The 215,604-nt window shown below is 44.8% G+C and overlaps 1 protein-coding gene across 1 annotated transcript; it reads left to right on the top strand.

Moving 5' to 3' along the window:
- The first annotated feature begins 98,492 nt into the window (after nt 1-98,492).
- Nucleotides 98,493-198,040, top strand: KDELR2 (KDEL endoplasmic reticulum protein retention receptor 2). The gene is made up of 5 exons (XM_078665136.1): nt 98,493-98,729; nt 123,372-123,472; nt 167,193-167,351; nt 167,983-168,235; nt 196,751-198,040. Exons 1-5 carry the CDS (start codon nt 98,639-98,641, stop codon nt 196,783-196,785), a joined length of 639 nt encoding a protein of 212 aa, XP_078521262.1. The 5' UTR covers nt 98,493-98,638; the 3' UTR covers nt 196,786-198,040.
- Nucleotides 198,041-215,604: the final 17,564 nt, after the last annotated feature.

A 215,604-nucleotide genomic window follows, 5' to 3' on the forward strand; every position in this document is an offset into this window, starting at 1 on the left:
CTTCGCTTTCGCCTCCTCTTGTCTCTCGATCCTACCGAGAGACAAGATGGCGGCCGCTACGGACTGTTTGGAATGTTGACAGACGCCGGAGAACCAATCAGCTTCGCTTCACAAAGCTCCGTTGCGCGAAAAGTACGCGTCCTGGGCCGCTGCCCAGTCCGCTGTTACAGATATATATCTTTTTTTAAACGTTAATTTCTCAAAATCCACTGGAGCACATATATTGAGACCTACAAAAGGCACATCGGGCTACCAGTCCCTACAATTTTGCCAAGTTTCGTGCAAATCCATTCAGCCGTTCGCGCTAAAAGTGAGGCCAACCGCCCTATGGAAATTAACATGGGAAAAATGCGTTTTGGGACCCCCCTTTTTTCTCGGCCCCCCCTTGACGAACCCCCCCAAAATTTTCAGGGGCTGCTCAGAAACAAAATGTGCCATTTTCCTGAATATTTCAGCCAATTCCGTCCACAAACGCCAAAGTTATTAGACATAGAATTTTCAAAAATCCCATAGGGAAAAAATCCTAACTATATATACCTACTGGCGACCGCCAGTAGGTAATATATATATATATATATATATATATATATATATATATATATATATATATATATATATTACCAAGCAAATGTCCCAAGTGGGGGGAGCTCTTAAAGCCGGTGCTGGCGGCGAGAGTTAGGACACACTCGCAAAATTTGCAGGAAACAAAATTTCTTATGTAAGAAATACGCCGCACACCACTCTTTGGATTACGCTGTTTATTTCATGTAGGTCTCCCACCTACGCGTTTCGGACTGCAAGAGTCCCTGTTCACGGTATCAAACATAGTCCTTTGTTTATTTTGCACTTAAATACTGTTTGAGCCATGTGGCACATTATGATGCATTATGGACACAGTAGGCAAAACTGCGTTTTTCTCTTTTTGCTAACATTTTTTAGCATCATTCACTTTTGTTGGGTTACTGATGCATCTCACTGTGCACAATATTTAGGATTTGGAGCTTAGTGCTCTTAATGTTTACACAAATATCAACGTCGGATCTGTTGATATTACATAGTTCGCTTTGTATTGTGAACTATGAATTTGTGTATCGACCTCTCAAAAATTTATTTCCAAGAGTTTCAAAATTTATGTGAATTTATGTAAATTCAGTTTCATGGCTGAGTGCCTTCTATTGTGCTCGTGTGATGCTAATCAGTTTGCCCAACAATGTGACAAATTTAAAACCAAATTCATATTTCTCAATGTATCATTTGTGCGTTATTAATTCAATTTACAAAATGCTTCAACAAACAGTTTCTATTCTCATATGTATGGTCAATTCAGTTCTTTTGGCAATGTCATATTTTGATGCTTAAGAGACTTGAGGAATGTTTATGATGTTGTTCTTTATAAGTGGACATGCATTTCCTCATCCCCATTAAGACCCATCGGGGTCTATATATATATATTCACTGAAAAAACCATAGGTTTCACACCAGTTATAGTTAGGAATTAGCATTTAAAAAACCTAATAAATTCACTGAAAAAACCATAGGTTTCACACCAGTTATAGTTAGGTGGAAATTTTACTCGCATAAAACCATTGAAATTCCCACGTTATAGTTAGTTGGACTCACTATAACTTGCGCGTGCAATGCACTGCTGATGACGTCACATATTACATCACTCATGACATAGTCAGTGACATCACTCATGACATCACTGATGACATCTCAAATGACATCACTGATGACATCATCCAGTGAATGTGTATCTTTCTGAAAAATAAATATTTTTATAAATGTATATCTAAAGGTTGATGGAAGAATAAATGGGTAAATAAATGTCTAAATGGATGTTTTTTTGTGTAAAATTGATTGGTTAACTGACTTATTAAATGTATCTTAGTGAATACATATATTAGCGAGTAATGTTTAAATATTTAAATATCTGTATCTGCGTCTCACTTTGTGTATAAGTGGCTGCATGGGTTGGTGAGTAGCTACATGAGTGTGTATATGGGTTATTAGTTGTTTTTTTGAGTATCAGTATCAGTGTCTGTATGGTTCGGTGGGGGATATTACTTAGAGCACAGATGCATGAATGACTGACTCACTATTTGTATGTATTTTGAAGACAGCATGTGTGCAAGACTGTATGGGTGGATGATTGTGTGTATGGGTGGGTTAGTGAGTATGTGTATTTATAATTGATTGTTTAAGAGAGTAAATATGTTTCAGTTTCTGTAGAAGTATGTGTAGTGGTGTGTATATAGCAGTATAATCAAGTAAATGTTTTTTTGATAGTTTATTTGCATGTGTGAATTTGTGTGTGAGTAACTATATGGATGAGTATTAGTGTGTAACAGGATGTATAGGTGTATGAGTACATATGATGAGTAAGTACATGCATGAGTGACTATATAGAACTGTTGGTGAATGAGTGGATGTGTATGTAGATGTTGGAATTACCTAATAAGTTGTTGTAATTGGTATTGGTTTCTCCTTTTTTAAGAAAATGTTCGTTTCTATTTTTGAATGTGTGTGTCAAAGGTTATTTTATGCTGATAGGAGGTCTGCCACTTTGTCACAAGGATGTTGTCATCAGTGATGTCATTTGAGATGTCATCAGTGATGTCATGAGTGATGTCACTGACTATGTCATGAGTGATGTAATATGTGACGTCATCAGCAGTGCATTGCACGCGCAAGTTATAGTGAGTCCAACTAACTATAACGTGGGAATTTCAATGGTTTTATAGTAAAATTTCCACCTAACTATAACTGGTGTGAAACCTATGGTTTTTTCAGTGAATATATATATATATATAGGCAGATTGGAGGCAGACAAACTGTTCGGGAACATCGCAGCGGCTGCTGCGGGTCCCGCTAAAAGGATCAACAGAAATGAAACGCAAAAAGAAACCAGTATCAAAACACTATACAAGGAATTGGAAAAAAATAAAAAGTTGGAGGTAACGAAATGGTGGGAACATTACTCACTTACCAAATATGCAGATGCCAAACGAATACCGAGGGGGCTAAGAATTATGCTGGCCCCCAGCTTTGAAAAACCGAATCCTCTTATGTTAAAGGAGTGGGCGATGAGCAACCTAGCTGCTTCGATGAACCTTGTACATATCTTAATTAAGTTTGCTGCCATTGACAGGGAAGAGGTTCTAAAAGTAATAGCGAGACTGGACATGGAAATCGCCAAAATTGGAGACACGGATGGGATAAAAAAATTAAAAGAAGCCATGGAGGAACGTCTTAAAAAGCACGAGGACAAGATCAAAAGTCGGAAAGTGCATAAGTTTGCTAGAGACCAAGCAGACTATGAGCAAGGTCAAATTTTTACTTTTGCTCGGAAATTCAGCGCAGCCAAGAGACAACAATATAGCGCCAAAGGAACAAGCACCACCAATTCTGCAAATACTATGGCGACTCCAAACACCAATGGAGATGAACTCCCCAGTGTTGACACTATTTCTTTAACAAGTGGCTCAAGTTTAACTTCGGAAGAGGAGGAGGAATTGGATTTTTTAGTGAAAGAAAGACTGGACACACTCAGGCCACGCCTAAAGAATCCAATACAACCCACCGCAACAAAAGAAGACGGGAGAGGAGACGCAAACGCAACCAAAAATCAGCAGCAAAAAAATAAAAAAACGCATGCGAATTGGCAGCAGAAAAAGTAAGGGATAATTCTGTGGTTAATCTATCGGATGTCACACTAACGCTGGCAGAACAACAACTGTTGTCGTTAGGACTGAACTACTGCCCTAAGCAGCCTTTTAAATATGCTGCCACTAGAATAGACTTTTTCTGTTTTATTTGCAAATTAAAATTAAAAAAGTTTTTTGCGGTTCAAAAACTTAAAGGTAGCCAGGAAACGGAAAGCGACATGACAGGCGACATGGCAGGGGCAGTGGGGGGCAACATTGGAACTTCTGCAGGGGATGTCCCACTTCTTCTGACATTTCATGATTTACAAGATGCCACAGCTTCTCAACCTTGTGGCCCTGATATCAATATGAGTACGCAAGCACGTTTAGAAAAAATTGACAAAGTGCAAAAAGGTGCGGGATTGTCCCCTTTTAAAAGTAGATCTAATTTTGTACCTCTTGCAGTGAAGGATGCTGTGGACACTTTCCATGACTGTGTCACCAATGAAATAAAACATCTACACAGATTGACCACAAGAAAAAGAACAAAATATGAGAAACAACAAAGAGACTATGATGCCCTTATGAAGAAACTAAGTAGCAATATTAATATTGTTATCAAAACATCGGACAAGGGGAGCAATATTGTTTTGTGGCTTACTAAGGACTACAATGCTGAAGCTAACCGCCAACTAAATGACCCAAATTGTTATGAGAAAACGACACATAGGAATTACGACAAGGCAAAAGATACCCTCTTGAAACTGTTAAATAAATGGCGCAGGGAGGGGTTGATTTCCTTAGAGGAACTCAAATTTATGCATAATGCCTTTCCTGTACTCCCTGTATTTTATCTCATACCTAAGATCCATAAATGTATACAGCCTACCCCGGGGAGACCCATTATCTCCGCTATCAAGAGTGCAGGCGAGCAGGTAGGGAGATATATTGACTTTTTTCTACAAGATTTAGTGAAGGCGTTGCCTAGCTACGTAAAAGACACAGAAGACTTCCTAGTGAAACTAAAAGATATGGGGTGGAAGAAGGACATGTGGCTGATTTCTATGGATGTAGAATCCTTGTATACAAGCATAGCCCACAGCGCTGGTTTAAAAGCTACTGAACATTTTTTGAATAAACGTCCAGCTGAATATTTTCAACACAACAAGGTTATCCTTAGCTTGATAGACTGGTGTCTCCATAACAATTACTTTTTGTATGGCAAGGATATATGGAGACAAGTGAGGGGAGTAGCCATGGGTTCCTGTTTCTCCCCCAGCTATGCGTGTTTACACGTTGGCTGGTGGGAGGAACAGGTCCTGAATAGGCAACACTTTTCCTGGGTTAACAGCAAAATCGTAAAATATCTACGCTACATAGATGATGTTTTCATCGTGTGGCAGGGGGATGCAGAAGAAGCGGCTGATTTTGTCCAGGAAATCAACAACAATGATTTAAATTTACACTTTACTTTTAAAATGAGTCAAAGTGAAATGGATTTCCTGGACGTAAAAGTGTTTATCAAGAATGACGCAATAGAGACTACCCTCTTCAGAAAGTCCACTGCCAGAAACACAACCTTGCATGCGACTAGCCTGCATCCCAGACACACAATTGCTAGCATACCCCTGGGGGAAACCTTACGCTTAAAACGGATATGCAGTACCCCAATCGAGTTTGACCGATGTCTAGGGCAGATGAATATCAGGCTTAAAGCCCGAGGGTACTCGGAAAAGGTCTTGAAACAAGCTTTCAAGAAGGCAGAAACGCGTTCTAGAGAAAGCTTATTGGTTTCTCATGCTTCTGACAATGAGAGCGGGGACAATATAGAGTCAACTACAGTTGGCGAAGATTGCCCCCGATTGATTACAGCATTTTGTAATGAAGACAAAAAAATCAGAAGTATAGTCAAAAGAAATTGGCCTATCCTCTTAACAGATCCTGTTTTGGGGGCATTACTTCCTGACAGTCCCTTGATCACCTTCAGTAGGGCTAAGAACATGGGGTTGGTGCTAGATGTGAGCAGCCCGGAGCTAAGACAAAAAACTCCATGGCTAAAGCCAGCCACAGGTTTCAGAAAATGCACATCTTGCAGGGCGTGCAAATTTGGAACGAATAAAACTCACTTTCAAACTGCTTTTGGGAACCACCTGGTTCCCATCTCCGGTAGTTTTAACTGCAAAACGGAATTTGCGGTATATGTCCTGACGTGCACTTGTGGCCTTAATTATATTGGCAGCACCAAACTACAAGTGCACGTCAGGATTCTGCAACACCTGAGAGCTATCTTGCATAGCGATCCGGCCTCCCCGGTGGCACGACACTTTAAGGCAAAACATAATAAAGACTTGAATTGTCTGACATATTATGTGGTAGGTGCCATCCCCAAACTACGGAGAGGGGGGGACAGAGAGCAGTTACTTAGACAACTGGAGACGAACATGATATTACAGTTTGATAGTAAATGGCCCAATGGGCTGAATAATTCCGAAGATATGTACACCCACTTATAAAGTAGCAGGTGTTGTTTATCTTTTCAGCCTTTTTGTGTAGTTGTGCATCTATTTTCTGAACAGACTATCCACTATAGATGAAATTAGCTCAGAGATAAGGCAGTCAGGTTCCCTGAGGCCTATCTATTAGGAAATTCATGATGTTTGTCTGGTCAAAAGGTGCACTATTGAAAGATCTGGTTGATACTGTACTATAGAGGCAGTCAGATTCCCTGTTGCCTCTATTCTTGTTTCTTTTCGTATATAAGTTTCTCCTGTATATATTGTACATTTCCTGCCTCCATATATGCCCACTGGGTTTATGTGGTGCTCACTTTTTTTACTCTAGATGATATGGGTGGTTTTAACATTTGTAAGAATTTTATGTTTTACAATGAAATTTTGGTATAACTCCTAGGTTTTATTGTAATTACATATTTATACATAATAGTTTTTAACCACTCGGGTACATCTTTGCTGTAGCACTTTTTTCCATTAGAAATTTTGCACTAATTGGGATAGCCATGTTTGCACAGAATCAAGTTTGTTGTTACTGCTAAAATTTTTAAAGGTATTTTAATTTGCCCTATTTATATTCCTTTTTTTTTTTTTTTTGCTTCTTTCACCTTAGAGTATTTTTGTCCCTTAAGCTAAAATCAGTGTTACTAGCTTTTCTATATTACTGAAGAAATTGTTTTATGATGTATTGCAGGAAGAAGGGAAACTAAGGATTCATCCTGGAAGATTCAAGTATCCTGTTTTACGGAACCATCATGCATTTATGCTGCTATTGTAATTATTTCTAAGTAAATCAGTGCATCTTTAGGCGAGAAATACAGGGGTATGGTCATGTCCCTGTACAAAAACCCCCGGGCGCGAGTGGTAGTTAACGCAGCCACATCAGACACACTCATACTAGAGAGAGGGACAAGGCAAGGCTGCCCCCTATCACCGGGTCTATTCCTGCTCGCCCTGGAACCACTCCTCCACATGATCAGGTCAAATGCCCGGATCACGGGGGTGCAGATAGAGGGGCAAGCTTTCAAGTTAGCGGCATACGCAGACGATATTCTGATCACCACAAACAACCCAGAACAGTCAATTGAGGCACTCGTGCAAACAATAGAGGAGTATGCACATGTCTCAGGCTATAAGCTCAATAGGGAGAAATCCGAGTGCAAACCGATGAACTGCCACACCACCAAGGATGTCCTGGGTACATCCGGCCTAGCATGGCAAACAAAACCCCTAAAATACCTAGGCCTCCTCTTCGGAAGGGACTTAAGGGCGACACTGGACCATAACGAGGAAGCGATGCTAAAAAAAATTAATTCCAAGCTAGACACATGGAGCCCCAAATTCATAAGCTGGTGGGGTAGGATCGAAACAATAAAGATGATGGTCACCCCCATGCTAAACTACTTGCTCTCCATGCTGCCTCTCACACTCACACCCGAATTCCACAAACACCTAGACAAAAGCATCAACATGTTCCTCTGGGGAGGGAAAAAACCAAGAATGAGCCTAGCGAAACTCAGACTTAGAAAAGAACAAGGCGGACTGAACCTCACAAACTACAAAGCCTTTCAGAAGGCATCCCTGGCCAAACAGGGTCTGCACTGGATTGCCCCCGCACCAGACTACACGCCGGTGTGGCTGGACCTGGAAAGGTGTCTTCTGGGTGGCGCAGACCCAATCATGGCTCTCACGGCCCACAAGCACCCAGAAGCCAGAAACGCAATAATTCACAACACAAAGATAGCGCTGTTAAGAGTAGACAGGGAAATGGCAGTGAGTATCAAAGGCACCAAATGGGAATCTCTGTGGCATAACACCAAAGTCACATACAAAGGGAAAACACTAGACAGCAAGGTATGGCGAAGCAGAGGCATCACTACGCCTTCGCAACTAGAGGCAGGGAACACCCCACTCACATACACGGCACTACAGCAGATAACCTCCCTGCCTAACAAGGAGTTCTACGAATTCCTCAAAATAAAAGCAGCTGTCACCAAAGCAGGACTAACGAAACTAACACCCACCATCATACAATACGCACAAAACTTAAACAAGACGGGCCACCAAATAGCACAAATCTACAAGCTAATCACACCACGCACCACAACCCTAAACAACAAGACGCTGGCATTCTGGGAGGAGACCATACAGAGACAGCTGAACGAAGTAGAAAGAGCCAAACTATGGACGACAGCGTCCAAAAACAAAATCACACCACAGCTAGCACAAACCAAATTTTGGCTACTTCACAGGTTGCACTGGACACCAGCGAAACTAGGGAGGGTTGGAGCCAGCGATAACAGCACATGTTGGAACTGCCAGAGTGCCACGGGAGATCTATCTCACATGCTATTCGAGTGCACCAAAGTCAAAGCTTTCTGGGGCAAGGTCTACAACGTCATAGACACAATAACGGGAAGTAAGATACAAAGAGGACTAGCCGGGGCAGCCACTGCATTCCTAGCAACAGAACTCCAGTCCAAAGAAGTACGAGACCTGGTCGATGTCCTTCTAACGGCCGCAGTGAAAACGATTCTGGGTGACTGGAAGGACACCAGCAAAGCCACTTTCAAGCGCTGGTTCAACTGGGTAACCTTCCTCAGGGGGGCAGATAACATCACCGCCAAGCAAAAGGCGGCAAATCATACAGCCAAGGAGAATATGTGGGAAGCTCTCGACGCATACCTGGAACGATAACCAACCCCCCCCCCCCCCTCTCTTTCTCTCTCTTTTCCTTTTCTCTCTCTCAGGCCCCGCCAGGCCGCAATCTTGCAAGACCAGTACAAGTATTAAGAATGTCTTTTCTATGGATATGTAAAATTTATTTTCAATAAAAATATTTTGAAATAAAAAAAAGTAAATCAGTGCATCTTTTTCTAGCATTTTATTTTTCTGTTTACATGAGGAAATTGTTGTCCTATTACAGAAAAAAAATGTATGTTAAATACCTGCCAAATGTAGAGTTTAGTTATAGTATTTCTTCTATATTTTTGGTCAGGTAGTGGCTGTAACCTTGTGCACTAGGGGGCGTGGTGTTTTATCACTAGCATTTAAAAAAGAAAAAAATCCTGTAACAACCTAACATGTGACCAAGGGCCCACGGGCCCGAAACGCATCGTGCTGTGGTTGCCTCACCTGCACATTAAAATTTAACTCGAAGCAAGATCCTGTGGTCCGTCTCTCCCTTCTTGCTTCGCCGATCGTGGGAGATTGGAAGTGGCGTTTGTGGAGTTGCTGTTGTGTAATATATATATATATATATATATATATATATATATATATATATATATCAAAGCTCCAAGGTTCCCACTCTGACATCCACTGCTGCAACCTTCATGAGGTAAAAGCTGGATCGGCGGGTGGATCCAGTTTACAGCATGCCTGTTGATTCACACCTGACGCGTTCCTTGCTCATTACACTCTTCAGAGGCGTGACTGTCATTTTGGCATAGAGGCCACACCTCCCACTTAAAAATATGAGCCCTCCAATGGGTGACTCGAATGAGTCCACGTTGAATTGTGGGTCTTGTAGTGTGTGCCTCAGTTGTGTGCCGCTGTCTGAGACATTTAAAGCCCACCAATGGGCCTCCACTCGCACATCCAGCTTGTCAATCCTCCATGGATGCCTCCACAATGAGACTCCGTGATTCGGAGCTCTGTGGCCCCAAATTTCCGGGTGCAGCATCTCCCGCAGCTGGGAGGCAGCGGAAAAATCAAAGCTCCAAGGTTCCCACCTGTAGAGACGCATTCTGACATCCACTGCAGCAACCTTCATGAGGTAAAAGCCGGATCGGCGGGCGGATACGGTTTACAGCATGCCTGTCGATTCACGCCTGACGCGTTTCATGCTCATTGCACTCTTTAGAGGCGCGACAGTCATTTGGCATAGAGGCCACACCTCCCACTTAAAAATATGAGCCCTCCAATGGATGACTCGAATGAGTCCATGTTGGATAGTGGGTCTTGCAATGTGTGCCTCAGTTGTGTGCGGCTGTCTGAGACGTTTCAAGCCCACCAATGGGCCTCCACTCGCACATCCGGCATGTCAATCCTCCACGGATGCCTCCACATTGAGACTCCTTGATTCGGAGCTCGGTGGACCAAATATATATATATATATTTATATTTACCATATTTTCCAAGGAAAAGCACTTGATCGCATTCACGGGTCTTTTGTGATCTTTTTTATTGATCTCTCATATGCCAGAACCAACACATAGTCCTGACGCGGTTCGGTCTTCCAGAAACCTTGTTCACAGGTGTATTAGCTAATACACCAGTGAACAAGGTCTCTGGACTATGTCTTGGTACTGGCATTTGAGAGATCAATGAAAAAGATCACAAAAGACCTGTGAGTGCGATCGAGTGTTTTTCCTAGGAAAATTTGGTAAATATATTTAACGGCTTGGCTCTGCCATCTTCGATATCGCACTGCCAGAGAAGCACCAAACTCTCCAGCAAAAAAGTGCATCATTTCAGCATCCTAACACACAAAGGGGCCTGATCAGTGACCTACCACATACAAAAGTATGCCTAAACCCTTTTTGCTCAGTATAATGAGACAAAATTATTCTTGAGACACAAAAAAAACCAACCATCGTGTTTCTCACCCAAGCATATTGTTCACCTAATTAAAAAGAAAATGTGGATCTATGCAACTCAATTTGTAGTGTTGCTTCATATGAGTCCTCCTGCATTATACCTGCACGGAGACTAAACAAGCATTTGCAATGCAATAGGTCTTGCATTTCTAGACTTTGAGCTATTTGCACTGTAAATATCAATAGCTTAAATTCTCGAGAATGCAAGACATATTGAAATGCAAATATTGTTTGTTTCCGAGTGCCCCATGGTGGCTTGCACTTAATAGAGGCCATGCCCCTTTCTTTAGAGGAGCGCGTCTAAAGAAAGGGACGTGGCCGCTATTAAGTACAAACGTGCATGGGGCACCCACAAAAAAATATTTGTAAAGCAATAGTTGTCGCATTTGTGAGAGTTTAACCTATTGTCATTTACAATGCCAATAGCTCAAACTCTCCAAAATGCGATACATATGGCATTCCAAAGATGCGCCCGCCATTGTCCTGGCTGCTTGGAAAGTGAAAGCGCGCATAGCACCTCATGTCTGCAGTAAGACAAAGCTCACTAAAGAAATAGTGCTTACAGACTAAATAACACAGACGGTGGAACAACAAAGTAAAAGGGCCAGTCCTCATAGAAGGTTACAAATGAAGACAAGGTGGTACTAAGGAGGGACTAACAAGCAGATTACCAAATCAGAAGCCAGCATTTACAAAGGACAAAGACACAAGCCAATGAAAAATATGGGCGGAGAGTGGACGGAGCTTCAAGTGCATAGTCTAATACATCATGCTTTGCAGTGCAGCGCATGCGCTGCCCTAAAAATTGCCAAAAGGCAATATTATGGAATTGAGGCTTGGTCCCCTCAAAACCACAGGGGATCGTTTCATTTTGTCCATTATAGTTTTCGTTCAAACCCTCAAAAGACACACAGGAGCTCCACTGTACACCTTCAGGCAATCACAGGGGAGAGAGAGCAGATCTCCAGCCTCATCCACACTGACCGGCTCACACCCCAGCGTTGGCTGTTCCCAAATTTTTTTTTAAAAGAGACGCAGCCAAAGAAGGTTTAAAGAGCCACATGAAAAGAAGCAGGGCATGAAGTGAGCTGTGAAGAGACCAGCTCTTCCAAACTCACCCACTAGCTAGACAAGAGAAAAGCAGAAGGTAACTCCACCATTTCTCAACCTCACTAACTGCTACTTGCCGATTTCAACACCAACACACAGACCATCTTCAGAAGTCTGGCTGATAGTCTACAGTAAAGACAGCATTTAAAACGACATGAAGGGCACAGTTAGTAAGTCTACCTCAGGAGGTCGATTTAATTGGGCCGCCAGACAATCCTTACCCAGAAAAGTAAACATTTGCAACATAGCCCCATAAAACTTCTTACCTGAAAGAGAGCACAAGGAAATGCACAAGCACACTAGAGGGGGGAGCAGGAAAGAAAAGAGGCTGGGGGAAATGAGAACACACACAGACATGGGAATCTGGTCTACTGAACTAAGCAAAGCGCAGGAACCCCGTTCTAGCAGAGGAAGCCGGAGAAAGGGGGTTAAAGCTGCATGTGCAGGTCAACTGGAAGGAAGGGGTTGTGTGTGGGGGGGTTAGGGGATTACAGACCACCCACCCCAAATGTTGCCCTTAGAAAAGATGAATAATGTGAGCACAGTAAACAGGGGCAGTGGGCGAGCAGCAGAAACTAGAGCACTGATAGGATGGCAGGAGATTACTAAAGGGGTGCTATGAGGAAGGGGTGCACAGGAAGGTGACCAGATTATTGGCAGAGGTAAAGGACCACAGGAAGCATTAGCTTGGAAGACAGAGGACAGAATGTTTTGAGTCCGGGGGGGATGCATGGTGCAAGGAGGCGATGGGAGGGGGCTGGCAGGGGAGAGAGAGAGAGAGGAGGCTGTATGGACCCGCATGGTGCCCCTCCACAGACCGTTTCATTGATGATCACTCACCGGGGTCTGCAGCAACATATATTGCAGCAATATATTCATTGAAAAAATCAAAGGTTACAGGGATGTTATAGTTAGGCTCAGATTTCCCTCTACAAATCCAGTGATACTCAGCAGTTATAGTCACCTGAGCTAACTATAATGTACGCTCCCACAATGCATTGCTTACGGTCTCACATATTACATCACTCATGATATGGTCAAATGACATCATTGATGACATCATCAAGTGAGTGCTAGTGTTTTCAAGAATTTATGGGTGTTAAACATATATAGTAGCCATCTACAAAAGTTAAATTAGTATAATAGGTGCACTACTACTGAGTGATACTACTTCTAACATGTAGTATTTGAGTGGTTGTGTAACTGTATCCTAGTGTATATGGGTGTGTATGTGGCGTTATAGGTGTATAAGTGGATGTGTGAGTAGCTGTGTGGGTGAGTGAGCTACTATGTGAGTGGTTGTATTGTTGAGTAAGTGGATGTCTCAGACGCTTATGGGTGAGTGAGTGGGTGTCTGAATAGCTGTATGAGTGAGTGACTCGTGTAAGTGGTTGTATCGGTGAGTGAGTGGCTGTTTGAGCGGGTGTTTGTTTAAGTGATGTGTGAATGACTGTATTGGAGAGTAGGTGTCTATGTGAATGGCTGTATGGGTAAGTGAGCACATATGTGAGTGCTTGTATGGATGTGTGTATGGGTATGTAAGTGGTTGTGTGGGTGTGAGTGCTTGTATGGGTGAATGAGTGGCTGTGTTGAAAGGCTGTATGTGTGAGTGAGTGGGTGTGTGAGCGTCTGTATGGGTGAGTGTGTGGCTATCTGAGTGACTTTACAGGTGGGTGACTGGTAGTATGAGTGGCTACATGGGTGACTGAATGGTTGTGTGAGTGGCTGTACAAGAGAGTGAATGGTTGTGTGTATGCCTCTGTGGAACAGTGAGTGGGTATGTGAGTGCTGGTATGGGTTTGCAAATGTGTATGTGAGTGGTTGTATGGGTGTGTGAGTGGGAATACAAGAGGTTGTATGGGGATGTGAGTGGGTGTGTGAGTGGTTCTGTGGATGATGTCATCAGTGATGTCATTTGAGATATCATCAGTGATATCACTGGCCATGTCATGAGTGATGTAATACATGAGGTCACAAGCAGTGCATTGCGGGGACGTACGTTATAGTTAGCTCAGGTAACTATAACTGCTGAATTTTACTAGTTTTGTATGAGGGATATCTAAGCCTAACTATAACGTCCCTTTAATCTTTTTAATTCTACTTCCAAACTACAATGTCCCTGTAACCTTTGATTGGTTATTTCCGTGAATTTCAAAGGTTTTTCAAAACCTATGTCCTAACTATAATGTCCCTGTAACATTTGACTTTTTTAAATGAATTTCTATAGTTTTTAAACTGGTAGTCACGTTTGCAGACTAGTGGAGAAAGGGGGCTGAGCCTTACACCAGCTCTCAGGAATCCACCTTTAAGGGACCTACAGGAGGTAACAGGAGGTCATCTTGACCCCCAAGGTCCTTCAGCATCGAGAGGACTGCATTCCCTAACCAGTTGGAAGGTGCGTTTGCAGAGTAGTGGAGAAAGGGGCCATGGTCTCCAAAGCCCTCACAGCAATCGCGCTCTCTGGAACTTATAGGAGGTAAGAGAAGGGGTGGTTGGCCCTTAAGGACCCTCAGGAGTCAAGAAGACTTCATCCAGGCCCAGGCCTTTTTTAAAAAGGGGAGGGGGTTGCACAGCCCCCTTTAATGGGTTGATTTCCCATCCACTGGGGCTCAGCCTTTAAAAAATATATATTTTATTAACTTAAAGGGGGGACGAGCGGCCCCCTTCCCCCGGACGATCTCGGCCCCGGGGACCTCATCCCCTGTGTCGTGGTCTCTAGTGTGGGTGTAGTATTTCAAAATATTGGGGACCGCGGGGAGAGCCTTAAGGCCCCCGCCAGCATCCCGCCTCCTGTGGGAGCCGGCATTGCTTTTACACATAAGGAGCTGCTAATGTGCTATTGTAGTAGAATACCTCTAATACAATTTTATTTGACTTTAAATGTATATATTTTCACCAGAATAAGTGAATACTTATAATTTCTGTTGTTGCAACCAAATTCTTTGATAGAACATACTTTCATCAATATTCAGTATATAAGATCATATTGTATATGCAGTCTGTCTCTCTCTCTCTATATATATATATACCCTCCGACTATTAGCAAAACTCCTAAACAACCTCAGGCGAGGGCAGGAGAAAAAACACCTTCAATGTCATCTACGGATTTTAGCACAATTCCAAGTAGTGACTCCGAGGTTGAACAGGATCCGACTGCGGCGGAGGCGGGTTTTACAAAGCGGTCGTTGGGACAGGAGGTGGAGTGCCTCCAAAACGACCGCAAGAAATCACTAAGGTCCCATGCCTCCAAACCTGGCACAAACAAAGGAACAATGCCAAGCGGAACCAACGAAGGAAGCACAACGCAGCCAAATCAAGGTGCAAAAAAGAAACCATACAGGAGATGGAATCGTCGTTGAATCCAGAAGTAAGTAGCAACATGACAATTGTAAACTTAACTAATACTCGCTTAAGTCAAAAAGAGCAGAAAATTTTGTCATTAGGGTTATCATTCTGCCCACCATGTACATTTGACTATGCCAGAACTAGAATGGACTTTTTTGAGTTCGTGAGGAAACTGAAACTCAGAAAACTATTTCTGGTTAACAAACAAAAGGCACGTAAACCTCAGGAAATCATCATGGGGGTAGATAATGGTTTATCAGTAAGGGAATATGAGTTACAATGTGACCTACAAGACCTTCTAAATGAGGGGGACTTAGACAATATCGAAGAGACAGTGAGTGCAGTAGCAACCAATTTCCCTGGCAATACATCTTTTAAACCAAAATCAACATATAACCCAATAATGGCACATGACAACATTGACGTATTCAGTGACATGATAATCTCAGAGATGAAGAAATTGAACAAAAAAACTCTGATGACTAAGAAAAATATGTTACATCATAACAACTCTTTCGGTAGCCTAATGAAAAAATTACAGACTGAAGAAAAAACTGTAATTAGGCAATCTGATAAGGGAGGCAACATTGTTCTTTGGCCTTTGTCTTCGTACTTGGAGGAAGCACTGAAACAACTAGGCGACAGACTCTGTTACAGTAGATGTGACCGATCAGTATACAAGCAAGCTTGGGACAAATTAAACACAAAACTGTATACATGGAGAGGACAAGGACTCCTGAGTGGGGACGAGTTAAAGTTTTTAAAGACTAATCACCCCATAACTCCGGTGTTTTATTTGATCCCCAAGATCCACAAAGACAGTGCCAAGCCACCGGGGAGGCCCATAATTTCAGCTTGTGGGGGGACATTTGAAAAAGTGTCCAGATACATTGATCACTTCCTTCAAGATTTTATGAAATCCCTACCCTCGTACATTAGAGACTCCATGGACTTTTTGCAAAAACTTAAACCAGTAGTATGGAGTACAGAATATTTACTGGTTACACTTGATGTTACTGCACTCTACACAAGTATCAATCATGTGGATGGAGTAAGGGCAGTAAAACATTTTTTTGAGCAAAAAGCCCATGTGCATGATGGAACACAATAATATGCTGGTGGAGATGCTAGAAATGTGTCTCTATAACAATTATTTTCTTTTTCAAAACCAGATGTTCCAGCAACTACGGGGAGTGGCAATGGGGGCCTGCTTCTCTCCCAGTTACTCATGTTTGCACATGGGGTTGTGGGAGGAGCAGGTCCTGGGCAATGCCTTCAGTGAGGTCATGTCTAGTAAAGTGCTGGTGTGGTACAGATTTATTGACGATCTTTTTATAATCTGGAAAGGGACAACAGGTGAGGTAGAACAGTTTATCAGTGATATTAATCAGAATGAACTGAATCTACATTTCACAAGCACCATTAGTGACAGGAAGGTAAACTTCCTTGACGTAGAGGTTTATGTTGAGGAAGGGAAACTACACACGAAATTACACCGCAAGGAAACAGGGGGGAACACTATCCTCCATGCCTCTAGTCAGCATCCCAACCACCTAATCCGCAGCATCCCCTACGGGGAGATGTTGAGGATTAGAAGAATTTGCAGCACTGATGAAGCTTGTTTAAATGCACAGAAAGAAAGCAAGATAAGGTTTTTACAGAGGGGCTATACGGAAAATGCAGTGTCTAAAGCAATGGAAAGGGCCAACAAGACAGTAATATCTCCAAACACATCAATGGGGGTAGATTTAACAGCGACAAAAACAATAGTGGACCAACCGAGATTTATTCTAGGTTATAGTTGCCAGCATAGACAACTACAGAAAATGGTGAAGAAAAACTGGCACATAATCACAGGGGATCCTGTGATAGGTAAAACTATGTCCACTTGTCCGGCTATTACATATAGCCGTGCCAGGTCCATGAGAGATATGCTAGTCAGTAGTAGCCCGGAAGTACCAACACGGGGCAACTGGCTAGGAAAAAGCAAGGGTTTCCTAAAATGTGCAGTATGCAAGGCGTGCACCATAGGGAAGAATAAGACAACATACTATTCCCCATTTAGCGAGGCAGAAATCCCCATTACCAAGAAAATCACATGCAAATCAGACTTTGTCATCTACGTCTTGGAATGCGTTTGTGGACTTCGTTACGTTGGTAGCACCAAGCTACAAGTCCACAAGCGCATATTGCAGCATATGAGGGCAGTCATCAATAAGGACGAGGCCTACCCTGTGGCAAGGCATGTCAATCTCTGCCATAAAGGGGATGTGAACTGCCTGAAATTTTATGCTATAGATATGGTGCAGGCATCACGCAGAGGTGGAAACAGGGAAGCACATTTAAGAGTACTAGAAACTCGTTATATCCTGGAATTAGAAACTAAGGCACCGTATGGCCTTAACGCAACAGAGGACCTGTACACTTGCTTACATCTGGAATGAAAAACTATAGGTAGATACAGAGTCTTGAGAATGTAAATGTCCAAATGAAGTTGGAGCGTAGGTTCATCAATAAAGGCTAAATCATTATTTTTTACTGCCGGATTTTAAAATAGTAGTAGAAATTACACAAAATTGGGTAATCACACATTTCTTGTCTTTTTAATGGTGTTTGGAGGTAATATGAAATAACCGAACAGTGTAGAAGCAGTGGTCCAGAAGACTGTTAACCATGCCCACTTGGGCAATATTAATCAAATCCCTTTGACTAAATCGATTCCGTTGTAAATATTGCACATTGCACCTTATTATTGAACATAGCACAGAAAATGTTTGTATATATTTGAGGTGCATTGCTATATTTTTTGCACAAGTGTAAATATTAATTTTAAAATATTTATTGCAAAACTGTGTACATTTCTTGGGATCGCTTATCAATATTAATTGAGACATAAGGTGATTTGTAAATTGCAAATGCAATGCAAAAGCTATTGGTTACACAATCTGGTCCAGGCTGAAGTATTTTTTCTATCTCTATAGGTTTGGGATCATGTGACTAGTCCAGCACTACAAAACACTGGGTGTAATTCGACCAGGTTATGTGATCAAGGGCTCCAGGGCCCGAAACGCGTCATGGCGATCGAGAGGGTGCACAGAAGGAAATAAAAACGCTGAAATTTACTTACAAGGGTCCGTTTCGTTATTTGGCTTCCTGTTGGTTTGCGCTGAACTTCGGAGTTCCAGTTATATATATATATATATATATATATATATATATATATATATATATATATATATATATATATATATATATATGTATAACAGCAATCCCTTTGCCAACGCAAAGTTAGTGGTGCACACAGGAGTCGATCTTTCAATTTATTTATTTAATCACCAGGGCTGCCAAAGGACGAACCCTGTGTGCGCCACTAACTTTGAATCAGTAAAGGACTTCCAGCTCCAGAATGCTTTGCAATATACTCACCTGAGAACTATATTCCAAATAAAAATGAGAGGCCTGGAAGGTTTTGTTTGTTGGTACTCACAAGCAGCTTGCCTTTGAGAAAGGGCGCCAGCCCAAAACGCGGCAGGAGAAGCTGAGGTGGGCTCATAGCAAGGACTTTCCCCGATCTTTACTCTACCTCATGAAAGTGCATCCCAAATGGTGGGCTCCTCCATTCCTTTCCATATTTGCGGCCAGACCGGTCGCAGGACAGCACCACCGCATCATTGTGGATCCGCCGCTGTGTGCAAGGAATCTCTGACAGAATATCGAGGCTGAAAATATCGACAGACAAAATATCGACGTTGGAATATCGAAGGCAAGTATATCGACACCCTATCTACAACATGGTAAGTACAAAAATATCGAAACAAAAATATCGATGTTAAAAATATCGTTATTAAAAATATCGTTTTTTAAAACATTAATTAAATAGTACTTATATATATTTTAAACTTATGTTAAAATGTGTTATAATGTTTAGAATGAATAAATAATACAAATTTACTATTAAACATTTAATTACAATTAATAATTAAATATATAATATATACTTAAATAATTATAATATATACATTATTTTTTAAATAATTATAAAATATTAACAAATACTACAATTTAAAAATACATCAACACTCATAAAATAATAACATAAATAATAATAAATAATTATATTTAATAAATAACAACAATTAAATATACTTTCAATATTTTTAAAATTAATTAAATACAACATTATGTAACATCTTAAAAACATAAATAAATATGAATACTATTTAATAGCATAAGGGTAAAAATTACTATTCAAACTCCAGAGGGTGCAACAGTAGATAAAGCGTTGAATAGCGTAAGTGTAAAAATTACTATTCCAACTCCAGTGAGTGCAACAGTAGGGAAAGCGTTGGATCGCGGGTATGTAAAAATAACTATTCCCACTCCAATGAGTACAACATTAGTGAAAGCGTTGGATAGCGTAAGAGTAAAAATTACTATTCCCACTCCAGAGAGTGCAACAGTAGGGAAAGCATTGGATAGCGGGTGGGTAAAAATTACTATTCCAACTCCAGTGAGTGGGACTCTAGAGAAAGCATTGGATAGCGGGTATGTAAAAATGACTAATCCCACTCCAATGAGTGCAACATTAGGGAAAGCGTTGGATAGCGTAAGAGTAAAAATTACTATTCCCACTCCAGAGAGTGCAACAGTAGGGAAAACGTTGGATAGCGGGTGGGTAAAAATTACTATTCCAACTCCAGTGAGTGGAACAGTAGGGAAAGTGTTGGATAGCGGGTATGTACAAATGACTATTCCCACTCCAATGAGTGCAACATTAGGGAAAACGCTGGATAGCGTAAGAGTAATAATTACTATGCCAACTCCAAAGGGTGCAACAGTATGGAAAGCGTTGGATAGCGTAGATTGGCTAATTACTATTCCAACTCCAGAGGGTGCAACGTGGGGTGCAACAGTAGGGAAAACGTTGGATAGCGTAGGGGGAAAAATTACTATTCCCACTCCAGAGAGTGCAACAGTAGGGAAAGTGTTGGATAGCGTAGGGAGAAAAATTACTATCCCCACTCCAATGAGTGCAACATTAGGGAAAGTGTTGGATAGCGTAAGGGTAAAAATTACTATTCCAACTCCAGTGAGTGGAACAGTAGGGAAAGCATTGGATAGCATATGGGTAAAAAATAATATTCCAACTCCAAAGGGTGCAACAATATTGAAAGCGTTGGATAGCGTAGGTGGGAAAATTACTATTCCAACTCCAGAGGGTGCAACAGTAGGGAAAACATTGGATAGCGTAGGGGGAAAAATTACTATTCCCACTCCAGAGAGTGCAACATTAGGGAAAGCGTTGGATAGCGTAAGGGTAAGAATTACTATTCCAACTCCAGTGAGTGGAAAAGTAGGGAAAGCATTGGATAGCGTATGGGTAAAAAATAATATTCCAACTCCAAAGGGTGCAACAGTATTGAAAGCGTTGGATAGCGTAGGTGGGAAAATTACTATTCCAACTCCAGAGGGTGCAACAGTAGGGAAAACATTGGATAGCGTAGGGGGAAAAATTACTATTCCCACTCCAGAGAGTGCAACATTAGGGAAAGCGTTGGATAGCGTAAAAGTAAAAATTACTATTCCCACTCCAGAGAGTGCAACAGTAGAGAAAACGTTGGATAGCGGGTGGGTAAAAATTACTATTCCCACTCCAGTGAGTGGAACAGTAGGGAAAGCGTTGGATAGCGTATGGGTAAAAATTACTATTCCAACTCCAGTGAGTGGAACAGTAGGGAAAGCGTTGGATAGCGTATGGGTAAAAATTACTATTCCAACTCCAGAGGGTGCAACAGTAGGGAGAACATTGGATAGCGTAGGGGGAAAAATTACTATTCCCACTCCAGAGAGTGCAACATTAGGGAACGTGTTGGATAGCGTAAAAGTGAAAATTACTATTCCCACTCCAGAGAGTGCAACAGTAGAGAAAACGTTGGATAGCGGGTGGGTAAAAATTACTATTCCAACTCCAGTGAGTGGAACAGTAGTGAAAGCGTTGGATAGCGGGTATGTAAAAATGACTATTCCCACTCCAATGAGTGCAACATTAGGGAAAACATTGGATAGCGTAAGAGTAACAATTACTATTCCCACTCCAGAGAGTGCAACAGTAGGGAAAACGTTGGATAACGGGTGTGTAAAAAATTACTATTCCCACTCCAGTGAGTGGAACAGTAGGGAAAGCGTTGGATAGCGTATGGGTAAAAATTACTATTCCAACTCCAGTGAGTGGAACAGTAGGAAAAGCCATTGTAAAGTCATTTGTATTTCCTGGTGAAAACCTTACTGGGAATCCTTTCGGGTATATATATATATATAAACAAATCTTTCCGGTACCTGGTGGTGTGGCTTGTCATCCTTTTTCCTGAAGTGAAGAGGAATCCGTGGATATATATATATATATATATATTTATATATATATATATATATATATATATATATTCACTGAAAAAACCATAGGTTATAGACCATATATAGTTAGGAATTAGCATTTACAAAACCTTGAAAATTCACTGAAAAAACCATAGGTTATAGACCATATATCGTTAGGAATTAGCATTTACAAAACCTTATTTTACTCACACAAAACCATTGAAATTCCATATATAGTTAGTTGCACTAACTATATATCGCGCACCCGCAATCCACTGCTGATGATGTCACATATTACATCATTCATGACATGGTCAGTGACATCACTGATGACATCACTGATGACATCTCAAATGACATCACTGATGACATGACTGATAACAACATCCAGTGATTTTTTGTTTCTGTAAAGTTTAAATATGTCTTACATATTGAAGATTGAGTGGATGTGTAAGTGTCTGGACGAAGGATTTAATAGGTGCATGACTAACTGTATGAGTGAGTGATTAAATGTGTCTCACTGAGTGCATGGGTTAGTGATTAAACTGTCTTAATTTGTGCATCATTATGTCTGTTGTTCTGTAAACTGCTGCATGTGTTGATCAGTAGCTGTATGAGTAACTATATGGGTTATTGATTGATTGCCCAAGTATTTGTATGGGAGACTGAGTGTGTGTGTGGCTGGCTGGGAGGTGTGTGACTCTGTGCAGATCAATGTGTACTTGTATCAATGATTGTATAAGAAGGTAAGTATGTGTTAGTATATGTTTGAAAATGTAAGGTGCTCTATGTTTAACTGTATAGACAAGAAAATGGAAGTGTCATTGATTCTTTACATGACTGACTAGGTGAGTGAGTAACTCCATGGATGAGTGGCAGACTGTGAGTGTCTGTATAGGTGTATGAGTGCATATGATAGTGTTGTAAAGATGAGTGATTGTATGTATGAATGATTGTATGGGTGAATGAGTGAAGGTGTGTGTAGACGTAGGAATCAGTGAGTGCGTATGTAGTAACTAGTATTGGTGTGTCAATGGTTTCAAAAATTATACTCTGTATTTAACACTGGGTGAAACAGAGGTTATATTAAAATGTGAGGAGATGCATTGTATTGTCACATGAATGATATCATCAGTGATGTGGTCATTGATGTCAAATGAGATGTCATCAGTGATGTCATCAGTGATGTCATTTGAGATGTCATCAGTGATGTCATCAGTGATGTCACTGACCATGTCATGAATGATGTAATATGTGACATCATCAGCAGTGGATTGCGGGTGCGCGATATATAGTTAGTGCAACTAACTATATATGGAATTTCAATGGTTTTGTGTGAGTAAAATAAGGTTTTGTAAATGCTAATTCCTAACGATATATGGTCTATAACCTATGGTTTTTTCAGTGAATTTTCAAGGTTTTGTAAATGCTAATTCCTAACTATATATGGTCTATAACCTATGGTTTTTACATTGAATTTTCAAGGTTTTGTAAATGCTAATTCCTAACTATATATGGTCTATAACCTATGGTTTTTTCAGTGAATTTCAATGGTTTTTTAATAGCAAATATCATAAGCTGTCGAATGTCAAGTACGTGGTAAGTAAAAACATTTTCGTGTTTATGCACACTGATCTGCTTTGAATGCTGCCCCCCCCCCTCATTTCTATTAGGAGTACTCTCTCTTTGCAGATAGTGAAAGGTAGTTAACGCAGGCCTTTGCCCCCGTTGTAATACGTCGCGCCTGCTTCTCTCTCCATTTGATTGATTGTTATCCAAGCATTTACTGTTTTAGAATTGGTTCTCTTTGGTTCATTCTCTATTTACAAACAAACACAGAGTCGCAATACTCTGTTTAGTCTTTGCAGATAACGAAAAATCGTGTAAAAAACCAAAAGGAATCGAGCAAAATCAGTAGGCCACTAATGGGATCTCTTTTTGACCTCGCTAAAATAGAAACATTAGGAACAACCCCTCATGACAAATACGAAACTAGTGAGATGAACTGAACTCCACACAATGATGGCTGCAAAACAGCTCGGCTCCGCCACCCACCCCGCCCAAAATAACGATAAAGAGCGGCTGCCATGATTGGTTGCGGAATGGCCACGACGGAGCTACGAAATGGTGGTGCTCTCATGCTAACCCCAGCTTCACTCTGAAACATCCAGAAACACTGTAGACTACCAATTCGATCAGTTCCGGTAGCGCCCCAATGTAACCCGGTAGAGAAGAACTAGCCCTCCCCTCTTTGACTGATGGTTCTTGTTGCCTGTCCCTTCTGTTGTCATTTAACAGAACTATTTAGCCTGCTGAAAGGGGTTGTGTTCCGACCGCTGGTTGGTGGAGACATTTTGACTATATTCTGGACCTGCGTTGTCGCGTAATGCGTCATATGACGCGCCGCGTTAGCGCATCCGGAAGTCATCCGGGGCGCGACGCGCAGCGCGTAACGTAAGCATAACAAGTCATGTGACTTGTTAATAAAACTTTTCATTGGTTCATTTTACTTTTCTTATTCTAATGATGAAAGGCTTGGTCATACGACCTAAAAATTACGCTTTTTATTACTTCCGAACATTATTTTTTCTTAAATATATGTTATAATGTTCCAGGCTAATGTACTTTCCCGGAAAATTTACAACTGTCCTGCAAGTAAAATATATTATTTTTTCGAGAAAAAGAGCGTTTCTTCGTCCCATGACGGAGCCGTTGAGCAAAAGAGGGTCGACCTGCTGTCTTAGTCGCCGATACGCCTGAATATGAGATTCTTATCGATCACTTTATGTTGCAGGAGTAGAAAACACAACAGCCCTTGACCATTTATTAGGTCTCGCCTGTCGATGCGCATGCGCATCGAGCTTGCGAGACTATTGGGGCTTATCCACTCTTTAACCGACTTGCAAGGAATCGTGGCGATTCCTTGCAGTGCACGAGAAATTTAAGCTCAATGCGCATGCGCATTGAGCTTAAAAGCGCGTGCACATGCCCCCAGCCGCCTGCCTTGCCTACTCTCTCTCTCACAGCCTCCCCCAGCTCCGCCCCCTCACTTCTTGATTGCACGGCCGCTAGGCCGTGCCTCCCCTACTCTCCTCCCCCCTCCTCCTCCTACTCTCGTGTCGCACCTCTCCCCGCTCCGCCCCCTCCCCTGCCCGCCGTGTTACGGTCTTTGCAACTCCCCAGCCATATGTTGCTTTGTTTTCGCTGCTTTACACGATAAGATCAAAGAGCTGTGAATAACGCGAAGAAAAACGCGTTGTGTTCCCATAGTAACGTTTTCCGGATTGGACGTTTTTCCGCCAATCAAAAAGCATATTAGACCTCCACCAACGCTTGTATAAAGGCGGAAGAAGTCGCTGAACTGCGCCCTTCTTCGCAAATATAAACAATGTGGACAATATAACCTTTAAAACATTCAATGATATGGGTAATAAATTCTTTGTTGTTGTGTCGCCCCACATCCGCCTCTCACCGCACCGACGCCACCTCGCCTCAGACGGCCCCCTCCCTCCTCCCCCCCCTCTCTTTCTCGCACACTTCTTTCGCCCTTTAGCCTCCCTCCTCTCTCGCGCACACTCCACCCCGCCGGAGCCTCGCATCACTCTGCAGTCTCTGCCTCGCGCCCGCCATTGCCCCCTCCCCTTCAATCTCTCTCGCGCACAATCCACCCCGCCGGAGCCTCGCATCACTCTGCAGTCTCTGCCTCGCGCCCGCCATTGCCCCCTCCCCTTCAAGGGGACTGACCACGTGCTCTCATTATCTCACCTCCCTTTATAATTAATTTACGGTCTTTGCAACTCCCCAGCCATATGTTGCTTTGTTTTCGCTGCTTCTTTGTTGTTGTGTCGCCCCACATCCGCCTCTCACCGCACCGACGCCACCTCGCCTCAGACGGCCCCCTCCCTCCTCCCCCCCCTCTCTTTTTCGCACACTTCTTTCGCCTCCCTTTGAACTTCTCCCAGCTCAATTACTCTCCCCCTAATTTCCCATCACTTCCCTTTACAGCTCTTTTTTGCTCTCCCTCACAAATTCCCCCTCCTTTCCAATTCCAACAGATCACCCCTCCCAATACTGTTCGTCACTGGGCTATAAGTGGGATGCAAAGGTGTTTGGGGGAGGGGGTCTCCAAAAGGTGTTTGGCCTATTTAATTTATTTCCATAGTATGTGCCACCCAACATGAATTTTGGTTCCTCTCCCAGCTTTCCTTTATTGCATCCAGTTATAGAACACAAAAATTGACGTGCACCAAAAACCTAACAGGACTATTGCAATTTATTTATTTATGTGTTTTTAACATAGCGCGCACTTTACCCAGAGTTGTCAGAGCGCTTTAGACTAGAGCGAAGTAAATTACATAAGGAAAAAGTGACATGGTAGTAGACAACACTACTTATATGTACAGCAGTTACTCGTGACGTGAGTTACAGATTAACAAATTACATATTCACTCAAGATTACATATTAAGTAAAATTGGAGCGATCAAGGCTGCACAGCTACATAATATATATTTAAAAAATTGAGACAGAGGGTCCTAGTAGCTCTCCTGAGTGTCATGTAACAATAGGGGTCATGACCTGAAATGAGGGGGTATGTGCCAGGTGGGGAGTTTGGCTTTCTCAATGGTCGTTTGCTGTTGAGTAACAGCAATGATTTTGTTGGCAGTAATTAATATCAAAAATGTTTCAATTCCACCACACCCACATCCACCACACCCACATCCACCACACCCACATCCACCACACCCACATCCACCACATCCACCACCACATCCACCTCCACATCCACCACCACAACAACCACCGCATCCACCACCACAACCACCATGACATCCACCACCACATGCACCACCGCATCCACCACCACCACCGCATCCACCACCACAACCATCACCTCCACATCCACCATGACATCCACCACCACATCCACCGCATCCACCACCACCACCGCATCCACCACCACATCCACCACATCCACCATCACCTCCACATCCACCACCACATCCACCACCAGGTGCAAATGCAATGTTCTTGGATTTTCGTCACAATAAAATACACTGAACATAATCTTCACAAAATTAATTTACAAACGTTTAAGCTATTGCCATTATAAATTACAATACATTTTATTTAAGTATTAATTATGTACAAAATTAAAAGCCATTGTTATTTGCAATATCAATACATCTAAGTCACGTAAAGACAACACACATTGCATTACAAATGCTATAGGTGTCACATTTGCGAAAGTTCAAACTATTGACATTGTAACTGACAAAGCTATTACTTTTGCTATTTTCAAAACCAACACATAAATAAAAAAAATGTCATTTACAATACCAATTGTTCAAACTTTCCTAATGCGAGACCTATTGCATTTCCAATGCTTGTCTTTACTGCGTTCCTGCGTATTATACCTTTTACCCTTCATGTAATTGGTCTGCTTTATTTCACTTGCCTTTTAATGATTCTAAAACAGTGACTATTATTAAAAACTTTACCAATGTATATACTACTACCATGTTTTCTTTTAAAAACCTTTATTGTGAAAATTTCATTATACAAATACGAGCCTATAACCACGTGGGCCGGCCACGGAGCAAACTGTAATCGTATATGATGAGTAGACATTTACACTGTAGAGGAACGTAACGGGCGGGCCATTAGGTTGCAAGAACTAAGGTGTCTAACAGTTGCGGAATTGGTGGACGTATATTTTATAATTAAAATACGACAGGGCCAGTTACAATAAAATTATCTAGATATACATTTGCGGGCAAGTACCATGGGTGACGTTAATTCGAACTTTCAATAGTACAGTAATCAATAACACATCAGAACTTAATATCAATAGGGATGTCGAAATATTCAATCAATTCTCGTCCCCGCCCGCCATGTGCTTCAAAACTGCATACGTATCTCGTGATTTCAAGGTTCTGCAACCAGTACACAACAAGGAGTTACGAGTCCCATTTATTCCGGCGCCATTTTGGGCGAGGACTGGCAGGTCCAGGATATAGTCAAAATGTCTCTAGCAACCATCGACTATGATGATGTTCATATGCTGTATTTATTAGAGTAACACTCATCTGTCCACATGAAATTAATTTGCCACAATCTAAACATGTCATTTTAATCTTTCCAAAGTTCTTCTAAATATTTGGGACCGTTTCCCTTGCCTCTGATGCTGTCAGTGCCACTTCTTTGATGAATGTACTGGCAGGTCGGGGGTTCTCCTCCAAATCTCTCTTTTATGCAGCACTATAATTAATTGGTGCCACCTCTCCATATGACGATGCATGGTATAGTTACCATAACTATATTTTTTTTCGGTTCCTCTGGAGAGTACATCGTGGCAGATGAAGCGTGTAACGTACCGGGCATTTACCTTTTTTTGCATGTACAGGAAAGGAAAAAAAAATCGAGCGTCCGAGTTCTAAGGTGTCCCAGGGCCATTTTAGTGGACCAGGCCCAAATCCAAAGAACAGGCCGCCATTTTGAGAGTCCTGTTGCAGCCGCCTGTCGCTGTAGCATCAAGAGCAGCCGAAACTCAGCTGAATGGCAACTGAAACGGTAAAGGGGCGCCCCACTACAGCAGACGAGCCTCCACCTAGGAAGGCCCGTTCACGCCGCCTCCCCCCCCCCCCTTCGGGCACCCCACGCCGTTATTCGGAGCAGTATTGTAGGATGGCCACACCAGTGCGGCAACTTGCTAGACATCACCTCGGTGGTAACCGAATCTCAGCGCCTTGTGGTGTCTTCTCTTCAGAAAATATTGTTGCGCTGCCTTTGGCCCCATTCGCACATCGGTCCGCTACTGACGCCATCTCACAGGCTAATGGGGCGCCCCACGCCGAGTTTCAGCATTTTAGGATGGCCACACCAGTACAGCAACTTGCTAGACATCACCTCGGTGCCATCCGGATCTTGGCATCTCAGCGCCTTGTGGTGTCTTCTAGTCAGAAAATATTGTTGCGCTGCCTTTGGCCCCATTCGCACATCGGTCCGCTACTGACACCATCTCACAGGCCAACAGGGCGCCCCACGCCGACTTTTACCATTGTAGGATGGCCACACCAGTGCCACAACTTGCTAGACACCACCTCGGTGCCATCCGGATCTTGGCATCTCAGCGCCTTGTGGTGTCTTCTATTCAGAAAATATTGTTGCGCTGCCTTTGGCCCCATTCGCACATCGGTCCGCTACTGACGCCATCTCACAGGCCAACGGGGCGCCCCACGCCGACTTTCAACATTGTAGGATGGCCACACCAGTGCGGCAACTTACTAGACACCACCTCGGTGCCATCCGGATCTTGGCGCGTTGTGCTGCCTTCGGCCTATTCGCACATCGGTCCGCTACTGACGCGAACTCACAGGCCAACGGGGCACCCCACGCCGACTTTCAGCATTGTAGGATGGCCACACCAGTGCTGCAACTTGCTGGACACCACCTCGGTGCCATCCGGATCTTGGCGCGTTGTGTTGCCTTCGGCCTATTCGCACATCGGTCCGCTACTGACGCCGCCTGACGTGCCAACGTATTTTCTCCGCATTTTATACCCTATGCCGCATAACAGGTCATGTGACTTGTTTATAAAACTTTTCATTGGTTCATTTTACTTTTGGTTTCCTAATGATGGAAGGCTTGATCATATGACCTAAAAATAACACTTTTCATTGGATGAAAACTTTTTTTTTTTCCCAAACGATGAAAGCCCCACCTTGTTTCTGGATGTTTCAGACTGAAGCTGGAGTCACCATTAAAGCACCACCATCTCGTGGCTCCGTCGTGGTCATTCCGCGAGCAATCATGGCAGCCGCTCCCCACCAGAAGCCTGCAGGAGTCGGGGGCCCCCAAAACTTTTGATGAATCCTCAAGGCGGAGGGGACGCTTTCGAGAATGGGGTCCAAGACCTAGCAGACAAGCGTCCGATTTCCAAGGTGTCCCAGGGCCATTTCAGTGGACCAGGCCCAAAAAGGAAACAGCCTGCCGCCATTTTGAGAGTCCTGTGACAGCCGCCTATCGCTGCACCGCAAGAGTGGGCGCAACTCAGCTGAATTGCGGCTTTTGACACAGTGGACCAAAAGCGGACGGAATGGCAACTGAAACGGTAAAGGGGCGCCCCACTACAACAGACGAGACTCCACCTGGAGAGGCCCGTTCACGCCGCCTCCCCCCCCCCCCCCGGGGCGCCCCACGCCGTTATTCGGAGCAGCATTGTAGGATACCAAAACCAGTGCGGCAACTTACTGGACATCACCTTGGTGCCATCGTTCTGCTGCCTTGGAACTATTCGCACAACAGTTTGCTACTGATGACCCACCCCCCGCGACGCCCCACGCCGGATGCCGAAATCAGTGCGGCACCCAGGCAACATCACCTGGGTGCCGTCCAGAAATCTGGACGTTGTGCTGCGTTGGGACTATTCGCACAGCCGACCGCTACTTCGTTGTTTTTCCCTAAAAATGTTTATATGTTATTACTGTTTTTGTTTTGTTGTATATATTTATAAGTTATTAAAGTTTTATAATCTTACTACTTTGTTGGAGTGCTATATATTTTTAATGTGACACATAATTATAAAAACTTTGATGTACAAAGAGTCATCCCTGGAATCTTCCGCTTCAGGCTCGGTCCCCTCCCCAATCACAATACAGGATGGTTTTCAGATAATAGGAACGCGTCTGCTGTGACGGATCTCATCGAGTGTGGGCCTTGATCTACTATAACTCCTTTGAAGAGGGGTGATTCTTTACAGCTGGGGCCATAAACTACATCTGCAGGGCTAGCTGATAGCCTAGGACCGGCCTGGACAATCGGACACAGAGGAAAAGAAGTGTCAGAGGGTGCGGTAGTGAATAGGGCGAAAGGGAGGTGTCGGGCGGGCACAGGGTGTGATTCTCAGGGAAGAGCAGCGCAGATGGGGGGAGGTTTATTACCCATGCATAAGACAGAGAGCGGGGGTGACCACTGCCTGGGGGAGATGCTTGCGAGGGTGGGGAGCCATGCTAAGGATCGACAGCGTGCAGAGAGTGGGTCTGGTCAAGGCATCTAAAATGACTGCCGTGCACGACAAAAGTGTGGCATTTGAAAAAAGGCAAGATGGCGCAGACAATGTTTTTCAACACTTCCTGATTTCCTTCGAATCGAACGTTAACAGACGTTGGGGCATATTACCAAAGTTAAGCGATATTTATCCCTAACGATGCTTAGCAACGAATTTTTTACCGCTAAGCATCGTCAGAAATTATCGCAGATAAACCTTGCTATTATCAAGGTTTATCGCAAATACGATAAAAACGACCGCAATGCATTAATATCGCTGAAAACTCCGCGATATTCATGCATTACCGAGCTAATGCTCTTAGCCATGTTATCCACCTCCCATTGGATAACATGGCTAAGAACTGCTCAGGGCAGGTGGTAGGCTTTTGGAGATATTCGCGCTTATCGCGAATATTTCCAAAAGTTGGTAATAGGAGATAGCGATGTTAGCGACTGTTTCCAGTCGCTAACATCTTGGCATGCCCACTTTGCATGTCATTAGTGATAAATATCACTCACATGCAAAGTGGGGCCCAAGATGGTCGCTATCTCCTACTAGCGGTCGCTAACTGGTGTTAGCAACAGCTAGGTAATACAGAGATAATTTTATCTCCGCGAAGCGGAGCGCTGTTACAGATATATATCTTTTTTTGAACGTTAATTTCTCAAAATCCACTGAAGCACATATATTGAGACCTAGCAAAGGCACATCGAGCTACCAGTCCCTACAATTTTGCCAAGTTTCGTGCAAATCCATTCAGCCGTTCGATTATTATTATTATTTTTTTTTTTGCCCCGCGGGGCCCTTTTAAAACCTCCACATCAAACCTAAGAGGTCAAGGAGGATCTACTATGCCCCCTTATGGTCATTTGCCCCTTCGCTTTGGCCTCCTCTTGTCTCTCGATCCTACCGAGAGACAAGATGGCAGCCGCTACGGACTGTTTGCAATGTTTACAGACACCGGAGAACCAATCAGCTTCGCAAAGCTCCGTAACGCGAAAAGTACGCGAAGCGGAGCGCTGTTACAGATATATATCTTTTTTTGAACGTTAATTTCTCAAAATCCACTGAAGCACATATATTGAGACCTAGCAAAGGCACATCGGGCTACCAGTCCCTACAATTTTGCCAAGTGTCGTGCAAATCCATTCAGCCGTTCGATTATTATTATTTTTTTTTTTTTTGCCCCGCGGGGCCCTTTTAAAACCTCCACATCAAACCTAGAGGGTCAGGGAGGATCTACTATGCCCCCTTATGGTCATTTGCCCCTTCGCTTTGGCCTCCTCTTGTCTCTCGATCCTACCGAGAGACAAGATGGCGGCCGCTACGGACTGTTTGGAATGTTTACAGACGCCGGAGAACCAATCAGCTTCGCTTCACAAAGCTCCGTAACGCGTAAAGTCCGCGAACCGGAGCGCTGCCTGGTCCGCTGTTACAGATATATATCTTTTTTTGAACGTTAATTTCTCAAAATCCACTGAAGCACATATATTGAGACCTAGCAAAGGCACATCGGGCTACCAGTCCCTACAATTTTGCCAAGTTTCGTGGAAATCCATTCAGCCGTTCGGCCTAAAAGTGAGGCCAACCGCCCTATGGAAAACTCAATGTTAAAAACACGTTTTGGGACCCCCCTTTTTTCTCGGCCCCCCCTTGACGAACCCCCCCCCAAATTACCAGGGGCTGCTCAGAAACAAAATGTGCCATTTTCCTGAAAATTTCAGCCAATTCCGTCCACTAACGCCAAAGTTATTGGACATAGAATTTTCAAAAAACCCATAGAGAAAAAATCCTAACTATATATACCTACTGGCGACCGCCAGTAGGTAATATATATATATATATATATATATATATCGATATAGATATAGATATAGATAGATATAGATATATATAGATATATATATTGTGATCAAGACCGGGGAAACCTGTTCGAAAAGCGTCATGCTGCGGAGAATACAATAAAGCACTGAATTACATGAAGATACGTTGTGGTCAGTACCTGATTTGCCAAGGAAGAGCAATTTCTTTCAGGATTGTGGTTACTTCATAAATATATATATTACCTACTGGTGGTCGCCAGTAGGTAGTTATAGTAAGAACCTAGTTTCCATAGGAAAAGCTTTTTTGATTTGCTAATAACTTTGCCGTCGTTTGACAAATCTTTGCGAAATTCTCCAAAACAAAGTCTATCCAGGTCAGCTCCTATTCTGAAAGTTTGGGGGTGATTTGTAAAGTGGGGGCTGAGAAAAAAGGGGGTCCCAAAACACGTTTTCCCCATGTTAATTTCCATAGGAAATTTAGCGACGAGCCCAAACTGCTGAACAGAATTACCCCAAATTTGGCAAAAAGGTAGAGCTTGGTTCAGAAAGTGACCTTTTTTAAATGGTGTACATCCGTTCAGTAGTTTTTGAGAAAATCAAAAAATAAGAGACAAAAAATCAATTTACCATAGGAAACTTTGTGCAAGGCTACAGCCAAAACTACTGAACGGAATTACCCCAAATTTGACAAAAAGATAGTGCTTGGGTCAGAAAGCGACCTGTTTTAAATGGTGTAAATCCGTTCAGTAGTTGCTGAGAAAGTGGAAAAATAAAATTTTCAATATCTGGGCGGAGCCTAAGTCCCGAGCACGAGCTTCCTTTTGATTGGCTGCCAACACTCCAAACCAAGGAAGTGTTGGCAGCCATCTTGTGACTCTGTAGAAGCGAGTCACCAGAAAACAGAGAAACAAAGATATAAAACAAGAGAAGGGGGCAGGGTAGAAACACCCTGACCACCTAGGCTTGCTCATGGGGTCCCAGAAGGCCCCCAGGGCCCAAAAAAGCATTTTTAAAAAGAAATTCCACGCAAGTCACGCTGGGGTCGCGGGCTCTCGCGTTTTATTTTAATGAGGCCTCTGTGTGGGCTAGGTTCCGGGGGCATTTCTTGAAAAATAATAGCGGGGGCTCGCTGGGGTTGGGGGGCCCGCTGGGGCCTCCGCACCCCGGGGCTTAACTCATGTTGGGAGGGGGGTTGCGCGGTCCCCGTCCTGGAGCCCTCCACGTGCTTATAACTTTGGCATCGTATGACGAATCTTTACGAAATTTACCAAAAAGTTTCTCTTTTTTGATCAGCTCTTATCTTGAAAGTTTGGGGGTGATTGGTCAAGGGGGGGCTGAGAAAAAAGGGGAGTCCCAAAATGTGTTTTCTCAATGCATCTTCCATTGGAAACTTTAGACAAGGCTACAGGTCAAACTGCTGAACGGAATTAAGCCAAATTTGGCAGGGAGAAAGGTCTTGGTCCAGAAATTACGCTTTTGTTTAAATGGTGTATATCCGTTCAGTGGTTTTTGAGAAAAATCAAATGTGACAGATATCGATATTTGAGAATTCTGAGATGTGAATGGCTGAGGGGTTACGAGCACGAGCGTGCGTTGATTGGCTGTTAACGGTTAAAACTAGGAAATGTTGCTAGCCATTTTGTGATTCAGTCTATCAGCTGGCATCTCTCCCTCTACAGGCCATCGGGCCGTAGTTCTACCTCTGTGAGGCAACACTGAAAATATACAGCAGCTCTATCTGCGCAAGATACCCCTTTCACTGTCCCCCTCCCCACATCACCGGCTCGCAGCTTGCTCCCCGCGTCACAGAAAACCAGGACCTCGGTAGGTTGTGGTGTACCAAAAACACACCTCAGTGCACAGAAACCCCTATCCGACTAGCTATAGTATGTCATTCGTTTTCCGTACTACAGTGGAGCTACCAATGATTAGATATCCTAGAACAATGCGACTCATGTCCTCTCAGAATTCGTGGTAACAAGACACTCTTTCGGTTAGACACTCATACCTGTTCAGAATGTGATTAACCAGAGACTTTGTATAGTTTAAAATGTTTATTTTAACTAACGAGTTCTGTAATGTAGTACACATGCTAAGGTGAGCACAGAAATGCATGTAAACAATACAATCAGCATAGTTACAATTGTGTAAAGTACGAATGGGGAAAGGATATTATAATGTCAGTGGATTGAGGCAAAAAGCGCTTAACACCCTGCGTATGCTACGAGCTATGTTTATTATATCAGTGGAAGACCTCTGGCTGATTCATTCTCCGTGCTACAGCAGAGCTAGCAATGATTAGATATCCTAGAGCAATGCAACTCAGGTCCTCTCAGAATTTGTGGGAACAAGACACACTTTTGCTTAACACTGATACCTGTTCACAATGTGAGTAACCAGTGACTTTGTATAGTTTAAAATGTTTCATTCAACTAACAAGCTCTATAATGTAGTATACTTGCTAAGGTGAGGAAAGAAATGCATGTAAACAATACAATTAGCCTAGTTACAATTACAGAAAGTACGAATGGGGAAAATATATTATATTGTCAGTATATTAAGACATATAGAGGTTACCACCCTCCCGATGGTACGAGCTACGTTTATTATATTAGTGGAAGACCTCTGGGGTTGGACAGCGGAACCCCCTACCTCAAGTCTTATATGATAGGATTTACATCTCCGTACAGGCACAGGGGTTTGTCGGTAATTTCAGAAGCGGAGGTCTGTTCCATGTTATGTCTATATGTGCGTAGGACGGGCCAAAGCTGAATAACCAGCAATGTTGTTTTCAGCTCTTGAACACGGCATATAGACGAGTACTCAGTGCTCAGGAGAAATAGTGAAAGGCAGACAGATCCCATGTGAAGCAGCGAAAACAGAAGTGTTTACAAGAACTAGTGCATTTAGAGTTGTGTAGAAAAAGCAGGCAAAATGGCAGTGATGCAAGGTACAAACACATGCTGTGTGCGAGGCATTGAAAATAGAATGAATTAGAATGAATTAGTTCAGCACAATGTTGTGGGAGATCGGTGTTTAAAAGATTATGAACTTCTGTTGTCATGTTGGCCACCTGCAATACATTAGTCTCAATGTCAGAAGTCAAAGAAACTTATTTCTGGGACAATAAGGCTCTTATTCGGCTCAGCTTGTCAAACTCTGCCTTCAAAGTCAGAATGGAAGGCCAAATCGAAGTATTGAAACTCCCTTGTGGGGGGTTAAGGAACCGCTGAAACTAAGCTCCTGGAAGACCGATATGGACTGGTGCGTGCTCCAGGAGAAAACAGTGTACGTGGCACGTGGATGCCCACGGAAATGGATAGAAGTTTGGTCCAAATGGAAAGAGTATAGAGGCAACATATGTGCGCCCCCAAAATTGTCCCGTTGGACGAGCCACTCGGATTGTAAATAGAACTCTGATGTCCTGCCGTATACACTCTAAAAATGTAAAAGCTTGGTACGATTTGTGTTCTCCCACGACGCACATGTGATTAAGATGTATTTGGACTGTGATGACCACTGCCTTGTTTTATGTTGTTATTAAAAACAGAATTAAAAAAAAAAAATCCCTTGTGAGGGAGGAAACAGCACGTTTTTACAGCAAACTATACATTGTGACACAGTCACAATGTATGGAATACCTTTTAAGAAGCCGCAGCATTTTTCATTATTCAAGAGTAAATAAGTGCCATTACACAACATTGTTTTGTGTATTGTTGATATTGTAGAGGATGATTTATCTGTTATATCATGGTCAAAACCAAATGCTGCTCACAGCTTTGCCTTTAGAAACCAATGCATCGGCTCCCAGCTGTGCGCCAGCGAGCCGTGGGGACCGCAGCTCTACGTCTGTGAGCCATCCGGTTAGCTCGTAGTTGTGTCTCTACTAGCAGGCCCAATGGACCGTAGCTCTCCCTATGCGAGCCGATATATATATTCACTGAATAAAACATAGGTTTTACAGACGGTATAGTTAGAAATTAGCATTTAAAAAACCTTTGAAATTCACTGAAAAAAAACATAGGTTTTAGGCACATTATAGTTAGAAATTGGCATTTAAAAACAACTTAGAAATGCACTGAAAAAAACATAGGTTTCAGGGACGTTATAGTTAGAAAATAGCATTTAAAAAACCTTATAAATTCACGAAAAAACCATAGGTTTCAGGGACGTTATAGTTAGTTGGACATTTCAATCGTACAAAACCATAGAAATTCCCCCATTATAGTTAGTTGAGCTAGATGGCCACCCCCGGGAGCCCCGTGTAAAACCAGAGTGCCAGATCCTGTCAAATCCATAGCGAACTAGGAAGTTGCATTGTGTACCCAGGAGGTGCGTCTTTTGGAGAAAGAGAATGTCCAGCATGTGGCGGTGAGCAGCGCGGAAGACAGCCGTGCGCTTAATTCAGTCCAAGAGGCCATTGACATTCCAGGAAAGGATGTGGATAGGTCTAGTGAGGGTGTAAGTCATCTAAGGGAATGGACTGTGGAGGGGCGGATAACTACGCAGGACCTTACCCACCCGGAGGGGAACACCCACCCGAATCCGAGCTCAGAAACGGAGCCATGGAAGTTGGTGATCTGCCCAGCAACTGTGGAAATCAAGGAAGGAGGTAACTTAACTACCGACAGGAGCCCTCGATGGCGGCCCGTAGGCGGCCAAAAATAACAAACTGATGGAAGATGTGATCTGCATGTCAACTGTGGATCAGTCAGAGAAACATAGGTACCAAGAGGAACTGCAACCAGCGGCCCGTAGGCGCCTAAACAAAACAAACTGCCGAGGAACAATGGCCCCCGTCCCTCCCAACCCCCCCAACTCCCCCCACGCTACACTTCTGAAGTGGAAGCATCTGTCGCCCTAAACCCCAACTACTAACTACACCACAAAAAGGTGATTCGCTACTCTAAAACGGTTAGCAACAATCAGTCAGGAGCATGGCTGAGTCGGACCCCCCTCCATATATACGGATGCATGCCCACAATGGATAAGCATTGAGTGGATAACAAAGAAGTCACAAGATGGTCCGGATCCAGGATGGCAGTGAGAAGGTAAACCTTGGCCGGGTCTTCCAGCGGAGCCAAGGGAGAGCCCCTTTCATGGGGCCAGAAATAGGTTCGCCATTTCAGGTCCTGAAGGGTAGAGTGCAGGCACACAACTTGGAACACTGATCACACCCCCTCCTCCCCACCAGAGCCATGGATCACGGGGCTTCCAGACAGATCGGAGTCCGACATGGCCCTCCGCCGGGTAACGTCTGATCGTGGGGCGCTACCCATGTCGATAAGGGAGAACACCAGAGTGGGGGAGGAGGCCCCCTGGCTTAAGGTCTGAATCGGGGAGCGCCGGGACCGTGTCCCCAGCGACCGAGAGCTCTACCCCGGCGGTTGCCCCACCGTCTGGATCCAGTGCGGCACCGCTGCGCCTTGGGCACCTCCTGGCCGGGTCGGGCCGTCGTTTTTGGGGCGGGGGAAGGGGCCGCACCAGGCAGGAGGGGCCGCTCTTCCGTAAGCCAGGTACATGCCGCCTGTGGGGTGTCGAAAAACAAGGTTTTGTCCTGAAAAAACACCTTAAGGCGGGCCGGGAAGAGGAGCCCATAGTGGAGGCCCATTGCCCTGAGTTTCTGCTTGACCTCGTCGTAAGACCGGCGTTGTGTTTGCACCTCCCTAGAGTAGTCCGGGAAGACCATGATTTTGGAATTTTGGATGTGCAGTGAGCCTTGCACCCTGGCGGCCTCCAGAATCGCATCCCTGTCCCGGAAGTTGAAGATTCGAAGGATAATGGGGCAAGCCGGAGCTCCAGGAGGGGGTTTAGGAGCAAGGGAGCGGTGAGCTCGCTCCACCGCAAACCAGGGGGAGAGTTTCTCTTTGGGGATCCAGGACCAGATCCATGCCTCGATGAAGGTGTCAGTGCGCCCCTTCTCCACTCCCTCCGGAAAACCCAGGAGGCGCAGGTTGTTTCTCCGGGCCCTATTTTCTGCGTCCTCAGCCCTGTGAGGTAACTCCGCGGTCTGTGCCTGTAGGCGGGCCACTTGGGATTTAAGAGTGCTCATGTCATCCTCCACCGTGGAAAGACGTGACTCCACCTCTGTAATACGGGCCGTGGCATTACGGAGGTCTTGCTGGATCAGTGCCACATCAACCCGCACTTCACCAATCTTGGTTTCCACCAAGGCCTGCGATGCACTGATCTCCTGCAGGGTAGTGAAGAGGTCCCCTCCGGCCGCCCCAGATGCCGCCACAGACCCAGCCGCTGGGTCGCGATCAGGCTTGGTGAATTGGTCCATTTTTGTTTGAGTTGAGGAGGCAGTAGCCTGAGAAGCGCGGTTCTTGCCATGTTCCCAAAGAGTCAGGTGGAGGTGTTCGACTGGGGGGGAGGGGGGTACGCAGCAGTGCCTATGCCGTGGCTCCGCCTCCCGGTATGGCGGCCGATCTCTCTTCGACTCCCCGACGATGGAGGGAGGCGGCCGTACACCAGGGTAACACTCCTCGTCAAGACGATGGCGGCCCTCGAGGCGATCTCAGTGGGCCCAAGACCCCAGGGCCCCTCCACAGGCCTCAACTTCAAGATCCTGAGCCTCCCGGCGAGAAGAGGGGGGCAGGCACACATGTGTGCCCCCGACACAGCAGCCAATCTGCCCCTCTCCAAATCTCAGCTCTCCTCACAACCTGCAGCCAATTGGGGGGAAGAGGGGGAACCTCCAGTACGCAGGTTAAGGTAGGCCAGGGGACCTGACGGGCATCCAGAATCGGGCACTTCCCACCTCCGGTATCCAGGTGGGGAAAGAGGGTAGCTCACTTCACTGCAGGGCCTGACGTCCGCAGCTACCTGCCTCCATTGCACTAGGAAAGAGTTCAGAATGTCGAGGGCAGCCTCCCTATCACTGCTGCGGGTCCCCCAGTGCTTCTCCACACCTCGCACCCCAAAATGGCGGTGGGCGCAACGTCCACAGCAGGTCAGAAGGGGGAGGGGCACCCCAGCAGGGGACGCATACGGGGGCTCAATGGGGCCCACGCAGGCAGCAGGACAAGTCCGGGCTCCAGGACCGGCCCGACCGGCCCACTTGCACCGCAGCTCACAGACCCGCCGCCCACGAGTCACGATCTCGTCATCTACGCGGCCCGACACGGCCGCCGAAGGGTGCGGGGGAGAGGAGGCCCACACAGCAAACCCCCCGCCTCCTCACCTCCTCCGGATCTCAGCGCAGGCCGCCCCCGACTCCAGGCGCCTCTGCAGCCACTTCGGCGGGCTCTTCACCCAGAGCCCGGCAGCCATCCACCCCAGCGGGCGTCCAGGCCTGGACTCGTCTTCTCAGTCTGCCAGCGGGTGCAGAAGCGGCGCAGCAAGCGGAAAGCGCCGCACCCGGCGCCACCCGGCAGCAACCCCCTCCGGTCACCGCCACCGCCGGGGGAACCTCAGGAGCTGCTCCGCTCCACGAGCTGCTCCGCTCCACGAGCTCCACCGATGCGCCCTGGAGCCAGCCCTCCAAATCCACGGGCACCGGGGCTGGAGGTCATCCCTCGCCGCCGTCAGAGGAGCGCAAGTGAGCAGGGCGGGAAGGGGGCAGCCGGGGAGTCCGGCCGAGAGATCAGGTCTCAGGAGCACGCAGCGCGGGGGCCGCCATCTTACAGAAGGAAGGCCGCACGGAGCAGAGGGTCAGTGATGGCAGCGCGGGCACCAGGCAGGCCCCTCGAGGGGTTAGGGCGATGCAGGCAGGATGCAGGAGTTGTCCCTGAGACTCTGGGACGCCGATGGCCGATGTTAGTGGGCCGATGCGAAGCAGATGACGGAGGGGGTCCGGAGCACTCTTAGAGTGTGACCGCCATCCTGACGCCTCAAGCCACGCCCCATCTATACCTAATTTATTTGATAAAAATTATGTAGCAACACTTGTGTTCTACTTTGTTCCATTATTGTCAAATAATATGACACCTATGGATCAAGTATTATCTTGTCATTACTACAATTGGTCTGTTTAAAGTGCAAAAAGTGCCAAAGTGCTCAAAATTAAAGTGCCTTAAAAACTGGTCACCCTTTCCAATTTCTTAAAGTGCAAATATATAGCAGCAGCTTGGTAGCAGCAAGTCATGATAACTATCGGACACAATGTCCTGAATGTATATATTCCAGTGGATTGGCTGAGTTGCATCTTCTCTTTTGCTCAATGTTTCTGATCTTCCTTCTAGCAGTGTAGACTATAATTATCTTATTGGTTGCTAGGCTGTTGGGATAGGCAGGTCAATGTGTCAGTGCAAGCTGTAAAATGCACATACACTTCTTTATGCTAATGATGGGTTAACAAGTCGTCACTGGCGTTGAGACCCCCAGGTGTCATTGGGGATTTTTTGAGAATCGATATTTGAGAATTGCAAAACGGGATGTATTTAAAAATTCGCAATTTTTTTACGATTTCTTAGTATTCCTTAATTGCCTTTAGCAAATTGCGAATTCGCAATTAAGGAATACCTCCCATTCATTCCTATGGGCCAGGAGGCCCATAGGAATGAACGGGAAGTCATTCGCAATTTGCGATTCGCAATTTGAGAATCGCAAATTGAGAATACTTTCAAGGGTGCAAGGATGTCATAAACCCCTGAAATGAGCATGTGTGCGCATATGGCGCACATACATGCCCTAAGGGCATGTATGTGCACCACATGCCACCTTGAAAAATGCAATTTTGCTTGATACATATGGCCCTTTGTGTTTAATTCTAAGATATACCGGGTCTCCAACTTTCTTAGTATGGCCTCCCTGTTGCCTCCCCGTCTTAAATTTGGAACTGAGTAATGTAGATGGTATCTGAGTAGTTCCAACTTGTTGCCATGAACTTCTTTAAAATGGCGGGCAACAGGATAGGTTGGATCAGAATTGGTAATTGCCCATAAGTGTTGTAGTATCCTCTTGTGTGCTTGTAATTTAGTACTGCCAACATAGCACAGTCCACGGGCCACTCCAACACATACACCATGTGGGACTTGGCCCTTTTTGGCTAAAGTTCCCTGAACTTTTTGCTTTTCCCATAGACCTTTTTTCTGACATGTGTTGCCAACTTAGATGTTTTGGACACTTTGCCGCTGCTAACCAGTGTCAAAGTGTAAGTGTTTTCTGTATAAAGTAATGGTAATTGGTTGTCCATGATTGGTATGTTTGCCTTACTAAGTGAAGTCCCTAGTAAAGTGCACTATGTGTGCCAGGGCTGGTAATGCAAATGCTACTAGTGGGCCTGCAGCACTATTTGTGCCACCCGCACAAGTAGCCTTAAAAAGGGAACTCAGGCCTGCCATTGCAGGGCCTGTGAGCAGTTTGTGAAACTGCCATGTTGTTCTGTCAAATGCATTCACTTTCCAGAACTTACCCTTCCCTTTCTGTATACCAAAGATAACCCTATGGTAGGTCTAGGGTCCCCCCGGACACAGTGTAGTGCATGTGAAAGTTAGGACATGTACTAAGGTGTGTCATGTCCTGCCAGTGAAATAATCTCCATTTCGTTTTTCACTGTTGAAAGGCCATCTTGCCCATAGGATAGAATGGGAAGGCTGTGTAATATGTTTTCCAGCCTATCTTCCCAAAGGCTTAAGATGGAAAGGGGTGCTTACGTACCTACTTTACTAACCGTCATAGACCCTAGTCAGATGTTTTATGGTTTATGTCTTTTCCGTAGATGCTTCGCATCGATAACAGTCTGCATTTTGCTCGCTGTCTATAAATCGTCACGAGAGATCCTTTTGAAGACGCTCTTTTTCGTCTTACCACGTAAGTGGATTTACACATTGCATGAGCTCCACTGGCTATCTCTTCGCTTATGCCAGCACTAACTTACACGTCTTTCTGTATTTCAGATAGACGTAATTTCTACACCATTGTCGTAAGTTAACTTGCGTTTACCCCCAGCACAACTTGGCTTATTGTTGCGTTCTCTGCATTTTTTCACTCGTTTCACGTTTCCACACAGCACAGTTTAAATCATGGTTTTGCATGGAGTCAACCGTTTGTCATTGGTTTCGTTTTTCATGATTATAGCTGTCTACGGCGTTTTGAATCTGCTAGCACCTTTTCTATGTCACTACTTGGTATCACATTCACGACTTTCTTAGTCACTGAGATCATCACTACCATGAAACTTTTTAGGCACCGGGATGCATGGTTACTCATTGAAGACATGAATATGATCATAATATACATGAATTTAAACATTTGTGAATAAGAAACAATGTTGAGTTTTCGATTTGCGCATATTATTTAGTTTCATCCACAGATGAGTCCCCTGAAGATGGGCACTTAGCTGCCCGAAATGCATCGGGAGCGTTTTATTTGCATGATAAAAGCACATTTATGAAAAGAAATACCATCTGAGATTTTCTATCAGATTGGAGAAAGAAAAAACATTAAAGTTTATGCTAACCATATTCTTGGTGGATTTACACTATCATTTGGATTCAAACATTGTATGCCTGTTTTGGCCAGATGTCTGTGCACTAAGGGATATCCCCAAGTCAGGAGATGCTTATTTGGTTCCCTTTTCGGAAACAAAGGTTCACAAAAGTTTCCAGAGAAGACTCTCAGAGACCAGTGTGCATGTGCTCTGTCTATCCTGAGACCTTGGTAAGTTGTGCCCTGTGATCTTGGGCACGTGGAGTTCCAAACGAGACTCAGCAAAGCAGTGTGCATGTGCTTGGTGCATCCCGAGTCCTTTGAGAGGATCTTCCTGTGAACGTGTGCACCGGGACGCCAAGTAAGTCCCAGCGACGCAGTATGCGTTTGGTTGGTGCAGCCTGAGACTTTTGCGTGGATTGGCCCGTGATCGTGCGCACTAAAAGGGCAAGTGTGTCTCAGCGACGCTGTGTGCGTGCTCTGTTTGCAGCCTGAGACCCCCACCAGAGGTGCCCTGTGATCGGGGGTGCCAGAAGATAAAGTGTGTCTCCTTGATGCGGAGTGCGTGTGCTTTCTACAGCCTGAGACCTGCGCAAGTTATGCCCTGTGATTGGGGGCGCCAGAAGATAAAGTGTGTCTCTGCGACGCGGAGTGCGTGTGCTTTCTACCGCCGGAGACCTGCGCAAGTTGTGCCCTGTGATCGTGGGCACCAGAAGATCAAGTGTGTCCTAGTGACGCTGCGTGCATGTTTGTGCAGCCTGAGACCCTCATGAGGAGTTGTCTGGTTATTGTGCACCCTGAATCCAGTGAGTCTCATTGACTCTGAGTGCGGGTATAGTGTGCAGCCTAGGACCTTCCCATTGTCCGGAAATTCAGAGAGATTGTATCGGAGGCCCAAGTCACTGGACGAGGAGAAGCGAGTGGGTTCGTGCCCCCCAGGTAACGTGTGTCGACTCCTGGGGCAGGGCGTGGGCTCTGAGGGAGAAGCTTTCGGCCTCTTTCTCTGTCCTGCAATACGAGCCTCTGCTTCAGCTCGGATCGCGACCTGTGTGCCAAAGGAGTGCCAGCACCGGGGCCATAGTGCAAAGCTGCATTTACTGTGTTATATCTTACCCATTAGGGGGGCAACTGTGGCCGGAGACTAACCGCCAGCCAGTACGAGTGGCGGAGAGACCACCGGAGGCACTGTGAACGGTGCTGGAGTAAATTACACTATTCATGCATAACGGAGTGTCTGATGATTGTATGGCGCATTGCCTTATTCCTGCCCAACTAACTACCTGCTTGTCATATTGCCCATTGCATTAGTTTTGCATAACAAACTGCCTGATAGGTGTGTTACGCATTGCACTAGGTTTGCATAACGAACTGCCTGATAGATGTGCTACGCCTTGTCTTAGTCCTGCATCACGAACTGCTGGATTGTCATATTACACATTGCATTAGTGTTGCATACCGAACTGCCTGATATATGTGTTCCGCATTGCATTAGTTTCACATAACAAACTGCCTAATAACTGTATTACACGTTGCATTGCTTTTTCCTAACAGAATATCTGAAGGGGACCGTACGCATTGCATTACGGGAGCATAACAGTTCGCACTGCATTACAGTAACCGCACAAATCGCCCGATAGCTATATTACGATCTGCATTATTCTTATGTTGTGAAATACCTGATTGTGGCATAACGAACTGCATATTACGACATTAAGAGTACATAGGATTGTTTAGTTTAGCTCAATAGTAAAAGGCCAGGGGGAGCTTTACCCCGATGCATATGTTGGTTTAGTATTGTGTGGTCGTATCATATATCTTTTTTATAAAAAAATACTTTTTTTTCTATGAAACTCGTGTGGAGTCTATTTGTGGTGTCATTATTGGGTTGCTGTGAGCATAATTGCAAACACTTTACACATTGGCCTTGAAGATAAGCCTGGCTGCTCATGCCAAGCTACCAAGGGGGTGGAGCGGGGGCTATCTCTAGAGGCGACCTGTCTTTCCCTAACGTTGGGGACTCATGGGTCACTGTTTGGCCTACGGTACCTACCTCGGCCAACCAGGGATCCGGGGATTCTAACACATCACGTACTCCATTTTGCATGTGAAAAACTTTTTGATTTTGACAGGTTCATCTCTAAATGGGGTCAAGTATGTTGTTTTGCTCACCACAAACTTACATGAAGACTATATATATATATATATATATATATATATATATATATATATATATATATATATATTTATTTGTATATATATATATATATATATATGCACGCTCCAATTTCCTCTGTCTAGAGAAAAAACAGCACTCACGGGGTTTTCCAGCGATCAGCAAAAGGTTTTATTATCGAACAAACGCGTTTTGGGACCAAATCCCTTCGTCAGTGTTCACATTAGAAAACGCGATGCAACACCCTTATCTGTGTTTGTTGGGATCATTAAAACAAACAAAGGACTTAATCAAGTATGCATTATTGCGCGCCATCTTTGAATATGTTAAACACAACAAATCCTCGTTATAAGTTACAAATAAACAAAGAGGCTATTTGGACAATGCATGCCGCGTATCGGCATATACCAAAATGAGGCAAAAAGATGTTTCCAATACTATTTCATTTATCGGAAACTCCATCACATGAATCAATTGCAGGCTAGTTTCCTGAGACAATAACGCTATGGAACCACAGCGTCCCTAAAAATACGTATATCGTAAATTTGTAATTTTCAGTTATTTACAAAATCTTGCCGTGTATCGGCACAGGCAGCCGAATGGCTGCCACAATCTCAGAAAAATCATAAGCGAACAAATGAAAACGAGCCTCAAACATGTCTAATGTCCAACAATAATCACAGATGGGTGCATCAACAACAGTAATGAGACCTTTAAAACTCATATTTCCACTAATGTTACATTTCATTCACAAATCATTTCAACATTTACAAATACAATCATTGCTCTCATTAGCCCAAGTGGGATGCCAATTCCTCTCCCATTTTAAGACCTCCCGGAGCTCTGCTTTCCAAATCTATAATATACCGAGACTCTAATCTCCTGAGTGTCTGTAATTTGTTGCCACCTCTAGGGTTATCAACAACACAGTCCAAACAGAAGTACCTCAGAAGGTCCCTATTGCTGTTGTGCTTGATTGCAAAATGCCGGGCCACCGGATAAGTAAAATCTTTATTCACGATGGCCCGCATGTGCTCCAGCACCCTCAGTTTTACCGGGTTGATGGTACTACCAACGTACCTTAACTGGCAGGGACACATTAGACAATAGACTGCATGATCTGTATGGCAGGACATGAATTTGTTAATCCTCCTGCCTCCTTTGCAACCTTTAACATCATAAGTCAAAGTTCTCTTACTGGCTAAGCACGCTTTGCATTTTCCACAAGGAAAAAAGCCTTTAGCATCTTTCAGCGTACCTTGCTGTTTCTCGATTGGCTTCAGATGGCTGTGGACCATTTGGTCACGAAGTGATCTGGCCTTTTTAAAGGTGATCAGTGGAGCAACAGGTATGTCAGGCCCCACAATCTGGTCAGCTTTTAAGAGATGCCAATGCCTAGTCATGATGGATCTCAGCTTGAAGGAGTTGGATGAATAGGGTGTTATCATGCGGAATTTGCCGTCAGTGCTCTGGCGAGTCTGTTTGGAAAAGAGTGTACTCCGTGGTAATTTTCTGACTCTATTCAAGGCATCCTGTAAGAGATTAGGGTTGTAGCCTCTATTGGTGAATCTTTCTACACTGTCGATGGCTACGTGTTCGAAGTCTTTATTTAGGGTACAGTTGTGCTTAAGTCTTAAAAATTCCCCATAGGGGATGTTGTTAATGAGTTTTCGGGGGTGACTACTGGAGGCGTGTAAAACGCTATTTCCAGCCGTGGGTTTACGGTACAGTTGGGTGTAGATTTTACCGTCCCTCACTCTGACTTGAAGGTCTAAATAATTCACCTTTTCATCATTTACATCTCCCGTGAATCTCAAGTTACACTGATTATCATTAAGCACTTTAATGTACTCATTAGCCTCAGCTATTGACCCATTCCACACCAGGAACAGGTCATCGATATACCTGCTCCAAGCCACCAATTTGTTGTTCCATGTGGTGTTTCTGGGGGCCCATTGGTGTAAAGGAGCTTTGATATATATATATATATATATATATATATATATATATATACACATATATATACAAAAAAGAAGCAGAGAACTCTGTGTAGTTTAATTCTATTTGCTAACTATAACATTCCTGTCACCTTTATTTTTTTAAGAGAATTTCTAAGGTTATGTAAATCCTATTTCCTAACTATACCATCCCTGTAATCTTTGTTTTTTTAAGTGAATTTCTATGGTTTTGTAACTAGTAGGCATGTTTGCAGAGTGGTGGAGAAAGGGGGAGGGGCATCTGACCTGCTCTCAGCAGTCCCACTGTGTGGGACTTACTGGAGGTAACAGGAGGGGTTCTTGGCCCCCAGTGACCCTCAGAAGCCAAGGGGACTTCATCTGCCAACCAGTAGTGCGCCAGGAGGCGCATTTGCAGAGTGGTGGAGAAAGCAGACGGGGCCTCTGACGATCTCTCAGCAGTCCCGCTAAACTGGAGGTAACAGGAGCGGTTGTTCACCCCTATGTGCCCTCAGTAACCAAGGGGACTTTATCCCCCAACAAGTAATCCAGCAGGAGAACCCTGTGTAGAGTGATTCAGAAATGGGGCGGGGGACCTTGCGGCTATCCCCAATGCCAGTGCCTTTTTAATTAGGTTTTTTATTAGGGGAGGGTCGATGCAGCCCCCTCCCCAGGCCCATTTCTGCCCCAGGAGCCCCACCCCCAAGGTCTGACCTTTTTTCTTAGTATCATTTATAATAGGGGAAGAGACCGCACCGGCCCACTACCCAGGCCTATTTCGGACCTAGGGACACCATCCCCGGGGGCCTGCCATTACCAAATGGGAAAGGGGCCGCGTGGCCCCCCTCCCTGAGCTAATTACAGTCCCAGGGACCCCATCCCCTGGGCCCAACCCTTTCTTTTTTTCTTTTAATTATAATAGAGGAGGGGGGTCGTACAGTCCCTCCTTCCCCTGCCAAATTTGGCCCTGGGGCCCGCCAATTTAGAAATGGGAGAGGGGGGCCACACGTCCCCCCTCTCCTGGCCAATTTCAGCCCCGGGGACCCCATCCCCTGGGGTCCGGCCTCAATTGTGGGTGCCCTTGTCCCACCCAGGGCACCCAGTCTCGTCCATTGGAGACCGCTTGGGGCGCCTCAAGGCCCTCGCAGTCTCTGCTGGCTCCCTGCCTCCTGTGGGAGCCAGTATTGCTTTCAGACAACGGGAGCTGCTAAACATGCAGCTCCCTGTGCCTGATAGCAATTTGTCTATTTCCCTACTTGCTTGTCAGCGGGCAGGGAAACGATGAATGCTCCGCTTCCAGCAAGTGAGGGGGTTTTCAATACTCTTGCTTGCTGGAAGCAGAGTGTTTGCTGTTGCTTGGAGGGAGTGTTGAATCACCCGCAAGCCAGAGCAAACAGCTATGTCCTGTGGGTGGGCACCCCAGGACATTGTAGGAGCTGGCCTTGGGGAGTGGCGGTCCCCAGGGCCATCACTGGCTTCAGGGGAGGTGGCACTCTCCGGGTCAGAGAATGGCCCGGGAGGGGGGCCGTGCGGCACCACTCCTATTTTAAAATGTAGATTTTCCTAGTAATTTATGACAGAAAGTCTTAATTTTATTAAAGACACGGAGGCAAGTATTATGCTTTCTTATCTTCATTTATTAGAATAGCCGCCAAGATAAGTACTGAGAAACTACAGTTTCCAGAAGGCCCAGCGAACAGCTGACCAATGGGAACAAACAGAAACCAACACCAACAACCAATGAATGAGCAGTCCTGGGTATAACGACGAGTCTGACTGCGAACAGCCCTCTTGACGTCAGCGAGCAGGTTAGATATTATCCAGAAACAGAGGAAAAATAGAACAAACAATACAAAAGGCCATATTCCAAGCAAGAAGATGTTGACCACGATCCAGCAGAGACATCTTGGAGGTAGGAGCCAGTATCAAGGAATCGCTGGTGGGCGAAGGAGCATCACGAAGCAGAACGGAATCCTTATGCAGTCCATGGTCCCAATCAGGAAGAAGCGGGAGGCGGAGCTGGCACCGCTGTAGGGAGGGAGAAAAATACATATTAGAGATGATGCGGTGGGATAATACTTGCCTCAGTGTCATTAATAAAATTAAGACTTTCCATCATAAATTACTAGGAAAATCTACATTTTATGTCAAGAACGGGGGCTCCTGTTATGCTTGTTTAAAGCATATGAACAACCAAAGAAGCCGCAATAATAACAGGTTTACAATAAAACATACGAGACATATTGTCATTGGACCAATCAGCTGATCTCAGAATGTCTTCCAATCTGGAGCCTGCCCAAAAACCTTTGGAAGCCATGGCTCCCCTGGTGGAATGGGCCCCAAAGACAGAAATGTCAATGCCAGCCAGGGAAATAACCTAAAGAACCCAACGGGCAAAAGTGGCAGAAAAAAAAGAATTATGAGGTATACAGAAAGAAATGAGAAGCTGAGAGTGAGAAGACGTTCTGAGACCAAAGGTCCGTTATTCATACACCTTGAGACATTGACCCACACACAATTTTGGCTGATAAGGAAAATAAGGACAAAAAACAGAATTCAAATTTGTTTTAGTACGTTTGTTAATATGAAACATCACCCTGGTAGGGGTAAATTGGCGAGAGGAAACATTCATCGCTTTGACATCAGAAACACGTTTGATGGAAACCAACCACAACAACATAGTAAGTTTAGCTGACAGCATTTTCAGTGAAAGGTCAGGGTTATCTGGCCAATCAGAGAAGAGTTTAAGGGTTTAATTCAGATCCGAAAGTTTAGAATACTTCGCTAACTGAGGTTTGGAGAACTTTACGCCTCGTAACAGGCGACTAATTAGGGGGTGTTCACCCACTGGTTTGCCCTCATTTGTACCATGATTCAGGGCAATCGCCGATCTATATAGATTCACTGTTCTGTAAGACTTACCTGCACTGGCCTCAGAAGCCAAAGAAATTACAATATAATTCAAAGGAGCTGAAAAGGGATCGATACATTTTCCCAAACACCAGCTGGCCCATCGAGTCCATGCAGACTTGTAGGCTTTAGTCGTTCCCGGAGCCCACGCCCTGCTGATGAAGAGAGAAGCTTCCTACGAAATGAGGAGGTCGTGTTGGTTAGACCCGAAACTTTCCACGCAGACAGAACCAGAAAATTGTCCAGAATGAGACTGTGCTGTAGGCCTGATGGATCCAACAGGATGTCTTTGTGAGCAGGAAGAATGACTGGGAAATCCACCGCCATCAACAACAGAGATGGGAACCAAATCTGCGATTGCCAGAAGAGAACCACCAACACCAGAGAGGCCAATTGGCGTCTGTCTGAGCGAGAACCCTGTTGATCATAACAAATGGAGGAAAGGCGTAATTGAGGTGATAAGACCAATCTTGGAGAAAAGCATCTGTTGCCATGGCTGAAGGATCGGGGCACCAACTGAAGAACAGAGGAAGTTGAGAGTTGAGAGGAGAGGCAAAGAGGTCGATGTGAAAAGGACCCCACTTTTGACATACAGATAGAAAGAGGGCAGGAAGAAGCTTCTAGTCGCTGGAGTCTTGAAGATAGCGAGAGTGCCAGTCTGCTACAGAATTGAGATCTCCTGGGAGATACTCTGCCCTGAGAGAGATCTTGTTGAGAAGGCAAAATTCCTAAACGCTCTTTGCTAACTCTGCAAGGGGTTTGGATTTTGTGCCACCTAGATGGTTTATATAGCGGACCGCAGAAACGTTGTCAATGCAAAGTGGAATGGAACAACAAACTTTGTCTTTTGCCAGGCTCCTGATCGCAAAGGAGCCTGCCAGCATCTCTAAATAGTTTATGTGCAATCTCAACTCCTCGAGAGACCATGTACCTCCAGTCGATATTGTACCAGAACGGGCGCCCCAACCTGACAGGCTTTCATTGGATTCTAACACAAGTTCTGGGGCTGAAGCGAAGATTGTCCTTCATTTCCATTCATCTAAATGGTCTAACCACCATTGAGGCTCTAGAAGAAAATCTTGGTCCAAAGAAATTAGATTAGAATAAGCAGGCTCTGACGCAGATGTCGAATTTTTAGGCGTTGGAGGGCACGGTAGTGAAGAGGCCCTGGAAAGATCGCCTGAATAGAGGCTAAGAGCAGACCTACAATCCTTGCGAGAGATCTGAGAGACACCAGAGAGGTCCGAAGAACCTGGGATATTTCTGCCTTTATAGCGGAGACTTTTGACTGAGGTAGATGAAGAGAAGCCGTGGAGGAATCCACGAGAACACCCAAGAAATCGATGCGTTGAGATGGTATGAGCATGGATTTGTCTGTGATGAGAAGGAAACCCAGGTCGACAGAAGAGATCGAGTGATGTTCAAATGGGACAACATAGTTTGTTTGTCTAAGCTCATGTTCAAAATGTCGTCTAGATAAATAATCAGTCTGATCCCGAGGGACCTCAGATATGTAACCACCGGTTTCATGATTTTTGTAAAGCACCAAAGTGCTGACGATAGGCCGAAAGGAAGGGATAGGTTATTCCCAGCCATTGGAATTGCAGAAATTTTCTGTGATCGGGATGAATGGGAATTGTGAGGTGCGCGTCCTGTAGATCGAGCCTGACCATCCAATAGTTCAAGCGAAGAGAATCTCTGAGATGGAGAATTGTTTCCATTTTGAAATGGTGATAAACCACAAATTGGTTGAACCACTTCAGATTCATCACTGGGCGCATTTTCTTGTTCTTTTTGTGTACCAGAAATAGAAAACTGAGAAACCCTGAGTAATCTAGAGGAGCAATCTGAATTGCCTTGATGGAGCGGTAATTTCTTCTGGTAGTTTCTCAATGCAAAACCCTCATGCTACCTCTAATTTACCGCTCAAAAGGTGTTGGGCCCTTCACACCATGTATTACCTTCAGGAGACTTTAAATAAACCTGAACAGTAAAAATTGCAATTTATTATTGTAAGCCAATAAAGAGAGTTGTTGAGTATTTTAAAGGGTTTTATTTTCTAGTCAAAAGTTAATTTTTCTCTGACCCTTTATTCATTAGTAAAATATCAATCAGGTTACAGAATTTGGAGAACAGGAAAATATCAATAATACAGAACACATTACAGTCTGCATATAAGCATTACATGTAGTTATGAAAATGTGGCACAAAATTCTTAAAGAGTTTCTAAGAAAAATAGTCTTGCAAGGCTAATCAATAATTAAATAGTTGGCAAAAATCTCCCATAAAGAGAAATAAATGCATAAGACAAATAAATCTTTTCAGACCTAATTAATTAGTCAAAGCATAAACTTAAAGTTTAGCATCTAATTATATCCTGATCCACTGCACTCTCTGTCTGTCTGTGTCTAAAGAGGAAAGCAGCCCCTCCTTCACAGGCCTCAAAGGAATGTGGCCTGAAGTACCAAGATATGACGTAGAAGCAAGAAACCTCCCCCTGATTCTCCTCGGACGCAACTCCGCCCCTTCAGCAATCTCCCGGGACGTTTCTCGTACCTAACCCATAGGATGTCTGGCCTAATCTGTTCCTTCTCTCAAGGGCTCACACCCCCCTCTAATGAGCCTAGAAGCCAGCTGAGCTGAGAAAGCCAGCCCCCATCCAGAGAGGACAGTATTTATACCCTAATTATTGGCAGACTACACAAAGATGTAGCATCTTTCAGGAAAACCTGTACGTGATTGGTCAGCCATGATGGCATGAGTTCTCAATACCCTGACTCATTCTAAAATCCTGACTTTACCAGTTTTAACAAAAGAAGCATACATGAATAACTACATTTATAAACATTTGCAACATTTACTAAGAAAAATGTTTAATTCTAATTCTCTTTCCTTCCTTCCTTCCACAGCGTAGTCAGATGGACACTTTTAACTAACACTGGTACATTGGCAGAATCACAAGAATGTAAAAAGTTCAAAGTGTCCTTGACTCCTTTAGGAAAGCTGCTCTCTTCTCTTTAATGCAAGCCATAGCCTTGCTGGATTCACAGGCAGCCATTTAATTGTAGGCCCCAAAAATAAAACAAACACAAAGATAATATTAATTTCATGTAAATCAGCCCATTATGTTTCCCTCCCTCATACTAATACCCCTTATAAATGTTTACCTAGCCAAACTATTAGTGAAAAGCAGCTTTTCTATTATTTATGACAACATGCAAAATAAATGTGAAATGTGCAACATAGCATTTTCATGCATTTAGTGTAAAATTTAAAAGCACACACAGTTAATATAGCACACACAGCAACATGCATTAGTGTTTTAGATAGCTTTTCATGCAAAAAGCATTTAGTCCCCTGTGTAGTGTTTGGTGCATTTGTTAATTCACACACATTATAAAAAGAGGTGTTATTAACTGAAAATGTTTATCAAAATATGCAACAAGTCAAGTCTATTAAGACAGGAATAATACATTTAGATTACATGGATGAGCTGGGAAGAGAGAAACACATTCTATTAATCTTCAAAGGTAAAAAGGCCACTTTTCTCTACATTGCAAAAAAACACATGTTAATTCAGCAAAAGCATTTTCAGACTGAATAGGCCTCACTTTCATGTTTTTCATGTGCCATGTTTTTAACCTGCACCAAAATGTGCGTGGCAATTTAAATGCAGCCTGTCTGAAGCACAAAAAATAAAACAATGCATGACTGCAGATGGAATCTGCTCCATCAATCCACCCTTCTGATGATTCAAATCACAATAAAATGATTTATAATTCATCACACATATTTCACTTCACAAGTGACAGTATTTTTTATTTTATTTATTTTTTAAATTGCAAAAGCTGAGCATATAAGAATGTTACTTCTATTTCTATTGTGTTTGTTCTGTAATCAGATCATATATAGCCAAGCTCAAATGTTTTAGTGCAGAGATCTGTAAGTAGCTTCTTGGAACAGTTAGTCTTCTTTAAAATAAGTAACTAAAATAATAAAAAAGGAGAATTCCTCAGGACAGTTTCAGCATTTCTTTTCTCTTTGTCATCAGCTTGCCATCAGAATGGCTCATACAGTGTGGCATTCTGTACTTTGTCCATGCAAATGAGACTACTTAGGTGCTGAGAAACTCTGACAGAGCACCATCCATCCTTTGCACTTTTTCAACCAAGGCCTTTCACTCTTATTTTCACTTTGATCAGATTCAGATGTTTCACCACAGCATCTCTCAGATCAAAGCCGTTGCACCATCCATTATGCAGATCTTGTGTAGCAGCTGCAATCTGGTGAGAAACTGCACACTGTACATCAACCAGGCCTACAAAGCAATGGCTAGTGTTCTCCTCAGTGTTTTCCACAAGTGCATTTGCATATGCATTTTCAAGCCACTTTGGTGTTGCTGAAACACAGTCTTTTGCAAAAGGTAACTCAGTGCTGCCATTGTGTTGCTTTATTATGCTTGATACTTCAGGCAGATAGCTACAATCCATTCCTTGTCCAATCTGTTGTTCTACACTTATTATTTTTAAGCCCACATTATGATCTGATTTCAGAGAAACTGGCAATCTATACCTGGGCATCAGTTTTTGCAATAACACATTTGCCACTTTGCAGTTGTCATTTTTCTCAAAAACAGTTCTGATACAACCCTGTTGTGATGCTTCAAAAACATTTTCTTGAGCCTCTTTTAATTCATCTGTGAAGATTCCATAGAATGTATATGCTAACAGAACACAAATTTGTGCAACTGAATTAGCATTTCTCTCTCCCATGACAACAGTGACTCCCAATTGAGCAGATACACTGCATGTTATGGTAAGGGCAATCAACTTCGAATTTTGAGCTGGGGTAATTACTAAAAGTCATAAAGCTTTGACAACATCATGTATAAGGAGCACAGCATGTGCTGCTTTTAATGTGTCACCTTTCAAACATGGGCCATCTACAAAATGGACATTGTTGGGCTGACTCAGACGTTCATCTTTAAAGTCTGAATTTGGCTTTATGCATATTTTCATGATATTTAGACACTCATATTCAGTTTCATCATAATCCAATTCATTTGCTGACATTTCTGTGAAGTTAGGGTCAAAGGTCATTGGGCAATACATCACAGACCTTTGAACAAAGTCATCTTTTTCAATAGGCAATGAGAGAGCGCAGCCCTCCCTCTCACTACAAATTAGTGTATTTTCTTTCAAATAAACTTTCATTCCTAGTGCTGGGGCGCGACATTTTTTTTCTTTCAACTCTAGGAATGCTTTTGTGCAATTGTTGTCCAATGGAAGCGGATCAGACACACCTGAGTGTGTCAGCCTCAGTAAAGGCTTAGCCACTAGGGAAAGGTTTAGTAACCACTCTCTACAGTAGCTAACCATTCCCAAAAATGTCCTGACTTCTTTCTGAATTTGAGGTGTATTCATCTTGGAAATTATTTCCACCTTCTCTGGTGACACCTTTCTACCTCCCTTTCCAATTTTGTGTCCCAGACATTCATCTTCTTTTTGACAGTACTCCTGACTATTCTCATGCAATGGCACTGTAACATGAACTTGGCAAAAATCAATAAAAATAAGCCATTCTTCACCACATGGAATGTGAAAAAATATATTGGCTGGATTCGGTACCACAGGACAACATGGAAAAAATATGCTTTTAATCTCCTGCACTATTCTGTTCTTTTCATTTATTTTCTGTGAACCTGTGATCAGAAAGTTACACAAACGTCTAATCAATTTCATCAAAAATCCTTTTATTGGTAAAATTCCTGCAACTGATTGTGTTCCTGAATACATGTCACCTTGTTCAAATTTTAATAAGACATGTTCTGCACATTTTATTAATCTGGTATCCTTCTTTGTGAACTCTCTTATTTCTGTGTTTATTATTTTTTCAAAAACAGAAGGTAATTTTTCAACTCTCTTTTCTGAAAATAATGCTACAGCTGTCTCTTGATGGGCCATTTTAAAATGTACATCCTCATCAGGAATCTGAAAATGAACATTATCTGATGTACAGTAATCTGTGCTGCTTAATTTGCAAAATAATTGTTTTCCTGCTAGGCCTGAGTCACAGACAACAGTTTTGCCATTTTCCTCAAATGGGCCTAATTTTGGTGCACATTCTTCTAAAACTGGGTTTGTAATTTCTTTGTTTAAAACTCCTGCAACTAAATCTGGACTTTGCACTGCCTTCACAATGGACTTGGCAAATTCAGAATTGTGAGTGTTAAAACTCTCATTTGCAAACACAGCAACCTGTTGGACTGGGTTCTGTTTTTGTCTCTGGAAATAATTCACATTTGCTCTGGACACCTTATTTAAATTATTTTTAGCATTTTCTATATTTTGTGGGACCATCTGTGCTTGGATAATTCCTGCCATAGGTACCTGTTTCTGAACTGACATTTGCATTTGCTTAAATGGCATATTTTGCACCTGCATTTCTCCATGTTTTTGTGCATCATGTTTAAATTTATTTTTCTTCTTCCAATGCTCAAATCTGTTATAAAGATGGCAAAAGGACACATTTTCCAGCAGTACAACACCCATACCTAAATTTGCACAAACCAAAACACCTTTACTTCCATCCTGTGTTATTTTAATCTGTACCCAATCAACATCCTTTGCTAGCACTCTGCCCTTTAGGAAATAAATCACTGCTATATTTTCCTCCATAACAACAGAAAATGATGGTGCATTCAGGCAAACCCTTTTCACTGTCTCCTCACCTGGCCCTTGAACAACAACTTTAGATTCAAACCACAATTCTGTTTGCAGGGCAATGTAAAAGAACATTTCCAAATTAATGCACAACTCTTTCAATATTTCATCAAATCCATCAACTTGTGGGTACCACAGCATAAATGTGTCTCTCAATTGTGGGATTGTGTTCAGAAATGCTGCAAGTTCACTTTTATTCTGTGGCATATGAACATGCACTTCTCCCACTATTTCTCTCAATGAGTAAGCAAAAGCTTCTCCCTCATTCTGTTTATTATTTTTCTCAATTATATCTGGTGGCTTCTTTTCCTTATCCATTTTCCTTGCTAGGTCTGGTGGTTTCTTTTTCTTCTCATGTTTTCTTGCCCACTTGTCTCTTAATTTCTCAAACCCATTGCATTTAAACATACATTTTATTTCTGCAATGTGCAAATGCATTTCTGAAGAATACATTTTCTCATTTGCTTCATCATCCATGTGTACCCTAAAACTTTTCTGAAATGGAAAACTTTCTGAAACATCAGTTTTATATTTTTGAGCCAAATCTGTCAGTCCATTATGTGTAATTAATGCACATGTAGCTGTTTCCTTACTCAGGGAAATTAATTCTTTTTCCTGACACTGGTTCACATTTTCATTATTTAAACAGCAGAGACTGTTAATTTCTTCATGTTCACATGTTCCATTTAAAGCACTAAGCTGTTTCTCTTTTTCAGGGCCTGTGTTAATATGTTCTCCCATGTTTTCTATATTTTTAATCACTGCTGCTTCCTCAAAGCAGGTTTGAAAAATCCCATTTTCAATTACATTCATTTTATCCTGGGCTGCAGATGTTGTAAATACCATTTTCCCCTCACCTTTTAGCGCTTGGGGTAATTTCTGTTCAATAATCTGTGTATTCTTAGTTTCTGAAATAAACCCTGGCAAAATCACTGATTCTGCAGCTCCTTGAACCTTTTCAGTAGGGACCATATTAATTGGGACAGTCATAATTTTTCTAGGCATTATCTGTGCATCTGCAGTTTGTAATTCTTGGACTGAATCAGTCATATTTGAAGCAGTAACACCTGGAGGTATCACTGTCGGTACTGAATCAACAGGTAATGGGTCAATATACAATGTCTGCACAGTTCTCTCAGTCTGTATTTCTCTCTGTTCAACAGAAGCAGTAACCCCTGTAGTATTTACTAGTACACTAGTTTCAGTATTTTTAATGGGAACCACATAAAGTGGTGGACACTCAGTTGTAGTGTAGTTCCTATCTTCCCAATAGGCTCTGCGCATTGGAATAGTACCTACAGCAGTAAAGGCCTAGGCCAGACGTTAACTAGGTCTACTACTGTCGATACTAGACTTAATTTTTGGGTTTGCCAGCTAAGCTCAGAGTTCGCTAGAAACTTTCTCGAATGTTCAAGGAAGGATTAACTCCCCTGATTAGACAAGAAGGGATTTAGTTTCTGACAACCATAGAACATGACAACTTTGCTCTCCCCTAATCAAGAGTCAATCTCAAGAGTCGTGTGAGCACAAGGCAATTATTTTACTCAGTCAGTACGTGCATTCTTAGTCTCATCAGAATGTAGAGAAAAGGAAGAGACGGGCGTGTTCAATAAAAAGATGTTATTTATTGATCAGTCTCTTTTCTCGTACAAGAGAAATGGATCGATATTATTGCGATACTTATAGTTAAGTAAAGTGCATACATTAGAAGCAATAGTATAAAATAATACTGTAAAAACATTGATATGGTTTCTGAGCCATATGATGTTTAAAATGATTAAAATATATTTACATACACATATACATTTGACTAAACGTACTCAACTGGTGTTTCTAAATACGCCTACCCCGTGTACCTGACCTAAGTCTAATGCGTGGGCGGGAATAGAAAGTTACAGTTTAAGTTAAGTTTGTTTTTGCCAAGTGAATAACTAAAGAATTCTCTAGGAGGGGTTATTCAGTTCTGTACCTGGAAGTTAGGATGAATGAGGAATGGTATCTCTTTCTCTGCTCTCGATATTCCAGGCTGCCTGCGAGGGCTACCCGGAAGCGCCGGTGCTGGGTCTCTCGGCTTGAGATAGCAGCGCGTCTCTCAGCGCGTCAGGAAGGCGGGGCTGTTGCCTGCGGGGTCTGCTTCTGCTCTCTGCTTCGGCAAGTATGGCTGCTCCGTCTTGTCACCACGCGTGTGTTTTGCATAGGGCAAGATCGGCAATATTTATACCTTAAAGGTGCCGGGATTGACGTAAGGATGGACATAGGTACGTCAATAAAGATGTCATACGACTTGCTCGTTAGCACATTCTTTACTAAAGTTCTCTGTGAAATCAAAACAATGGCCGCACGGATTATCCAGGTTGTCATAGGTTTGATTTGTTATGAGAACGTCGTATGCCTTATCAGGGGCTGGAGGAATATCGCTTGTCTAATTAGATCTCAAGCGTTATGACCTAATCAGATAACACGTTCCTGTGCCGTAGTGTGACTGCGTCAGATAACGGTATCTGCATCATGGGGAATTTCTTGCCTCATGGGCTGACTGTTAGTTAACTAGCTAGGTAGTTTAACCAGAATAGGGTCAGGAATAGGGGGATCGATTCAGAACCTATAGAAATACACGACACCCACTCCACGCTAACTATGGTCATATCTACTAATCTATGCATAGTATAACATAGTACAACATACTATAGAGTATAGTGTATACCTTACCACCCCAAAATACATAAATGCATTTCGAAATTTTCAAATATACTGAAAAATTGCAGTCATATATATCGTATGCACTTAAGCTATGAATCAAATGCAAAAGTAAACACGCATTGTTATGCATTATTGTTTGTTGGTATATGAGAAATACACATGAAATGGCTCTTAATATGGCTATACAGAAAAAAGTCGAAACCATTTCATCACATAAAATATATTGTGAACATACCAGTGGGCAGCTAAAGTCTATATAAAGTCTATAAAGAATCTAAAAAAAAATAGAAATCTTAGTTCTCTAGGAATAGTTTCTTACTTTAAGCAGAAGATCAGTGTCCCGGGAAAAAATATATAGAAAAATATTTTATGGGCTTGCTGAAAAAAGTTGCTGTCCGTGAACTGGATTGTAATTGTTCATGTGACTTTATTTTTAAAGTTGAAGGCCGAATTCAGGGAACGCCGCGTGCGAGTTTACTCAAAAGTCTCTATTTCTGTTCCGGAGAGAACATCATATCATTCAGGCTTTCGAAAAAACTGTCAACAGCTTCATGGGAAAGTTCCACTAAGTCGGAAATAGGGGTAACCATGCATTCGTGCGCATGATTGTCTCCATTGGCATTCTGAATTGCATTGCTGACAGAAGGTCGTACCTGTTCGATGCTGCTTTCATCTTGAACTTCACTACTCTTCAATCGCAGTGGTGAAGATTCCAGGAATGCCGTCATCAGAATTGGCAGCCTTTGAGGGCAGCACAGTGCGTGAACCTTGGTAGGAACCAACAGTGTATCTGCATCCACTGGCGCATCCGATTGTAGCGTCAGACAGGTGTCTAACACGCATTCTTCTCCGCATAGCAGACACCTTAGTACAGGTAAAACACACCTTTGCCACATTGGTCGAAATGATAGAAACCAAGTCATGTTTAGGTCTCTAAGCCGGGAGAATCCCAGGATTTTTGATATCCGGTCCCGGTATCCAATGGCTAGGATCGTATCTTCCATTGTCGTGAGATTTTGTTCTGTGACATGGGTTGCCATAACGAAAAATAAGGACCAGGAATAGGATTCCTGCAATTAGTCCTAGGATCAGGGGAAGTTCGCCAAAAATCGAATGGACGAAGTCTGGAAAAATACCCAGTATGGCTTTGAATGGTGTTAATGCCATCGAAAATACTGTCTTAAATACCTTTGAGACTCCTGTGGTATCAGAAATATTTAAGATTTCGCTCAGGATTTCCGCGAAATGTACGGGGGAATTGGTTGATAATAATGTATGTATCTCTGCAGTCGTCCTTGCGACTTGTAGATCATACGTTTCTTTAGATGACGTGAGCCTTGTAGGCGTCTGAAGAAGCACTGTTTTCATTCTGCTTAAAGTGTCTATTCGAATAGAAGTAATTTTCAGACCGGGCCATGCCCTTGCCTCCCTGTCTGGAAAGGAGCTGGGGAACAAAGAACGTCCACAGCACTTGACCTTCGCCATCGTAGTGACGAGATAAGGAGTCCCGGGCATAAGACTACAGCATCTGCGGTCTACAATAAGAATGTAACTCCCATTATAGAGTCTTTGAAAGAATGGTTCTATTTCAGTTGCAGGTGCGCCTTGCTGGTGACATGAAAGGTTGTATGAATTCCCTTCACAGGCTCCGTGCAAACTAATACCGTTACACAGAAGCGTGCCGCTCAGTGACATAGCACAATTGTTGCCACTAAGAAACACTTTCTGTCCTTTGTTACTGACACATGCATGTGAATAGGGCAGGTTCCAAGTTGTTTTAAGGTACCCTTTTCCCAATTTCTCGTACATGCCAGCCTGTATATATTTTTGGCAGTATTGAAACCTGAAGGTTGAGATTGGAATATTTATGATTCCGTGTATTATCCATTCACTGACAGGTCGTTCTGACATTGTCATCGGTAATCTTTCTAGTTTTTCAATGCTCAAGATTGTATAATCAGCACCCTTCTGCGCCATACCGATTTGTCTATCAGTAAGGTTAAAGATTTGGAATAGTGACGTTGTGTTGATTAAACGCCAAGGCCTGAACGCAGATTTTGTAACGTCCAGCCAAGCTGTACAATAGAACGCAATTGTGACTGACCATGTTGTAATAATAGTAAGTCTTGCGATAATATATCGATTGCTGAAGACACAATGCTGTCCAATGAAAAAATTCTGGAGGACAGAGTCATTAACCCATTGTCCACTACAGAAAGTGATTTTTCCAAATTAATACGGTCAATTTCCCGTATTCTTTCTGCTGTCTCAATTTGAGTAACCTTCCAGGCCTCATTGTATGCTGCATATACAGAGGCTGCTATGAAACGCTTATGACGCTGTTTGCGTGGTCCCAGTATGAAATCACGCAAGTCAGCACCATCAGTAAGTAAAGTTAGGTGTTGCTTAATTTCAGGCAGTGTGGAAGATTGTAGCCATTGGAGGCATAATTTGCCCACACTGTAGGTTGTTATTATCCCTGGGTGATGTCTTTGAGGATATCTAGGGTCTGGCCTGTTCATTTTGAAACCCTGTGTTTTATTCAGGAATCTATCTTGACAGTTATTTGTATCTGTGGGCCAGATCAACCATTGTTTCCAATCAGGATGTGTTCTGTTTTGGTTAAGTATATGGTTTATGTCTATTTCTTCATCTGTATCAGAGTTATTGCTAAACATTGTTGGCTTTGGAATAGACAGGTTATTTAAATCTTTGATTTTTGCTAGGCCAAGACAGGTGGTTTGTTGGACGGTGTCATTTAAAAATATCATTTGTTCTGGGATCATGCAGGCTCTAAACAAAGCTTCTAAACCCTGTACTTGCCATTCTTTTGTACCCCAAACACTTTTCAAATCAACATGTTTGTCCCAATAATCAAATCCAAAAGTATTCATTTTTTCAAAGAAAGAATCTGAATATATCAATTTTGTGTTGGTTATCATGGTTTTCATCCCTGTCTTGTTTGACAATTTGTAATAAAATGTTTCAGCATTAGTTATGTTAAAACCTGAAAAATATGAATATTTGTCATATACGGTTCTAGAGCTCCCTTTTGGAGGTGTAGCACAATGTTCCCATTGATTATAACTTAAAACATTTCTAGGTTGTGCAGATTTATGCAAGAAATGGTTACCATAGTGGTTATAGCAATACATACTATCATAATTTGTAGAACCCTGCAAATAATCATGTTTTGTAAATTTAGCAGACATTACTAAGTCAGACATCATATTGTTAATACTTTCAAAGTCCCAATCATCAGCAAATGAGTTTGGTTTTGCAAAGTCACTCAAAGAGATCTTGATTTGGTGTGGATATTTCAGGATCTCGACCGGACCATAAATTTCATAGTCAGTGTTGTCCCAGGCTACCCCACCAGGTATTGGAATTGCTGTGAAGTTGGCTGAAGAAAGTTCTGAAGAAAGTTCTCGTTTCTCGACGTGTGAAGATGTGTGTGGTTTGAGGACCAAGTTGATGTTCTGACTTGCTGTGTCCATTTTAGCATATTTTCCCTCAATGAAGCGTCCCAAGGTAAATACCATGATGAGCCAAAGTATGAGGATAAATGCACCAAAACCCACCCAAAATTCAATCCATGGAGAAATCAGATATGTTTCTTTTAGTTGTTTCAAAAGCTCCTTTGCTTTGTCTTTAAAGGATTTTGATGATGGCTGTGTCTTTTGTTCGCTGAAGCCTTCAGAGGAATCATCGAAGTTGATGAAGTAACCGGATGCAGTTCTGTCAATTGTTCCAATTGGTTCAGGATTTTTGTTTCTTGCATTTTCACTTGGTACTTCTGTATAGATTGGTGTGTCTCTGCTAAATGTCTTTATTTGGGTTTTCAGAGGTCTAAGTTCTATTGCATTGTTGCATAGTCCTTGTTGTTCTTCTGTAGGCGTTTCGAATGTGATGAGCCTCTTTGTTAGGACCTCTGTACTGGTAGCAAACCTTGGTGTTCTGCTACTTATTGGGAGTCCACTTGGCCTACTGTTTGTTATCGGCCACATGTTGTGGTTTTACCAGGTCGATGGATACAACTCGGTTCTCCTTTTTTCCAGCAAGTGGCGGTAGTACAACTGATCTTGTCCCGTTGACAGACAAGACAGGAACTGCTTTTCTGTAAGAAGGCCCAAATTCCTTCTTTACCGCGATCTTTTCCCTGACTAGATCCCCGACTTTTGGAATCCAGACAGGTCTTGCTGGGACAGGTGGTGAATCTTCAGTGGTTGTTGGCTGTTGTTTCAACTGTATGTTGCTCAGGTCTTTTCTTGTTTTGTTTAAGTCCTGCAAAATAGCCAAACGGTCTTTGACATCAAAGGTTTTTTCTGTTACCACTGAAGTCTGACTATCAAGGTCAGAGATCAACATCCTAGTTCCGAATAATAATTCGTACGGACTGAATCCCTTCAGAGAATTTCTTGGCAAGTTATTTAGACTACGTTGGACACTTATTAGATGTTTGACCCACCCAGCTCCCGAACCTAATATCCTTTCTATTATAGATTGCTTTCTGTCTTGGTTTTTTCTTTACACCATCCCATACCCTCAGGAAGGAAGTGAGAAGATTCCCGCTGGGCTGTGCTCATTTGGCCATTCCTTCCCCCCTCAGGCTGGATTGCCTGAGAAAAAGAAAAATTGGTCGAACGTAGCATGCTCTTAGCGTATATGCCATTTAGACTCGCAAATCTTGTATAACAGTCCGGACGTCAGCCGAGTGCTGTGGATCTACATTATAAGTGGAACTAGCCTGTGTATGTTAATCGCAAGCCATTCTTTTTGCTGGTAATATTATCTGCCTTGATACGACGAGGTATTAAACTGCTTCTCTCCCCACTGCGATCTCTGTTACAGTTTGGGCAGTTTTTTACAAACATGGTGTAGTGCAGGCTCATGCCTGGCCACCAGTACCGTGATTGTAATTCTTCCAGAGAATCTTTTAATTTAAGGTGTCTGTGACCCTCGCCCATGTGTGCGTCTGCGATTAACAAGTTTCTCCTGTCCATGTTTGGAATCACTCTATCCCCCACTCCAGGGATTCGAGCAAAAGGGACGGAGTTTGCATCGATTATGTGTGTATAATTGAGTGGATAGTTGATCGGTAACGCTGAGCAGTCGCCTTTTGATGACGTTTTCACCGCCAGCAATGTTTCGCCGTCAATGTATTTTAATGTACGCTTTTTTCGATCTACGGGAGCCGATTTAGTGGCTGCCGCTGCGGCTGTCTCAGCCAATGAATTCCCCACAACGTGAACGCCATCACGTTGATGACTCAGTGAGTGAGTCACGTGAGTCTTTGGTAGTTCTTTCTTCAAAAGAGCTACTTGTTCCCAGAGAAGTCTCTGCTTTATTGGTGCACCTGTGTCATCTTTGTAACCGTTCTGAATCCATGTCTGCAAATCCTTGTTATATGCTTTGACGCAGAAATATGAATCTGACACTATAAGTGTCGGGAATTCGCGATCCGCATTATCTAGCGCCATTTTCAAAGCTAATATTTCAGTTTGTAGTTCTGAATTAGTTTCTACTGAGTGTGATTTTGTTAATAGAGGTCTTAGTTTACCTCCGTGCCACACTTCTTTTGTAATCTCACATGTGGGATTGTATGCATGTTCTCCCCAAACGGAGGGTTGAGCATGTCCGTCTGTATAGATTACACAGGCGTAATGTCTTAGAGGCAGAATGTTGATTGGCAGAGGATACGTTTTTTCATATTTTAGATTTTTTAATTCTTCTAGTTCTTAAAAGACTGTCAACCAGGCAATACTTGATAATTCATATCCTCCGTACTGAATTTTCAGATGGGCAATTCTGGATTTTTTGAAGTTGAATTTGTAACCCTCTGCAGCGAAACCAAGTATTATGGTGTTCACTCTTTTCAAGTGAGTTTCCAAGTCATCATCTGTTAAGTAAATGTCATCGACATAAGATAATGCTTCATCATCATATTGTTGTAGTAATTCTGTTACTCTCGCTGAGAATACCCCCGGGCTATTCTTGTACCCCTGGGCTAACCGACAGAATTGTTTTTGAGTGCCATTTACTGAGAATGCAGTTAAATATCTGCTCTCTGGTGCTATGTTTCGACAAAAGAATCCGTTGGAAATGTCCAAGGTTGTTTTGTATTTTTTGCGCACTATGTTATTCATTAGTGCAGCACTGTGTGAGTTTTGCACTGCAAAAGTTTTGCAACATGTGTTAAGGTGTCGGTAATCCAAAACTAGACGGTACGAATTGTCTGGTTTGGAGACCGGAAACAAAGGATTGTTCATTTGTGAGGTGCAAGTTTCAATCACCCCTTGGTATTCTAGCTGATCTAGTATTTCATTTACTTGTTTTTTAGCTTCTTGCTTAATTGGGTACTGCCTTTGTGCAGTTGGTTGTGATTTTAACTGGACTTTGTGAGGAGGAGAATCCTCATCCCATCCTACATGATTTTTATATAAAGCAGGTGCTAAGGCCACTGCCCACTTTCTAGCAAGTGTGTATTTTTTATGAATCGGTATTTGATTCGAGAAGGCAGGCATAATTACTTCTTCGCCATGAGGGCACTCCCTGACAAACTCCGGTGGCCAGTCTTTTTCAGCTAGAAGGATGTCATAGCCTTTGGATAGGTTATCCCAAAATAGTCCCCTTATTTTCCTAGTCTTATCTCCCTCTATACGTAATGTTATCTCGTATATTTTGTGGGGCTTGCTAACTCTGGTATCTGCAGTTTCCACTTGAAGGTATTCATTCGTGTCCACTGTCTCCAGATGATTCATAAGGACTTTGCGAGCTATGCTCACCTCTGCTGCGCTGTCTAGCATTGTCTGAGCCCACTCTCCGTTTTTCAATTGTGTCCTCAGTATTCTCGGCATTGTTAACTACCTTGATACTGGCTACCTTCTTTTTTGGAAATTGTGATTTCTTTTTCAGTTGAGCAGGTTCCTTGTCTTTGGACTTGGCGTGCTCTTCTGATCGTCCTCTTCTTTCCGATTTCTGCGAGGAATTCTGAAAAGATTGAGAGGGACGTGTATCAATGTCTTGATATCTATCAGGTTTTTTAATATTATCCCTATTTCTAAGGTTATATCTATTCCCAGAGGGTTCACTCTGAGGTGACCTTTGTCTCGGGTTTGGAGATTTCTCTCTTCGCCTAGGAGACCTTCCTCTGGACTGGAATTTCTTTTCTTTTGGATTGGATTGTTTGTTTCCATCCCAGTTCTTTTTTTGTGAATTATTATTATTAAAAAATATTTTTTCTGGACTTGTAGTCAGTTGCGGTTTTACCGGTATTCCACCTAGACTATCTCTGCCTAGTTCTTCATAGGATTTTTCTATGATTCTGGCAATTTCAGCTGGTTGGTCTGCTATATCTGTCTCTTTTAACCTCTGGCGGATCGCCACGTTTGCTGCTTCACCTTTTATGTTGGCTAGTAATATAGCCGAGACCTGCTTGAAGTCTTTCAGTAATTTCATACCAAGAGTTAAAGCAGGTTCTGGACCGTATTCATCTTGAATTTGTTTTAGCACATCTGGTATCACCGAAATGGATGGGACACCGTGCGTTTTTGTGTAGATGGAAGCAAAGACTGTACCCCAAGTGTCACAGTCCTCAATGTGTGGTGCGATTCCCATTGGGAGACATATAGTCAGAATCCTGTGTTTTTCTAGCGGGGTGGTGTCAGGAAACACCGCCTCTATTTGGGTGATTTCCTGTGCCAACCAGAATGGTATCTGTTCCCGTTTAGCTGGAACCTTACCTAGGCAGGATTGGATGTTCTGTGGTGTAATTTTATTTGTGTTCCCCTGGTGAGAGGTCAGCTGTGGTAGTTTAATCGCTGGCTGAATTGTAGAAGTCCGCATTACATACTGAACTAATTGTCTGTGAATTTTTAGTAGTTGTTTTAGCTGTATTAATAGCTCTGGTGCAGGCATCTCGTCGATGTCTGGATGTGGTGTGTATCCGGCTAAGACCGGCCACGTTGCTCCTGGTCTTCCTAAAGGACCGAGCCTTGTAATGTGATTATTATGTTTTAGGGCGCCATCAAATAAGAGCAAATGCTCTTGGAATTTGAGTGGTACTTCCACCTCCTCGAAAGGAGTGTACGTTTCTGGAGGAACCTCTATTTTGTAATAGTGGAAGTACTTTGTTACAGCATTTGCTGCTGGAAAATGTATCCATGTATAGTATACCTCTGTCTGCCGATATTCGTGTGCCTCGATTACGAATATGACTGTGCCACCTCTAGGTGTCAGTCCATTTTCTATAAGTTTTAAGGTTATAGATCTCCTTTTGGTGACCGGAATGAGTATTATATCCGCGTCTGCTGCTTGCATGGTAGCATCAGCATCTGCTATTTCAGTAGCTAATCTAATTGCCTCTCTTTCTCCATCACTGTCTCCCATTTTACTGACAGGATGGTATTATTTTTATTTGCAGATCAGGTTTCTTTATGGAAACAGAGATTAGGTGCACAATATTTTGGAACTGTTTTATCCTTCAACGTTGACTATACCAAGAACCATACATAGGAGTTCCCTCCTGCGAGGTTTTGGAGGATATTATAACCTTTCACCCACTCCAGACGTCTTTGGAGTATTTGGGAAAAGGGGTCTGAGTGAGAAAGCACGACTGAGTTACTCTAAATGTCTTACGTTAGTTTTATCGCCCTTTCCAAACGCATTGGGCGCCATGTAGTGTAGTTCCTATCTTCCCAATAGGCTCTGCGCATTGGAATAGTACCTACAGCAGTAAAGGCCTAGGCCAGACGTTAACTAGGTCTACTACTGTCGATACTAGACTTAATTTTTGGGTTTGCCAGCTAAGCTCAGAGTTCGCTAGAAACTTTCTCGAATGTTCAAGGAAGGATTAACTCCCCTGATTAGACAAGAAGGGATTTAGTTTCTGACAACCATAGAACATGACAACTTTGCTCTCCCCTAATCAAGAGTCAATCTCAAGAGTCGTGTGAGCACAAGGCAATTATTTTACTCAGTCAGTACGTGCATTCTTAGTCTCATCAGAATGTAGAGAAAAGGAAGAGACGGGCGTGTTCAATAAAAAGATGTTATTTATTGATCAGTCTCTTTTCTCGTACAAGAGAAATGGATCGATATTATTGCGATACTTATAGTTAAGTAAAGTGCATACATTAGAAGCAATAGTATAAAATAATACTGTAAAAACATTGATATGGTTTCTGAGCCATATGATGTTTAAAATGATTAAAATATATTTACATACACATATACATTTGACTAAACGTACTCAACTGGTGTTTCTAAATACGCCTACCCCGTGTACCTGACCTAAGTCTAATGCGTGGGCGGGAATAGAAAGTTACAGTTTAAGTTAAGTTTGTTTTTGCCAAGTGAATAACTAAAGAATTCTCTAGGAGGGGTTATTCAGTTCTGTACCTGGAAGTTAGGATGAATGAGGAATGGTATCTCTTTCTCTGCTCTCGATATTCCAGGCTGCCTGCGAGGGCTACCCGGAAGCGCCGGTGCTGGGTCTCTCGGCTTGAGATAGCAGCGCGTCTCTCAGCGCGTCAGGAAGGCGGGGCTGTTGCCTGCGGGGTCTGCTTCTGCTCTCTGCTTCGGCAAGTATGGCTGCTCCGTCTTGTCACCACGCGTGTGTTTTGCATAGGGCAAGATCGGCAATATTTATACCTTAAAGGTGCCGGGATTGACGTAAGGATGGACATAGGTACGTCAATAAAGATGTCATACGACTTGCTCGTTAGCACATTCTTTACTAAAGTTCTCTGTGAAATCAAAACAATGGCCGCACGGATTATCCAGGTTGTCATAGGTTTGATTTGTTATGAGAACGTCGTATGCCTTATCAGGGGCTGGAGGAATATCGCTTGTCTAATTAGATCTCAAGCGTTATGACCTAATCAGATAACACGTTCCTGTGCCGTAGTGTGACTGCGTCAGATAACGGTATCTGCATCATGGGGAATTTCTTGCCTCATGGGCTGACTGTTAGTTAACTAGCTAGGTAGTTTAACCAGAATAGGGTCAGGAATAGGGGGATCGATTCAGAACCTATAGAAATACACGACACAGTTAACAATGCATCCATTATTTCATCCCCTGAATCATTATTTATTTGAAGCTCTTTATCATCACTAATTCCCTTCTCCTGCATCTGGTGCTTTACCATTTCATCCTCACTTGCTTTCTCTCTTGCTGCTTTTTCCTACATGCTTAAGGCCTCAAATTGTGTAGCTTTAGATGGTGTCTTTATTTCACATAACACTTCCCTTAATTTGTCAATAATTTGCAATTCAAAAGTACCATCTTTTGGAAACCTCAAAGCACCCTCTTTTTCAGTAATCTTGCACCATTGGTGAACCCACATACATGTGTTTTGTCCCAAATTGGTAGACATAAAATGCACAGGTGTTCCTTCAGTAGCATCACCAATAAAAAATGAATTTTTCAGTTTACCTCCTAACAGCTTCTTTAAACCTTCAAACATTTTCATTTTTGCAATAGTTCAATGCAATTTCTTTTCTCCAAAGCTGTCAGTCTCAATTTTAGTCAGTTTTACTCCTACCACTGACCCTCCACAAAATCTTACTGCAATATTTCTCTTAATCAATAACTCTGTTAGTAGCAACATAAATACATTCCCTACTCTGTCTGTTGTGCTAAATAAAGGATAGATTTATATTCACTGCGAGTAACACATTCCGCTTACCCGTCACAAAGTAAGACCTTCCGTTTACTCTTCAAACACTACAGGTAAATCCCTTCCGCTTACCTTTCACTCAAGCTCAGAAAAACCTGCTACTCCTTTGGACTTATCCTTCAGGATATATCTTAGTCCAAAGTTTCACCAGCGAACCCTTTTGCTATCAATCAAGCTCAGAAGAACCTGCTACTCCTTTAGTGTGACCCTTTCTAGGTGATATCAGACCAAAGTTTCACCAGCGAACTCTTTGCTATCAATCACTCACACAGAAAATAGTCCCTAATTTAACACTGCCAGCCCTACCTAGCTTCTCAGTGTTATTCCAACGGACGAGTAACCTTGGTGCAGTGTGGCTTCCATTTACCACCCGCTATTCCTTCCCGGGATTCCACAGGTGTGCATACCTGCGTGTTCCAGACAACATAGAACAAGACACTAACTTAACATGAAGAGTTAAAACATGTAATCAATAACCAAAAAATGATGTCCTATTAAATTACCAATATAATCAATAACACCATCAATTCGAAATGAGCAAAATGTCACCAACAGTAAAAATCCTTACTATTTTCAACACTTCAAAAAACATGCAAGCATATTAACAACATTTCACAATCCTATTGATACTCACACCACTTCTTGCATCACCTGCCAGTACTGCTTTGCCAATCTTCAGGTTCTGAGCATTGGAGTCAGGAATCAGGACTTGGACATTTATCTAACTTGGGCAATTATTTTATTTCCTTTCTTAAGGTCAATGATCCATTGGTGAATAGTTGATGGTGAAATCAGTATTCATTAATCACCAAACTAATCAATAATGACCATCCTCTGCTTACCAAAAACTGATGGAGCGGTAATTTCGTCTGGTAGTTTCTCAATTCAAAACCCTCATGCTACCTCTAATTTACCGCTCAAAAGGTGTTGGGCCCTTCACACCATGTATTACCTTCAGGACACTTTAAATAAACCTGAACAGTAAAAATTGCAATTTATTATTGTAAGCCAATAAAGAGAGTTGTTGAGTATTTTAAAGGTTTTTATTTTCTAGTCAAAAGTTAATTTTTCTCTGACCCTTTATTCATTAGTAAAATATCAATCAGGTTACAGAATTTGGAGAGCAGGAAAAATATCAATAATACAGAACACATTACAGTCTGCATATAAGCATTACATGTAGTTATGAAAATGTGGCGCAAAGTTCTTAAAGAGTTTCTAAGAAAAATAGTCTTGCAAGGCTAATCAATAATTAAATAGTTGGCAAAAATCTCCCATAAAGAGAAATAAATGCATAAGACAAATAAATCTTTTCAGACCTAATTAATTAGACAAAGCATAAACTTAAAGTTTAGCATCTAATTATATCCTGATCCACTGCACTCTCTGTCTGTCTGTGTCTAAAGAGGAAAGCAGCCCCTCCTTCACAGGCCTCAAAGGAATGTGGCCTGAAGTGCCAAGATATGACGTGGAAGCAATAAACCTCCCCCTGATTCTCCTCGGACACAACTCCGCCCCTTCAGCAATCTCCCGGGACGTTTCTCGTACCTAACCCATAGGATGTCTGGCCTAATCTGTTCCTTCTCTCAAGGGCTCACACCCCCCTCTAATGAGCCTAGAAGCCAGCTGAGCTGAGAAAGCCAGCCCCCATCCAGAGAGGACATTATTTATACCCTAATTATTGGCAGACTACACAAAGATGTAGCATCTTTCAGGAAAACCTGTACGTGATTGGTCAGCCATGATGGCATGAGTTCTCAATACCCTGACTCATTCTAAAATCCTGACTTTACCGGTTTTAACAAAAGAAGCATACATGAATAACTACATTTATACATATAAGGCTCGGGGTAGGGGCCGCCGTGCAGGAGCTCCTGTGAAGAGCTCCCAGTGCTTGGGATCCCTTTTCGGGCTTTATCCCTGTTAGCACTCACCAGCTCCCAGCAGCACGACGGACCGAAAAGCAGAAATAATTACAAAAGTAACTGGATTGCCCGCTGACCCGATTTATGCAGACTGGAGCCTGAAAAGCCCCGCGATCGGACACCCACCTCGGACACCCGCATCTCTGAAGCTGCACCACTGAGCCTGCACAGCTGAGCCTGCACCGCAGATCGTCCTGCCACCAGCCCAGCATTGGATTCACGGCGGGAGGGCACACACATCGCGGCTGAAGCTCCGGGAGCCGCTGAGCAGTTACCGCCTGCCTGAGGATGCAATTCAAGGCGGGAAGGCACCTACAGCGCGGCTGAAGCTCCGGGAGCCGCTGAGCAGTTACCGCCTGCCTGAGGATGCAATTCAAGGCGGGAAGGCACCTACAGCGCGGCTGAAGCTCCGGGAGCCGCTGAGCAGTTACCGCCTGCCTGCTCGAGGGCTACGGAAGGCTGAGAGAGGCCCCCCCCACCCGCTCAACAGCAGAGACACGGCGGAGACGCTCGAAGGTTTCGGAGGGCTGAGAGGCCCCCCCCCTCCGCCCGCTCCACGGCAGAGACGCGGGCTGGTGTGCCGGGTTCCAGGCAAGGGGAGTTTAAGGAGCTCGGTCAGCCTTCAGCAGCAAAGGAGCCCCAGAGGCATCGAGGGGCAGCGAGGAGTCTGTGGAGAATGCCCCCGGCTGCACCGGAGACTGGTGGTGACCAGAGGTTGTGGCGCCGGTGCCCAGAGGAGCGACTGAGGTGAGCCCTGAGTCCTACAAGAGCTGTAGGGGCGACAGAAATCCGGAGCCTGCCCCCACCGGCCGCTTCCCAGGGTAATACAGGCTTGGAGCCCTGACCTAAAATATCGGTAATTGTGAGATTTGGAGCCCTGACCTAATCATTTGGGAGCACACACACATACATCTGCGAATCGGAAGAGACCGAGAAACTCCTGGATGGAAACACTGCTCTGCAAAATTTTGATGGCAAACTCAACAGGCACACAGATTCTTAAGGTACTTATTTCTCCCACCCGCCTGCTCACTTTTTAAACTTCTTAAACTTTTTAAACTGCCTCCTTTGTTCAAAATGGCTGGGGCCATAAAACTGTACCAATAAATCTCCTCCGGTACCTCTGTCCACGAGGCTCCTCAGACTAACTCCCCCACACAGAGATAAGAATTCCTCCCAGCTAGCTTTGAGCACTGCTTGCTCAAATAGAAGGTGAAATTCCTTCCCTTATTGCTCAAAGTAATAGCAGCAGACAGAGGACTATTATCCCTGTACCCCCTTGCATGAGTGGGAAGGGAAGTTACTCCTCCCTGCTATACAAGCAACAGCAACAAACAGAGGACTACTGTTTCTATCTCACCTATTTGGCGGCCATTTTATTTATTTTTATTTTTTTATTTTTTTGTGACTAGGCTCTCTCTTGGGGGCCATCCTGGACTAGTCAGTTTTTCTCATTTTCATTTTCATCTTTACCTGAACATGCACTATGAATCTTTCATTTTACACCTATCCCAGCTACTGAGTACGTTGCTCAGTTATGTATCTACACCTTCTTGTGAAATAATGTCTGCCGCTTATTGCAGTGTTATACTTCTACCTGTAGTCTGAACATTTGTAATGCACAGATTGCTACCTCATATATGAAAGAACGTCTGCCTATTATTGCAGTATTATATTGTATTTTATTATATTGTATTTTGAACACTGGTAATGCACGGACCACTACCTCAGATACTTTGGTTTCTAACTAAGGCCACTCCTGATTTTTGATTCTTGATTCATGTACTCTGTCTTCATCTGTGTCCTGCTCCTTTAGTCGTCCCTATTCTGTACATTTCCGCATCCTCCACCCATCCCCGCTTTCCTCTCCTGTTATGCACCGATTGCCATCTCATATTTCGCATACTTCTTCTGTATTCCGCAATATTCTACACAGTTCTGCAACCCGCATCCATTCTCACTCTTCTCTCCTGTAATGCACCGACTGCTACCTCATATATATCTGGCTGCTCTCTAGGGCCACGTATACCTCTAGTTTGAACATTTGTAACATACAGATTGCTACCTCATATATTTTGATTGCTCTCTAGGGTCACTCCTACCTGTATTTTGAACATTGGTATTGCACAGATTGCTACCTCATATTTCTTGGTTGCTAATTAATGTCACTTTGACTCCTACCTATATTTTGAACATTGGTATTGCACAGATTGCTACCTCATATTTCCTGGTTGCTAATTAATGTCACTCTGATTTGTGATTCTTGACTCATGTATATTGCTGTTTGCATTTGTATCCTGCCCTTATATACTATCAGTATTATACCTACACTTACACCTTGTACTTTGGTTGCTAATTAATGACACATTGATTTGTGATTCTTGACTCGTGTAAACTGCTGTTTACATTTATATCCTGCCCTTATATACTGTCAGTATTATACCTACACCTATACCGTGTGCCTTGTAATTTACCGTATGTATTTGCTCTATTGCACACCCTTATATCGTGGTGATGCTGGTTGATCACTAATGTCACTTTTGTAATTTATAACTTACTACTGTGTAACCTACTGTATGCATTTGTTTTTCTGCACATGTGTACCACTATAGTGCATTAGCGCATTCCCCCCATACCCACCTAATCCATCAACGCAACATGGATCCTATCGGCAAACACACATACAAAATCAACTACCCACCATCACTCACCAAAAAGGCCGCCAAACGCTTTAAACACAACTTCCTGAGGTCACACCCTGAAACTCCCTTTGTTGACACCCACTTCTCACCGGTCAATGGATCCCTGAACACTGATATCCTCTTCCACACCACACGCAGAGCTCAATGGAGAAAAGCGTTCCTCATCCTACTCACCGTCTCCTCCACCAGAAAATCCCCTCATAGCCTAACTCTCTCCATCACACCATCCCTAGTCTTTCCAGGCAGAGCCACCATCACTATTTACAATAACGGGATTGTCCTAGCACAAGCTACAGACAGGAACCTGGAACTGCTAGACAACTTGTTCCCCACTTTCAAAGAACACCTCTCCAATTCACGGACCAACACTCATATCTCCTCCAGTCCCACCAACCATGACCTCACAGCCACACACTCCTCAATCGGGGGCACACCTACCACCCCTGCCCTGCCATCCCCCACCCACAACCCCACTATCCCAATTCAGCTCTCAAGCACAGACACAGATCGCTCCCCCTCATACACCACTCACACCACCGCCCCTTCTACCAACTCGCGGACCTCCACACATACCTTCAACACTCCTATCACACCTGCAGCGAGCATTAACACACCGCTCACCGCTGACAGCACAGCTCCCACCTTTAACACACCAAAATTAGTCCAGCACCAGAATAACACGCACCCCGACAAATCCCCCCCTTTATCCCCCCCCATTCTCAGTCCCCACTACCCTCTAACCATCTACGCAGAACATACCTCCTCTCTTAATTTAACTCCCCCTCCCCTCAACAGGATCATCTCCAATGCCGCTTCCCCTCCTACTCTCAGCCCCCACTATTCTCCCTACACCCCCACCACGGCTATCAGTCTCACAGACTACACCCTGACCCCCCCGCCTACCACCAATGCCCTCAGTCAGATCACCAACGTCCTCCCTACCTCATCCACACCCCTCCCGCTCAAAACTTCTTGCCTGCCTAACTCCTTCCCGCACACCAACACAACGCAGACCTGCTCGTACACCAGCCCTCTCTCCCACCTGCACACGAATTCCCTTGTCAGCCAATCACTCCTGACTGCCACCTCCACCCCCTCCGCCTCCCCCACGATGGAATACATCATGGCCACCCTCACTCAGATCAAAGAAGACATACACACCATCAAAGAACTACTCTCTACACACCCTATACACCTCTCACCCTCCTCAACCTTCCCTCCCAACTTGCCCCCTACTCCGCCGGCTGACTCCCGCACTCAACACGCCCCACACCGGGCATCAATCCCTGCTCATAGGCGCAGCAACTGCCCTCGGCCCCCGCATCACCCCTGCAACGTCTCACGCAACTACACCTCCCCGCCCAACTTGCCCCCACCCATTCGACTAACTCTCTCACTCAGCTATCCCCCAAGCTGACCTCAATCCCAGGTCGTAATCGCAACAATCGCCCGCGTCGCACCCACAACTCTTCTTCTGACCTCGACACACTCACCCTTCTCCGCTCCTATGACCCAGCCCTCCAAAATAACACAACCACCCCACACCTCAACATTCCCACGATACACTCAAATCCCCTTAGACCGCCCACACTAAACAGCAGATTCTCCATCCCCAATAACCTTAGAAAAGTCCCTTTCTCTCTAGAACCTTCTACCACCCTCAACACACACCGTCTCAAATGCACTCTTCTCAACTGCAGATCAGCCAAGAAACATTCCGCCGCCATTGCTGACCTCCTCTTATCGCGGGACCTTGACCTAATCATCTTGACTGAAACCTGGCTAACTGAATCTTCGACACCTATAATGGACATCTTGGTTCCTCCCGACTACCACATTATCAGGCTCGACAGAACAGGCAAAATAGGTGGTGGAATCGCATGCATCTACAAGAACAACCTCTCTGTTCAGAAAGTCAATTCCACCTCCCTACCATCCCCAACATCCTGGGAATACATATGCCTTGACATTATTAGTGAGGGCAAACCGATATGCTCGCTTCACAGCATTTACCATCCACCCAGGGACAACTTCACCTTTTCCCAAGAAATAATGGAGTTGATCTCAACTAATTCCGGACGGCAACTCACCCAAATATACCTTGGTGACTTCAACCTCCACTGGAACGATCGCAACGACGCAGTGGTAAATAGTCTTAAAAATTTCCTCGATGCACTTAACCTCACCCAAATATGCAACAGCCCGACCCACGAGAAAGGATCTACCCTCGACCTGATCATCTCCAAAGAGGATTCTATCCAACTCGAGTCCATCCAACCCTGTGACTGGTCAGATCATCATATTGTCACATTTTTTATCAATGAAAAAGTCAAAGTTAACCCGGCTCAACTCTCCAAGCCCAAAGTCTGGAAAAGAGACTCGAAAAAGCTCAACCCAGGCTCTTTGCCCCCTAACAGTTGCAACCTCCTACTGCCACCGACAGGCGCTACAGACGTCCAAACTCTGACTGACCACTATCTCAACGCTATGTCCTCTATAATTAATGAGGCTGCACCTATGGAGCTGAAAAGAGTCTCTACTAAAATCTCCAAACCATGGTACGACGGGAGTCTCAATGAGGATAGACGAGACATGCGAATGGCAGAGCGTACCTGGAGATCAGCTCCCTCTGCAATGCACCTAAAAGAGCTGAAGAAAAAGAGAAACGCCTACTTTAGGAAAATAAAACGCTCAAAATCAGACTTCTTCAGCCTCCAACTCGACCAAGCAAAAAACCGCCCGAGAAAACTGTTTGAGCTAATCAAAACACAATCCAAGGAACAACCCCAACCGGTCAACACTAGGCATGAGGCACCCTCCTGTGAAGACTTCGCTGCTTTCTTTATCCAAAAAACTGACAAAATAAAAAGCGATCTCCTCATTGACGCAAGCCTCTACTCCAAACCCCAATGCCTAGCACCCACCGAACCAAAAAACAATGCTACAGGGTCTACCTTCGACACATACTCGGAAGAAGAAATTGGCAAACTACTCAGCACCCTGAAACCATCCAATCACCTCACGGACCCCCTCCCTGCCTCCGCAGTAAAAGACTTTACCCCTTTGCTTCTCCCCCTCTGGACTAAAATTATCAACAGCTCTCTCCAACAAGGAAGCATACCTGACTCCCTCAAAGTTGGTCAGGTCACACCTCTACTAAAGAAACCTACAGCCGACCCCTCTGATCTCAACAATTACCGTCCCATCACCAATATTCCTACTCTCGCCAAACTGTTGGAAAAATGCGCACAACTACAATTGACTAAACACATTGAGCAATTTGATCTCCTCAACAGCCACCAGTCAGGCTTCCGAGCAGGACACAGCACAGAAACTGCTATGACTCACATAATTGACTATGCACTTCAAATGCTAGACCAAAACGACACCTGCCTCCTCATCCTTCTTGATCTCTCTTCAGCATTCGACACCGTTAAACATGAGAATCTACTAGAACTACTAAACACAAGAATGGGTTTATCTGGAACTGTTCTCAAGTGGTTCACTTCCTTTCTTCACAACAGGTCGCAGAAATTCAAGAGCAACAACCTGATGTCCTCGCCAATACCTGTAACGCTAGGCATCCCCCAAGGATCCTCTCTATCCCCAACTCTGTTCAACCTAGTCATGGAACCTCTCACCTCCTTGCTACATGCATCCAACGTAAACTTTCACATGTACGCCGATGACACTCAGCTATATCTCAAGCTACAATCCCCCAAAGACATCTTGCGTCTGAACTCAACGATCAGAAGCACCCAATCTTGGCTGGCTGATAACCACCTCAAACTCAACGCTATGAAGACTGAGTTCCTTCTGATCTCACCTCCCACTAAAATATCTACCACACATGGCTTAAGCACCTAACAGCACTCAATGTCCAACCGACCATAGTGGATTCAGCAAAATCCTTAGGCATAACACTTGACACCAACCTCAACATGCAGCAACATATCAGCAAGGCAACAAAGGGAGCGAACTTCCAGATCAATACTCTGAGGAAACTTAAACCCTACCTCCCAGCCAAAGACTTCCAAACAGCAGTACAAGCACTAGTCATCCCACGTATTGAATACGGCAGCACCGCCCTCTGCGGACTCCCCCTAACTACTACCGCACCACTAAGAGCTTCTCTGAATGCTGCAGCGAGACTCATCACTGGGTCAAAAAAGCACTCCCATATTACCCCTGACCTGAAATCCCTGAATTGGCTGCCTTTTGAAGCCAGAATACAGCTGAAAATCGCCTGCATGACACACAAGGCGGTACACCTAAACTCACCCGGCTACCTCGCTCAGAAACTGACAATCTCTGGGGGAATTAGAAACACGAGAGGCACAAACAATCTTCTGCTGAAACCTCGAAGATTCAGGAAGGAAAAAACATACAAGCGCTCCTTCTCAGGATTGGCGCCTAGGATCTGGAACTCACTCCCTCCCGAAACCAGGCTTATCTCTTCCACTACACTCTTTAAAAAAGAAGTAAAAGCTATCCTCATGGCTAAATACACTTGATCTATTATCTCGAACTCTGTTAACACCCTGCACCGATTTGTACTACATGCTTGACCCATTTACTTATTTGTATGAGTTGTCTTATTACTCATGTGATGGGCTTTGCAGCCACCTATCTGTACTATATGATCTATTGATTTATTGTTTGACTATGTTCCCTCATGTACCCCTCTATGTAAAGCGCTCTGATATCTGTGAAGATCTTGTTCGCGCTATATAAAACTTTGAAATAAATAAATAAATAAATATAAACATTTGCAACATTTACTAAGAAAAATGTTTAATTCTAATTCTCTTTCCTTCCTTCCTTCCACAGCGTAGTCAGATGGACACTTTTAACTAACACTGGTACATTGGCAGAATCACAAGAATGTAAAAAGTTCAAAGTGTCCTTGACTCCTTTAGGAAAGCTGGTACAGTCTGCGCATGCTCTCTTCTCTTTAATGCAAGCCATAGCCTTGCTGGATTCACAGGCAGCCATTTAATTGTAGGCCCCAAAAATAAAACAAACACAAAGATAATATTAATTTCATGTAAATCAGCCCAGTATGTTTCCCTCCCTCATACTAATACCCCTTATAAATGTTTACCTAGCCAAGCTATTAGTGAAAAGCAGCTTTTCTATTATTTATGACAACATGCAAAATAAATGTGAAATGTGCAACATAGCATTTTCATGCATTTAGTGTAAAATTTAAAAGCACACACAGTTAATATAGCACACACAGCAACATGCATTAGTGTTTTAGATAGCTTTTCATGCAAAAAGCATTTAGTCCCCTGTGTAGTGTTTGGTGCATTTGTTAATTCACACACATTATAAAAAGAGGTGTTATTAACTGAAAATGTTTATCAAAATATGCAACAAGTCAAGTCTATTAAGACAGGAATAATACATTTAGATTACATGGATGAGCTGGGAAGAGAGAAACACATTCTATTAATCTTCAAAGGTAAAAAGGCCAATTTTCTCTACATTGCAAAAAAACACATGTTAATTCAGCAAAAGCATTTTCAGACTGAATAGGCCTCACTTTCATGTTTTTCATGTGCCATGTTTTTAACCTGCACCAAAATGTGCGTGGCAATTTAAATGCAGCCTGTCTGAAGCACAAAAAATAAAACAATGCATGACTGCAGATGGAATCTGCTCCATCAGCCTGTTTGAGGAGAAGGGAATGAACCTCTATTGAGATGAGCGCTGCCATGTCGGAAGAAAAAACGAGAGGCGGGGGGAAGACTGTTTGGAAAGGTGGAGCATAGAATTCTATAAGATAACCTTGAATAGAGTTTAGAACTCAGGGATCTGAGGTCAGAGTTCCCCATTTTTGAATGAATAATTTTAAACAACCCCCAACCAAGGGGAGGAACTGATGGACTTACCCTGTTGGGAATTGTTGCGGAAGTTCTTCTGTCCCTGACCTCTGAAACCACGACCTATTTGGGGGTAGAACTGTGGTTTGTAGTCTTGATAGTTGGAATTTGAAGATTCTCTGGAGCCTTGATTGGGATATGAACGGCTGTCAAAGCGACCCCTACCTCTGCCCGCCCATTCAAAAATCTGAGGAAAGAAAACTTTCTTGATGGATTGTTGGGCTTTATCAAGGGAAGCAAAAGTGGTGATGAACTTACTTAAGTCTTTAACCAAAGAATCACCAAACAAAAGGCCGTCGGCCTTAATACCAGGGTAGCCAAATTTGCCAACTTAGGATCAAATTTGATAAGGAGACCTTTGCGGCGTTCATGAATTATAACCGAATTGGCATTGCCAAGAAGACAAAATGCTGTTGTACCCATGAGGAAATATCCTGAGGATCCAAGTCTGTGCCATCCAGGTGAGCAGACTCCGCCAAGTCAAAAATACGAGCAAGGGGGCCCGCGACATCCAACAACTTGTCTTGACAAGTGGACCAAGCTCTATCTACCCCTTTACGGGGGTCCTTGCCAAATTTAGAGAACAAAATCAGTAAAGGCTGATCAATGGTTGGAGCAATTGTCATATTAGAAGTCATAGAAGGCTTAGGGCATTCCGACTTCAATTTGGATCTAGTAGACTTATCCAAAGGACGACGAATGTTGGCAGAAATGTAATCGCCAACATGGAAAGCTGGAAACCACTCAGTGGAATTTGGATGGCGAACTGAAGAAGGGTCGAACATAGGAGTACCCTCAGAATCCAAAACAGGAGAGGAGTAAAAGGAATCAGATTTCGACTTTTTAAGAGGAGGAGAAGGGGGGGTCAGAGATATCAAAAAGTTCAAATAAGTCATCAGAGTCATTCATATCGTCATCATCTGTGTCCAAAGTCTGGGAAATTACCAGCTTTTTAGGTACTTCCAAATTTTTTGATTTAGTTTTGCGTTTACCATCTGAAATGGAATTCCCCTCCTTAGTAGGAGGCCTGGGAGGCACTATGTCCTCAACCTTGCGCGAGAAAACCTCGCTGACCATGCGTGATGCATCAGAAGAATCATTCTTCAAAATGGAGGGTACCATTTTCCTCTTTCTGCTATCCCCCGCAGAATGGGCCAAAGCTTTGGACATCAGAGTCAGCATGGAATGTTCCATGTTCTTGGTAAAGCGCTTCATGGAGTCTTCCACTGCATGTTCAACAGAAGAGTTAATAAAAACATTTAAATCGTTTTGAAGGCTTCCCCTTCATCATTCTGCATATCAGAACCAGGAGAGCTGTCAATCTCCATAATAAGGATACAAGTTGAGGAAAACACAGGAGAGAAAGGGTTAACTAAACCCAGAACAAATGCTGGCTATTGGTGTCGGAAAACTAGAGGAGGAACACCCACTGGGGCGGAGCACAACCAGGAGGCAGGAGAGCAGCTCCAGTAAGGAAAAAGCGAGATTGTAAGACCGGCAAGCTAAACGTCAAGAGTTCCTTGCCGCAGAGGGAAAGCGGGACACAGAACCAGCCGCCGCGCAGTCCAGGCTCCAAAAGTTCAGTGAAGGAGAGGGAAAGCGGGAGAACAGAAGCGGCTGCCGCACGACGTTGAACAACCGTAAAAGCGCGCGAGTGCCAAAGCTTCCCAAAGCAATTACAGGCAGCAAACAGGTGGGTGAGACCGCGGGACGGAGCGGGAAGACTCGCATAAGCAGCGTTAAGTGTAAACAATGTAATTATCAAACAAACAGTCACAAAACCTTAGAAGACATTGCAAAATGAATCGCAAAGGCAGAGAGGTACTTATCTGACTGTGACCAGCAAGAAGAGAGGGCTGTTCGAAGTCAGACTCGTCGTTATACCCAGGACTGCTCATTCATTGGTTGTTGGTGTTGGTTTCTGTTTGTTCCCATTGGTCAGCTGTTCGCTGGGCCTTCTGGGAACTGTAGTTTCTTAGTACTTATCTTGGATGCTATTCTAATAAATGCAAGATAAGAAAGCATAATAGGAGCCTCCGGTCTTGACATAAAACTACATTTTGCACCGGGAAGGTGGTGGCCCCTGGGACCAGGGAGGGGGGACGTACCTATATGTGTATATATATATATATATATATATCAAACAAACAAAGCCCTTGAGCTCCAAGAGGTCACGCGACATACTGCCAACCATCCGGTTTTCGTGCCTTGTGCAGCTTGCAAACTTTGCCCTCCTTCACTTTAAAACCATGTCCGACACGTTTCAAGGCATTCCGCCCCTTAATCATGGACTCTGCACAGGGGGGGGAACAAAAGAGACTCACCGCATTTTTAATTCCTGTCTTTTATTACAGAAAAGACCGCCCTCGTGGGCGTGGCACTGTTCAGGATAACCAGCAGCATGCTGGTATATGTAGTCCTAATGCGGCGAGTGTGGCATATCACCCTGAGTGGGCTCCAACCCCCTGTTACTTCGCAGCATTGATTCCTTTGGTAAGGGGAAAGTCAGGTCTGCGCGCTGTGATTGTCAATGGCAGTACGTGCTTCACTGGAGGAAAAAAAGTTTTTCTTCCGAGGCCCCTTCACCCTCAAGTTCACATCCAATCGAAGGCAAAGGTGTTGCTCCTCTTACACGGCCAAGGGTAGCCGTGTTAATAGTTCAAACAAACAAAGCCCTTGAGCTCCAAGAGGTCACGCGACGTACTGCCAACCATCCGGTTTTCGTGCCTTGTGCAGCTTGCAAACTTTGCCCTCCTTCACTTTAAAACCATGTCCAACGCGTTTCAAGGCATTCCGCCCCTTATTCATGGACTCTGCACAGGGGGGGGGAACAAAAGAGACTCACCGCATTTTTATTTCCTGTCTTTTATTACAGAAAAGACCGCCCTCGTGGGCGTGGCACTGTTCAGGATAACCAGCAGCATGCTGGTATATGTAGTCCTAATGCGGCGAGTGTGGCATATCACCCTGAGTGGGCTCCAACCCCCTGTTACTTCGCAGCATTGATTCCTTTGGTAAGGGGAAAGTCAGGTCTGCGCGCTGTGATTGTCAATGGCAGTACGTGCTTCACTGGAGGAAAAAAATGTTTTCTTCCGAGGCCCCTTCACCCTCAAGTTCACATCCAATCGAAGGCAAAGGTGTTGCTCCTCTTACACGGCCAAGGGTAGCCGTGTTAATAGTTCAAACAAACAAAGCCCTTGAGCTCCAAGAGGTCACGCGACGTACTGCCAACCCTCCGGTTTTTGTGCCTTGTGCAGCTTGCAAACTTTGCCCTCCTTCACTTTAAAACCATGTCCGACGCGTTTCAAGGCATTCCGCCCCTTAATCATGGACTCTGCACAGGGGGGGGGGGACAAAAGAGACTCACCGCATTTTTATTTCCTGTCTTTTATTACAGAAAAGACCACCCTCGTGGGCGTGGCACTGTTCAGGATAACCAGCAGCATGCTGGTATATGTAGTCCTAATGCGGCGAGTGTGGCATATCACCCTGAGTGGGCTCCAATCCCCTGTTACTTCGCACCATTGATTTCTTTGGTAAGGGGAAAGTCAGGTCTGCGCGCTGTGATTGTCAATGGCAGTACGTGCTTCACTGGAGGAAAAGAAGTTTTTCTTCCAAGGCCCCTACACCCTCAAGTTCACATCCAATCGAAGGCAAAGGTGTTGCTCCTCTTACACGGCCAAGGGTAGCCGTGTTAATAGTTCAAACAAACAAAGCCCTTGAGCTCCAAGAGGTCACGCGACGTACTGCCAACCATCCGGTTTTCGTGCCTTGTGCAGCTTGCAAACTTTGCCCTCCTTCACTTTAAAATCATGTCCGACGCGTTTCAAGGCATTCCGCCCCTTAATCATGGACTCTGCACAGGGGGGGGGGACAAAAGAGACTCACCGCATTAGGACTACATATACCAGCATGCTGCTGGTTATCCTGAACAGTGCCACGCCCACGAGGGCGGTCTTTTCTGTAATAAAAGACAGGAAATAAAAATGCGGTGAGTCTCTTTTGTTCCCCCCCCTGTGCAGAGTCCATGATTAAGGGGCGGAATGCCTTGAAATGCGTCGGACATGGTTTTAAAGTGAAGGAGGGCAAAGTTTGCAAGCTGCACAAGGCACGAAAACCGGATGGTTGGCAGTACGTCGCGTGACCTCTTGGAGCTCAAGGGCTTTGTTTGTTTGAACTATTAACACGGCTACCCTTGGCCGTGTAAGAGGAGCAACACCTTTGCCTTCGATTGGATGTGAACTTGAGGGTGAAGGGGCCTCGGAAGAAAAACTTCTTTTCCTCCAGTGAAGCACGTACTGCCATTGACAATCACAGCGCGCAGACCTGACTTTCCCCTTACCAAAGGAATCAATGCTGCGAAGTAACAGGGGATTGGAGCCCACTCAGGGTGATATGCCACACTCGCCGCATTAGGACTACATATACCAGCATGCTGCTGGTTATCCTGAACAGTGCCATGCCCACGAGGGCGGTCTTTTCTGTAATAAAAGACAGGAAATAAAAATGCGGTGAGTCTCTTTTGTTCCCCCCCTGTGCAGAGTCCATGATTAAGGGGCGGAATGCCTTGAAACGCTTCGGACATGGTTTTAAAGTGAAGGAGGGCAAAGTTTGCAAGCTGCACAAGGCACGAAAACCGGATGGTTGGCAGTACGTCGCGTGACCTCTTGGAGCTCAAGGGCTTTGTTTGTTTGAACTATTAACACGGCTACCCTTGGCCGTGTAAGAGGAGCAACACATTTGCCTTCGATTGGATGTGAACTTGAGGGTGAAGGGGCCTCGGAAGAAAAACTTCTTTTCCTCCAGTGATTTCCTCCAGTGAAGCACGTACTGCCATTGACAATCACAGCGCGCAGACCTGACTTTCCCCTTACCAAAGGAATCAATGCTGCGAAGTAACAGGGGGTTGGAGCCCACTCAGGGTGATATGCCACACTCGCCGCATTAGGACTACATATACCAGCATGCTGCTGGTTATCCTGAACAGTGCCACGAGGGAGATCTTTTCTGTGATTCAAGGACCAGGAAGCAATGGGTTTCCACGCCCACTGGGGCGGGTCCTTAAGTTGAAAAGGGAGCCCTTACAGTTGTCATGGATGCAGCTTGAGCCAGGGAACAAGGGCACGAAGTTGCCTGAAACGCGTTTGGCTATCGATACTTACTGAAGGAGTGAAAGAGCATTTGCTGACTGCCCGCAATAAAGAAAGGTGAAAACTCTTATCTGTGTGGCGTTTCCATCAGGGGGCAACCTTTTACGTTGGATATGTTAGCGGCAGCCTAGTCGCGGAAACGCCCCTCCGCATGAAAGCGGACCTGTGGTTCCTAAAGTGTCGGGAACCAAGAGGACTGAGAGACTGATTTTTGTGGGGCGATTAAAGAAGCAGCAAACCATCGTTGATCTCCCGAAGAAACCCACATGGGTAGAACAATGGACTGATCAATTACAATGTTTCCTCGCCAACACCCACTGGGGTAATATTTCAAAGGGACTTCAAGGACCAGGAAGCAATGGGTTTCCACGCCCACTGGGGCGGGTCCTTAAGTTGAAAAGGGAGCCCTTACAGTTGTCATGGATGCAGCTTGAGCCAGGGAACAAGGGCACGAAGTTGCCTGAAACGCGTTTGGCTATCGATACTTACTGAAGGAGTGAAAGAATATTTGCTGACTGCCCGCAATAAAGAAAGGTGAAAACTCTTATCTGTGTGGCGTTTCCATCAGGGGGCAACCTTTTACGTTGGATATGTTAGCGGCAGCCTAGTCGCGGAAACGCCCCTCCGCATGAAAGCGGACCTGTCGTTCCTAAAGTGTCGGGAACCAAGAGGACTGAGAGACCGATTTTTGTGGGGCGATTAAAGAAGCAGCAAACCATCGTTGATCTCCCAAAGAAACCCACATGGGTAGAACAATGGACTGATCAATTACAATGTTTCCTCGCCAACACCCACTGGGGTAATTTTTCAAAGGGACTTCAAGGACCAGGAAGCAATGGGTTTCCACGCCCACTGGGGCGGGTCCTTAAGTTGAAAAGGGAGCCCTTACAGTTGTCATGGATGCAGCTTGAGCCAGGGAACAAGGGCACGAAGTTGCCTGAAACGCGTTTGGCTATCGATACTTACTGAAGGAGTGAAAGAGCATTTGCTGACTGCCCGCAATAAAGAAAGGTGAAAACTCTTATCTGTGTGGCGTTTCCATCAGGGGGCAACCTTTTACGTTGGATATGTTAGCGGCAGCCTAGTCGCGGAAACGCCCCTCCGCATGAAAGCGGACCTGTGGTTCCTAACGTGTCGGGAACCAAGAGGACTGAGAGACCGATTTTTGTGGGGCGATTAAAGAAGCAGCAAACCATCGTTGATCTCCCGAAGAAACCCACATGGGTAGAACAATGGACTGATCAATTACAATGTTTCCTCGCCAACACCCACTGGGGTAATATTTCAAAGGGACTTCAAGGACCAGGAAGCAATGGGTTTCCACGCCCACTGGGGCGGGTCCTTAAGTTGAAAAGGGAGCCCTTACAGTTGTCATGGATGCAGCTTGAGCCAGTGAACAAGGGCACGAAGTTGCCTGAAACGCGTTTGGCTATCGATACTTACTGAAGGAGTGAAAGAGCATTTGCTGACTGCCCGCAATAAAGAAAGGTAAAAACTCTTATCTGTGTGGCGTTTCCATCAGGGGGCAAACTTTTACGTTGGATATGTTAGCGGCAGCCTAGTAGCGGAAACGCCCCTCCGCATGAAAGCGGACCTGTGGTTCCTAAAGTGTCGGGAACCAAGAGGACTGAGAGACCGATTTTTGTGGGGCGATTAAAGAAGCAGCAAACCATTGTTGATCTCCCGAAGAAACCCACATGGGTAGAACAATGGACTGATCAATTACAATGTTTCCTCGCCAACACCCACTGGGGTAATATTTCAAAGGGACTTCAAGGACCAGGAAGCAATGGGTTTCCACGCCCACTGGGGCGGGTCCTTAAGTTGAAAAGGGAGCCCTTACAGTTTTCATGGATGCAGCTTGAGCCAGTGAACAAGGGCACGAAGTTGCCTGAAACGCGTTTGGCTATCGATACTTACTGAAGGAGTGAAAGAGCATTTGCTGACTGCCCGCAATAAAGAAAGGTGAAAACTCTTATCTGTGTGGCGTTTTCCATCAGGGGGCAACCTTTTACGTTGGATATGTTAGCGGCAGCCTAGTCGCGGAAACGCCCCTCCGCATGAAAGCGGACCTGTGGTTCCTAAAGTGTCGGGAACCAAGAGGACTGAGAGACCGATTTTTGTGGGGCGATTAAAGAAGCAGCAAACCATCGTTGATCTCCCGAAGAAACCCACATGGGTAGAACAATGGACTGATCAATTACAATGTTTCCTCGCCAACACCCACTGGGGTAATATTTCAAAGGGACTTCAAGGACCAGGAAGCAATGGGTTTCCACGCCCACTGGGGCGGGTCCTTAAGTGGAAAAGGGAGCCCTTACAGTTGTCATGGATGCAGCTTGAGCCAGTGAACAAGGGCACGAAGTTGCCTGAAACGCGTTTGGCTATCGATACTTACTGAAGGAGTGAAAGAGCATTTGCTGACTGCCCGCAATAAAGAAAGGTGAAAACTCTTATCTGTGTGGCGTTTCCATCAGGGGGCAACCTTTTACGTTGGATATGTTAGCGGCAGCCTAGTCGCGGAAACGCCCCTCCGCATGAAAGCGGACCTGTGGTTCCTAAAGTGTCGGGAACCAAGAGGACTGAGAGACCGATTTTTGTGGGGCGATTAAAGAAGCAGCAAACCATTGTTGATCTCCCGAAGAAACCCACATGGGTAGAACAATGGACTGATCAATTACAATGTTTCCTCGCCAACACCCACTGGGGTAATATTTCAAAGGGACTTCAAGGACCAGGAAGCAATGGGTTTCCACGCCCACTGGGGCGGGTCCTTAAGTTGAAAAGGGAGCCCTTACAGTTGTCATGGATGCAGCTTGAGCCAGTGAACAAGGGCACGAAGTTGCCTGAAACGCGTTTGGCTATCGATACTTACTGAAGGAGTGAAAGAGCATTTTCTGACTGCCCGCAATAAAGAAAGGTGAAAACTCTTATCTGTGTGGCGTTTCCATCAGGGGGCAACCTTTTACGTTGAATATATATATCCCCCAAGAGTGGCTCTCTCTCGCTCAGACTCCGGACGCTCCTGTATCTGGTGCATAATCGGCGGTGGAGCCTTGCCGCAGTTATATTTCACCAAAAATCTCCTTCTAAAGATCCAAATGAAACGCACTCATGGGTAGTTGAGTTCCCAAATCTTCATATTTAATTCATTTAACAAAAAGGTTACGGAGACAACCAACGCGTTTTGCTATGCCAGATAGCTTGATCACGGTGATCAAGCTAACTGGCATAGCGAAACGCGTTGCTTCGCCCCCAGCTTTGCTAATTTGTATATGGGCTGGTGGGAGGAGCAGGTGCTCAAAGCTGAGTTTGAAAGGGAGTGGAACAACTACATAGTTAAATGGATCAGATATATTGACGATTTGTTTATCGTGTGGAATGGATCCAAAGAACAAGCCCTAGAGTTCATAAACGGCATCAATGTAAATAACTTTAATCTAAGATTTACACCACAGATCAGTGAAAAGAGTGTGACTTATTTAGACCTGGAGGTGTATATCTCGCAGGGAGCCGTTCATACGAAAACGTTCAGAAAGGCAACTGCAGGCAATACAATCTTGCATGCGAAAAGCTTTCATCCCTCAGGATTGAAAATGAGCATCCCGTATGCAGAAAATATAAAAATGAAGAGAAATTGCAGTGAAGAGGATGCCCTGGGGGAAGCACAAAAAGCACTCTCATATAGATTCCTACAAAGAGGCTATGGTCCACCAATTCTAGATCAAGCAAAGAAGAAGGTTGACAATATAAACAGAGAAACATTGTTGAAGCCCGATGTAAATAAGACAAGAGACACACAAAATCAAATAAGAATGATTACTGGGTACAATGCCTACCAGGCAAAGGTGAGAGACAGCCTGAGTAGACATTGGTACCTTGGCAAGATCCAGTCCTACAGGGTAAAGTGTCTAGGAGACCTATGATCACATTCAACAAGGCGAAATCAATGAGGGATGACCTATTTAAAACGAACCCAGAAGTAAAGAAGGGGGGTGGTTGGTGGAAAGTAAGCCCAGGCTTCCACGAGTGCTATAAGTGTAAAGCTTGTAGATATGGTTCAAATGAACAGCAGCTAATTTCACCCCTTTTAAGTAGTCCATGGAAAATACGTACCCCCTTAAACTGTAAGAGTGATTTTGTTGTTTATATTCTAAAATGCTCCTGCCCAAAGTTGTATGTGGGTAGCACGATTCACATGGTTCATGTTCGTGTTTTACAACACCTAAGAGCAGTAACAAATAAGGATGATAAATATGTAGTGGCCAGACATATTAATGAAGAACATAAAGGAAATCTGAATGATTTGGTTTACTTTGCAATTGATCAGGTCCCTAAAAGCTTGCGAGGAGGTGACAGGGAGAAACAACTCCGAAAACTAGAGTCAAAGTACATACTCCTGTTTAATACGAAGATCCCAAATGGGTTAAACGTGGAGGAAGATCTACATGTACATCTAGCATGAATCAGAAACTCCATTTCAAAGATTTTTAAAGTTAGTATTTTTTAAATAGTGAAATTCAGAGGAGAACAGTAGTCAAAATGTCACATGCATTGTTATTTCCAGTGTGTATTAAAATTTGCAGTTGATTAATAATACAGGCGATAGATTAATGTTCGATTAAAAGGATAGTTCAAAGAGTTAGAGACTAACAAAGTAAATTAGATTTTAAGTATTGTGGATGCTGAATACTTGTATATTTATTTTGCAACAACTTGCACAATATTGTAGGACTACTATGTCCTTAGCAAGATATTTATGAATTATATTATGGTAAAAAAGCACTAGCACTTTACTATTGCATATTCATGTTATGAGTTGCACTTTACAAGCAATTTTTTACACAGTATAGGATGCACTATAAAGCATTTTCACTTTATGAAGAGGTTCTTTAGCATTTTTGCACAAGCAGTAGCTAACTTGTACTGCAATGTATTAACATTTTAAATGAACTGTGATGATTCCTGTATGCTATATACTTGTATTAAATACTTAATTATTTGATTTATCGACAGAAAAGAACAAATCAATTGTGCTTAAGGGCACTGGCCCACTATCTCTTTTAAGAAAGACTTTCTGACATCACTAAATCCCAGTGGATGAACTCTGGAAACACAAATACAGAAATTAATAATGTCACTGGCTATTCAAAGAGAAATTCGGGAAAGGACTTCCATTGAGATTACATCATGGAAAGAACAATCAATCTCGAATATGTATGTGTATAGACGTTTTCTAGTGAAAATGGTTCTATAAATTATCTGCTATGATTTTTAATAGTTGATAATTTGGCGTGTTTAGAAATACTCATGAGTGATTAACTTATTAAAAACAACATATTAAGTATGCATTGTATTACAAACACTAATTGAAGTATGTATTGTATTGATTTGAATTTTAGTGACAATTTTAAACTATTGATTCAAATCAGTGATCGTTGGGATCAATGTGATGTAATGATATAGCATAGCAGTCTTTCTTTCAGTTTCATTATAATGCTGATCATGTGACACTCCCTACCTCTGTTAAAAACATTTGATTTTATGTGGCTGACAATTGTGAGCAAGGCAGGTGTGCCGAAACGCGTCAAGCGGAAGATTAAATAAACGGCTGGATGGTAAAGCTGATGCCTGTGTCGGAGTCCGATTTTTTTCGTAAATCGGGATTGGTTGCTATATATATATATATATATATATATATATATATATATATATATATATATATATATATATATATATATATATATATATATATATATATATATATATATTGTAGCTCCGTTTCCCCAATCTTGAGAAAATAAAAGCACTCACGAGAGACGTTTCTTCGGCATCAATAGGCAGGTCGCCGAAACGCTTTTGTTTGGTTCGGAATAAATTGATGCCGAACAAATGTCTCTTGTGAGTGCTTTTATTTTCTCAAAGGGTTTTAGAAATGCAGTAAATGCAAGGCCTGTCGACATGGTATCAATACCAAGTCAGTACACTTAGCCCTCAGGAAAACACCTTTGGAGATAAGGGAGCATTTTACATGCACTCGTAGCACATCGGCCTTCGAATGGAAAAGTGAAAAATACGCCGATAACGGAGCCGTCGACAGCAGGTGAGAAATGCTGCCTGCTGGGAAATGGAGTACACTTGAGGAAACATGACGACTCTGTGCCACGTTTTTGAGGTGCCCCACACTACTTCAGTGCTGGTGAGCATAAAAGACATGGAAAAGGGGACTGTATGTAACAGAGGCACTGGGACATTGAGGGCGTTTGATAAAGGAACCCTCCGAAACGCGTCATGCCCTGATGTTCAATAAATAAACATGTTGGTGTTATGAGCCCCGCTGTGCCTCCCGAATCTGATTCAAACGATGAGGATTAGCTGCGGATATATATATTATATATATATATATATATATATATATATATATATATATATTGTAGCTCCGTTTCCCCAATTTTGAGGGAAAAAAAGCACTCACGAGAGACGTTTCTTCGGCATCAATAGGCAGGTCGCCGAAACGCGTTTGTTTGGTTCGGAATAAATTGATGCCGAACAAATGTCTCTTGTGAGTGCTTTTATTTTCTCAAAGGGTTTTAGAAATGCAGTAAATGCAAGGCCTGTCGACATGGTATCAATACCAAGTCAGTACACTTAGCCCTCAGGAAAACACCTTTGGAGATAAGGGAGCATTTTACATGCAAAACCGATTTTGCGGTGTATGTCCTGGTCTGCACATGTAACAAACGGTATGTTGGGAGTACCATACATCCAGCACATGTGAGGATTCTCCAACACCTCTGGGCCATTACTAATGACGACCCCACATACCCAGTAGCCAGGCATATCAACACACTGCATGGAGGAAAAACTGAGAACCTGTCGTACTTTGTCATAGACAGTGTCCCAAAGAACCTGAGAGGTGGCAATAGGCAGCTTGCCCTGAGGAAACTAGAGTCCAGGTACATCATCCTCTTGGATAGTAAGACACCTAATGGTCTTAATGCAGACGAGGCACTGAATGTCCACTTGTAAAAAATATATAGGAATATATATTACAGATGCATGCAAGCAAGCAACCTCCTGATCCCTGACACACTCTCTCCTGAACAGTTTTATCACTAGCACACAATTCTTTTTACACAACTCACCTCCCCTTTACATTATACCCACACCTTCCACCTTATTTAATTTTGGAAATTATGAAAGCTCTTAGACACGAGAGTACCGCCTGCACTAAACCAGAACGTAACTACACCAAGTATGGTACACATGCCAGGTATACAAGGCTTAAGAGACCAGTTTTACACATGTGCCACATGGCCCACTTGGGCAGGACCCCAGGTCTCAGCTCCATATGGAGCATTTGCCATATACATCGAGGAATACCCCCTAGTAGTAGAAATAACATGCAGAGTTACATGGTGGTTTGTACAGCACAAACACAAGTTGGCGTCACTTTGAAACGACAATTTAGTAACCAATGGCTGAGGTACACGCAAGACATATAACTGTGTGACGGCCAATCTCTTTACTGGCAGTACGGAGATTTCTTGTATATTTATATGCATTACTGCTGAACAGTACAGTGTGTTAGATTTATAACACACCATCTACAACATTATTTTACTTTATACATAATTGCTGTAGGTACATGTTATTTTACATATGATAATATTATTTTTTCATAAATTGGAAGAAATACTGCATGTACTCACCATGAACGAGCATTCCTCAGGCTGATGTACCTTTTCCATTGCTATGGTTGTATCTGGCGGTTTTAATGACTACGTATTTTTTGGTTTACACCTTGTTTCTATATATTGTTGCACTATAGTGAATGTCTATGTTGTGAGCAAGGCGGACACGTCCGACGAAACGCGTCGTCCATCACCGAGGAATAAACATTTATCCTTGAACTTTACCGACGGAGTCAGCGCCTGTGTTTTATTTCTGCACCAGGATTGGCATTAATGTGTATATATATATATATATATATATATATATATATATACTAGCAGCACGTCCCGACCTTGTCCGGGAGCAATCAGGCTTCAGGGCCCCCGCCCGCCCCGTGAGCGCACCCGCGGCTGCTTCACTTAATTCCGCCTGTCCTCTGGTCCTCACCGCCTGTCCGCTGCTCCTCACCGCCTGTCCTCCACTGCTCCTCACCGCTCCTCCCCGCCTGTCCGCCGCTCCTCACCGCCTGTCCGCTGCTCCTCACCGCCTGTCCTCCGCTGCTCCTCACCGCTCCTGTCCGCCGCTCCTCACCGCCTGTCCGCTGCTCCTCACCACCTGTCTGCCGCTCCTCACCACCTGTCCGCTGCTCCTCACCGCCTGTCCGCTGCTCCTCACCGCCTTTCCTCCGCTGCTCCTCACTGCTCCTGTCTGCCGCTCCTCACCGCCTGTCCGCTGCTCCTCACCGCCTGTCGGCCGATCCTCACCGCCTGTCTGCTGCTCCTCACCGCCTGTCCGCTGCTCCTCACCGCCTGTCCTCCGCTGCTCCTCACCGCTCCTCCCCGCCTGTACGCCGCTCCTCCCCGCCTGTACGCCACTACTCCTGCCGCTCCTCCTCACGCTTGGTACGCCGCTCCTCCCCGCGCTCCTGATGTCAGGACGCACGTCGCGGCCGGTGCTACTTTCAAGGGACTACTTTTTTTTATGTAAAATTTTTAAAACCAAGTATTTTTTTTTTTTTTTAAATATAGCCTATGTCCATCTGCACATCCTGACAATTACAAAGATGTATCGGGTGTTTGAATTGGCGCTGTGGTTCCCGAGTTTACCCGCCTCAAAGATTCACAGTTCTTACTTTATTATAGTAGTATATATATATATATATATATATATATATATATATATATATATATATATATATATATATATATATATATATATATATATATATATATATATATATATATATATATATATAAAAAAGAACCAACTCCGGTCTTGTATGTCCACAAAAAACATTCGAGAGCACACAAAAAACAATTCGGGGGGGCTCAGTTATGTATTATTTAATCAATGCTTCAGCAAGCAAGTTGACAAACGTGTTTCAGCGATGCCGCCTTCATCAGTGTCAACAAAAACTTCACGCATTCGTGTTTAAATCATAAACAGTGCAATACAATCCATAGACATAGAAAGTACTATTTACAAGTGCTTAAAACAAATCATAACAATCGACGATGGACTAAACTCAGCGGTCATCTTATAGTGGTATTTTGTATTATACCAAAATATTCGTGTCTCGCTATAGTGCCATACATAATTAATTCTACTCATTTCAATTCATACTTTGTATTTGTATAGCGAAACAACTGCATTCTGTGCAGTAGGGTAATATAGCCTGATTGTCCATTTGTCGCTCATCAAATTATGGCCTGAATGGGCTTTTTTTCTTGGAGTGCTTAATCACAGATGAATATTTACAGTTTGTTTTTATAAGCTTATTTTAGGGGAGAATAAAAGATTGAGCAGATAAAACCATTAAATGAAGCATATAAAGCATGGGACCTTAATACAGAGGTATCTACTATGGTACTATTGCCCTATGTGAACCCACATCTCTTCCTCATTGTTAAGTCTCTTTGGGGCCTTCGTTTGCAATTTAATGATATACTTTGATTCTAATGTTCAAAGCTTCATAACATTATCTCCACCTCTTTCAGATTTTATCATTTGGTCTAGACAGAAAAAGGTAAGGAGATTGCTGTTACTTTCATGTTCCCTTTCAAAGTGGCGAGCTACCGGGTAGCTGGGATCTTTGTTAGTAATCGCCCTCATGTGTTCCAAGATTCTCATTTTGGCGGGCTTGATGGTGCTTCCTACATAATTTTTACCACATGGGCACGTTAGACAATAGACTGTATATTCAGAATTGCAATTTAACAATTTGGTTTTCGGTGGTTTCCTTTTTTTGCCTGGGATGGGGTACATTTTGACTTTGCTGCTGTTTTTACACGCCTTACATCTCATACAGGGAAAGAATCCCGTCACTGGAATCGTTTTCTTTTTTTTGGAGGCATTGTAATGACTGTCCACCAAATGGTCTCTTAACGAGTTTCCTTTCCTGTACGTGATCAGGGGGTTTTCAGAAAGTAATTTTCCTACCACATTGTCTGATTTGATTACTTTCCAATTCTTTCTCAAAATTTGGTAGATATTAGAGGATTTCTCGGTGTAATTGCTTATTAGTCTGATTTGTTTATCTTTAGGCTTAGCCTTATCTTGGAGTAGTTTGTTTCTTTCTGTTTCATTACACCTTTGTTCAGCACAGCAGGAAATACTATCCTTCATGCGAATAGTAGCCACCCCAAAAGAGTTGTGAAGAATATCCCAGTAGGAGAGTTCTTTAGAATGAAAAGAAATTGTTCAGCTAAAATGGAATATGATAAAGCTATAGCAAAGGCTAAACAAAGATTAACCAAATTGTTAAATTGCAATTCTGAATATACAGTCTATTGTCTAACGTGCCCATGTGGTAAAAATTATGTAGGAAGCACCATCAAGCCCGCCAAAATGAGAATCTTGGAACACATGAGGGCGATTACTAACAAAGATCCAGGCTACCCGGTAGCTCGCCACTTTGAAAGGGAACATGAAAGTAACAGCAATCTCCTTACCTTTTTCTGTCTAGACCAAATGATAAAATCTGAAAGAGGTGGAGATAATGTTAGGGAGCTTCGAACATTAGAATCAAAGTATATCATTAAATTGCAAACGAAGGCCCCAAAGGGACTTAACAATGAGGAAGAGATGTGGGTTCACATAGGGCAATAATACCATAGTAGATACCTCTGTATTAAGGTCCCATGCTTTATATGCTTCATTTAATGGTTTTATCTGCTCAATCTTTTATTCTCCCCTAAAATAAGCTTATAAAAACAAACTGTAAATATTCATCTGTGATTAAGCACTCCAAGAAAAAAAAAACATTCAGGGCATAATTTGATGAGCGACAAATGGACAATCAGGCTATATTACCCTACTGCACAGAATGCAGTTGTTTCGCTATACAAATACAAAGTATGAATTGAAATGAGTAGAATTAATTATGTATGGCACTATACCGAGACACGAATATTTTGGTATAATACAAAACACCACTATAAGTTGGCCGCTGAGTTTAGTCCATCGTCGATTGTTATGATTTGTTTTAAGCACTTGTAAATAGTACTATGTCTATGGATTGTATTGCACTGTTTATGATTTAAACACGAATGCGTAAAGTTTTTGTTGACACTGATGAAGGCGGGATCGCTGAAACGCGTTTGTCAACTTGCTTGCTGAAGCGTTGATTAAATAATACATAACTGAGCCCCCCTGGATTGTTTTTTGTGTGCTCTCGAATGTGTTTTGTGGACATACAAGACCGGAGTTGGGTATATGAATGCGCGTTGCACCACGCGCCGAGAAAGCACCTGTAGCAAGGAGGAGCAACGGCTGGTAATGAAACGAGTTGGGAATATATATATATATATATATATATATATATATATATTCCAAACAATAATCCCTTTGGTTTCAAAAGATTGAACCAGCACTCCAAAGGTTTCTTCACTCGATTATTTTATTTATAAAGTGATGGCATCTACGCGTTTCAGCTGCCGCCGCCCGCAGCGTTGGTCACGATCTTATATGGTTAAAAAGTAGTTATAGTAAGAAAACTTTAAGCTTCTATACAAACCAAACTCAAACTGCACAAACATTAAACGAAAGTGTAAAGAGAAAGAAATACATGATATATTTTGCTGATACATCTTTTAATGTTGCCAAATTAACTAACTCAAATATTATGGAGAGTTATATTGTGTTCTTAATAGTATGTTATATGATGCCTGTGTTTGTGTTTTCATAATTTTGCTATGTCTGAGACATAGAGGTGGAAAAATATGTTTTTTTTAGACAAAAGGAGTTTAGAAATGATTATACCCCAAAAAATATTAATTTCACTGTAACGCCCTCATGCTACTCTGCATTTGATTTGTACGGCTGACTCCATTTGCCGCGTTCATTGGCTACGTTCCTTTTCCACTAGACTTGCTGCACGTCTGAATTTCAGAGAGCTCTGATAGACGTCGAGGGAGCCCAATAACAAGTCTCACGACTTATGCTGGCGTGACCTCAATCAGTTCTTACCAAATCATTAGGAATTCCGATTTATGAAAGCTAATAATGATTGCTAACATTGAAAATACTAACGAGATGATTACAAGATGAGTATAAGGGATACAATAGTAATATAATTGTGAGACCGCTATTGGAAACTATTAAGTAAGTGTTGTGTTTGGCAAACAATCAAAACAAGGCTAAGTTTCAAATGGTATTTTTTTAAACAATATATTTTTTGTGAAAATCCTTGACAGTGCAAGATGGCCGCTCCTGTAACTCCGATCGAAAAGAAAGCACGCTTGGTAAATGCCTAGGCAACCAGACAACGGGTCTGTGTAATAAAGTGGCCATCACGAAACAAAAGTGGGGTTTACATAGGTGGTAATTTAAATAAAACATACACAAAGAATCAATAATTAAACAATAACAAAACACGCTCTTAATACTTACTCGTTCCTTAAATAATTACCGTTTTTTACCAGTATTTCTTTTTGATATTGATAAGTAATACAATGATATTAATATATTTCCTTGTCAAGTGATGCTGAAACAAATTGACTCCAGCAAACGTTAATCATAAATACCTCATAGTTTACATGTTATATGCGGTGATTTAGTCACTCTTGAAACCTCAGTGGGACACTGTTATCGCCAATGTGATCCATTTCAAGATGTCCGCTAGGCTGCTGTGCGTCCCGAGGGGGCGGTGCGCTCCAAGAGTCCTCTCTCCACCTTCCTATGTTTGGCCACGTCCCCGGGCCACGTCGCTCGTCGCTCGCCATTTTCAGACCTACCCCAGCTGCAGTACGGAACCGGGCCCTTTCATTGCCAGGTGTGCAGTCAGTCAGCGTTATTTCACCAGGGCCCCGGTCGCAGCAACCCCCTCAGCATGAACGTCTTCAGACTTACCGGCGATCTGTCTCACCTGGCGGCTATTATCATCCTTCTGCTCAAGATATGGAAGACCCGGTCTTGCGCAGGTAAGAGGGGCCAGCAGGTGCAGACAGTATTACTTCGCAGATCCATGGGACCTTCCCAACCTGCAGTGTCTGACAGTTCCAGGGAACTCCCCTGCTGCAGGATATTCCCTTCCAGGAACCTCATTACTCTACACTCCCTGCAGCATCCAGGAAATCTCCAACACTTAACAGTTTTGTGCACCCCCATACTGCACTGCCTGCTGTGAAAAGTAATACAATGTCTTTTTCGTAGGGCATTTGGATGCCCCAGTCTGTTTTTTTTCTGCTAGATTAAGGACACCGCAACTTGCTTTACCTGCCAGATACTTGAACCACCCAGTGTCCGTTGTGTGCAAAATGCCTTGCCAACTTGGATTAAGAAGTAAGACACTAATTTTCAGACTGTTTGACTGTATGTCAAATACACTCTGGTGCTTCCCACCAGTGCTTGTCAGTTTCTTAGATTAGATCCGTCACTGCACAGCATCTTTTTATTTCAGCGTAACCACCCGAGACGTGGGTGTGTTAAAATTCTGAGATCCCCTTGCCTGTAGACTTTCAGGAATGTGTCTCATGACCTAGTACTTCCCATCACCATGACTGCCTTTTTTATTACACCTTGCTTTTTACTCTACGTAGTTTGTCTGGTACTCCTGCCTCTCCTATTACGGAACTTTCATACTTGTGACCGGTATCTAAAAGATTTCCTCTCTTGCAATTGATTTTGAGATTTAGAATGCACAAAATGAACTGATCCAAAATTTATATTTTTTTACTGTGTCCCTGAGGGATTGTATTGTGTGCATGCATCCGGCTCCGGCAGGATTGGGGTCAGGCTTAGTTGAAGTGGGAACCACACCTATTTTAAGATGTCAGAGCCACTCCCCGTGCTGATTGTATTGTCCCTGTTGTGTTGCGATCTTGTGTGACTCCCGTTATTGAATCAGAACACATTAGCTGACCCTAGGCAGTTCTGCAGGACGCTGTTTAAAACTCACAAGTTTCCAGTTCTATGCAGGATTAGCGCTTTCATTGTGTTTTTGCTTTGCAATCTGGGACTTGTAGTGCAAGTTTTGCCATTGTGATAAACAGGACTAGAAGTTCCAGGATGTAAAGTAAAACACCGGACTGCGTGAGATAGTCACGTAAGGAGCTGGTACAATTGAGCGCTCTAGCGTTGCAGGTAACTTGGGTTGAAGCATTGTAAAACTAGTGAATGCTATAGTACATTGTATAGTCTTCTGTTAAGGATCTCACCAGAGTGTCATAAACGGTCCAACAGAAATAGAAGGGATGTCATACTGTATTTACAGTATACCTAAGCTTATGTCTGCCATAGATGTGGCAAGAGTGACACTCACCACCCCGGACATTTGCCCTCTTCCTAGAGAGTGCAGGTGTCACGGGCGAGAGCGTGAATACATTCGAGGTCGGCGATCGATTGGTAGGCCTGGTCCCCCTCTGACGTGGCGGCTTCCTCTGTGCTGTAGCCTGCAGGCATTACATTTCAGGGTGGGATGGGAGCAGGAATGCCGTTGTGGCACATGAGAGCACTCTGCTCAGGGCTGGACAAAACCTACTAGCAAGCTTTTTGCTCCTTCCATACACAGCACTCATGCCATCGGGGGAGGGGTCAGGCGCATCGCACCTGATGTAGCAGATTTTATTATTTTTCTTCTCTCTCCCAAAATAACTTCCTCCGAGCATTTCTATGTGAGCAGGGGTTGATGTCAGAAACTCCAAGTCCCGCCTTTGAGTTTGTTTTACTCGTTGCCGAAGGGTTTCATTAGCAATAAATCATCGCACACGATTCATAATTGGGTTAAATATGAATCTTGTTAAGTTCACGGCTATTGCTTTGCTGCTGACAAAGCGAGAGATTGCATTACATTGGGACAGTAAATGTTGCCCGCGTGTTACTGCTTGGTTGAGCATCCCGACCTGTCGAGAGACCACCTGCGAAATCTGTGCTGTGACAGCCCTCCTCTGCTCGGCTTAAAGACATTTGGCAGCCACTTCGAGAATACCTACTGTCTCTGAAGAACGGACGGAGTGACATGTGAGGCTACTATGTCTATGTATGTGCCACCGGTTGTATTTGTCATATCCGAAAATATACTGTTGTAACCGTTCTAAAATGTGTCAGTCACAACCACTTAATCTTCCCATCCCCTTTATTTCTTTGACTCACTTATGTTGTGATGCTCTTACTGCTCCTAATGACCCTTTCCGATACATGAATGCACTACTCTTGTTACCCATGTAGTGTGTTGTTTATTTGCAAGGTTCCGTGGCTTACCTGAAAATGATGAATAATTAAAACAAAAAAAATCTGGATCTTGTATTCCAAACCCGAACCTCCTTCTTTTTGTAGTTTAAGTAGCCTCCATCCATAAATTATCGCGGGCACTGTCAAGGGTGCATTGTTTTCCTGCGGGGGTCCTTTGCAGTCGTAGGTGGGTTTCTGACGACCATTTGTACACATGAGTGCGAGATTGCGTGGCACATCAAGCTCCTGCGGCACCCATGAACCCTCTGCACCAGCACTGTGAAATATGTACCTAAGTGGGGCATAGACTGAGCCTACGGGTGAAACACTCTCTCACAGAAGCATAGGTGCTGACATCAGACCTTAACCAAATGGGTGGTGTAACAAAGTGACACTGAGACATATTAAGATTAAAGTAGGAGGCTTTGCACTCATGAATGAGTGGCTACCAGAGAGAGCCCTTAGCATCTTTGTCGTTTCCAGATCCATCTGCATAGATTGCTAGGGTGGTTCTAGACCCTCTGCACCCACAGGTGGCTCTTGCAGTAACTTGGATGGAGTTGCAGATTGAATCCCTTGCACCCTGACAATCGTTGATCACTCCACTTAAGGAACTCGTGTCAAAGAAACTTTCAGAGAAGTTTGGAGGGGTCTGTAACATGATCGAAAAGCAGGAATTATCTTTTAATTCAATAAACTACATTTGAGAATAGATTCATTTGGGTCTACTTTTTGAATGCTATTAAGATTTCTTGGCCTGATGAGCTTGAAGCCAGTGTGCACTCCAGCTTCCATGGTGCCCCTGCCCACACCACAAATATTTGAAGTCTGCAGGGTCCCTTGTGGTAGAGTAGTTCTACTATGAGCATAGCTGAGGGGGTAGGAAGTGTTTGAGGTTTTTGTTGACAGATTGCCAAACACCACGACGCGGGAGTCTCTGAGGCAGCCCACACCGCTGTGGTATGATGACTTCCCCATTTCTCAAGCAGACACTTTACGAGAAGAGTACCCCAAAAGGCTCGCCAGACTATGGCGACCTCCTCAGCATTATTTTGTTTTTGTGAACCATCCCTAAACTGGGGGCTAGCTTGTAAAACTCCTAAAGTCTCTGGCATGCTGACGGTTTCCTCCTAAAGTAAAGGACTTGTTGGTCATTCGTCATACCTCGGGTCACCATCATAAGGCCTTGTGTGGCGGGCCCAGAAAGAAAAAAATATCAGAAAGCGCCCCTTAATTAGGGTGGGCTTGGAAAACTGTAAAGCTTGCTAGAGTTTTCCAACAAGTAGTGCTAGCTGTTTGCCCACTATAAAAAAAAAACAGAAGTTTTCCTCCGCCTCTGAACGAGATGAGGGAGATGTGGCTTCGACTGAGTGGCACATTAAATGGTCTACAACAGATTAAAAACTTCTAATCAGCTCTGACCCATCCCCTTCGTAGCATTCAGTGTGTTCTTTCTTCTGTAGGTGGCAAGAGGGTCATGGCTAGTGGCTTTAGATTAATAAAAGCTCGGATGATCTGTCAGACAATTGATGATCAATATTTTTTTAGTTAGCAAAAGTGCATCTTATTTGAAATTTTCCAGAAAATAGCTTTGTACCCTGACACGTGACATACCCAGCATGTGTTTTTTTCCCCGCATGCAAGTATTAGGTTCCTCCCTAAATTACTTTTAATACTTCCCAAAGTGTGAAACGGCAGTGGTAGCAGCCTTTATTAGTTTTTAAGCAACATGGTTTAAGTAACATGGTCTAACAATTCACAAACCAAAAGGGTGTAAATGCATGACAGTAGCACCTCTTTGTTGTCACCCCCGTTTTTCAAGATCTGCCGGCTCCATCTTAATTCATGGCAAACGTGGGGTCTGTCAGACTGTTGAATCTTGCACGGATCGTGCATGTTTGGGACGCAAAAGACTCACTTTTTGGCCTGAGTTTTGATTTTTGTTAATTTAGAATATACTTTAGCGCTGTTATTGTGATAAGTTCCAACTTTGCGGTCACTAAGAGCCATGCTGCAGTGTTGCAGACATCATTTTTGCTAGTTTGTGAGGATGCGCGTAGTGGAAGTCCTTCCATACAATGAAGGTTGCAAACACCATTTTTGATGGACTGAATACTTGTCTCCTCCATTGTTTCGTAAAGATTAAGTCACACTTCTTGACTTCTTGATGGGTGCCAGTATGCTTTTCATTCAGAGGCTCAACATGTTAATTTATTTTGTAATTTTATTTGTGTGTGTGTGTATGTGTATATATATATATATATATATATATATATTTTTATATATATCTATATCGCGCACATTTCGACTGCATTTCATTTTTTTATGCCCTCATATCGAAAGTAATCTTCTCTTTAGCAGGGTACTTAGACTAGCTCTGCTTCTCCTTGATAAATTGTTTGTTTTTTTCTTCCACTGTGAGGGCTACTGTTTCAAGTCCAACCCGTAGTGTCTGTTCCCTTTTGTATACTGGCCTCTTACTATTGATCTTGACTACTCGACATCTTTGAGTGTTCTGTCACCCTTAATAGTTGTCCTACATTGTCTCTGTCCTGGTGATGACCTAAAGAACAGTATATGAAGTTGAAACATTGCCGACATCACAAAATGGACTGAGCTGTGATTCATAAAAAAATATTTATACCGAGCTCCATTTTTTGGACCACAGTCGTTTGCTCTCTGTTTATGGGCCCACATACTCGCAGTTATACAGTTTTTCTTCAAGTGTGTCATCATGGGGACACAGCTGTTTTGCGTTTTTTTTTTTTTTTTTGTCCTTGTACATTGTTTTCATAATCAAAAGGAATTTGTTACAGAGGCTAGCGTTTCTCTATACTTTTCACATTAGTTGTTTCCAGCAATCGAGTAGCTATTAAACACATAAACTTGTACTGTAATGAGTTCATAGTGAACCATTGTTTCTCGTAACGCATGTCGGCAACTGAATGTTGTTGACCTCTTCTTGTGCTTAGGAGAAAGTCCTAGCATCCTTACGTATTTACGAACAGCTAACCTTTGCAAATGACTTTTTGTGATCTCTTTTGGTGCAATGCTTTTCCATTCATCAAGTTACGTTATCTGCTTGTTGAGTTGGATTATCCTGTTTTAAGTAATTTAATATAGTTAACATATTAACTTCTTGTATATTAACTTGCTTGTAGGATGTGGACTCACTTCTGTTGGCAACAGCCACCATGAGTCCGAGAACGGCTCCATAGAACATATGTATGCTTCGTGTTTATTATGTACATCTGTACCTTGGACTTGTGTTATAGTTCAAGACATGAGACCTTAAAACGACGTGCAACGTATTTGTGATAATTCTTTTGTCTTCTTTAAACACTACAGTTTTGAGATCAGTGTTCATGATGTGAACATGATTTTGTGTTATTGGAGAAGAGAAAGAATAATGGAAAAAGAAGTAATCATTTGATTATCCTTTTTTGAATTACATTTAAGAATTTAAGGTTTGTGTTTCCTGTTGCAGACTAAAGCCCACCCCAAACTATCTAAAATAGGATCTTTACACTACCAGGGATACGTTGTTACTTCATCAAATGACTGATTGCAGCAACTAACTGCTAAAGGCGACTAGATAACTTTTGCAAATTGTTGGGCACTGCACTGGCCTCCTTGTGTGGCAATCTTAATAACTCTTGATTGAACTAGAATGTTTTGTTTCTTATATCTGCAGATCATGCCACAGCAGATCAGTTATGTAGAGAGTGTTTGACTAGGAAAGCGCCACAATTGTACAGCCTCACTCCCCAGTGGCCCTAATATAGTTAATCCTGTTAAAGACTTTTAAACCACTTTATGGGCATAGAGCAGGGGGACCACGATTTAGATTCATGCAATGCTTAGTGTCTGTCACTTGCACAATAATCTGGAATCTCTACTGCATTATTCGATACAACACGTAGTTCAATCGGGGTCACTAAGTTTCACCAGAGTTTGGCATAGACAACGGTGTCCAAGCAAAGTTCAATGTTTTCCCGCTTGTAGCTAGTGAGTGGCTTTAAGTAGTTATCCATTAAATGACCTGCCAAAATGTGCCTTTGTAAACTATTGAACGTCTGTACTTAACAGCCTTTTAACATTTTTGGCAGCTCTCCGTTTTAAAACCAACCCTACACACAAGCTTTGTTTTCTTACCTGATACAAACAAATTAGGCTTTTATTATCAAAGTCTCTCAGAAAGGTTTGTAAAACCAACCTCCGACTAGCTTGGTTTCAGGCCCTATACAAGATGACAAGTCTGTGCTGGCGTTTTCATAGCCTCTTCTCAAGGTATCAAACGCTGGCCGCACCTACAGTGTTTAATCGACCAGTGGTAAGCAGGCTACTTCCGGTTCCTGAAACCAGCTGGCCAGGTACACGTTGCACTGCATTTACCCGGTAGAGTGGTTTATTGGAAGGCAGCACGAGAAGGCATTGTGTTAATTCAGTTCGTACAGCACTGGTGCCAGCACAGAGAGTTACAATTATTTATTTAATCATCTCTTTTGAATAATCTTAAGAAGTGTCTGTTGAAGCAGGCTCTTTAACCGCATTTTAGGGATTTACTGTTGTGTACAAAGGGAAGGATTTTGTATTCGTTACTGGAGTTAGGAGATCCTTTAAGTCTTTCTGAAAGGATGTGTGAAGAGGAGGAAGAAGGTTGCAAAAACTCCAGATATGGTAAAATGCTGGCAGCATGCTACAGTTTAATGACCGACTATTCATCTGAATTATAACCATCAAATACATCTTTATTCAGTTATCGTGAAATATACAGCACATTTGCATGCAATAATTCCATGTTAACAAGAAAGACTGCACAACATGTCAACCATTTGTCTTAACAATGCCTTATTGGGATACATTTAGATCTAAAACTATGGGTCAAGCAGTAACTTTCTGAAGTTAAAATATCCGATAAAAGATCCTGTTTTAATAGGAAATTGCGAGAAAAAATGAAGTCACCTTAAGAAACCTCATTGACACTCCATTAATTTTCTATTGCGCAGGGCAGTTTTCCGGAATCCTCAAACTGCATGACACACAAGTGGATCAGATAACATTTTTTTTAAAAACCTTTATTTATTGAAGTTTTGGTGGTAACATTGATGTGGGTACATTAGTCATATATGTATCAGTATCAGAAGGCGGTACACAGTGGTAGGCATGCGGTATGTGCATTGCGACCAGAATTTTACATTAAAATTGTCCATCATAATTAATCATATCTATCAATATTCAACAAAGGCGGTGGTATCACAGTTGCCCGTACGGCCAGAGTGCCATATATAAACATCACTCGGTGAACACTCATGTCTAACTATAAGTAACAGTAACACCCGGAATAGTGTGGAATATCATAAAAACATAGTAGTTGTAATACGTCATCTTCACACAATATATAGCAGGAAAGTATTGGCAAGGTGAGGTGGCAGTGGACGAGGTTAGAACACCAGAAACCTTCTCTTCACAGAACCCGGGCGGGTCTCCCTCCCGCATTATCGCCAACCCAACCCAGTTCCCCTTGCATAGCCTTCTACTCACAAAGCGCACCAGCCTCTGCCTCCTTTTATGTTACGAGAGTCAAAACGCTCATACGACAGTTAGTGTATCAAGTATCTGATGCTCCCTGGTGATCGGATTATTATAATAAAGAGACAACGGTTCTTATAGACAAAATGAATAATAATAGAATAATAAACACATAATGGCAATACATTTGTAAGGAAGGGGATAATGCAAGAGGGAAAAGAACCACTACACAGTTACACATTCAATATTTATATTTGCAACAGAAAAGAATATATCCTTTTTAAAAAGATTTTTAACAGTTCTAGTATTTTGTGCAGTGCAACCCCAAGTGAAACAAGGAACCAGTGAACAGTTATGTACAGTGATGTAGTAAAAAAACGGTTTCCATATGTACAAGCAAAGAACCAATAGATATATAATAGCAGGGATGTCTACTAACACCAGCTATTTGAGGTCTTTTTGTACTCGTGTCGACGGCGTTTCAACCCCTTGGTGGATGTGGGGTTTCTTCAGGACAGTTGGTATTGGGGGTATCTGATTTATGAGGACAGCCCAGGTGAATGTGTTGTCTCCCGTGTTTGTGGAAAGTAATCAAAAAGCACTTGCGTGAGTACCCAGCCGGGTGCTCACGACCATGAGGTGTGGGCTGCCTTCTGCGATCAGAGGCGCTTTGCTCCAGCAGATAGCATTTCAAAGGTACCCCAATATCGTTTGGTCTGGAAGCCACTGGCAATAGCTCAGCATATGTCGCCAGTTGTTCCTGGCAGTATGTAAGGTCATCGATCCAATCCTTGAATTTAAGTGCCCTCCCTCTGCCCCATCGGCACGCCACCCGTCTCTTGGCCACAAGCAGCGCCAGCGCAACAAATTTGCGGTTTCCTGCCTGGAGGGGCTCAACATATCCAAAGAGTGCCAAAATAGGGGATGGCGCCACCCTGGTGTTTATCATCTTAGACAGGGCAGAGAACACCTGCTGCCAGTATAGATGCACTCCCTCGCAGGCCCACGCTAAATGTAGAAAGTCGGCACCTGGAGCATGACATCGATCGCAGGTGTCTGTGTAGCGCAGTCCGTATCTGTGCAGGCGTGTAGTATAACCTATGCAGGTATTTATAATGAATTATTCTAAGTCTGCTGCTGGATGAGATACGTTCGGTCTGTTGTGAACAGAAATTCCATTGCCTATCCGTCAGCTCAATTCCCAACTCCAGGTCCCACTTTGTTTTAGCTATCGGAACCGGTAATTCCCTCCGTGTGTGTACTGTCTTATAAATTGCACATAGGGTCTAGTCAGGGTGGTCCACGTGAGTCTCGGGCTTTTCCCACCCCATACCAGTCGGGTAAGTTCTGACCGCAATTGCTGGAATAAGTACCTGCCAGGGTAAAAGGGAATATTCAGGAATAAATAAAGCAACTGTGGAAGGATCACCATCTTTATCAAGGATGCTCTGCCGGCTAGTGACAATGGCAGAGTGATCCAGCGCGTTACCTTGTCCACTATCCGGACCATGGTTGTACCATAGTTGAACCTCAAACTCATCCTTGTCGTTCGAAATGTGTAATCCTAAATACTTGAAATCATCCTCACACCATAGGGAACTTCGTTGTTGCAGCGGTAAGTGGAAAGAAGCACGATTTGCTCCAGTTTATGGTGACGCCGGACAATTCGCCAAAGACTATGAACTCTCTAAGGACGGCGTTCATATTTTGTTGGGGGTCTCAGATATACAGCGTAATATCATCTGCATAGAGGGATATCAAAATTTGCCTCTGATTACACTGCAACGCCTTGTCCTTATGATGTTGCCGCAGTTTTGCAGCTAGGGGTTCCACTGTGATTGCAAATAGTAGAGGCGATAGTGGGCATCCCTGCCTCGTGCCCCTTGTGACGGGAATTTCCTGAGAAACCCTCCCATTAATAATTACCCTCGCCATAGGTGAAGTATACAACAACCGAATCCAAGATAGGAAAATGGGCGTGAACCCCATGCTGTTCATCACCCCAAATACATAATCCCATTCCAGCGAATCGAACGCTTTAGTGGCGTCCAGAAATATCGCCGCCATCGGCAGCTCCTCTGAGACGTTGTTCATGACTGTAAAGAATGTTCGCAGGTTGTGGGATGTCTCCCTACCAGGAACAAACCCCGACTGATCAGGTAAAATCAGACCTTCCATGATTAGGTTAAGCCGCGTAGCAATAAGTTTCGCCAGGATTTTGATATCACAGTTGAGCAACGACAGGGGCCGATAGGAATCACAGCTAGTAGGCGATTTCCGTGGCTTAAGCAACGATGTGATAAGAGCTACTCTCATGGAAGGGGGTAGATGCCCAGCTTCCAGCGCGTCCTCGTAAACTTCCCGTAGGATCGGGGCCATAAAGTCTATATAGGTTTTATAAAATTCGATTGGAATACCGTCCGGCCAGTGGCTTTACCCGATTGCATGGGCATGATAGCCTCTCGCACCTCGTCCAGTTCAAACGGGGCGCTCAGGAATTTCTGCTGCACATCACTCAGCCACCCCAGGGACACATCCCCAGGTATTCATTTAAATGTAGTGTAGAGCTTAGCATAATGCGCAGTGAAGGCATTCAATATGTGGGCAGTGTCTCTATAGACCAACCCATCCACTCCCTCAATTTCCAGCACCACAGCTGTGTGCCTTGCCGTAGCAATCGTCGTGGCCAGTGCTTTGCCAGGTCTTTCACCTTTGCCGTAACGGCGGGCCGACCAGTAACGCCCTCGGAATTTGGACTCCCTACCAGCCTCCTCCGTGTATTCCGTGAGTTTTTCCCTCAGTTGTCACCCCGTCTGGACACACAGATAGCGTCTCCTCCAGCTGTTTAAGTTCCCTCTCAAGTGTAGTCAGCCTGTTCAATATGCTTTTTAGCACCCTAGACCCTTTTGCTATGCAGATCCCTCTCAAAGTGACCATAAAAGCCTCCCATATAGTTTCAACATGGTCTACGGTACCCTTATTACGTTCAGAGAAGTCTAAAGTCTCATCCCTAAGCTCCTCTTGAAATACAGTATCAAGGAGCATAGTGGGTTGCACGCGCCATCGTGCTCTCGGTGGGCCTAAGTCCTCTGCGTTCAAGGTAAGTCGCACAGGCGCATGGTCAGAGTACATCCTAGCCAAGTGTTTCACGTCTGAGATTGCTGGGCATAGCCCCTGAGAGAGAAATATGTAATCTAAGCGTGCCCAAGATGCCACCTGTGCAGTAAAGTGTGTGCCCTCACGCGCATCTGGATGAAGGTGTCTCCAGGTATCTACCAGGCTATACTCCGTAAGAGTGTTGTGTAGCTCCGTGCGTGTTTTAGTGTAATGATCGGGGCTCGGGTGCGATCTGTCAAACGCAGGGTCACGTGCAACGTTAAAATCCCCGCCCCATATTATATGGTCAGTCCCGATGTCTACGACATTGGCCCAGAGTTCAGTGAAAAAGCGCGGGTCATCCAAGTTTGGGCCATAGCAACAAATTTGCGTGAACGACACATGTCCCAGTCGCCCCCACATTATACAGTACCTCCCCTGTGCATCGTGTTTCTCTCCCGCCAATGTGAATGGTATGCCTTTTTTTACTAGAATCGCTGTGCCCCTCGCGTAGGTCGAATACGTAGAAAACAGCCTGTGCCCCGCCCATCTGCTAGCAAAAGTATTATTCGGTTGCGGTTTGAAATGTCTCTTGGAGAAACGCAACGTGTATGGTGTGTCTATCCAGATATGCCAGCACTTGCCGCCTCTTACGCGGATCACCCAGCCTCCTCACGTTCCATGTGATAAGGTTTAGGTCACTTAGTGCCATGAATCACAGAAAAACCAGTGGAAAAGCCATGTGTCAACCTCGCCATCAGGAGAAAAGCACTGTTCGCCCGCAACATACAACCAGTGGCATCTGACCTGCAATGTTCAACATTTCGCCACTCCGACTTTAAAACCATACCAGCACTGTGACACGCATCAGCATAACATGCGTCCTCCAATTGTACCTCCTTACAATAGTGTACCTCGCATTCCCTCCCAACCACCCCCTCCCCCTCTCCCATCACTGATGGAAACGGTCCTACCCGGTGGTGTACAAACAACAATTATCATTGCAATAATACAGCCTCTCATCATATCGCCCCCCCTCCTGCTCACCACCCACTGAAGCAGCCCCAACTTGCCAGAATACTCTACCAACCCCCCACCCTTACCTTCCAACAACAACAACCTTGTCCTCAAGTTGACATCAGCCAGTACAGGGGAACACCCGCTGGGGGACATCTCTAGGTGGTCACACAGCCACTCCCCCCGCCCCCAGCCGTACGATCTCTGGGCTGAATTCGAGGAGGGGAGGTGGGGCCTGGAATACATTACCACCGGAACACTCAGTAACATCTCGCCTGTACGTCCATTAAGTGTCCTCAGCCTCGGTGCCACGCTTGTGGTACCAATAATCAGTACCGAAGCCCTGCAAAGCCAGATCTGGTTTGCCACATAGGCATCTCAAGCTTCCTCGTCTGTTTCTTGTGCATTGTCTTGGTGTGCAGGGCCCCGTCCGTTCGTACCGCGTTGTACTCGCTTCAAAGTTCATAAATAGTCCTCCACCTGCTGTGGGTTCGTAAAGAAGCGCTGTTTTCTTTGGTGCGTCACCCGGAGCCCAGCAGGATACAACAAAGCATAATCGATTTGTACTGCGCGAAGTTTCTTTTTCACATCAATGAACTTGCGACGTTCCTTCTGGACTATTGGAGTAAAGTCCGGATAGATGGAGAAGGACATTCCTTCGTAGGTCAGAGCTTGCTTTGTACAAGCTGCGCCACATCCCGATCTCGATAATTTACCAATCGCGCTATGATGGGCCTTGGCGGGTTCCCGGGTGTTGGCTTCAGTCCAAAGGATCGGTGGGCTCGCTCGACTATGAACTGCGTGGAGAAGGCATCAGTCCCAATGGTGGCCAAGAGCAGCTTTTCTATATAGTCCTCCAGACGCCCAGTGTTTGTGGATTCCGGAACCCTGGTTACGCGGATATTATTGTGTCTACCACGGGCTTCTAAATCCTCGTTCTTCGCAGCTATGACCCATAGTAGCTTATCCATCCTTGTAAGTTGCGCCGCGTGACTAGCAGTGGCGTCATCATTTTCCAAAATGCGCCTCTCTGTCTCCTTAATTCTTTCTTCGTGCTGATCCATTTTGTGCACAATCGCGTCCATTCTGGATGACATCCTATCCACTTTATCTACCGCCGTGGCGAACCCTTGCCGCATTTCTTGCAGGATCTGTTGGACATCTATCTCTTTTGTGGCTGACCCACCAACCGCCAGATCTGACCTACTCGATTCTCCACTCACCGAGGTAGTGCTCGGCCCTTTCTTTGTTGCGTCAAAGGTGAGCTTTGATTGACGGGAGTCTGGTTTCCCCATATTTACACAGATCAGGGCACCGCTATCCAGTGTCCGCGCTGTGCCTTCCGTCGATCGCATATATTCACAGGCAATTCGTGACAGTCTCTTACCCTTTCAGGGTTTATACCAATATTGAGCGAAGGCCCGGTGTACGCTTGATATGTGGCTCTCCCAGCACCCCACGTCGCCCGCGCTGAGCGGCTACTAATTTATGCGGCTATGTCCACGCACAGCAGCCTCCCTTAGTCCAGTGTTGCCGGGCTGTAAACTCACACGCTACCCATGCTATTGGGCGTCCGGGCTGTCCATGCCTCGGTCCCGCTGCCTTCAGGGGGGTCCTCCGCTACGTAGTGCCCAACACGGCGGCCCTGTCATGCCACACAGCACCCAAAGGTTGGAGCTCCACACTGTGCGCGTGAATCACGCCCAGGACTCACCCGGCCAGTCCCACCAGTCAGAGCGGTCCCTCCACCAGAACGCTGCCCTGCACACCGTCGCTGTCACAGTGGGGGGGGGGGGGCCACAGCTGCCCGTTAGTGCATGGATCGCCACTTGTGCCCGTTCTTGCCTTCCACTCCAGGGGCACGACTCTGTGTCCCCGCGCTCAGCATGCACCTCAGGCCGCCAGCGATGGTGCCGTTCTACCGCTCTCTGTTGGCATTGTCTCGGGCTCACAGCAGTATCGGCCTCGCCGTCTCCCCGTAGCCGCTATCGCACCGCACAGCCTCACCAATTTATTTGCAGGGTAAGGTGCTCAGCTCCTCACCACTCTGTTGTAGCGCAGCGACAGTGGCTCCAGCTCCCCAGTAGCAGCGGCTGATATTGGGCACGAGCCCGCCGTCCGCAGCTGCGGCCTGTGCCCCACACGGCAAGCCGCGGTCTTTCCTGGTCGCTGAGGCCGACTGCACCTCACCTCAGCGCTCCGGCGCCTTTCTCGGGTGATACTTCCTCTGGTCACAGCACTGACACGCGGCAGCCGATGTACTCCAAACTTCCACCGAGGCTGGGGAGTATCACAATCTTTAGTTCAGCGCGTTACCAGCCAGTTCACGAGCCAGTTAGGTAGGATATTTTAAGGATTGTTTTCCAGGCTACAGGAGCCTCACTCAAAGGCGGCCATTCTGTTGTGCGCTCTCTAGCGCCCCCCGTGGATCAGATAACATACGAAGAAAATATAAAGGTCTATTTTGGTAAAATCTACAAAATTTTAAAACCGGTGGCAGATTTTTACGTCTGGACGCCTGATGAATTTGCAGAAAAAAGAAGCATACAAATGATTGAGGGGAAGGGATTCATCAGACGGACAGACCAAGATTGATTTTTATATCAAACTGACCTAGCGGGACGCAAAAGTGGCTTCTGATGATACTTAGGCAAAATTTTGTCAGACGAGCCCATTTCCATGCATTTTTCAAAAATAGTCCAATATAGTTCAGTGCTCAAGTCTGCATGAATTGCAGCTAAATCTCTCACAGTAGGTTTGGTCAGATCTCTACTTTCCCTATTGGCAGTTGCAAAATTCAATTACAGATCCCTCACCTTGGTTCGCTTGCCTTGCGTAATCGTGTGTGGTGATGTAAACAGTTCGAGCCTGCCTAGTACTTCTGCAGTTTTCTTGACGTAACTCAGCCACAGGATCCTGATCCCATGATCATAAAAAAAACAATTGGTGATAACTTAATGGGTGAACAATGCTTTCTGATCACTCCTATCCAGGTCCAGAGGAGGAGTGGGGCGAGCCCCGCCCATCGGCCCGATCTGGCATGCCCAGTGCCTCATGTAAAAAGTGATGTAGGCTACCTGGGCTTACTCCCAGCAGGTGCCTGCAAAAGCGATTTTCCTACTGTTGTAACCTGAAACAATCCCGAAGCCCCATAAGTCAGAACAGGTACACATTTGAATTTATGCATTTCTAAAAGGGGTAAAACTGGTTTGCTACTAACATTTCAAGGCACATCATGCTGGGCCCCAAGTGAACGGTTAAAACAAAGACAGTTTTGAAATGCCAGGTAAAAAAACAGCTTCTAGTGTCAGAGGTCACTCCAAGATAGGGGAATTCAGTCACCGTTGTAATGAGGTTGTCCTTGATGGATATGGGTCTAACCTTGATACTTTGTTGCCCGCACACCATGTAATGGGTTTTAGATCTGAATTTTCCATAAACACAGCAAAGTTCTTAATACGTCCCCATAAACTGTTAGGCGTGCATGAGAGTAACAGAGCATCATCTGCATAGAGCAGTGCTAGAACTGGTGTTTTTTACCTTAGGGAGATCCAGTCCCTTAGCTGTTAGAAAAGGTGTCAGGCCATTTATGTATAAAAGAAGCAAATTTCGACTCTAGGACACAACCCCGTCTTACGCCTCTAGACAGCCGAAAAGTGTTGTTGCACTCCCCCTCTGTGCCATTCCTAACCATTGCTGACACCCATCACTATAATGCATGTAAAATAAGAAATACATCTAATGCATGTAAAATAAGAAATAAATCTAAGGCTGGGCCAAACCCATCATGGCTAAGATGAGCCGCAGTTTGGAACAGCTCACACAATAAAAGGAACTACATAAGTCCATAAATGCGAAAAGGGGGCACCCTTTTTTGTAGTTGTATACTTTCCTATCATTAAGCTCAAATTAAGGTACTGTTCCTGCGTCCCCAATCCTCTATGCGCCTATTGATTCCTATTGATAGCACCAGACTGCTGAACCTAGAACTCTATCCTAAGTGGGATGATTTGGACAACCACTTTTACTACCAAATCCAACAAATATTCATTGGTCAGTGGCAGCAGGTTGCCTTTCTTAAATACAGAGACTAGAACCGCTAGTTTCCAGCAGGTCTTGAACCTGTGGAGTACCGCATCATTCAAGGCAATGGAGTTAACTTTTAAAGGTAGGTTACTTATAAAGCTCAGTTGGGACCCCATCAGGTTTTTCTAGAAGGTCTGAAGGCGATCCCTAAGGACATCTCTTCAACAGTAAATCTAATATCAAGGGGAAACGTAAGAGGTCATCTGCTTGAAGCTCACTGATCATTCTGAAAAGAGTAGATATGTTTAAAATGACTAGTCTAACTAGCTGTGCTAATGTTGGTCCCTAGTCCATTACTCTGAACTGTCCTTCTTTTTTTATTTATTTTTTTATTTATTTTATTTTTAGTCATAGTATCCCAGAAGCACTTGTTTCTCTCTCTTTACAGGTTCTAATCCGACTTTCCAAGGTTTCCTCTATGAGGATATGCTTTCTATTTTTAATGGCTGATTTATACTCGTGCCTTGCTAGGGCAATGTGGTACTATCCCTTGGGTTCTGTTTAAGTGTGAGGCGCAAGCGTTGGTTGGCCGTCCTACACTCCCTGTCAAACCAGCTAACCGTGTTAGAGTTGTTGTTTTTCCCTGAGGCAATAAAATAAATGTAATGGTACAATTTCGGCTTTTGAAGGCTACCATCATAACCGCCACGGGGCAATCGGCAGCTAAAAGTCGATCAAGGATCCGATTAAGATTGACCTTAACTGTAACAGTACACAGAATATTCATATTCACGGCCTGCCCCTTGGCCTAAGACCAGTGTCCTTAGGAGTTCGGTCATACACACCTTTGTAGGCTGGTAATGGTGGGCCTTCTGGAAGCCGTAGTACTAATTAATTTGGGTTGTGGTCACTAAACCCATTTCCTACGATAATCCCTGACCCATACACTCTGAAATACCCTTGGAAAGAAAAATATAATCTATAAAGATTTCTTTCCCCCATTGCATAAAAGTTGGTATTCATGCCTCTGGGTCACCAGCAATTTTGAACAGGTTGCAAAGGTCAAACCGCATAGGTTATAAAATAGATGGTGGCCTCTCCAGTCTGCCTTTTGGCTAGATGGAGTAGTATCTAAGACCAAAAAGGGATCACATTGTGTTAAATTGTAGCTTGTACTGAAGCCCCCTCCAACAGTCACGTGAAATTCGTTCATCTGGCCCTGGTTATTAAGATTTTCATGACTTCAAATAAGATTATGATTTGACAACCCATCTGCGTTTTTACCAGCGGATATCGTCGTTCACCTTTTTCACCCATGGCTCACACGCGGAGACCGGATGTCTGTTAGTATCTGCCACCTGAGGACCTAGCCGGAGCCCCTTGTAGCTGGCGGCGCTTTCCCTTACTCTTTTCAAACATCTTGTATGGCGACTTAATATATTCACATCGATCCACCACCGGCACTACGTGACCGTCTGTGCCTGAAGTTGAGCTCTTTTTTTAATTTAACTACTTCCGACATTCTGACGTTCCAACACCGCCGAAGCCTTCACATTACCGTTATTGATTAGCTTCTGATCCCGATGTACGATATCTCATGTTGTCAGTCCGTGATTCACTATAAGGACAGTGTTTAACAGCTATCCTTCACTGTCCAGATACCCCCACCTTTGTCTCTTCAGAGACCCGTGCCCTGATGAAGGTGAGACCTGATCCAGTTCACACACCGAAACGTACGTCGGCACCACCACAACAGTAATCTGGCGAAGCCCACTGCATTTTGAATCTTTGGATTATTTGTTTGTATTTGGGATATTACCTGAAATATTTATTGTGTAAAATTGCATTATATACTGGTTGATCTTGTAATTTCTTGATTTTGTATTGTTATGAATTTGGAGACAAAAGCAGCATTGTATTTAGGAGGACCCCCAAGTCTCCCAGTGTTATTATTCAGAATTGTTGGTCTTCGCTTCTTGTAATTTTTTTTTTTTTATTGAACTGGAATGAGTGGATCCTGTAGGATCTGGACGAATGAGATTTAGTGAGTATGTATTGGAGTGATTGGTTGAATGAATGTGTTGTGTGGTGGTATATAATTTTATTAATTTTTTTTTTTATTATTGTTTCCAAAGAACATACAAACACCTTCCATATTCATCTCACAATACAATATCTTAGCAGTCCAAGTGTCCAGAACAATGTTCCACAATACAATGATAACACGATACTTGTGCAGGTCAACATCAAAAACATATATCAGTGGGATAGTAGCATAGGAGTCTCGCCCTCCCGTATTCTTTCTACATTGTCCGAGCTCTTCAAACCTTCTGGCATGAATACTATTGGGGTCCATCCGAGGGGACGTTTATACACATGCAAAAGTAAATAAAAAAAATAAATAAGAAAACCAACAGAAACATGTTTTTGATATTGCTACACTATTCTTTAAATTCTGTATACATAGTGTCACCTCCTTCCCTCCTTCCTCACCTACCATTAAGCTCTCACGTCCCCACATCTGCTGTGGCCGATTCTCCGTTACTTCGGTCAGCTGCCGCATTGTTAAGTAAATAGCATGTGAGGGAGTCCCAGATATCATTCGGCCTAGAAGCCACCGGCAGCAATTCCGCATATGTAGCGAGCCTTTCCTGACCAGTTATTAAATCATCCATCCACATCTTAAACTTAGGCGCACGCCCCCTCCCCCATCTGCAGGCCACCCTTCTTTTGGCCATAGGTGTATATAATTTTGCTTTACATGTTTGTTCCTTTGATATAATATCAATTGAAACCAATGAATTGTGTATATATATGAATACTGATTAAAACTCATTTATAGATTCATGTCTTATTTATTTTTATTTTTTTATTTTGGAGATTTATAGAGCGCATGGCTGCCCAAAAGCGTCCCAGCGCTATCTGAATCCACTATGATCTCCAGAGGAGGATCATTTATCATGATTTAATGATATTTCTGCTCTTGGGAGGGAGTTTTCTATTACATTGACTTTACTAGCACTTGTTGAGTAATTCTAGGTGGGGACTTTTTTCGTCTTATTATATTGACAACCCATCGCCATCACCGGATTATAAAAGTTAATAAGAAACAGTTATAGCCGTAACAGCTAACTTCCAGGGTGACTACAGACAACTCGAAATACCTTTAAAATGTTTAGAGATTCGAACCGTTGTGGCCGGCCTCCTCCCCAATGCTCTGCCCCTGGCCATACTAGCATCGGGTATAGCAAACGTTTCAAACCCATCCCAGACAATATTATCTTGATGCCAAGTTACCTGTAACATTGCAATAACACATTTGGAAATATGGTTACACCAGCTCAAGTTTATCCATTTGGCACTTAAGCCGGAAATATTCCAACATCATAGATGGATCTGTAAGTCCATGATTTTCCAGGCCTGGGATGAAGTCCCAACAGAAGCAAGATCTTCCGAGTTGCTGGAAACCTCATTTAAGCCTGCTTCTGCTACAGCTGGTCGACAGGCACTAGATCATTCAGTATCCTCGAGGCTCATTAGGTATGCAAACTTATTAGTGAGAGGGTGTTTGTGTGGACCATTGATTGAAAATCCTTAAGGGGCAGAACAAACCAAATAGGCTGAGAGCGATAAAGATGTCTATAAGAGTAACCCGGTGGTTAAACAATATTAGAACATTGGAATGTTGGGAGCTCCATTGCAGACAACGGAGTGCTCCCTGCTTCTACGGGCCGGTAAAGGCCCGCAGAGCAAAATTCCAATGTTCTATAAAGGCTTCGAGAGCTTCGAGAGGCCTTTGTTTAATTTGTTAGAACATTCTGCCCTCTAGTGGCAGAATGTTCTAATAGCCTTATAGCCCTTCGTAGCAGGGCTATACAGCTATTAAAGTCCCGCTGTTTCGTTAAAGTCCCTCGCCTTCGGCTCGGGCCTTTAACGATTCAGCGGGCCTTTAATAGCCGGTATAGCCCGCTACGGCGGGCTATAAGGCTATAATGAGTTTGCTTTGAAGATTCCCTGAGCCAGTGGAGCACATTGTGAGATAAGCCGGCCAGCTAAACACGGGTTCCTGCAATTACTCACCACATAGTCCCCATTAAATTGTTTGATTAGGGTACCAACCCACTTGAATCTCTCGCCAAGGAGGATGTCCTTACACTCGACAAGATTGAAATCTGAGTTGCCTGTTAACCAATGACGCACCTGATTTTGCAAATCACTGTATCGAGGTGGGTTGCAGACAAACAAGGAATATTCCTCATGACTCCCACATAAGGGCAACAATTTGACGGAAGGTTAAGATGTAGATTAGAGACCTCCTCAGTTGGAGACAGCGCTTCTATTAATGTGGCAGGGCCAAAATGCCTAATTTATCGGAGCATTTTGCTGGTGTTCCCCAGCCCCGGATGATAGAATTCTGCGCACTGGGGGCAGTTGTACCCATAGATGGGGTATAGTTAACAATAGGGTACTGATTTCAGTGCACTGGTCTTCACATGTGATACTGATGTGGTGTTATTGTTTACTCCCATCTGCCCCCCCCCCCCCAACCCAGCCAGCTTTAGGTTATGTATTAATATGGTCGATTAGCTTTGTAAAGTTTTTTTTCCCCAACTGACGATGTTCTCCACCAAAGGGGAGATGCAAATATTGAGCACAGTTTCAGTGAAAACCAATAGAAACTATTCATTGCCCTGTTATGTTTGCCAAGGCCTGAACATGATCCTTGGTGCGGGTCATTGACACTTTAGCGCAAGTTCTGGTTTGGTCTTAAGTCCTTGGGTGCCCCTGTTCAGCCATTGGTGATGCCCTTACTTTTTTCATTTTCGCTTAGCAAATGGGTCCCCTTCACTGGTATGCGAGGAGCCAGGGTCAACTATCACCTATGTAGAGCTCGTAAGCCTCCTGGTGGAATCTCTGCCTTCTGGTACAATTAGAGCATCAATGGCAGTGGGGCGTTTGGTGGATGAATTGTGTGGGGAAATTGGCAAATGGTCGCTTAGGTCCATAGACAGCTGCCTTTCAGCTAGATCGCTCTTTAGAGATGACCCAAACTGCTCGGGCTAGAAAGGTATCCAGGGTAGAGCCTACCGGAGCAGGTAAAATGTTAGTTTCATCCCCAACCCCTGGCAGCCTAAGTTGGCCCATAACATCAGTAAAACAATTCAACTTTTGTAAAAAAAAAGGAGAGAAAAGGATATATAACGTGATCTGCAAAAAGTAACTACCAGGTAGCTTCTATATAACAGCATAACCAGCCAAATAACTGTATTAAGCAAGCAGATATTCCCTTTTTAGGGGTTCACAGCATTGCTAAATTAGGGAGCCACCCTCTCGAGACAGCTTAACCCGCCAGGCAGGAGTGGTGGCCCAGCCCCCTCCAGGTGATGATGATTCGAGTAATCAAGTGAATAAACTTACCACCCATCACCTTTCTGAGCAGCGCCAAGGAACCAACCTGGTGTACATGCGCTATATAAATTAGCTATAACATAACATGATGGTCCCGCGCTGCCTCCTGGGGCCTTGGGTCCTTGGCACCCACCCCAGTCTAGTCACTTCTCATTATAACCTTAAGTGTTATGATTTTCATTGAGGCTCATTCTTTGCTGCATGACAATTTCTGCTTGCTGAAAAGATTGAAGGCCAACTTCATGCCTGTTGGCTTTGTCAGTGCTTGTTTATCCTGGACTGTTGATGTTCTACTGGGGCAATAGTCTGCCAATAAGTGGAACCTTTCTCATTTTATTGTGGCAAAAGAACAACACTGTGCAACCTTGCCACTGTGCTGTTTACCTGCCTTGGGATCTGAAAACGAGGCTCAGGCTGTTGCATATGTGTAGGCGTGCGAAAGGCCAGTGCCCCAATGTCTAAAGGTCTTGGATGGTTCTGCGTGGCAAGTTAAAGGCGGACAGCAATGTTGTAGGGCACTCTCCCAATCAAAAAAGTATATCTTGACCTTGATTTCATACTTTCTTATGTATAGTCTGCTGGCAGCCATTAGTACTACCGCCAATATATAATTAAGCCTCAAAGCCCAAAACTGCCTTGAGTTCTCTTTTAATGAGAGAGAAAAAAACTATAATCCCTTTTCCAGCTATGGTGAATTAAAAAGGCGAATGCGCACACCTAGCTAGAAATAAATCCAATTAGCACTTGCAAATGAGTCTCTTTAACACTCTTCCCCTGCACAGGTTTCAGATGGTTTTTACAGTCGCTTCTTAAATCAGTAGCAGGCGCTGGCCTAGACCGCCTGTCTCTCCATCTAGAATTGAATAGGTTTGCTTTCATCTTGGCATGTTCAACAAGTGCTACTGTCCACACTGCATGGTTCTCTTTCCTCTGCAGTGTAATGTGGGGAGTGATTTAATATGGTGCTGGTATTCTTCAGGGTTCATAACTCAGGGATGGGTGCATGATTTGAGGAAAACACTTTCCATTCGTAGCAGTTTTTTGCACTGTTGGGTGTTTCTTGCTGGGGGCTTTGTGAGGTTTCCACCATGCCATAAGCCTTTTTTTAACGACCAAAATGACATCATACGGATTGTAAAGTAGGAGTAGGATAGGGCGAATTAGTCTTCCATGTATCAGTTCATACAGTGGCCCGCTAGTTTGCCCCTTAAGCACGCCTACAGCTGATTGTTCAGAACAAGCCTGACGCCAAGAAGAAAAGAATGAGGCTTTGACTGCATTTCTTTTTTTTTTTTTTTTTGATTTTCAATAAAAGTTCATATTCTGCTGTATCAAGCTCCTATATTGTCCGATTCCATATGTGTGTGTGTGTGTGTGTGTGTGTATGTATATATATATATATATATATATATATATATATTAAGGTTAACATTAATTCACAGCCGATTACAATCACTTAAGTCACGGTATCAGAGATTTCAATTGCTTTCCATTCCCTTGCTATAGAGAACGCCACATATAGACAAATACGTTCTATCATATCTATCAACCCACTAAACAAGACTGCATTCTTTTTGCTTAAAATAATCTTTGCTGCCTCCCTGAGTAAATCTAGATGAAATGTTCCAATCTATTGCATACATATGTATACCCTTGGGCTTATTCGAATTACTATGGAAATCTGTCGTCTGATTCCCTCAATAGACAGAAGGGAGGACCCGAGTCTGCTGTAGACAGATGCTTGCTTTCTGGGGTGTTTGCTGCCTGAGGTTTGGGTACTACAAACCATTGCTGCTTAAAACAAAGGGAGGCCCTGAGTGAGAGGTGTTTCCAAATCGACTGGTCCTGGTAGAGCAATAATGAAACGTGCAAACGAAATAATGGTTTTGCAAAACTTCTTTTACCTTTTTGAAACCTTCATACTTGCAGCTCTTGCGCATTACATTGTAGAATTGTTAAACCAAACCAGTGTTATGTGCAGCTGCACAGAGCTTTGCTCTGCAGCTCCATCTGATTTTTGGACTTTTTGAATTGGTTAATGTGTGTTCACCAAATCGACAGACACTGCTTTCTGGCTGAACCCACTAAGGCGTTGGAAAATTTGAAAATGAGAAACTGATCATGTTATGTCAAACGTGGGTCCTCCAAATTCATCTCCCAGCTGGAGGTCTGTTATTCCTAAATGTTGTCCACTGCAGCTTCACATCATGCGCTTTGGCAATCAACTTAACACAGTAACACATCTGGTTCCACCTGATGTTCCAGCTGCTCGAACTTATTCAATTAGAATTTTCTTTTAAAAGAGCTCGTCCATTTCTCCACTTACCTTAATTCCTCATCTAGACTGACCGGAGGTCGTGTGAGTTAGTTTATCTTGGTCACCATGGTTCATTAGAGTTTTTGCCATTTTGGGAGGTATTGTCCCTCCATGTTCCTACTGACTGACAATTATAGATTTTAGTCACCTTATTGCTTGTTCTCTCATGGCTGTTTAGCAATTTTTCAAGATCTTTGTAACCCTTTTCTCTCATCGCAATTCAATTTATTTATACTATTCACTTAGCTTTTTTTAAGTTATCGAAGTTTATTGATTCTGTGTAGTTATTACAGAGCAGGTCATATTTTCTTTATTGAGAACTGCCTTACTGCTTAGGCTGAGTCAAAGGTGAACCAAGATTACCTTAACTAAAGTCAGTATATCATTGTGGGTCCCTCTATTTGGGCAGTGTGGGAACTTGATGCTCTCACTAAGGTGGTCAGTGATTGTTGCCTATAGAAAATAATCCTAATGATAAACAGCTTGTACCATATGAACAATCTGTAAAAATGCATTTGAGCTATAGAACCTTGCCGAGGGTCACAACAAAGAAACTTAAAAAGAAAAGTATTACACACGTTCAGACAATTAAAATGTTTACAGATGGTACTTCATGATTTAAGTAATTGGGTTCAATTTTAAGATAATTTTTAAGACCGTTTTACAGTGGAAAAATCATTGATTTTTAGTGACCCAGATCCAGCAGAATCATTTTCCCAATAAGACCGGATACAGGCCCATAAGGGGAAAGTCTTTCTCTCTTAGATTTCCTCCTAATTCATTTAAGAAAAGACGCCTCAATGTGCTGAGTGGAAAATATGTTTTTGCCCTGGTTGCAGGTGGTATGTTATTCCATTGTTTCTCTCTTCACAAAGTGGTATACTTATTTGTGTTGTCTGTGATGACTCGTGTCGTCAGTTCTGTTTTAAAATGCAGCATAGTATTACGAATATCTGATTTACAATCTGGATTAATCCCATCCTATTTTTTGCTCTAGGTATTTCTGGAAAGAGCCAGTTGCTCTTTGCACTGGTGTTCACAACACGCTATCTGGACCTCTTTACTTCATACATCTCATTGTATAACTCTTCAATGAAGGTAAAGTATAAAAAAGCCAGTTCTTCTCTTTACCTCATGGTAAACCTAGATACCCTCCACTGTATATTCTACGCTGGTCAAAGTACAAGTCTGCTTGGATAAGGACAACCCATCTCCTTGAAAGAAGTTTGTGTCTATGAGGCCATTCTCTCTTACTGCAGCCTCTGTTCCATGTTTACTTTTGTTTCTTAAGAATTCATTGTATCTCTCGTTATTATCAAAATCTGTTGCCTTTTAACAGTCCCACATGGTAATTGTGTGAAATGTTCTCAAACGGGTCCTGAATGCCCTATTTTTTATCTTAAAGACCAGAGTAAGGGGACTCCTGTTGCTCATCACAGCAAATTGATTTGCATCATGACTGAACAGAACGTCCTGATTCTATCAAAAAAATAATACTGGGAGGTGAGCTGTTTGTAAACACTCTTTTTGGTAGGTTAAAGAACTGCAGTACAGGTGAGGATGCTATTTTGTCAGGCCACGTTTTTTTTTTATTTTTTTTTATTTTTATGAGGTCCTCTTTAATATTTATCTTTCTCCCTTGGCTTTCCTGGTAGAGGATGTGGGCGCCAAGATTGTTTCTTATGCTGATGACACTCAGCTTATTTTCTCGTGTGAGAGAGGCTTCGATTTGATGGGGCAAAGATCAATTCTTGCCGCTCGAAGGTATTTAACTAGCTGAGGGTCAATCAGCTGAAGTGTAATATGGATAAAATGGAAGTAGTTTTCTTCGGAAAACTAGAAACACCCGATTGGAGGGCCTGGTGGCCCAAGGATCTGTCGCCCCGCCCACTGATAAAGAAAAAGCAAAAAACCTAGGAATAATCATTGACAAAACTTTGTCGATGCGTTCTCAGAAACAATATCTTTCTGGTGCATGCTTCGGCACATTCCGAATGTAAACCTTTTTTGCTGCTTCTTCCGCTGGAGAGTAGAAGGATTGTCGTGCAGGCTCTTGTGACATCCAAGCTTGACTATGTCAACTGCTTGTACCTTGGTCTTTCTAAATCCTTGACCCAGCGATTGCAAGTGGTTCAATACGCGGCAGCCAGAGCCATCGTGAGATCAAGACCTAGAGCTAGTATGGCCCGATTCTTAAATCTTTACACTGGCTCCGTATTAAAGAGCGGATTGACTAGCTATGACCATCTTTTTTTAAAAGCCTTTTACAAGGTGGGAGCTTATTACTTAATCAAACGAGTTAATCACTATTCTACATCCAGACCCTTGCGCTCTTATAACGCCAATCTGTCTGTGCTGCGCAAAATTCACCTAGCTCGTACTGGCGATAGATCTTTCGGCTTTCTGGGCGCCAAACTATGGAACAGCTTGCCGGAGTTCCTGAGGCTTGACACTAATCTACTTTCCTTTAGAAAGAATCTAAAAACATGGCTGTTTAATCAATAATTCGGCCTCTTTCACTCATTCTCTTTCCGCTACCTATTGCGCCAGGACACTCTAGCTTGAGTAGCTGTGCGCTTTATCAAATATCTTTTTTCATTTCATTTTGTCATTAGGCTTGTTGGTTCCAAGGCTGTAACTTAGCACTATACCACCTCTCCTTCAGCATTCAGTGTAGAATGCATTGATTTTACAGATTGAAGTGATCAGTATCCAGAGATAAGATACATTATTGCGACTCATTGCTAGAGTTTGTCATTCTTGGGGGGGAATCACGAACAACTCCATTCCATCTCAATATAAATGACTGTTACAAAACAGAGCACTCTAAGGCTTGGCTGATGATCACCCTTTGCTTAAAGTGCTAAAAGAAACACATCATTTGAAAACAAACCCTACTAGTTAAATATTTAGTAGATCTACCACACTGTGCACTTGATGCTTGTATACAAATCACTAGCCACTGATAGTTTCGTTGTAAATACATTTATCAGATGTAATGTTTCTGGTCTTGGACCAAAAAAAAACAAAAAACTTTGCAGCCACTCATGTAGGTTTACTGCTTTATCACTGATCACAAAAAAATGCTGATTTAATTAGTGGCAGGGGGCAATCCCACTGGGCACTCAGGCGTAGTTTTCTTTGCAGTGGATTAAAGAGCAATAACATCCTCTGCTCCTCAATTGTCGACTCGTGCCTTTCATTTATGACTTCCTACACCATAGCTAGTGGAGCAGATAGTCAATGAGCAATTCAGGTCCTTTATTCACACCAACTGCTTAATACTTCAGACTTTTGCGTGGGGTGTGGCACAGGATCAGATCAGTCATCACAGCAACCTATGATTGCTTTAGGATAGAGGTAGATATTAGAAGTGCAGCAGCAACTGTAAGTTCTATTGAATTGAATCGTCCCAATTACCCTTCGTAAATGGTTCCGAAGCAGTGAGTCCAAGGCCTAAAACTGGCATGTGTGACGACGCCCTGCTTCCAAGATAGAATGCAGGTGGTGGTAAATAAAGCCTTCTCCAAGCATATTCTCCTACCATTTTAAATATTTGTATGATTTATTAATTTAAATAATATCCTACTAGTGAAACCACTCTCCTCTGAGTGGAGCAGGTCTTTAATTCTGATGATGGAATGCAGTGAATGGTAAAAAGATTACTCCTGTCCTCTAGACTGTACAACTTTTATCCACTGGCTTGTCATTAATCCATGAATGGATGCCAACCCTATAAATATGATTGACGGTAGGTGGCTTTGCATTTCTAGTTTAAGGCTTTTGGTAAGGCGAGTGTTCTAGGTGTAATAATAAATGCTTACTTAACATTGGCTCAGCCAGTATTGTGACCACGTTTCATTTACTTGCGACTTTAAAAAAAGTTTTAAAATAGCTTCTTTAAAAAAATATATATATATATTTTGGATTTTAACATTAAAAGGCAGACTAGTGTATACTGGAAATGGCTGATATTGTGCTTATGGTGCAATGAGTGTATATTAATGTATGACAGGCCCAGATCTTGCCGACCAGACTGGAGGGGAGCCCTTTTTTTTTAATAAAAAGAAAAAAAGATAAGTTCTCCCAATACCGTAACCAAAAACACAGATGGGTATCCCTTTACCCAAGCAAGGTATATGTGTATCTCACAGAACACCACTAGCTCAAGGAAAATGAAGAAAATAAAGCCCTCACCCACTCGAATAGTGGCATGCTTCATTTATCTGGTTCATCCTGGCCCCTATAAGCCAGGATGTGCTCAACCGTGTCACAGGAATTACTTTTGATATTTTGGTCCAGGGGAAGTTAAGTGAAATAAAAATGCCTCCTCTACACTGAGGTATCCCTTTGTCTGTGGTGCAAATGGCACAATTAAAATCAATCTTGAGGGAAACTTCCGAATATAATGTTCCTATGACCCTAATTTCGTCAACATGTTTCTGTCCCTACATTGTGGCCGAAAAGGTCCAGGGTATTCATCAGGGCAGGCTCTCCTAGCAGTCACTTCTCCTGTGAGTTTCTTTTTGCTAAAGTAGTATGCAATGCTAAATTACATGCGGGGAGAGTGATTTAGTTGCCTGATTGATAGGTGTATGGTACCTATAATAAGAATCGCGAAAATATGCATATTATAGTTACATGCGTGGAGATCACGTTACACAAAGGAAAGAGAAAAATAGGTTTTCCATTTTTCTTAACTGACTTATAATAGATGTAACAACATTTGCATTTTTAAGCATGGGCTGTGCTTCGTGAAAATAGTGCAAGGGGAAACCTATGCGAAAAATAAACACACATTTTGTGGCGTTTTTTTTCTGTGTAGTCACTTCAGACCATGGGTTCAATAATCTCGTGAGCAGTTGTTACATGGATGCCACAATAACAGATGAGGCATGCAGACATCATTTATGGTCTAATTCACTTACCCACAAGGGTAATTTGTCAGACCCCACAGGGGCCCTAGGGTGGTTTGGTCCTGTAGTCAAACAATGTTGCCTGTTAGATTAAATTAAATGATCAAAACAACACAAATACAGGAGTTCCGAAAACTGTCTTGGAGGACCTGCAAAAGCTGAATGGCTGTTGCTGAATGAAACTGCTGTCCCGATACTCATATTGTTAAGGGTCTGAAAAACGTCTGTGTACCTGTTCAGTTCTGCTCTCGCCCGCCTCTCTGTTCCAGGAACGCAGCCACGGCCGGACTTTTATCTCCCCCAAGCCACCATTGGCTGGGAGGAATTCCTGTTATGTGTTGATGCGTCTTGCGTGACCAGGGTGATGGGACATGTAGTCCTATCGTCCCTCGTGCAAGTCTCTCTGGAGCTAAATGTTGTCGTCGGAGCCGCGTTGAGGGGAAGACAGCCTACCTGGCCGTGCTGTAACCGTTGCTACATTGAGCAGAAAAAAGAACCCCCAATACCACTCTTCTGGCTCATGAGGCTATTAAGTCTTTATCCATAAGTTCTGAATAACGCCAATTGGGCGCAACGGACTTTACTTATTCATCATAATAGGATAGGTACATTTCACCTTTATTTATTTTTTGTAGAGCACACTTTGACATCTACATTTTCCATGTGAGTAAGGTGAGGATAACTAGTGCATATCCTCGTCCTGAAGGAGTCCTTGACTCCGAAACATGTTGACGCACTTTTGAGGTTGACATACCCTAACCAGTAAGAACAACCTCACCTGCACTTTTTTTATGATACCAGCCGTGGACTTAATAAAAAAGATTTTGTTATTTTTCCCTATGAGCCAGGTATCTTTTAACCATCACTTTTTCACCTCACCACTCACACATATTCATTCCACACACACCAACACATAGTTCACCTTTAGTGCTCCTACGTAGTCGTGAATCGTAGCACGCCGCATCCCGTAGAGGTTTGCGAAGACCCGATGATGAAGCATGACACCAAGGGGCCTGTTGGTGTGTGAGGGGTTTTCAAACAACACTGGTTGCTCCCCACCATTGTAGGGATCACCGACACCACTATAGTGGATTCCTTTTTGTTTATACGTATTGCTAGGGGAGACAGAATCCACTTCTTCCTCTCCCCCCCCCCCTCTTGTTATTTTCTCTTTCTCGTAAGTAACCTTGTATCATCATGGAAAGACCCAGTAAATACAATACATTTTTATTGGAAGGAATTTGCCTCAACTTTGGCAAATATCCCTTTGTCAGTGTTGGGATGACGCTGTCTGTAAAATGAGGAAAAGAAGCAGTTCATCTGGAATTAGTTTGTTCCAAGGGATTTCATCATGGAGTCCGGTTCTATTATTTCGAAGTCTGTACATCCACCTTTTGTTCTTTCTGAAGGAGTCTGGTAGAGACTTGCCTGATGTGGCATTTTTTTCAATGACCATCCAGTATAAGGCGCTATCACTCTGTGTTTTTTTCCAATGTAGTGAGTGGTTAGTTTGGACCAGTGTAATCTGTGACATCATGTCAGGCAGTCAAAAACCTTGATCACTTTGAGGATGATGATTTCTTTACCATACCAGAAACTAAATTAGCAATCTGTTCACAGAAGGCTGGCAAGCACCTGGATTAGACTGGATTCCGGTAGATTTTTTTTTTATTTCGGAACCCATCATATGGGCTCCGTATCTTAATAGAGTTGCTAATGCTATCATGGCGGGTTCTGAAATTCCTGCTTCTTGAAAGGAGCGGAGATTATTTCGATCCATAAGAAGGGTCCTAAGTCCGACCCAGTGAACCATCATCCCATAAGCCTCATAGATTCCATCCAACAAATATTCTGCAAATGAATCCTACAATGTATCTTAACTTGGATCCACTATAATGAGATCCTGTCTCCTTTCCAAGCAGGATTCCCTCCCAAGACGTGTACAGTTGGCCAGGTTTTTAGGTTCCAACTAATCTGGTAGACGGAGGTATATATCAACAAGGGTAGCCTCTGTCGCTTTTGTTGATTAAAGAGCGGTATTTGATATGGTCTCTAGAGGAAAACTTTGGGTATCCTTGGGCTTCCAGGACCCCTTCTCAATATCCTAATCTGACTTCATAGTGATAATTTCGCTCAAATACGTTGGGGCTCCAATGGGGAAAACACAGACTGCTTTGGGAAAGTGAGGCAGAGCTGTGTACTTGCCCCAGTATTGTTCCTCCTTTTGATTAATAGTTTTGTTGAGTACCTTATGGACTGCAACAATGATTCCCCATTTCTGGTGAGTACTAAATCTCCTTCTTTTTTGTTCGCAGACGACACTCTGTTGGTATCAAACCCCCCAAAAGGCAGAGAGACCCTCCTACTTGGGTTAAGATTATTTTGTTCCAATCATGGCTTGGCTATCAATATAAATATACAAAGTACATGTCAGTCCACCCCCATAGGCCATTAAAACGGGTGTTAAACTGGGGGGGGGTGGGGGGTGGAGGAATTAAAGAAAGTAACTGACTTTAATTATCTAGGAATTAGTCTATCTAGTTCCAACACATTGGTTAGCAAAGTCACAAAAAGCACACTCTTGCACAGGGCAGCAGTTATTTTAAGATTTGCAATCAATACCTCTTTTCATCAAGCTTACCCACTCTTAGTAGTCTAGAAAGCGAAAGCAGTGGCTGCTGCAGCCTATGGTGCTGAAAAGTGGGGGACAGAGTAATCTAGAACCATTGGGGTGGCGGAAAATAAATTCCAGAGAGTGGCTTTTAAACTCCCACAAAGTACTCCTCTGATCTTTAAACAAGACCTAGGCTTCCGGTTCATATCTCCTTTGGTGCGCATGAAACCACTGCTCTACTGGCTGTGTGTATGGTCTGCCCGAGCTGATACTCTACAGGGCAGTACTGATTGATATTTTGGATAGGCAAAAGGATGGGTGGCGTTTTCTTGGCTGAAATATGTGAAGCAGTTCTTGTACTCACTGGGTCTAGCCAAGTATTGGCTGGTTCTAACTGCCATTCCATCATCCTCCGCCACCAAGGTGGAGTCCATTTACTGGGAGCATGAGGAGGGGAAGTTGAGTAACCAGCAAGATTTGGGATCCCCAATCTAATGTTTTCTTCAGGTTGAACCCTTTCCAGCATTTGAGCTATATATGGACCAGATAAATCCACCTTTCACCAAAGCTCTCTAACTCCGGTTTAGGTTGAGTGCTCATCCCCCTTGTCTCATTTACAGACAAATTGAAGGGCAATTTGGGGAAGGGTGCAGCGAACTTTGCCCAGTGTGTGGAGAAGATGATGAAACCGACTATCATCTACTGTTTTTTCTGCCCATTCTGTTACTAACAGCGTAAACGCTGGTTTTGCAGGGTGAATCTTTCTGGATTCACTATGCTGTGCGTTATTCCGCGGTCTTGTGGTTGGGTCCGGATTCATAGTCTTTTCTTTGTTTTTTTAATTTTTTTTATTTTTTTTGTAGCCCAGGTGGGCGTCGGCGTCACACCCCTTTGGGTGTATTTCCGGTGACGTCGGCATGCTTCCTGCGGAAGCTCCCACTCTTGGGCGCCATCTTCAGATTCTTTTTTTCCGCGGTCGGGTCTGGATCGTTCCCGTTTGGGCTCCAGACATTTTTGGAGAAAGAAGAAAGAAAATGCAGAAAAGACGAGGAGAAGTCATCTGAAGACTGCAGGGGACTTCATCGACGAAAAGCCGGCAAGGAGAAGGCGTTTTTCCATCGAGATCATCGACGACCGTCGACGAACACGCAACCAGAGAGGCCCTGGACGCTCGATGATGGACAACACGCCGTTAAAGTTCTGCTGTAACTGCCACCACAAGTACGCGCAGAAGGACCAGCACCCGGTATGCAACCTTTGCCTACCGGTGGACCACGGAAGCGGAGACTGCAACGCCTGTTCCGCCTTCGCCCCGAAGACCCTTCGTGTGAGAGAGAGGCAGAGGGTAGCACACGCCACCCTGCAGGGGAAGGCCCCGACTCCGTCCCTCTACGAGCTGGGGATGTCCTCCGAGGAAGAAGACAATGCTGCCGCCGAAGACGACAGCTACACGGTCGTAGAGACCGATTACACGAAGACTTCTGACAAGGTAGGAGACTCTTCGGCCCCCAAGAACCAGAGAGACTCTGAGTCTAGAAAAATAGAGGGCAAGACCCCGAAAGCGCCGACGCCAAAAAAGGCGGCGTCCGCGACTACTCCCAGGCCCAGCGGATCCTCCGAGAAGGAGTCCCCGGCGCCGAGGGCTGCTGATCAGCAGAAAACGTCGAAAATCGTCCCCGAAAAAAATCGATCGATGCCGAGGGAGAAAGACCCAAAACTGACGACGACGACCAGAGACCCAAGATCCGGTCCGACGTCGATGTCGAAAACTTCGACGCCGAAAGGTACGGCGACGAACCATCCGCCGAAAAGAACGGCCGACCCATCCGACGCGGAACACGCGGCAGAGATGGAGAAGAAGAGAAGGCGCCTCGAGGCCGAAATGGAGAACATCATGCAGCGGAAGAAAGATTTCGATGCAAAGATGAAGGCCTTCACGATCCCTCACAAGACCAAGCCACCGGTGGTGGAGGCAGTCGAGGAGGAGGAAGAGATCGCCGAAGTCGTCGAGGAACAAGACCAGGACGTCGAGGTGGTCGACGACCAGGAGGAGTACGAGAATCCCTACGATAGTTACAACTATGGGGAGGAAGAGGAAAGCAGGACGGACGCAGACTCGACACCCTCTGACCTACAGGAGGTAGATTACATAGATGTCGACACCAACAGCCCGGAGGAGGTGGTCGACACTTACCCCTCGAGGCCCTCGCCGCCGGACGACATCGGGGCCTACAACTCGGTGATACAAGCTGCCGCAGCAGCTTTCAAGCTCAAGCTCGACGAAGAGAAGCAGAAAGCAGACTTCCTTCTAGAAACATTGCTCCCAACACAAACGAGGAGCCAGTTCCTTCCAATGCTCGAGAGCGTCTTGGCTCAGGGGAAGGAAGCTTTCAGGGAGCCCGCAACATGCAAGGCAGTAACTCCCAGAACTGAGAAGAAGTACAAGCATTCCACAAAGGACCCGGCCTACATTCAGGGCACGGTATCCGCAGACTCCATTATCACGGCCACAGCAAGGAGGAGGGCTAACGTACCCACTACCTCGGGCCCACCACCGGATAAGGAGAGCAAAAGGATGGATCTGGTGGGCAGAAGGATCGAACGGAATGCCGCGACCCACTGGCGCATGGCTAATTCCAACGCCCTGATAAACAGGCACATGTACCAAATCATGGAGGGACTGGGGCAGTTGGTGAAGGACTTGCCCCAGGATGCCAGGCAGAAGGCCGAAAAGCTTGTTGAAGAGGGAAAAAACGCGGCAAATTCTTGCCTTAAGACGGCCCTGGATGGGGCAGACACCGCCAGCAGGCTCATGATGATGGGCGTCACGGAAAGGAGGCACGCCTGGCTCAGGATATCCGGTTTCAAACCGGAGGTGCAACACAGCATCCTGAATACACCGTTCAACGGCAACACGCTTTTCGGAACAACAGTTGATGAAAAGCTCAGTCAACTGAAAAAAGATAACGAAACAGCAAGATCCATGGGAGCATTGCAGTTCCGAGGGAACAAGAGGGGCACCCTGTCACGGAGGCCCGGCGGGAGAGGCGGAAACCAGCCAGGTACATCACACCAGGCTTTCCAGCAAACGCACCAGGCAGACTCGCAGACTCAGCATGGTCAGCAGAAGCAGTCCTGGCAGTACCAACAAAGAGGCCAGTCCTTTCGAGGGAGAAATGGACAGGGACAAAATAGAAGAGGGGGGCAGCAGCCCACCTCTAAGTGACTTCAAAAAACTCCGTGTGCCCGCCCACAAAAAAGATCCCAGGGGGCAGCACGTACAGATGGGTCAAGACAAACTAAACACCTACGACCACATGACACCAGTGGGAGGAAGATTAAGATTCCACCTCGGAGAGTGGAGAGAAATCACATCAGACAAATGGATCCTCAACATTATCCAATTCGGATACTGCATTGAGTTGGAGGGGAGACCGAAAAGCAGAAAACCAAAAAGAAAGCCACTAGCAGGCAAGCAGCTGCAGTGTCTGCAGGAGGAGGCAAAGGAACTCCTGCGGAAGCAGGCCATAGAACGGGTACCCTTCAAGGAAAGAAACACAGGAGTATACTCAACGTACTTCCTGGTACCAAAAGTAGACGAGACAATGAGACCCATTCTCGACTTACGGTTCATGAACAAATTCATAAGAACGCAAAAAATCAAAATGACCTCCCTGCAAGAGGTGCTCCCACAATTGCAGATCGGGGACTTCATGGTCACAATAGACCTCAAAGACGCATACCTGCACATTCCAATGAACACAAAGCACAAGCACATGCTCAGGTTCACCATCGGAGAAAGCCCCTACCAGTTCACGACACTGGCCTTCGGTCTAAAATCAGCACCAAGAGTTTTCACAAAGTGCCTCGCAGCAGTCGCAGCGCACCTAAGAAGGAAAGGAATACACGTATACCCTTACCTGGACGACTGGCTGGTGAAAGCGAACTCATACCAGAAATGCAAGCTGCACGCACATACAGTGACAAGCACGCTCATAAACCTGGGGTTCTCCATCCATTGGAAGAAATCATCAATGGAGCCAGAACAAGTGAAGATCTTCCTGGGAGCACAGATCAACACCTTACAGGACAAGGTGTTCCCCAGCGAGAAGAGGGCGAGGGCGCTGGTGAAACTCCACATGAGACCCATTCAAGAATGGCTACAGGAGCAATGGTCACAAACTACAGGCAGTTGGGAGGATCTAGTGGTTGTAACGCACGCAGTGCAGAAGGAGATGACATGGTGGACCATGGAGAACATAGCAAGGGGAAAGCCTCTAACGCCCCCAACGCCAACAGTGACCATCACCACAGACGCATCCCTGAAGGGATGGGGCGCTCACATTGAGGAGCTCAAGGTGAGGGGACTGTGGACACCAACAGATGCGACAAAGACTGAGCAAGTGCAGAGCGAGCAACCTGATACTGGTCGCACCACAGTGGGCGAGGCAGACATGGTACTCGCAGATCATGGAGATGACACAGTGTGCACCCCACAGATTCAGCAGGAGGAAATACCTACTCTCCATGCAGAACGGAGAGGTGCTACACCCAGAGCCAGAGAGCATGAGCCTAGTAGCGTGGCTCCTGAGGACATAGAGTTCGCACATTTGAGATTGCCGGAGAGTACCCTGAGGGTCCTGCGGGAGGCAAGGAGGCCTAGCACTCGGAAGTGCTATGTTGCGAAATGGAGAAGGTTCACAATATGGTGCAGACAAGAAAGACTTCACAATAAAATGAAGGACTCCACAGTGCTAAAGTACCTGACGCACTTGCTAGAGAAGAACCTTAGCTCATCCTCTTTGAGAGTTCACTTGGCAGCGATAGTCGCCTACACAAGGGGAGAAACTTGCAGGAGTTTCTTCACATCACAGGTGGTGAAGAGATTCCTAGAAGGTGCGAAAAGGATCGCACCACCCAAGCGGGTGCCGCCACCTGCATGGAACTTGAACATAGTCCTAACGGAACTCATGAAGGAGCCCTTTGAACCGCTCCACAAGGCGTCCTTAAAGATGCTAACTATGAAAACAGCTTTCCTGGTTGCAATAATGTCCTCACGCAGAGTAGGCGAGCTTCAGGCTCTGACGCTTCAAGAACCCTACATACAAATACACAATGATAGGGTTGTGATGAGGACTGACCCACACTTCATGCCGAAGGTGGTATCTAGATTTCACATGAACCAGTCTATACAGATACCGAGTTTTTTCCAAAAACCAACAACTGCCGCAGAGCGAGCTCTGCACACCCTGGACGCCAGAAGGGCAGTCATGCACTACATTGAGAGGACGAAGGGACACAGGAAAACAAAACAGTTCTTTGTGTCATTCGCCAACAGTTACATGGGAAAAGCAGTAACCAAAAAGACCATTGCACGATGGATCGCACAGACAATTCAACTCTGCCACAAGCGTGCAGGACAAGAGCTAGCAGAGGGGACACATGCCCACTCCACTAGGAAAAGGGTGCTACAATAGCCTTCCTGGCTAACACACCCATACAAGACATATGCCTGGCGGAAACATGGGCTTCGGTGCACACGTTCACGAAGCACTACTGTGTGGACATACAGATGAACAAGGAAGCTCAAGTTGGACAGAAGGTGCTACAGCACATATTCAATACCCAACGCTCATCTTCCACCCAACCGCCACAGAGATGAGAAACCGCTACAAAATCTATGCACAGCATAGTGAATCCAGAAAGATTCACGCTGCAAAACGAATAGTTTTCTTACCTGTCGGTGTAGTTTTGCAGCTTGAAGATCTTTCTGGATTCACTAGCGAACCCACCCACCTCCGCCAGAAAGATGAGGCTGGAGAGAGAAGAGGTGGAAATAGAAAAAGTGGAAAAGACTTTGAAGGTACAAAGCGGTAAAATATCACCTGAATAGAACATTGCCATTACTTCGGAAACGAAAGAAACACGGAAAAAAAGAACCCGAAGATGGCGCCCAAGAGTGGGAGCTTCCGCAGGAAGCATGCCGACGTCACCGGAAATACACCCAAAGGGGTGTGACGCCGACGCCCACCTGGGCTACAAAAAAAAAAACAAAAAAACAAAGAAAAGACTACGAATCCGGACCCAACCACAAGACCGCGGAATAATGCACAGCATAGTGAATCCAGAAAGATCTTCAAGCTGCAAAACTACACCGACAGGTAAGAAAACTATTCGTTAGCTCCCCTGTGTCTATCTTTGGGAGATCGGCAGTTTAGAGTAGCTCTGAGAATTTGCAAGGTACACACTACACAATTTATTGTTTTTTCAATTGCCAAATTTCTCAAGAGCATAGGGCCCATTGGGTTTAAATCCTGACTTGCTACATTGTGACCGAAATAAAGTATTCAAATCCAAACGAGTGGTTAGTTTGGTAGATGGTTTTTTACACCAAATGTGAATTTCCTGTCAGGGTACTATTTGAATGGCCACCTTTGAAAGTCTTGATCTTCCTTGTTCAGTATTGGTAGCAGGATGGCTATTATAGATCTTGACATTTGTTGGCACACTAAATCCAAAGTGTTCCTGTATGTCTATGAAAAAATGTATTTCCAAACGTGTGGTTACCTGGTTTGTTCTCCTGATTGATGGTGCAAAACTAGGAAATAGTTTTCCACATGTAAAAGTCCCCTTCTTTTACACCTTCTTAAAAGATTAGCATTTATCTTTTGCATCCTGGAATTGCACTTACTCCACATTTGTTTGAGTAAATGTGTGCTTGTTTCCTGTGTGGGAAATTATCTGTATACTGTTTGTGACCATATGCATGGGTGTTAAATCAAATTTTACACTGGCATCACCTTGAAAAGCTCACGTTTCCAAACTCTACCTCTAGGATTAGGGTTGAGACAGTATGGGACATTGCCTACATTCTTAAATGTGATCCACAAACAAAAGTCTGCACTGATCCTGATTCTTTGAACAGGAATCATTTCCCCACACTTTAGTTTGCTTTAATCCTCAAAAATGTTTGAGCTACACAGCATTGTGTCCAAGAACCCAGTGGTGTGGTCTTGAAGTTAGCATTAGAACTCAGTTTTATAAGTAGGCAATTCAGTCATTACACCACATCACTTCCCCATACTCCCATTTCTCCTATTCAATCTTATCTCTATTAATTGCTAGTCCAGTCTTTTTCCACAGGCCCTTAACTTCCCCTGCCATCTCCATTTCTTCCCCTCTACTCTTCTTTTTTCGATTTCTTCCTCCCCATTAAATTAGTTCCTTTTTCATTCCTTCCTTAATTTCCTCCTCCTTCCTCATTCTTCACACGTCACAGTTGTATCTGACACACTGTCATTATCTCCCTCTTCTTCACTTTCTTTTTTTTCCTTCTTCCCCTTCCTTCAGTCTGAAATTCTTCCCCATCTTTGTTTCCTCTTTCCTTTCCAGAGAAAACCCACATGGCAGAAGCACAGCCGGACACTAAGGCAGAGGTCTTCAAACTGTGGGCTTTAAATTGATCTTGCGGGGGAGGAAGGGGGGCGTCAGTCTCTGGCCAAGAGAAGCATCATGCTGATAACAGTGCTTTGTTTAAAGCGAAAAGAAGAAGGGGTAAAAAGAGCGGCAGTAAGCCACTTTGTAATGATGGACTGTTCCTGACTTATTTTGTCATTTATATCTTGGCTAGGAAAAGGTGTCCAAGGGGAAGGGACTAATCCCCCTCCCCCCCACCCCCATCCCAACCCCCACCCCTTGGCATCTTAAAAGGGGGTGACAGAACTTACCTGCAATGTTTAAATAGGTTAAGACCTATTTAAATATTGGCAATTTAATAGGATTATAAAAAGATCGGGGCTGATAATTTTTATTTTTTTTAACACAGCATTGAATAGTATGAAGAGCATTGCTCTAAGGGCTCTTTCTGTCAATACACCTGCTGAAAACATTGGTATGCAATCTGGTGCTGTCAGTTTGAATTTCTGATGGGGCCAGCTCAGGCTTCCTAGGTTGATAAATATCCAAGCTGGATGATAACAGGAGTTATCACTGCATTGTGGGTGTATGACACATTATTTATGTCCAAAGGGTTTTTCTTTTCCAGGCTGAGCCACAGCGTGCCAAAATGTGTTCTCCAATAAGCGCGCTGCTGCACTTTTCATGAGCAATGGGTTTCTAAATGAGATGCACATACACCAGTTTACAATGAACCACTTACCAGGGACAGAGCCATTAATTGTACTCCTCTGAGTGTTCCATCTTAGTCTGTAAATCGGTGAGCGTGGAGCATACGGTGAAGGATCCTTACCAATGGATCTGAAGGGCGGGAAGGTGGTGTGGGTGCCATTCGCTGTGTGTCTGCATTTTGTTCCCTTAATGTAGCAGATTATTCCTATTCCCCTGTGTGTACCAGGGTTTCTTAATACTGTCTTTGGGTGCTAAAGTGGTGTATTAATACTCATGTTTGTATTAAACCAATGATATTAGAAACAGACTAGTAGATTGTTTATTCAAACATTTTGGACTACGCCAGGAAAAAGTTAAGATTGAATCCTGCTATGCCTCTGTTAATTCTTAAGTCTCACCTCTGAATTTGTACTTTAAACCATGCTCTAGTTTGGGAACTTGTCTCTCCACATTCTTTCATGGTCCTTTATCTAAGGAAATGTTGGAGTTTAAAATGGTTTAAACTGGCCTCGTCCAGAATCTCTGCTTTGGATCCTGATAGGTTGCATAACTGTTAAGTACGACTACATTTAAGATTGCCTTCGGAAAGTATTTTTCCTGCTGTTCCAGGGCTTCCATAGGTCCGAAATGACTGCAATTTTAAATGCAACGAGTAAACCATTAGTGTGGTGGTGATGTGGGTCATTTCAGTAGGCTAGTAATTGTGTGCCCTGTATTGTAGAGTTAAAAAAACTGCTTTACTGTTCTGTCCTATGCATGCCTGCAGGTATTTTCAGGACCGAGTTTAGCTGCAGCGGGTGTGCGTAGTTGCCAGTTTTCTCTCTATCAATTTCAAACTTGCCTTTGCTACAGGTCTGCAACAGAAGTATGCAAAAAAGTGATGGAAAGCTTGAATAAATGTCTGCTACTGGTAATTAATCGGGCCGCATCCACGTCCGTTGTTATTTTGCACACCTTGCCTCCTCAGTTTGGAACCAATCAGTGCTCCAGTGAGAACAGTCCAGCCCCATCTGACAGGTCCTTCCTGACCGGGAACACAAACCACCCAGGACCGGTTTCGACCTTATTAGGGCTCATCAGCCGGGTATAGCTTGGTTTTAGTTCTGCATCCCGGTCCATTATCATTTTACACGCTTTGCTACAGGTCTGCAAGAAAGCACTGCTTTATGTGCTGTGAGTAGTTAGGAAGCAAATGCCAAAGTATTATTATATTAATAAAACACAAACACTCCGTGCAGACCTGGAAAATCTACTCGCCCCCTCTCAATTGCCAGTTAACTCTTATCTGGTCGAGCTATTTTACCACCTACTTGTCCCATCTGAGTAAACTTAGGCAGGAAAGGAACAGGTGTTCTGTTCATTCAGAAATTGAATGAGCAATAAAGATGCCATTAAATCTTGTTTTTATCTTGACATATTTGCTGTCTGTTCAAATGTCAGTTTGTCTTTTAACTAATTGCTGCTTGGAAAATTAGGTTTATTTCTCTCTCTCTTACCAGAGTTGGAGATATTTGTCAAGTGAGCTGTCTGAAGATGTCAGTTATTTTTCTCTAATAGTCATATGAGAGTGTGGGGGGTTCCCACACTAGATGCAAGCGGTGCTCCTAAATAGGTGTTACCCTTCAAATTCAATCCAATTCAAAAAGTTGTGGTTCAAAATGAAATATTTATTCCATAGTCGTATATTCCAATCATATAGACTTCAATGTTATTCAACAGTGATTCATCACAGTATTAATTTCCACACAAGTGTGATTTATCATGGTCCCAGATCCCAATGCATTTCTGGACAAAGTCCCTTCGTCAGGGGATATGTTGGTGATCTGTGGAGAACCAAACACTGTATCAGGGGGTGGCAAACACTTCAACCTCTGTAAAATATCAAATAATAAAAGTACAAGAGAAAATGCGCCATCAGGGGGTTGCAAGCACTTCAACCTCTGTAGAATATCAAATAATAAAAGTGCAAGAGAAAATGTGCCATGAGCGTCAGTGAAAGACATGTAGTTAGGAAACCAAAGTCCGATAAAATAAAAATGTAAAGTGCGTGAGGCAGAAAAAAACGTAATGTGATACGAGAGCAAAGGCAGGAAGACGAAGTCCGAAAGTGCAGCCCGAAGGGAAATTACGAGTGACGGAAAAACTAGCTCAAAGTGCAAGCAATACTAAACAACAAAGGTTGATACGAACAGCCCAACACCCAGGTTGTGCACATGTCAGGACGTGACCTCGGAGAAGTGACTCTTACCTACACAATCCGGTGAACACGCTCACCCGGCGAGTCTCAATTGTGGGAAACGGAGGTGAAGGAAAGTGATGAGTTTAACCAATCGGATACATGGAAGTGGAAAGAGGACTCAGCCCGGTCGCTCAGTAAACGCGAACTAACGTGTTTTAGGCGGGTACATGCACTAATAGATGTATAAAGGCCAGAACGGCGTTGCAAAGTGCATATTTGGGTAAAAGAACGGGACCAAGTTCAATGGTGAAAGAAGCTGAAAGTAAACGAAACGGTGAAAGGGTGTCAGTATGTGGGGTGTGAAAAGGATCGGCCATCTTGGGACAGGGAAACTGAAGATGATGTCAGTAAATGGAAATAGAAAAAATAAATCGACAAATGTGTACATCTTTCATAATAAAACAGATCGAGAATCCAAATATAAACTCGGGAAATATACATTCTCGAAGACATAACAAACAAATGTAATCCCTAAGGAAGGAAGGTCTGAAGAAAGACTCAGAAATAAGAGAGAAAAGGAAAAAAAAGATTAGACCGACAAAGGTAGAACAAATCAGACAAAAATAAGAAACGAATATCAGAAATAGCAAGGAAAGGAAAGGATATAGAGAAATATAACCAAAGTCAAGAGATGTGAAGGACAGTCATGTTTTTTTTTGTAGAGTGTGTGAAAGTACAACGGAGCAAGAGTATATCAAAAACATAGATTAAAGGTAGCAACTGTATTCAATCCTGTCATTAAGACCCTTCGGTTGGCTTGAGTCCAAATGTTTAATCCAAAACAGTTTTCTTTGGAGTAGTCTTTTCCGATTGTCAACGCCGGGTCTCGTGGGGACAACCTCCAGTACAAGGAACCTCAGTTGACTGATGTTGTGCTGAGATGAAATGAAATGAGCAGCTAGCGATGATTTGAGATTCTTATTTCTGATCGTGCTCTTGTGCTCGGTTAAACAAACTTTCAGTTTCCTTTCGGTTTTGCCTACATAAAGTAGACCACAGGGGCACTTCAGAAGGTATACCAAGTTCATGGAATCACAGGTGGCATTGGTCTTCAATTTGATGGGTTTACCGGAAAACGGATGGTTGATGACACTTCCTTTAATGATATTATTGCAGTGTCCGCAGTTATGACAAGGTATGGTTCCGTTAAAGGCAATATTGACTGGTTTGGGTTTGGTCTCCAACATATTTTTGAGATTATTCGCTCTTTGGTAGGCAAATAGTGGAATGCAGTTGAACATACCTTGGAAGTCTAGTTCGGTTTGTACCAATGGCTCAAAATGATGTTTTTGATGGCAGGACTTCTGGAGGAGTTTTTGGACACAAATACTGGTCGCTCAGTGTTTTTTTTGCTCAAGTTAGGTACTAGAAGGTCATTACGATTCTTGGACTTGATGCGATCACTGGCGGCCTGTAAGGTCGTCTCCGGATATTTTCTGTCTCTGTACTTTTGTAGGATCCTTTTTTCTGTGGATATGTATTCCGTTGGTTCAGAACAAATTCTTTTAGCCCTCAATAGCTGCGAGAAAGGGAGATGTTTTTTCAAGGGAGTTGGATGGCAACTGCTGTACCAAAGGGCATTGTTCCTGTCAGTGGGTTTGGTAAACAACAAAGTACTTATGAGATTGTTTTCAAGGGTAACTAGAATATCCAGGAAAGGTAAGCATTTAGGATCTGTGGTGTGGGTAAACTGAATGTGATCATCTATTTCATTGATGTAGGAGATAAAGTCTGATCATTGTTCTGAGGGTCCAGACCAAATCAAAAAAATGTCATCGATATATCTCCAGTATGTTGCAATTCTGTCACTCCACTGGACATTTTTCAAGATGTTGTCAATTTCCAAACGGTGCATGAACAAATTGGCATAGCTGGGGGCAGCACAATTCCCCATTGAGGTACCCACAAGCTGAAGGAAAAATTCGTTGTTCCAAGAAAAATAGCTATGATATAGCATGAACTGCATAAGTTAGAGTAGTAGCACTTTCAGATAGTCATTCATAGAGTTGAAGAGCAAGAAAGATTCAAGTGCTTCAATACCCCTGTTGTGTGGTATGGATGTGTAGAGGGCACACACGTCAATAGTAACCAAGGTGTATTGAGTGTTGGGATGTAAGACCACTTGCTTCAATTGGTTTAAAAAGTCAGTAGAATCCCGAATGTATGTGGACATGCCTCTCACAATGGGCTGCAGGTACAGGTCAACAAATTTCCCAGTTGGTTCATGAAGAGAGTTCTTGGTGGACACAATTGGCCTGAATGGGGGTTGTCTTAAATTTTTGTGAATTTTTGGTAGCATGTGAATGCTAGGACACTTTGGGTGAGGATGCAGCAGAAATTTCAAATCCTTTTGAGTGATGGTCCCCATAGCGAGAGCTTTTTCTAAAATAGTTCGCAAAATTCGGGAAAATGCTTCTGTGGGGTCAGAATTCATTTTCATGTAAAGATTGGTGTCATTTACATGGTTGGTGACACTTGTCTTGTAAAATTCTTGATCAAGGACAACTAGAGCTCCACCTTTATCAGCTTTGCAGCAGGTGATTTCATTATTGTTGGTGATCTCTCTAAGGACTCGATAGTCAAATGTATTAAAGTTGCAGATCTTAGGTGCAGGCTTTTTGAAATTCTCTTTCAAAGCGTTAAGTGTGATGGTGTGGAGATTTATCGATGACATTTTTTTGATTTGGTCTGGACCCTCAGAACAATTATCAGACTTTATCTCTTACATCAACTGCATTCCACTATTTGCCTACCAAAGAGCGAATAATCTCAAAAATATGTTGGAGACCAAACCCAAACCAGTCAATGTTGCCTTTAACGGAACCATACCTTGTCATAACTGCGGACACTGCAATAATATCATTAAAGGAAGTGTCATCAACCATCCGTTTTCCGGTAAACCCATCAAATTGAAGACCAATGCCACTTGTGATTCCATGAACTTGGTATACCTTCTGAAGTGCCCCTGTGGTCTACTTTATGTAGGCAAAACCGAAAGGAAACTGAAAGTTCGTTTAACCGAGCACAAGAGCACGATCAGAAATAAGAATCTCAAATCATCGCTAGCTGCTCATTTCATTTCATCTCAGCACAACATCAGTCAACTGAGGTTCCTTGTACTGGAGGTTGTCCCCACGAGACCCGGCGTTGACAATCGGAAAAGACTACTCCAAAGAGAACTGTTTTGGATTAAACATTTAGACTCAAGCCAACCAAAGGGTCTTAATGACAGGATTGAATACAGTTGCTACCTTTAATCTATGTTTTTGATATACTCTTGCTCCGTTGTACTTTCACACACTCTCCAAAAAAAACCATGACTGTCCTTCACATCTCTTGACTTTGGTTATATTTCTCTATATCCTTTCCTTTCCTTGCTATTCCTGATATTCGTTTCTTATTTTTGTCTGATTTGTTCTACCTTTGTCGGTCTAATCTTTTTTTTTTTTTTTTCTTTTCCCTCTTATTTCTGAGTCTTTCTTCAGACCTTCCTTCCTTAGGGATTACATTTGTTTGTTATGTCTTCGAGAATGTATATTTCCCGAGTTTATATTTTGGATTCTCGATCTGTTTTATTATGAAAGATGTACACATTTGTCGATTTATTTTTTCTATTTCCATTTACTGACATCATCTTCAGTTTCCCTGTCCCAAGATGGCCGATCCTTTTCACACCCCACATACTGACACCCTTTCACCATTTCGTTTACTTTCAGCTTCTTTCACCATTGAACTTGGCCCCGTTCTTTTACCCAAATATGCACTTTGCAACGCCGTTCTGGCCTTTATACATCTATTAGTGCATGTACCCGCCTAAAACACGTTAGTTCGCGTTTACTGAGCGACCGGGCTGAGTCCTCTTTCCACTTCCATGTATCCGATTGGTTAAACTCATCACTTTCCTTCACCTCAGTTTCCCACAATTGAGACTCGCCGGGTGAGCGTGTTCACCGGATTGTGTAGGTAAGAGTCACTTCTCCGAGGTCACGTCCTGACATGTGCACTACCTGGGTGTTGGGCTGTTCGTATCACCCTTTGTTGTTTAGTATTGCTTGCACTTTGAGCTAGTTTTTCCGTCACTCGTAATTTCCCTTCGGGCTGCACTTTCGGACTTCGTCTTCCTGCCTTTGCTCTCGTATCACATTACGTTTTTTTCTGCCTCACGCACTTTACATTGATATTTTATCGGACTTTGGTTTCCTAACTACATGTCTTTCACTGACGCTCATGGCACATTTTCTCTTGCACTTTTATTATTTGATATTCTACAGAGGTTGAAGTGCTTGCAACCCCCTGATGGCGCATTTTCTCTTGTACTTTTATTATTTGATATTTTACAGAGGTTGAAGTGTTTGCCACCCCCTGATACAGTGTTTGGTTCTCCACAGATCACCAACATATCCCCTGACGAAGGGACTTTGTCCCGAAATGCATTGGGATCTGGGATCATGATAAATCACACTTGTGTGGAAATTAATACTGTGATGAATCACTGTTGAATAACATTGAAGTCTATATGATTGGAATATACGACTATGGAATAAATATTTCATTTTGAACCACAACTTTTTGAATTGGATTGAATTTGAAGGGTAACACCTATTTAGGAGCACCGCTTGGATCTAGTGTGGGAACCCCCCACACTCTCATATGACTATTTTTCAAATTTCCATCCCTCACTTGCCAGAAGGGACCCCCTTGCGGCGCCCAGAAACGTCACACCCGTATCTAGGACTACCGATTTATATAAATCAAGCACCAAAAATCACTGGAGTGCCACACCACCCATATTTGTTTTGCATCAAGTTATTTTTCTCTAACACATAACATTTAAATAAATAGCCTGCAAATTAATAATACAAATATTTAAAAATATGTCCATAATTACAAAAGCAAATTGTTTTGTTATTAAGAAGTATGATGCAAACGGTAAAAAAGGAGCAAAACAAACTAAAACACTTTCCTTGGTGATGTGCAACTGACACATATTTGCAGAAACTCTTATTTCCAAATATTGTTTGTACGCTATATAGTTTTATCAGTAAAGCCGGATGTCAATGTGGACGTTTTTGTGGCCATTTCAATGTAAAATCTGCGAATTACAAAGAAGTGTGATACCACTTCATGCTTTAGTTATGTATTTTTTAAAAGTGATAGTTTTTAAACATGATTTAAGAAACATTCCTGCCCCCGCCCTGATGAAAATGCTGTTCATGAACTAAGAGACTAGTCAGGGGTCATGCATATCCTATATGTGGCCAGATTTGTATTATATATGGAAAAAAAGTTTAGTCTATTAAATCAAACAAGTTTTTTTGTACAGCAGACATGCTGAACTTTCACATTTGAAGGTGCTCTCATAAGTGATGAGGAAGAAAATGACGGCTCAATAAATTGAATTATTTGCCCACAATCACATCATTTTATTTCAGTTTATGGGTCAATAGCATTACAAATAGGTCGAGTAGAGTATTTAAGTTACTAGACCTGCAGGTATAGTAAAATTTTTATGATTTTCGAGGCCTGCACTCTTTCACATTCAACAAACCCACATTCTAAAACAAAAGAAAAACTAAATAAAAAATACCAGCAGTCAGGAAAAGCCAATAATTAAAAAAAAAAAAATGTGGATAACATAAATGATTACACATAAATATTGGAGTAAGAAGCTTCTTTGTAAGACAAAAATGATCTGTCTTTAGACCTACAAACATCCACCAGGTGTATCACTAAGCATTTATGAAATTCATTGATCTACAAATGTCCAGTGTACATGGATTGTATTGTACTCAATCGTCAAGGAGTTTAGGTGAATTACAAATATTACTTCCACCTTCTTCAGGACTACAAGTAATGTATTCTCTTCCATTAATAAAATTGATTAGTTAAAAACATCTCATGAAGCCAGACTCCATCCTCCTCAAAGAGCTTCATGGTGAGGTTTAATCCTGTATATTGTATCTGTCTCATAAATAAAAGCCTCATTCAGTCTGAATCCTGTCGGGAGTGTTGGCTAACAGATTCTGTTGGGTGAGCAGGTTATTTTTCACCTTGTGCAACTCCAAACCTTAGCCAAATCTATTGCCTGTATCGGCAATTCCAGATACAACTCCAGACAATTCTAGGCGTTTCCACAATGTATCTTCTCAACATAGGGGTAATATGTGCTCCATATAAAGAAGTATACTATTCTTTATCTCACAGCATGCCCTCTTTTGTGTAGCTTGTACTTTGACATGCTATACACATTTTTGCATTTGTTTCTACAACCCTGTCCCCCTGCCTTAAGGGGTTGCTCACTTTGTACACCCAATAGTTTGGGAGCAATCCTAAACTTGATGCCATAGTTGGCAACTGGTTATATATTAACCAGCAGATCAAAGCCTTCCATTCCTAAAGTAAATCCTCTCAAACTAAAACAGGAATCATTTTCTGGGCTGTGGGTTGGAAATAGCATTTAGTTTCAAGATTGGCGACTCAACCGGTAATGGATGGTTGGTATTGCTTGAACACTTTTTAACTCGTATCAGCATTCAGTTCCATACCTTTATAACTTGTATATAATATTACACAGAGGGAAGTAGACACATCGGCTACAATCTAGAAACACGCTGCAAATTGAGCAGTCAAGCTTCATTTGCTAGGCTACTACCGCTCTGCTTAAGAACCTCAAATATTTTGAGGTTTTGTCGGCAAGGCACAGCATCTGTACCTAAGCACAGCAAGCTTGAGCGTTCTTTCCACTTAAGGAGATTTGCAGAGACACCAAAAAAGAATGGTGTAGCTGCTCGGGTGAGCGCTTGGTGACCAATCAATGAAAATTACTCGGTAGGACTCTGTCTAATTTTTTTTTAATGCATCTGTACCATCACAGACCAGGAGGGGACGTTGCAATCCTATTCAAATGAGCCTAGTTATGGATCCTAGTCACACTTGGATCTCTACTACCCCCTCAGAAGGCACCAAGAAGGCAAAAACACAAACACACCTCGACTATTTTCAGAAACTTCACCAGTGCTGTAGTGTAGAATAGTCTTTTAAGGAACCAAATGTCAGTCATGATTCATTTTTTAAGAAAGAAATGTTGCTGTGGAGAAGACCTTGCTCTGTACTTAATATGTGCTCAATGGTTGACAGTCGAAGGAAGTGGGAGCGGGTGTTTGGCTCATTGGCAGCATTGTTTAATGTGGGCATAAGCTATGAATTTTTAATAGTCACATGTAAATAGCCTTTTATCTTTGGCTAAAAGATTTTCATTGGGCAAGTCATCACTTCATCAAATTAGAAGTCTGCACTAGAAGTGAACTCTTATTGAATATTGTTTTCTTACTTTCCTTATTAAATCAAAGTGTAACATTTTCACCTTCATCGGTGTACATTTTAACCCCACCTCTTGTTCAGCTGTATTTGACTGGTTGATGGACCCAAAAATAACATCTAGCTATATGAGCATTTGACTGAATGCTATCTAGCCTTGAACATGGTGCCAGTCCCTACCCTGTCAACTGAGTTATCACTGCAGGGGATACCCTCATACTGAAGCCCCTTGCATGTCTATTCCTTATGTGAACGCGAGGTCCTACGTCTGTCATCCATCCATTTCCTGAATCGAAAGGAATCTATACTATCTGTTAAGAAGTGACTTTTCAATAAACTAAATCCATTCTGAGAGTAATGAATATACCTGTGTGGAACATCCTAATAAGAGACTGCTCCAGGCCTACGGTTGGACTGAAGGTCAAGTGCTATTCACTCTTGAACCTAATTCCTGTATGGTGGCTTTGAGGGAGCAGATGAATTAGGAAGACTGCCGATTTGATCTCATCTAGAGCTGGTTGTTGACCAACGCAAAGACCATAACATTCAGAGCCTTGTAACTAGTCTCCATGCCTTTTACTAAGCGCATTTTACTAAACCACAAGCCTCAGCATCTGCATGCTAAGTCACAATACAACCCCTACTCATGCAACACCTTCATTCGTCTATAACATGCTGCTATTGACTACAGGTGCACACTCAAAATAAAAATAAAACGGCTAATGAATAAAATGTGCATTTCTCACTGCATCGTTGGCTCTTATGAAAACCTTCTCTTTGCACAACCTTAAGTTGAATCACAAACTAGTTTTACTAACATATTATCCTGTGCTAAACAGTTCTGAGCACAAGGTTGTATCCTACACTCGTATTGTCTTCATATTGCCCCCATCTTAGAATGGTTCGCCGAAGAAATCCTTCCCACGCCGAAGAAATACTTCCCACAGCAACTTGCTCATTAAGTCCTAATCCACTACATTGTGCAATATACCTTCATTACCTAGTCCCGTTTATGTTGCAGATAACATTTTTGGAATTACACCAAAACACTAGTCCTGCTCAGATCTTCTTCACACTCCATCTTCCTTTTGAAACCAATGACTTCGGTCTCTGGCACTCTTGACACTCCACACAGGCTTACCCTATAGGAGCTTTGAACATTGACTGGAATTTCACTGACTGGTGAACTTCCTTGGGCCATTGCTAGCACACTTGCCTTTATGGGAACTACACACTGTATTTAAATCACTTCTAGTACTGTCATTGCCACCCGCTTCTCGTCCACAGGTTAGTTGCCTTACTACCTCCTACATCTGAAAAATCAAATTCACCGCTTGCTCATTCAAGCTCTGATCAAAGTTTTACCGAATCATCTGCACATCATTCATTGCCTCACCAAAAATACTACTCATGACATGGCGGAACTGTAGCACACATCCAGACTCATACAAAAAAGAATAATTGATAGACAGAATTCAGAATAATGTCATACATTTACCCAAGTACAAAGATCTGGGCCTAAATCCATTGTTTCTTTGCTCTCCATGCCCATTCCAGTTTGAACCCAGCCATTTGCAAACACGCACATAATGGACGGAATACAGAGCAGTCAAACATTCACCCCCACTCGAGATCTGGCTTAAATCCATTGTTCTTTTGCTCTCCATGCCACCCCAGTTTAGACCTAGTCGTATGCAAATCAGTCTTGACACTGTGCCAACAGAGAACCACACTAAATGGTTCACATGCAATACTTTCTTCCCCACAAAAGAAAGGCCATTGAATGAACCCAGATACTACTCCATCTGACTCCAGTTCTGCTTTATAGGTAGCGTATGAAATGAGTGTGTTTGTAGTTTGGGTTATTATGCAGCATTTTAGGAATAGCATCAGACGTCCTGATGCGTCTGGTTTTTTTTGGGACTATGTTACGTAAAAGTTATGCAGTTTTCCAAGTGTTAAACTAATGCCAACTGGCTGTTGCTCCTAGCAACAAAACCTTCAAGAGCCTACATACCAGTATCTTCGTATGCATGTTATCGATGAATTGTAGATGCCTATCCTGGATGTTTAGTAACTTTTCAGACTGATAAGATTTACTTGAAGTCTCCCCAAGATCCTGGCTTTTCATTCATCAAGTGTGTTTTTTTTTTAATTCACCTTCTGTCCTTTGATGTTTAGTTTAACAGTTCTGTAAAATATCCAGAGGCGCCAATATCCTGAAATGAGTTGAGTCTCTCATTTTCCAGAGCCAATTTAGTAATTTAAATGTGTCCTTTTTTTGATCCAATCATAAAGGCACAGGATGAGTGGGACTATACAAATATGGAAACTGAATATTCAATATAAGAATTATATAGATGCATTAGAGGGGTATGTAGTGTCCTCTTTTGGAGGAGACCCAGTAACCTTCAAAAGATTGTTTTAAAGTTAATGGCATAGAACAGTGGTTATCAACCTGTTATCCGAGGACCCTAGTGGGGTCTGCAAGGCATGCTCATGGGGTCCGTGAATGTTTTACAAAAAAAATAATATTTAAATTAATAAAGTGTACATACAAATGAAGAAGCAAAATTGAAAAGTTGATTTTTTTTCTGAATTAAACACGATTTTTCAATATTTGTGAATTTGTTTGGTGTATACTTATTTATATATTTTGGTGTATGATTCTGAGGTTCAAGTCATAGAAATTGCTAAGGCAGGGGCTCCACGACTTCCAATAATGACTCGGTGGGGGTCCCTGGATTCCAGTAATGATTCAGTGGGGGCCCTCAGAAGTAAAATGGTTAGGATCATCTGGGTTAGAACACTCGCAAAGTTTTGCATTTTCATAACGTTCATAATAACACTGCCATAGACCTTTCGAAAACAAAAAGTTCCTCTAACGGATGGGCCAATTAGAAAGGGGGTAAAATGAAAATAAGTGAGCGGGATCAGAGTAGAGCGGGCACAGAATTAGCAGTGAAAATAATTTCATTTGTTTGGATATATTACAAATCTTATTGACCATGATGTGTTAAAAATGATTACCTTCATACTGTAGTTCGCAACCCTTGGCATATTGGAAGAATGCAACAGCCGTTCTGTGTGCAAGTGGCTTTACTGATTTATGAACTCAATCTACTGTGCATAAAGCCTATTGACCAGTTGGCCTATATTATGCCAGATAATCTTCACCTGCGATATCTCCAAACGAGCACTTCGAGAGCCTGAATGGCAAACAAAATTACAGGTCTGCAATGCACATGTCTGGGAGGCACTCTACAGCTGCCATAACCCAAGTGCTTTGAACTTCCTCAACCCTCTTTTGCTCCTAGGGCCCTCATCACTCAAGCCTCAACCACCATCGACAGTCGTACACATTTGAGTATTTCTGTAGTTCCCTGGCCAGTTTTACACTTCCTTATTTGGGACCAGATTTTGATGTCGTTAGGAAAGGCTCCAAACTAGATTCGGATTAAGAGAATCTGATTCGTAGCCTGTTCCCAACCGAATTGTCCACCTTTCCGGATGACCAAGTACGATACAAGGAAGCCGTCGTGGCTGATCAAGTCAGTTACGAACACATTTCAGGCAGTCGGACTCGTTCGGAGCCGAATCGTGCAGCTCAATGGGCGCAGTTTCCGAACGAGCGAGTAAAATGATTGATTCTGACAGCCGTACCGACTCATTTTTGCTAAGACAAAACGGCTGTGAGAATCTGACCCGTCGCAGGCCCACCTTCACCCGGGGCTCTCCGAATCAGTTGCGGGGGGTACCCATTGATCTCCCCCCTTTCCATGCATGCTCAGTGTGACGGGCACCATGGAGTGCCTGCCCCAGGGTGCACGCTTTTTCCCACCCACCCCTTTTTAGGTCGAGCTTAGTGGCAGCGTATATGCGCTGCTCGCTCTGCGAGGCATTCTGTATTAGGGTATGCAATAGAAGCCTCGCTCACTCTCTGCCCAAATTTTTAATTGCCTTGTGCCATTTTCTTTCATGAACGCTGGCTTCTGTTTCATTAAGGGCTTGTTAGTCCCGCCTTGGTACCGCCTTGTCTCCTTTAGTTACCAACCCATAAGGACTGGACCTTTTACAGGTGGTGTTACATGCTCTGCTTTATAAGTTGGTTTGCGCTATTTTGCTTAATGCTCTTCCCCTATTCCACACACTACATAGCAGCAGGTCTACTACTGTATTTAATTTACTATGCGGTTCGTTTCAACTATAGCAGTCGCACTTATTCACTTATTTAATTTATGGCGCTGTCCGCTTTCAGTTTCGCGGCCACAGGTATTTAATTCAATATCTTCCAGGCAGCCGCTTTCATATTAGCGGGTGGGCTTATTTATTTTATTAATTAATAGCGCTGGCCACTTTCACTTCAGCGGCCGCGCTCAATGTTTCTTAATTTAATATATTTTTACTTAGTGTGAAAGCACACCATATGCGCTTTCACTTTCTTTAATATTGTCTGTGCCCCTTTGTTTAGACGCTGCTCACTGTAACCTGAATACCGTGAGCAGCGTCTAAATATATGGGCGTGGCCAACATTAAAACGCTCACAATTGCGAGAGTTTAAGCGATTGCCATTAAAAATAACACTGCCTTGGGGGCGTGGCCAAGATGGCGGTGTGAGCGGACGTCTTCTGCAGAGCTCCCGCCGCCGACCGCCGATTTATAGCTGCTAAAGCATCCTCCCGGGACCCCAGACCAGTTCCCAGCTTGGGGTGGACATCGATGAGGCGGCGCTGCGGTCCAGCTGTGCTACGTTCGGACAGCCTCTAGACCAGGGAGCTGCGGCCTTCGGGGACCTGCAGCGGACGGAGCAGTGACAGCGAGGCCGAGAGGGGCGGAGCCATCACGCCGGCGCTGAGGCATCACTGACGGGAAGCGGCAGGCCTGACCCGCGCGATCGAGTGCGAGGCCTCCCGCGGCTCCCCCGCGGAGGCTTCTGCGGACCTGCCGAGCAACTGCACCTACCTGCCCAGGGTCCCCGGGTTTCACACGAGACGGCTGGAGGGCGGTAGCGGAGTTTACGGCGGCAACGGGAGAGCCCGAGAAGCGGCCTGAGGTGAGGAGAGGGGGGTGACGGAGACAATCCCCCGCCGCTCCGGACTACGGTTCTGGGTCAGCAGGGAGCAGCTGGGCATAGCGCCGACCCCCCAGGCTACGGACTGCCGCCCTTGGAGCCTCCCCTGGCACTGGGGGCGATCCATGCTCTAGGCGACGCCATTTTAGGGCCGGGTGATTGCGACCAGAGCTCCGCTTGAATGGGAAGCACATTTGGACACTTCTGACCGGTGCACACGTACCACCGCTGCAATCACACGTCTGCCCCCCCCACACGCAAGGGGGTGTGGGTTGGAACTTGGGTGTGCAGCAGCCTTAGTCATCGGTGAGGGGCAGGGGTCCCCCCACCCTGCGCAGCAGGAAACGAGTGGCGGAGGGGAGAGGAGTGGAGACTCCGGAGTGGTGCTGCTGCTGAAGAGACCCCCAGTGTGTGACGCCGCACTTGTGACCTGGAGTGGCTGCTGAGGTGTGGTGCCCAGGGGACTGCCATTTCGAGACACCACTCGGCCTGGTTACTTGCTCTCCCACGGGGACAACATCGTATGGGTTAACGCCCCGAGCACTATCTGGGGGGCAAGCAGGCGATCAGGACCTAGGAGCGGAGTCGCTGGGAACCGAGGGGACCGACAGCGGTGCGAGGGAGGTGGACTATTAGCACCGGACCGTCTGGTACACAGCTACTGGTGCTGGGACGGGTTTCTGGACAGAGCACACGACCGACTGTTCTGCAGACAGGCTGTGGAGGCATGGCGAATGGCAGGGTGCGAAAAGACAGGACAATAAAGGACTTGCTTACGCCCATCTCCGTGGGGGGGAAAAACCGGACCCTCACAGCGCTGGAAACCAGGCGGCGTCCGCTAAGTCAACGACCGGCACACCGGGCAACAGCCCCCAAAGCAATGACGAGCCGGTCACGAGATCTTTCTTGGAATCGCTATTCGGTGGCTTGCGGGAAGATCTCCAGCTACTTAAGACTGAATTGAAGGGAGAGATTCGAGAGCTGAGGCGAGACACGGACGCCATCGGCGAGCGAGTAGCGGATCTAGAGTCGAAGAGTGACGGGCGAGACGTCGAGATGGAAGCGCTCCAGCAAGAAATTATCCGCATCCATGACCAGCAGGTCGACTTACAATCCCATGTGGAGGACTTGGAAAACAGGTCTCGGAGGCATAACATACGAATTAGAGGTGTAAAACCCACTCCGGACACGGCGGATCTCTTTAAGTTCACGCAGGGTCTTTTCAACCACATTTTGGGCCGATCGGATGACTCCATTATCACAATAGACAGAGCCCATCGGACTGGTCCGCCTAGAGCCTCGGGTGCCTCGCCGGCGGATATCCTAGTCTGCCTACAGGACTATCGCACCAAAGAGGAGATTCTCGCCAAAGCGCGACAGCTGGGCTCCGTCTCCTATGGCGAACACTCGCCGACACTCTATCAGGACCTGGCGGCCATCACCCTGGAAAAGCGTAGATCATTCAGACCGGTTACTGCTGAACTGCGACGCCTTGGTGTCACTTATAGCTGGGGACACCCGTTCAGGATTGTATTTAAATTAAACAACAAAGTGCACCAGATTCGGTCTCTCACTGAAGCCTGCAGGCTGTTAGGCATCGAGGAACCTGAACCAGCGGGAGACTCGCAACCGGGGAACTTCTCGGAGACCAGCAGGGCAATGGCGACAGCAGAAACGACGGCGCAGACCGCGTCGCCCTCCACAGGAGGAGATACAGGAGGGACAAAGGGCGGCAGTCGAGACGGCAGCACTAGAACTGGCAGCAACGGCTGATGGCTGACGGCAGCACGCTGAGCTGATTCTAATTAGATTCGGCGGTCGGCGGCGGGAGAAGACTTGAAAGGACTGGACACGTACCCCTGTCTTCTCAATGACCGTAATCATTCTGAGCGTTGTGCAAATGGGAGCATTCTACTTGTTACTGGGGGTGGGTGGGTGGGATGGGATTCTGCAAGGCCAAATTGGGGTGGGTCTGCTGTGGGAGGTGGGGGGACTGTTGGGGTTTGTTATTGAATGTCAGTTGTTATTGGGGTTGAATACCGAGTTGCTGCCACCTGAGAATTGGGGGAGTCCCACTAGGCCTGGGATAGGCAAATTTCTGTTGTGTCACCTGCCAACTCTTGCTCCTAGGGCCCGACGGATACCACTGCTGGGCAGCCTTATCACACACCTTATTTGTAATGGCAGGGGTTGAGGAAATAGCACCACGGTCCGAAACGACGCGGGCCCCCTTGAGGGCACTGACATGGAATGTCAGGGGCCTCAATGACTATAGGAAACTGAGAAAGGTCCTTAGTTACCTACGAAGGCAGAACGTAGACCTCGCTCTCCTCCAGGAGACACATTTGCCTCTCACTAGCAGGATGCTACAACGCAAGGGGTTGGCGGGAAATAGTATTGCAGCGGGCTTCACCACACACTCGAGAGGGACACTAATATGGGTGAACCCGCGTTCCAAACTCACACTACAGTCACTGGAGTCGGACCCAGAGGGGAGGTATGTCGTTTGCAGATGTAGGGGGCGGGGGCACGATATGCTGCTTGTGAATGTCTACGGGCCAAACTACGATTCACCTGAGTTCTACACTGACTTGGCTCAGAAATGCAAAATGTATGATTGTGCGTATATGCTTTGGGGTGGGGACTTCAACCTGGTCCTAAATCCGGATCTGGACAGATCTGCTGGACCGAGCAGGAGCCAGTCGGCGGCTGCCACGGCGCTCTGCACTGAGATGGTGCACCTAGATCTTTTGGATGTGTGGCGCAGTAGACATCACTCCAGAGGGGGGTACACACACTATTCAGCGTATCATGCACTACACACTAGAATAGATTACTGGTTTGTTTCACAACAGCTATCCAATAACATTAAGGACTGTCTCATACTGCCACGCACATTGTCTGATCACTCTCCTCTCCTCCTGCTCCTGGAGTCACCGGTGCGCGGTATCCCCCCATTTACGTGGCGCTTCCCCCCGTATTCTTTACTGGACGAGGTGTTCCGAGGGGAGCTTGCGGAAGAAATAGAAAACTTTTTTGTGGCGAATACGGGCTCTGTGGACAGTTTTCAGACGTTATGGGAAACCTTCAAGGTCTACATACGCGGGATAGCCATGGCCAAACACTCCAGTGTCCTGAAATCCATTAGACAGCGACGTACACACACTATTCAGCGTATCATGCACTACACACTAGAATAGATTACTGGTTTGTTTCACAACAGCTATCCAATAACATTAAGGACTGTCTCATACTGCCACGCACATTGTCTGATCACTCTCCTCTCCTCCTGCTCCTGGAGTCACCGGTGCGCGGTATCCCCCCATTTACGTGGCGCTTCCCCCCGTATTCTTTACTGGACGAGGTGTTCCGAGGGGAGCTTGCGGAAGAAATAGAAAACTTTTTTGTGGCGAATACGGGCTCTGTGGACAGTTTTCAGACGTTATGGGAAACCTTCAAGGTCTACATACGCGGGATAGCCATGGCCAAACACTCCAGTGTCCTGAAATCCATTAGACAGCGACTCACATATTTAGAGGGTCAACTGAAGGACCTTGAAGGGAAACACCAGGCGGAACCAGAGGGAGACGCACTAGAACAGATTAAACAACTGTTAAAAGAATATCACACAGAGGCAGATGGAGAGGTACAGCACATGGGCAAATATGCCACGGCCCGTGTGTATGGCGAGGGTGAGAGGCCTGGTTCTCTCCTGGCCAAGATGGTTAAACATGAGCGGCGGCCGCTGTTGATTGGCGAGTTGGTCTCGAGCTTGGGAGAGACCCTCACAGATGAGGAGCAGATTGTAGGGGAATTCAGGCGGTACTACTCCGCTCTATACACATCAAAATCGACGGGGCTGGAAGGGGCGATAGACGATTACCTGAGTTATATCCAGATGCCACAACTGTCTGATTCGCAAAGAGAATTCCTCATGATGCCCATCCAGAGGGAGGAAATAGTGGAGGCATTAGATAGTATGAGGGTGGGCAGCGCACCGGGCACTGACGGACTCACTGTCGGCTTCTACAAATCGTTTAAAGAACTCTTGGTCCCCTACCTCTCAGCATTATTTGATGACATATGCGTAGAAGGTTCCATGCCCCCGACGATGCGAGAGGCACTCATCGTAACGATACTCAAACCCGGGAAACCTCCCACGGAATGCGGTTCGTACCGACCCCTCTCCTTGATCAACGTGGATGCTAAGTTGTACGCGAAGGTGCTGGCTACGCGTCTCGCACTCCTCGCCCCGGAGCTGGTGGCCCCGGAACAGGCAGGTTTTATCCCATCTAGGAACCTCACATACAACATCCGCACAGTCCTGGGGACGATGCAGCACGTGAAACCGGAGAATAAAGCATTAGCGATATTCCTGGATATGGAGAAAGCCTTCGACTCTGTCGAGTGGCCTTTCATGTCCAGAGTACTTAGGAAACTGGGATTGGGTGAGCCCTTTTTACAAATGATAGGCGCCTTGTACTACAAACCAAAGGCCAGGCTGCGAATTGGCGATACGGTCACGGAGGCGTTTGGGATTGGCAGGGGCACTCGACAGGGCTGCCCGCTCTCCCCGTTGTTATACGCTCTAGTAGCGGAACCCCTAGCGTGTGCGCTCCGAGAGTACCACAGCCATGAAGGTATTAATTTCCCCACGTACAGGATATGCATATCCACGTACGCTGACGACACGCTCTTGTATGTCCGGGACCCGGAGCTTAACCTCGCGCCAGTTCTGAGGGAGGTAGTGCAATTTGGGGCACTATCTGGTCTAAAGGTAAATTGGTCTAAATCGGTGGCATTCCCGCTGACGCCTGTGACAAAGGAATTTGTCATGGACTACCCACTGCAGTGGTCGGAGGATCCGGTCAGGTATTTAGGCATTAAACTACACCCAGACCCGGAGGTGTTGATCAGGGAAAATTACGGAGTGGCTTACATGAAACTGGTAGACGATGTAGACAGATGGTGTAGGCTGCCGCTGTCCCTTGCGGGCCGTATTGCGCTCATGAAAATGCTAGTGCTCCCGAGATTCTTGTTTCTCTTTTGCACCCTTCCGGTGGTACTGTCTAAGGCATTTTTTAAAACGCTGACTCAGACCCTCACGAGACTGGCATGGGGAGGTAAGCAACCGAGGGTTAAGTGGCAAGTCCTGACTCTCCCATATGACCAAGGCGGCCTGGGGGCCCCGGACATGGAACAGTACTACAGGGCCGCGCAAGCAATGCACTTGCACACTTGGATACATGGGGAAGGTAATGTTCCTCATGTGATTCTAGAGACGCTCTTCACAAAACCCCTCCATCCAGCGGCTACGGTGTTCGAACCGGCCACGCGACGGGTCGGCGCTCTGGACTCTATTAAGAGTACGAATCACGCATGGCACTCTTTGGCCAGGAGCCATGACTGCACACTGCTGTACTCCCCCCTGGTCCCGATTGAATGGGCCTTGTGGCTTCCACCGCTGAGAGAAAAAGGAGTCACGCGCGCCCTCAATCAGCTAGGCATACTCAAGCTGGGGGACCTGTTCAGGGACGGGAAGGTGGTCACCTGGGAACAGGTGGATCTACCCCAGATTACTACGACGCTGCTGCACCGTTTCAATCTGCATAGAGTCCGCGCAGCGCTGCAGGTGCTGCTGGGGCCGGATATGGAGGAACCCGCAGAATTACCAGAACTGTCTTACGTCATTAAAACACAAACGAGCGGCAAGATGATAACGCGACTGTACAGGATGGGGCAGTGTCACCGAAAGCGAGAACCCTCGAAAGCCCGACAGGCGTGGCAGCGAGACTTACAGGTGGAGATAAGCGACGAAATGTGGCAATATTGCTGTCAGAACACGAAACGGGTGTCGCTGAATGCTAGACATAGGCTAGTGCAGTTTAAATTTTTACAGAGAGTATATTACACTCCGGAACGCTTGCACAGGTATGGGCTACGGCAGACGCCGGAATGCGAGCGCTGCAGTGCGTCAGTGGCGGACTTCGTGCACTTGGCCTGGAACTGCCCCGGGATAAACGCCTTCTGGGAAGAAGTCTTCCTTGAGTTGGAGCGGATTCTGGGAAGGGACCTCCCGGTGGACCCGGCATTGGCTCTGCTGGGGAATACCAGAGCCTTACCCCCAGCTACACGTCGCCTGGCTGGCATAGGGTTACTTCTGGCCCGGAGAGCGATAGCAATGAAGTGGATGCGCGGCCCGCTTCCAACAAAAAAGAATGGGAAAGGGCTCTGTTGTACAGTTGTACACAATCCCAACTGTATAGTGAATTACTGCCGCCGGTGAGCAGACCACGGAACTTCTGGGACCAGTACCTGACATACGTCTCGAACAGGAACGCCGCGGTGGAGGATCGGGAGGAGGAGGAGGAGCGGCGGGAGGGGGAGGGGGACACCGGGGACTGAGCTATCTCGGGTTACATGGAGGCACCGGGAGGGAGGGACGCCAGGGTAATGCAGACAACAGAGACTTAGGACACATAGGTGCATGCATGTGGGGTCCTCCAGGTCAGGAACACAGAGTGGATGAATGACTGGTGGGGTGGAATGGGGGCGAGAGGACGTGACTGAGGCTAGTGACACATACATTTGAGTAGGCATTAGCACTCGGGGAGGGGCACACTGGCAGTTGAGGGGGGAGGGGAGGGTGGTTGTGGACAAGTTGGGTTAGCGGAGTTAGACTTTGAACACGTAGCTGACAGCGCGCACTGAAAGAGACTATCAATACAGCGCTAGAGAAAGCTGTAGCTACCCTCCTGTGGTGCTGGGGGGTATCGATTTGGGACCTTGGCGTCAATACATTAAACTGTTGTAATGGTATTTGAAACCCAGGTAACTGGAACGGGTGACGCCGGTAATACTTTTAGCATAATTTCTGGAACAATGGAGCAACAACTTGTATTGATGTGATTCTAGATTGCTGCCAGCCCCAGGGTTGTAGGCGAAAGCTGTGTGCACGCATTGATAGCGAATAAAAGTTTATAATAACCACAAAAAAAAAAAAATAACACTGCCTTTTATTTATTTTGAAAGTTTTATATAGTGCGAACCAGACTCTTGCGAGTAACAGCGCGCTTTACAGGACAATTGTAGTAAATATACAATATATTACGATAAAGGATCACACAAAGTAGGTAAGTTATACATACGTCTTGAGCAAGAGAGGATGGTGCTAAGCTAGAGCAAAACAACAAAGATAAAGAGAAGGACGAATATGAACGAAGAACAGCAGGTAATACAGTGCAGTGAGTAGACTTAGAGTTCACGTGAATTGATCCCTGAGGATAGCTTTCACTTCTCTCTTGAACGCGGTAGAGGAAGGGTTCATTCTAGTTTCATTGGGCAGAGAGTTCCATATCCTCGGTGCCATACCAGAGAAGGATCGGTTATATGTTTTTTTCTTGGCAAATCGTTGCGGTGGTAGGAGCAGAGTCTTGGCACTCCTGGAAGCTCTGCTGCCAGCCAAGAGCACCAATTTCTGGGCTAGGTATTGTGGAGCGTTATGGTAGAAGGCCTTGTGAGTCATACACGTGATTTTTAAATGAATTCTGTCTTCAAACGGAAGCCAGTCGAGGGCTCTCAGGTCTGGGGATATGTGGGCGTTTCTCTTGGAGCCTGTGATGAGTCTCGCCGCTGAGTTTATCGTGGCTCTTAGCGGGGCTGTCGATGACCTAGGGAGTCCGCATAAGGTTACTGCTCCGTAGTCCAGGCGTGGGATAACTAGAAGTTGAACCGCTTGTTTGAGGTCAAAGGCGGGCAGATAGGGTATCAGTTTTCGCAGGGTCTTACAGTGGAAGTTGGCTCCCTTTGTTGAGGAGCTGATGTGTTTCTGCATCTTAAGATTACTGTCCAGCGTTACCCCTAGAGATTTTTCTGAGTCGACTATGAGCGGTTGTCCATTGAGAGCTGTTAGGTGCTTCATCCAGTCTTTGATAGTGTGAGTTTTGTTAGGGGGAGCGATTTACAAGGAATTCCGTTTTGAGGGAGTAGAGTTTCAAGTGGTTTTCGGCCAGCCAAATTTGGGTTTTTTGTAGTGTGGTGAGTGATTTGATGTCTTCCAGAGAGTGGATTTTGATGTATATTTGGGTGTCGTCAGCATACATGTGGAAGTGTATCTTGGAGAGGCTGAGAAGATCCGTGAGCGGTTCCATGAAAAGGTTGAATAGGGTTTGAGAGAGGGAGGAACCTTGTGGGACTCCCAGCGTGACCGACGAGGGGGTGGACAGGGATTGGTTGACCTTGAATCTTTGGGATCTATTTTGGAGGAAAGAGGCGAACCAGTTAAATACATTTCCAGCCAAACCCATTCTGTGTTTCAGGAGATTCAGCAGGTTGTCATGTGTTTTTTTTTTTTTTTTTTTTTTTTTAAACCTTTATTGAATAATGAAAGCTCACAAATACTGGCCTACAACCCCACGGGCTGGCCAGAACAGAATGGTCAAATAACCAGCATACAAAAAGAAGATCTGCACAGGATATAACAGCAGGAGCACTGGTGAAGCAATAAAACCCATCGAGCGTTCAGCAAGAGCAGGATAATAAAGGTTAATTTTCTAGCACGGGGAGGGGACCAAAGGAATAACGGGCCGTATATGAGAGTACAAGGGAGGGACCGTGGCAAGCCGCCATTTTATAGACACAACGTAAGAAAATGAAATCATATAATCAAATCTAGCAAAGGACAGAAACAGAATCAGACCATCAAATAGCGACAGTGGCAACAGTCAATCGAGCTCACTCACCTCCGCCCCTACCCGAACAAAGAAGACGTGGTCAAAAAGCCCCATCACAAAGACTACGCAATACGCACCCCAACGGAAAAAGGGAAAAGGAACACCCGCCAGACCATGCACCCCCAGGGGGAAAAACAGGACAATAAAACCGGCATGCGATGTAACAGAAACACGATACCAGAATAGGCAGCGAACCACAATCAGCCACACACCGGAAGAAGGACAGAAAACCCCCGGGGGAGATACGAGGTGACAGAGTCCCGAAAAAGTGAATACACAAGAGCCATAGAACAAAAAAGGGGGAAAATAAGGGGGGAAAAAGACCCCCCGACACAAACAGATCCCCCCCACCCACCCTTAAGCCCACCCTGCACCCCTGCAGAAGGCTACGGCCTACCCCCCCCCCGCAGCGTGCCTGTCGCCCTAAGTAGAACCCGAAATATAGTGGAGCAAGAAAAGTTGGAATTAAAAGACAAAAAAGGGGGGGGGGAAGAAAGGGAAGGAAAGAAGGGAGTAAAGACATACAAACATACACACGGGGGAGGGCCAAAGACAGGAGTAAACGCACCCATCCACCCGCCCGGGTTAAAGGTCCAAGTCCTCGGGAAGCCAAAGAGTATCAGGCCAAAGTCCAGGAGCACTAACCAGTTACACAGAACCATATCAGGACACAGAGATCATCCAAGCCGTTCATGAGCTACCGCATATAAGAGTCAGTTTTCATCAGCCCTGACCCTTTTTATCCAAAGCAATAAGGGTCCGATCCAACGAGGACCCAGCCAGAAAGAACAGAAGGCAGGCAGCAGGAGAGTCCCACGGCAGTCCAAAAAAGTCACAGGAAGAAAAGCACGGAAGATCCAGGAAAATCACAGAATGTAGCAAACGATGCAGGCACAGTTCCAAGGATATATCCATAAAAACCGACCCATCCGGGCCGGCACAGGAGACGTCATCGGGCAGTGGTGATTGAGAGGGACCAGGAGAATCATGAAAGTCCGGCAAAACAAAATCCAGCTCCCGGGCCAAGGGCAGAGGAGGCAGCACAGGAGGAGAAGGCGCCATCAGGTTACGCACCTCCGGGGCGGCAGCCGGGACCGAGTCCGCCAGGAGAGTACCAGCCACACCCCGCGATATCAATGCCTCATCCGGTCGTGGGGGCCCGGGAGGCCCGCAGTGAGGAACCGTCTCCAGAGCCAGGAGTGGCGCGGCCACCGAGAGCCGCCAGGATAGCAGGATGTTTAAGATCCCCTTAAGTGCAGGAAAACCTTCACAGTATCCGACACCCGGGCCTTGCGGCGGGCCCCCAGTGCTCGTCCGGGCCCGGCCCAAACAAATGGGGTTGGTCGCCATCTTGAGAGCCCGAACAGGCCGCGCGGCCAACAACCTCTGCCGGGGCGGCAGTCAAGCAGATGAAGTCCCGCCGACAGGCAGAAGAACACCCCGGACAGGAAGGGGGGCCACCAGAAGAAGGGGATTCGCCGGCCCCCCAATGTCGCCAGTCCCGATCTCCGAGTCCGGGCGGCAAAGAACAAAATGGCCGGACCGGAGAACAAAGGGGGAGGAAGCTGAACACACGAGGAACCCCAATAACGAAGGGCAGCGTCACCATCCAAGGCTGCCGCCACACAGGAGTCTCTTAGCCAGGAACCTCCGGCTCACACGAACAGCGGCCCTCCAATCACCTCCAGTGCGCCCCGAAGGGCAAGCCCGCAGGCTGCATCCGGCCCAGGAGCCGGGACGAAGAACCAGGCCAGTCCGCTCTCGAGTCCCGGGAATGGTCGGGGGCACTGCACCGGACCCACAGCAGCCAGGACAACCGGAACAAGTGGTAAGTGCCTGCAGTGCGTCGTAGTAGTACCACACAGCAAGGAGGGCTTCCCGGGGCAGGATAAATGCAGGATAAATGTGAAAAACACAGGCGGGCGAACGGAGCCGAGCTAAAGCGCGGCCATCTCGGTCGCGAGCTAGGCTCCTCCCCAGGTTGTCATGTTTGACGGTGTCAAAAGCTGATGACCGGTCGAGTAGGATTAGAAGACAGGCTTCATTTTGGTCAAGGATTTTTAGAGCGTCATCCAATATGTGTCATGGCTGATTCTGTGCTATGACCTGCTCTGAAACCAGATTGGAATTGGTTCAGCAGGTTGAAACGAGCAATGTGACTGTTCAGTTGTATGGCCACTAAGTAGATTGCCATTAGGGTTGCAAGCAAGGCGCCTAAAGCTTTGTGAGTGGCAGTTGGTCCGCAGTCTGTTCCACTGCTCGGAGCCCTGACTCTGCCAATCACTGCTCCTTTGATGTACTTTCTGCTTCTTCAGCTATCCAGTGCAGAAGCGCCCTCAAAACGGTGAGTGACGTTTACATTCTGTCAAAGACACGGAAGCCAATATTGACTTTAGCTTCTTTTTTGCACCCATTTACATAAAACATGGAAATCCTTTTTAACACAACTCCTAAAAGTAATTGTCAGACCTTACAATCAAATCTGAAAACAATTTAATCACGGCTCTCCACGTGTCTAGGAGCCACATACTGTGGCCTGTGAGCAGCACATAGATTAACTTCCGTATTTCGTGTTTTCCTTCTACAAAACTTGTGCTAAGACTACATCCATGAACTTGACATGTTGAAGAGCATATTTCATTGATTATCTGGCAGAGGGAGTTACCATCGCCTTTCTGGGGAGTCAGATATTTCCCTTGATAAAACTCTATGTAAGGTTCTTTCAGACCCTAATATATGCATGTTAGCTAGGTCATTTTTAAAGGTCATATGAGGTCAGAGCCTCAGCAATGAATCAGCATGCAGTCTGAACTTGATGCCGCCACCAGAGCTTCTTGTTGCTTTTCTTTGTGGCTTTTCTACAGCAGATAGTGTCTGCAGGTCTGGCTTGGCCAAACATGAAGTTTCATAGTTATGCATGCCTTATCACTGGTGTTTGCTAATGTAATGTTGTATGATCTTATTAGTTTTCTTGTGTAAGTTGTGAAGCTCTATGGTGGAGCGAAGATGGATTCCACTGTGGAATAGTTATCCACCGGTAGAAGGACATTTGCGAGGAGAGCCACAAGCAAACCAGTGCTCCCGGTGGTACTCCAGGTGTGTGTGCAGGCTGGTAGGTGCTGCTATTTTTTACTTTGTGAATAGGGAGAGTATCCTTCAAGGAACAGTTTGATAGTTTTTCAATTCTCAAGATACGGTTCTACATTACTGTACACTGCCCCCACATACTTGTTTTATAGTATTGATTGACTATCTGATCAATCATATAACACCCCTTGGGAGCACGGTATCATTCGGTTGAGCTCTATCATAATACAACTTGGACACACACTTTTTCATGCCAATGGTTATTTTACTATAGCCATACTCTAGTGTCTGGGATGTGCAACTCTGGCTTCACTGTAACCATTAGAATAAAATATCAACACATTGGGCAGTTGAAAAAGAGCAAAGAGCAAAAATGTAACACTTGGAAGGGACTGGACTAATGGGGGAAAATAGAGCAGTGTCAGAGGAGCATTTATCAATGGCTAATAAATAAAAATGTATTTATTCGCAATAGAATCCCAAAGTGTGCAGAAACTGTCTGATTGCGTCTCATAGCACAGTGAAAATTCTTGACCGCTAAACTAAAATGCCATCCAGACTGGACTCCTCCCTCTCGATGACCAGACAAGTCAACGCCGTCTCCTCATCGTGTTTCAACACCCTGCGTATGCTTCGCAAAATCTTCCGCTGGATCCCGACCGAGACCAGGAAGAATGTCACCCATGCACTCGTCACCAGCCGACTGGACTACGGAAACGCCCTCTACGCCGGAACCACAGCCAAGCTACAGAAAAGACTCCAGCGCATCCAGAACGCCTCCGCCCGACTCATCCTGGATGTCCCCCGACGCAGCCACATCTCCAGCCACCTGAGGAACCTGCACTGGCTCCCCGTCGACAAGAGGATCACATTCCGGCTCCTCACCCACGCACACAAGTCTCTCCACGACCTGGGCCCCAAGTACCTCAACGACCGCCTGACCTTCTACACGCCCACCCGCCAGCTACGGTCCACCAGCCTCACCCTCGCAGCCGTACCACGCATCCGAAGAGCAACCGCCGGAGGAAGATCCTTCTCTTACCTGGCTGCCAAGACGTGGAACTCCCTCCCCATCCACCTTCGGCTGACCCAGGACCATCTCGCCTTCAGGAAACAACTCAAGACCTGGCTGATCGAGCAGTAGCATACCCCCCCACCCCCCCAAGCGCCTTGAGACCCTCCCGGGTGAGTAGTGCGCTATACAAATGGTTTGATTGATTGATTGATTGATTGATTGATTGATTGAAGGCTATCCAACCGTGGACTGAAAACTTGGTTGTTTATAGCTTCTCCTCTATTTTAATTTTGCTATATAGTACATGGGTCCTTTCACGGAGATTCTTCTAGGGGTCACTAATCACGCTCGCTACACTCGATTCATTCATAAGTAAACAAAAGATTAATAAGGTACTCTGCTTTTTTTTTTTTTTAAAGCTTTCGACAATGGGTTCTACAGTTCCTCAATTGGACCGTGGGCACGTCTCCTAGTCTGTGTGGTTGAATGATGCTATTTCTGTAATGTGCTTTTTAGGTCGAGCCTAGGCAGCTCATAGGATGCTCTGCGAGGCATGCTGTATTAGAGTATGGACTGGAAGTTCTGCCATATTTTTCATTGGCTTGTGTCATTGTCATTTGTAAATGCTGGCTTCCGAATTGTTAATACACTTCTTAGTCCCTCCTTAGTACCGCCTTGTCTTCATTTGTAACCTCCCATGAGGTCTGGCCCTTTTACTTCTGTTGTTACACGGTATGTCTTATGTATGTCTGTGAGCACTATTTTCTCCTACTGCAGACAAAACATGCTTTCCTGCAACATTCAGCGTGCCATGCGCGCTTTCATGTTCCAAGCAGCCTGGGACAATGGCGGCCACTTCTTGGAAGTGAAATAGGTCAGGCATTTAAAAGAGTTTGAGCTATTGGAGTTGCTAAGGGCAATGACTTTTATTCATGTGTTAATTATCAAAACCGATAAATAAAAGGCATTGTCATATAAAATGCCAATAGCCTAAACTCTCACAAATGCGAGACCTTTTGCATTGGAAATGCTTGTTTCAATGGGAGCCTCTGTTCACGTTGGGTACAAGGGCTCCCATTGAATTCAATGGAAGTCTTACCGAACCGAGTCCTTAAACATACGGACACATCGTAATCGGTCAGTGGGACTTCCGAAGTGCGATTCATACGAAAAGCTTTCCGGAACTGACTCGTCCGGAAGGCTTTCCTAACGAGATCGTAACCGGACCCCTTAGTATGCTTCCACAATTACTGGACATTCTGTTCTGTTGCCCACTTTTAATGCCTCACTTGTGCAAAGCAACCAAATAAAGGCGTGTTTTGGAAACTTTTATGTAGAATTTGTTAGTTTGTGCACTTTTTTCACTTAAGACACATGCATACAAGTTAACATAGGAACACAAAATTCCATCTTGACTCAGTGACTCGTTTCACAGATATACCAGGCCTATAAACTGTTAAAAGGCCTGTGTAGGGCCAGTAGTCTTATCGTTGACAAAAGACTATCCTTTGCCGTTGAAGAGGAAAGGGGAATATTTTTAATGAGGAGTTCTAAAAGGAAAAGGTTGTTTCTTTAACTTTTCATGAAATTCTGTCCAGGTTTAAATTTAATTTTCTCTTTTGACTTTTCAGCTTAGTTGCACGTGATAAAACCTGTTTTGTGATGCATGCTCACATCTTATGTTCTTTTTGTTTTCTTAGGTCATCTACATTGGCTGCTCATATGCTACTGTGTACCTAATATACATGAAATTCAAGGCTACCTATGATGGAAACCATGATACCTTCCGGGTGGAGTTTCTGGTGGTCCCCGTTGGTGGATTATCTTTCCTCGTCAATCATGATTTTGCTCCACTAGAGGTTAGTTCTGGCAAGGCTTTTCTTGCTCATGTCACTCTGCTCCAACAGGACCAATAAGCCGCTTGGAATTCCCCACTATGCAGAAGGCAACCCTCGGTCAATTGGCTAGTGAAGTCTTTACATTTTCATGCACCCACATACTGCATGAAAAAAACGTTTAAAAAATACCAGAATAATTGGCATTTTTTAAACGTTCTATTTATCCATTTTATTTAAGAACTGCATTCTTGTGGAGTTCATTGGAACTGTAGCATAACTTCAAAGTCGTGAATGTTGTTAAGAATTTGTTACCAACAATCAAAACCCTCTGCGCTTAAAACTGATACCTGAATTGTGAAACATGCAGATGCATGAAGTTGGAATGCATAACAGGTTTTTTTTCACGCACAGCATTGTGTAGTATGTAACCTAAGTTGTTCAATAAAAACATTTTGTCAAACATGCTATAGGGAGGATTTATCTACAATAAAATGAAGTTTAGCTTTGGTATGAATGAAGAAGTCTGTATATAATGTTTTTTGAGGATGAAAATCAAAGTCTTAGTCGAAATAAGCAGTTGTGTCCATCTTACATGGACCGAGATGTTGGAGGACAGGAGCATGTTTTAATTTGTCCATTTTTTGTTGGTTAGATCCTGTGGACTTTTTCAATCTACCTGGAATCTGTGGCCATCCTTCCACAGCTCTTCATGATCAGCAAAACTGGGGAAGCTGAGACAATCACAACTCACTATCTATTCTTCCTCGGCCTGTACCGTGCCTTGTACCTGATCAACTGGATTTGGCGTTATTCCTTTGAGGGATTCTTTGACCTCATTGCAATAGTCGCTGGTGTGGTGCAAACTATACTTTACTGCGATTTCTTCTATTTGTATGTCACAAAAGGTAAGTGATGATTTGCTGTGAATGGAGTCATTGTAAACAAACAAGTAACTCTTAAATATCCAATGTGTTCATGATAAATATGTAAAGGCAAATTTGATTTCAAAATGCTTAGATCCAAAGAAAGAGCAACCAAAAGTTTAACTATGTAAAGCATAATCTGCATTCAGGTTTGCAGCTACCAACACGAGATTTCCCCATTATATAATTGAAATATCTGTAAGGAAATAAAGTCAAGTTGTTCATTCAGAATCTGCCTTGTGAGCATCAAGTTTCTTGCAACAGTTTTACTTTCTACCTTAGTGATGCGCTAAAAAAACTGTACTTGCTTCAGTTGTAGATGGTACAGCAAGCATGCACCATAAGTGTCCAACAGGAGAAAGACCACAATGCTTTAGCAAGCATAATAAGGGGTGGTATTTTTCCCCCCTGAAATTATTATTCTTTTATGAATACTAGAAATTAGTATTCTGTTAGGCATCCCCTTCAGAAGAAGACATATCCATTCAGACAACCACTTTGAAGCTTTTCAAGAACAAAGAATTCTTGGTAGATTAGGTCTTGACGAATGAAGTATTGATAGTAGAAAGCACGTAGAAAAGTACTAGCCGCTTACAAAAAAAGTGTACCCTCAAATGGAAAACAGTGGAAATTCTGTTATACTGGAAGAGCAAGAGCTCTATATTTTGACTCCTCTTAAGCTACCCAATTAAGCACAAAACCCAGACTTGTACCGATGCTGGAAGGTCAGTCTCCATGTATACTTACTGTTGTGCTTGATTCCATACTAGTCTTAATCTGTCACCCTCAATTTTTCTATAGTTTCATTAACCCCCAACTTTATTTCCTAATGTAGGAGGAACTCTTCCCCACATTAAAGCAAAGGTGAGGACATTGTAGTAACATTATTCGTAGCGCTGTGCGCGGGAAGGAAGTTTCAGTACTTTCAGTTTTGCAGCGTGAATCTTTCTGGATTCACTATGCTGTGCATTATTCCGCGGTCCAGTGGTTGGGTCCAGAATCGTAGTCTTTTCTTCGTGTTTTTTTTCCTTAGCCCATGTGGGCGTCAACGTCCCACCTTTTGGTGTCCTTCCTGTGACGTCGGCATGCTTCCTGCGGAAGCTACCACCCTTGGGAGCCATCTTCAGATTCATTTTTCCGCCAGTGGGTCTGGATCGTTCCCGAGAGGGCTCCAGAGGTTTGGAGAAAGAGAGAAGCCAAAAGCCAAGTTTTTGGAAAAAGAGTTGAGAAGACGACGTGAGACTACATCACCTAAGGGGACGACGAAAGAAGATCTTCGAAGAACTTCGACGTCCAGAAGAGAATGCGCACTCAGGGGGCCCCCTGAACGCAAGAGATGGACAACACACCATTCAAATTCTGCCGTACTGCCACCACAAGTACGGGCAGAAAGATCAACACCCTGTTTGCAACCTCTGCCTGCCGGTCGAGCACGAAAGCAGGGACCTCCACGCCTGCTCCGCCTTTACGCCGAAGACCATTCGAGTGAGAGAAAGGCAAAGAAGAGCTAACTTCGCCATTCAGGGCAAGGGCCAACCACCGTCCCTTTGAGACCTGGGCCTCTTGACTGACGAGAAAGATTACGTCGCCGAAGAAGACGACGGCTACACGGTCGTAGAGACCAATAATAAGAGCTCCTGAAAAGGTAGGAGACTCGATGCCCCAAAAAGGCCCGAAAGACTCTCGACAGTCTGTCCACGACTCTCGAAAAAACAAGGGCAAGACCTCGAAAGCGCCGACGCCGAAAGTTTCCGCATCCGCAGCGACATCCAGGCCCAGCGGATCCTCACAGAAGGACTCCCAGGCGCCGAAGGACGGCGACCAGACAAGGTCGTCGAAGAGCGTCCACGAAAAGAAACGCTCGACGCCGAAGAGCACTTCAACGCCGATGAAGGACCCAAGACCAGTCTCGACGCCAAAACCCGTCTCGACGCCGACGAAGAGACCGGCAGAACCACTCGACACCGAACAGGCCGCCGAGAAAGAAGAGAAGACTCAAGGTAGAGATGGAGAACATCCTGCAACGAAAGAAAGATTTCGACGAAAGGATGAAAGTTTTTGTTATTCCGTCGAAACCAAAGCCACCGGTGGTAGAGTTAGTCGAGGAAGAAGAAGAGTTCGATGTCGAAGGACCGTCGGAAAGCCAGGAAGATCTGGAATATCGGGAAGAAGAGAGCCCCTACTACGAGGAGGAGGCAGATGACGACCAGAGGACAATTCAGGGCTCGACGTACTCTGAGACACAGGACCTAGAGTGGCAGGACCTCGAAATAGAGAGTCCAGAAGAGGGAGTGGACACATATCCTGCGAGGCCCTCGCCGCCTGACGACATTGGACTATACAATGAAGTCATCAAGAACGCAGCAACAGCATTCAGGTAAAACTCGAGAAGGAACAGCCGAAGGCGGATTTCCTCTTGGAAACACTGCTCCCAATACAAACTAGGAGCCAGTACCTGCCAATGCTCGAAAGCATCAAAGGGCAAGGGAGAGAGGCCTTCAAAGAGCCTGCGACTTGCAAACCCGTCACACCCAGGACGGAGAAGAAGTACAAGCACTCCTCCAAAGACCCACCCTACATCCAGGGATCGGTCACTGCGGACTCCATCATTGCGGCAACAGCAAGGAAAAGGGCCAATGTCCCGACAACTCCAGGCCCACCTCCAGACAAGGAGAGCAGAAGGATGGACCTGACAGGGAGAAAGATCGAGAAGAATGCCGCAACGCACTGGCGCATGGCTAATTCAAACGCCCTGCTGAACAGGCATCAATACCAGATCTTGGACGAACTGGGCCAGTTAGTCAAACACCTCCCACAAGAATACCAGCAAAGGGCTTCGCACCTGGTAGAGGAGGGGAAGAACGTGGCAACTTCTTGCCTAAAAACCGCACTGGGCGGTGCAGACACATCCAGCAGACTTATGATGCTGGGCATCACGGAAAGGAGATTTTGGAAAAAGGGGGTGGTGATGGACAGAGTTTCTGAATGATGCAGAATACTCTTACCAAGTCAAGAGATCATGGTTTTAATCCATCACCTGTTTTTTAGCTCATTGCACCATCCCAGCTCAGAACCTGGCTATATGCAAATTAGTCTGTTCCTGTCCCAGTGCATGATGGGAACAGGGCAAACCAAACTACCAAGCCAATTCTTATACTGGGAAGGAGACAAGCTTCCGGGGACCGGTTTCTGGCATCACAGCCTTCGTCGGCCCGGCTTGCTTGAATCCTGATGGTGCAATGAGCAAGGGACTCGCGTCTGAGTATACCCTCCCACACATAGTCACATCACGGAAAGGAGACCAGCCTGGCTCAGAATCTCAGGTTTTAAACCGGTGGTGCAACACAACATCCTGAACACCCCGTTCAACGGAGAGACACTGTTCGGAGCACCAGTGGACGAAAAGCTCACCCAGCTGAAAAAAGACGACACCGCCAGATCCATGGCGGCCCTGCAATTCAGAAGGACAAATAGAGGGACACAGTCACGGAGACCAAACGGGAGGGGGGGAAACCAGCCGGGAACGTCGCACCAGGCATTCCACCAGTCCCACCAGGGCGAGACCCAGACGCAACAAGGCCAGCAAAGGCAACACTGGCAATATCAACAGAGGGGCCGGTCCTTTCGCGGGAGGGCGAATGGACGTGGAAACAATAGAAGGGGTGGACAACAACCCACCTCCAAGTAACTTTGCCACGCTACAAGTGCACACCTTTTCAAAAACTCCCAGGGTGGAGCACAGTTACAACAAAGAGGAGTGGCTCGGGTTAAAAATCCAAGAGCACGTAACACCGGTGGGAGGAAGAGTAAACCTTTTCTTCCAGGAGTGGAAGAAAATAACTACAGACAGATGGATCCTCAACACCATACAGTACGGATACTGCATGGAGTTGGAAAGAGCACCACCAAACAAAAAAACAAAAAGCAGGGCACTAGCAAAGAAGGAACTAGAACTATTTCAAAGGGAAGCAGAAGAACTCCTACAGAAGGAGGCTATCGAGCCTGTACCTCCCATAGAGAGGAACAAGGGGGTGTACTCTACGTACTTCCTGGTACCAAAGGAGACCCATCCTGGACCTAAGGTTCCTCAACAAATACATAAAAACACAGATATTCAAAATGACGTCCCTGCAAGAGGTCCTTCCTCAGATACAAGGCGGGGACTTCATGGTCACCATAGACCTCAAAGATGCCTACCTGCACATCCCAATGAACAGGCGGCACAAACATCTGCTAAGATTTGTCATCAACACAGATCACTACCAATTCACGGCCCTGGCATTCGGACTGAAATACGCACCAAGGGTATTCACCAAGTGCCTCGCAGCAGTCGCAGCACAGGAGGGAAGGGATCCACATATACCCTTACCTGGACGACTGGCTAATAAAGGCAAGGCCATACAAGACATGCAAACGGCACACACAGTGAGTGACGGACACACTGATGGCCCTGGGTTTCTCCATCCACTGGGGAAAATCCTCAATGAACCCAGAACAAGTAAAAATCTTCCTGGGTGCGCAGATCAACACTGTACAAGGAAGAGTGTTCCCCAGCGAGAAGAGAACGCTGGCGCTACTGAAGGAGGCGCGCCTCTACCAGAAGGGGCGAGCTCTGACAGTGAGGACGGTGAGCAACATGATGGACATGATGGCCTCATGCATACACATTCTGCCAAATGTACGACTCCACATGAGACCACTCCAGGAGTGGCTACAGGGCCAATGGTCACAAGCTACAGGTTGTTGGGAAGATCTAGTGGTTGTAACGCACGCAGTGCACGAGGAGATATCGTGGTGGAACAAAAGAAACATAACAAAAGGGAAGCCTCTAACACCACCAACAGTGACCATCACCACAGACGCATCCCACAAGGGATGGGGAGCACACATGGAAAAACTCAGAGTGAGGGGTCTGTGGACACCAGCGGATGCGGTCAAACACATCAATTACCTGGAACTAAAGACCGTTTTCCTCGCAATAAAGGCCTTCCAGACGAAGCTGTACAACCAAACAGTGTTGATCCAGACAGACAACACAACAGCGATGTTCTACATAAACAAGCAGGGAGGAACACAATCAGCCCCGCTGTCAGAACTAGCGCAGGAAATATGGGGATGGGCCATCCCACTCAAAAAAGACCTGCTGGCGATACATCTGCCAGGGAAGGACAACGTGGAAGCGGACGGGCTCAGCAGACAGGCATCGGCTTCCCACAAATGGGAGCTTAATGCCCAAGAGACAAAGAGACTGTTCGACAGGTGGGGAACATCATCGATAGACCTGTTTGCAACAAGCCAAAATGCAAAATGCCAACACTTCGCATCCAGGCAACCAGGGGAAGGGTCCCGGGGGAATGCCCTATGGATAGGCTGGTCAAAGACATTTGCTTACGCTTTTCCGCCGATTCCCCTGATACACAAGGTACTCAGCAAGTGCAGAACAAGCAACATGACCCTGATACTGGTCGCACCCCAGTGGGCCAGGCAGACCTGGTACTCGCAGATTATGGAGATGAGACAGAGTGCACCACACAGATTCGGGAGAAGGAAAGACCTACTCTCCATGCAAAATGGAGAGGTGTTGCAGCAGAGAGCTTCAGCCTGGCAGCCTGGCTCCTGAAGACATAGAGTTTGCACACCTAATATTACCGGAGAGCACCCTGAGGGTACTCCGAGAGGCAAGAAGACCAAGCACGCGAAAGTGCTACGTGGCCAAATGGAAGAGGTTCACACTATGGTGCAGAAAAGAAAAACTGCACAACAAGATGACAAAGGACTCTACAGTTCTTAAATACCTCACGCACCTGCTCGAGGTTAAACTGAGCTCATCCTCGCTAAGAGTACACTTGGCAGCCATAGTCGCTTACACTAGAGGAGAGACAGGCAAAAGCTTCTTTACTTCACAAATAGTAAAAAGATGTGCGAGGCATGTGGGCTGCTGAATTCATATCTGTGCATAGATCGCCGCCTAGTGTTGGGTCCGGATGATTGCACATTGTTGTCTTGGAAGAGTCTTCGAAGTATCACGAGATAGGTGGCTCCTCCCCTGGACTACAGTGCGCATGGGCATCCTCTCCATCCTCAGATTGTTTTTTTCCGCCATTGGGTTCGCATGTACTTTCTTTACTCAAGTTCGGAAACTTTTTCTAAAGGCCAAAAGGCCTTCGGGGTCGTCGGTATTGTCATTTCGATCGGTGCCGAGTACTTATTCCAGTTCTTTTCGAGCAGCAGGCCGAAGAGAGCCGCGTGGCCTTTTCGACACCAGAGGCCCGATCGTCGATGGAACGGAGCCCGTTCAAACTATGCCCCCTTTGTAATTCTAAGTACCACCACATCGACGTACACCCGGTGTGCAACAAGTGCCTATCTCCTGAGCACAATGAGGCCAACTGCCTAGCGTGTGCACAATTCAGGTCAAAAAAGACGCTTTGACTTCGACGCGCAGCGAGGCAGACGATGACGAGGCCAGCGCCGACCCGGTGAATATTTTCGATGAAGAAGACGATGAAGTCGTCGAGACTGAGGATCCAGAACAGCAGTCGGATCCCGGTTCGGAGCATGACTCCATCTATTATGAAGACGAGGAAGAAAACGTCGAGGGTGAAAACGTCGTCGAGGTAAGGGACGACGCATCGGCCATCGGAGCCGTCGATGACGACTCGAGCGATGAACCAGGCCCAACAGTGGGTACGGGGCCCGAAACAGACATGGAAACACTTCCAAGGGCTCAGGTCGAGGCATCGCCAACAGGCCTTAGCCGAGATCATGACTAACATTCTATAGCCCCGCGTCTCGGCCCGGCTAAGAATATATCACACGAGCCATCGGTCGAACATTACCAGTCACTGGTTAAATCGAAACCGAAAGCCATGGAGTCAAGAACGAAACCGAAACTGCTGGAGACAGTCTTCGGATCGAAGAGTTCGGATCCATCGGATTGGACAAAGAAGAAAGGTGTCGACGACCCTGCGGGGACACAAGTAAAGGGTGTCAACCCGAAGATCGGTAGGCTGAAGTCCATAACTAAAGTCTGGCACGTCGAGCCGACGAGGTCGACGTCTACGGACAGCGACACAAATAAAGGACTCTCGGAAGGTTCTCGATCCGAAGCAACGAGTCGACAGGCCGCAGTTCGTCAAAGGCCTCGAGCCAAAGACCAAGACCGGCTCAAAGGACCACGTCGAGGCACAAGAAAGCGCCTCCAACGCAACCGGCGCCTAAGTAGACGCCAGGCCAAAAACATATTGACGAAAAGACAGTCGGTCGGTCCAATGACGACGCCAGCCCCAAAGAAGGTCAGTCAGTCTACAACTACTATGCCACCGATAAAATTCGGACTGCCCCCAACTGCACGGCCTAAGGTACTCGATCCGAAGACAGGGATCGAAACGTCCAAAAAGGTGTCAATGGGGAAAAGGAGTCATTCTCTAGAAGAGGACATTGTGTAGCCCTCCTATGACGAACAGTCGAAGCTACATATCGACTCTGACACGGGCAGACTTACTATTTATCAGAGGAAGATCAGGTCAGACAATCCTCTTGAAACATATAAAATTCCACTCAAGAAGACAAGGGATTCTTCAACATCACCTGTCCTTTTTGAGACTGTAACGTACCATGGCCAAGACACCTCTGCATACTCACCCACACACAATAATGAGGATATGGAGTATGACTACAATGAACAATTTAATTACCCTGTGGACACGGATCAGGATGACCAGACTCAAGCCTGGACAGACCCTGTCGACCCGGGGGAGTCACAAACTATTCCTGACACTACTTCTTATCCTGTCAAGACTTCGCCAACAGAGGATACAGCTGCGTTTAACGCATTAATAGAAAGGGCAGCACAAAATCATGATGTGGAAATGCATGCTGACCCAATTGAAGAAGACTTCCTCTTTGACACTTTTTCCACTTCAGAGAAATCTGTCAAAACATTGCCAATGTTGAAAGGTGTCCTTAAACACACAGGAGACATTTTCAAAGAAACCACAAGAGCAAGGGTTGTTAACCCCAGAATCGAAAGAAAATACAGACCGGCACCTGTGGACCCTACATATATTAAGGGTCAGCTGCCGTTGGACTCTTTGGTGGTATCAAATGCTCGTAAGCGTGCCAACTTACATACAGACCACTGGTAATGCTCCTCCTCCAGACAAGGAGTCTAAGATATTGGAAGCTTCTGGAAAAAGGGTGGCTGCCCAAGCAGCTAATATATGGAGAATTTCTAATACACAAGCGCTATTAGCCAGATATGATCGGGCTCATAATGACGCACTAGAGCAACTGCTACAACATTTGCCTGATGCCTACAAGGAGGGAGCAGACACATTAATACAAGAGGGAAAACTCATATCTAACGCATCCATTAAATGTGCGCTAGATGCAGCAGCCACCGCAGCCAGGGCCATCAATACAAGTGTCATGCTCAGGAGACATGCTTGGTTACGCATCTCTGGGTTCAAACCTGAGATTCAAACCACATTATTAAATCAGCCTGTGAACCCTGATTATTTATTTGGTCCTGATGTGGACACAATATTAGAGAAAATTAAAAAGGACACAGACAGCCAAGTCTATGGGTGCCTTGCAGTCACAACAATTCAGAGGAGGCTCCTTTCGTCGCTCCGGTAACAGAGGAGCTGCACGAGGCCAGGCACCCCAGCACACTCCATACAATAAAGGGAGCACGCAGACCACCTATAATAAAAACAATAGAGGTGGATACCGTGGCAACAGCAACAAAGGCAGAGGATGGGGGAATAACACCAGATCCTCCGCCAATACTAAACAGTGACGCCTTGTCACTGCCCCCAGACCATGTAACACCGGTCGGGGGACGATTACAACAGTTCCTGCCAGTTTGGGAAAGCATTCCCACAGACAGGTGGGTGAGACAACTTATCCAGTTCGGCTATTGTCTAGAGCTAACCTCCACTCCACCCAACATACCCCCAAGACACCGTCCTATGTCCGCAGAGCACATACACTTATTGCAGCAAGAAGTCATCAGCATGCTGCAAAAAGGGGCCATAGAACTCGTACCTGTACAGCAACAAGATACAGGGGTATACTCGCTTTACTTCTTAATCCCCAAAAAGGACGGGTCTCCCAGGCCAATACTGGACCTCAGGCCCCTAAACCAATACATCTTGTCAGAACATTTTCACATGCTCACTTTACAGCAGGTTCTACCATTGCTCAGTCAGGGAGATTTCCTCGCAACACTAGACCTAAAAGACGCATATTTCCACATACCGATACATCCAGCACACAGGAAATATCTCCGGTTTACCATACAGAATCAGCACTACCAGTTCAAGGTCCTGCCTTTCGGGGTCACAACAGCCCCCAAGGTGTTTACCAAGTGTCTAGCGACAGTAGCTGGGCACCTACGGAGGAACCATATTCACGTCTACCCCTATCTGGACAACTGGCTTATCCAAGCCAAGTCAGCCCAGCAATGTGCCAGCCACGTGTCCCGCACTATTCAGCTCCTACACAGCCTCGGGTTCTCATTAAACTACCCAAAGTCTCATCTTCAACCCGCCCACGTACAACAGTACCTGGGAGCAACAATAGACACTCTGGCAGCAAAGACGCAGCCAAACTCAGCAAGAATCAACAGAATTCAATTACTAATTCAGAAATTCCGACCCCAACACTCGCTCACAGCAAGGGTGTTTATGCAGTTGATAGGCATGATGGCCTCCTGCATCTTCATAGTCCCTCACGCGAGACTACACATGCGTCCGCTTCAGGAGTGCTTAGCACGGCAGTGGAACCAGGCTCAAGGACAATTAAAAGACCTAGTGTTGGTGACCGGTCGCGCATACAACTCTCTGCATTGGTGCACAAAACCTTTGCAGGGGACGACCGTTCCAAGAGCCTGTACCACAAATAGTGCTGACGACGGACGCATCTCTCCTGGGATGGGGAGCGCATGTCCTCCATTACACAGTGCAGGAACTATGGACGACACAGCAAAAAAGGATGCACATCAACCTGCTGGAACTGATGGCAATCTTTATGGCAATAAAGGTGTTCAAAGTACATTTGTGCAACAAAGTCGTGTTGATCCGCACGGACAACATGACTGGCATGTACTACATACAGAAGCAGGGAGGGACACACTCTCCACAGTTGTCACATCTAGCGCAAAGCAGTGGAAGTGGGCCATTCAGAGGAACATATTCCTCATGGCGGAACACCTCCCAGGCAGGGACAACCAGATGGCGGATCTGCTCAGCAGACACAGCCACCAGATGCACGAGTGGGAAATACATCCCTCAGTGCTACAACCGTACTTCCAGCGGTGGGGTCACCCAGAGATAGACCTGTTCGCCACAAAGGAAAACCCAAAATGCCAAAGCTTCGCCGCCAGGTTTCCACACCCGCAGTCTCAGGGCAATGCGATATGGATGAACTGGTCAGGCATATTTGCGTACGCTTTTCCACCAGCCCTGCTCATACCACTAGTGGCACGCAAACTACGACAACACTCATTGACCCTCATCCTAGTTGCTCCAACGTGGGCGAGGCAACCGTGGGACACCACGTTCCTAGAACTTTCCGTGGAAAGTGGCATTTTTAGTGGCAATTACATCACTTAGAAGAGTTAGTGAGCTGCAAGCCCTAACTATTCAGGAGCCATTCATCCAAATTCACGCAAATAGGGTAGTGCTACGTACAAACCCTAAATTTATGCCAAAGGTGGTATCCCAGTTTCACATCAATCAAACAGTAGAACTGCCAGTGTTCTTCCCAAATCCAGGTTCAGTGGCAGAAAGAGAGCTAGACGTTAAGAGAGCTCTCCTGTACTATATAGACCGGACAAAACATTTCAGAAAAACTAAGCAACTGTTTGTTGCCTTTTCACCACAGCATAAAGGCAACCCCATTTCCAAATCCGGTGTAGCCAGATGGATTGTTAAGTGCATACAGATTTGTTATCAGAAAGCTAAATGCACATTAACAGTTCCCCCACGAGCACATTCAACACGCAAGTTAGGGGCATCCATGGCTTTCCTAGGAAACATTCCTCTAGAAGAAATATGTAGAGCAGCCACATGGTCTACCATACATACATTTACCAAACACTACTGTGTAGATGTACACTCCAAGCAGCTGTAGGACAAGCTGTTCTCAAAACTCTTTTTCAGACTGCTGCAGCTGGCACGGGCAACCACCGCTAAGGGGGAGACTGCTATCCATTCTATGCACAGATATGAATTCAGCAGCCCACATGCCTCGAACGGAATATGCTACTTACCAGTATGCATCTGTTCTTGGCATGTAAGGCTGCTGACATTCATATGGCCCGCCCTCCTCCCCGGTGCCTGTCGCAGCTGTAGCACTCAGAATTAACCTCTAGCATGGACATCACTTACTGTATCATACTCCATCTCTGCCACCAATGGCGAAAAACAATCTGAGGATGCCCATGCGCACTGTAGTCCAGGGGAGGAGCCACCTATCTCGTGATACTTCGAAGACTCTTCCAGGACATCAATGTGCAATCATCCGGACCCAACACTAGGCGGCGATCTATGCACATACATGAATATCAGCAGCCCTACATGCCAAGAACAGATGCATACTGGTAAGTAGCATATTCCTCCTGGGAGGTGCAAAGAGGATCGCACCGCCAAAGAGGTTGCCAGCACCAGCATGGAACCTCAATTTAGTCCTGACGGAACTCATGAAAGCGCCCTTCGAACCGATCCACAAGGCCTCCCTACAAATGCTAACTTTGAAAATAGCATTCCTAGTGGCAATCACCTCGCTGCGCAGGGTGAGCGAGCTACAGACGTTAACGCTACAAGAACCCTACATACAAATTCACTACGATAGAGTGGTGATGAGAACGGACCCGCACTTTATGGCAAAGGTGGTGTCAAAGTTCCACATCAACCAAACGATTCAAATACCTAGTTTCTTCCAGAAACCAACGACAAGCGCAGAAAGGGCACTGCGCACTCTGGAAGTCAGGCGTGCAGTCATGCACTACATAGAGAGAACTAAGGATCACAGGAAAACCAAACAGTTTTTTGTGTCATTCGCAGACAGTTTCATGGGAAAAGCAGTTACTAAGGGAACCATTGCACGATGGATCGACACAAGCAATACAATTCTGCCACAAACAAGCTGGGCAAGAATTCGCAGAGGGGCCACGGGCCCATTCGACCAGGAAAAAGGGAGCAACGATGCCTTCCTAGCTAACACTCCCATTCAGGACATATGCCTGGCGGCAACATGGGCTTCAGTGCACACGTTCATAAAACACTACTGTGTGGACATACAAATGAACAAAGAAGCACAAGTAGGACAGAAGGTGTTTCAACACATATTCAAAAACAAAAGCTCATCTTCCACCCAGCCGCCACAATGATAACAAACCGCTACAAAGTCTATGCACAGCATAGTGAATCCAGAAAGATTCATGCTGCAAAACGAATAGTTTCTTACCTGTCGGTGTAGTTTTGCAGCTTGAAGATCTTTCTGGATTCACTAGCGAACCCACCCACCTCCGCCAGAAAGATGAGGCTGGAGAAAGAGGTGGTAAAAACAGGGACAATACTTAAACGGACCTTTTTGAAGGGAAAAGCGGTAAAACAAATTACTGAAACATTGCCATACAATTCGGAAACAGAACACTAACGGGGAAAAAAGAATCCGAAGATGGCGCCCAAGGGTGGGAGCTTCCGCAGGAAGCATGCCGACGTCACAGGAAGGACACCAAAAGGTGGGACATCGACGCCCACCTGGGCTAAGGAAAAAAAAAACAAAGAAAAGACTCCGATTCCGGACCCAACCACTAGACCGCGGAATAATGCACAGCATAGTGAATCCTGAAAGATCTTCAAGCTGCAAAACTACACCGACAGGTAAGAAACTATTTGTTTGTTCCCTATTAACAACCATATTAAACATTTCCACTATTCCTTTACTTCTCAGACGGTGAATAGTGCTTCATACAGCTCATTTTCTAGACCAATCGGGACACCTTCATTTACTCTAGAGTCCTCACCAAAACTGCAAACACTTCCTGTTTGCAGAGCACCATTGTCGGGGAAAACCTCACCATATTTTCAGTCTCATCTTCTTCTCCAATGCCCAATTCAGCCGCTTGCAAAAATAATCAGCACTATAATAAACTTGGTAACATCTTTTCCTGCTTGTACAAGTCTAATGTCCACGGCACCTCTGCCCTCCCATAGGATGGCGCACCACTAAATGTTTATTCTTGGCCATTAATATGAATCCCACTCTTTTACTTTTGTAAAAAGCAAGGCGTTACTAAATGTCGAACAATACTAGGCTGTTTGTTAGTGGGTGCACTTTCTTGTGATCCTATAACAAGAAATATTTCCCTACCACTCTCCTCCCAAAATGGCTGCACACTATGTTGAGGTTTAAACTTTTCAACATTTGTTCCTTAACCTTGATTAGCTCACTATTTCAAGCATCTTCTATTCTTCTGAAGTATTGGCCGTACAAAGCTTCCCACTCGTTATCCAGTGACTACCAACTGTGGTTAGGACACGGTGGTGCTTTACACCTTTGTATGTAATTAACTACAGAATGGTACACTTACAGTCTCAAAGGCGATTGCAAGGACTTGGGGCGCTTTACATGAACGCTAGTTACATTAAACAAGAACACATTAATTTTTAAAGGGACGAGCAGATTAAGTGATTTGCCCAGAATCACAGGATGTTGAGACTGCGCTGAGACTCTAACCTGATTCCCCAGGTCCCAAGTCATCAGCATAGGCTGACCGCCACAGCCTCTCTATGCTCAATGTTTCCGCTAGCTACACTTTGACACGCTGGCAACTGCAATGGGCATTTGATCAAGAATATAAACTGCATTTTAAGTATAGGGAAAACAAAAATTTTAACATTATACTTGAATAGCTTTAAGTTAAATAAACAAAAAAAGCACTATGGCGCAGTCTGGCCATATATAGTTTTTTTTTTTTTTTTTTGGAGCTATGTAGCACAGCAGCTCGCACCGCAACATTAAAAAAAAATTTTTTTTAAACCTTGACAAAGCCAATAGATCTGGCATAGGCGAAACCAATGTTTGTTTAATCTTAGATTATATTCTGTAAACCAAGCTGCTAGACAAATTGATGCCTTTACTTGTGTAATACCACTTTGCAATTCCTCGACCCAACAGACTTGTACACTTTTTTTAATTTATTTTTTTACATATTGGATAGGTTTTGAGGTACAATTTGGAATTTGCCTTGCATAATTTCACCATGGCCAAAACCAATCCTTGTTAACCGGTGACTGTGCTCTCTACAACACTACTACCTCTTTGAGATTTGAAATCTGAATTTTTTTACTCGTGTTGTAAATGTATCACAGCCAACACCTCAGTTCTGCATTCTGAACACTCAACGAGTGCATTGCTGAGCAGCAAGTCGCTTCCTGAGTCACTCTTATTTAACTCCGTATGTGTTCTTAGAAAAAAAAAAACCTTTGTTTAAAGCATTGAAACGTTGCTGCAAATGGCATACCCTACATTTGGCCTTAGCCTAAAGTCCCAGTGCAGCAGCATTTGATGATTTTGTCGATATATTGATGTGCAAAACAGTTGCAGCCCTCACCAGTGATCTCATCTTAATAGTTCTTGCTGCAAACATTTATTGAAAATAAGATGTGTACACTCAACGTTTGTCAGGAAATCTTCAAAATCCCTTCTTTGCCTTCAGTGTTCTCACTTGTAAGCATTGTTTGGTTCTCGTAGGAAAAATAAAGGCTGCAATATCTTGTCCTGAATGCACTCACTCGTGTACTTAAAGCTGCCAGGACCAGCACTCCACTTCTTTATTTCATGTTACTTTGAGGGCCCCTCCGCAAGCTATAGTATGAAAGAGAGGCACCCAAACTCTGCAAAACCTGTTCTCTCAGTTGTAGGTAAAGCTCGTGATTTTTCTCCCATCTGTTAGTATCGTTCCACAAAGATTTTAGCTGGCTCAAGTAGGATCTCCTCTAAAAGAGACTTTTAAGGTCAGAGTGTTTCTCCTCACTGAACCTGCCCTCAGATGCCGATGCGAGCAAACTGGAGTCCTGTAGATTTTTTCCAGTGCTCTTCTGCATTGTCCTTTGTATCAAAAGTGCTTCCAAATCTGCTTGGGCGTTCAGCTTGATCCCTCAATCATGGAGGCTCCTCCACCCTTGGGTTTGGTGACCTTCTCAGATATGCAAAGACAACTTAAGTGATGATCCTAGCTGACTGATAAGATCTCTCACTACTGCCTATGTATACTACGATGGCTACCTGTATTGCTAAGTGACTCTGGGATTTTGGGTTTTAAATGTTGGGGCTGCACCTTTAAAAATCCCTAAAATTATTTTTATGGGCCTGAAGCACTTGTGAGTAGTGTTGACACAGTGTTACAGACCTAGTCTTTTAAGTTCGTGAGCAGTTCAGTGATGCAAGCAGATCCTGAATCATGTCCTAGCAAACTTGCGTAACATTGGGTGTAATTGACGAGTCGATAGTCCCATTTTAGTGTGCAATTACCCTTGTTTAAAACTGTATATTCCCACGTGTTCAGAAAAGTGACTCGACGTGTGAATGACTCCAATAAGGTGTAATCGTATTTGTTATCAAATTGCTCACCAGAGCCTTTCAGAGTGGCCTATACAGGTAGGAAAACTCTCAAAGGTCTGAGATTTTCGCTTTTCACAAGATTTTGACAAGCACCTTCTTTGCCTGGTGATGGTCTGTAATTTACTTCATTCAGGACAGGATTAAGTCCGTATCCAGGGTTCGAGTGGGGAGGCAGCACCTCCAAAATTGGTAACTGTGTAGGGGGTCCTTATATCTCCACCAAAAGCCAAATTTGCTGGTGGGGTAATAAATTGTTGGCAAACATTCGTGTTGTTAAGTTTATATCTCTTTATATAAACACCTATTACATTTCTGTATTTGCTTATGCATGTGTGTTTCAGTACACATCCTTGGATGCAACATCTGGAGTTCCTCAGCAGTATTACTGAAATTCCTTGATGTCCCACAATGTCAGCAATTACTGCTGTTGGAGTATTCCTATGTTTTGGGGACGTTGCGCACATTTTTGTGAATCGACAACCCCCCCCCCTGTCAGGGGACATTCATCTCTTGGAAAAAAAAAATGAACAGATTTTTAGATATCCGGAAATATGCCAGGGACATTTTTGAATGTGAATACAGCTGTAGAAATGGTGCATTATGCTTTGTCAAGGAAGAATGAGTTCTGGGCTTGAACTGAACAGTCATTCCGAGTCTATAAAATCTGGTGCTCCTCTTCGCAAGAGTTATGAATGTGTCTTTAGTCTCTGCATGTGCATTAAAGCTAACATTTCTGAATGATATGGGTTTTTAGATGGTGCTTGAGTATATTCTGAGTCTTTGTTAGTCTGCCCTTCTTTCTTGTTCTATTGCTTGTGTAACAGCAGAAGGCCCATTATGTTAAATTTTATATAAATCTTTTTATTGTTCTAAAAAACGAAACACAGTAGGAGCGTATCGAGTGCAATGCAGTCCAACACATACAAGGAATCGAACAATTGAAAGATCGCAAGATCGCAATATCGGCAGTCGTTGAAGCAGGACACTGAAATTCTAACACACGCTTGACGAATCAGGATTATATAACTATATCAATGCCTGCAACCCACAGGCCCTTCCACCCACAAAATCAGGATATCGGAGATCATTGTGCCCCTCGATACTAAGATCGTAAACAGGATAAAGTATGCACATTTGTATGCAAAAATGGACAAATCAAAATAATAATAGAGCTCGCATCGGCACCTTAATACTAAGAACAGAGTCAGGATATACAAGAAGTAAAGAAAGAAAATAAAATAAAAAAACGCAACGTGCGCAACACCCCACACCCCTGCATGTAGGTACGCCAATCCCCAATCTAATCTACAAATACTAAAAGGAGTATGTGGAGGAGGGCCTTCGTACAGGCTCCCGGCCTCTCCCCCCGCCCCCCGCCAGTTCTAAGCCTCCCCCCTATTACGGATATATTATCATTTCACTATCAGGCGAAGTTCGGGGGATACATTACTCGCCTACACTGCCTCCCGGTTTCAACATTAGAAAGTGAATCCCGCCCTACCACCATATAAATAAAAGTCTTGAAACGATAGGCGGTTCTTAGCCCTGACCCGTTCGATCAGTTACACAAATGTTATTAAACCGGACAGCCGCCATCTTGAAAAGTTCGAAAGAACAGTAGCAAGCCGGTACCAGCTCGGCTTTCTCAGTCTAATTGTCACTGGGTCCCATTAATGTCGATAAGAACCATGGATGCTGTTTAAAGTCCAGGTGCACTGAGTTCGGAAAGGGAGAAAGGGCCACCTTGTCGAGCCACTCCCGAGTCATCGCATGAGTCATCCGATACATTGCCTGGTGCGATTTGCCCTCAGTCAATAACAATATTGTGGGCACTAACATAACCGGGACCTCCAATACACGGGTCTTAGCTAATTTGCAATCCAGGGTCTCCCGCATCGCTCGTTTTATGGGAGTGTTGGCCGCCATTAGTCCGGGTAGTGCGGATGTCATTACTTCCGCAGAGGCTTTGAATTGAACAAAAGCTATGTCACCATGTCCCAGTCCAAAAGCCACGGCATCCAATTTGTGCTCCAAGGCTTGGGCTTTCCATTTCAGAGAGAGATGAAGACCCTCGATCGCCGTCATTATAGCCCCAAGCTATGGGATATGTCGTCCCAGGTCATCCGTTCGAATTTTCCCAGACCTCTCGGAGGATCGGGTCCGATTCGCACGAAGGTCGATATTGAGCGCCATTACGCGCATTTCATTCACGGTCCACCCCTGGGCCCTCGGGATAGACCATTGGAATTAGAAGCAAAGACACACGTTCCAACCCCTCTGCATGCAAGGATATTGCGGAGATGTCTTCAGGATATGCCCAGAACCATCAGGTCGCAGTTTAGACGGCACCAAGCCGCTTATATTCCGGGCTTCGACAACCAATTATTCAGCTCGCCTCCGCAGTGTCATTGAGTTGCCCCATTTCGGCGCTAATCCATACGGATCTTTGATGTTAAAATCGGACAAAATATGCTTCCATTCCGGTGAACCGGCTCCTCCCGAACTCTTGTGGCCGATGTTGTTCAACTAGAAACTGGCTGCACTCCCACTCGAGGCCCCGGCTTCAATGCTGATGTAGGCCGCAAACTTCTAGGCGACGTTTCTCCGTTATCGAAGCCGGTGGAACCTTCGGGGTCACTCGGTGTAGCGTTATTTCGTTTCATCTACCCGGGAGAGTTGCGTAGGCACAGGATAACCGGCAGGATCTTGTAGCAGGATGAGGAGGTCTGCGGAGCCGGGAGCCTAAGCGGCCATCTTGGTCGCCAGCTTGGCTCCTCGCATTATGTTAAATTTTATTTCTGTTCAAATTACTTTGACTCTTTCGTAGTGGTGACTAGGAAGAAGTAAAAAAAAAAGGCTAAATTCTGTACATCATAAATTCAAATACTTTATGCTCATTGAACAGTCATGGGATACACTTTTGCAGTGCATTTGTCCAGTAATGCCAGATACCTCTCAGGATAATTCTAATTCACTTTATATATGTTCACCGAAGGCAAGAAGGGCCCAAACGGAGGTCTGCAGCAGCAGCTCCCTTTGACACCCCCCAACTCCGCTCTTAGGATTGCTATCATTTGCTGCTCTACATGGAGGTGTTTTGAAGGATGAGGAAGATAAAAAATCAAGCAGATCAGGAACAAACGGACCATCGGACATAGAAGCCCTTCACGCTTGTGAATAATAACTAATCCTCTTATCTGGGGTTCTTATTACAACTCTCCTGTCTCTGTTGCCCTTTTGATTTGTTTGCTAAGTCCTGATCAGTCAATATGTTGTTGGTGCTTGGGTTGTATTCACACCAGTCTGCACACTTGCTATACTTGTCATCTGCTGCCCATTGAGGGTCAAACTTGTGCACCACTTTCAGTTCGCCCGTTCTGTTGGACTCCTAATTGTTTTTGTAACCAGCATTAAGGGTTACTGCAACTTCTGGATTTACCACCAGTATTGGGTTGACCACCTCCATTTATTCAGGTTGTTTCTGTTACTGGGGTCTCGGAGCTGGGATTTGTCCAAGAGATCCCATTGTGGCAGATGCAAGCCTGGTCATATGTATTGCCTTGCAGCTTGGTACGAGGAGAATTAAGCCAGTACCATTTTCCCCCCAGAAGGTGCTACGATGCGCTTGCTGTAGGATGCGACTTTAAAAGCGGTGCTACTGACACCTGGGAGGCTCAGCATGATGGTGATTGTCTATCTTTAATTGGATGCACAGTGTTCATAAGCAGGTCCCACTGTATAAAGGTACTTAAAATGAACAGTTGGGATTTCTCAGCTGGGTGCAAAACAGCTGTTCGATACAGGACCAGTTTTTCTTCTATAAAATATTCCAGAACAATACTAACTTTAAATGGTATATTGGAATCTACTGTCACATTCTAGTTTTAGCTGTAGTATTGACTCGACTGATTCTGTGGGAGGCAAACTAGATACCTTCTCTCCTAGTGTTTCCCCTAACCCTCCACTGTCTTGTCAACCCCATTGGCACAGCTTAGAGCCCTCTCAGGTAACCATTAGAACTATTAATATTCAATCAGAAACTCTAGGAAGAGGCCACTTAAGAAGCCAAATAGATGCAACCAATCAGACAAATAATCCTACAATCATGTGGGTGAACTCTAACAAGTTCTAAGGCTGTCATCCCCTATTCTGTTGCTGCTTGGCATGCCATGGGAAGAAAGGCAAGTGAAGTTCACAGTCACGGACATTAAAGAAAGAGGATATGTTGAGACCTCCTACCATTCCCAAAAGGAACACAAACTTTAATACTGACAGGGGCCCAGACTGTTGATTCAGATGAGCAAGATTTGACATGCTCTGATCAGTAAGGATTTGAATGGGGTCCCTGATCTCTTTACCCACCTGCCTATCAATGTACACTGACCAGACATGACTGAATCCTGGAAGTGAGACTCATGAGCACCGAACAAATCTGGATAACCCAGCAACGTTTTCTCAACTTTCAAATGAAACCAAGGCAATGCCAGGATCCCTGAGATCAGCAGCATAAAAATGTCATCTGATTTGGGCAACAACTCTTGGACTATGGAACAAAAATGTCTGCATTGGCTGCTTGCACAGCAGAGTTTGAGAACAGACAGGGCAGGCTTGTTAAATCGAAGGCTACTTCCCATTCTGAGTCTGCTCAAACTGGCGTTGTCTAGGTACAAAGTGGATGAACAAGGCACTGCATCAGAATATCAAAAGGTAACAAGATAACGAACACACTAGAACGTATCAAACCTTCTTGGGAATGCCTTTTCCAAATTGGAGCTTTGGGACTACTCATAAGAGATCCACAGTGGCTAAAGAGGTCCTTTAAAGAATCAAGCTAGTTTTAAAAAGCCACTGCTTAGTTTGGTTTGTCTTGGCAGTTTCTTGTTGTGTAGAAAACTACTATCCATTTCTAGGTCCAGCAAACAAACAAATTGGCCAATTTTCTCCCAGCTCAATCTTAACTACAAGACTCCCGAAGATAGGTGGCAAGCCAAGAGATATTGTTTAACCTGCCGGCTCCCCCAACTCTTTTCACATTTCAAGGCTGATGGCACGTCAGTGGTGGGCTCATCGGGCCATATAGTCCTGCAGTGCAACCTCCGGCCCTACGGTGCTGCAATATCTCAAACCGTTGGTCATTGTCACTAAGGGGGTTAGTGTCAGAGTTGTGCGGCGAGTGCCTAGGTTACCGCCCCTTCGTGGTAACATGTTTGGCGAATTTAAGGGCCGATTTTGCATCTGTGAAAAAATTTGGTTTGCCACCATAGGTGATGCATAGTTTGGCCAGGTAAAGGAGAGCATATGGAATGTCAGCTTTTTGAAGCAGTCTCCTAGTAGGCAGGAATTCTCGGTGGGCAGCCTGGTCCAACAGGGTAAAATCAGGATAGGAGAGTTCATTTCCCTGATATTGAGTCGACCGGCGCTCACGTGTAAGCTATAGAACAACCTCTCGATCCTTGTAATTCAAAAGTCATGTGATTATGGGGCGAGCCGCTGCACCCGGAGGGGGGTATGGCCCCCGAAAGCAATGTGCCCACTCCTGTATGAAAACCGGAATTAGGGCCTCCACAAATAGTTCACGGAGCATGGCTTCTATGAAGTCTTCCATTTTGTTAAGTGCTGTAGTCTCTGGGATCCCAGTGATTCTGAGGTTATTTCGCCTGGAACTCATTGTCCATGCGCTGCTTTCCTTGATCCAAGCTGGTAAGAATGTCGAATTTCACATTGATTGCTTTGAGGCTGGTCTGTATTTCAACTAAGAGTTCCTTGAGGTCAAAATCTTGCTGGGTGCCTGCCCATCAACCCCCCTCCCACCACCCGAGCAGTCTGGAGAGATCTCTGCTCATGGCACTAGTTCTGCCTGATGGATAAGGTGTTTACCCTCAAAGTTAAGTTTTGATTGTCGGGCTTCATGTTTCCCCATTATTGTGGCATGGGATGAGTGGGCCTAAAAGCAGCTGGATGTGCAGGCAATCGGTGAGCAGCGTTCATTGTAGGCGACAGGAGTCGAGACGCGCATGAGTGCCAAGACTGAGAAAGAACAATGAGGTCTAGCAGATAGCGCGAATGAGCCCCGCCACACCCGGGATCGTCGTTCCTCCGGGGGGGGGGGGGGTCCACAGTACAGCTGACCAGGTATGCAAGCTTGGACCTGCCCAGGGGGTGGAGAGGGGCAGGCAGCAGGTAGGCAACAGCTAGGCGAAGGGTAAAACAGTAGTCAATACCCCCACTCCCTCCGTGTATCTGCCGCTGAGCGTACAGGACACCGGCCTACAAATCCCCTCAGAGGCTCCCTCCTTGTCCATGTGGCCCAGGCTGCACCCTGGCGTCGGCATGCTACAGTCCAATCTCCTGAGTCGCCAGGAGCAGACACAGCCAGAGCGCTGCCAAACTCCACCAGCAGTAGCACCGAGGAGTCACACAGCAGCCGCTACGGGGAATCTATGTATGAGGCCGCTATGGCCTTGATCCTTGGAGGGTTTCGTTTTCGGTCAGCAGAGCCTCTGAGTGTACCATCTAGCAGTCCGGTTAGGCTCTACCTCCTAAAAGGAAATATGTTACCTCAAAACTTTGCAACTGATTTGGGTACTTGTGAAAACACTTAAATGGTAAGCAGTGAAACTTGTTAGCTCAAGCAAATTTAGGGTTCACAATCTTAATTCCAGAGTGAATACTATAATTTTCAATACTAGTGTCTTGCAGAAAAAGTGACATTGCCAGTCTTGGCAGAGCCATCGTCCTACAATGTGAAGTCAACGATGATGGATTAAAGCTTTGTACATTTTGATGGCTTGCCTATATGGATCAGCCTGACTATTGAATTAGCTCGTTTTTCAGCCCCTTTATCTTGAGGGGTTAACTTTATTATTACAGCAGACGTTAATCTGGATAAATAACCAGCACCAAACTTAATCGCAACTAGCACACATCAATGAGCTAGGGCAAAATTAGTAGAATTTACTACATATATTTTTGTGACTTTGGTGTACGGAACCCCTGTCAAGAATTTCCTGATTCTCTCCATGTGTGTGTGTGTTTTTTTTTTTTTTAGGCAAGTCGCCCACATTCGAAGAACACCGACTGATATTCTCCATTGAAGGATAATTGACAACACAAAAGCGGTTTCCAAACTGAGGACTAACCTCATTTATCGGCTGGAATGTCTTATTACTTACCGGTAATCTTCATTACCCGATTAGGGTCCTCCCCGTCCCAGTCCTTACAACGTGAGGCAGTCCTGCCTCCACCCAGCCAATCACAACGCTAGTATTTCAAAAGCTTACATAAGCCCCTCCCACCTACCACCATGCCTGTTATCAACAAGACTCCGACACAACACAAACCCAGCGGGAGGGCAGGAGGGAAGAGGACTGGGACGGGGAGGACCCTAATCGGGGTAACGAAGATTACCGGTAAGTAATAAGACATTACCCCCTCATGGGTCCTCCCTGTCCCAGTCCTTACAACGTGAGGAACTCACAAGCAGAGAACCAACAAAAAATGCAGGACACCAGGGATCCATACAAAACACAAATCTGTAAAGATCAACGAACAGCAACGTTCAAGACACCAACAGAAAAACAGCCAGCAGAGGCATGGAAAACATCAAGCCAATAAGGCAGCACAAACACGTGACTGGACAGCCAGGTTGCCACCCAACAAATCCCTGGATAGAAACCCCTGCAGCCCCAGCCCAGGAAGCAGACACAGAACGCGCCGAATGACCCAGCACCAAAGACTGAGGAGGCAGATCCAAAGGACAGAAAAGACCGGCAGACCGCCAAACGCACACACCGACTCACCATAGAATCGGAAACTACATCCCCCAAGCCACACCCCCACAGAAGACAAACAGGGCAGGAGAAAACCGAAAACTCCAGGGAAACAAAGGAGGGAAAAACCGGAGAGTCCAGCGAACAACCAATGAAGGGGGAACAAGGGACCCCCCAGCAGGCAAACAAAGAAGAATCACCTCCAGCTGCCAAAGGAAACGGGAAGAAACGACAGGCAGAAAGGCCGGGACAAGCCACAAAACAACCCGATCCAGCAGGAGCTTCCAATAGGGAAAAGAAACAAGCAAAGCACCCAACACACCCAACCGACTAGCGGAGGTGAGGGCCAGCAAAAAACAAAACACCGTAGCAGACAACCAGAACAAGTCTGCTACCAGTAAAGGCTCAAAAGGGGACAACTTCAGACACCCCCAAAACAGCAGGCAAAACCCAAGAAGGCACGAGCACAGGAAAGACCAGCCGACTAAGCCGAAAGCTTCGAAGAAACAGACTCCCCAAAGGGGTAAAAAACCACCAAGGAGGCCCCAGGACCCGACAAGCACGAACCGCCGCCCACTGAGAAGACAAGGGGGAAGGCCACGTAAAAAAAACAGACCTGAGAAAATCCAACACAGAAGTAAGATCTCCCAGCACAGGAACTACCCAATGGGAAGAACCCCAATGACGTCCACAGCACCCAAGGGTCGAAGGCCGACGCAACAACAGGATGCCACGAGCCACAACAGAGGAACAGCCCAAAGACAGCCGCACAACAGCCAGGCTGTCAGAAGCAAACGACAGACAGGGCAAAGACCAGCTGTGGACCCAAAAGGGGAGCCAGAGACAATGGAGTCCGGCCAAACCCGACCCCCGCCAGCAGCAGCATCAGCAGGAGCGGAAACCAAAGACAGCGAGGCCAACGATAGACACCTACACACACCCCCACTCGCATCCCCCGACTATTTGGGTGGAAAAAATAGGAGGGAAGGCACACAGAAAACCGGAAGGCCAAGGAAATGTGCAGGGGCCACACCAAATCGAACCAAACAAAGCAAACGCGCCCCCGAAGCGAGCACCAGATGGCACAAAACAGAGGACAGAAGAAAAAGGCCCAAGCTGCGACTACGAACAAAAACGCAGATGTACCCGAACAGAAACTCAAAGCCAACAGAGGAGATACTGTCCAGAGTGAGCCGTGGGAGCCTGGCCACCAGAGGCACAAGACATACCAAGGAGCCATAGTGTCGGGGGGAACATAACATGGAAGCCAGCAGAAACCGAGACATGCAACTGGTCCCCCCCAAGAAGGCCCAAGCAACAACGAGCCACAAGAAGGCCAGCACTAATCAAAAAACTTGTCGGCCACCAAGGACCCCAATGTGGCCCCCAACCCCAAGGACAGGCGTCCAAGGACAACTAGAGGAGAGAAGGGAGCTGAAACGCACCCCAAACACCAGGTTGGGAGAGCAAAGCCACCAGGCCAAAGTAGGAACCAGAACAGGGGAGAGAGGAACCAGAGCCACGTAACCTTCACGGAAAAGGACCCAAGCAGTCAAACAGAAGAAACACCAAGGACTGGAGGAGCTGGCAAGGCCAAGGAACCACAGCCGTGGAGGCAGCCACCACCCCCGGATCCGGAACCAACCCCGAAGGGCAACCCAGCAGGACTCGCAAAGAGTCAACCGGGAAGAGAACCGAGCTGGAGGGAGAAAACAGCCACCTGCAAAGTGACTGACAGGCCCAAGAAACTGAAGGAATCATTTGGAAAATGGCCAGAATCAATACGAACCCCAGAATAGCCACAAGGAGGATAGAAGCAGAAACCGGACACAAGCCACACAGCACCTGGCCATCCCAGGCGGTCACCCATCCAGGCAGTGACCAGACCTGACTCCGTACAACTTAAAAGAACAGGTGCAAGCAGGGTGGAAAAGCCAATCGGCAAAAAACCTTCACAGCAGGAGCCAGCACCACGGCAAAACCTGGGGAGCAGGAGAGAGGCCGAAAGGCAACACACGAAACAGAGAAAGAAACCCATCCACAGCAAACCGCAGGAACCGCGGACCAGCTGGACGGATGGAACGTGAAAAATTGCCAACTCCCAAATCCAGGGAAGTCAAAAAACACCCACCAGGAAGAAGGGAACGACATACGGCAAGGGGAACAACCGCCCACGGCACCTAACGGCATAAAGCCCCGGGACACAGAACCGTGCAGAAAGGAACTAACGGGCACCAGGACCAGGAACAAAGAGGAAGAGGAACCCCAGCCCGCACCGCCACCAGAACCAGCACAACAGTGCCCAGAGACAGAAACAGGCCGATGCCCAAAGAAGAAGGCAAAAATGCAACACTGGCCGAAGGACAACGGAGCAACCGTGAAAACAGCCCAAAAAGGGGGATGCCCGGCAAGGAAACCGGCAACCAAGAGCAAAGACTGACAGGACCCACCAGTTGGAAAGCAGACCGGACCAACAAGCCAGGAACAACAGATCCGAGCCCCCCAAAACCGCAACAACAACGGAGACGGGGAACCCACTACCAGATGAACACCAGGAGTGGGACACAGACCCAAAGAATAAGAGATGCAACCAACAGGTCACGGAGACCCCCCTCCCCCAGGGCACAACAATACCCAAAGGCCCAGACGACCAACACCCAGGGGCAGGCGCAACAGAGGCCGGGAACCAAACGGAACAGAGCCCCCCACCCATGAAAAGGCTGAGAGTAAGACCGAGCACCGCCACACAGACTGTCAGTAGAGGGAGCCAAAAAGCCAAGGAGCCACAGAAACAGACAGTGGACCAAGGCGCCAGTGCCACGTCAGCCGAGGAGAAGACTCAACCCACCAAGCCAATACAGGAGGGCGGGCCCGTAAACAGCCAAGCAACTCCACACAACCCATGAGAAGGACCAGTGAAGCACAGGCCGAACAAGAGCCAGCACGCACCCCAAAAGAAGACGCAGCATATTGAAATGCAGGAAAGTGAGAGACAAAGTCTGCCAGGCGAAACCACCATCCCAAAAAACGTGGAAACCCTGAGTATCTGCCGTAAGCCATGCATCAGGCAGGATATCCAACAGGACATCATGGAAGGGAAGGTCAACCACCACAGAGGAAACAAACTGTGCCGATTGAAACTGTACCAACACTGGTAAATTGACAGCATGGGCAGGTTCCGAACCCCTACACAGTATCTAGCGCAGCCCCAAAATCAGCAAAAACATCAACCACCTGCAGAACCATGAAACAATGCCGCATGGAAACAGCCCAAGCAGGCATAGGTGAAGACGCCCCTTCACACATGGTAAGTGAACCCGAGCAATTGAACCAAACAGGAACTCACCACACAACAAAGGAAGTGCCCAGCAACCTCCAAGTAACACTGCCCCCAATCACCAAATCACGCAACGTGATACCGGTGAAATGAAACAAAGTAAAAGGGCAGCCCTGTAGTCTCCACCCACAGCCCCAGGTCAAAAGACCATGGCCGTGGGGGCCGGATGCTGCACTAGAACCACAGCGCCGGAACGACCCGGAGCCAGGACACCATGAAAACTCCCTGTCCCAGCCCAGCACATGAACGGGGAGAGTCCCTGACCCCAGAACAGGAGCGCCGCCGACCGCGGGACCGGAGCGGCTGCGCAGAGAGAAAAACACACAGGAAACAATGCAGAAGTAAAAAACTGCAAAGGAAATACTCCTGTGAAATGCACACAGTAAATAATGCAGGATGCCTAAAACTGCAAATGAAACACTCACGGCCCCATCCTGAAGAAATCCGAAACAGAAGCAGGAACCGGGAGCACCAGCGTTCCGACCACCGTCAGAGCAGGAAAAAAAGCAGGCATGGCGGTAGGTGGGAGGGGCTTATGTAAGCTTTTGAAATACTAGCATTGTGATTGGCTGGGTGGAGGCAGGACTGCCTCACGTTGTAAGGACTGGGACGGGGAGGACCCATGAGGGGGTAATATCCGCTCCTAGGTATTTGGAAGCACTGAGTACTAAACCAGCGTGTAGGTTAATTAGCACTGCCTGAGCAGCCTTAAGGTCAACTAAAAGATGCACTTATGCCATGCTTAAGCATCCTATCAGATTTTTAAAAGTCAAATAGTTTGGTACTCCGGTAGCCAAAGGTTTTGTATTTTCAAAAGCCTTTTTCATCCACAAAATTCTTTAATCAGGAGAGCTTGAAAAAAGAAAAGCTTCCCTCATGCGGAGAGACTATTGTTTTTGCTACATTGTCCAAGTCTTTTACGAACAGTCCAAAATCTTTGGAGGTTACAGAAAGATTTCAGCCTGCTTGCATGTGAGGGAGAGTAATGTTCCAAGGAAATGTGAGATATTACATTACAGATTTGAAAATATTTCGTTTTAGATAAATTGAATCCTCTTTGGACATTCTCAAAACTGGTCATAATAAAGTCTAACCAAAGTGCGGGAGTATAAAAGAAAAACTGCATCTCCAATGAAAGAATGAATGAATCTGATATGGTCAGAAAACACAATTGTCTGCTATTGGCAAGCACGGGATTGGATAGATGTCCTCCGGCTGCTGATCAGTGTGGTCCGGCATTGCTCAACTTGCGGCTATTTGAAACGTGTTAAAATGGTACAGATGTTGCTTGGGAAAGAATAGAACAAAAAACCTACCACTTACTAACTTGTGTAAGATCAGGTTTACACTCACTCTGGAACTACCAGAGGGCCTTGTGTATTTTATCTGTTTTATTTTTTCTCCCTTCTAGCTCTGATTTCTTTTTCTATCGCTTTAGTTGTCTCTTGTAGTAGTATTTTGCCACTTTCTTCCTTGGCCTTTTGCTGTGTGCAATGAATTTTTGTCAATTTTCCAATCTTGTTTTTAGTTTGAGGTTATTGTTCTATTTTGCTAAAAGCATCAAACTAACAAAGAAAATTAGTACAGCAAACAAATGTTTCCTCTTTTTAGGGAAAAATAAATAATTCATGTGAAGATATTGGAGTCTTCATCCTTACTCTTTAACAGTCCATTTGCGCTACTGGGTCATGTTGAATATTTAGAATGAGGATTCCGACAGTTTTATACTCTAATTGTTTTATGTTTTTATTTTAGTATTAAAGGGAAAGAAGCTGAGTTTGCCAGCGTAAGTGCCAAAGATCCTCTTCGCCAGCCTCTGCCCTTTCAAGGGGCTTGGACAGAACTATCTTTATCACGAGAAAGGTACAAGATGCCTGAGACAGAAAGTCGACTTCATTACTATTTTTATGGTGAACCAAGTCATCGGCGGTACTGTACGAACACGAGGCAACCAGCAGCTTTCTGTGTTTCGCATCTTGCCTTCTCACATTTTTATTACAATGTATAAAGGTTTTTTTACTTAAGAAACTTGTGCTGTATTGATAAAGTCAATGTGCAGTTTCAGTTGAATAATTCCAAAAGTGAGTTTTTGCACAGTTTACACCCAGGATTAAGTGCAAACGTATTTGCTTTTGTCCTCTGCAAACACACAATTTCAACATGGGTAAAAAAAAAAATCACCTGTTGGACACCATTGTTCGATAAGTCTTTCCAAGTTCCTATGTTTATCCATTCCACTGTATTTATTTTAGTTTCTTCTCACAAAATGTTGGTCTATTTGCCTGTAATTTTAAAGAAATTACCAAAACATTTGCCGTAATGTGTGGTATTTGTTACTGAACGCTTCTTATGCTGTCCGTAAAGGTATCAAAACACTGTCCATTTATGCATATGATTTCATCTGAATTCTTCACCCTCTCCACCCTCTCCTTTAAAATGTTATCTTAAATTTGCCTTTCAAAGCTAACTGAATTTAAAATGAAAAGGTAATGCCTTGCCACCATTTGTGCACTTCCCACCTTTAAGGTATGTCATAGCAGCGTGACAAGAATGTGCCTGCGGTGGTGAGAGGTTTCTGGTTGCTATCTTTGCAGCAGTGATAAAATGACATCGGTGACCGAGTGTTAACCTTGAATGACTATTTTCACCTTGAGGATTATTTTAGATTTTTTCTTCTTATAGGGACCTGTTTCATTATTATCAATGATGTGTCGTTCTAGTCACAGGGATATTAGCCTGGGGTAGATGTGACTTGCAGTAATCTATACGAAGTGATGAGCATTGTTAAACATTGTCTGAGGCGTTGAAATTAATGCCTCTCACGTGATGTCTTCATGTTCAGCTTCCTGTGGTTTTTGATGATGTGCCCCTTTTGAAGAATTCATGATTTGTGTTCCTATTTCAAATTCAACAGCACCAGTTACCATTCTTTATATTTTACAAATAGGTTTTTTGTTTTTTTAAATTTTTGGTTTGTTACTGAGCTGTTGCATGATTTATCTTGTTAAATCCCCCTTCCCACTCCGAATAAAATATTTTATGAGATGGTGTAGTTTGTCATTTTTTACTGTTAATTGGGAAAAGTGAATGATGTGTGTGTGAAATGTAATTCTTAATGATATCAGGCTTGCGTTCCTGTTGCTGCAGTGGGGTAGAGGAGCGAAAGGGGGTCAGCAGGGCTTTCGTTATCTATATAATTAAGATTAATAATCCAGCCTTCTGGGAATACTTGGAGCACGCAGTAGGGGCAGATCATACTATTGTGCTACCTGCATGTGTGGCTGAAAATTTGTGTAAGACATTCTACACGTAAAAGCATATCGCCTCTGGTTTGGGAAATTTTTGAATCTGGATTTGAGTACAATGGCTTGGTTGAATTGGGCATTGCTGAATCTTCTATATTTACTAACACAGGTTTTTTTTTTTGCACTGACCCCACTTTTCCACAATGATATGACCAGAGGTAAACCAGGACAGGTCACTCGTTTGTGCCACTATTTTGCTGCACGCTAAATGAGACCTTTCTAATTCTGGATCCGGAATCCTATATTAGTCTCCACCAGTCCAGGTGCTGCTGCTGGAGTTTCCGTCACAGATTCATGACATGACAACGGTAAGTGGCAAAACAGGTCAATAAAGGTGCCACCTCTCTCCAGTGACGTGAGTTCTTCATGATGATACAACTATTTTCTGTTTAATTTCCTGAGATTAGGTGACCTGTCCCTGTTTCAATCTTCAAATGTCCAGTATTGACCTGTTCTAATAGTAACTGTGGTGCTTTTGGTTAGTACGACCGATGACTCACCCTTCTGGGATCTTTCTGCCAACATGCTGCGAAGGGCTATACGAGAGAGAGGCTAGACTTTTTTACCTCGTAAAGCAGTAGCATTAAAAACTGGAATGTCAGTGTGCTGTGAGAAGCAGTTTGCTAAGATCTTTGTGTAAGGAAGGGCGGGCATCCCCAGCTTAAAAAGCAGACAAGTACATAGAGATGTCTTACAGGTGAAATATTAAACTGTATCAAACTGTACCACTGATCTGTTGCTACTTGTAGAAGTGTTCTCATCCACCTTATGTCAAGATTTTATTGATGAATATAGCGATAGCTTGCAAGGAGGCCTTAATTGTAAATTTCTGGTTCGTATGTAGAAAAGTTTAAAAAGTTTGTTAAAAAAAAATACTAAAAGATCTAGTGAAGAACATACTGTTTATATATACAGTCTGGACAAGTAACCGTTTAAGCAATGCTTCCTTCTGGAGCTACACAAGAGCAAATTCAGTGTTATCAAGAAACCATGTTGGCAGTCTTTACTACCAGCCAGTCACCCCAGGCCTGCAGTTTTCTTGGTGCAAGCAGCCTCAGGCCTGGTCTATCAGGTGTCTCTGGCTCCCATGTCTCTGCCTCTAACATAAGTGGTGGTACCAGTGGCATCACTGCTGAACTCTAATGAGAGACCTCTATAAAAATGATAAGCATTTCCAATGCAATAGGACTCTCATTTCGGGGAGTTACGTAAATGCGACACCTATGTAAATGCGACATCTATGGCATTACAAATGCTAGTTTGTAAAAATGCCCATGCGGCGTCTCAACTATAATAACAGCCGTGCCCCATTCTTTAGACGATCCGTGTCTAAGGAAAGGGGAGTGGCTGCCATTAAGGTGAAAGCACAGAATGGGGTGCTGTTACAAAAAAAAAAGCATTGGTTTGTCATGTTGACCGACAAATGCTTTTTTTTGGGGGGTAAAAGTTCCCCAATCCCGCGCTTTTTTTTATTAATGGCGGCCACGCTCCTTTCCTTAGACTCAGCCGGTTTAAGGAAAGGGGCACGGCTGACATTAAAGTGTTAGTGCGGCATGAGGCCATTAAAAAAATAGTTTAACAAAAAATACGCCCACATTTGGCGAGGCATGTAAAACAAAGGCACGACCGCCACTTTCAGCATGGTGTGCTATGTAAAAAAAAAAAAGTATAATGATGTTGCGAGGGAGCATGTCATGCCTGCATGCCGAAAACCATTAAATGAAATAGTGCTCGGCGGCTGTAATTAAAGCCTACCGAGCGACACATGTAAAAGGGGGTGCCCTCATGGGAGGTTACAAATAAAGACAAGGCGGTACCAAGGAGGGACTAACAAGCCTATTTACAAATCAGAAGCCAGCATTTAGGAAGGACAATGACAAAAGCCAATGACAAATCTGGGCATAGAGGGGGCTTGGCTTCAAGTGTATACTCCAACACAGCATGCCACTCAGAGAAGTGTATGCGCTGCCCAGGCTCGACCTTAAAAAATAACAAAGTGAGCTACAGAATATCCAAGATAACGGTATACCTGTTGCACTGATCACCAGACGCAAGACCTTCATCGGGTTATATGATTTTTAGTAGGTCATAAAATACTGGGGATCGGCTTGTAGCCAGTAGGATAACATCAATATGGCCCACATGCTCCTGCCTGATCCCTCAGATGGGGCATTTTTTTTTTTACTCCATACTGTTGTGTGGGAACTTCCACTGAGGCAATTTTCTTAGTCTCTGACTGCTTGTTATACGAGGAACATGCCACATATACAGCAACTAAACCTAAAGCAGCAGAAACCCCTCCTCGATGCAACCCAAACCTAATCCAACCTCTTTGGCAGGTGGAGGACATTTGTTATTTCCTGTCTACCGGTGCATCTTTGGGGTTGGGGCAGTCACTGTGCTTCTTACTGATGGAAAGTAGGCAACATAAACATACGTTGCACACTGAACTATGCAGTGTTGAGGTCATTCGGGCCTGGATTAGTTCTCAATGAGCATACCTCTGGTTATTAGGTGAATTTCAGGCGGGTCACATTGATAAGCCTTTTTATGCCATTTGTCAACTAGAAATCTGGTAACTTAATAGAGCACGTTAAACAAAGAAGAGCTACAGGTCAGACACCTATGGCCTGGTTTAGATCTGAGGTCTGATTACTCAGTCACAGCTGTGATGGATATCCCGTCAACAAATATAAATCCCATAGGATATATATTTCGGCGGACGCGATATCCGTCACTGTTGTGATGGAGCAACTTGTCCACCGAGATCTAAATCAGGCCCTTACTTTGGCTTCTCCAGCTACAATCTATTGTATATTGAGGTTTCCACGTTAATGGTCTCTGTATTATATGATGTTTGTAGAATAATTTTAGGTCTAGCGCAGGGATTTCCCGATTGTGCACTTTATAAATACCATAAATAAATTGCCCCCCTAAGCAGTTACCTGACCACAGCAAAAAAAGTTTTTACCAGATCACATGAATAGGCTGCCTGCAGCTTCTACAACCCTCTTTCTCCTTCCAGGCACTTAAAGTGTGTTTTCTGGCGGTGCCAAGACATCTGTGGTTGGGTGTATGAGAGCCCCTTGCATCCCAATATTGTTCTGATGTTCAGCACACTGACACCCTTCCGGTTCAGCTGGGCTTTATTAGAATGTAACACATTGTAACAAAGAGCCTAGGCCAGCAGAGGGGATTGTGACAGAGAGCAAATGGTGGGTCGCTGACTCGAGTGCTCTTCCCTCTTTGCAACCCAAGCAGAATGAATGGACAACAGACAGTGAGGAACTATGGAACATACACCGTGAAGAAATCGAGGATGGTCCCTTTAACTACACAGATCTAGACTACGAGTACATGCCTCCAGATGACGTGGGTTTACCAGGATTGGAGAAAAGGACTGAAGAGAAAACACCGGCGTGTGACGTCACCGACGAGCGGTTCGTTTGCAGAGGAGAGCTGGTGAAACAACGAGGAGTAGAAGGTCCGCAAAAGAACGAGGAGAAGTTTGGAGGTGCCGAGGAACCGAAGAAGGAGGTTCCTGTGTCTGGAGGCCACCGTTCCCGTGAATCGCCCAGCCACACTCAACGAGGAGGAGTGTGGCTCAGTCAGGTGCATCAGCGCGTGTCTGGCTGGATGGGGAGGCGGGGAGAGACTGTGGCTAAATAACCCGAGTGAAGTGCTGTCAGCACTTTGTACATTTTTGTAAATATATCGAGGCTCACTTGCTTAAACCCCTCCCCACGCTACCCTCACCTTCCTGCACTTTCACCACCCTGTTTTTGTGTATATAGAACTGTATATACACTCGCGCACTGGTGGTCCCTCCCAACCCGGGTTCCTATATTGGGAGTAATAAACCCAGACAGCAATACCTGACAGCAGTGTCTTTTTCCTCTCTCGTATGAGGAGAACCGCACAAAGAGTATCCAGCCAGAGACACTTCACCCCTCACCCGGAACGCTAGAAGACCACCTGAAGTGACAGCAACAACGGACCCCGCAATATTGTCCCGGGAGAGACTCACTTCGAGAAAGAAAAAAACCCTTGGTAAAATAAAACCTTATATCCCAAGATCTGGTCTCCGTTCCCTTCCATCTACCCCGCCACATGCATCTAATGAGTTTAAGGCACCTCAGCACATACTCTCTATGGGGCTCAGAGACTTGTCCTTATGGAGGAAAGTCTATGATGCTCCAGTCATGTCCGATAACTGTTATAAATGAGGATGATGGTTCAGAAGCAGATCCCTGGTCCGCATCTTTCATCAAAGATACTGGCTTTTTCTTGAACTTAAAATAAACAAGCATTGAAAATGCAATAGGTCTCGCAATAGAAGAGTTTCACCTTTTTCGTTTTGCAAATGGATGAGTGGCGTTGCGTGGATGAGTGGCGTTGCGTGGATGAGTGGCGTTGCGTGGATGAGTGGCGTGTGTGAGTGGCGTTGCGTGTGTGAGTGGCGTTACCTGATGGATTAGCTTTGCACTTTGTTTAGGGTCACATTTTTTGCACAACTCATGGCAAACATGTCAAGCAATGTTCTTTAACTTAGTGTGCTCTGACCTATCTGTGTATAAATTATTGGAACATATTTAAAAAAAAACATTAAATGTCGAGTGTGATATTTCCATTTACACACAGTGGATTCAGATGTAATATACAGGAAAAATGCTTCCGTCTAGTGGGAAGGCATCTTTTTCGTACATATATCTTTAAGAATATTGCCCATATCTATATCTGCATGTGACCAATAATAGTTTAACACTGAATTTTAGTTATCATTTTTTTTTGTAATTAATGGCATGTATTGAACATGTTTTTAATAACTGATGCCTTAGAGAAATGGTTATTAAAATTATACTTTAAGAATTGCGCAATAATTACGAGAAAACATCCTATAATTTTCTTACTTCTTTGTTTCAAGGTACACATTTTGTTTGGGTACATTTTATTTTGAAAACCGTCTCCAATCGTGCATCCTTTGTTTTTCATGTAATCAAGAAACATTCTTGTCGAATTGTAAATGGTCACAATGGTTACATTTTGTAAACATGTAGACGTGTTTATATTGGAACCACTGTACGTAAAGCGAACTGTTTTTACTGTACTTCTTGCCTAAGAGTAGTTCCTACTAAAGACTTTGGGCACCAAAAGTGACATATTGCGAGTACGCTGGGATTGGAGGTAGAAGCAACGGATAGGCAAGCGACCTGCTCCTTGAGATTAGTTGATCCGCGCTGTGCCTCGTCAAGAGGACCGCCGAGAACGGCAAAGGAAGCGCCTAAGAAGCCCAATCCGTTAGCTCTTGGTGTGATCCCCGATCTCAAAACAGAGTCAAAGCAGAGGCGCTAGAGCTGTTGCCGGGAGGCAGGCAGGCGAGCAAGTGGGCGGGTGGTAGCCGATAGGAGGAGCAGCCCACTTGTGGTGAGCATGAACTGTCGTGGACTGTGGCTACTAAAAGAGCAGAGCTGAGCTGAAAATACATTTTGTAAACATGTAGACGTGTTGATATTTCCTACTAAAGACTTTGGGCACCAAAAGTGACATATTGCGAGTACGCTGGGATTGGAGGTAGAAGCAACGGATAGGCAAGCGACCTGCTCCTTGAGATTAGTTGATCTGCGCTGTGCCTCGTCAAGAGGACCGCCGAGAACGGCAAAGAAAGCGCCTAAGAAGCCCAATCCGTTAGCTCTTGGTGTGATCCCCTATCTCAAAACAGAGTCAAAGCAGAGGCGCTAGAGCTGTTGCCGGGAGGCAGGCAGGCGAGCAAGTGGGCGGGTGGTAGCCGATAGGAGGAGCAGCCCACTTGTGGTGAGCATGAACTGTCGTGGACTGTGGCTACTAAAAGAGCAGAGCTGAGCTGAAAATACATTTTGTAAACATGTAGACGTGTTGATATTTCCTACTAAAGACTTTGGGCACCAAAAGTGACATATTGCGAGTACGCTGGGATTGGAGGTAGAAGCAACGGATAGGCAAGCGACCTGCTCCTTGAGATTAGTTGATCCGCGCTGTGCCTCGTCAAGAGGACCGCCGAGAACGGCAAAGAAAGCGCCTAAGAAGCCCAATCCGTTAGCTCTTGGTGTGATCCCCGATCCCAAAACAGAGTCAAAGCAGAGGCGCTAGAGCTGTTGCCGGGAGGCAGGCAGGCGAGCAAGTGAGCGGGTGGTAGCCGATAGGAGGAGCAGCCCACTTGTGGTGAGCATGAACTGTCGTGGACTGTGGCTACTAAAAGAGCAGAGCTGAGCTGAAAATACATTTTGTAAACATGTAGACGTGTTGATATTTCCTACTAAAGACTTTGGGCACCAAAAGTGACATATTGCGAGTACGCTGGGATTGGAGGTAGAAGCAACGGATAGGCAAGTGACCTGCTCCTTGAGATTAGTTGATCCGCGCTGTGCCTCGTCAAGAGGACCGCCGAGAACGGCAAAGAAAGCGCCTAAGAAGCCCAATCCGTTAGCTCTTGGTGTGATCCCCGATCCCAAAACAGAGTCAAAGCAGAGGCGCTAGAGCTGTTGCCGGGAGGCAGGCAGGCGAGCAAGTGGGCGGGTGGTAGCCGATAGGAGGAGCAGCCCACTTGTGGTGAGCATGAACTGTCGTGGACTGTGGCTACTAAAAGAGCAGAGCTGAGCTGAAAATACATTTTGTAAACATGTAGACGTGTTGATATTTCCTACTAAAGACTTTGGGCACCAAAAGTGACATATTGCGAGTACGCTGGGATTGGAGGTAGAAGCAACGGATAGGCAAGCGACCTGCTCCTTGAGATTAGTTGATCCGCGCTGTGCCTCGTCAAGAGGACCGCCGAGAACGGCAAAGAAAGCGCCTAAGAAGCCCAATCCGTTAGCTCTTGGTGTGATCCCCGATCCCAAAACAGAGTCAAAGCAGAGGCGCTAGAGCTGTTGCCGGGAGGCAGGCAGGCGAGCAAGTGGGCGGGTGGTAGCCGATAGGAGGAGCAGCCCACTTGTGGTGAGCATGAACTGTCGTGGACTGTGGCTACTAAAAGAGCAGAGCTGAGCTGACCGTGCAGAAGTGCAAGAAGTGTAAAAGAAGACCTGCCAACTTCATCAAACAAGTTTAAAAGGGAAGAGAGGGGAGGGGGGAGGAGAAATGCGACACGGCGGGCAGGGGAGGGGGCGGAGCGGGTAAAAAAAAAAAAAAAAGACGGAGGGAAGGCAGAGAAGGGGAGGAGAAATGCGACACGGCGGGCAGGGGAGGGGGCGGAGCGGGGAGAGGTGCGACACGGCAGGCAGGGGAGGAGAGTAGGAGGAGGAGGGGGGAGGAGAGCACAATTTATTGAAAAGTTGTTGAAATGCTATTACATTTTTCGATTGGAAAAAAGCTGTGGTGTGGTGGTGTTACGCATTTGTTCCTTGCTGGTGGTTATTAAAGATGGGAAACGTGTTATTGCCTTCTTTACCGAAAGTGCGGAATGTACGGGTTCGACCTATATGAACGGTCAATGAATAAACAAACATGCTGAATTCTTTCCAGGGATGGTACACAACCAGCCATTTCCAGGATGGGGAAACAGTTGGCGCCTACAAATGAAGATATACACATCACAATTACACTGTCTGTACACATTGTCAGAGAGCATGCACGTTTTGGTACAAGGAGACGCACTTACACTATCCACATGCCTGTGATGGTGAATGCCGGCAGCGTAATCGGCAGCACCACGCAGGCATTTTGGATCCGGGCATCCAGGAGGGATGCTTTGGCAAGGGAGGCCGGGGCCTCCAGGTGTGGCCCTGAGTGTAGCAGGCCAGCTTTGGTGCATCGGCAGCAAGTCCCCAGTGGAAACAAGCTTCTGTGTTCTGCGACACGGCGGGCAGGGGAGGGGGCGGAGCGGGGAGAGGGGAGAGGTGCGACACGGCAGGCAGGGGAGGAGAGGAGGAGGAGGAGGGGGGAGGAGAGTAGGGGAGGAGAGTAGGGGAGGCACGGCCTAGCGGCCGTGCAATCAAGAAGTGAGGGGGCGGAGCTGGGGGAGGCTGTGAGAGAGAGAGTGGGCAAGGCAGGCGGCTGGGGGCATGTGCACACGCTTTTAAGCTCAATGCGCATGCGCATTGAGCTTAAATTTCACGGGCACTGCAAGGAATCGCCACGATTCCTTGCAAGTTGGTTAAAGAGTGTTTAAGCCCCCATAGTCTCGCAAGCTCGATGCGCATGCGCATCGACAGGCGAGACCTAAAAAAGTTATTTTATTTTGACAGCCTTGCACTATGACCACCACATGCCTCTGTGCTGCTTTGTTCATGCTGTGGCAAGACCGATAATTGTCAGTTTCCCTCTCCACAAAAAAAATATCTTTTCTCTGATCTGGTGGTGGTAGTTTGGATGCTTCCAAACAGATCCATGAGCACTGTCTGGATTCGACAGATTCCATTGCTGGATCATTTGGTACAGTTGTTGCATTTACTCACCATTCGTTGATGTGTTTCAGTGCATTCTCCCGAAATTTCCAGGCAGCCCTCATGAATGTCCTTAGATGGTGAGCAGCTGTTTGAAAGTTTGACAATGCCCTACCCAGAATGCCTTAAAAATAGACTGCACACCGCTCGCAAGCCGTTCCTGGGGCATTAGCACTTTATTTGGTCCTTGGACATTCCTGACACGGAGCCTGAACTTTCTTGCCACGGACACTGAGGTGAACGTTAAACGCCGATTTGGGGCAGAACTACACCGCCTGCAGGGGCCGGGACTGCGAGACCCAGCGAGCATCGCGCATTGAACAACTCGGCGCAGCTGGTGTCTCTTCCTGCCCCCAGCTACCCCGCTGCTATTTACGGCTCGCGGGAGCCGCTCGCAAGCGGCATTAGCACTTTATTTGGTCCTTGGACATTCCTGACACGGAGCCTGAACTTTCTTGCCACGGACACTGAGGTGAACGTTAAACGCCGACTTGGGGCAGAACTACACCGCCTGTAGGGGCCGGGACTGCGAGACCCAGCGAGCATCGCGCATTGAACAACTCAGCGCAGCTGGTGTCTCTTCCCGCCCCCAACACCCCCTATTTAACTATGCCCTTTTCCCGCGGGACGGAGCACGGGGCGAAGGCCGGGCCCGTTTCAGCCCGGTCAAGACCGGGCTGGGCCATCCCCCTTGGTTGTCGTTGTTTCTGTGGCCCAACTAGGAACGGTCCTTGAGGATCATGTCCGCTGCGAGCTAAGAAGTAAATCAACGCTGGCAGGCGGCTCTATGACAGGAGGTATGGAAAAAACTTTAATCAGAGCTAATTCCTTAGTCGAAACTGAAATCTTAGCTTTGGAAAAGCGACTATCACAAGAAATCTCTGCAATTAAGAGATCATCCCTGGGAGCGATTGCAAACGCTAAAACCCCGGAGAGGAATATGGCTGCAGTATCACTTGTGCCTCGTACCCTGGAACTGGACGTTTCAACCCGAGTAGATGAGTATGATTTGCAGGACTTGGACATCTTGGTCAATAATACCTTGCCTGAGATTAATTTATTTCTTGATGTCCATGCTATTACCCCCGCTGTCACTGAGGGAACTATAATTAATACGCTGAACCAAGGGAATAAGGAAGGGGCAATTCCTAAAAGGAAACGTGTGTACCATCAAAAAGATGGGAGGAAGGCTAAAATTGTTAAACGACAGAGTGGCGGCAGTTCATCGGTTAGGCCCAGCGCAGGTACAATAGCGCCTGTGAATGGGCCGGCCGATTTAACTGCCTCCGCTTCTGGTATTCATTTGCAGGCCCAGCCTGGCATTGAGATGTCTGTCGAAAGCCTGGGTGCCCTTTTTAAATCCCTATTGTATCCCCTAGAAGCTAAACTGGATAATATAGAACTCAGACTGGCTAATATTGAGAAAGTTACATCTGGCCTTGTAGAGAATTTAAGAAAGGCCATTAAGCCGGATGTAGCTAAGAACGCTGTGTGCCAGAAGGGAGGGAAATCAAAAAGGGGGAGGAAGAGGTGGTGCTGCGTGGCACCGAGGTGGGCACGTCCTCCTCTTGCAAAAGTAACTAATCAAAAAGGTCCACCTCAAAGGTTTTTTTTAGTGTGTATCCTGATGACTCTGGAATACACACATTTGTTTAAAATACCCCTCACACACCAAAAGGGCCCTTGGTGTCATGCTTCATCATCGGGTTCTTCCCGCCCGGCTGCCGGACGGGGCAGTGCTGCGACAAGCGACTACGCTGGAGCACCTTATTAATTGTGGGTGCTATGTGAGTGAATAGGAGTGAGTGTCAGTGGGGTCAGGAGTGATGGAGAGGTGATGTTAAAAAATACCTGGCCTAGTGATAAAAAAGACTGTTTAATAAACACTGGCTGGTATTGTTAAAAAGAATTAAAGTCGGAAAGAGTAAGCGGGGTTATGAGCTTACTTTCCTGTGTGGCTCGACATGTTTCAGGGCGTCAAGCCCCTTCGTCAGGACCGGGGTAAGAGATCCCCCTGTCACTCACTAGTGTGTCGCCACAGTGGGTGTATTTACAAGAAGGTGAAAAAAGGGTCTATGTGTATGGATATAAACTTTATACTATAATACACATCCCTTTCTAGATAAGCTACTCATGTAGTATGCTTATTATGGTGAGGAACAGTGCCTCATGAGCCAACTCTAGATCGAAGGGTATTTTAGGGGTCCAATCAACCCCCAGCCTCGTTGTGCTTCCTCCTCCGTCCGTGGCCTCCGTGGTAATGGACCCTTTTTTCACCTTCTTGTAAATACACCCACTGTGGCGACACACTAGTGAGTGACAGGGGGATCTCTTACCCCGGTCCTGACGAAGGGGCTTGACGCCCCGAAACATGTCGACCCACACAGGAAAGTAAGCTCATAACCCCGCTTACTCTTTGACTTTAATTCTTTTATTCTTTTTAACAATACCAGCCAGTGTTTATTAAACAGTCTTTTTTATCACTAGGCCAGGTATTTTTTAACATCACCTCTCCATCACTCCTGACCCCACTGACACTCACTCCTATTCACTCACATAGCACCCACAATTAATAAGGTGCTCCAGCGTAGTCGCTTGTCGCAGCACTGCCCCGTCCGGCAGCCGGGCGGGAAGACCCCGATGATGAAGCATGACACCAAGGGCCCTTTTGGTGTGTGAGGGGTATTTTAAACAAATGTGTGTATTCCAGAGTCATCAGGATACACACTAAAAAAAAACCTTTGAGGTGGACCTTTTTGATTACAGTGCCAGAAGGGAGGGACACCGCCTATTGTTGACTGTAGACTCCCTATCCAACCGGGCTCCAATCTGGTTTATCAGCAGCCCCCAAATCCGATTATTGACCCCTTGCCCAACAGTAGCGACGATGCTTGTAATAGTAGAGTAGATGCCTGTAAATCCGTTCCATCAGAACAAGGAAAAGAGTGCAGAGTTAATAAATCCCTGCTACCTGATCTCCCTCCCGAAGCAAACCGTATGATGGTTGTTTTAGCTGGCGTCCCAGCCCTAGAGGAGGAGGAGGCTAGAGAATCCTTTAGTTCTCTAAAAAGTAAGGTCGTCAGATGGCTAAATTGGAATAGACCTTTGCCGGCCCATTTCTCTAATGAGATCATTATATTGTGTTTTTATCCAGGAGCCTAAATCGATATTACTATTTTATGCCCTTGTTCGGTTATAATCAATAATATCCCTATAACGGCATAATAATCATAATCCATATTCAGTCGTAGCACATGTTGTCACATTAAGCAAGGCTACTTCCCCGGCCCCCTAGAAAGCACAACGAGTTCTCTAAACAATCCAAACCTCCAGCAAGCTGGGAAATCACCCTTGGTTTTGTTTTGATTTCATCCTAGAACTCCTGTAAAGCACTGTAAGAACGGCCAGTTCTTAGTGACATCTTTATTGACGTCTTATGTCCAACCTTACGTCAAACCCGGCACCTTTCAGGTATAAATATACCAACGTTGCCTTAAGCAAACACACGGTGGTGGTTTTGGAGCAGAGCAGCTATCTACTTGCCCGAGAGCCCCGCTGATGCGAGAGCCCATGGACGCTGCCCCTCCTCTTTTGACGCACTGAGAGAGACACTGTCTTTTCTCCTGCGGAGAAATCCAGCTCCGGTGTTTCCAGATACCTTCGCGGGTTACTGGGATATCGAGTCCTGAGAGCGAGATACAAGACTTCCTGCTTTCTAATACCCAGGTACGGAGCTGACTAAAACCTTAGAAGAGAATTCTTGAGTCAGATTCTTGGCAAAACAAACTTAACTTAAACTGCTACTTACTTACTCCTTCCCACGTATTAGGCTTAGGTCAGGTACACCGGGGTAGGCGTATTTAGAAGCACCAGTTGAGTACGTTAGTCAATGTATATAAGTATGTATATATTTTATCTATTTTAAAGTATCTTATGGCTAAGAAACCATATCAATGCTTTTACAGTATTACTTCTTAATCCTCCTTTTACTGTACCCACTTTACTATGAGTATTGCAATTGTGGCAATTCATTTCTCTTGTATGAGGAAGAAGACTGCTCAATAAATTACACCTTTTATTGAAAACGCCAGTCTCTTTTCTCTGCACTCTGGTGAAACCAAGTATGCACACTTGACTGAGTGAAATAGCTGTCTATTGTTTTCACACGACTCTAGAGATACACTCTTATTCTGAGGGAGCAAAGTTGTCATGTTATATGGTTGTCAGAAGCTAATCCCTTCTTGTCTATCCAGGGAGGTTAAACTCCTCCTCGTTTATTCGAGAAAGTTTCTAGTGACCTCTGAGCTAGCTGGCAATCCTTAAGTCTAATATAGTCAGTAGAGACCTAGTTGACCTCAGTCCTACGTCTACACTGCTGAATATATTATTCCAATGCGCAGAGCCTATTGGGAATATAGGAACTACACTACATGGTGCCCAACGTTTGGTAAGGCGATAAATCTAACGCAAGACGTTAGAGTAACTCAGTCGTGCTTTTTCACACAGACCCTTTTTCCCGTAAATACTCCAAAAGACGTCTGGAGTGGGTAAAAGGTTAAAATCCGCCGGAACTTAGTAGAAAGAGATTTCTATGTATAGTTTTTGGTATAGTCAACGTTGAAGGATACAGTGTTCCAAAATATTGTGCACCTAATCTTTGTTTCCTTGAAACCTGATCTGCAACCATAAAACCTTCTGTCAATAAAATGCCTGACGGAGACGAAGAAAGAGATGCTACAGCGTCTCAACTGTTGTTGGAAGACACAACTCTCCAACAGAATGACCCGAATGCTATACTCATTCCGGTCAACATAAGAACTATAACTCTTAAACTTATAGAAAATGGACTAACACCAAGAGGTAAAATAGTCGTATTCGTAATTGAGGCTCACGAATATCGGCAGACAGAGGTATTCTATTCATGGATAAACTTTCCAGCAGCAAACGCTGTCACACACGACTTCCACTATTACAAAATAGAGGAACCTCCGGATGAATACACCCCTTTTGAGGTGGTGGAAATCCCACTAAAATACCAAGAGCACCTGCTCTGGTTTAAAGGCGCCCTAAAACATAATAATTACATCACCAGGCTCGGTCCACTAGGTGGACCAGGAGCAACGTGGCCGGTTCTAGCCAGCTACACACCACATCCCGACATCGAAAAAATGTCAGTACCAGAACTTTTAGCACAGCTAAAACAACTGATTAAAATACATAGACAATTAGTCCAATATGTAATGCGGACTTCAACAGTCCAACCAGCTATTAACATTCCACAGCTGACCCCTCATCAGGGGAACACAAATAAAATAACACCACAGAACATACAATCGTGTCTTGGTAAAACACCCGCAAAACGGAAACAAATTCCATTCTGGTTAGCACAAAAAATCACTCAAATAGAGGCAGTATTTTCGGATACTACCCCTACTGAGAAACAGAATTCTGACTATCTGTCTCCCTATGAGGATCGCACCACATGTGGAGGACTGTGACACTTGGGGCACAGTCTTTGCTTCCATTTACACAAAAACACATGGTGTTCCGTCCATGGCGGTAATACCAGATGTACTAAGACAGATTCAAAATGAATACGGTCCAGAACTTGCTTTAACTCTGGGTATGAAATTACTGAAAGACTTCAAGCAGGTTTCGGCTATATTATTAGCCAACATAAAAGGAGAAGCAGCATCTGTGGCGATCCACCAGAAATTGAAAGAAACAGATATAGCAGACCAACCAATTGAACTTGCCAGAATCATAGAAAAATCCTATGAAGAACTAGGAAGAGATAGTTTGGGTGGGAAACCAGTAAAACCCCAACTAACTGAAAATCCTGAAAAGATATTTATTAAAAATAATCTAAACACTCCAAAAAAGAGCTGGGATGGAAATAAACAATCCATTCCCAAAGAAAAAAGATTCCAGTCCAGAGGAAGGTCTCCTCGGCGGCGAAAAAGATCTCCGGACCAAGGACACAAGTCTCCCCAGAGGGAGCCCTCTGTGAAAAAATACAACCTTAGAAATAGGGATAATCTAAAGAAACCTGATAGATATCAAGATATTGATACACGTCCCTCTCGATCTTTTCAGACTTCCTCGCAGAAATCGGAAAGAAGAGGACGGTCAGAACACAGGGAAGAGCACGTCAATTCCAAAGACAAGGAACCTGCTCATCAAAGTAAAAAATTACAATTTCCAAAAAAGAAGGTAGCCAGTATTAAAATAATCAAACATGCCGAGGATACTGTGGACACAACTGAAAAACGGAGAATGGGCCCAGACAATGCTAGACTCGCAAGATCCTGATGAATCATCTGGAGACAGTGGACACGAATGAATACATTCAGGTGGAAACTGCATATACCAGAGTTAGCAAACCTCATAAAATATACGAGATAACATTACGTATAGAGGGAGATAAGACTAGGAAAGTAAGGGGTCTATTTTGGGATAACCTTTCCAAAGGCTATGACATCCTTTTAGCTGAGAAAGACTGGCCACCAGCGTTTGTCAGGGAGTGCCCTCATGGCGAAGAAATGATTATGCCTGCCTTCTCAAATCCTATTCCAATTCATAAAAAATATACATACGCAAGAAAATGGGCAGTAGCCCAAGCTCCTGCATTATACAAAAATCATGTAGGATGGGATGAGGACTCGCCTCACAAAATCCAGTTAAAATGTCAACCAACTGCACAAAGGCAGTACCCAATAAAACATGAAGCTAAAAAGCAAGTCGGGGAGATCTTAGATCAACTTGAATACCAAGAGGTGATTGAAACATGCACCTCTCAAATGAACAATCCTTTGTTTCCTGTCTCCAAGCCAGATGATTCATATCGTCTAGTTTTGGACTACAGACACCTTAACTCGTGTTGCAAAACATTTGCAGTACAAAACTCACACAGTGCAGCACTAATGAATAATATCGTGCGCAAAAAATACAAAACAACATTAGACATCTCTAATGGATTCTTTTGTCAAAACATTGCAATCGAAAGCAGGTATTTGACCGCTTTCTCAATAATGGGGTCGCAGAAATTTCTGTCGACTCCCACAGGGATTCAAGAATAGCCCAGGATTATTCTCAGCAAGAGTAACAGAGTTACTACAAATATATGACGATGAGGCATTATCATATGTCGATGACATCTATCTGACAGATGATGACTTGGATACTCACTTGAAAAGAGTGAACACCATAATACTTGGGTTCGCAGCACAGGGTTACAAATTAAACTTTAAAAAGTCACGAATTGCCCATCTAACGGTCCTGTTTTTAGGATATGAATTATCAAGTGAAGGCAAAAGCCTGGCGGACAATTTCTTAGAGAAATGCGCTGTACTTCAAGCACCTAAAACGCTGAAGAACTTACAATCAATACTAGGTTTCCTGATTTTCGGAAGAACTTACATTCTAAATTACGCAGAGAGGGTTAAACCTCTCTATGAATTAATAAAACCAGATTTTAAACCAATCAATTGGACTCAAAAACACACAGAAATTTTGAGATCATTGCAAACAGACATGTTAGCTAAAACAAAATTGCAAACTCGCAATAACACACGCAACCTTGTAATCCGAGTCATCCCAGGAAGATGCGGATTCACGTACCTGACCTCTAATGAAGGAGAAAAGGTACCAATAGCTTACAAATCACACTTGTACAAACAAGCTGAAATAAAATTCAGTTCTACTGAAAAAATTCTAACTGCAGTTCAGACTGCTGTAGCAAAAGAAAGAGCCCTAGCACAAGGTAAACGAATAATAATCGTTACACCAATACCAGCCCTAGAAGCGGTAACAAAAGCAAGCATTCCAAATGCTAAAGCACTACATCCGAGATGGATACAATGGGTTAATTCTCTTGCTGCAACAGACGTAGTATACGAATTTGATCCTAATTTGAAAACACAAGAATTTCTACAATACAAATATGAATGTCCTCTGCCGACCGAAATCCTGCCTCTAGAACGCTACAGCTGTATAATATATACAGACTGATCAGCACAACCCCCATTTGGGGGTAAACAAGCTTACAGTGCTGCGTACGCGATTGTTAAAGGTTGTTGGCACGAAGGAAAATTTAGACCATTGGTCACTAAAACCCAATCTCTAGGAGATTGTACAGCTCAGCGAGCTGAACTACTAGCATTTAAGATGGCGCTTGAAAATACCGATAGCGAATTCCCCACACTAATAGTGTGCGATTCATATTACTGCGTTCAGTCTTATAATGAATACTTGCAGAACTGGGTTCAAAATGGTTTCAAAGATGCAAAAGGTGGCACAATCAAGCATAAAACGCTTTGGGAACAAGTAGTTCTTTTACAGAAAGAACTATGAAGACTCACGTGATCCATACACTGAGTCATCAACGTGATGGCGTTCACGTTGCGGGGAATTCATTGGCTGATGAGGCCGCGAAGGCAGCTGTGCAAACGGCTTCCGTAGCTGCTATCACCCGGTCAAAAACAAAAATAGACAGCGATATAATGCAAGCTGTCAGTGCTACGGTAAAAGATGATATAAAATCACTCCCGAAAGGCTTTCCAGTAAAGTACTCATACATAACTGATGCGAATAATGTTCCATTTGCTCGAATCCCTGGAGTGGGGGATAGGGCAATTCCAAACATGGAACACAGGTTAGGACTAATTACAGCGGCACACGAAGGGCTCGCTTCTGCACACGCTGGTGTTTCCGCCACAATATCCTTACTAAAACAGAGATATTGGTGGCCATGCATGAGAAAACAAACTAGGAACTATGTTCTAGAATGTGAAATATGCCAAAGAATGAAAGTATCAACAGTGAAACGACCAGCACAGACGCCCCTTCTAGTCCCAGATAAACCATTAGCCTGTGTTTACCTGGACCA

This window comes from Lissotriton helveticus, chromosome 10 (genome assembly GCF_964261635.1).
Source record: "Lissotriton helveticus chromosome 10, aLisHel1.1, whole genome shotgun sequence".
NCBI classification, from domain to species: Eukaryota; Metazoa; Chordata; class Amphibia; order Caudata; family Salamandridae; genus Lissotriton; species Lissotriton helveticus.

Excerpts from the sequence above, each read along its gene's own strand:
- KDELR2 (XM_078665136.1), top strand. The coding sequence starts at position 98,639 with ATGAACGTCTTCAGACTTACCGGCGATCTGTCTCACCTGGCGGCTATT. Across the intron at positions 98,730-123,371 it reads GAAGACCCGGTCTTGCGCAG|GTATTTCTGGAAAGAGCCAG; the intron begins GTAAGAGGGGCC and ends TTTTTGCTCTAG. Across the intron at positions 123,473-167,192 it reads TGTATAACTCTTCAATGAAG|GTCATCTACATTGGCTGCTC; the intron begins GTAAAGTATAAA and ends TTGTTTTCTTAG.